This window comes from Bos indicus x Bos taurus, chromosome 10 (assembly GCF_003369695.1).
Source record: "Bos indicus x Bos taurus breed Angus x Brahman F1 hybrid chromosome 10, Bos_hybrid_MaternalHap_v2.0, whole genome shotgun sequence".
Lineage (NCBI taxonomy): Eukaryota > Metazoa > Chordata > Mammalia > Artiodactyla > Bovidae > Bos > Bos indicus x Bos taurus.
The window spans coordinates 78,491,592-78,724,144 of NC_040085.1; the positions used below are offsets into that span (position 1 = coordinate 78,491,592).

A 232,553-nucleotide genomic window follows, 5' to 3' on the forward strand; every position below is an offset into this window, starting at 1 on the left:
CATGGTGGCCACACCCCTTCTACCACAGCCAGCCCTCAGCCATGGTGACCACACCCCTTCTCCTACCACAGCCAGCCCTCAGCCATGGTGACCACACCCCTTCTACCACAGCCAGCCCTCAGCCATGGTGGCCACACCCCTTCTACCACAGCCAGCCCTCAGCCATGGTGACCACACCCCTTCTCCAACACAGCCAGCCCTCAGCCATGGTGACCACACCCCTTCTACCACAGCCAGCCCTCAGCCATGGTGGCCACACCCCTTCTCCAACACAGCCAGCCCTCAGCCATGGTGACCACACCCCTTCTACCACGGCCAGCCCTCAGCCATGGTGACCACACCCCTTCTCCAACCCAGCCAGCCCTCAGCCATGGTGACCACACCCCTTCTCCAACCACAGCCAGCCCTCAACCATGGTGACCACACCCCTTCTCCAACACAGCCCGCCCTCAGCCATGGTGACCACACCCCTTCTACCACAGCCAGCCCTCAGCCATGGTGGCCACACCCCTTCTACCACAGCCAGCCCTCAGCCATGGTGACCACACCCCTTCTACCACAGCCAGCCCTCAGCCATGGTGACCACACCCCTTCTACCACAGCCAGCCCTCAGCCATGGTGGCCACACCCCTTCTACCACAGCCAGCCCTCAGCCATGGTGACCACACCCCTTCTCCAACACAGCCAGCCCTCAGCCATGGTGACTACACCCCTTCTCCTACCACAGCCAGCCCTCAGCCATGGTGACCACACCCCTTCTCCAACACAGCCAGCCCTCAGCCATGGTGACCACACCCCTTCTACCACAGCCAGCCCTCAGCCATGGTGACCACACCCCTTCTCCTACCACAGCCAGCCTTCAGCCATAGTGACCCCACCCCTTCTCCTACCACAGCCAGCCCTCAGCCATAGTGACCACACCCCTTCTTCTACCACAGCCAGCCCTCAGCCATGGTGACCACACCCCTTCTCATACCACAGCCAGCCCTCAGCCATGGTGACCACACCCCTTCTACCACAGCCAGCCCTCAGCCATGGTGACTACACCCCTTCTACCACAGCCAGCCCTAAGCCATAGTAACCACACCCCTTCTCCAACCACAGCCAGCCCTCAGCCATGGTGACCACACCCCTTCTCCAACACAGCCAGCCCTCAGCCATGGTGACCACACCCCTTCTCCTACCACAGCCAGCCCTCAGCCATGGTGACCACACCCCTTCTCCAACACAGCCAGCCCTCAGCCATGGTGACCACACCCCTTCTACCACAGCCAGCCCTCAGCCATGGTGACCACACCCCTTCTCCTACCACAGCCAGCCCTCAGCCATGGTGACCACACCCCTTCTCCTACCACAGCCAGCCCTCAGCCATGGTGACCACACCCCTTCTCCAACACAGCCCGCCCTCAGCCATGGTGGCCACACCCCTTCTCCTACCACAGCCAGCCCTCAGCCATGGTGACCACACCCCTTCTCCAACCCAGCCAGCCCTCAGCCATGGTGACCACACCCCTTCTCCAACCCAGCCAGCCCTCAGCCATGGTGACCACACCCCTTCTCCAACCACAGCCAGCCCTCAACCATGGTGACCACACCCCTTCTCCAACACAGCCCGCCCTCAGCCATGGTGACCACACCCCTTCTACCACAGCCAGCCCTCAGCCATGGTGGCCACACCCCTTCTACCACAGCCAGCCCTCAGCCATGGTGACCACACCCCTTCTACCACAGCCAGCCCTCAGCCATGGTGACCACACCCCTTCTACCACAGCCAGCCCTCAGCCATGGTGGCCACACCCCTTCTACCACAGCCAGCCCTCAGCCATGGTGACCACACCCCTTCTCCAACACAGCCAGCCCTCAGCCATGGTGACCACACCCCTTCTCCTACCACAGCCAGCCCTCAGCCATGGTGACCACACCCCTTCTCCAACACAGCCAGCCCTCAGCCATGGTGACCACACCCCTTCTACCACAGCCAGCCCTCAGCCATGGTGACCACACCCCTTCTCCTACCACAGCCAGCCTTCAGCCATAGTGACCCCACCCCTTCTCCTACCACAGCCAGCCCTCAGCCATAGTGACCACACCCCTTCTCCTACCACAGCCAGCCCTCAGCCATAGTGACCACACCCCTTCTCATACCACAGCCAGCCCTCAGCCATGGTGACCACACCCCTTCTACCACAGCCAGCCCTCAGCCATGGTGACTACACCCCTTCTACCACAGCCAGCCCTAAGCCATAGTAACCACACCCCTTCTCCTACCACAGCCAGCCTTCAGCCATAGTGACCACACCCCCTCTCCTACCACAGCCAGCCCTCAGCCATGGTGACCACACCCCTTCTCCTACCACAGCCAGCCTTCAGCCATGGTGACCACACCCCTTCTCCAACCACAGCCAGCCCTCAGCCATGGTGACCACACCCCTTCTACCACAGCCAGCTTTCAGCCATGGTGACCACACCCCTTCTACCACAGCCAGCTTTCAGCCATGGTGACCACACCCCTTCTACCACAGCCAGCTCTCAGCCATAGTGACCACACCCCTTCTCCAACCACAGCCAGCCCTCAGCTGTGGTGACCACACCCCTTCTACCACAGCCAGCCCTCAGCCATGGTGACCACACCCCTTCTACCACAGCCAGCCCTCAGCCATGGTGACCACACCCTTCTACCACAGCCAGCCCTCAGCCATGGTGGCCATACTGTGAGCATCTATGTGGAACGTGGTTTCCCCCTGAGGCTGAAGAGAGGCCAACTCTCCCTCAGCTTCTTGCTGGTTTCTCTCCAGCTCTCATTTGATCTGCTTTGGGTTCTCTGTGGAGTTTGGAGGATTTGTTTTCTGTTGTGGAAAATTTCTCCTAAGAATTGTGCCAGTACTACCCTGTGTGTAAAATCTGGCTCCTGGGCTGTGAGAACTGCAGGGAAAATTACAGCTCTGCCAAGAAAGTTGGGGCCCGAGAGCAGGTTTTGTCATCTCTCTTTTTTTTCCTTTAGCTCCCTTCCCCCCAGATGCCATTTTTCTCCTCAGGTATGTGGCAACATGGATATTCTCTTCTAGGAGGACACGATTCAACAAGCTACAGCAAAGCCACTTGAACTGCAGTATGTGACTTGAAGCAGTCTTGAAGGGAGCCCTGAGTAGTTTATTTGTGTGAGGCTCCCAAATGTACTATGCCTTTCATGAAGGGTTTACCTTTGAAGAGGATGTGTGGTGTGTGTGATTGTGTTCAGATCCATCCTGTGTGTTACTGGCCTATGTAGAAAAATTGCAGTGGACCTGTCACTTTCTGCAAGACAAAGCCACATCTCCGCATAGAGAGAAGAACATCTTATTTCTTCCAATTGCCAGTCTTAGATGCAGAACTTTTCCTTTGAACCTTCTTAAAGTCAAGTCAGTTGTTTCTGCAATATCAGAATGCTAGTCTTCCACCATGAAAAATAGATTGTCACCAGAGAAAACAGCAATTCCACTGAGGATGTGCCCTCATACGGGGGCGAGGGGTGGCCGTGGAGCCAGAACCATTGACAAAGCATGCCCAGCCCAGCTGACCTGCTTTATAAGAGGGAGAGGGGAGTAGGAGGAATGACGCCCACTGATGTCTGCGTCTGACTGGCCTACAGAGTGTTTACATACAGAATGTTGCCATAAGCCAGCCTGTGGAAATTCCAACCATATTTGGAGGATTTGTAGAGCATTTTTTCCAAGAAGTGCTTGCTTCTCTGTTTCTGATTCTCACCAGGTGAGTGTGTAGTCCTTGGATCACAGAACTCATTATAAATGACTAAACTTTGATCAGAAAAAGAATCTTTCCGAGCAATGTGGAAGAAAATCACAAGTGAACAATTTATTGATTGCACTACAGAAGCAACAACTGATGAGGTGGTGTTTTTAACTTTTAAATTCCTGAATCTCCATTTTTTCAAGTGTTCCTTGGTTTTAAAAACCTTCCTTATGTTACAAACAGATAATATGTTTAGTCCTTGACTTTTACTTGGCCTCAGCAGACTTTATATATCTAGTTTTAATCATAATTTGTAGAAGGTAAGACAGAAGTTAAACCACCATGTAAGGTCTCGCAGGGTCAGACATCTCAAGGAAACCTCTGATCCTGACCCCCAGGGCCTGGCCTTTTGTATTCGCCTGTTTATGATCTAGCCCTAAAGAAAATTAGCTCAGAAACCACTCAGAAAGGTTTTGTTCAATGTCTTCCCTGTTCCTGGCATGGTGCTGGAGTCTAAGGAAGCAAAAATGACTCAAATGTATCCTCACTGTAGCTGCAGTCTCTTGTTTTCTGGTGAATACCATTTTAGCTTCTCTAAAATACTACTTGTCAAAACCCTTATTCATGATTACTATTATTGAGGGCTTAAAAATGTATGTTGCAGAGGTGACCTGATTCTTCCAGAAACCAGTCCTTTCAGTAAAGTATTCCTTTTTCTCTAAATTTGCTTTTGGATAGTATAAAAAACCATCTGATCTGTCGTTTTCAACACCAAGGGTGTCCTGAATGTAGGAGTTTGGGAAGAGACTTGATTTTAAAAGTCCCCAGACACAGGAGACTTAAAAACAGTGGTTTCAGCTCTTCACAACCCTCGTTGAAGTTACAGAGCAAGTTGTCCCAACAAGACCACTGTAGCACTCACATTCCAGATCATCTGGGTGGTGCATGTCAGATCTGTGCATTGAAGGTTATCGGCCTGGTGCAGAAGTGAACTCCCCTCTTGAATGTCAAAGCCGTTTCCCGGGACCTCTGACAGCTTCAGCATCTCCCTGAGGAAGTAGTTGGGTCCACGATGGACCCTGGAATCTGGTGTTAGCACTTCAGCCTGGCCTGTGTAACAGAAAAGACTTCCCAGGAGGCAGTTTTCCTTTAAAAACAAGTAAGCATTGCAACAAGACAGCTTCCTCGTCAACTGTGTAGAGCAGTGCATATAGGACTGCTGTGTTCACCACGAAGCCCAGGTGCCGGGTGTGAGTTTCTGTGGGATCACTGACCCTCACGTGCTCATTGCCTGGCTGCTGCTTCTCCAGACACTGCTTTGTACACGATTCAGACGGACTGAGAATACATCTTTTCAGAGTACCTTTCAAATTCTTGGTAAGATATAATTTTGATAGATGATTGCAGATTTTCCTGTTATTTATCAAATTAATAAAGACTGCATGACTCCAGGTGTGCTCGTCTCCTTACATGAAAGTACTCTCACGTGTAACTGTGAGAACTCTTCAGCCATTATCAGAAAACAGAAGCGCACATGCATTGTTTCCACCCTTCACTCATAAATTCAGTCATACAGACTTTAGCAGGTCATACCTTGGAAGGGTACTATATTAAATCTATTTATGAGAAGTCTTAATTATTTTTAATACATTTCTGAAAAATATTTTTTCTAGAAAAACATCTAACTCACTGTAAAGACTGTCAAGATAACTTACAGGATGTATGTTGTACAGTGCAGAGATTTTATAAGCCAGAGGATTATCTTTAAAAAATTATTACCTAGGTCACATGATGGAAAAAAGCAACATTACTTTTATTGACCTGGTATAGCATATGTTGTCCAATCACTCTACAAAGCTTTTTGTTTCTACACAGAGAATTCCTTACAGAATGTTGGGAATTACTGGTCAAAAATAAGTCTGTGGCAGAAAAAAAGAGCCTATTGTCTTAAGAAGCAGAGAAGGAGTGGATGAGTTCCTGGGTACATTGGCCAAGGGCATCAAAGAGCAAAGAAGGTGTTCTTACCCTCCTATGGGAATCAAGCGTCACTTGGTTTTCTGAATCTTGTAGGCAGTGTCACTAAAGCCTGCCATAGAAGCGTCACGATTTGTCTTCATCAGCTGAGAGGTATCTGATTCTTAGGGCCCCTGACAATGGTGCTCTTGCTGAAAAGGAAGAATGACTCAAGCAGATTAAGAAGCAGGAGTAATGAGGCTGGTTTTCCTGCATCACTAGGTAAGTACCACAGCTTTTTGTGGCCCAACCCCTCTCCCTGGGAATTCTGTGTGCCAAAGTCAGGGGAGACCCTGCCCACCAGTAAAAGTGAAATGGTAGCATGCTTGCGGAGAAAGCGATGGCACCCCACTCCAGTACTCTTGCCTGGAAAATCCCATGGACGGAGGAGCCTGGTGGGCTGCAGTCCATGGGGTTGCAAAGGGTCGGACACGACTGAGCGATTTCACTTTCACTTTTCACTTTCATGCACTGGAGAAGGAAATGGCAACCCACTCCAGTGTTCTTGTCTGGAGAATCCCAGGGACGGGGGAGCCTGGTGGGCTGCCGTCTATGGGGTCACACAAAGTCGGACACGACTGAAGTGACTTAGCAGCAGCAGCAGCAGCATGCTTGAGTACAAGCAAATACAATATTTACTACGTGGTCTGAATGGGAATGCAGGGTAAAGGAAGGATCCACGAAAGACAGGGGTTAAGGGCAGAGTTTTCTCTAGCAACATAACATTTGAACCGAGTTTGGGAAGAATCCGAATTGGCAAGAAGACTAAGAGTATACACAAAAAACAAAATCAGGAAGAACGTGGGAGATACCCGAGGATAATTGGATTTTGAATTCAGGTGTTGGTTTCCCAGAGGGAAACCTAATTTGCTAACTAAATCTGTTTCCGTATTTACTTAAACTCTACCTCCTTCATTAAATGACTTGTAGAAACTGTGGAGAATGATGACTGACCTACCACAGGGACCTTTCAACAACAGAGCCTCTTGTTCTTGACAGAAACTGATTCTCTTACGTGGGCTGGCCCTTCCGTGCCTGCTACGCTGTGTCCTCGAAAGGCGGGAGACAGAAAAGCCTCAGAAACCAGGTTTGTAGGAGGCTTTAATTGTGAGGTGAGAAGGTGAAGTACTCTTGCTGCCTCAGTTTGTCTTTTTTTTTTTTTCCTTCTAAAACTGTTTTCATTCTGTAGTAACCCAAGGTCAATTCCTTTTGCAAAAGGAAAGGATTTTGTTGCCCTTTTACCATAGAACACCACAAGATGAACTGAGGGTAAAATTCTGATTACATTTGTTTTCTTGTGTAGCAGAGCTAGTCAAGAGCCACTAAATTCCAAGATATACATACAGGGATGATTTAAAAGTGGAAACAACACTAGCAGCTAGATAAATGTATTTATACTATACCTAAATACCTGAATTTGAGTGAGTGTTTTAAGGGTTGGTACCTCCTCTCCCGATGTGGTTATCACATATCTGTCAAGGAAACTGAAGAGAGATTTTTTTTTTGAACTTTTATCTTTCACTTAGATTTTCAGAGATTTTTGTCCATCAAGAACTGAATAACTCATTAGGAAATAATTTGTTTTTCTGTCTACTCACTGGATCTACGTACATCTGCCATAAGATATGGTAAATATTTAATGAGATGACCGAGTTTTAACTTGTTTGAGCCAGATAGATGTGAATGTGTGATTCCTTCGGATTTTCTGAGATGTTAAAAATGACCTCCATGCCACCTTCTGCCATCGTGGTATCTCTCTGGGAAGTCTTGTTTCTGAGACCCCCTAACCCAGCCTCCCTGCCCCTTTCCCTCCCAGTTCCGGGGTCCTCTCTGGAATAGTCCAACAAGAAGGTCATCCAGTGTGAAAAGGTCATCAGGCTTGAGTAACATTCCAGCGGGAGAGAGAGGGCATTTTTATCCTGGGTAACCTGCACGGGGGTCTGAGGGCAAGGTCTGAAGACTTCAGGAGGGTGTCTGCTTTCACACTGATTTCCTCCATGCCTGTGCTCTCTCTAAGGCAGGACTGGGAGAGCTGGGCTAGGCTTCACTTTTATTAATGTGGCTACTCTGCCTTCTTGGGTTACTTCCCTGGCATTTGGAGCTGGGTTCCATGGCAGTTTATTAAGGCCTTCAGCCTTGGTGGGAACCTCTGGTGGCTCAGAAAGTAAAGAATCTGCCCACAATGCAAGAGACCCGGGTTTGATCCCTGGGTTGGGAAGATCCCCTTGGAGAAGGGACTGGCTACCCACTCTAGTATTCTTGCCTTGGAAAATTCCATGGACAGAGGAGCCTGAGGGGCTACAGTCCATGGGATCAAAGAGTCGGACACAACTGAGTGACTAACATTTTCACTTTTCACTTTCATGGTGTAGCCAGCCATCCTAGGGGTTAACATGCTCTCGGTGGCCTCACCCCTTTGACTCTGGTGATGTAGGATCCTGCCCTCTAAGCCAGGACACCCCTTTGGTGTCTGATGGATACATGGCAGTGAGCCCAGAGTGGCAGCCCACCCTCAGGAGCGACAGGGACCCGGTTCCTCTCACTGTCCCATCATTCTTTGGAGAATTCTTTCTAACCAACAAGGATTAGAATTCCCCCTTTCCTTTCTTTGGAGAATTCTTTCTAACCAACAAGGATTAGAATTCCCCCTTTCCTTGCTTGTGCAATAGAGTCATGACTTAAACCAGTAAATAATAAAGTCAGACTTGTTACAAGTGATTATGCAACTTTTGTCATTAAAAGAAATGATTCACCAAGGCAAACCAAGCATTTGTTAATTGCTACATAAATTGATTTTTGTTTCAAGTCAAATGCACTGGCGAACGTTTCCGTGAAGGAAGGCAGGTGATCTGGCCCAGAGTGGCCCTGTTGCAGTTGGAGCTTACCAGGGACCAGGCCTAGGAGCTGGCTCTGCCAAGCTGACGGCCAAGTGGAGTGGCCAGCGGCCATCTGGACCCCCTCCCCATTGGCCCCTGAGTGTTTGGAAGGCACTGCCTATCTTCCTGGCCACTCTCCAGCCTTCTGGCAGGAGAGGCCTGGCCGCCTCCTCAGAGGGCCCCAGCCCCTGCCCCCCGGGACTGGAGACAAGTCTGGCCTCATCTCCCCACTGGGAGCTCAGCCAACCCAGCTGTTTCCCGCAGCCCCTCCCTGCACCTCTGCCCAGCCAGTTTCTCACAAGACAAGCCCCTTGCTCCCAGACTGTGTTGCTCCAGGATTCTGTCTCTGGCTGGTGAGGGGCCAGGACCTGCTCCTTCCTTCCATCTCCCTGAGGGCTGACGTTCCTGTGGCCCACCCCAGTCTCCCCAGCACCCTCCTTTGTTATTCTCAGAGCAGACAGCCTTTGTCTGCAGACTGGCTCTGGGACAGGGAAGCCAGCAGAGGTAACTGTCTCATGCACTCCTGATGCCTCTGAGCAAACCAATGTGGGCACCTTCACTTGGACCACAGAGGTGTGCCTTCCAGCTGCTCAAACCCTCCCACGCCCCAGGTAAGGGGATGAGCTGGCCGACGTAAGAGGGAGCTGAGTGCATGCATTCACCCACCCATCTGGGGCTCCTAGAAGTGACTCAGTAAACGTTTGCTGAATAAGTGAGGTAATGGGTGGATTAGGGGTCCACAGGAGGGGATTTCCATGCAGGACGATACATAAACAAGACACACGTGTGGAAATGTGTTTTAAGTAAGAAGAAACATGAACCACTTTTGCCTTTGTTTATAAGGCTGTGCTGGAGATTCTGAAGCCTGAGGTCAGCTGGCCTCATCCGCTTAAAAGACCCAGTATTTATAAATAGGTGGTCGGGGTTGAATCCAAACAGGATTCCTCCCCCAGGGCACATTTGTGACATCTTGAGAAATGTATGGGTTTGTCCTCAGTCAGTGTGTCACCACATTGAATGCAGGAGGAGTAAAGCACAGTGTGGTTCTTGATACTTCTTATCCCTCATTCAACACACACAAAAAGCCCCAGAGAAACGTACTTGCCCCATAAAACCAATGTCCATGGAGCATTTACTATTGACGTGCCCAGACCCTCCGCAGGGCCCATGACAAGCATTGTCTCGGGCCTCCTCATCTCACCGGTGAGTAGGGCTATCCGCATTTCACAGGTGAGAGAATGGAAACTTCGAGAAGATGAATAACGGTCACAAACACACACGGCCAGAAAGTGGGAGAGGCTGCCCCTGCCCTGGCAGTTCTGGTGCCAAGGCCTGTGCTGCTTACCTCCAGAACGAGGGCACTGTAAATTGGAGCACCGCTCTGCGCCTCTGGTTTCTCTCCTGTAAAATGCAGGCAAGTTTTCTCAAATTTTCTAACTAAAGTTGCTCAAGCAACAGAGGATCTTGAGGGACCTGCAGGTCTAGGGCACAGCCCAGAGTGGCAGCCACAGGCAGCAATGTCTCCAGAGTTTTAAGAAAATCAAAGTTTTAGTTTTATTTCCCGATGCATTTTGTTGTTTTATTCTGGTAAAACACCCATGACATAAAATTTACCATCTTAATTTTTTTTTTTTGGCCGAGCTGCAAAAATCCTATTTGGCTTATAGGATCTCAGTTCCCTAACCAGAGATTGAACCCGGCCCACAGCAATGAAAGCCCAGAATCCTAACCACTAGGCCACTAGGGAACTCCTTTCATCTTTTCTTAAAAAATATTTGTTTGTTTGGCTGTGCTGGGGGTTAGTTGCAGCAGTCGAACTCTTCGTTGCAGTATGTGGGATCTAGTTTTCTGCCCAGGAGTTGAACCCAAGCCCCCTGCAAGTCCCTTCAGTGGTATTTAAATTCAAAATTTATACTCAAAATGTTGTGCAACCATCACCACCATCCATCTCCAGGACTCTTCATCTTGCTAAACTGAAACTGTATCTGTTAGGCACTAACTCCGTATTCCTCCCCCACTCCTGCCCCCAGCCCCTGGTGACCACGATTCCACTTCCTGTCTCCATGAGTTGCCTTCTCTGTGTGCGTGCTCAGTCGCTTCAGTTGTGTCTGACTCTCTGTAACCCCCAAGGACTGTAGCCCGCCAAGCTCCTCTGTCCATTGGCTTCTCCAGGCAAGAATACTGGAATGGGTTGCCATGCCCGTCTCCAGGGAAATCTTCCCGACCCAGGGATGGAACCCGTGTGTCTTAAGTCTCCTGCTTTGGCAGGCTGCTGCTTTGCCACTAGCGCCACCTGGGAAGTTGCCTTCTCTGCAGCTGCTGCTGCTAAGTCGCTTCAGTCGTGTGCAGACTCTGTGCAACCCCATAGACTGCAGCCCATCAGGCTCCCCCGTCCCTGGGATTCTCCAGGCAAGAACACTGGAGTGGGTTGCCATTTCCTTCTCCAATGCATGAAAGTGAAAAGGGAAAGTGAAGTCGCTCAGTCGTGTCCGACTCTTAGCGACCCCATGGACTGCAGCCCACCAGGCTCCTCCGTCCATGGGATTTTCCAGGCAAGAGTGCTGGAGTGGGGTGCCATTGCCTTCTCTGTGCCTTCTCTAGGTAACTCATAGAAGTGGAATCACATGATGTTTATCTTTTTGTTTCTGGCTTATTTCACTTAGCATCATATTCTCAAGCTTAATCCACGTGTATGTCTGTGTGCCTATTTTAATACATAAGTAACCACACTACCCCTTATCTTTAAATAGCATTATACTCTGAAAGAGGAGTCCAGGGTAACGGGTCTGAAATGTACTGGTTAGAGAAGCACAGCAAGAAGATAAAAGTTATTACTTTCCCTTCGATAAGTTGAGTGTTGGAAAGGCTGTTTCTGAATTGCAGGGCGCTGCTTCTCTGACTTTGGCACAAGGCACGGACATCACTCAGTTTCTGGGTGAGAATCATCCAAATACAGCAGCTGAAGCAGCAGAGGAGGTGAGAAGTGCCCTGGGAGAGAAGTGGAGAGTGACCAAGGGGAGAGGATTTCAGGAGTCTTAGCTGCTGGCCTCTGGGGGTCCCAATTCAGGACCCCTCCCTGGCAGCCCACAGGGACAGCAGGCACAGAGCAGGGAAGGCCCAGCCCACATCGGGACCACACCCAGAGAATGATACCCCTCGCCCTCTCTCTGCAACGACTAAGGCACCGAGGCCACCCTGCTCAGCCACGAGACACCAGCTGTGCTCCAGAGGCCGGGCCACCTATAAGAGGCTGGAGGGACCCTCCAGGCCTGTGTCCTGGGGCCTGGCCCCACACCGAAGCCCACATTGGCTTTTTAGGGGCCGGGGCCAGAGCCCCTCCCCCTCAGGAAGCAGATGGTGGGCGAGGGGGTCTCCTCACACCAGCTCCCTGCACTTCTCCAGAAGTTCAGGCAAGTGGCTTCTCTGGAGGTGACTGTAGCCCAGATTCTTGCAGTGTGTGTGTGTCCATGTGGAAGGAAGAGGATGAGGTCTTGAGAACAGAGCAGCTGTGTGGGAGCCAATCAGAAAAAATTTTCTGGAAAACTTCTCTTCCTCCTTTTTGTTGCTCTCGGGGCTCTTCCACCCCGGGCAGTGTCCTGCCCACACCCCAGAGTCTTCACAAGGCCTCAACCTCCCCCTGGGTCCATGTCCCAGGACCTGGATTCAGGCTCCAGGGCACGGAAGGACGTCCCAGGAATTCAGCTCTTTGTCTCTGGATGGCCCTTGGGTTAGTGGAAGGGTCGGGGAACCAGTAATTCTGTCCCTGCTCTGAGGGTACAACTCCCTTCCAAGGCCAGGCTGTGTATGACAGCCCCTGTCAGCCACAGTAAGCGTTGTCCGTCTCACATCTCACTCCCACGGACCAGGGTGGGGTGGGCTTGGGGGGTGGAGTGGGTGCAGACTGGCACTTGAGGGTTTGAACATTCTCCTTCCCACCCCCCAACTTTGAATGACTCGAGCAAGGGAAATGGATACATGTGTTGGAGGGTGGGGAGAAGTCGAGACAGAAAAATCCTCCAATGTGAAGTGTTCTTTTCTCCTTTTGGATTCCGGGTGGGCCTGTAGCATAGGTTGTGCTGTGTTTCGTTTTGGCTGTGATGGGTCTTCATTGCTGAGTGTGGGCTTTCTCTAGTCGTAGTGAGTAGGGCTACTCTAGTTGCAGCGCACAGGCTTCTCATTGTGGTGGCTTTTCTCATTGTGGCTTGCGGGCTCTAGAGGGCTCAGGCTTCAGGAGTTGTGGCGCACAGGCTTAGTCGCCCTGTGGCATCTGGGATCTTCCTGGACCAGGGATCAAACCCATGTTTCTTGCATTGGTAGTCAGATTTTTAACCACTGGACCACCAGGGAAGTCTGGTTGTGACTTTTATAGTGGAAATATTTGAATATTCAAGTTGTAAGATTTGTTTTATTGTAAGGTAACACACAAGGGTAGAAGACAGTGCCCTACTAGAAGGTAGGGCTTCCCTTGTGGCTCAGCTGGTAAAGAATCCTCCCACAATGCGGGAGACCTGGGTTTGATCCCTGGGTTGGGAGAAGGGAAAGGCTACCCACTCCAGTATTCTGGCCTGGAGAATTCCATGGACTCTATAGTCCATGGGGTCCCAAAGAGTTGGACACGCTCACTTTCACTGGAAGGTGAACTCCCCAAGGGCTGGACAGTCTGTGTGTTGGCGCCCGTGGCTTGGGAGAGTTGACACTGCAACCCTATGTTTAGCGACACTGCCTCAGTAGCTTGAAAACAGCCATGGGGTGTTCACACCATGGAAACAGATCAAGGCTACAAAGCAGTGCTTTTTGTCCTCCAGGGAGCTGGTGGTTAAATGTTTATCAACACTAGATGTTCATTCTCCCCAGCTTCCAGCAGAGTAGGCACTCAGGCATTCAAGGAATGAGTAAATTAATAAACCACCACCCAAAAGAGCAGAAAGGAGAGAAGCATTGTTCTAAGTCCAGGTTAACCGAGCGCTGGTGCCACATTTGTTCTCTGGGCTAACCCAGCGCCTGAACTCCCATCTGGGGGACCTGCCAAGTCTTGTTTTCCAGGTTCTGGAAGTCGGGGTGCTGGCATGCTCCTGTTGGGGCTAGAGTCTGCAAGGACCATTCGGGGCTCTTTCTGGGGGCAACGAGGGTCTGTGTTGCCTAAAAGTGGCGGTGGCAGCAGTCAAGTGTCCAGTGGGATGTCCTAACCATGATCTGTGACCACTTCTGTGATTCCAACCCATTTCTGTGCTGATTCTCCAGCTTCTTGTCAAGTCTATGAGCTCCCAGTGTCTTTCCTCTGAAGAACTTTTTTCAGTTAGCCAAGTCCTTTTCTGTGGTTTGTAATCAAGAGCCCTGTGTGTCAGGTCAGGTGAGATGCACAAGACATCTACTGGGAGAAATGCAGCAAAGATAAACAGAAAGGGACGGGGCAAAGAGAGCCTTCAGAGAGTGGTGTAGACCTGAGGTATGGCAGCAGGAGGTGGTCAGTCAACCGTGGTTCCTGCACCACTCTCTGAATGAGCACTACGGAGCCCTGGTGCAGGGTCCAAAGATGAAAAACACAGACCCCTGCCCTTGCAAAGTTCACAGCTTAGAGGGATGAGGAGAGACAGATATGTCACTGCAGTTGTTCACAGTGCTAAGGCCAACCCTGCATCATGGGAGTGCAGGTGGGTGGAAGGAAGGCTTCCTGGAGGAGGTGCATGCCAGGAGCTCTTGGGGTTTTGCCATCTCCCTCCTCTCCTGCTTGCGATCCCAACCCAGCCTCACAGAGAGGTCTGGCCATTCATTTCTGGGTTGTGTCCCTGGATCTGCAATCTACAAGGATGACCAAGATGTAGGGAATCCAGGATAGAGGTGGAGGGAGCAGGGGCAGAAGGAACCCCCTCTTACTGAGCACCTGCTGCTGCTGCTAAGTCACTTCAGTCGTGTCCAACTCTGTGCGACCCCATAAACAGCAGCCCATCAGGCTCCCCCATCCCTGGGATTCTCCAGGCAAGAACACTGGAGTGGGTTGCCATTTCCTTCTCCAATGCATGAAAGTGAAAAGTGAAAGTGAAGTCGCTCAGTCGTGTCCGACTCTTAGCGACCCCATGGACTGCAGCCTACCAGGCTCCTCCATCCATGGGATTTTCCAGGCAAGAGTACTGGAGTGGGGTGCCATTGCCTTCTCCGTACTGAGTACCTAGTAGCAGCTTTATAGAAGCCAGTTACTTCCCTTCTCTGCCACCCTCCACGTGAGGCTCAAGTGAGCAATTGAGACTTAAGGAGGTGACATGACTTGCCTGAGTTCACCCACAGTGAGAGGCAGACCTCCTTCTGCCACCCCAGGCTGCAACCCAGGGGATGACACAGGATCGGGGGGGGGTGGGGGTGGTTACTAGGGGAGAGGCCTTACACTTTTTTTCTGGAATCTTCTTTCTAAACCACCACGTTTTTGTGCACACAGTTCTTTTTATTGAACGAGGACTGTGTGTGCTGGGCCCTGTGGTCACCAAGTCCCTCTGCGGTGGTAGAACATGAGGCTTAAAGGCAAGTACTTGCTCTAACCAGTAATAGCCAGAGCCCCGCTGGTGGGTCCAGGGACCTACCTCCCCAGCAAAGGGTCTCCTTTGCAGCTGAGGTGTGGGGTAAGAAACTTGGGCTTCTGAGAAGAAGGGATCAGAGAGGAAAACCAGAAACACATCAGGAAGGTGCTTTGACTGCCCACCCCCCACAGGAAGAGAAGCAGCTGCCTCTCACTTTACAGGGACCTTTGACCAAGCTCAGAAAATTCCTGGCTGAGGCAGGCAGGGAGTGGGGCTTTTTGAATAAGAGAAACGATTTTTCCTTTTCTAGAGAGGTTTGGGGGTAATCCCACTTCCTTCTCTCTGCCAAGCTTTGTGTAAGAATTCACACAAGTCCCCAGGGGGCCCCAGCTGCACAGCTGCTGCATCTCCTCTCTTCAGTGATAGGTAAGTAATGGGCCGAATTTAGCATGCTTATGTTTTACTAAGCATTTTGTCTGAGCATCCGTGATGGTCCAGGGAGATGAGTTGCCGGAGCTGCAGGTCTGAAGAGGGGGTAAGCTCCCCACTGGTGATTTTTCCCTGCTCCTCAGGAGGCCGGGGGGGAAATGACCAACAGCTGGGCTAGGAAAGGGGCTGCAGGCAGAAGAGGATGAGGGGAAAGGAGCCAACCTCGTGATCGCCTCACCTCCAGCGTGTCCCAGGATAAGGGCTAGTTTTCTGAGGATAGGTGATTTCCAGTTTCCGAGACAGAGATGGCGGACAAGACAGAGTGCCTTGGTTAAGAAAGACAACTAGGAAGGAAAATTAGCTCCTACCTTGATCCCAACTAGTGCTGTGAACACAGGTGACAGGGATGCATGCACGCTCTACCGTCAGGGACCTCAGAGATGACTTAGGAAGAGTCCGAGCCTGCAGGGCGTTAGAGAACTGCAGCAGACGGAGGTGGAGATTGCGGAAGCAGGGGGCCACCAGCTGCCTGAGGTGGTGTGGGGAAGCTTCTAGAGAGGATGATGTTAGGCGGATCTTGAGGGATGAGTAGGAGTTTGCCAGGTCAGGGGCAGTGGGAAATGGTGGCTGAGAGGTAGGAAGCAGCGGCTTGTGTGTGGAGAAACTGAGTCCTGCGGAAGCATAGAATTCAGGGGTAGAAGACAAGCAGGCAGCTGCACAGAGAGCTGTGTTGTTTAAGGTGGGTGCAGAGGAAGGATGGCACAGACCGGAAGACTTGGGTGTAGGGGAAATGGGACTGGTGCCAGCACCAAATATGAAGGGCAAACCAAGCCTTGGCACAGACCCAAAGGGGCGGAGACCCTGGGCATCGCAGGTCACCGGGGATGGACGACAGCAGAGCTGGATGAGGAGGAGATGGGCGGGGAGGAAGCCCAGCCTCCACCGGCGTTCCAGGCAACCGGGCCGACCTCCCAACTGGGCGGGGCGGGCACCGACGGAGCGGTCCCGCGGGCCCTTCGCGCCCGAGGCTCCTGGAGACAGGTAGGAGGCGGAGGAACAGGACCCGAGGGCCCGGGGCGGCTCACCTCTGGGCTGCAGCAGGAATTTGCCCGCCCCGGCTCCCTGGGAGAGCAGTGTCGGAGGAAGTGGGGGTCCTGGGAGGAGACCTGCCTCCCGCTCTTCGCTGGAGCGGAGCCGGGTCACCGCTCCGCGCCGAGGGCCCGAGGGCCGGGATGGGGGAGGTCGCAAGCGAAAAGGAAACCTCGGAGCCTCAGAGGGCAGAGGGCCGGGCTGAAACAGACGCAACCCCGGGCGGCCCACGCCAACCCTCCCGCCTCCTCTGCCCTTCCCTCCGTCGAAAGCCGTTCCGGAGCACAGGGTCTCGGAGACCGCGCGCTCCTCTTCCTTGGTGCTGCCTAGGCTGTGGCCCTGGAGCGCCCGAGCCGAGTGCTGGCCCGGGTCCTCACGTCGGAAGCCGCCTCTCTCCGCCTCGGGGGCTGCAGCGGGCCGGTTCCCCCGCGGGGCGGGCGCAGGGGACATCCTCGCGTGGGGACCGGGAAGGGCGCGCGGGGACCCTAGACATCCGGCGCTCCCAGTAGCAACTTTTCTCCTTGAGACTGTTTTTTCTCCTGTCCTCCCTGCTGTCTCTCCTTTAGCTGCGTTCGTCCCCGCCCCGCGAAGGACTTCTATTTCAGAGAAGCAGCATCTCCGTCGTTAGCCCTAGCACGAGGCTCCCCAGGCACCCGGGCTTCCCCTCGTGCGCGCGGCTTTTCCACGAGGGGTCGCAAGCCCAGGCCGGGCCGCCACCCCTCACCCCGCCAGCCCCGGGGACCCCTGGTTTGCAGTGAAAATGATGCCTATGTGAATCACTCTTAATACTAAATTAACGCAGCATAGATGTGCCAGTTTATATTTGGCTGAACTTGGCTTAGTACGCTCTGTTTTATTCTTGTAAACTGAAGTCATTTTATGCTTAGGAAAAATTAAAGAGAACCATGGTGGAGTTACAGATTTTAAAACTTAAGCATACAAGTCAGTACTTGCTTAATCTTTTCTCCTGAAAGGGGCACATTTTGTATGTCATTCTCCAGCAGGGTGGCATGTACACACTTGCACACATACTGCGCACACGCACCACACTGCACTCTCAGTGCATACTGCACTCGCACACGCCACACCACACAGGCATTTTGTACACACAAACAGGACACTGCACACATGCACACACTGCACTCACTTTACACACCCACACCCCCACGCACCGGCTTAGGGAGGCTGCTTGTGGAGCTTCTCCGGAGCAGAGAAATGCTCTAAATGTTTAAAGTAAGATACAATCAGCATTTTCAAAGTATTTACGTTTTTAAAGTACCTGCAGAGACTTTTAAAAAACGTCTTTATTTACGAGTTTTAAAACAAGTGATGTAATGGCTTTTAAAAAAGGATCTCTTGGTGAATGAAAACAGTGAGTCTGATGGCTTTGAATCTGAACTCTCGACTTTTAACCAATGTTTTTAATTGCTCTCCTTTCTTCCCTCTGAAACCCTGAAAGAAGTTACTCTTGAACTTTTAGAAGCCAGTTGTAGACGGGCCTGCCCTCCCTCACTGTATAGGAGCCTCCGCTGCGCCGCCTCCGCTCCGCGGCGTCCCCTCCAGTCCGTCTGCGGGTGTCCGGGTCACCTGTGGGCACCCTGCGGGGGAGGGATGGACCGCCACATCCGTGCTGGCCCGGGAGCCGGCGGGGAGCGCGGGGCTTAGATGGGTGGGGCGGCGCCTCGTCCCTGCCCCGCCCGCTCCAATCCCCGCCTCTCCCGCAGGCCAGGCCGAGATGCGGCTGCTGCTGCTGCTGCTGCCGCCCCTGCTGCTGCCCCCCGCGCCTGGGTCCTCGGTGAGTGCGACCCTTCCTCCCGCTCCCCCCCGACCCCCGCCCAGGGTCGCCGCGGGTCGGAGCCCCCGACGGCTGGAGCCAGTGGCTGCGGCGCCATCCCCAAGAGAAAGCCACTGTCTGGATGGTGGGGCGGGAAGAGGCGAACCCTCTCAGCCTTCAAAGACGGGTGGGACCTTGCAACCTCTGGTGCCCAGAACTTCCTGTCTGGCTTTGGGGCACAGTTCGCAGAATTGGCAATTTCCCAGCAGCCCCACCCCTCCTTCAGAAGGTTCTGGGCGCGCTGCTAATGCTGCGGAGGTCGGGAGGGATGGTCTATCACTGGAAGGAAGAGGGGTCCCTGCTGGCACCAGCCAAGGAGCAGGGCCAAATGGCCATCCTACCAGATGTCTGCCACCTGCCTATTGACCAAACTCTGCTGCCTCTCAATGGGGGCTATTCGGACCTAGAGGTTTGGGCTGCCAGGCCCATCCTCCACTGCCCCTGGGGTTAGCATCTAGAGCGGGGCTGTCCAATAGAACCGTCTGAGATGATGGAAATGCTCTGCATCTGTGCTGTCCAGTAAGATAGCCACTGGGTTCATGTGGTTACTGAGCACATGACATGTGGTCAGTACAACTGAGGAACTGAATCTTATTTGATTTTTAAAATTATTTTTAACTGGGCTGAGTCTTTGTTGTTGCTGCTGCTGCTGCTAAGTCGCTTCAGTCGTGTCCAACTCTGTGGGACCCCATAGACGGCAGCCCACCAGGCTCCGCCGTCCCTGGGATTCTCCAGGCAAGAACACTGGAGTGGGTTGCCATTTCCTTCTCCAATGCATGAAAGTGAAAAGTGAAAGTGAAGTTGCTCAGTCGTGTCTGACTCTTTGCGACCCCATGGACTGCAGCCTACCAGGCTCCTCCGTCCATGGGATTTTCCAGGCAAGAGTACTGGAGTGGGGTGCCATTGCCTTCTCCGAGGAACTGAATCTTATTTGATTTTTAAAATTATTTTTAACTGGGCTGAGTCTTTGTTGCTACGTGCATGCTACTCTCTACTTGCCATGCATGAGCTTCTCATTGCGGTGTCTTTCATTGCTGAGCACGGGCTCCAGGGCGCACAGGCTTCAGTAGCCGTGGCACTCGGGCTCAGCTGCGGCATGTGGAATCTTCCCAGATCAGGGATTGAGACGGTGTCCCCTGCATTGGGCAGGCAGATCCTTAACCACTGGACCACCAGGGAAGCCCTTATTTGATTTTAATGAACATGAATTTAAACAGCCTCATGTGGTTAGTGGCTACCATATTAGTGAAAATTCAGAGAGTGGATACAGGAAGGCAACTGGTGATCACAGTAACTGTTTCATTACCAGGGGCCTGAGGGACAAGGCTTCCTGGAGAACCTACCTGGGTTCCAAGGAGGTACAGGGAATCTTCTAGATCACAGGCCCCACCTTGGGGGAGGGGACTGTGTGCCGAGCGGGGCTTGTTCCTGGAGCTGCTCCTGCCCAGCAGGATGGAGGGCACAGATTCCATCCACCCTTGGAGAGGGCTCCACTGGGGAGGCTCACAGCCCTGCCTCCTGAGCCCCGCAGGAGGGCCCCTGAGAACGGACCCACACTGTTCACTGCTTTGGGAGAGGGGCAGGGTGATGCTGTCTCTGTGGAAATGTGAGTGAAACCTGAGAAGTCCTCCTCCAGCCAGCGGGAAGGCCGGGGTGGGAGTCAGCAGTGGGGAGCGGGTTTAGCATGGGCCTCAGTCAGAGCACAGAGTGGGCTAGAGCCCCCTTCCTCACGTCCTCTCCACCACCTTCCGGTGTCCCCAGCTCACCTCTGCTACCCCATGGCCCTTGCCTCCTCAGTGCTACACCCTGAGGGCCTCGCCACAGGCGGCACTGAGGTCGCAGCTCAGGTTGGGGGGGGGCGCGTGGTGACAGTCAGGACACTGAGATGAAACTCAGAGCCACCACCTAGCAGCTGTGTGTCGCTAAGCAGATCATCAGATCTTAGATCCCTTTAAATTGGAGAGTAATGACGCCCACACACAGGTTCCATGCAGGGAAATGAGGGATCTGAAGTAACCTGGGGCCTGTTAGGCGCTTTCTCCCTTAGAAACACCTGGGTACGTGGGGCTGGGACCTCCCCTTATCCACTCCACTGTCTGGACGAGGGTGTGGCCCAGGCTGGTTCTGCTGCTGCTGCTGCTAACTCGATTCAGTCGTGTCCGACTCTGTGCGACCCCAAAGACGACAGCCCATCAGGCTCAACCTTCCCTGGGATTCTCCAGGCAAGAACACTGGAGTGGGTTGCCATTTCCTTCTCCAGTGTATGAAAGTGAAAAGTGAAAGTGAAGTCGCTCAGTCTTTGACTTAGCGACCCCATGGACTGCAGCCTACCAGGCTCCTCCGTCCATGGGATTTTCCAGGCAAGAGTACTGGAGTGGGGTGCCATTGCCTTCTCCGGCAGGCTGGTTCTAGCTGAGTGCAATACCCTCCTCCATGGCCCAGGCAGGTTATAGCTGGGGGTGGGACTGCCCCATGGCCCAGGCTGGTTCTGGCTGGGTGCAATACCTACTCCCCCCTAGCCCAGCCTGGTCGTAACTGGGGCTGGGACCCCCCCCATAGCCCAGGCTGGTTGTAGCTGGGGGTGAGACCCACCCCCACTCCATAGCCCAGACTGGTTGTAACTGGGGGCAGGATTCCCCCTCCATGACCCAGGCTGATTCTAGCTGTGGCGGGACCCCCTCCCCACCATCCCCAACCTTTCACAGGATCATTCTCAGTGCTGACAGGGGTCAGCTTGAGCAGAATGAATAGTCGATTAAGGAGCAATAACGCATCACACCTCTCACTGCCCCCTGCCCCATGTTGGTCAGGGGAGGTTTCACAAGGGGTCTTCCAGTCTCCTTGCTTCTGCTCTGTTCCCACTCCCACCCCAGCACGTTGGGCAGGTGATCCCAGGGGAACAGTGCGACAGGAAAGGGGGCTTCCTGAGTTGCCCAGGTAGGGGTTGGAGGAGGAGCTGGTGGGGTGCGGAGGGCGGCAGGAGGCAGGTGAGGACAGGCCCAGGTGAGGGTGGACCAGCCCAGCTCATTCTGGCTTCACACCATCATGCCGCTTGTGGTTTGGGTAATTACAGAGAAACGAGATGCGTCTGTGCTGCTCCTGGCTGAACGTGCTGAATACTCCCCACTCCAGTATTCTTGCCTGGAGAATCCCATGGACAGGGGAGCCTGGTGGGCTACAGTCTATGGGATCGCACTGAGTCAGACAGGACTGAGCGACCAACACTTTCACTTTTCACAGTGATGAGTCTGGGGGAGGTGCTTATCATCCCTGGAAAGTCACCCTCTACCCCCAACACTCAATACCTTCCCCTTTAAAATAGGAACTGATCAAGTAAATTTCAGTTTAAATTTCATGGAACACTTGTATGTCCTGGTTTTTAGAAGCTCGGAGATCTGGCCCACTTAGAAATGAAGGGTAAATGATTTGAAGAGTGAAAGCTCAGACTTTGATCTAGTTGGCCCTTCCTTCTTGGTTTTGTATGCGGTTCAGCAAACCTGTGTGAGTTGTTCTGATTCAGGGTTCATGGTTTTGTTATAAACCAAGGATAACTAGATGTTTGCCACCGGGGCGCTAGAAGAGCGCTGGGCGTAATCTGCGCATGCGCAAACCTCCATCCTCACCCGAGATCCTGGGTGGTGGCAGGAGGCTCACTACGTGAGGAACAGTTTGCTTTTCCGCATGAGAACTTGAGTTCTTCTAGGGAAAATGGCAGGGATTTTTTCCTCTAGAGATTATTATGTTGTGACGCCCTAAGATAAAGTCCCCTTCAAACAAACAGGACATACTTCCAATCCACATTTTGCCTCCCAGCAAGAAAGCAAGTCTAACACCCGTCCATCTCCTCAAGCCTCATCCAGTGTCCCCCCTTGGTTCCCCAGGTGAGGTTGGTGGGAACCTGGTACAAGAGCAGAGGCCTGGAGTGAAGCCAAGCTGCTGTTGTGTCCACTTGTTCCTGTGGCTCCCTCTCTTTCTGCACCTCTTTTCCATGCACCAGGATGGTCAGGTTGTTCTGTGGAGTAAATGAGAGAATATGGGGGTAGCATGTGGACTTCTGAAGTCAGCTGCAGGGTACCAGATCCTTATGGTGGGAACCTGTATCCATTAGGATTATTTTCCTGTTAGAGTCCCAAATGACAGTCCTTCAACAAAAAAAGACCTGATTCCTCTCTCTCATAGACATGCATGGTCAGAAACCTAGGGATGTTCTGTCTCACCAAGCGCTCCAGGATTCTTGTACCTTTGCTTCAGTGTTCAAAACTTCTGTTCCTAAATTACCACAGAGTTTCAAAGGCTGCTCCAATTCCAGCCATCACATCTGATTTCCAACCAGCAGGAAGGCGTATAGGAGGACTAAGAAAAAGGACAAATGAACACGCAAGCTATCCCTTAAGGAGATTACAGGCACTCTGTTTTATTAGGCTTTACGGTGCTTTGCAGCTAGTGCATTTTTTTTTTTTAACAAACTGAAGGTTTGTAGTAATGCTGTGTTGAGAAAGTCCATCAATGTCATTTTTCCAATAGCATTTGCTCACTTTGTCACATTTTTGAAACTCTCAAAATATTTAAACTTTTAAATCATTATTATGTTTGTTATGGGGATGTTTGATTAATGATCTCTGATGTTACCACTGTGAAAAGATTACAACTTGCTGAAAGTTTGGGTGATGGCTATCATTTGTTTAGCAATAAAGTACTTTTTAATTGAGGTACATACATTATTTTTAATGCTATTGCACACTTAACAGATTCTAGTATAGTACAAAGAACTTTCACATGTACTGGGAAATCCCCAAAGCTGTGTGATCTGCTTTATCACAATATTTGCTCTATTTTGGTGGAACCAAGCCTACAATATCTCTGAAATATGCCTGTACTGGAGACTGCTAGGAAAGAAAATCTCGCTCAGTCGTGTCTGACTCTTTGTGACCCCATGGACTGTTTATGCAATGCATGGAATTCTCCAGGCCAGAATACTGGAGTGAGTAGCCTTTCCCTTCTCCAAGGGATCTTCCCAACCCAGGGATTGAACCCAGGTCTCCCGCATTGCGGGCAGATTCTTTACTAGCTGAGCCACAAGGAAGGCTGCCACCCAGCACCTTTCACGTACATCTCACTGACAAGAATTTAGTGACATAGCTGTGGCTGGCTGCGGGAAACCTGGGAAACGAACTTGGGTGGGAGGGCAGCCAGCTATCCAGCTAGGAGTCAAGGGTTCTCTTAGTGGGAGAAGGGGAGGATAGACACTGGGGGACTCCTGGGGGCCCCTGCCACAGCTTGGCAGGAAGGAATCACCACCCCATCCTAACACACACACATGCACACGATTAGATTAAGTTCTGACTAGGCCAGAGCTACAAAAACATGGCGCTTCAGGTGGACGGCATTCCCCGCACACGTGGAGCCCATCCTACCTGATGACACACCCTTCCTCCTGCGCTTTTATGTCTTCCTCCTGGGAGGGCATGCTTTGCTGCTCCGGGGGTTCCATTCAAGAGTATGCTTCTAGACATCCTGGTTCTCAGACCAAACTCTGCCCAGCCAGGGGATGTCATGGTCAGACACGATCAGGGAAGAGCTCTCTGCCCGCAGCTTGCCCGCTGTACTGGGCACGTAGGGGCTGCTGGTGGAGGCGGCATTGACGGATGGGGAGGCTGGGTTGGCTCCCAGCTCCTTATGGTGAAAGCTGGCTTATTCCACAAATGAGGATGTTGGGGTGCCTGGGGGAGCTGCAGTCCTGAAGGCTCAGCTCTAGGAGACACCGTCTCAGCCTCCTTGCAGGGGAGGGCGATGCTCCAAGGCTGGGGGTGTCAGGGCAGCCCTGAGCACTCCTGTGGGGGCTCCAAGCGCTGACTCCCACTGCTGAGCGTGTCCTCCTCCAGGCTCCCCAGGTGAGGCAGCAGAGTGACACCTGGGGCTCCTGGGGTAACTGGAGCCCCTGCAGCCGGACCTGTGGAGGGGGCGTCAGCTTCCGGGAGCGTCCCTGCTACACCCAGAGGTAGGAAGGCGGGGATGGGCCAGCTTGTTAAGAGAGAGCAGGCGCGGGGGAGCGGCTGGGTGTCCTGGGCCAGTGCCAGGGCCACAAGGGCAAAACCTACCACACGACAGATTTGTTCTGGGAGCAGCATCAGTGGAGAACTTGAAATTGAGTCATTTCTGCATACTGACACTCTGATTGCAACGACAGCCTTATTTCAGGGAGCTGGTGCCATTCCTGCTTCATCCACCCCTGAGTCCCTAGCTTCTCCAGCAGTGCCGGCAGGTGTAATGAATTCTTGTTGAATTAACGAATAATCCTCAAAAATTCCTAATGTGTGCGGTTTCTCTGCTGTCAGCCCCTTCTTCAAGTATAGATGTTTCTCACTCTAAGTGACTTATTAAGCTGCTGCTGCGTGCCCTGCACTCTGACGAGTACCATAGGGCGCAAAAGAAGGGGTGGTGATGCTCTGCCTATCGGGGGTTTAACGGTTCCTGAAAACTTTGCCTGAAGAGGCAGAGAGAAGATACTATTCTAAGTGTCTTACCCACATTTACTCCTCTTAAATGGCAGAATAACTTTACCAAGTGGGTATATATTGCATCTCCAAGGACAGAATTTGAGTCTTCTCTGGGAATATGCTTTAAGAGGTAGAGTGGCCCCTAGTTAGCCAAGCTCTAGGCTAGTTAGCCTTCTGGGTCGGGCTTCTCCCAGGTCTGAACACAGGGCTCACTATACCTGCCTAAGGGGATTTGGGAGCCCCCTCCTCTCCTGCCACCCCTCTGGCCCAGCAGTGCTCACCGGGTAGCTCCACCGCAGCTGGGGGTCGGCGGGGGGGGGGGTGGGGGGGAGCCCTGTGGGAGAGACCCAGGAGGGGGCGAGGTGCTGGGTCCTGGGGGTTTGGCTCTTAACAGTGCTCTCACCCTGCAGGAGAGATGGGGGCTCCAGCTGCGTGGGTCCCACCCGGAGCCACCGCTCTTGCCGCACGGAGGTAAGGTACAGCCCCTGGGGGTGGAGGACAGCTCCCCGGACCCCCTCCGTAGCTGACATACTGGCCTTGGGAAGCCCCCCACCCCCGCACGTGGGTGCATGGCAGTCACTTCCTCACCCCGCCGCCTGAAAGGATACCTTCGCCTCCTTACCCCAAGCCCCCTGGAGGGGGGCACACGGGAGCCCTGGGCGGGGCGGGTGGGGGGGCGACCCCGCCTCCCCGAAGCTGCAGCAGGGGTTGGGGGAACAGGGCCCGGCCTCCCCGGGCTCCAGCGGGACGGTGGACCCCAATGGTGGACCCACAAGCCCCCTCCCTTGCCCCCTCCTCTCCACAGAGCTGTCCCGATGGCTCCCGCGACTTCAGGGCGGAGCAGTGCGCGGAGTTTGACAGCCACGAGTTCCAGGGGCGGCGCTACAAGTGGCTGCCCTACTACGGGGGTAAGTGCGCCGTCCTTCGGGCGCCCCTGCTGCCCCACCCTGCGTTGTCCTACGCTGGGCCCCTTCTTTGGGGAATCTCTTTGCTACATTGACTTTGCGTTTCGCAATTCTCACTACCATATTATGGTGCTCAATCTTTCAGTCCTGTCCCATTCTTTGCGGCCCCATGGACTGCTCTGCCCATGGAACTTTTCGAGGCAAGAATACTGGAGTGGGCTGCTATTTCCTCCTATTCCAGGGAATCTTCCCGACCCAGGGATCCAAACGATCTCTCTTGCGTCTTCTGCATGGCAGGCGGATTCTTTACTGCCGAGCCACCTGGGAAGCCCTCACCATATTCTAGACGCGTTTTCAAATACATTTAAAAAAAACCTCCAGTACTCCCAGCAGGGCACAACGGTGGTGACCATTTTGAGGTTTTTCCATCCTTCCCCCTGGGTATTCAGTGTTTCAGGCCAAGCCTTGGCCGGTTCTGGGCAGTTTTGAGCCTTCTTTTGTTTGGCCTGCTCCCTGAAGCCTTCCTCACTGGCAGGAGTCTCCGGGTGGGCTGAGGGGGTGGGGGTGGGGTGGGGTTGAGACCTGTGCCCAAATTTGGGCAAACTGCAGGCTGGGCTGCCTGGGGGCTTGGTGTGGCAAGAGCTCATTTGCTCAGAATCTCTGGGGCTGGAGGCCATGCTCTGGGTAACTGAGGAGGGTGTAGGTCATTCATTTTTAGAGTGATACAGTTCAAGAAAAAACAAAAGTCACTAACATGGTGTAATTAAAACATTTTCGATGAGTCAGATATGCTGTAGGCTAATCCTTCCCAGTATGAGTTTTCACTGCTCACTGTAGATGACTCCTGGAAACTCTGGCACTCTGGATTCCAAATCAGTGAACATTTTATGTCTTGTGTGTGCTGTGGGCTGGGGGAGGGGTCTTGGCTAGAGGTGGAGCCCCAGTGGGGTAGTTTGCATTCATTGCTCCTCCTGGATCCTAAGGTGAGGGTATGTTGAAGATAATTTGCTAAGAACCGACTCATTGGAAAAAACTGATGCTGGGAAAGAGTGAGGGCAGGAGAAGGGGGCGACAGAGGACGAAATGTTGGATGGCATCACCAACTCAGTGGACATGAGTTTGGGCAAACTCCAGGAGATGGTGAAGGACTGGGAAGCCTGGAGTGTTGCAGTCCATGGCATCACAAGCCTGGAGTGTTGCAGTCTGTGGCATGGCAGAGTTGGACACAACTTAGCAACTGAACAACAGCAAAATATTACAGAAAAACTAGAGGAAAGTTTAAAAAGGGTTGCTGAGGGATGCCTTCTTTGTGGTGGAGGTGATTACAATCCTGTTAGCACTCCTGGATATTCAAACAGATAAATATAAAAACTGAAACAAGAAAATTAACCCACCTTTTTCATAGGATTGCTGCTAGCCTTTCTTTCTAGCTCCTTTCACATTACTTTCTCTCTCTGTTTATGTATTTGTGATTGTTACATGGTATCACTTTGCATTCTATTATAAACATCTCCCCGCATTACTGGTTGGTCTTCATAATCACAGTTCTTAATAGCACAGTCCACAGGTGTAATAATCTAGTTATAGTAATTAAAGAGTAGCTGACAGTCAGAATATTATAAATAGTAATGCTGAGATAGACCTCTTCAAGTGTCTAGCTTTTTCCTAATTCTAGGATTTTTCCTCGACTTAATTCCCAGAGATGTATCCACTTCATGGAGAAGATCCTTTCCCTCTGTGACGGTGGTGGGATTTTGAGCCACTGGGGATGTGATGGCGTGGGCTTCCTCTCCCTGTGTGTGTGTGCACACACGTGTGTGCCTGTTTCCGGCCCCTGCCCACACTTCGCTGTTGCTCGCACAGGCCTTCAACCTCACTTAGCATCTCAACTCGCCCCTCTTGCTTACCGCAGCCCCCAACAAATGTGAGCTGAACTGCATCCCCAAGGGGGAGAGCTTTTACTACAAGCACAAGGAGGCCGTTGTAGACGGGACACCCTGTGAACCTGGCAGACGGGACATCTGTGTGGATGGCAGCTGCAGGGTGAGTTGTCCCCGCCACCCCCACCAGCAGGTTTGGGGCTCATTACAGGATGTCCACCTGCCCCCCACCAGAGGCTCTCCTGACCATGATGCCTTCTCAAGACTAGCTTCTAAGGTGCCTTGCATCTCTGATGTCCTGTGGCCCTCTTACCTTTGCCCTTTGAAAACTCAACAATAAGAGGAAGCTTCTGGGTGGCAAGTTAGTAAAAGTAAAAGTGACTTAAGGGGGAAAAAAAGCCATTGAGGGAGGGGCTGGCTGGCTGCAGGGGCCTGGCTGATGCTCTGGAAAATCTCTCCTCGCTTGGCTTTCTTCTCCTCTGGGTCCGCTGAGGGTTGGCGAGTTCTTCTGGTGAGCTGTGAAGATGGCCCAGTGGCCCCAGGCTTCTGTTGTCATAGCCTGGCCGCTCCCTGGGGCAGGGGCGCTGTTCCCAGAAGTGCCAGCAACGCGGGGTTGCCTCTGGCTTGCCCTCACCTGGGGCTCCCCCGAACGCCTTGAGCAAAGCGCACAGCCTGCTGACCAGCCCGACACTACTGCCCGGAAGCCATGTCCACACGCTGTGGGAGAGAGGTGGCTTCCGAAGGAAAATGAGGTGCTGTTGCCGGAGAAGGGGACGCGGGCGCCGTGCAGGCAGGAGAGGTGGATGATCAGCTACCGGCCAGGTTCAAGGCTAACTCGGCGCCCCTGGCCAGCGAATGGTTACCGCACCTCCTGGGACTGGCCGGGCGGCCAGGGTTCCAGTCCGGGTGTGACCGTGACCCCCCCTGGGTCTCTCGCATCTCCTCTCACCTCCGCCTGGCAGGTCGTTGGCTGTGACCACCACCTGGACTCGTCGAAGGAGGAGGACAAGTGTCTGCGGTGCGGGGGTGACAGCACGACCTGCTACCCTGTCACGGGCGTCTTTGAGGCCAATGACCTCAGCAGAGGTGCGATCCTTGTGGGGTCTGCAGACAGTTCAGACCGGGATCTGTCGCATGCCCCTTCCTGGCATCTTGCTCGCTGGCACAACACCGAGATGGTGTGATCTGGTGCTCAGGTCGTGAAGACCTCAGGGTGGAGGCCAAACCCTTGCCCAGGAGCCTGTGGGCTCATGCTAGGATCGCCACCCACTTATCCAGTGATGCCTGGGCATGTCCTCCCCTTCCCCCCATCGTCCCCATCTGTCCCCTCCATTCCCCTCCCCTCCCATCAGTTTGGGTGCTGGACCCGTCCATCCTCTGTGCAGGCATTTCCTCCTTCAGAAACACTTTCCCAAGCCCCGGCCCTGCTGTGTCCCACTTGGCGACCCCACCTGTGGGGCCAGGCACTGGGCAGCCTCAGGGCCAACTCCTCCTTGTGGCTGGTGGTCCCAGAATGTCTCTGCCCTTCAGGCTACAACCAGATCCTCATCGTCCCCATGGGGGCCACCAGCATCCGCATCGAGGAAGCGGCAGCCAGCAGGAATTTCCTGGGTGAGGACAGTTTTGGGGTCCGAGGCGGGGCTGTCGCCGTGGCAGGGAGGTGGGTGCTGCCTTGGCAGCTGACTGGGGTGCTCCCCCGGCGCAGCGGTGAAGAGCATCCGTGGCGAATACTACCTCAATGGACACTGGACCATCGAGGGTGCCCGCGCCCTGCCCGTGGCCAGCACCCTCCTGCACTATGAGCGGGGAGCTGAAGGGGACCTGGCGCCCGAGCGGCTCCACGCCCGAGGCCCCACCTCGGAGCCCCTGGTCATTGAGGTGAGTGGGGGGTGAGCACTTGGCCCCCAAGAGGCTGGCAGGAGGGCTTCGGGGTGAGCAGGGGCGGCCCCCTGGCATCCAGCCTCAATGGGGACCCTCCTGCACAGCTCATCAGCCAGGAGCCCAACCCAGGCGTGCACTTCGAGTACCACCTGCCCTTGGGTGCCCCGCAGCCCGGCTTCAGCTGGAGCCACGGCTCGTGGGGCGACTGCAGCACTGAATGTGGTGGAGGTGAGGGCAGTGGCCTGGGTCGGGGGTGGCGCGTGGCTGTGTGCAGGGCTCAGCTCTCTTCTGCAGGCGCTCCAGCCATGGGAGGGAGGTGGACAAGTAGATGCAACATCTGCATGTCACGGGGGGCCCCCTTGGGGAAACCCAGGAGTGGGGGGACTCGACAAAGGGCCCCTACCTTAGCTAAGCGAACCAGAGGGCTTCCTGGAGGCAGTGGCATCTCCTAGGACATGGTATTCCTTTGGTGGTGGAGGGTGGGCCTGGAGCCAGTGACCAGGTGTCAGAGAGGGGCTTCTTCACCCACAGAGAAAGCTCTCTGAGCTCAGACGTGGTGATGGCCACCTACCCAGGGGGGTCACTGAGCCTCGAACAAGGTGACACTCAGGATGTGTCTAGAAGGGAGCCTGGCCCAGAGAATGCATTGGGTGAATGTGGACTGACCAGCTGCCTGCTGTGGCCGGGCCTCTGCAGGTCAGCAGACTCGCTGGGTGTTCTGCACCATGGATAACGAGGTCTACCCTGAGCACCTGTGCCAGCCCCAGTCGCGGCCAGCTGACCGCCGCCCCTGCAGCCTGCAGCCCTGCCCACACACCAAGCGGTGAGGCCCTGCCCGCCCCTCTGCCCAGGCAGGGCCCAAGCTCTTCGGTGGGAAGGGGGTGGAGGCCCTGAGCTGCTTTAGGTGTTGGGAAAAGCAGGAGGCTGGGGGGCTCCTGATAGCTGCAGCTGGGTGGGGAGGAGGCAGTGGGGGGCCTGAGTGTGAGACCCTGAGTGGTTCTGTCCACCCTTGTGAGCCCACACAGTGCCCAGAATGTCCAGGCTAATGGCGGGGGGGTGGACGGTGGTGTGGGTACCAGAGGCCCCATTGGTGTGAGCTGGCAGGAAATTGGCGGATGCCAAGGAGTGGACCAGGGCTTGGGCCCAGGGGCCTGAGGGCATTGGCGATGCCTTTGTTTGTGCACCAAGGACCTCTTACCTGCACCGGCCCAGAGCGTGGCACCTTGCTGGGGCCCAGCGTGTGTGCAGGAGCAGGTAATCCTCGGGCCGCTGGCTCCCTGCAGGGCTGTGCCGTCTTCCACCCGGTGGCCTTGGTGGCAGGCAGCTGGTCTCTTGGGATGGTGGTAGGCTTGGCTTTGCATATGCGATGGGGATGGTCCTATCGTCCAGGTCCTGGGGCCCAGGGCTGGGAGGGGCCGCTGCACATATGGGTGAGCATGTCCCCTCAGGGAGATGCCCCCCTCCACTAAGGTCAGACCTGGAGGGAGTGGAGTCTGGCTGGGGTGATGGTGACCTGGTGAGAAGGAGAAAGGGGTCCATGTGAGGACAGGAGCCCTGGGAGGGAGGCAGCCAGGCTCCGTGTTTATAGGGACCCGGGCACAGTGGTGGGAATGGTGAGCAGGGCTGGACCTAGGCCTTTGGGCAGGGTTCTCTGCCCCTCACCTGGACAGCCCGATGCTCGGAGGATGGGCTGGGGAGGGGGGTCCCCACTCCGCTCCTGGGTGCCGCCCCCCTGGGCCTGGACCTCAGACCCAGCTGCAGGGCCCACCTCAGTGCGCTCCTGCTCCCCACCAGCTGGAAGACGGGGCCCTGGACGCTCTGCTCGGCCTCCTGTGGGGGCGGCTCCCAGTCCCGCTCCGTCTACTGTGTCTTGTCTGATGGGGCCAGTGCCCAGGAGGCTGCTGAGGATGCTGAGTGCGAGGGTCTGCCTGAGAAGCCCCCGGGCACGCGGGCCTGCAACCTGCAGCGCTGCGCAGGCTGGAGCGTGGAGCCCTGGAGCGAGGTGAGCCCGGCCCCTCTGGGACGGGGTGGTGGGCCTGGGTGGCCGCCGGCAACTCTGAAAGACTTGTCATCCTCAGGGGAAGTGGCTCCTGGGAGAGAAGGGACCTGCCAGGTGGTCCCGGAGGCTGTGGTGAAGGCTGGGGCTAGGAGCAGGGGCTTGGATCCCTGCTCCAGCGCTGTTCCTCCTTTTCGAGGGTCCAGGGCGGGTGGGAAAGGAGCCGGGCATGTTGTTTGGGGGCGAGGGAGGGCCTGGGGCTGCTGGTCACTGCTTCTGGCCAGTTATGTGTATAGCAGTTGCAAATAAAGGAAAACACACTTCAGCCCGGTGTCCGCCACTGTTGTTCAGGCTGTGTGACCTCAGGAGGGTGACTCGGCCTCTCTGGGCCTGGGGCCATGGAGTGCTGTGTGCCCTCCATGCCAGGCTGGTGGGCCTCCAGCTGGGCGAGGACCAGCTCTCGCTGACAGCCCGGTCCTCACAGTGCTCTGTCAGCTGTGGTGCGGGGGTCCGGAGGCGGAGTGTCACCTGCCGGGGTGACGAGGGGTCTCGGCTCCACGCCACGGCCTGCTCCTTGGAGGACCGTCCGCCTCTCACTGAGCCCTGTGTGCATGACGACTGTCCCCCGCTCAGTGACCAGGCCTGGCACGTGGGCGCCTGGGGTCTAGTGAGTACTGCCCCTCCCCTCCCCTCCCCCCTCCCCCCTCCCCCCTCTCCCACTGTTGAGTCCTGATCCCTGGGCATCATCCCCTCTTCCTTCCCCCTCCCCCCCTCTTCCTTCCCCCTCCCCCCTCACCTTCACCACTGTCCAGTCCTGGACCCTGGGTCTGACTCTAGGACTCAGGCATCTCCCCTTCCCCCTGCCTTATGGGCACCCCCCAGCCTTAGGGTCTCTCCCCCCATGCGGTGTGTTCTCTCTCTCACTCCCTTCCTGGGGTCCTCAGTGCTCCAAGAGCTGCAGCTCGGGCACTCGGAGGCGCCAGGTGGTCTGTGCCCTTGGGCCCCCTGGCCGCTGTGGGAGCCTGCAGCCATCCAAGCCCCCGGCCGTGGAGGCCTGCAACACGCAGCCCTGCGATCTCCCTCCAGGTAAGCACGGGGAGGGGCAGCTGGAGCCTGGCCCAGCCTCTAGCCCTGCCGGCAGCCTGGCCAGCACCTCCTGCCCCTGCGCCTGTGCCCTCAGCCCCCTGGACCATCCTCCTCTCAGGTCTCCGTGTGTGAGGCCTTTGCCGTCCGCAAAGGCCAGCTCTTGGCAGCCTCACCGGGCAGCCGTGTGGCCCCCTGGGAGGCAGCACCTCTCCGTCACCCCCAGAGCTCTCTGTGACTGCTGGCACACTTGGGCGCTGCAATGGTTGTGCGTGGCTTGTTAGGCCTACTAGCTACGAGCTGCTTGAGGGCCAGGCCCGCTTCCTTCTTCCTGTTACGTCGTTCATTTCCTCAGTCGTGTCTGACTCTTTGTGACCCCGTGGACTGCAGCACACCAGTCTTCCCTGTCTTTCACCATCTCCCGGAGCTTGCTCAAACTCATCTCCATTGAGTCAGTGATGCCATCCAACCACCTTGCCCTCTGTCGTCCCCTTCTCCTCCTGCCTTCAATCTTTCCCAGCATCAGGGTCTTTTCTAACGAGTCAGCTCTTCCCATCAGGTGGCCAAAGTATTGGAGCTTCAGTCTCAGCATCAGTTCCTCTAATGAGTATTCAGGACTGATTTCTTTTAGGACTGACCGGTTTAATCTCCTTGCAGTCCAAGGGACTTGCAAGAGTCTTCTCCAGCACCACAGTTCAAAAGCATTAATTCTTCAGCACTCAGCCTTCTTTATGGTCCAACTCTCATATCTGTACATGACTACTGGAAAAACCATAGCTTTGACTATACAGACTTTTGTCGGCAAAGGGATGTCTTTGCTTTTTAATATGCTGTCTAGGTTGGTCATAACTTTTCTTCCAAGGAGCAAGTGTCTTTTAATTTCATGGGTGTAGTCACTGTCCACAGTGCTTTTGGAGCCCAAGAAAATAAAGTCTGTCACAATTTCCATTGTTTCCACATCTATTTACCATGAAGTGAAGGGACTGGATGCCATGATCTTCGTTTTTTGAATGTTAAAGTTTAAGCCATTTTTTACTCTCCTCTTTTACCTTTATCAAGAGGCTCTTTAGTTCCTCTTTGCTTTCAGCTATTAGGGTGGTGTCATCTGCATATCTGAGGTTATTGATATTTCTCCCGGCAATCTTGATTCCAGATTGTGCTTCATCCAGCCCAGCATTTAGCCTGATGCACTCTGCATGTAAGTTAAACAGCCTTGATGTGCTCCTTTCCCAATTTTGAGCTAGTCTGTTGTTCCATGTCTGGTTCTAACTGTTGCTTCTTGACCTGTGTACAAGTTTCTCAGGAGTGAGGGAAGGTGGCCTGATATTCCCATCTCTTGAAGAATTTTCCACAGTTTGTTGTGATCCACACAGTCAGAAGTTTAGCATAGTCAATGAAGCAGAAGTAGATGTTTTTCTGGAATCCTCTTGCTTTCTCTGTGATCTAGCAGATGTTGGCATTTTAATCTAGGTTCCTCTGTCTTTTCTAAATCCACCTTGTACATCTGGAAGTTCTTGGTTCACATGCTGTTGAAGCCTAGCTTGGATTTTGAGTGTTACCTTGCTAGCATGTGAAATGAGTGCAATTGTGCAGTAATTTGAACATTGTTTGGCATTGCTTTTCTTTGGGATTGGAATGAAAACTGACCTTTTCCAGTCCTGTGACCACTGCTGAGTTTTCCAAATTTGCTGGCATATTGAGTGCAGCACTTTCACAGCATCATCTTTTAGGATTTGAAAGAGCTCAACTAGAATTGCATCACCTCCACTAGCTTTGTTCATAGTGATGCTTTCTAAGGCCCACTTGACTTCACATTCTGGCTCTAGGTGAGTGACCACACCGTCATGGTTATCTGGGTCATGAAGATCTTTTTGTTTGTATAGTTCTTTGTATTCTTGCCACCTCTTCTTAATATCTTCTGCTTCTGTTAGGTCCATACCATTTCTATCCTTTATTGAGCCCATCTTTGCATGAAATGTTCCCTTGGTATCTCTAATTTTCTTGAAGAGATCTCTAGTCTTTCCCATTCTATTGTTTTTCTCTATTTCTTTGCATTGATCACTGAGGAAGTCTTTCTTATCTCTCCTTGCTATTCTTTGAAACTATTCTTGCTGTTCTTTCTTCCTGTTTATACCCCCACAGAACCTAGCTGGCACGTGGTTGGTCCTCAGTAAATGTTTGTTGAAGGGCTGAATGCAGAGAAGGAGACAGTCTCCTTCACATTGCCTCTGCCTTCCTGACCCCCTTCGCCCCCCATCCTCACTGGGAAAGAAGGTGTCCCCATCGTGAGGAGCTGTAGGACAAGGGGCACACAGGCCATCAGGTTATTTGGTTTGAGGAAGTGTTATTGGGGGAAGGTGTGGGCTGGGGCTGTGCAGGGGTGGCCAGGGGAGTGGCCTTCTGAGACTGCAAAGAGGTGTATTTGGCCCTGACGTGCCAATGACGGGGAAATGGTAGGATGCCAGTGGAGGCACGTGGCAAGGTGGCCAAGAACCGGTGGCCCAGAGTCAACGGCTAACTAATGGAGGGGTTCAAATCTCCCCTCTATTGCTGACCAGGCGTGTGACCCTAGGCAAGGGTCTCTCCTTTCTGATCCTCCGCTGGCCCAGCTGTGCAGTGGGGTTAAGGAGACTGACTTTCCAGGCTTGTGGTGATCTCTTGGCATAGTGCTCGCACACACAATACTCCATAAATGAAGTTCTTGTTCAGTCACGGACTACTGTTTGCAACTTCATGGACTGCAGCGTGCCAGCCTTCCCTGTCCTTCATCATCTCCCATAGTTTGCTCAAACTCATGTCCATTGAGTTGGTGAAGTTATCCAACCATCTCGTCCTCTGTTATTCCCTTCTCCTCCTGCTCTCAGTCTTTCCCAGCATCAGGGTCTTTTCCAATGAGTTGGCTCTTTGCATCAGGTGGCCAAAGTATTCAGCCTCAGCATCAATCATTCCAATGAATATTCAGGGTTGGTTTCCTTTGGGATTAACTAGTTGATCTCCTTGCAGTCTAAGGGACTCTCAAGATCTTCTCCGACACCACAGTTGAAAAGCGTCAATTCTTGGGCGCTCAGCTTCCTTTATGGTCCCGCTCTCACATCCGTATGGAGTGTGGGTAGCAGTCGTGGTGAGGCCCTGTGGGGCCTGGGCTGGGCTCCTGGGCCTGGCCTTCGGGCTGCACGCGCAGGAGGTTCTTCAGCCCTTACAAGTCCAGCTCCCTCGAGCCACTCGGTGTCCCAGGACCCTGGACACCTTCCTGGGAGAGGTGGCCCGAAGCCTGCCCCAAAGAGGCATTCACTCGGAAAGGAAGGAAATGGAAGGAGAGCTTCAGGCCAGGGTGAGTTGTGAAAGAAAGAAACCTGCATTGCTATTTTCATAATTATAGAAATAATGTGTGTTCGTTGTAGAAGGTTTGGAGAAATTAGAAACATAGTATATATAGAGAAACTTAAATTGGCCTTGATCCCAGCGGTTACTGGATAAATCTTTAGTGTGTTTCCTTGTAATGTATCTGTGATTTCTGTATCTGCTTCCCCCCCCAACCCCAGTGACATTTGGTGTATGAACATTTTCATCCTGTGATTTCTAGGGGCTCCACAGAAGTCCACTTGTGGGTGAGAATTTAGAATTTGTGTGGTTCCTACTGTTTTGGATACTTTAGTGCTATAGTGCTTACTGGCAAGTGCCCTGGAGGAGGGGTTGAGTGTCCAAAGAAGGCTCCCCTTGAGGGGTGGGTGTCTGAGAGCTGACACGCTGGACAGTTCTGCTTCCCCCTTTCTAGAACAGCACACGCCAGTAGAAATAAACAAGCCCACATGTCATTAAAAATTTTCTAAGAGCCACATTTTAGAAAGTAAAAAGAAGTGAATCTGCATTTATAATATGGTTTTTTGTGTGTGTGTGTAATAAAGTTTTATTAAAGTATAAAGGAGATAGAGAAAGCTTCTGACATAGGCATCAGAAGGGGGTAGAAAGAGTCTGCATTTATAATATGTTTTATTTAACCCAATAAAATATTTTTAGCCTGGAATCAATATAAAAATTGTAGGATATTTTATATTCTTTTTTTCACAATATTTTTTTTTTTTTAATCTTCGAAGTCCACTGTATAGTTTACACTTACAGCACATCTCAGTTCAGACGCTGGAATCCCACTGGTGTAGTCGGTCTCAATTTAGAGGTCATGAGATATCCAGTTGAAAAAGCAGACTCATCTACCCAACTTGTCCCAGACATACTGAAGCATCTTCTGATAAATGAATTAAGTGTCAGTGTTTAAACTGTAAATTTAATTCTGATTCAACAAAATTTGAAATTCAGTTTCTCGGTCACTCTGGCCCCATCTCCAGTGCTCAGTAACTGTGAGACCAGTCAGGAGCCAGGACTGGCACTGGCCCAGGGTGGGGTGGGGGGTTGTGACAGGTCTTTTCAGGGGGGTGCTCTTAAGGCCGGGAGGATGCTGAGGGCCTCTGGCTATGCCTCACATTTGTCTGATAGGCTCAGGGGAGCCGTTGAAAGTTTAGGGGCTTGAAGTGACACCATGGTCATTAGGACATTTGGTGCCTGCCTTGAGGGTCAGGCTGAAGTGGGGAGAGTGGGAGCAGGCTGCAGATGCTCAGAGTTTGAGGAATGGAGGGGTGGGCGCTGGCCAGCACAGCCTGAAGCCCCTGGCGTGTGGGAAGGGACCCCAGACTCTGAGTTAAAGCCTGAGATGATGGCAGAAGAGAGTCATAGGAGTCCTCACGTGCGACAGAGGCAGGATGGGCTTGGCGGAAAGTTGCCTTCCCAGCCACGGAGGGACAGCCGGAATTCCCAGGCTGGCTGGGGACCATGAACCCTCGGCCAAATGTCGACAGGAGACCAGAACCAGGGAGACAATTTGAATCAACCTTGTCTGAGCTTTTGGCCCAGGTGGGATGGGCAATACATGGAAAACAAAGATTTGACCACATATCTACCAGAATCTTCCAACTCTATTATTTTTAAAAGTTCCCTGGGACTGGCGAGATGTAGTCCCTATGGAGATGGACTTTTCACTTATTTTTTTTTGTAACTTTGTTCCACTATGTAGTAATATGTTTATTGTGGAAAATTTGAAAAACACTGACAAATAGAAGGAAGCACCCCCCTCACCCAGCCCCCTGGCAGAACACACACACAGAGCATGCAGAGCCTTTCACTGTGAGCATTTCGGGGTTTTTATTTATTTTATTCGAGTAGAGTTGAATGACAACACAGTGTTAGTTTCTGCTGTACAGCAAAGTGATTCAGTTTTTTAATATACACACATACACAGACACTCATTCTTTTTTGTATTCTTTTCTCTTTTGCTTCTCTGGTGGCTCAGCGGTAAAGAACCTCCTGCAATACAGGAGTTGCAGGAGACACGGGTTCAATCCCCTGGAGAAGGGCATGGCTCCAGTCTTCTTGCCTGGAGAATCCCATGGACAGAGGAGCCTGGCGGACTCTAGTCCAGGGGGTCACACAGAGTTGGACGTGACTGAGGCGACTTAGCACGCATGGTCCATCGCAGGATACTGCATACAGCTCCCTGTGGGATGCAGTAGGCCCGTGTTGTTTATCCATTCTCTACGTAGTGGTTGGCATCTGCCAACCCCGCACTCCCACCCTCCCCTTGGCAACCATAGCTCTGTTCTCTGTGGTGGTGAGTCTGTTTCGTAATCACTGTGAGCATTTTAGCCATATCGTGCTAGTATTATTTTGGGCATCATTTTTTAAAATGCCTGTTGTCTTCATTTTCTCTACAGCCTTTTGCATTTTTTCTGTAACATTTTGTGATGAAAAATCTTTTTAAAAACCTTATTGAGGTTAATTATCATACACCATAAAATTCACCTATTCTAACGGTACAGTTCGTGATATTGAGTAAGTTTGCCAAGTTGGACAAGAGACGCGGAGAAACTTTAATCACACAGGAAAGATGAAGAGCTGTGTGGCAAGCAGTCATGTGCCCACCATCAAGTTCTACAATTACTATTTTGTTGTAATTACACTTTCATCATCTACTTTCTGTCTCTTCATTTATCAATTCAGTTGTTTTTAATATGGAATTTTTTATTGAGGTGAAATTCAATCACACACAGTTAACCACTTTAATGTGTACAATGTGCTCTTATTTGTTCTCAAGGTTGTATGACCACCAGCTCTCTCAGTTCAGTTCAGTCACTCAGTCGTGTCTGACTCTTTGCGACCCCATGGACTGCAGCACGCCAGGCCTGCCTGTCCATCACCAACTCCCAGAGCTTCCTCAAACTCATGTCCATTGAGTCGGTGATGCCGTCCAACCATCTCATCCTCTGTCGTCCCCTTCTCCACCTGCCCTCAATCTTTCTAGTTTCAAAAATTCTCACCACCCCATAAAAGTGCTCTGTGCCCGTCCATTAATCACTCCCCGTTAACCCTGATCCTCTTCACTGGTAGCCAGATCGCTGTGTCTCTGTGCCATTAACCCTGAGCCTCTTCGCTGGTAGCCGGATCGCTGTGTCTCTCTGGATTTGCCAGTGCTAGGTGCATCAGGTGAAAGGAATAGCGTGCCTCTTGCATCTGGCTGCTTTCACTGAGCAGAATGTTTTTGAGGTTCGTCTAAGTTGTGGCATACATCAGGACTTCACTGCTTTTTATGGCTAAATTGCAGTCAGTCGTACGGATGTTCCCAGTTTGTTTATCCGCGTGTCTGTGGATGGATATTTGGGTTGTTTCCACCTTTTGGCTTTAGTGAATAATGATGCTATGAATATGCATGTAGAAGTTTCTGTGTGGGTGTCTGTGTTCAGCTCTCTTGGGTTTATACTTAGAAGTGGAGTTTCTGGGCTGTATGGTAACCGTGTAACTGTTTTGAGGGACTGCCAGGCTGGTTCCCCAGTGTCTCCACCATTCTTTCTTCCCACCAGCAGTTGCGTGGGAACTCCTCCATCCTCATCCTCATCCTCGCCGACCCTTGTGATCTCGGTCTTTCTGGTTAGAACCACGCTAGTACCTGCGAAGGGGCGTCTCCTTGCGGCTCCGGTTTGCGTTTCCTTAATGGCCGATGGTGTTGGGCATCTTTTCATGTGCTTATCGGCCATCCCTGTGTCTTCTTTGGAAAAGTCTTATATTCAAGTTCTTTGCCCATTTAAAAATTGGATTATGTTTTCCTCAATCCAATTAAAAATTTTTGTGTTACCATTTTTTATGTTGTTGGGATCAAACGTAAATGCTCTCTTTACACGCGGCTTTTCTCTTTGCTGAACATTTGACACGGGCGTTTTCTATGTGACGAGAGACTCTTTTGAAACCTGGGAAGGGTGTTGACAAGAACTCAAGCCTGCTGCTCTTCACTTCTGCTCTCCTGGGTTTCCCGGGTCCTGCCTGAGTGGTGGGGTGGGAGCAGATGTTGGGGGGGTGGCCATCCCCCTGTGCCCTGACGCCCCCGCTCCTGCAGAGGTCCCCAGCATGCCGGAAGTGCACACCAGCCCCAGGGACCCCCGGATGTCTTTGGGCCCACGGGAGGCCTCTGCCTCAGGTGAGAAGCTTGGTGGAAGCCCCCAACCCCGGGGGCCCTTGGGATGGACGTTGAGGGTGGGGGGGCAAGTGGTTGTGGGGGGAAGGGATGTGGAGGAGGGTCTGACATGGACGAAGACAGAGGGTGAGGAGTCAAACAGAGACATCATGGATCTTTTATTTCCTCCTCTTTCTAGGTTTCAGAGACCAGTGGTGGGCACCCCAGGAGCAGCCCTCAGCACGGGGTAACCCCAGAGGAGACCAGAGCCCACTCCTGTCAGCCCCGGGCCCCGCCCTGTCTCTGCAGCTCTCCTCATACCAGCAGCCTCTGCGGCCGGGCTCTGGGCCCCGCGACTGCAGACTGAGCTCCCACGGGTGCTGCCCCGACGGCCACACCATGTCCCTTGGGCCACAGTGGCAAGGCTGCCCTGGGGCCTCCTCGTGTCAGCAGAGCAGGTGGGTGCCTCTCGCCCCTCCCCAGGTCAGAGAGGGAACGTGTGTCTTCTGCGGGGTGTCTGATGGGCCGGCAGGGCAGTGTCTTTGCTCAGAGCAGGTAGGGTGGGTTAGCAGAGCTCAGGAGTGGGAACTCTAGGGCTGTTGTGTCTGAGCTGCCCAGTCTGGGCAGAACTGGGGACTTGGCTTCTTCCCGCTGATCTCCCTAACCTGCTGGGTTAGGGAAAAAAGCCCCCCACTCTCTCTGCAGAGGTCAGCCTGTTGAGATATAGCCTGAGGCTTGGAGAAGGCAAGTAGGGTATGAATTCTAGCTCTGTGATCCAAATCAGGCTCCTGCTCTCTCGGGTTGGGGTGCTAAGGGCCATGATTCTGGAGTCAGCAGCTTGGGGGTGAGTCTCAACTCAGCCAGCAACACAGCTGTATGACTTGGGGCAAGTTACTTAACCTCTCTGATCCTGGCTTTCTCTGCTGAGAATGGGGAACAGTGACAGCCACTGACTGGGGCCACTGTGAGGATGGACCAAATCACGTGGTGCCTGGCCCACAGGTGCTTCGATACATTCCTTCCTTTGCCTTCCTTCCCACCTGCTGGTTGGTGGAGGGGAAGTAAGCCCTGGGCTCCTTTGACCCCTTCTACTGCCCCACCTCCCAGCTGCCTCCATTCTGTAAAACCTCCCTGGGAACCTGGTGTCTGGGGACCTCAGGTGACTTTCCACCTTCTTGGTTTTGTGGTGGGATGTGTGAGTTGAGGATCTGTTGATTATTAAGAGTTTAGCTCTGCTTATTGTCTGCATGTTGCCCTCCCTGGGAGCCCCTACGTGGTGAGTGGACGTGGCGGAGACTGGGGTTCGCCACATGGTTCGCCCTGCACGCAAGGGCCCCCCTGTGTCCCGACTTGGATCCTCACCTGATCAAGCCCCCTGGCTCAGGGAGCCTCAGAGCCTGGATCCTGGGGTGCTGGCACTCAGGGTCCCTGGTGGGGCAGGGGTCAGGGCTGTGATGTCTTTCTAGGTTCGGGTGCTGCCCTGATGGGGTGACCGCGGCCAAGGGGCCTCATCAGGCGGGCTGCACGAGCTCTTACGGACGCGACAACGCCGGGGGCAGGCCAGGATCAAGAGCAGCGGCCTCCACAGTGAGTGTCTGCTCACCCCAGGGCCACGAGTCCAGCCCGGAAGCCTGCTCAGTGCTGCTGTGACGCGGGCTTGTGGCAGCTTTGACCTTGAGGAGGGAGGTCCCTGGAGCTTGCTGGCCTGGCTTGTCCTCTCGAAGGCACAGGTTTCCGTGACGGGCCCTGTCTGACCTTCTCCGGGATGTGATCTCCAGGACTGGGGTTCTGCTCAATGGGGTCATAGTTCTGTCCCTCTCTCTTCCTGCCATCCTCCCCCCAGCAGCCTGGAGTCCTCCTACCAAGAGCCAGACCTCCATCTAACTTCCCAATCCTGGGCTCTCTCCCCAGGTCCCCAATGCCCACCGGCCCCAGGCCCAGCAGAATGAGCCCAGCGAGTGCCGGGGCTCCCAGTTCGGCTGCTGCTATGACCACGTGGCCCCTGCGGCAGGTCCTCTGGGGGAAGGCTGTGTGGGCCAGCCCAGCTCTGGTGAGTGGCTGATCCTCCTCGTCCTTATTGGTGGGAAGGCTCTCGTCCCACTCTGCTCACTGCCCCGCCCCCCCAGAGCCCCCCGACTTCCTCCTGGCTGGCTTACCACTTGTTTCTCCCACCAATATTCCTGGCACCTGCCAGGTCCTGGGCTGGAGAACGGTGCTGGATTATTCTGCCCGACAGGTTATCCTCGCCCCTGAGTTTGCACTCGTGGCCGCCTGGCTGCCTGTGGGAGCCGGGAGCGTGGTCAGTGGGGAGTCCATGGAGAAGGAAGACTTGTGCTACCCCTTGGGGCTCAGCCCCCTCCAGAGGCAGTGGGGGGGTGGTCAAGACTGGGATGGATGGGGTGGCCACCCTGCCTGAGATGCGTCTTGGAGGAAGGACCATGAGGTGGGAGCACATGCCCACGTGGAGCTGCTAAGGACCATCCCGGGGATGCCGGAAGCCAGGGGGCAGAGTCTGCAGGGAGCTGGGTGGGGGGGCTTGAAGTGGGGGGTCTGGAGGGTCACATCTGAGTGTGGAGAAGGATGGCTAGGCTGGGGGCTGGAGAAGGTTCTGAGCTGCTAAGGGGCCCCAGGAACAAGGGTGGACCCCCTCCCTGGGCATCTTGGCAGCCTGTGGGGGCTCAGGGCTGGGGGTATTCCTTCTGCGCGAAGCACGTCAAAGGTTGGCCCTGGGGCTGCTCTGTGTGCGCTGGGGGCCTGGGTCGGGTGGGGAGGAGCACGAGGGAGCCCGTCCAGGGAGGTCACAGCCCTGATCCTCTGCAGGGCTCCAGCTCTGGGGGTGCAGAACAGGCTGGTTCTGCTGGGGTCCCGGGGCAGTGAGCAGAGTCTGTCCCTGGAGTCAGTCAAGCTCCCGGCAGTAGTGTGGATGTGCGCTGAAGCTGGGGAGGGCCTCGCTCCTGAGTCCCGGGCTGCGTTCGCAGCTTCCCTACTGAGTCCCGGTGACCTGCGTGCTTCCTGCCCCCCTCAGCGTACCCCGTGCGGTGCCTGCTGCCCAGCGCCCACGGCTCCTGCACCGACTGGGCTGCCCGCTGGTACTTCGTCCCCTCCGTGGGCCAGTGTAACCGCTTCTGGTATGGCGGCTGCCATGGCAACGCCAACAACTTTGCCTCGGAAGAGGAGTGTGTGAGTGCCTGCCGGGGACCCCAGCCCGGGGCGGGGGCCTCTGGCCAGAGCACCCATGGAGATGGTGGCAGCAGCGGTCCTGGGGGCCAGCAGGAGGCTAGCCAGCATGGGCCGGGGCCCATGGTCCAGAGAGGACCCTTGCCTTCCGGTGGCCTCCGGTGGCAAGACCAAGAGCCTGGGCCGGGGGTGACGGACCACAGACAGGCCTTTGGAGAGGGGCCCTGGGGCCAGGAGACTGGGCCCAGTCCCCCTGGACTGAGCGGAGACGCAGGACGACCAGCGCCTCCTTCCCGTGGCTCCTCCTACAGGTGAGGCCCCCCACTTCCCCAGGTGGGATGGGGATAGGGATGCAGGCAGGCCAGAGGCTGAGCCTTTTAGGGCTAAAACCCTGAGATCAGCTGGGCCTCCTTCCACCTTTCATCTGGAGTCTTCCGGCTGGAGGGCTTTGGTACCATCATTCCACAGGTGGGGAACCTCAGGCTTTGGAGACATGAGGCTTGCCCAGGTTCAGGTGGATGGTGGTGCCTGAATTCTCCAGCAGATCTTGCGGGTATGGTCCAGGGCCTGTCTAGTTGAAGCTTCAGAGCTTCATGACCTCTGGCAAGTCATCCAGCTTCCCGGAGCCTCAGTTTCTCGACCTGTAAGATGGTGATATGATCTCACAGGTTTAGTGTGGATCCCGGTCGTCGTCACTCTCTGTGTCATATTAATGAGAACTGGGAAGATTAAAAACAAAACTGAATTCCCGAGGGATCCGGCATGCGTTTGGTTGCCCAGCTGCTTCTCTCCCACGCTGTCCGTCCTGGGGCCCTGGGCCTAATCTGTGCTCATTTTTTTTTTGCCTGTGCTTGTGCGGGGTTTTCTCTCCCTGTGGTGAGCAGGGTTTCCTCTCTGGTTCTGGGTCACGGGCTCCGGGCGTGCGGGCTTCAGTAGCTGTGGCTCATGGACTTAGTTCCCCTTTGGCATGTGGGTTTCTCAGATCAGGGATTGAGCCTGTGTCTCCTGCACTGGGAGGCGCTTCCTAGCCACAGGACCCCCAGGGAGGTCCGTGTTCTGTGCTCTTACGGGAACAAGTTGAGGGCACAATGCCTGTGGGTATTTTGGGGGTGGGGAGGGGAGATTCTTGATTCCCCAGACATCTGGAGAGTGGCTTCCATGAGAAGTACCTCTGGTACTTCCATGGGTACCCTGGGGGTACCTCTGGTACCCATGACGGGGTACCATGCTTGCTGTGGGGACGCACTGATGAAGGGATAGTCCCTGATGCTGGCCCTCATGTGACTCTCTGTCCCACCTTCCCAGGATCACTCTGGCGGGCTCAGAGCCCTCTGTGGTGCAGGCAGCCGTGGGGCAGTTGGTGCGGCTCTTCTGCCCGGAGGATGGCTCTCCAGACCCCCACTCAAGGTGGCAGAAAGACGGGCGGCCCGTCTCCTCTGACAGGTGGATGCAGCCCGCTCCCCTGCCCAGCCCCTCCGATTCCCGGGGATGGGAGGGTGAGAGAGCAGGGGGCAGCCCCTCCAGTGGGAGCCAGGCTCACTGTTGCCTCAGGACACAGCGCTCAAGCCCCCTCCCCGCCCTTAGGCACCAGCTGCAGTCCGATGGCTCCCTGGTCATCAGCCCCCTGAGGGCGGAGGACGCGGGCACCTACAGCTGTGGTGGCCCCGGGCCAGACCGTCACTCTCAGCAGGTCCAGCTCCACGTCACAGGTCTCATCCCCACCCCACCTAACCCACCCTTGGGTTCTTCTGGGCCCCAGGGTGGGGGTCCCAGCCAGGGTGCCCCCACCCTGGGGGACTAGGGCAGGAAGCGGGCCGTGGCATCCTGGCGGCTGGGCCCCGGCGCTGCAGGTTGCCTGGGGCGGACGTCTTGCCCCGTGTGGCCCTCACTTCTCGTCGGTCCCCCGCCAGCCTCACGGGCACCGTTCTTCCACCCGCTTCTCCCCACAGCTCACCCCTTGCTTCTGGCCTCACAATAGGGGGTGACGTGGCCATGCCTTCTGAGGCTGAACCAAGGCACTTCCCCGAGACCAGGGACCCAGCCCAGGACCACAGTCCTCGGGACCCCAGCCGCGGGGGCCCCGCCGCCGCCTCACACCCGTGGCCCCTGACCAGGTGTGGTGTTCAGCACTGCTTGCCAGCCGCCTGCTCAGGGCTCTGGGAGGGGAGGGGAGGGCAAATGTGGCTCCCGGAGCCCGACCTCTGAAGCAGGGATGGGGAGTCCTGCCCACCACCGCGAGCACTGGGGAGCAGAGCCCGTCCTGGCCCCCGGCCTCAGGAGCTAGAGGGCTGAGCCGGCCTTGAAGAAGGGAGTTTACAGAGCGGGTGCAGAGGGCTGGAGGGGCCCACGTCAGGGACCTGGTGCAGGGTGGGCAGGACGCAGAAATTCTGGGTGGCTGAGGTGAGAAAGCCGGAGCTGGATTTGAGCCTGGGTCCCAGATACTTGTCGATATCTCCCAACCAGAACAAAGAGCTGAGGCTGGAGAGCGGAATCTGGTCAGGGTTGTGGGGAGAAGGGGCCCATGAGGCCGGGTAGGGGTCCCGTCCCCAGGCGTGGTCGGGAGGAGGCAGTGGCGAGGAGCCTGTCCCCTGGCATGGTCGGGAGGAGACAGCGGCGAGGAGCCCCCTCACAGCTGAGTGATGCTTGCTCTGCAGGGTGCGTCTGGACCGGAGCCAGCCTGGGGTGCTGGACGCCCAGCCGGGCCAGCGGGTCCGGCTGACCTGTCGTGCTGAGGGCTTCCCGCCCCCGACTATCGAGTGGCAGAGAGACGGGCAGCCTCTCTCCTCCCCCAGGTTTGTTCAGCTCCCCTCCCCTGTCCTGCCTCCGGCCCCGCCCCGTCTGGGCAGATGCCATCCCCTGGTCAGACCTGAGCGCGACCCCAGGGCCTCTTGAAGGACGGGGTTGCTGGGCGGAGGGCTCCTTGGGCAGACCACGCTGGGATCTCTGGGCCTTTCCAGAGTGTGGCTAGCGGACAATTGTAAGAAGCCAGCCAACAGGTGACGGCCTGTTGGGAGGAAGTGGAGGCAGACACCCTTCTGGCTGTAATCATAAGAGCTAACATATATGGGCCCTGTGCTGAGGCTTAATCTCTTTCACGTGACGTGCAGAAGAGCTAAAGTGGTGCTGTTTTATCCGCGTGTGACGCACAGAAGCTTAACACCACCCAGCTCCTAAGTGACTGAACTAGGACCGAGCCTAATAAACGAGTGTAGGAAAAAAAACCTCGAAACCCAAACCAGAATTATTTTGTATCCGAAAACTTGCAATGATTTGCTTGTTGCCAGGTTTTAAAGTCAGGCGTCCTTAAGTAAACGAGAGTGCCAGCAGCTGGAGGGTGGTCAGACCCCGCTGACTGGCAGGGCCCACTCAGCCTCTCACCAGGGGACGGGAGACCCTGACCCCTCTCCCACCCACTGGGAGCCTTGGGATGGCGCCACCTGACTGTGCTTGGCCTCCCCAGACACCAGCTGCAGTCCGACGGCTCCCTGGTCATCAGCCGCGTGGCTGTGGAGGATGGAGGCTTCTACACGTGTGTCGCGTTCAACGGGCATGACCGGGACCAGCGCTGGGTCCAGCTCCGAGTGCTGGGTGAGGCGCAGCCTGAGTGGGCGGGTGCGTGTGGCCAGTGGCCTCTGGGGTCAGGAGGGGCACCGCGGGCATGCCGTGGCTGACAGTGCCCCCTCCTTGGGCCCAGGGGAGCTGACTATCACAGGGCTGCCCTCCACAATGGAGGTGCCGGAAGGGGACACGGCCAGGCTGCTGTGTGTGGTGGCAGGAGAAAGCGTGAACATCCGATGGTCCAGGTGAGGCTCTGTCCCTGGCCCTCAGGCCCTCACCCTGAGCTCCACAGCCCAAACCAGGGCCGGGGGGCCCACCTTTGTGCAGAACGTTGCTGCCACCTGCACCCCTCCCCCTCACGTCTGCTCCCGGCTCCTGGCCTGGTGCCAGGGGAAGGGGCTACAGCGCCCGCCTCCCTTAATGGGGAAGCCCCACCAGGACCACTCTCTTCTCTGCTGGTCGGGCTACACACCAGAGCTTCTCAGGCTCGGCACTGTCGACGTTTTGGGCTGATGGTTTTAGTTGTCGGGGTGCATTGGGGGATGTTTAGCCGTGTCCAGCCTCGGGGTGCCTGTAGTACTCCCTCCCACGTCATGGCCACAGAAAGTCTCCAGGTGTTGCCAGATGTCCCCTGGGTGGCGGATGCTCTGCTAGGCTGAGAAACACTGGGCTCCACTCAGCTCTGGGGGCTTTGGGTGGTCTTTTACCCCAAGTCTGCTGGGCTTTTATTCATTCAGCAAACAGTTTGATGCCCCCTTCCTCCTTGCAGTATGTCAGGACGACGCTAGGCACTGGGGATCCTGGTGTAATCTGAGCCCCCCCAACACTCCAGGTGGGAAATAGCCCAGTATCCCCCAGGCTCGGAGGAGGTTTGCCCTGAGTGTGTCTGGGTCAGTGGGTGGCTCTGGAGGGAGCCTTAGACGGCCTCCTCCCCGGCCCTGGGAGAACCAGCTCAGCACCCGCCAGGGCCTGGAGGTTCTCCCAGCATCCTTTCCCCTCCAGGAACGGGCTGCCGGTGCGGGCCGACGGCCACCGTGTGCACCAGTCCCCGGACGGCACGCTGCTGATCCACAACCTGCGGGCCAGGGACGAGGGCTCCTACACGTGCAGCGCCTACCGTGGAAGCCAGGCCGTCAGCCGCAGCACTGAGGTGAAGGTGGTCCCACCGGGTAAGGAAGGGCCACCCCAGGCAGCTGCTTGTCTTCGGGAGCTGGCCGTGTGCAGCCGGATGCGGAGGGCACGGGCTCTGCAGTCGGAGGGGCTCTGCCAGTTCCTGGTTGTGTGACTTGGGGCGGGCCAGTCGTCACGTGGCCCGAAACAGCCCTGGGAGGGAACCGCCAGGGCCCAGCTGTGCTGGTTGGCCTGGACGGTCACGGCTGTCGGGGCCGTAGCACCTCACCAGGACCATGCAGGGCGTCAGGCCTGGCTGCCTCCTATCTGCCAGGCTGAGCCCGGAACTGGCCAGGTTAGAGGTTGCAGTCTGGTAGAAATGTTGCTTAGTGAGCAGGACTGACGGTGGGCTTCCAGTTTATGAAGACAGGGACTGGAACCCAGCCAGGGCCCGGCATCACCGGGTGCTCAGGCTGAGTGTTTGTGTGTGAAGGTGGTACCTTGGGGAAGGCACCATCCTGCAGGGGCCGCTTTTCACCTCAGTCGTGCCCAGCAGATAGATCTCTTGTCCACATACTTACCAAACTTACAAGACTTGAGACAGGCCAGAGTGCAGATTTAAGTGAGAGAGATTGCTGTCAGGGGGCCCCCACATGAGCATGTCTGTGACTAGGTAGAGATGTGTCTGCGTAGGAAGCCAAACTAGAACCAGAAACTCAATTGACGCTGAAGTTTGGTGGTGCTCCTAATGATGCATGGTCACCAAGATGAAATGGTGTGATGGGACTGCCTCCGGGACAGCACACTTATGGCCTCAGTCCGGCTGTCTGTCTTCTGCCCCGTTAGATGAGTGTTGGTAATCTGAGACACTTTCTTTGGGGGAGGAGGGCACTTCTTAAGGAGAAGCTATCTTCCTCTCTAACTGTGTTGGTTCCATCAGTTAAGCTGTATGTGTCTGCCATCACCCATTTAAGCTTTTTGTGGCATTTCACTGCTTGAGGCTGCCTCACTGCCCTGTTCATGGTCTGGTGGCATGCTGGAACTGCAGTGTTAGTAAGGGGGAGGGGCCTTGAGCTGGTCCCACTCTGGGGACAGCTTGCAAGCTTGCTTTCTCTTTTTTTCTTTATTGGAGTATAATTGCTTTGCAATGTTGTGCTAGTTTCTGCTGTACAACAAAGTGCTCTCAAGCTTTTTACCTAAAGGTTTAAGGTGAGAAACAGAAAATACTGTAAGGTTAAAACATGGGGAGTGGGGCTCACTCTTCGGAATGGGAATGCCCATTACGTGCTGGTTATTTTAGCCATGGTTACTATGTGCTTCAGTTGCTATCTCATTAACTCCAAATGAGAGAGCAGACACGGAGAGCTTATGTAACCGTTTGCCCCAAGTCCCCTGGCTGGAAGGGGAGAGCCACGATGGTGCCCAGCCTGCACCATCACGCCCAGCACCTGCTCACCTCTGCCTGTGATGAGTCCAGGAGCTACGACAGCTGAGATTAAGTTGGTAACGAAAGTGGCGATTGTTAAAAACAAGCATAAACGGCTTGTCCTTTATGTAAATGTAGGTGGTCCGCACTCTTGTTACACTGACGAGCCAGCCTTCACAAAGCCGTCGGCTGCTCAGGTGTTATCTATTAGTTGTATCTGGGGGGAGGTGTGGAGGGGGGCCTTCTGCAGCCCCGTGAGGTGACTTTGGGGAGCTGCTGTCAGGCCTAAGCCAAGGCTGAGCCCTGAGAGCCCCTCCCAGAAAGAAAAGGGAGGTTAACTAGACAAATAGACTTCAGTCCGAAGACAGAGCAGCAGAATGAAAGTCCCACGGTGATTTATAAGTTATGGACGTGACGAGCAGGTTCAGAGGGGAGGCGCCCGGCGCTTAGCGCTCAGTGTCGCATCAGCGCCACTGCTCATAGCCTGTCCTCCCGTCACTGGCCTGACGGGCTCTGCTGTCTCTGGGGGAAGTGGGAACTGGAAAGCTGGGGAGCTAAGTGACTGAGCTGGGGCTACTGAAGGCACAGAACGCTTAAGTGGGAGGAAACCAGCAGTGAGAGACAGACCGCTCTTGCCAACTCAAAACTGTGCTTGGGGCTGACCCCGCTCTCCTTGTCCAGAGGCCACGGCCATATATTCTGCGGCTCTTCAGGTCTCAGTCAGAGCAGGGTGTTAACTTCCAGAGATGTTTAACCAGCTGGAGAGTCAATATCTGGGGGTCTGCGATGGGCTGTGCACTGGGGCGAGCGGTGGGGGTGGGGGAGAGCTATAAAAGGATAACAGGAGGCCCACTGCATGCCGAAGCGGGGCCCAGGGCAGTGCAGACCGTGTGCCCTCAGCTGGACACACAGGTGTTACCGGGATACAGTGACCGGCATCTCTGGGAACCTGGCGGTTACAGCGCTGCTCTCCTTTAGGGAAATGACAGGGCAGGTGAGTTTCCAGCCACACAGAACTTTCTCACCACCCTCTCCCCCCCGGTGTCTCACAGTGCTGGCCGCCCAGCCCCGGGACCCCAGCAGGGACTGTGTCGACCAGCCGGAGCTGGCCAACTGTGACCTGATCCTGCAGGCCCGGCTCTGCGGCAACGAGTACTACTCCAGCTTTTGCTGTGCCAGCTGCTCCCGTGTCCAGCCGCCCGCGCAGCCCGTCTGGCAGCAGGGACACAGCTCATAGCACTGGGAGGAGAAGGCTCTCGGTCTCCCCTCTCTGGCTGAGGAGGGAGTTCTCCTCCGCAGACACTGGCCTGGTCAGAGCCGCCCCCTGCCGTGGAGTGCCAGCAGCAGCGGTCCCAGCGGTGTCCGCTTCTCTGGCTTCACCGGTGCCTGCTGGGATGTCAAGAAGCGGCCACTTGTTTGCAATAAGGACATCTTTCACTTGACAGTTTCTCTCTATAATTTGTTATACAGGATCAGCTCACTGTGTTCTTAAAGCCAGCTACCAGGGTTCTCACTTTGCTGAAAGCTGGGTGGGGAGGTGTGTCCTATCTGATTGGGGAAGGTAACTAACTCCTGGTGTGTATGTTAGGGAAACATTCTTTGCTAGAACTAGGTCTCATCTGGGGTCCAGATATGGTTCATCGCTTCAGTCTCTCTAGCCCTTCCTAGGGAATATGGCGACCAGCTTTAGCTGGTTGCTATACTAGCACAAAGTTGGTGAAAGCCCTCAGCAAAGTGGGAGATAATGAAAACTAAAAACCAGGCTATTGTAAAACACAGTACCAACAGGATAGGGGGACCAGTGGAAGGGAGGGCGACGTTAAGAAAGAGAAGAGGGAAGTGGTTTCAGAGTTAGGTCATTCTTCCTCTCAGCCTCTTAAGGCCTTGATGCTAAGACAAGAGGCCTGGTTTCAATGAGCTTCCACGTCCCTTTCCACTTTAACCTTCTCCCAATTCCCCAGAGGACGGGCTGGGCCTAGTAACAGAGGTCTTTCTGGGGCACAGGAAAAACCAGCATTACCGGGACAGGTGATTTCTATTACCAACACTCTAGCTGGAAAAGAAACAATTGCTTCACGGGTGAGTGATACTTCTTGGTCTACCTCTCATTCAGCAACAGAAACATGGGCCAGGACAGAGGTCTTTTTTTCTTTCCAGTTTTAAAAACCATTGAGGTGCATCCCCTTCCGTGTACCATGGCTGGTTTGGCTATAGAAATTGGAAGGTAAGGACTACTTTCTTGGACTCCACTGTTCTCTAGTTAAATCACTATTTGTTAAATTGGTGGCATACTCCAGACCTTAGCTAGCTCTTGGAACCAGTCACAGAGTGGTGGGGTATGGTGAGAGTAAAACTCAGTCTAGACCAGTGGTTCTCACACTGGGAGCTTTTTCAAGAAATGAAGATGGGGGTCTACTGCCCGGAGATTTTAATTGGTCTGGAGTATGGGCTGGATATGAGGATTTTTAAAAGCTCCCAGATGACTCTCATATATATCCACAGTTCAGAGTCACTGCTGCAGCCCAAATTCTCAGAATGTGAGTCTTGTTAAAATGCAAATTCTGACAACTAGGTCTGGGCTAGGGCAGAAGTTCTGTGTCTCTACACAACTGCCAAATTCAAGTCTGCACTTGGAGCAGCAAGAATCTGACATCAGAGATGTGCTTAGGAATGACCGGAGGCTCGAGTATGAATACAGATAGGAACTTTAAGAGAATACTAGCCCCAGTGAAAGATTTTTCTAGCCATCAAACTAGAGATCTGCGGCAGTAGTAGAATGCAGAGAGGACAAGACAAGGAACTAAAACTCATTCGCTAATAGAGAAAAGCGCAAAGAACAGCTCTTCATGGCAAAAGCTTCTACCACGAACATTTATTTTTGTTAAAGCAGATTGTAAATTCTCATCAGTACAAATATATATATAACTTACATCTGATTGTAAGGCCAACATTCGAAAGTAAAAATGAGATGGGATCCTACGTGGTTACCAGAGGTCAAGTGGCTACAACTGAAAACAGGATGTTCGGCTCACCACAAGAGGGAGGGATGCACGCACGCACGCACACATAACACACACACGCAGTCCTAACAAGACTGGGCCCTCCATCCCCACAAAACTCGGAACAAAACTTAAAAGGACAAAACAAAACCCACCAAGACCTACATGACAAACCAACACGGTAACCTGCGTTCCCGTCTCATGGATATGATTACATCATTGTCACCTTAGTGTTAAAGGATTAACATAAGGAAACTGCAGCAGTATAGAAAAGAAAAGACATTCTCTATTTAGATTGAACCCATTAAAATAATGACATTAGAATTTTTCATTACAGGTGTAAAACCAGGACAATACTGCTTGCTCTTTATTTAAAACTACTACCTAGCTGACGGTACTGGTCATAAGCGTGATTGTTGTTGCAGTGTGCTACTTACAGTAAATGATACCAAGTGAGCTAGGGATCCCACCTGCAACTTCCAGCCCTTCCTCTCTTTTACTTCAATAGGCATCAATGATAAATCAATCTTATGTACAATTTCTTACAGCTAACCCTTTTACCTTTGGCAAGATTACTTACAACTCATACAACTTTTTAATAGTGAGAACTATTTAAAATATTCTAAATGCATAAAAATAAAGATTTTGGCTTTTTGATATATATTTATAATATTTATTCTTACTCAAAATGGAAGCTCAACTTTACCCCTAAGATACAGCTCTGCTGGGCAGCTCCTGACGGGCCCTGCTGGGAATTCCAGCAGCACAGCCTGCCTCTCGTCCCAAGTCCCGGCACAGGCCACCCTGTTCTTGATCTTTAAGAAGGCCAGTGCTGAGAGCAGGTAGATGAAAGGCCTGAAAAACTAAGGGAGATCGTTTCGCTTCCCGTTGTGTTGTATATTCCAGTAAATGTGCTTTGAATACAGATTCCTGTTCAGATACTTCTGCCTCTCTGTTGCCAGAGACTGGTAAGTGGCTGAGGGAGGCGGGGCAGAGGATGACAGCTCCTTGACTCTCTTAGTCTAGCTGCAAAACAGTTCTTCCCTAGGAACGGGTCTCTCCACTTTCTCAGTCACCCCCATCCACATCCTATGCCTGGACATGCCCTTGGGGACTTTTGGGATTAGTGAAAAGCATATTGGTTGGGAATGCAAAGTCCCCTTTGCTCCTCTGACCTCCACCCCCCCTGCCCGGGCCTAAGTACAGACAAAATACATAAGCCATAAGGACTGCTTAAAGTTCGATTTCAAAAGTCTTCTGTAAATCACTGGAGAAAGGATTGGTGGGGGAGGGGTTAGTACGCTGCTTGGACTTGCTTTCCAAGGCTGCCCACTGGGCCTCGAAGGGATCCACCATGCAGGTGCCTGCAGGAGCCTCAGTCTGCTTGTCTCCTGAGGCCAACCTGCTGTCGTCTACGCCATTGAGAGCTGCAGAACCGTTGAGGTGCTGAGCAGGAGGCTTAAAGAAGGGACTGGCAGTAGCACTGCTTGTCTCGTACTGTGGGAATGTCTGCTGCTTGACCAGGCTGGGAGACTGATGGGGCTGGGCAGCCTGTGGGTGGCCTGTGGTGCCAAACACGTTGGCGACCATCTGGGAGGGAGTGATGCCCACCACGGGCACGTTAGAGGCTGGATAGGTCATCCCGTTAGCCACAGGATAGGACTGGGCAGCGACAAAGGCTGGCTGCAAGGGTGGGACCACGCCCACTGGCACGGGCTGAGAGGTGAGGAATGCATTTCCTTGGAAAGGTGGCACTGGCTGGGAGATGGCAGTGGGTGGGGGCGGCTGGAGAACCGGCTGCAGAGGGGCAGCTGAGGCCTGGGGCTGCTGAGCCCGGACGCTCTTGGACACCTCCTCCAACCAGCGGTCGGCCTCGGAGGGAGTGCGTCTGTGACCAGCCTGGAAGAGACCTGGAGAGACAGCACCGGAAGACTGACCCCACTCGGTCCCTGGAAGCAACAAGAGGAAGAGAGGGAAGAATCAGGATCTTCAGGGGCTTTTTTCTCCACCTGATAATCTCGGTTATTTGAATGATTGTAATGTGGAACAAGCCCCCCCAGGGGGATAGTCTGTGGTTTTGGTAGGTGGGAGGAAAGTCTATTACCAGCTGAGGAGGTTTCCTGGCAGGACAGGGAGAACCCAGGAGACCTCAGCCGTGTGTCTGTGGTCTACCTCAGCCGTGTCGGGAAGCTGCCAGAGATGGCTCAACTGCACAAAACTGAAGCTGCTGGCTGGCATCAGAACCCTAGCCCCACTGCTGTGGCTCATCTATGGTCCAGAAACCAGCTTGCACACACTCTAAAGAGCTGAGGTGATTCACCTTCTGCTCTAACAGAATGAGAAGAAAATAACCAGGGACTTGCTGCCGGCCTTTCAGACACATGTCTTCCTGGTGAACTGCCTTTTTGTAGCCTTTTTTGTAGGCCTGCTGTTGTAGGAGGCAGGCATATCCACAGATCTAGATCCAGACACAGGCTCTTGCGAGGGAGGGCCTGGGGATCTGTGTCTTATGAAAGCTCTGTGGGTAGCTCTAGGGTCCTAAGAACTATCAATCTTACCTCTAAGAGCTCCTCTCTGACACCATCCTTCCTTAATAGTTTATTTCCAAAAGGGATCCCACTTTTCCTAAAAGGACTCCTTCCTGGTTCCCACTAAGGTAAATAGCTGATTTTCACACCAAGGTCACTTATCTGATCCCAGAATCCTCACCACCATGTGTGGTCACCTTACCCGAATGTGTGGCTGCAATTCCCTTGTTAGCAGCATCAGGGGCATAGGCCCAAGGGTTGGTTTCACGCACAGGCATTGCTACGGGTGCTAGAGCAGTAGGGGCTGGCTTAGCAGCAAGCACATGGAAGGCTGAGTCAGTGCCATTAGCTACAATGGGAGCAGACAACATTGATGGAGTTAATTCATGCAGGGTGTACAGGTGACCCCTTGGAGCTGGGTCAGTCAGGCCAATATGCAATACTGGTGGAAAGATAAGACAGAAAAGTTGGTGTGGGATAACCATGCCATCTGCAATGAATACACAAACGTTCTGGCAAAGACGGAATCAGAGGCTGTAATTAAAATGGGTGTACTGATAAAGTTAAATGACTTTTAGAAAAACATGTTTATGGGGAAAGAGGTAATAAAGACTAAAAAACAATTTCAAATTAAGTTAAAAAGAACTGCTTTGTATTACAAGTAGCAAAAATCTATTCTAGACACAGCTTAGCCTTTGGCATAATGATAAAGTATCATCTATCACAATTTCAAAAGATCAGATTATGCCAACAATGGTTAATACAATCATCCTTATTATGTGTGAGGCACTACTCTAATAGTGCTTTAGTGCGCATCATCTCAAGCTACTCCATCCATGGGATTTTCCAGGCAAGAGTACTGGAGTGGGTTGCCATTGCCTTCTCTGATCATCTCAATAAATTCTCTCAAAAACCCCATATTACAGTTAAGAAATCAAACTTGGTACGTGTTTTCATTTGCTTAATTTATAATTTGCTACAGAATTAATTTAATCTTTTTACAAGATTTTTTTTCCCCTTCAGTAATGTTTGTAATGTCAAGGCACTTACTGTTTTTTCTTGTCTCCCTTTAATAAAATCCAGTCCTTGCTCCTTTACTCCAAATGGCTATCCCATCAGCTTCTACTCCTTCGCCCAGCTCTCTATACTTGGTATAGAGCAGACAAGCAGGCACCTTCTGCCTTACACCATAATCATTCTCTCTTTAGGACTTGGCAACTATGCTTATGGCATTGGTGCTATTGACCCAGGGCTTGCCTAAAAGACTAGCTTATCCAAAAACTGCGAGTCCTCTAAAGGCAGGAAAAGGACTATATTCTATTTATAGTTTTGTATACCCACTACCCTGTAAATAGGCACAAAGTCAGCTGAATGTAACAGGAACTATATTCAGAAAGACTTGGGTTTACATCCTGGCTGTGTGATTTGGGCAATTTACTTAATCTTTCTGAGCCTAATTTTCCTTATCTGTGATGCCTATCTCAAAGGACTATTGTGAGGATTAAATGAGATGAGGAAAATGCATGAGTCCTTACCATGATGTACATGGCAGACATGCTGCTAAGTGCCCCATAAATAGTACCTATTACTGTTGGCAGTATAAATATCTGTTAGATGAAATGAAAAGCCACCTGATGCATATGAATATTAAGGTTTTGTTTTGTTTTTAAAGAGACTCCCTCCTAGAGGACAAGCATGTTACAGCTTTTCAACAGGTGCAGGCAAAAAAAGTCTGCACAGCAAAACTTCTTCTGAGCTCTCTCCCAAAAGAAATGAAGAAAGATCAATTATATAAGCTCAAATTCTAACATCTGTAATTTAAGTTATATAGGCTCTTTGTTGACCTTTGAGTCAGTCAGTTCAGTCGCTCAGTCGTGTCTGACTCATTGCGACCCCATGAATCGCAGCACGCCAGGCCTCCCTGTCCATCACCAACTCCCGGAGTTCACTCAAACTCATGTCCATCGAGTCAGCGATGCCATCCAGCCATCTCATCCTCTGTCGTCCCCTTGTCCTCCTGCCCCCAATCCCTCCCAGCATCAGAGTCTTTTCGAATGAGTCAACTCTTCGCATGAGGTGGCCAAAGTATTCGAGTTTCAGCTTTAGCATCAATCCTTCCAATGAACACCCAGGACTGATCTCCTTTAGGATGGACTGTGGACTTCCTTGCAGTCCAAAGGACTCTCAAGAGTCTTCTCCAACACCACAGTTCAAAAGCATCAATTCTTCGGTGCTCAGCTTTCTTCACAGTCCAACTCTCACGTCCATACAAGACCACTAGAAAAACCATAGCCTTGACTAGGTGGACCTTTGTTGGCAAAGTAATGTCTCTGCTTTTGAATATGCTATCTAGGTTGGTCATAACTTTCCTTCCAAGGAGTAAGCAATCTTTTAATTTCATGGCTGCAGTCACCATCTGCAGTGATTTTTGAGTCAATACTATTAATTCAGTATCTCTGAAAACAACTTTTACTAATTCTTCAATGCTACAAAGACTAGTTTTAGGATACTTGTTATAGAAGATGAAATGAACTGAAGAGCCAAGAGAAGTGCCTTTTTCTTTATGGGACTCTTGTGAAAGGGCAAAGACTAGGTGAGTCCAGTCTTGGCACCATTGTTATTTTGGGCCTGACTGTTCTCTGTTGTGAGATGGCTACTGTGTACATGGAAGGATGTTTACGGGCCTCCCTGGCCTCCACTGGGATGTCAGTAGTAACCACCCCCTGCCACACCACAAAACCCAAACATCTGCAGACAACGGATGCTAAATTTTTCCCAAGGGGGCAAAATCACCCCAGCTTTCTTTACTGTGGTAAAGAAAGCATGAAGCTAGAACCAACTCTGATGACTGCTGTTTCTGGAGAACTGGTTGGGTGCTTTGTCTCTTAACAGTTAAGTAGCAAATAAAGCAGTGGGTTGGGACTACTGATGCTCCTGACAGGATGGAGTGAAAGGAGGGCAGGCACATGCAAAATGCAGACAATCTCAGGAAACAGGAGGGAACAAAGCACAAAGACACTGTCGCACAGGGAAATGTAACGAACCTGAGTCAGTATCAAACAGGGAAACGCAGTGGGTCTGACCAGGTCTTGGGAAGCTCAGGATGCCAACTTACACTAGCGATCAGTGTCGTGAAAGTATTAGTTTCAAAGAAAATCGCAGGCTAAGTGAGCACCAACCTTGAAAGGCGGGAGACTGTGGTGCCACCACCGTCACTGGTTTGGTCATTGGGGCGGATGAGAAGGGATCCTCAGAGGGTGTGCTGAAGGCACTGGTGATCTGTGAGCACAGGGAGCTGATGCTCTCTGCTTCGCCGTCTACCTCTGGCACTGTAAGACAGACAGAAGATGGCTCCAGACAGAAAAACGGAACAAGTCTGGAACAGAATGGTGTCACGTGAGATGGCATTTTACATTGCCTCTGTTATTTGTGGAAGAAAAAGACTCAACTGTCAGGTGGGGCTATAAAAGCAACTTCAAGAAACTTACCACTATTCACTGGCTTTTTACATGAGAAGGTACAGAATGCTAACAATTCCTGCAGTAAGGTCTACCTTCCTCCCTTGCAAATCCCCAGATTTCTGTATTTCCTCTCCTGTGTGACACTGTTGAAAACACGCTGTTCTCTTTTTGTGCCAAGACTTTTGTTGCCAGTGAGATTTTTCTAGAAGACACATGCAACCTGTTTGTCTTCCAACCAGGTCCCAAGCTGGTGATGTGAGTTAAGTTCTAGAGGCCCCCAGTGACTCTTTTGAGAAAAATGGGTTAAAGTCAGGGGCACCAGTGGGCACTCAGTCCTTTTCTCTGTCATAAACTACGACAGTGTGATCACTGTCATTTTTCTCCAAAGTGTTAACATGAAAACGTGAACTGAGGTCTAGGACTCTAGAGGCTTTGTTCTTAATATTGACTCTGGAATACTTCTGTGTCACGGAGGAAGCTAATTATATGTGTTGAAGCTCTGTCTGCTCAAATGTGAAAAGAGAATAATGGTTTTGTTTCCCGCCTGCTCCAGAGGGAAATTGAAAATGAGGTACTTGAAGCATCTGGAGTTTTGGTTTTTATAGGAGTTGAGAGGTGGGTAAGACCCTCAGTAATGATCTAGTTTAACTGTTCTTTAGGTCGAGTTTTATCCATCAAAGAACTTAAATCTCTGTGCTTTTGTGCCACCAGCAGTGACAGTGCCCTACTGAGACACAGCTTCCTCAGATTCTGTTATAGCACTGGCTCAACATGTCTGAGAGCAAAGTAAAATAGGGCCCAATAAAAGCACTGACCGGATCTGACACTTTAGCTCCGGATCTTATGATGAGGATAGAGCTAGTGGGGTTGGCTCAGCTGTACAGAGGCCACACAAAGGCCTGTGTGACAGCTCTGAAAGGTAATGAGTATGTGTGAGCAATCCCACTGTCTCTGATGAACAACAGATCTTAGCTTTATACAGGAGACCCGTTTAGAGTTTCCTCCCTAGGGAGCCAACCAGCCACAAGGACAAAGAGAACTTATCTATTTTTTCTGGTACATCTGACAGTGGTGCTATTTAACTGGATGTGTTTCCAAAGCCTTTTAAATTAATTCCGTGCTGGGTCCCAAATGGCAGAATAAGAAGGGAAACTTGAGACCCTTGATGTCTGAAAGCAGGTACACTTTCATCAGGACAAATCACAAACCGTGTAACTCGGACTAGGAATTCCCATCATGGCTCTGTTAACCTATTGCTGAAAAGAAATGAACAACTCCCATCTCTCTCCATGAACCTCCATTTTCTGCCAATGGGAAATGATACAAGATATACACAGCCACCAAACAGCCTCAGAAGAGGGGTAGATAGTTTGATGGGATCAGGGACTCCACTGGAGGTGACGTGACACTTCAGTACCTGAAGTTGGGGATGCCGTGTTACCTGTGTGTTTTATGGGGAAATCAGTCTTCCTCTGCATAGTGGAAGGCAACTCATTGATGCGCAGGGACAGTTGGCGTTTAAAGGGTGACATCTTCTGGCTAAGAGCAGGAAATCCTCGGAAAGAGCCTTGGCGAGCAAGCTGTTCAATTGGTGCATGCCGGCGTGGGATGGCGTGAGGATTGTTCATCTCCAGAGAGGCAGTGGCATCCAGAGTGGGAGAGGTGGGAGAGGATGGGGAGGTGGCAATGTTGCCAGGGGCCACTGACGAACCAACAGCTGTCTTATCTGTATCAGCTCAAGAAAGTAGGAGAACGAGGACCTTAGGGCAATGTCTTCAAATGATTTGAGCTCACACCACTGAGGAACCCCAAAAACCTCCTAGGTCATTTTACCCATCTACTTCCCTATGTATCTCAAAAGACAGGTTAGAAGCAGGGCTCAGATCTCCTGTTTTTCAGATAAATAAAAGGTTTAATAATCTACTACATGTCTCATGGTATATCTACTATTCCCATGTAGTAATTAAAACACTGAACAAAACAAAAAAAACAAAACTATGAACTCTTAATGTAAGGTCTTTTAAAGAACAATGGTGCACTGTTTGCAATGTCTGCTTGCTTTCTGGCCGGTGGGGGGTACAGAGGACTTTAGAAGTGGCAGAGTCAGAAGGGTCTAAACAAACTTAAGTTTGATTAGATGTTAAGTCATAAAGCAGGCATGGACAACAGGCTCTCTTGAATAAAAGCATACAAAAGTAAATTTTAAATTGGAGCAAACAAATACAAGACTGTTTCCATGTGAATACCTGCTGTAACACACTCTCATTGTGGTCAATCTCTACTTCCCCCTCACTCCCCACAATCCTCTGCAGATGCTAGGACTCAAGCATTTTGGCAGTTGCTGTAGTAGCAAAAAGTATTATTTGGTGGTATCAAAGAATATGCTTCCAGTCTGAAAATCACTGAAGCACATTAAATAACAGCTATACACATTCATTTGTCTAATTAAAATAACACTGTGTTTTTTTAATTCTTTGGTATCCTGGCACAAATGTTGATAAGAAATGAAAAAATCATAATCAATACTTTAATTTCAAATAAAAACATATATTCTTTTTTTGGCTTAAAAATTAAAAGCTGTTTGGGTATTAGATTAATGAGTGCGTGCTAAGTCGCTTCAGTCATGTCTGACTCTTTGTGACCCCATGGACTGTAGCCCGCCGAGCTCTTCTGTCCATGGGATTCTCCAGGCAAGAATACTGGAGTGGGTTGCCATGCCCTCCTCCAGGGGATCTTCCAGACCCAGAGATTGAACCCAAGTCTCTTAAAGCTCCTGCTTTGGGAGGCGGGTTCTTTACCACTAGTGCCACCTGGGAAGCTGATGTTACCTAAAATGGCAGGTTTAGAATTAAAAGAATATAGTAAAAAATTAGCAAAATTATATTAATGTATATTTAAACCAAACTTTTTAATTTAAAAATACTCCTTGTTTTGGGTTTCAGCCCAAGTTATACACAAGAATGCAAAGCATTTTTTTCCTAAGCCCTATCACTCAGTTCTAAAATACACTGGCCTCAACTTCAGACAACAGCCTCCTGAGTGACTTGAATATTTGGACAGGCATTTTTGCTATGCTGCCAAGTGTACCTTAAAAAAACTCACATTCTGCAAAACCACACACTAAAGTTAATGGGGTTATGGGAAAATAGTGAGGGGCCAGCTTCTCAAAAATCTGTGGCCTTTTTTCATGAAAGTACTAAACAGTCATAAGCTAATAGAGTATCACTGAGATGTCTCTGCCTGCATTTCCACCTGGTATCACCATCTGTGGGTCCTTTGCAGCCTAAACCTGGGACTTGCACTTCCTTCAAGATGTAGGTCCTTGATAGGATTTGCTTTTCATAGAGATCAGATGCATCAGAATTAAAAAAAAAAAAAAAAAAAAAAAAATCTGTTCCAGGATACAGGTTTTCCCAATTTTGCTTTTAAATGTCTTTGCAACTTGTTCAACTGCACTCTCAGCTTCCCCAGGTAGTTAAAATTAATGGACAGAGTCAATACTTTGAAGCCACTCTGTTTAGATTTTCAGCTTTGTTCTTAAGGTCTTCATATGTTGCTGAGTTCTCTATGCCCCTGACAGCTTCCAAATATTAACCTGTTGGGAAAAGCTGTTTTAAATAAACATACATTGTAGTAGAACAAATTGTACCTTTCTTGGCATCTTGGATTTGTTTCATAATCTCCTCTCTTTCTGCTTGCTCAGTGGCTGTGGTAACACGGAATGATCCTTCTCTCGTGAAAGTGGTTCGACTGGCATCGAAAGTAGCAGTCACTCCACATTCCTTCTCCCGCTTCTGCTTACGTTCTAAACAGGCTGCAAAGGCACAGCCTACAGCATGGCTCAGTCTTTCACCCTGTACATAACAGAATGTTTAAAAAACGTTTTTACAGTTATGGTGTCAACAACTACAAATTAGCTGGACCACAAATAAGTCTGTTTTCACACAGGCAAAATGTTAGTAACTCCAGCTTATTAGATTTTAGTGTATTAATACGCCAAATTAATCTAAATGAATAATACCTTACATCATGCTATGACCCTCTACTGCAGTAGGCACCGGGTAAAGTGGCCATTGGTAGCCTGGGCCCTGTCAGCAGCCACCAACACTTTCTTATTAGTCATAGGTTCCTCTGTCACTTGTGTCGGCTCTGGCCATCAGCTGAGAAGACACTGCTCAAAGTTCCAGGCCCTAAGTATTGACGCCCAAACCTCTACTTGCCATGCAGGGGAATAATAGGAATATTTACCACGCATTTCTAAGCAACAACTGGAAAGAGGGCATTTTTCAGAGCTTAAATTTTCTGCCAACATGTCTAGGAACAAAAGGCACAGACTTAAAACTTCAGATAAATACAACTCCAGCGATAAGAAGGAATCAGGTACAGGAAAGCTGAGCCTTCTCAGTCTCCCTTTCTGAATGCTCTTCTCTGGCCCTGTTTGGGCCCTCAGTGCTTACAGGCTCTCTCCCATACCACCCCTATTTTTTTTCAGCTCTCTCAAACCCCAACTCTACTTCCCAACCACACAGAGGCAAAAATAAAACCATGTTTTCAGCTACATTTTCTACTTGTACAGGAATTAAACAGATAAGCCTGAATTTTTGGTGTGTGGAAGGAGAGGACGGTTTGTGAAACTAAATATTGTTTTACAGATACACTGGATTATCTAGAGTAAATTTAATAAATTCAATGGATTCTTTTTTTTTTTAATCAGGGTTTTCTGTATTTTAAACACTATCCCTAACTGTGGAATAAAAGGGTTAGAGGTGATACAATAACTGCTGGCATCTTTTAACAGTGAGGAGAGATATCTGAGAACAGGGAACCTTTTGTGGAGTTTCGAACCTTTTGTGGAGTTTCCAAGATCATACCATGTAAGCAGCTGCTCCTACATATGGCTCCAAGTAAGTAATTTCACTGCATTTTATATGCCAATATCAGATACCATAAGGAGAGGTAAACGTCTGAGACACTTCTGTCCCTAGGATTTCACATGATGGTAAACTGTAAAGTCTCATTTACAGACTGACAGACTCATTCTTTGTGAATCCACATGAGTTTCATGTAACTACTTAGCAGGATGATAAATGGGTAGGCATGGAAGCATGCAATAGGAGAGAGAGCAGAAAGAATTTTAGAACCCATCTGCATTTGAGCACAGCTCTAGTACAAGGACAGAGCTATAGGCCAAAGAAGCTTACTATTTCTGCTCAGCCTTATGGCAGAAGTTCCTGAAGACAGACTTGCCCTCAAGCTCCATCCCAGACTCACTGAGTAAAAAACTCTGGGGTGGGGCCCAGTCATCTAATTTAATGAGCTCTCCAGCTGATTCTGATACAGAAGAACCACTGTTTGATACCAAACAGCCTGAGGACTATGATTTGACAACAGAATGGTTTTAAAATATAGCAAAACTCTGGATTTTACAAGTGTAGCAATAGCAAAATACACTGCTTTGTGACTTACGGTATGAGAGAGGAAGAAAGTGTAGTTTAGTTACTTCAACCCATTTTCAAAGCACTTGTGTCAAATCGAGGAGGAGCAGCTTTAACAATATCAGACACCATTTTGGAGCAGTTAGCATGAGCCAGGTCCTATGCTAAGAGTGCTTACACTTGTTACCTAATTTAGTCTTCACAGCTGTTATCTCCATCTTATACAAGTGGATACCAAGACTTAGAAAATGTTACATAACCTGCTCAAATCCCATGGCTAGTAAAAACTAGAAACAGGACTGGAACCCATATCTGATTCGGAGCCTGAGTCTCTAATACTTATTTTTACAACTGCTTTTTAAAAAAGCTTCTGGTCAATATTAGAATATGACTACGACTTCCTTTCCAGGTTAAACCTTGGCAAGAATTCACTGAGTTGTAGCCTTTATGAATAGCTACCCTGCCTTACTCTGTCTGGACTTTTAAAAACTCAGAAATCACATACTCAATGCTATCCTATAATTTAATAATTAAGATCATCATCACCTAAGAGACTCGTTTTTCATATCAGAATTCTGGGTAATATAGATGAAAGATGACAAATTTGATTATTCTCTACTTCTAAACAAAACCAAAAACTTCTACGATGTAACAATTTCTAGCACAGCTCACTGTACCATAATTTAGTATTTCTATTTTTTTAATTAAAAATATACTCCAAACTCAGTTCTTGTGGTAGAGTCTTTTTGCAAATGAATTCGTAAGCACCTTTCAAATACCAATATCTTCTACCCAGACAAATTAGCAAATACATGTAAGGATCTTGAAAACAGTTCTAATCATGAACAGTTTTCTATAAAGCTTAGCAGCCACCATCCCCAGAGCACTTTTACTTTCCTTTAATAATCTTGGATCTCAGCCAACCACCTTGTTCTGTGAGTGGTGGGGTTACATCAAGAGTGTGAACTGCTTGAATAAAAGGGGTGAAAGCGGGCTCGTTTAGGCGCTTACAAGTTCTGTAACAGCATATACTTGTTAAAAATGCAGTGGAAACTGGCTGAGCCAACCGGGAAGAAGCTTGATGACTGTGGCTAGTCATGATGCAATTCAGGCTACTGGACTCACCGTGTCCTTGACGGCCATGAAGCAGTGACAGATCCAGCGCCGAGTTGTGCCATCACGACATATATAAGAGAAGGCCCTATCAAAGTTCCTATCTGGGGCACAGAAAGAAACTTTTTCTATTGTCTGGTCAACTATGAGGTCCTAGAAAAAGGGAAACACAAAGGAACAGTGGACTTGAGAGGTCAATCAAGTTTCTCAGAAGAAACACGGGATGTTCATTTCACAACACAGAATCCCTACATCTAATGCATCAGGGCTGCGGAAAAGCTTATCTGAGCCAGAAGTTGGAATACTAAGGATCTGACCTAGAAGAGATCCCCAGAGGCACTCTCCACAGATGTTTCTTTCCCTCACCTCATCTTCATGTTCTATAATACACATGCTTGCTGATTCTAGTTTTACAATGGTAAATTCCATGTTCAATTTTACAGTATATGTCAAACAATAATCCAATCCCCATATAAATTACACTCAATAACATAATTTCCAGAACAATTTTATGTGTTTATTAACTTATTTAATTTTGAATACCACTGAATGGCACAGTATATACATAATGTAAACATCACACAAAATGTTTTTTTTTAAATACTGAGGCTCTTTGGTGCTTCTGTGTGATGTTCCAATGGCCTAAAATCCCTAGATGCTGAGGTGGTGGCTGGAAGTGCTGAAGCACACAAACAAAATGACTTTTATAAAGCATTCCTGTTGCTCCACAAACAAACTTGCCAATCGTTTAAAAGTTCTGCAATTCTGTTGGCTCATTCTAATTTTATTTTGCATAACCTTGATTACTATGCATTTCCTCTTCAGTATCTCTTGCTATGCAGGAGTTACTGATACAGTTTAAGCGGGAGCCCTTTATCGATCATTCGCATTTTTGCAACATTTCTTCTCTGCGCATGATGGGTACCACGGTAACAAGTCATCCATTCCTATTATTCACTGTGGGGAGAATTAATTAATTCCAGTGCTATAAGTAACCACCAGGGGGCAACATCACTTTCTAGTAATAACGATTGTGTACAGCAATTAAAGATATAGCCTCCACATACAACAAATTTCATCCAAAGCACGAATGAAAACTATACAAGTTCTTAAAAATAAGCTAATTAAAATAGTTGTTTCCAACTATAATGTACATTTAAGACCACCAGTTCTCTTAAAAAAAACAGTCAAAAGAATTAAAAAGTAGCTAAATTAAATCATTTAAAGTATAATAGGTAAGCTACGCATGAAAACTGTTCTTTGCCTGCTAGGCTTTCTTCTCCTTCAGGTGACATCTGAGTTTTTGTTTTTTTTTAAACTGCCTTCTGTTAAAATTTCTCCAGATTTTAGGTCTCTTAGAAAGTTTTAATTAATGATTAAATGTATGTGTATAAGTAACACCTTATGCTCTCTAAGGGCAGAGTCTATGTCTATTCTTATTTAGGTACTTAGGATCATTTTTTTCTTTTTCTTTTTTTTTCTTTTTTTTAAATTAAGTCTTTATTGAATTTGTTACAATATTGCTTATGTTGTTTATGTCCTGGTTTCTTGGCCATAGGGCATATGGGATCTTAGCTCCCAGACCAGGGATCGAACCTGCACCCTCTGCATTGGAAGGTGAAGTGTTAACCACTGGACCAGCAGGGAAGTCCCGGATCATTTTTTTCTAATGCAAAGTGCTATGTACATTTAAGATATTGTGTGGACTCTTAAATAAATGTTAACTCATATGAGCAATTTACTAGTCCTTAAGATTTCACTTAAATTGAGTCTTCAGTTAAATAGTAGGTTAATGAGTTCAAATATAACTTACTAAAAATAGTGTTTTATTAAGGAACAAGAAGAAACTTTAGATGTGGTCTATTCTTTTTTTTTAAACAGTGGCAAAATGCCTATAGTATTTTACATCAAATTTGTGGGGGTAAACTTTTTTTTAATGTGTCAGAACAAAAATAGAACTCAGATCTTAACATTAAATGCAAATACACTGTAAGCTAAACATGCTGTATCATGTAGAACAAAATGCTCAGAGAATTCTATTCTTCATAAGGTAAATGAGTAACTACATTGGTTTTCTGAACATTAACCAGTCTCTCAGAAGATCGTACTTTGGACAAAGTGGAAGGATATAGAGTGACTACAACATCTTAATGGCATTATGTTTGATCACAGGGATAAAAAAACATATGAATAGTAACATTTAAGCTTATGAAAGTTTTACCTTAGTTTTTTCATCCACAACTCTGAGTCCATCTGCCGATACCCACAGGACTGCCTTAACAGCTTTCTTTCCAGTCTTTTAAGAGAAACCAAAAAAGAAGAGGGTGGGGGAGAGACACACACATATATAATATTAAAAAAAAAAAGGTCATATTCCATAGAAAACACTGACTTCTGCCTTCCATAAGTCACAAGTACAGATGGAGTCCAAGGTTCAGGAGGGGTGCCCAAAGCCAGATACTCAAATCAAACTGCAGAAACATTCAAGAAAAAACAAGCCAAAGCCATTATTTTAGAAACACAAAGCAAAACAATAAGGTAAAATTAAGTAAAGGGTAAGGAGGATAAATGGAATAAAAACCAAGATATCACATTCCGTAAAGGGCAAAGAATAAGTAGATTCTTCACCCATTTCAAAACTCAACCACAAAAACCAAGAGTTAGATAAATATTAAATACATAAGGAGTTACACCACAAGTAGCTTCTACGAGTGTATTCAGAGTAGAAAGTAATAAGTAAGTCTAAATTGAGATGCTGACCATTCTACTATACTTTGACCCCAATGTGTATGGCTGTGCCCTTGGTCACCTGAAATTTTCATATTAAAAACCCAAGAAATCTTCATGATTCCTTTAGCAATCTTTAAAAAGCATTACTTATTCTCCCAGGATTAACACAGAACTGCTTTAGTTTTTAATTTGACATTAAATGCAGACAGACATTTTGGGGACATAGGAGGATTAAAAAACCTGGAAAAATATTGTCATTATAATATAAATTCCTTTTGCTGGCTGAGAAAAAGCTTTGGCACAAGTCACATGAGAACAAGCTGATGAATGATTTCTCCTGTGATGGAATGAAAATGGGACAGGGGAGTTTCTAATAGCAATTTAGCAGCTTCCTTTCTTTTTACTTGCTCCAAGGATACAAACAAGATAAAAGCAAGGTGAAGGCTCAGAATAGGTATCAAAACATCATAAGAAAGTATAGATCAAAAGAAATCTGGTACTACTCTGGGAGGGACAAAGGAGGATAAAGAAATGCCTACCATTCTCCACTTTACATGTCCAAGCCCAGCACTCCTCAATAAAGCACGGCCTTATTTAAGTGAAATGTGTAATCCACTCTGGCTCCAACTCCACCATCACCTCAAATCTGATGAGAGCCTATTACATACCGGGCAATAGAAATACTTGAGTTCACAGTCCACTGAAAGGCGACACTCAGATAAAAAATAAATAATACAGTAGTAAATGCTATAGCTTCCCTGGTGGCTCAGACAGTAGAAAATCTGTCTGCAATACAGAAGACCTGGGCTCAGTCCCTGGGTTGGAAAGATGCCCTCGAGAAGTGAATGGCTACCCACTCCGGTATTCTTGCCTGGGAAATCCCAAGGACAAATGAGCCTGGTGGGCTACAGTCCATGAGGCCACTAAGAGTCAGACACGACTGAGTGATTAATGCTTTCAAGTGCTTTAGTAGAGCTGAAAACAGTTTGTAACAATGTCAGAAACAAGGCACGGTCAAATCTATTTGTGGAATTAGGGGAAGGCTTTTTAAAACTGAAGAGTGAATTGGGTACTAAAATAATTTTTCTAGATGCCCCAGGTAGGAATAGGAATGCAGGGAAATAATAGAGGTAGTAGACATCCCAGGCAGAAGAAACAGCAGTACAGGATATGGAAGCAAACAACAGAGCAAATCTGGGCCCTATAAATACTTCAGTGCGGCCTCAAAGTGGGGAGGCACAGTGGGATATAAAGAGCAGGAAAGACCTAGACATGGAGGACTGTGTATACCTGCTAAAGAATTCTATCTTAATTCTATGAGCAATTAGGAGCTTCTAAAAGTATTTTGGACATGATTAAACAGATTTGCATTTTTTAAATATCACTTTGGCAGCACTGTAGAGGAGTTGGAAAGAGACTGATAGGAGGTAGAAATACCACAACAAGATTCCAGGTGAGAGAAAATGAGGGTTGTGCTCTCTTGAGTGAGATATAGGGCTGGAGATGAGAAGTCTGAAATGGTGAATATAAGAGAAATGTTGAAGACCCCTCTCTGTTCCTGGCTTGGGTAACTGGGTGGAGAGGGTACCACAAACTAAGAAAACAGAAGAGATGCAGAAGCAAGTTTGAGAGGGGGAGACTAGGATTCCAGTTTTAGACAAGCAATGTTTGAGATGTGTGTGCAACATCCAGGCAATTGGATATACAGATCTAAATTCAGTAGAGAACTCTTAAGATGGAATTTTAGTTTTGGGAAACATCAATCGTGGGAGCAATATGAGGGCCAAGGACAGGAGAGAATATCAATAATTAAGGAATTGGGAGACAAGAAATGAAATATCAGAAAAGGAATAGTGAGGAGAATGTAGAGAGATTAGCATCACTGAGACCAATGGAGAGGAGTTTCAAGAAGTAATTTGTGGTCCAAAATGTCAAATGTTGTAAAATGACCAAGTAAGGAAAGATGTGAAACGTGTCCATTGGATGTAGCGATGAGTAAGGCACCACAGAGTGACAGCGGTTGAGGTGGCTGGTTATTTTTATTTTTAGATTGGCTAGGTTATGTTTGCCTAGTTGTTTGATCAAACACTAGCCTACATGTTGCTATAGAGGTATTTTGCAGATGTGATTAACATTTACAATCAACTAACTTTAGGTAAGGATTTCCCAGGTGGCTCAGTGGTTAAGGTTTGACCCCTTGGTCAGGAAGATCCCTTGGAGAAGGAAATGGAAATCGACTCCAGTACTATTGCCTGGAAAATCCCATGGACAGAGAGGCCTGGTAGGCTACAGTCTATGGGGTCGCAAAGAGTCAGACATGACTGAGCGACTTCACTTTCCCTTTCCCTAGTGACTGAAGGGTAGCAGCAACTTTAGGTAAAGGAGATAACCCTACCCTTGATAATATGGGTGGGCCTCATCCAGCCAGTTGAAGGCCTTAAGGGTAAAACTGAGGTTTCCCTGAGAAGAAATTCTGCCTGAATTTCCAGCCTACTGGTCTGTATGTGTATACACATAGAGAGAAAGACAGACAGACAGAGGAGGGAGGGAGACAGAGAAACAGACTGTGGTTCAGTTTCTCTGGAGGATCTAAAAAAGTGGAAGTCAGACTAGAATGGGTTGAGAAGTAAATGAAAGGCAAGAAGAGTCTACATATATTAAATACTTTCTTTAAAAAAGCTTTCCTACAAAAAAGAGCTGTACTGCAACAGGGGACAGGCAGAGGATCAAGGGAGGTCCTTTAAAAATTGTGGTAAACTAACGTGCTATACTAGAAATAGAATGGATTTTGGAGTAAGACAGATACAAGTCTGAATTCAATGCCACTATTCATAAGCTAAGGAAGTTACAGAGTCCTCTGAGTTTCTACTTCCTCATCTGTAAAGGATCTGTGGGGTTGGTAAAAGGACCAGAGTTATATAAGCACCTGGAATTTAAAGAGGGCAATAAACAATTAGTGTTCATTTATTGTTACATTAATAAACTTAAAAATTTCTCCCAACAACAAAGCTTCTTGAAAGAGTAAGACACACTTTCACCAACGACAACAGATAATGCTTATCTGCTGAATGACAAAAGCCTGTGGAAAGATGGAGACTAAAGCCCCAAAAGAGTAATGTAGAGAACAAAGTCGTCAAGGAGGCGAAATAGGATGAAGCCAGAATACAAATTTTAGATGGGAAAGGAAATGTCCCTTCCTTGAAACAGAGGGATGGAGTGAAGCCGAGTACAAATGAAGACAGATTAGTAAAGGAGTGAGTGACAAGTTGAGGAAGTTTACTTCAAAGAGCCACAAATTCATCTGATCAGGAGATGAGATGATCTACTTTGCTAGGGAGAAAAAGGTAGGCAGATTTAAGAGCGTAAAGACTTAAACAGCAGTATTGGGGCAGTATAGTACAGAGACTACACAAACTCTGGAACCAGGCTGTTGTCTGAGTGTGAATTCTGGTTCTGCCATTTATTAGTATGATCAAAGGCAAATTACTTGACCTCTCTATGCTTCCGATTCCACTTCTGCATAACGATGTTAATAATGTCACATACCTCATGGGATTATGATGAGGATTCAATAAACAGACATACCCATCAACAACTATAACTGCCCGTATTTAACCAATGCTTAGGTAGTATTAGAATAGCAAGGAGAGATAAGAAAGCCTTCCTCAGCGATCAAGGCAAAGAAATAGTGGAAAACAACAAAATGGGAAAGACTAGAGATCTCTTCAAGAAAATTAGAGATACGAAGAGAACATTTCATGCAAAGATGGGCTCGATAAAGGTCAGAAATGGTATGGACCTAACAGAAGCAGAAGATATTAAGAAGAGACGGCAAGAATACATAGAAGAACTGTACAAAAAAGATCTTCATGACCCAGATAATCACAATGGTGTGATCACTCACCTAGAGCCAGACATCCTGGAATGTGAAGTCTAGTGGGCCTTAGAAAGCATCACTATGAACAAAGCTAGGGGAGGTGACAGAATTCCAGTGGAGCTATTTCAAATCCTGAAAGATGATGCTGTGAAAGTGCTACACTCAATATGCCAGCAAATTTGGAAAACTCAGCAGTGGCCACAGGACTGGAAAAGGGCAGTTTCATTCTAATCCCAAAGAAAGGCAATGCCAAAGAATGCTCAAACTACTACTGCACAACTGCACTCATCTCACACGCTACTAAAGTAATGCTCAAAATTCTCCAAGCCAGGCTTCAGCAATACGTGAACTGTGAACTTCCAGATGTTCAAGCTGGTTTTAGAAAAGGAAGAGGAACCAGAGATTAAATTGCCAACATCCACTGGACCATTGAAAAAGCAAGAGTTCCAGAAAAACATCTATTTCTGCTTGATTGACTATGCCAAAGCCTTTGACTGTGTGGATCAAAATAACTGTGGGAAATTTTTCAAGAGATGGGAATACCAGACTACCTGACCTGCCTCTTGAGAAACCTGTATGCAGGTCAGGAAGCAACAGTTAGAACTGGACATGGAACAACTGACTGGTTCCAAATAGGAAAAAGAGTACGTCAAGGCTGAATACTGCCACCCTGCTTATTTAAACTTATATGCAGAGTACATCATGAGAAACGCTGGGCTGGAGGAAGCACAAGCTGGAATCAAGACTGCCAGGAGAAATATCAATAACCTCAGATATGCAGATGATACCACCCTTATGGCAGAAAGTGAAGAGGAACTAAAAAGCCTCTTGATGAAAGTGAAAGAGGAGAGTGAAAAAGCTGGCTTAAAGCTCAACATTCAGAAAACTAAGATCATGGCATCTGGTCCCATCACTTCATGGCAAATAGATGGGGAAACAGTGGAAACAGTGTCAGACTTTATTTTTGGGGGCTCCAAAATCACTGCAGATGGTGACTGCAGCTATGAAATTAAAAGACGCTTACTCCTTGGAAGGAAAGTTATGACCAACCTAGATAGCATATTCAAAAGCAGAGACATTACTTTGCCAACAAAGGTCCATCTAGTCAAGGCTATGGTTTTTCCGGTAGTCATGTATGGATGTGAGAGTTGGACTGTGAAGAAAGCTGAGCACCGAAGAATTGATGCTTTTGAACTGTGGTGTTGGAGAAGACTCTTGAGAGTCCCTTGGACTGCAAGCAGATCCAACCAGTCCATTCTAAAGGAGATCAATCCTGGGTGTTCATTGGAAGGAATGATGCTGAAGCTGAAACCCCAGTACTTTGGCCACCTCATGTGAAGAGTTGACTCACTGGAAAAGACTGATGCGGGAGGGATTGGGGGCAGGAGGAGAAGGGGATGACAGAGGATGAGATGGTTGGATGGCATCACCGACTCGAGGGACATGAGTTTGAGTGAACTCCAGGAGTTGGTGATGGACAGGGAGGCCTGGCGTGCTGCGATTCATGGGGTTGCAAAGAGTCGGACATGACTGAGCGACTGAACTGAAATGGGTAGTATTTACTATTTTGCTGGAAGGTAAGCTCCATGAAGGCAAGGTTTTTTTTCATACTTATTGTTCACTGCTGTATCTTTAGAGCTTAGAACAATGCATGGTACAGAGCAGGAGTTTAAGAAATATTTGTTGAAGGGATAAATTTGCTAAATATCTGCTATAGGAAAGAGGAGACAGTTAAATCAGTGATATATAAGGCTGCCAAACAGTACTGAGAATCCTGTGTAAGAAATCTGAATCTTCAATTTTATCAATATGTTCATTGTGCAACAGTAGCCTACAGTGTGCAGCATCTGATGCAAGAGACAGAACTACTTCAAAGTTGGGAGACTGAAGGTGGGAAAACTAAAAGATCATTTTAGAACAGGACTGCTCCCTATTTAGTCTCCTTATCACACACAAGGAAATATTTTCTTGGCCCAATTAGACTTCTATGAAAATATCTCTGCTTTTTGAGGTGTCTTTAATCTTTACAGTGTTGTACTAAATGCATCAGTGAAGCACTGTATTTGTCATATTTCATAGTTTCTGACTACTCTAAACAGGGGATGAAAACAGATAATATGAATTTTTCCACTTGTTCATACATCTAAGTGCCAGTTCTTGGATGTCAGTACAGTTTGCCACATTATGATTACTTCAATAAGGGACTGAGATATTAATACTCAAAGACACACCTGCAGCTGAAATTAAGTCCAAACTTCCTCTCACAAACTCTATAGTAGCAGTGCTTCTAAACTATCCGTCAACTTTTTAGAGTTTTTCATTCTGGTAATATAAACTAAGATTCCTAATCACTTTTTAGAAAATGATGAAAGTCACAGAGAGAAAATGAAAGTTTCCCTTTTGTTTGCCCTGAAACTGTCTACTTAAGCAAATTACCTTAGGAGATAAGGTTAAAATTAGCTAACCACAGGACTGAAAAAAGAGATAACCCAGAGTAAGTACGAAATGTAGAATACGCATACATCTTAGTTACATACACAACCCGTAAAAAGACTACATAATACTTCAGACACTAGTAAAAATGTGATAGGGGTAATGTATATATGACAATTAAGAATTATTTTATCACCATGGTTCCAGTGCTTTCTATTTTAATGATAATTTCAAGGTAATAGGTAGAATTCACACTGACTAGTGTCAGTGCATAAAAAAATACAATTTTATAGAAAAGAGAAACCTGTTTATTATTCAAGCAGAGAAAATGGGTCTAATATGAACAGAACTTCAGTAACTGAGAATTTAAACTGGTGAAATCTAAGAAGGATCAGGCTATCCTATGAGTGAAAAATGTCAAATTAAGAATAATTTCAAGTAACCACTCAACTCTCTAAATATCCAATTCAGAATTTTAAAACTAACATTTCCCTTAAACATCTTTTATTACAGGTAGATACAAACCAGTACAGAAATTAAGCAGACTCTGACATTGGAGAAAAGGACAGCAGGAAATCAATTGATTACAAATTACTAAGTCAGGAAACTTCAACTTGCAAGTAAGAGAAATGTACAAGTAATCTTAACATGAAATTACTAGTGAAGAAACACAAACTGGTTGCAAAAATGATATGGAAATAGTAACTAAATAAGCTCAGTACACTGTAAGATCATTTTCTCCTAAATATCAAAGCTACTCATAATAAAAAGCAATGAAATAACTAATTACAATAAAGAACTGCCATCTACCTACTTATGTCCAGCTGCCTGCTGTTTTTTTTAAGTAAATACCACTTCAGAAAGTTTTTTTCAAGGATGGAGACCATAAGTTGGTAGGGTTCTCAGGATGTTGACAGGTTCTTACAGTCACTCTTTTGTTATACATATTGTTGTTATTTGGGGAAATACTTCAGATTTCCAGTTGGAAAATTAAGTTTCTAAACTGTTTAAATCACAGATTAGGAAACTTTCTGTGAAGGACCAGATACCAAATAACTACAGCTTTGCAGGCCATATAGTCTGTGTCATCTACTCAAGTCTGCCTTGCTGTACAAAAGCAGCCAGACAATATGTAAACAAATGGACATGGATTTGTAACAATACAACTTTATAAAAGGGTTTTGGAAGGACAATTCATTATATTGAAATATTAGATCTGTTTGGAATTGCTCCTGAATTCTTTTTCTTTTCTATTTTTTAAAACAAATATCCTTATATCCCACTAGTTTATTATAGTATAATATATAATATTATATATATATAAATTATTACATTAACTGAGACCTGAACTCAGGTGCAGTCCAACTCTAAAGTTCTGTGATTCCCAAGGCCAACACTGAAATAAGAACATGCAATTAATCAACATAAATAGAAGTAATATTGGGGGCAAAACAATTGTGCTGAGAATACGATAAGAGCAAAAGGTGTTCTAATGTAAGCCAAAGCAAAGGAATGCTATAAAGACACACAGAAGCGTAATTTGGCTTAGCTATGAAATGTTAAGAAGCAACAGCAGCAAACAAGGCCAATTTGGGCAGGAAGATTAGAGCAAGTCACTCTTTCTGAGCAACAGTGATATGCCATTCTACTGTGCAGAGCTCTTTCTGCTACACACCAAAGAGGTCTTCAAGGGTACCCAGTATGTAAAGAATCTCTGGTCAGTCTTTCTGCCACACCTACACACAGAGATAACCCAGTCATTATGGTGTAATAACATATTAGCAGGCAACCATGGCACAGAGTGCCTTGTAATGAGTGAACAAGACAACTTCATTTTAAAAAAAAATCTGAGAAGGGCCTTCAAATCTATTAGATGACATTTAATTTCTGAACAGACTGTGTAATGAACAAATTTTGTCTTAAAATTCCAAGATACAGTATGTATCTTCAAAGGAAAGAGCAGTAAAGAAAAACACAACTTTCTATAGAATTTGAGACTGGTACTATCTCCAATGGCTGCTTTATTAAAAATACAGTAACTTTTATCTTGCACTTTCTTAAGTGAGAAGGGCCTTTAAAGGCTTTCAGGAAAAAATAAGGATGATACAATGTCATGAACCAAACAACAAAACAGATTTTTTGAGGCAATTGAGCTCTTCCAGTATGCCAAATCACTTTTTGAGGGGAAGAAGGAACCTAGAACAGAAATTATTCTAATATTAAGTTCATATTTCAAACGTATATAATAGAAAAAGTGGAAATTCCACAGGGACCTAAAATTCAACCTGTCTGAAACCAAATTCATTACACCTCTTCTCACAGTGAAAGACCCCCCCCCCACCATGGTCATCTTTACCATAAACTTAGGTCTTACCTTCTGTCTCCTTTCATATATACCTAGGGTGAATGAATGAATGATCTCCTCACCCCAGTGGCTGTTAATGCTGCTCCTTCTATGCCTTTCTCCTCTTAGTGTAACTGGAACTCATAGTCTTAAGTCTCAACCTTAAGTATCATCCCCTCTCAGAAGCCTTGAACACAATCTCTTGCATTCATTCTCCCTCTCTGCTCCAGCAGTACTTGTTATTGTTACACAATTTGCTAACTTTTTTTTAAACCTGTCTGGTTTTACTACAGGGTGAACTTGCAAGCGGTGCATCTGACATTCACTCACTCAGACACGTTGGAGTAGCCATCATGGACCACATACTATTCTAGGCATTAAAGACTCAGCCAGGAACAAAACAGGTCTGTCCACAGAAAGCTTATGTTTTTGTGAGGAAGAACTTAAAAACCAAATTAGTAAAATGCATGAGTTTGAGTAAGCTCTGGGAGTTGGTGATGGACAGGGAAGGCTGGTGTGCTGTAGTCCATGGGGTCACAAAGAGTCGACACGACTGAGCGACTGAACTGAACTGATGCTACGAAAGATGGTGATAACTTCTATCAGAGGAAAATAAAACTAGGAAGGGGAACAGTGAGTGTTTATATATGGAAGAAGGTGGTATTTGAAATTTAAAATAAGGTTCTCTCAGTGACTGCCTCAGTGAAAATGGGGCTTTTAAGCAAAGAATGGGAAGAGATGAGGAAGTGAGCCACACACATATCTGGATGATGAGTGTTCCAGATTAGAGGTTATGGCAAGTGCAAAGGTCCTGAAGTGGAAGCATACCTGGTATACTCAAGGAAGAGCAGGGAGGCTAGTACGGCTGAAACAGAGGAAGCAAGAATAGGAGAAGATAGGAAAAGGGACAGAGGGAATTCATGTACAATGGCCCACTAGGCCCAGAAGACTTTGGTTTTTACTCTGGGTAAGTCAGAAAGCTACTGGAGGACCAACTGCTGTAGGGAAACAATCAGATGTGTCTTAAAAAGATCACTCAGACTGATATCTTGAGAACAGATGACAGAGGAATAATGATGAAAGCAGACTGAGTAGAACATTAATGCAATGATTCAGGTAAGCAGAGGAGCTGGCATGGACCAGGGTAGTGGTGGAGGTAGTCAGACAGGAACTGCTGACAGGATGATATAAGGTAAAAGAGGAAGAAGTCAAGATCAGATCCAGGATTTGTTGCTAAAGCAGAGGGACTGGGATGGGAAAGACTAGGGAAGAGCAGTCTGTGGAAGAGTTTAGAATTTGGTTTGTGACACATTAATATGAAATGCCTTAGGGTGAAATGTTTGATGCTACTGATACTGACACTTGTTCATATAGCAAGCTATTCTGTACACTTGGCTTGTATTTACTAATTTAATCTTCAGAACAATCACATGAAGTTAGAATTAGTATTATCCCCCGCCTCTTTTTTTGGTAATAGATGGGGAAGCTGAGGTACAAAATGGTTAAAAACATCTCCCAAGGTCATAAAACTAATAAGCAGCTGAGCCAGGATTAAATACACACATGGACATCACCAGATGGTCAACACCGAAATCAGATTGATTATATTCTTTGCAGCCAAAGATGGAGAAGCTCTATACAGTCAGCAAAAACAAGACCAGGAGCTGACTGTGACTCAGATAATGAACCCCTTGTTGCCAAATTCAGACTTAAATTGAAGTAAGTAGGGAAAACCACTAGACCATTCAGGTATGACCTAAATCAAATCCCTTATGATTATACAGTGGAAGTAAGAAATAGATTTAAGGGACTAGATCTGATAGATAGAGTGCCTGATGAACTATGGACGGAGGTTTGTGACACTGTACAGGAGACAGGGATCAAGACCATCCCCATGGAAAAGAAATGCAAAAAAGCAAAATGGCTGTCTGAGGAGGCCTTACAAATAGCTATGAAGAGAAGAGAAGTGAAAAGCAAAGGAGAAAAGGAAAGATATACACATCTGAATGCAGAGTTCCAAAGAATAGCAAGGAGAGATAAGAAAGCCTTCCTCAGCGATCAAGGCAAAGAAATAGAGGAAAACAACAGAATGGGAAAGACTAGAGATCTCTTCAAGAAAATTAGAGATACCAAGGGAACATTTCATGCAAAGATGGGCTCGATAAAGGTCAGAAATGGTATGGACCTAACAGAAGCAGAAGATATTAAGAAGAGACGGCAAGAATACACAGAAGAACTGTACAAAAAAGGTCTTCATGACCCAGATAATCATGATGGTGTGATCACTCACCTAGAGCCAGACATCCTGGAATGTGAAGTCTAGTGGGCCTTAGAAAGCATCACTATGAACAAAGCTAGTGGAGGTGACAGAATTCCAGTGGAGCTATTTCAAATCCTGAAAGATGATGCTGTGAAAGTGCTGCACTCAATATGCCAGCAAATTTGGAACACTCAGCAGTGGCCACAGGACTGGAAAAGGTCCGTTTTCATTCCAATCCCAAAGAAAGGCAATGCCAAAGAATGCTCAAACTACTGCACAATTGCACTCATCTCACACGCTAGTAAAGTAATGCTCAAAATTCTCCAAGCCAGGCTTCAGCAATACGTGAACCGTGAACTTCCAGATGTTCAAGCTGGTTTTAGAAAAGGAAGAGGAACCAGAGATCAATTGCCAACATCTGCTGGATCATCGAGTTGGTGATGCCATCCAGCCATCTCATCCTCTGTCATCCCCATCTCCTCCTGCCCCCAAAGCCTCCCACCAGCAAAAGAGTTTGAGAAAAACATCTATTTCTGCTTGATTGACTATGCCAAAGCTTTTGACTGTGTGGATCACAGTAAACTGTGGAAAATTCTTCAAGAGATGGGAATACCAGACCACCTGACCTGCCTCTTGAGAAACCTGTATGCAGGTCAGGAAGCAACAGTTAGAACTGGACATGGAAGAACAGACTGGTTCCAAATATGAAAAGGAGTACGTCAAGGCTGAATACTGCCACCCTGCTTATTTAACTTATATGCAGAGTACATGAGAAACGCTGGGCTGGAGGAAGCACAAGCTGGAATCAAGACTGCCAGGAGAAATATCAATAACCTCAGATATGCAGATGATACCACCCTTATGGCAGAAAGTGAAGAGGAACTAAAAAGCCTCTTGATGAAAGTGAAAGAGGAGAGTGAAAAAGTTGGCTTAAAGTTCAACATTCAGAAAATGAAGATCATGGTATCTGGTCCCATCACTTCACGGGAAATAGATGGGTAAACAGTGTCAGACTTTATTTTTGGGGGCTCCAAAATCATTGCAGATGGTGATTGCAGCCATGAAATTAAAAGATGCTTACTCCTTGGAAGGAAAGTTATGACCAACCTAGACAGCATATTAAAAAGCAGAGACATTACTTTGCCAACAAAGGTCCATCTAGTCAAGGCTAAGGTTTTTCCAGTGGTCATGTATGGATGTGAGAGTTGGACTGTGAAGAAAGCTGAGCACCAAAGAATTGATGCTTTTGAACTGTGGTGTTGGAGAAGACTCTTGAGAGTCCTTTGGACTGCATATTAAAAAGCAGAGACATTACTTTGCCAACAAAGGTCCATCTAGTCAAGGCGATCCAACCAGTCCATTCTAAAGGAGATCAGTCCTGGGTGTTCACTGGAAGGACTGATGCTAAAGCTGAAACTCCAGTACTTTGGCCACCTCATGCGAAGAGTTGACTCATTGGAAAAGACTGATGGTGGGAGGGATTGGGGGCAGGAGGAGAAGGGGATGACAGAGGATGAGATGGCTGGATGGTATCACCGACTCGATGGACAGGAGTTTGAGTGAACTCCGGGAGTTGGTGATGGACAGGGAGGCCTGGCGTGCTGCAGTTCATGGGGTCGCAAAGAGTCAGACACAACTGAGCAACTGAACTGAACTGAATCCAGATCCCCAGTCTGTCCTTGACCCCTATGCTATACTGTTTCTAAGATGGAAATACCACTCTGGAATTTATTGGAGATGTCTGGAGATAGAAACTTCAAAATCATCAGCATAGAGATGGTATTTAAATCCATGACACTGGATGAGATCATCAAGGGACAAGCATAGGTGGAGTCCACAGACTGAGAAGTAGGCAGCAATATAAGGGAAAATGAAGACAGTATGACTCCTTAACTCCAAACGAATAGTGTTTCAAGGAGTGGGAGGGATGGGCTATGTCAAATGCTGTTGATAGGTTGAGTAAATAGAACCACTGGAATAATAATACAGATGACTTGACAAGTGGTGAGGGTAAAAGTCTGATAGAGTGTTCAAGAGAGGAAAGGAGAGAAGAAACTGAAGGCACCAAGAAGAAACCTCCGTTTAAAAAGAAGGTTTATTTTCATGCTAATGGACAATCCACTAGAGAAAGAAAAACTGATTATCGACGATGAGGGATAGCGATACTGAAGAGCTGGAATAAGAATTTTGTGGAGGAGCTGGCCTCAGCTAGGAACACAGACAGCTTATCCCTTGAATAGGAGGGAAAATAGAATATATGTGCACAGATGCATGTAGGTGAGAAGATATGGTGTTGTGTCTGAGAGTTCTCTTCCAGCTGATTCTATCTGTTCAGTGAGGTAGGAAGCAAGGTCATCAACTGAAAGAGAGAACAGAGTAAGAAATTCTGGAGATTTAAGGAAAAGGAAAGCATAGCCAAATAGTCATCTGAAAGTAAGAATAAACTGGACTAAATAAATGGAGACCATCTTGCTCATCGTTGATCTGGGTAGCCTAGAACAGTTCCTAGTATGTTTTAGACACTAACTGTGACTTTGGACTTTGGACTTGAGAACCACTGACTACTTATGAATACAAATTAAAAAAAACAACTTCAAAGGTTAATGAGTTGGTTTTTTTTTTCAGTCTAGAAAAGATCAGTGGCCAGGCCATTTGACATATTAGTTGATCATGTTACAGGAAATACTGAAACCAAGGATCAATGGAAATATTCTAATGACTCCTGGGATTGTCTTTTTATTTTTCCTTCTTTAGAAATGTGTTATATTGCACTTCAAAAACAAACCCTAAAAGGTGCATTTAATAAGATATGAGAGAGGGTAAATTTTATAGAAGAAAGGGCATGGGAATTTAAAAAGCAGAAAGGAAGAAAAGGAAAGAGGCAGTAGATACTCCCTCACTTGTAGAGGAAAGGACCCAGAGTGGTCCAAGTACAATCTGCCATTAAGGAAAAAACACAGGAAATCTAAATAGAATGTAGATGTGAGCACACTGACTTAACGTGGTCATGAATACCATTTAAATGTTTTACTCTTGCGAATTAGTTGCAACCAATATAACCATGTGCTACTTTTCAACTATGTATTCTCTAAAACATAACCATTTCTAATGATGCCATTTAACAATTGTAACAGCATAAAAACTTGAAAAAATATATATCTGGCAGTACATTAACAATATCTGTTATAACAGATACTACAATATTTTTGGTGATTTTTATACAGTTAGAAGTGGTTAACCCCCTCCCCCAAATTAAATAATAGCCTAGGGAGGAGTTCACAGACTCAAATCCCCACAGGGTTAAAAGCAGGTAACAAAATGAGTGAAGCAGACAGTGAGGACAACAGGGAGCTACAGGGATATGGCAACAGGCAACCAAAGGGCATAACAGCTACTCAGCTCCGCATACAAAGTTAGCTGTTTAATCTGCCATTCCTAAAATAAATATAATAGTTTCAATCTGAAAGCTTTCAATGTTTGAAATACGGGCAACTAATTTAAATTTATGAACTGTGTGCAGGCCATACAATGTACATTTGTGGGAAGCATTCAGGCCCTTGAGCAGTCTAGTGTCCCCTGCATCTGACATTTTTCCATTCACTGTAATGAAAGCCTCTTGAGGAAAGCAGAGACCAACACTGGGCAGAAGGCATGCGGCACTATGTTTCAGAAAACCTTGGTTTCAGGGTAGGCACTACCATTTACTACTAGCTGGGTAACCTCTTTGAGCTTGTTTATTCATTTGTAAAATGTAGTTTCATCAACTATCATGTCTAATTCACTGAACTGTTTTGAGTAGCAAGTTAGAAAGTAGGTCAAAACACATCACTAAGTATAAAGCTCTCTATAAATACAAGTAGATGGCTGTGAGATACTAGAAAATATACACTGGTATTTGCCCCTGGTTCCTGGCACAGAGCTCCTGAAATTCCCCAAGCAACAAGAACACAAAGAGCATCTCTTGTCCTGACATTTGTTCTCTGATCCCATCCCTGACACAAGGCTCCTAAAACCCTTGTAAATTCCTAAGTGCTAAGAACACTAGGAGCATCTTTTGTTCAATGATACAATCCTGGGTGGGCTCCTGGTAAGAACTTGTCACCAGAACCACCAAGTCATGATGAGAAGCTTAGGATTTTCAGTCTTATTCCTCCATCCTCTAAAAAGGAAGAGGAGATGGAATTGGAATTAATAATCTATCATGTCTACACGAGGAAGCCACCACAAAATCCTAATAATGCAAGGTTCCAGGTTGGCAAACACATGCACATGAGAAGGTGACATACTCCGATTTCACAGGGACAGAAGCTCTTGCCCTTGGGGCACTCCCAGGCTTTGCCGTACGTATGTCTCCATCTGGCTCTTCGTCAGTATCCTTTACCATGTCCTTTAATAAACTGGTAAATGTAACTCTTTCCTTGAGTTCTGTGAGCTGTTCTAGCAAATTAATGAAACCTGAGGAGGAGGTCATGGGAACCTCCAATTTGTAGTCAGAGAAAGAGGTTATTACAAGTAACCTGGGGACCGACTACCTGCAATTGGCATCTGAAGTAGGTGGGACCAGTCTTATGAGATTGAATCCTTAAATCTGTCTGACACTATCTCCAAGTAGACAGGATTAGAACTGAGTTAAACTGTAGTGTCTCAGCTGGTGTCACAGATAATTGCTTGGTGTAGGGGGAAAAAAAAATCTCTATACATTCGGTGACTAAAAGTAAAGTGTTTTGTGTCAGCAGTAAAGAGATACACAGGACAAAGACTAACAGGAGGCAGATTGAACTGAGTTTTTCTAATACAATGGCTTTAAAAAGAGACCTAACAGGGTGGCCTAAAAACATTTTATATCTTTATGTTCAGTGAGTTCCTCGTAAAATGGTACTACGGATTTATTTAGCTCATGAGTTTCCTCAAATACATTAAAATTTAAGATCCTTTTCAAATGTTAAGGGCCATGTAATTGCTTACTAATATTAATAAAACATTTGCCGAGTACAGCCAAATACACTAGGAGCTGTATATAGTACTTTCTAAAAAGTTGAGAATATTCTTGGCTTTCTTAAAATAATGAGCAATTTAACGTAGCTAAGTTTAGAAAAAGATATTTCAGAGTCTTAGGTTTTTTTTCCCCGTTTTAAGATGTATGTAATCTTACAATGGGTTAATAACACAGACCTGTAAGACACCCAGGTTTATCTGTTACTCATTAATAAAGCTTCTGAAAGTACTGCTTCCATTAGATGGAGGAACAGGGAGGTCAGGCCCCTGACAGGAACAGGGCAGAGTATTCAGGTCCAGGACAACTAAGGGAAAAGCAGCAGCAGTTCTCCTCGTCATCAGGAGAACTAATAATTCATCAGGGCTAATAATTCTTTCACCCATCTGCTGCTGCTAAGTCGCTTCAGTCGTGTCCGACTCTATGCGACCCCACAGATGGCAGCCCACCAAGCTCCCAAGTCCCTGGGATTCTCCAGGCAAGAACACTGGAGTGGGTTGCCATTTCCTTCTCCAATGCGTGAAAGTGAAAAGTGAAAGTGAAGTCACTCAGTCGTGTCCAACTCTTAGTGAACCCATGGACTGCAGCCCACCAGGCTCCTCCGTCCATGGGATTTCCCAGGCAAGAGTACTGGAGTGGGGTGCCATTGCCTTCTCCGTTCACCCATCTACTGTTATGCAAATATGTTTGGTGGAAACTCTTGATAACTGTTGGACCATTAAAACATACATAACATGAAGGCTAAGAAAGTATCAAAATTTATGAGGAGTTGCACTAGATAAAAACTCCCTAACATACTGTTCTATGAGATTCTTCATTTTTAGCTTTCATCAAAACACAAATGACTGAGCAAACTCAACAAACCAAATCCCTTTCACCAGACGACTTGTAGATTAGTGTTGAAAGTGAGTTAAATGATGGCAACTTGAAAAGTATAAAAGGCTCCAAATTCAAGAAAAATTTTCATTTACACATAAATTTCTGGAAAGATTATGGGTGATGCTTTCCCCCACCTTGGCTTCCAAACTCTCTGAATGAGTTAACTGTAACTAAAAAAAAAAATTGTGTGTAAGACTGAACTGCCTGGGAAAAAAAAAAGAATGAACTGGCTGGCCATAAAAATAATTCTCCCCACAATAACGTAAGAATTCTGCATTGTATCTCTATGAGATGGAGAGGATCACTAAACTTATCTTAGTAACTATTTCATCACATATGAACTCGAATCATTATGCTGTACACCTTAAACATACATTGCTGTATGTCGATTATATCTCAATAAAGCTGAAAAATAAAAAGAATTCGAAGGGTCAGTTTGACAGGAAACAACAAAATTCTGTAAAGCAGTTATCCTTCAATTAAAAAATAAGTAAAATTTTTAAAAAAGAAAAAAAAGAATTCTAAGGGTCATATTTGTTCACATTATGGGACAGATTAGTATCTTTTAAGAAAATCTCACTAGTATGATTTAAACATCTCTAGATAAATAAAATGCTATTTGAACCACTGGAAAAGATTCTTCAAAGCTTTAATAATAAAGTAAATTGACCAGAGACAAAAATCCAAAATTAAATTGCTACCTTTAAAGAAGAAAGGTAGAAAATAAAATGAGTTTTAGGATGCTCTTTATTTACTAACATCTTTATAAGGTTAAATCTCTTAAACTTTGCTTGTAAATAATCTAGAAATAGAGTGATTGTAGAGCAAAGTGATTTAACAATATAGACTCTGAAATCAGATTATCTGGGTTCAAATCTAGACTCTACCACTTATTGTATCTGTGAATTCAGGCAGGTCATTTAACCCTCTGTAGACTTCAGTTTTCTCACTGTAAGACAGGAGAAAATAATAATTTCAGGGTTACTGTAAGGATTAAGTGAGATAATTCATAGTTTTCTTTCTCATACCATATTAAATTTGTGATGTAGCAAAATGCAGTGAAAATAGCTAAGAAGCATGGTGTGACCCAATTCAGTGACATTAAATGCACAATGACCTCATTATACACAGCAATGAATATTGTCACCTGGGAACTGATTCTCACGTGATAGCTATTTTTGTTCTTTAATATGATGCTATAACCTTCTAAAAAAACACACTTTAACATATTTTTTTATAAACCATATTAATATTTTCTACATCCTAGCATTCATACAGAGAAAGCAATGGCACCCCACTCCAGTATTCTTGCCTGGAAAATCCCATGGACGGAGGAGCCTGGTGGGCTGCAGTCCATGGGGTCGCTAAGAATTGGACATGACTGAGCGACTTCACTTTCACTTTTCACTTTCATGCACTGGAGAAGGAAATGGCAACCCACTCCAGTGTTCTTGCCTGGAGAATCCCAGGGACGGGGGAGCCCGGTAGGCTGCCGTCTATGGGGTCGCACAGAGTCGGACACGACTGAAGCAACTTGGCAGCAGCAGCATTCATAGATAAGACTGCTTTACCACAGTAGATACATTAAAAACTGATCACTTAGAAAATACTTAAAATTATATATTTTAATTGGGTTCATGTGAAATTGCTTTGAGAAATTATATTTGGAAAAGAAAAAATTCTCCATCAAAAAATTTGCTTAACAATCAGGATGCCTATTTATAAGTGTCCAAGTGTCTACAGGATTAATTCTTTCTAGTTATAGATCCCACTGTCTATGGACCTGTTAATGTGATTCTCATTCTATGGACCTGTTAATCTGATTCAGGCTCAAAATATCTACTAAAGTTTTACTGTGACATGTGTGGATACACTACATGACTTTGTATTTCAGACTGACAGCAGTTACTGAGTAAACCATTCAATCTAAAATCCTTCAAACTTGTTTACTTTAGTATAATGGTAGCTTAAACCAGAAGTGAAGTGGAAGTGTTGCTCAGTTGTGTCCAACTTTTGGTGACCTCATGCAGCATGCCAGGCTCCTCTGTCCATGGAATTCTCCAGGCAAGAATACTGGAGTGCTTAGCCATTCCCTTCTCCAGGGATCTGCCTGACCCAGGGATCTAACCCAGGTCTCCTGCACTGGAGGCAGATTCTTTACCATCTGAGCCACCAGGGAAGCCCAACTTAAACCAGAACATGTGGAGGGGATAAAAAGAGTTACAACTAAAATACTTAACTGAGAAGGAAATGGAAACTAATCATTTTAAAAAACTGGCCTTCTTAGGGACTTCCCTGGCAAGCCAGCAGTTAAGACTCCAAGCTACCACTGTAGGGGGCACAGGTTTGATCCCTGGTCAGGGAACTAAGTGCGGCATGCCATGTGGTGTGGCCAAAAAGAAAAAAAAAAAATTCTTTAAAGTAACAAAACCACCCAGTGAAAAATTAACTGTGATGGGATTTTTATATTTTATATCACATAAACACATAAACTTTTAGTAATGTACACTGAGTTATAAAAATGACAGTAGTTTTTTTATACTGTCTCAGTCTGAATTATTATTTTGTGGCACTTACTCAAAACTAAACAATACAGGTTCGATGCAGGATACAGGATGCTATTTTGTGGCACTTACTCAAAACTAAACAATACAGGTTTGATGCAGGATATAGGATGCTTGGGGCTGGTGCACTGGGATGACCCAGAGGGATGGTACAGGGAGGGAGGTGGGAGAGGGGTTCAGGATGGGGAACACATGTACACCCATGGCGGATTCATGTTTGATATATGGCAAAACCAATACAATATTGTAAAGTAATTAGCCTCCAATTAAAATAAATTAATTTAAATTTAAAAAAAAACTAAACAATAAGCTTAGACACAAAAATGTTAGAAATGTATTTATCTATTTTTGTATTGTCACCCTACACATTATAAGGAAATCTGAACACTGAACAATCATTCTTTAAAAAGCACCTACATGGGACTTCCCCCGCGGCCCAGTGGTTAAGCCTCTATGTTTCCACTGCAGAGGGCCCAGGTTCAATCCCTGCCCAGGGAATGAAGTTCCCACATACTGCTGGGTGCAGCCAAAAAGAAAAAAATAGAAAAAAAATTAAAAAAAAAAACAAAACTAAAAAGCACCTACATAAAGAACATTACACATATGACATACATTTGATAGACTACTAATTAAGATAGTTTTTCTTAAGTTACCATCCCAGGTTAAAAACCACAGGATTCCCAAAGATAAGTTCACATACTTGACTTACTTCACCTGAAATTTAACTTAAATTGAAAAAAAGTAATAGCAATAAATGTAAAATTTAGGATACATTTAATTTTCACTTGAATTTAGTATTTCTTCCTACTTCTCTGTCAATATGGAGCACTAAGTAAAGCCTACTTGTTCAAAAATATTCTAATACGAACAACTTTGCTAAATCAAATTTATTTAAACACCTAGTTTTGAGGAAGCAATTATTTTTTAACCTACTTGATTTATTTATTGGACTTTCCTAGGAATTATCAGATTTAGTATCAACAAACACACAGGTAATATCATAGACAGCAGCTTCCAGATTCATTAATTTCCATATTCCATCAAATCAATTCCTGTATTATAAAGAAACCAAAGCTGTACTTCTTTTTAAAAAATACATGAATGCTATACTAGGGGTGTAACTCCTTATAAAGCAAGGCACGAATGTGGCATCAAACTTACTTTTCCAAAGAAGCCTTTGAAGAACTTCCTTTCCTGGAGGAACAGGGGGACAAGTCGAGCGCTATTATTGTATGGGCTTAATGTCCCAGGGTTTCACAGCAATAAGCACACACAGAGGGTAGGTGAAGGGCAAAGTAGGAGAAGGGGAGGAAGTGAGAGTTTTAAAGAGTTATCCATACCAGGAGTGACAGGGAAAAAGGAAGGGTGCATGAAAATGCAGGGAAACATACTGTACGGCCTAAGAATCCACAGAAAGAGAAGATATCAGAACCTGTATTCATGCAGAGCAACTAGTTACTTTAGCATTCTCTTTTGACGTTTAAAACAGATTATTCAAATTTGGCAGCAGAGAAAAAGATTATGACATACAGATTTGGTGAGATTTGCATTAAAACTTTCATAATAGTAAGTGGTAAATATATTGGTAGATGTACATTTTTCAATTTAAAATCAGTGGTTGAATATGTGGAAGTCACCAATTAAAAAACCAGTCCACACTCAAATGATCACACAGTAACATTAAAAAATGCTACACTTAAATTGTAAGTGTGCAGCGAGGATCCTTGTTAAGACTTTTTCTTTTTGAGTTAAAGATGTCACTTAGAGAATTCTTACTAATGCATTAGGATTGATTTATATGTATGTATGTGCTGATCAATTCCACAGCAATCATAGGGAATTAACAGATATTTTCGATTTCAAACACGGAATAAATCATCTATAAAGAACACAAGGCCAATGCTTTCATTGGAGTTGAGAAAATGAATATATTTGAGAACCAAACCACATCTGTGAGCCACAGCTGAAATCTGAGGAATATGGTCGTATTTTCTTTTAAAATTCTATTTTAGAATAAAGAAATTTGCAGTGACAGTTATAAGTATATGTAGGTAAAAAAGAGACAAGTGTCTGTGATCCCAGCACAATTTTTTAAGCATATACAAATTTTGCAAACTGGCCACCATGTAAAGTCTGAAGAATTTATGCAAAGTAGATGAGTTCTAGTTCACCCAAGCTAGCTTAATGTTAACATTTCTTAGTTTTGGCTGAACTATACTTTAAGCCTTTGCCTTTTATAAACTGTTATTAACAGTGAACAAATGCCTAGAAAAAGACAACTATACAGAAATTTGACTCTCTTAGATAATTTATCTAAGAGGATGGTATGGCTAGATAGCATTACCAACTCAATGGACATGAATCTGAGCAAACTCGGGAGATCGTGGAAGACAGAGGTGCCTGGTATGCTGCAGTCCTCAGGGTCACAAAGAGCCGGACGCGACTGAACAACAACAGATAATTTATAAATTCATTCAATATTCTCAAACACTAAATAGTTTTTTTCTCTAGGTTTTGAAAAACACAAACAGCATCAAATATTTCCACAAAATGTTTTCAATTTAAGCTAGAAATATAATAAGGAAAGTGGGTAGTTACATAGTAAGACTAAGCTTATTTCTGCTGCCAAGTTTGGTGACTCTAGCTTTGTTAGACTTTTAGGTAACCACCAGCTTTTAAAAGGTACAGGCGATGTTAAAAGATTCACCATTCTTTAAGGACAGGAAGGTACCAGAAGAAGATTCATTAATATTTAATTTAGCTCCCAGAAAAGCTCCTGTTAAACATGGAGTTTGCCTTCTTTTTATAAAAGACCTCAGATGTTAATGAAAAAAGATGACGTGCAAAATGCATCAAGACAGTTATTAGATTAGAGAATAAAACTAATTTAAAAAACAATTATGATTCTTTTACCTGCTAAAACAAGAACATATATTAAAACAAATATATCAAATAGTGAATAAAAAACCAACATATTAGAAACTGGTAGTATAATGAAACTAGTCTAAAACCAAGACAGAGTGCGAAAGACATTTACAGAGACAATGGGAAGAAAAGACATTTTAAAAGGTCCTCTTGCACCAGTATCAAGCAAGATAACCAAAGGCCCAAAACGCTTTTTATAAAATTGGTACTCCTCACTCTGCAACTATGTCATCAAGGCACTGAAAATGGGCAACAGTCCTTTCTTTCATTTATCTTATACAATCTACACCCCTAAGTGGCTAAGTAAATTATGCCACAAAGTAAATGAATTGAAAACACTGTACCTAACTTTATGAATATAATGTAAAAAAAAATTAAACATATCTAGTCTCTGAGAAGTATTTGTTTAATTATATCTTTTCCTTTGAGAATATAAAGTATGTTGATAACTTCTAATTGAAGTTAAAGTAATCATAAATTTTAACAAATCACTTGGAAGGAAAATAAAAAAACTGTACTTGCAAATTATCCTGCTACTTCAATCCCCCACAAATTTAAAAAACACTAGAACATTACATTTTTAGTTCAACAATGATTTGAGTGATAGGTTTAAGATGTTTGTTTTCCTATTTAACTGGTACATTTGAGCTACATAATTCTTTATATTTTAAAACTTTTTGGCATTCAAACTTGTTCCAGATATGCTATTTCTTCTTCAGTCTGTAGATTTGTACATTTTTATGTTTGCTTCCATTTATTTGAAACTCTAAGAGGAGTATTTATCATCTATGAAAATAAACACATCTCCCAGACACAGCTTTTGGCACAATATAAGCATCTGGCACAGTAGATTACAGATGTTTGTTAGATAAATGTTTGGTAAAAGGAGGAAAAAAGGCATCTAGAAATTTGTGTAGTAAAAATATGAAAGGACAAAAATCATGTATTTTTGCAGACTAACATGATATGATCTGAGGATGAACAACATCTGAAGACTTCCAACTTTCTGCAACCGTTTCCATATAGCATTAGAAAGGGCATTAGTAGAAGGGGAAGTTTCACTGAGTATTAACAAATGGGAAACTGACACAGAGAGCTCAGCCTGGTGCTCTGTGACAACCTAGAGCGTTCAAGGAAGAGGGGATATATATATATTTATGGCTGATTCACGTTCCTATACAGAAGAAACCAACACAACTTTGTAAAGCAATCATCCTTCAATTAAAAATCTTTAAAAGTATTCTTAATCTTATTCTCTTAGTGAACTTAGAATTATTTTGTTAAATAAGAGACTGAATTTAAGTTTCTTTGAAAACTGTATTATCTGCGGCTGCATTTAACTCGGGACCATATTTAGGTGGACATGGCAAGTCTATAAAACTATGAAGTTCCTTTAACATTAATGATGATTAAATGAAGAGCACAGATAAGACTAAGAAGGTATTCAAACATTTAAGAATTTAAATAACCAAAATCTGAGGTAAAGGGTATGTATATCTGTATATTGTTCTGGGTTATTTTTTTTTATGTTTTTTGCATACCATAATCAGTTATTTTTCTCCTCCTTTCCTTTCTATAATAGATTTAGACATTTGCTGGAAAACACAATCCACTTCGATGAGTTGGTTGCTTCCTTGATTTCATATCTTTTATACTGAGCAATTATATATAAGAGGTCATATAAAATACACCAAGAAGCGGAAAAGTTTTGATTAAGCAAATTGAGGGGGGAAAAAAAGCACTCATTCATTAGTAGCCAAATTTGTGGCAGCCTAGCATATCAGCAAACCCAAAGCAACAAGTATTTAATGCTGCTGGGGCAAGGGCATGCAGAAGTAATGCTTAAAGCTTTCACAGCAAAGGCAGAAAAGGCCACACATTGGAGAAAAGGAAGGTTGTAAAAAGGGCTGTCAGAATCCAAAAAACATTCTTCAAACCTATCCAAACTTCAAAACTATTAACACCTTAATCTGAACCTTTATGAACTCTGAACTCCTTTTATTAAACACACAGGCATATGCCTGGGATGTATTCTATGGCGTAACAGGCAAAATAGACATTATTGATCCTTGAAAAGGACTCTCCACTTCAAATATGCTGAAGTTTGTGCAAAAGGCAGGGAAATACTTAATGTTAGAGGAGTACAGAGAAGGAAACTGGGGGATAGCAGTAATGATAGGAAGTCTCCCCAAAATAAACCTCACCGGCCATTAACAGATATCTCTATTTTATACTTTTTTTTTTTCCTGGAAAGCTGTTTCCTACAGATTTAAAATTACTAATTTATAACCCAGTTATCACAGTTAGGTTAAGTGACTGAAATAGTTTTACCCTGGTTTTAGAATATTAGTTATCTATAAGAGTTCATACCACTAGTTTAACATGGGTTCTGAATTAAAACTATCTTTTAGATAATGTCTGGCCTACACTGAAGCAGCTGGTCATTAAAACTTACATCTTTGGATGGACAACGTGAAATGCTCTTTATTAATGAGCACACATCTTTTGCCTTAGAAGAAACACTGTTCTTACTGGACAATGAATCACTGAAATTTACTGAGCAAAATCTTTTGAGAAAGTGTTTATAGCATACAGATCAACACTGGCAACCATCAAATACATACAGCTTTCAGTCTTTTTACAGCATCTTCACAGATGTGCATTCCTCTTGATTCATCAACTTCTACATGCCCAAGGTACTGTAGAAAGAAGATAAGAGTTAGGGATATTGCTGTGTTTACTAAGTAGCTACTATATGGTAGGTATTATGTGGTAGAAAATTGAATACTAAAATTCCACTCAAGAAACTCATAGCATTACACAACAGTTAAGATAATGTGACTTTACTTATTCTCGTGTCCTCATATGAATGAGATTTAGAATAAAGGTCTCAAAGAGTTGTTAAAGGGGAGTAGGTGAAAAAGAACATGATAAGGAAAGGTAAATGTCAGGTAAACATTCAGGTAAATGTTACCTGAATCTAGTGAATCTGAGGCATAAAAGCTTGTGCTAGACACTGTTTATCTCTAGACATAAAAAATAATCCTAAAACAAAGCATGTGTGTGTGTATATACTGAAAAGGTACAAAGGAAAACAACAGCTATTCAAGGCCTGAAGAGATCACATACTCTTTTTATGGGAAGCACATAATAAGAGGGCTGAAAACTAAAAGTTTAAGACAGTACATTTGAGCTTTAAAATATGTATAGAACTTGAAGAAGCCATATGGGAAAGGCTGGAAAACTATTTTAGGCAGGGAGAATTAAACAAAAGCTATAGGTGTGGAATAGAATAATAATTACATCAGCAAGTATTCCTCATCTGGCAAGAATATGAGGTATATGCAGCTATGAAACTTGAATACTGAAATGAGTCTGTACTGAACCCCAGAGACAATGGAGAGCTAAAAAGCGCCTTTTTTTGCAAGGCAGTATTATTATTCAAATTATATCTTAGTATGGGAATAGTCTTGGGTTAAAAAGTACAATGGATGATGGCAATATCACAAGTGCTCTTTTAAAAGGAGATTTAGAGTCTGGTTCTGGTAAGATGGGAGTAGACATGTCTTACCCTGTCCTGGCTTCCCAGGTGGCACTAGTGGTAAAGAACCCTCTGTCAATGAAGGAGAGACTTCACTGTCAATCCCTGAGTTGGGAAGATCCCCTGGAGAAGGAAATGGAAGCCCACTCCAGTATTCTTGCCTGGAGAATCCCATGGATAGAGGAGCCTGGTGGGCTACAGTCTATAGGGCTGCACAGAGTTGGACATGACTGAAGTGACTTAGCAGAGCATGGCATCCTGTCCAACGCTCTGAATGAAATCATAAAACCAGAATAGACTGCATGGAGCACCTATCTGAGATCTCTGTAAAGAGTGTAAGATAAATCAGAGAACATCAGAATTCAAGGTATTTCTGAATTGGCAGAGAGTTTACCTTCCATGCCCCTCCCCCCTCCTTTGGTCCCTCCAGCTTGAACTTAACACAGCCAGATATCCAAAAGGGAGTGCTATGGCACAGTCAGAACTCTGGGAAAAGCACTCTATCTCTGGCTCAAGGACCAGGTATGTGAATACCTTATCCTCAAAAAGTATAGGGATCCCCATCCCTTTATTTATTTATTTTTGTTCTTTCACACCCCAATCCCCAGGAAACCCTGTGGTGGTGTCAGTGGGAGCAGCAAGGGAAACCTGCAAGAGCCACGCACCTCTCACAGACTGTGATTCCAGAAAGGTGGCGTCAACACCTCCAATCCCGACTTCTGCTTTTTTACCCTCTCCCTGAATCTCCCACCATCTGGCCCTGGATGAAGGTGAAACAGTAGCAATTCATGGGCACAATAACTAGTGCCCTAGGGAACACATGCATAGAGAGTTTAAGTAACTTGCTCAAAACCATTCAGCCAGTGAATGCTCAAACCCAAGCAGCCTGACCCACAATAGTCTTACAATGCTCATATATTGAATTTTTCATTTTTATTCCCATCTTTCCAATACTGACTGAATGCATAAAACCTACATAATTAAAATCAATTTAGGAAACTGCTAGACTTTAGGTAACAAAATACCTGAGGTATCAATCATAAAGATCATAAACTAAGGGCAAAATACTTAAAATATTTAAATAATTGTAACTGCTGTAATTTTGAATAAATGTAAAACAGCAAGATTCACTTTTAAGTGAATCAAATAATATATTCAGTTATATATATTTTATATATTCATCCTCATTCTTTTTTATTATAGGTTATTACAAGATATTGAATATAGCTCCCTGTGCTATAAGTAGGTCCTTATTGGTTATCTATTTTATATACAGTAGTGTGCATCTGTTAGTCCAACTCCTGATTTATCCCTTCCTTCCCCTTTCCCATTTAGTAACTGTAAGTACATTTTTTACGTCTGTTGAGTTTGTTTCTGTTTTGCAAGTTCATTTGTATCATCTTTTTTAGATTCCACATATAAGAGACATCATACATTTGTCTTTCCCTACTCTGACTTCTTCACTTAGTATAATAATCTCTAGGTCCACTCATGTTGCTGCAAATGACATTATTTCATTCTTTCTTATGGCTGAGTGATATTCCATTGTGTGTGTGTATATATACCACATCTCCTTTATCCACTCATCTGTTGATGGATACTTAGGTTGCTTCCATGTCTTGACTATTGTAAACAGAGCTGCTATGAACACTGGTGCATGTATCTTTTGTGTGTATGTGTGTGCATGTTTATGTTTTGGCTGCACCACACAGCTTGTGGGATCTTCGTTCCTCAACCAGGGATGGAACTAAGTGGAAGCGTGCAGTCTTAACTGCTGGACTGCCATAGAGGTACCTGCATATATCTTCTGGAATTATAATTTTCCTCAGATATAAGCCCAGGAGTGTGATCGCTGGATCATATGGTAATTTTATTTTTAGTTAGTTTTTTTTTTTTTTTTAAGGAAACTCCATACTTCCTTCCATATTTAAGGAAATACCATACTTCCATTGTGGCTGTACCAATTTATAATACCACCAATAGTGTAGGAGGGTTCCCTTTTCTCCAAACCCTTGTCAGCATTTATTATTTGTAGGCTTTTTGATAATGGCCCTTCTGACTGCTGTGAAGGGATACCTCTTTGTAATTCTGATTTGCATTTCTCTAATAATCAGCAATGTTGAGCATCTTTTAATGTGCCTGTTGGCCATCTGTATGTCTTCTTTGAAGTAATGTCTATTTAGGTCTTCTAGTCACCCTCTGACTGGGTTGTTTGTTTTTTGATATTACACTGTATGAAATGCTTATATATTGTGGAAATTAAGCCCCCATTGGTCATATCATTTGCAAGTATTTTCTGCCAGTCCACAGGTTGTCTTTTGTCTATGGCCTCCTTAGCTGTACCAAAGTTTCTAAGTTTGATTAAGTCCCATTTGTTTACTTTTGTTTTTATTTCTTTTGCACTGGGAGACTGATCTAAGAGAATATCGCTAGGATTTATGTCAGAGAATGTCTTGTTTATGTTCTCTTCTAGGAGTTTTATGGTTCTCATGTCTAATATTAAGTCTTTAGGACATTTTGAGTTTGAGTTATTTTTGTGTGTGGTGTGAGGGAGTGTTTTAACTTCACTGATTTATATGTGGCTGTCCAGCTTTCCTAACACCACTTCCTGAAAAGACTGTCTTTTCTCCAATGTATATTCTTGCCTCCTTTGTCAAAGATTAATTGACCATAGGTGTACGCATTTATTTCTGGGTTCTCTATTCTGTTCCACTGATCCATATGTCTGATCCATTTTACGCTGATCCACGGATCCATTTTACGCCAATACCATGTTGTTTTAACTACTGTTAAACAACTATTACTACTGTAGCTTTGTAGTACTGTCTGAAGTTGGGAGGGGGGTCATGGTTAATGCCTCCAGCTTTGTTCTTTTTCCTCAGGATTGCCTTGGCAATTCTGGGTCTTCTCTGGTTCCACATAAGTTTTAGGAGTATGTGTTCCACTTCTGTTAAAAATGTCATAGGTAATTTGATAGGAATTGCATCAAAATTTGTAGACTGCTTTGGGTAGTATGACCATTTTAACAATATTAATTCTTCCAACCCAAGAGCATGGGATATCATTTTATTTCTTGGAACTGTCTTCAATTTCCTTTATCCATGTTTTACTGTTCTCAGCATGTAAGTCTTTCACCTCTTTGGTCAGGTTTACTCCCAGGTATTTTATCTTTTTTGATGCAATTTTAAGCAGGATTCTTTTTTTTTTTAACTTGTTCTTTCTGCTATTTCACCGTTAGTGTAAAGAAATGGAACAGATTTCTGTATGTTAATATTGCATCCTGCACCTTGCTGAACTCATTTATCAGTTCTAAAAGTTTCTGTGTGGACTTTTTAGGGTTTTCTATATAAAGCATCATGTCATCTGCATATGATGACTATTAACCTCTTCCCTTCCAATTTGGAAAAATGAATACAGAATTTCAAAGTGTTTCCAAAAGATTTTATTCTATCATCTTTATCAACTCAACTGGTCACATACAGGTATTTATGACAAGGGGGCGGGGAGAGGGGGAAAGGAGGGAAGACTTGATGAAAAGACTTGGTAAAAAGAAGAAAATAAAAGTATCTCACATGGACTGACTCAGTCACATAATCTATTTTAGAAATGTGGAGATGGAAATCAGCCTTCTGTCTATTAGAAAAACATGCCAATTGAAAAAAACATTATTAAAAATGTCTCTTTTCCTCTCTGAGACACTACCTCACAGAAGAACTGCAGCTGATTTATGCTTTAATGGCTAAAATATTTGACACTGCGACTTCTTTGTCTGTATGCCTTTTCCAAACTCCCTCTGAGTCAAGGACTTTTATTCACAAAAATGTAGCTTAGAAAAACTAGTGTGTAGAATTTCATTCTTGGATGAATTACGTCATTTTTCGTTTTCTTGAAAAAAAAAAAAATTTAAAAGTAAATTATCCCTCTGCTTTCATACTGTTATCCATGAGAATTGTAGAGCTCTGATGTGAGAGACTACATAGTCAGCAGTTCTCAACATTAACAAACAGTGACAGTCATTAATTTATAAGAAGCTATAAGGCACATTATCACATACACATAGCCTATGTTATAGGCAAATAAAGAATGCAGATGTGCACAACATACATCAAACCTTGTTCAGGGGCTTTAATCAAAAAGAAGTAGCTAAATTAAAATGGACTATTTTTTATGTATAAATTTGGAGCACAATTACATTTGAACAATTGATCTAAACTAAGTATATATGGGAACTCCCCAGCATACCAGTGGTTGGGACTCCATGCTTTTACTGCTGAGCTGGGGTTCAATCCCCAGTCGCAGAACTAAGATCCTACAAGTCACTCAGCACAACCAAAAAAAAAAAAGAAAAAACTAAACTAAGCATATGGGTTAAATCTAATCACTTAAATTTAAAGCTTAAAATAGATTAAAATGATTGAACATTAAGTTTTACAGTGTGAAGCAGCTTTGAAATGAAACACTGAGTATGCAGAAGACTGTCACACTCAAGCTGTAAAATTGTAAGCAACAGAAAATATTTCATCTCCTGGGATAAATAGAATTTTTACAGCTAAGAGAAGTTGGTATGACCAATACATAAGTCCTCAGGCACCAAACATCTATCAAAAACTTGACTCCTTTTCAAGAGAAGATATTTAACTTGCAGTGTTTCAAAGAAAAATTAACTAAGGAAAACACCCAAGAAATTCAGATTAAAAACTTCAACATTCAGTTGTTATCTAACCAATAACACCAAGAGCAGCAGCAAATATTTATTGTGTACTCACTATGTGCTCGGAGAAGGCGATGGCACCCTACTCCAGTACTCTTGCCTAGAAAATCCCATGGACGGAGGAGCCTGGTAGGCTGCAGTCCATGGGGTCGCTAACAGTCGGACACGACTGAGCGACTTCACTTTCACTTTTCACTTTCATGCATTGGAGAAGGAAATGGCAACCCACTCCAGTGTTCTTGCCTGGAGAATCCCTGGGACGGGAAGCCTGGTGGACTGCCGTCTATGGGGTCGCACAGAGTCGGACACGACTGAAGCGACTTAGCAGCAGCAGCAGCACTATGTGCTAGTGGTGTGTTTTTCATATAATGTATCTACTCATTTAATTTTCACGTGTGCTAAGTCACTTCAGTCCTGTCCGACTCTTTACTACCCCATGGACTGTATCCCATCAGGTTCCTCTGTCCATGGGATTCTCCGGCAAGAATACCGGAGTGGATTGCTGTGACCTCCTTCAGGGGATCTTCCCGACCTAGGGATTGAACCCACGTCTCTTACATCTCCTGCATTGGCAGGCGGGTTCTTTACCACGAGCACTACCTGGGAAGCCCTAACTTAATTTTCATAACCTATACTAATTCAAGTTCTCATTTTATAGATGAAAAAACTGAGGCACAGAGAGGTTAAGTAATTTCTTTTTAAATTTTTTAATTGACATATAGTTGATTTAAACTGTTTCAGGTGCAGTACAAAGTGATTCAATTTACACACACACACACACACACACACACACATATGGGGGCTTCCTGGCCTCCCAGCTTCCCAGGTGACACTAATGGTAAAGAATCCGCCTGCCAATACAGGTTAGATGTAAGAGATGCCGGTTTGATCCCTGGGTCAGCAAGATCCCCAGGAAGAGGGCATGGCAACCCACTCTAGTATTCTTGCCTGGAGAAGCCCATAGAGCCTGGCAGGCTGCAGTCCATGGGGTCACACAGAGTCGGACACAACTGAAGTGACTTAGTGCGTGCACATGCACGCATACACATCACACACACATAGACTCTTTTTCAGATTCTTCTCCCTCATAGGTTATTACAAAATACTTAGTATAGTTCTCTGTGCTATACAGCAGGTCCTTGTTGGTTAACTTTTTTATATTAATATATAGTAGTGTATATATGTCAATCCCAAACTCCTAATTTATCCTGGACCCACTTTCCCCTTTGGTAACTGTAAATCTGTTACCTATATCTGTGCTTTTACTTCTGTTTGATACATAAGTTCATTAAAAAAAAAATTTGTTTTTAAAGATTCCATATATAAGCAATATAATGTTATTTGTCTTTTTCTTTCTGGCTTACTTTACTTAGTGTGATAATCTCCAGGTCCATCCATGTTGCTGCCAATGGCTTTATTTCATTCTTTATTTATGGCTGTGCTGGGTCTTCATTGCTGTGCACGGGCTTTCTTCAGTTGCAGTGAGTGGGTGCTACTCTTCACTGAAGTGCAAAGGCTTCTCATCACAGTGGCTTCTCTTGCTGAGGAACACAGGCTCCATGCTTGCAGGCTTCAGATGTTACAGCCCATAGGCTTCAGAAGTTGTGGCATACAGGCTGAGTTGCTCCAAGGCATTTGGGCTCTTCCTGGATCAGGGATTGAACCTGTGCCTCCTACGCTGGCAGGCGGATTCTTATCCATTATGTCAACAGGTAATTTCTCTTTCTTTCTTTCTTTTTAATTTGGCTGCACCAGGTCTTACTTGCAGCACATGAACTCTTATTTGTGGCACGTGGGATCTAGTTCCTTGACAAGGGATCAAACCTAGGCCCCTTGCATTGGGAATGTGGAGTCTTAGCCAATGGGCCAACCAGGGAAGTCCCTATTTCATTCTTTTTTATGGCTAATATTCCATTGTATACACATACCACATCTTCTTTATCCATTCATCAAAGGGTAAGTAATTTTTAAGAGAGATCACACAATTAATAATAACTGGCATAGATCAAACACAAATTCAGGTAGTTTGGCTTAAAAATGTACACTTTTACAAAAGCCTAGATGCCTCTCCAGGATTTTATAACAGAGCCACTGAAGCACAGGAAGCAGGAAAGTGACATAACTATATTTACAATTTAGAAAGATCACTACTGCTGCTGCTGCTGCTAAGTCGCTTCAGTCATGTCCGACTCTGTGCGACCCCATAGACGGCAGCCCACCAGGCTCCCCCGTCCCTACTATGCACTAAGACAATAGTTTGGAAGGAAAACAAGATCAAAAGCAAAAAAAAAAAAAGGTCAAGAGCTCTTATAATGGTCTGAGGGAGAAAACAAAGATGAGGACTTGATTAAAGCAGTGGCAGCAGGAAAAAATAACACAAAATGAGAGGACAGTGAAGATCATATACGATATAGTGACTGTGGCTGACATTGTTAGCTGCTTACATGACAGTCATCCTTTCAACTGGTTTCCCTGCAAGAAGAGCTTGCCTCCTTGGTACAAGCTGAAAATACCAAATATTTGTTTTCTTGACTTTCAACTATAGATTTGACTTGATTCCATCTTAGCCAATGGAAAGTAATGGGAAGTCTCCATGTATCTGTCTGTAAAGAGCCGTCCCATTCTGATACAAAATGCATTTGTTCCCTTGGTCTTTACCGTTTGATAATAATGAGCAAGGACATAATTCTGTTTATTAACAGTATCTTTTTTTAATTAGCAGATAGAGTTGTAAGACAAGCTTTGAAACCTACTTTAATTACTGTTCTAATATTATTACACTTTCATAGGCACTAGTATATTTAAAAACACATGGCAGAGATCAAACCAGCTGGAGCTTCATTTGACTAATGTCTAGTAACTGCATTTCTATTTCGAGTAATTGCATAGTCTGTATTGCTTGTTCTCTAGAGTAGCTATGCCAGTCTTCAAAATCTAATTCTATAATCTCTCTCTCCACTCTTCTACACATGCCTTCACTTTTTATTTCTTTGAGAAAATATATCTTTAGAATAGAATCTCATCAATTTCGGGCCACCAACACCATAAATTAAAGTGCATTTGCCCTGTTTTCCACCTTTGCTACTATTATAGAAGCAGCATCCTTCCTCCACTCTAGAACTAATCCACTCTCTCCATGCTTCTTTGTGGAGACCTTTATGCTCAGGTCTCTACTATTTTAAAAACAAAATTCAACACAAAATCAAGCCACTGGTGATTTACACACTTTAAATCAGTAAACTTCACTTTATGCAAATTATATCTAATAAATCTGTTTTTAAAAAATCAAAACAAAATATACACATAGTTTTTCAACTTCATACTCCTTTTGTTACTCTGCCTTTCTAGTCTCCTTTGAAGACACATTTCCTGAAAAACAAAATTTAACTGCCTTATGGAGGTATAACTGACATACAACAAAATACACACTTTTAAAGTACACAATCTGCTGAGTTTTTTTTTTTTGTTTTTTTTTTTTGTTTGTTTGTTTTTTCCTTTAGGATTGATTTGTTTTTTTTGTTTTTTTTTAAATCTTCCAATTTTATTTTATTTTTAAACTTTACATAATTGTATTAGTTTTGCTCTGCTGAGTTTTTTAATCAAATATATAACTGAGAAACCATCATCACAATCAGCCATTATCACCAAAAGTTTTCTTCTACCTCTTGCAATACTTCCCCCCCTTTAACCCTTCTCCCATCACATAAACTTGTCTGACAAACTTCTGGGATTAGTAATCTCTAGATTTGTTATCTCCTTATTTTGCATCCGTCCACTCAACATAGATTCCATCCCCATGACTCCACTCTAAATCACCAACACCTTCAAACATTTAATCTAATGAAGTTTCATTTCTTACTTGATTTCTTTACAGCATTTTTCTTCCTTGAAAATCTTGGTGTCTGAGACTACATTATCCTGGTTTCTCGTCTCTCTGGCTACTCATTCTTATTTTCCTTTGAAGATACTCATTTATACTGCCTGTCCTTTCTATATTTGTCCCAGGCCACCTTCTCTTCTCACTTAGGCAATCTCACTGACACATGATTCTAATGATGATTTATATATAGCTATATATATATTATTTGAGGATTCCATTTCCAAACTCACCTACTCACTAAAATTTGTAACCTCAAAATCAAAGCTCATGGTGCTTTTGGTCAGTGGGGATATGCACGTGCAACTCTCATATGTACCTCAAAAGCAACTCATCTCTATCCCCAAATATGGTCTCCCTCAGTGAGCATGCCCACCACCCTACTAGCTGCCTATATGGGAAACTTTTCATACCAATCCAATACTAGTTTAGAATTCATGGTTTCTAAGGCAAGCCCAGATATCATTTGCCCAGTATGACTGAGAAAATGCATCTATCTCTAGGTTATAGGGGAAAAAATTTCAGGTTTTGATTCTACCCTAGGTCACCTGCATGTAAGTGTGTGGGATAGGGTGGGATGGGATGGGTTGGAAGGAAGGCAGGTTAAGGGAGGCACACACAGCAGAGAAGATGAACATCTTGAAAGGATTTCAAAAGACCATTTGGAAAAGACCAAACAAAAACACTCTAAATAAGCTGCCCTAGATATTGTATATGCATGTTAAGTTGCTTCAGTCGTGTAAGACTCTCTGTGACCTTAAGGACCGTAACCTGCCAGGCTCCTCTGTCCATGGGATTTCCCAGGCAAGAATACTGGAGAAGGTTGGCATTTCCTCCTCCAGGGGGTCTTCCCAACCCAAGGATTGAACCCACGTCTCTTATGTCTCCTGCACTGGCAGTCAGGTTATTTACCACTAGCACCACTTGGGAAGTCCTTCTAAGATATAAATTTTATATCTTCTGTGCTTACCTCTAAAATACATCCCAACCAGCAATTTCTTACCACAAATGAGAACTACACAGAAAGATACTGAGCCTATTTATCTTACATAAAATACTTTAAAGCTAATGTATTTTGTAGCCAATTAAAAGTGCTTCAATTAACTTTACTATAATTATTTTAACCTCTCAGAATCCTATGAATGAGGTTTAAATATATATATACATGTGCTAATTATAAATATGATACATATTCATGATAAAAAAAAAAAATGCCACTAATTCCAAAGGACATATATTCAAAAGTGAACAAATCACCAATTCTTTACTATCAGAGTTCGGAATTACCTGTGTTGTCTTTTTACAGATATTTCTTACATATATGTGAGCATATACATATTTTCTTTTCTTAAAATTAATTATTTATTTATTTTTGGCTGCACTGGGTTTTAGTTGCAGCACGTGGGTTCTCTAGTTGTGGCAAATGGTCTTAGTTACCCCATGGCATGTGGGATCCTCGTTACTCAACCAGTGATCCAACCCACATCCCCCGCATTGGAAGGTGGATTCTTAACCACTGGACCACCAGGAAGTTTTAATTTTTTTTCTGTTTAACTATAAATAGAATCATTCCATATAAACTGTTCTGTACCTTGCCTTTATCACTTAATGATACCCTAAAATATTCTGCATAAGCACATGCAGAGAACTTTCTTTCAGTATTTCCTTCCAAGGAGCAAGCATCTTTTAATTTTATGGCTGCAGTCACCATCTGCAGTGATTTTGGAGCCCCCAAAATAAAGTCTCTCACTGTTTCCCCATCTATTTGCCATGAAGTGATGGGATGCCATGATTTTTGTTCCCTGAATGTTGAGTTTTAAGCCAACTTTTTCACTCTCCTCTTTCACTTTCATCAAGAGGCTCTTTAGTTCTTCTTCACTTTCTGCCATAAGGGTGGTATCATCTGCCTATTGATATTTCTCCCGGCAAACTTGATTCCAGCTTGTGCCTCATCCATCCCTGCATTTCACATGATATATTCTGCATATAAGTTAAATAAGCAGGGTGACAATATACATCCTTGATGTATTCCTTTTCTGCTTTGGAACCAGTCTGTTGTTTCACATCCAGTTCTAACTGTTGCTTCTTGACTTGCATACAGATTTCTCAGGAGGCAGGTAAGGTGGTTTGATATTCCCATCGGTTGAAGAATTTTCCAGTTGTGATTCACACAAAGGCTTTGGAGTAATCAATAAAGCAGAAGTAGATGTTTTTCTGGAACTCTCCTGCTTTTTCGATGATCCAATGGATGTTGGCAATTTGATCTCTGGTTCCTCTGCCTTTTCTAAATCTGTTTAATAGCCATGTCAAAAAGTCTACAAATAATAAATGCTGGAAAGGGCACCAAGAAAAAGGAACCACCTTACACTGTTACTGGGAATGTAAACTGGTGCAGCCACTAAGGAGAACAGTATGGAGGTTTCTTAAAAAACTAGAATCAGAGCTACCACGTGATCCTGCAATTCCACTCCTAGGCATATATAAGGAGAAAACTATAATTCAAAAAGATACACACACCTTAATGTTCATAGCAGCACTATTTACAATAGCCAAGACATAGAAATAACCCAAGTGTCCATCGATAGGTGAATGGATAAAGAAGATGTGATATATACACAATATGGACTATTACTCAGCCATAACTTAGCGTTACCAAAGGGGAAAGGGGAAGGCGGGGAGAGTTAGGAGTTTGGAATCAAAATACGTACACTACTATATATAAAATACATAACAACAAGGACCTACTGTATATATAGCACAAGGAACTATATTCAGCATCTTGTAATAACCTATAATAGAAGAGAATGTAAACAAAGAATGCATAGCTGAATCACTTAGATGTACACTTGAAACCAACATAACATTGTATATCAGGTATATTTCAAAAAAACTTTTTGAAAAGAGAAAAAAAGTAAATAAAAAGCACTTATCTCAGTCTGTAATCATGTATTAGTAACACAGATATCAAATTAAAAGTCTCTCCCCCATAAGGAGACTATAAACGCCACAGAGCGAGAACTGTATCTTATTTGCTTACCACTTAACATCTGTCTGGCACATAGCAGGAGTTCAAAAAAATTTATAAATATGTGAAGACAGATCTACCTTATTCTTTTTTTAAGTGTCAAAGGATTCCCCTCAACAGATGTCATTTCTTTATCTAGTCTCAGAATGATGTTTAACTGAGTTTCCACATTTTTACTATTATAAACAAATTGCTAGAATGACCACTCATGCTGGTATATATCTATAGATGTAATTCTCAAATGTAAAATTGCTAGTCAAATGAAAAGTGCATTGAAAATTTTAACTGATATTTTCCAAATTGCCCTCCCATGAGGTTGCAAAGTATCCTCCAAGCAATCAGCAATGTGTAAGAGGATCCACTTCAACATATCAGGTTGGCCAAAAGTTCATTTGGTTTTTTTCTGTAAGACGTTAAGGAACCCAATACTTAATACTTGATTTGTATAATCAAAATGAATCCACTGTTTGGCTGAATGTGAGGCACTAAAGAAGAGTGTTAGGTTTTATGTAAGAGAGGTGGGGTTGTTTTTTTTTTTAATCTTAATATCATACTAACCACTTAAAATTAAACATTAAGTTTATTATTCCTATAAAAGAAGTTTCAGCAAGTAAGTTGCACAGACAAAGCTAAGTGATTAGGAAAATGCTTCATCACTGATGGACTATGGAAAATCTGTGTATTTTAAGAGTCATGTATTAAGTTCCCAGAGATTCTCAAAATCACTTTTCCAATCATAATGACTTTTTTTCTTTCTGAGGCTTTGGTCCATGTTTCATGCATAATACCAAGGCAGTAAAAAAGGAGAAAAATCACAATAAAAATATTCATACATAAGAATATACAAAAAATAGAGAAAAATGCTAACACTTCAAATTAAAGTTTCTTCTTCAAGATATTAACATTTTGGTGTAGTTCCTTCTATTTTTTCCTCCTCACACATCTCATAGCATATATAACTATTAATTGCTTCTTCTCACTGAACAGTGTAGCACGCACATTTATTTCTTCTATGACCTTAAATACAGATGATTCTTCTTCAGTCTCAAGTAGCAGTAACAAAAAGCACCTACAAGGCACCCCCTTCTCTAGATCTTCACTATGTTCTTAAACTCTTAAAGCTTCCATTTTCTGATGTGACAAATGAAAGCATTAGTTTAAATGAACTCAATTAAAAGTTACAAGATTAAGGATACCACTACAATACTGTAAAGTAATTAGCCTCCAATTAAAAATAAATATATAAAAATATCTATTCAAATAGAAAAAAAAAAAAATTAAGGATAAAATCCTTTTTAACTCTTCTGATTTAAGACTTTATAGAACATACCAGGCCTGTATTTAAGAAAGCATATACTCACTTCCTTTGTTCCACAATTAGTAAGCATGTTCTGTTGAAAAAAACTTGATTCTTGATAATTCAGAATTTTTAGGTATTTCAGGATTAGTATTTTCATTAGAAGTGGTCTTATTTGTAGTGATTTCAAATTATATACCAGAAATTCTTATTTAAATATAATGAGAAGGCTTCCGGTGCAAGATGATAGAGTAGAAGGATGCGTGCTCATCTTCTCCTGCGAGAGCACCAAAATTGCAACTAGCTGTTGAACAACCATCAACAGGAGGACACTGTAAAAAGATACTAAAAAAAGATAATCTATATCCAAAGACAAAGAAGCAGCCACAGAAAGATGGTAGGAGGGGCACAATCACAATAAAATCAAATCCCACACCCTATGGGTGGGTGACCCACAGACTACAGAACAATAATTCCAAGAAATTCTCCCACCACTGTGAAGGTTGTAAACCCCACGTAAGGCTTTACAGCCTGGGGATCTGACAAAGAGACTGGGAATCCTCAGGTAATCTGGTCTGGAGGGCAGAAAACACTCTGATGCTGAAAGGGATTGGGGGCAGGAGGAGAAGGGGACGACAAAGGATGAGATGGCTGGATGGCATCACTGACTCAATGGACATGAGTCTGAGTCAACTCCGGGAGTTGGTGATGGACAGGGAGGCCTGGCGTGCTGTGATTCATGGGGTCGCAAAGAGTGGGACACAACTGAGCGAATGATCTGATCTGATCTGGATTTGATTATAGGATTTCCTTGATTACAGGACTTATTTTTACAGTCAACAAAAACAAGACTGGAAGCTAACTGTGGCTCAGATCATGAACTCCTTCTTGCAAAATTCAGACTTAAATTGAGGAAAGTAGGGAAAACCATTAGACCATTCAGGTATGACCTAAATCAAATCCCTTACGATTATACAATGGAAGTCACAAACAAATTCAAGGGATTAGATCTGATAGACAGACTGACGGAAGAACTATGGACTAAGGTTCATGACACTGTACAGGAGGCAGTGATCAAGACCATCCCCAAGAAAAAGAAATGCAAAAAGGCAAAATGTTTGTCTGAGGAGGCCTTACAAAGAGCTGAGAAAAGAAGAGAAGCTAAAGGCAAAGGAGAAAAGGAAAGATATACCCTTTTGAATGCAGTTCAAAAGAACAACTGGTTCCAAATTGGGAAAGGAGTACATCAAGGCTGTATATTGTCACCCTGCTTATTTAACTTATATGCAGAATACATCATGAGAAATGCTGGGCTGGATGAAGCACAAGCTGAAATCAAGATTGCCAGGAGAAAAATCAATAATCTCAGATACGCAGATGACACCACCATTATGGCAGAAGAGCCTCTTGAGGAAAGTGAAAAAGGAGAGTGAAACAGCTGGCTTAAAACTCAACATTAAAAATACAAAGATCATGGCATCTGGTCCCATCACTTCATGGCAAACAGATGGGGGAAACAATGGGAACAGTGAGAGACTTTATCTTTCGGGCTCACAAGATCACTGAAGGTGGTGACTGCAACCATGAAATTAAAAGACGCTTACTCCTTGGAAGGAAAGTTATGACCAACCTAGACAGTATATTAAAAAGCAGAGACATTATTTTGCTGACACAGGTCCATCTAGTCAAAGCTATGGTTTTTCCAGTAGTCAGGCATGGATGTGAGAGTCTGACTATAAAGAAAGCTGAGCACTGAAGAAGTGATGCTTTTGAACTATGGTGTTGGAGACGACTCTCAAGAGTCCCTTGGACTGCAAGGAGATCCAACCAGTCCGTCCTAAAGGAAATCAGTCCTGAGTATTCATTGGAAGGACTGATGCTGAAGTTGAAACTCCAATATTTTGGCCACCTGTGTGAAGAGCTGACTCATTTGAAAAGATCCTGACGCTGGGAAAGATTGAGGGCAGGAGGAGAAGGGGATGACAGAGGATGAGACAGTTGGATGGCATCACCGACTCAATGGAGATGAGTTTGAGTAAGCTCCAGGAGTTGGTGATGGACAGGGAGGCCTGGCGTGCTGCAGTCCATGGGGTAGCAAAGAGTTGGACACAACTGAGTGACCAAACTGAACTGATTGTGAAAACCAATAAACAAATCTTTTACTATTGTGATTATGTCACTACTACTCACTTAATACTACTGTATCATGATTCGTCAAGAGAAAAATAATAGAATTCTGTGTCACCAAAACTAGGATCTATTAGAGAAACCTTTTAAAATCACTTTTTAAAACCTAGATGCATATGAGAAGTATCTTGAAATCTTCTGAGAACTACAAATGCTTTGTATTGCTTTTTTTCTCCAGAGCTCCAGATATGTTTCTAACGAGCAGATGCGTTTAAAATCAACTGGACTATATGATGATCTTTTACTTTTACCTAGTTTGTTTCACTTTTTCTATTTCATATTCAGTGCCCACATTTCCTTTAGTTTATGTTCTCTGATTTCTTCCATCTCTTCTCTTCTTGTTGACTGTTCTTTCTCAAGCTTTTATCAAGTGTAGTAGAAAAGCTTTTATATACATATATATAAATATGTATAATATATATATTTTAGAGAACATGAATTTTTGCCTAATTAAAAAATTATGACATTTTTGATTCCACTTGTTTGACTTAGTATAAATAGAATGCTAGATTTCTAATTAAAAAATAGATATGCAACAAGCAACAAAGGTTGACTGTATATCATAAGAAACTATAGTCAGTATCTTGTAATAACTTATGGTGGAAAATAGTTTAAAAAATAATATATGCATATTTGTATAACTGAACCACCTTGCTGTGCACCTGAAACAATGTAAGTCAATAAAGCATATATATTAAAAAAAATAATAAATATAAGGAGAAAAATCATTAATTATAATCTATTTTCTTCGAATTCTGTCATTGAAGCAGAATATAAAGAGATTAGCTTTTGAAGTGTTTTAACTGTCCTAATTAATGGAATTTCACATACAATAAACTGTCAGTTTTTTCCCACATCGAGATTTATAGAAACATGAAGTCTTACCTTGACTGGGAAGCTACATTTTCCAGAACGAACTCCTTCTTCATCTGTCTGCCACTGATGTGGACGACTGGCCTCTGGAACATAAACATCTTTCTTTCTCCTAAAACTCTGCCGTAGTTTATTCATTTTAATTTTTACAAGCTGTAAAAGAAATATGAAAAGGAAGTTACTACCTTCTTACATGAGTTTGGGTGAACTCCGGGAGTTGGTGATGGACAGGGAGGCCTGGCATGCCGGGATTCATGGGGTCACAAAGAGTCGGACACGACTGAGCGACTGAACTGAACTGAACTGAAACTTCTCACATATTTAAAAGTTCAGATTATGATACTAATAAAAAACTATTATTCCAAATCAAAGGTTTTGTTTTAGGGGGAAATGAGCAATTAACATACTTCCTTTTAGAGTAACCCTAAGTTCAAACAAACAAATCATTTCACTTTTTTCAAAGACAATTATAATACTAGTTCTAGTAAAACAACAATAACCTCTTGTAGGATCTGAAGAGATGTTATTCTAAGAACTTTCAAGCACTTTAATTGTAATAAACCAATGACTATTTCTACTAATCTACCTCTCAAATCCATTTTAACTACTGAATAAAGAAATTTGTACATCTAGGCCAAATTATAAACTGCTAACAATTTCTGAAAATATTCTGAAAGCTTTTATCTTTATCAGGAAAAAATCATTCTGAAACACTGAAATTTGGGAATCTTTTTGGTTTAAACTACAGTGTTTTTGTTTTGTTACTGGAAGAGGCACTTCTCTAATGCTTTCAAAGGTACAGAAGAAATCACAAAACTACAGAGAAGGAAGACTTATCTAATAAGAAACAATAGAGCATTTAAGAGTCAATGAATAAACATAATGAATGTATCCCTTTATAGAGCAAATCTCAAAATCTGAAACCAATACCTTCAGTTTTCTGTTTAGGAGCATTGCTCATTCCTTCCATGAGGGATTTAAGCACCTCAACCAGCCTAAAAGGAGATCTTAACTTGAGAAAATGATGTGACAAAGCTATATAAAGGAAACGTCTCTGCCAGGAATGTTAAATAACAAGGGATGGAACATTAATTCCCACATAACACCAATGAAAGACTTGAAAATCAAAGCCTGCATTCAGAGGAAAATCATTTTGTATTTTACAGTGCATAATGCCACAGCAGAACTATTACCAAATTAGCTAATTCACAGAGACAGGCCATTCTTACCACATATTTTCTTAAAAGGTAAAAATTCTGAGAGATGAATGATAAAATCTCTGGATTTTCTAAAAATGAATTTATTATTTCTCAATTAAAAGTTGATTTATAGAGTAGGTAAGGTGGATATTAAATAATCAAAGGACTGGATGGACAAAAGGTAATCCATTCCTTTGCTTTTAAGTAGATCACTTATTTCTAAACTACTTTAAATGAGAGTCTATCTTAATCTAATAGACTTCCAAAAAGAATTCCTTAACCTTCCTTGATAATATATCCTGTTATATACTTTCATATCACATTTCAAAAATATATACAAATACAAATATAAGAAAATAAAAAACATCCATATCCTTGCTCAAGGTGGCACTCTAAGAATCTTGAGACAAAAGTCCGTATGATGCCCTTTTTTTTTTTTTTAATTTTTATTTTATTTTTAAACTTTACATAATTGTATTAGTTTTGCCAAATATCAAAATGAATCCGCCACAGGCATACATGTGTTTTTCTTTTTAATTTCTTTCTCTTAGCAAAAAAAGACTATACACTTACCCAGCTGGCCAAGTCAAACACCTGAAAGTCACCTCTACTTTTATTCTTTCTCGGACCAATAACTATGGATTTATTTCCTTAGTATATCCTGAATTAATTTCCCCACCCACCATGTGAGTTTTACTATCCTTATTTTTGCTTATATCACTGCAAAAGCTTAACAACTTAATGGTCTCTCTGCTTCCAAGAGAGGTCTACTTCAATCTGCTCTCCTGACTAATGCCAGACAGAGCGCTTTCTAAAACACAAATCTGATCATTAATTACTCTGCTTAAAATCCTTTAATTGCTTCACATCACTTTTAAGGTAAAGTCCAAATTCCCAAGCATGGTGCAAACAGTCTTTTTTCATCTGGCTTCACCCACCAGCTCCATTCACATGCTAAGCTCCAGGCATACTCAACTACCCAAACTACTTTAAACAAGGCAGGCTATCTTTCAGAGCCTCTGTACATGTTCCTTCCTCTGCTTAGAAAGACCTTTCTCTATTTGCTTCTGGTTCAAGTTTACTCATTTTCAAAGAGTCAGCTCAGTCTTCACAGAAGCTAGCATTTTTTCTGAAAAGCCCCTATCTGGTCTGGGTCCTTTCATTTCATATGAGTCCCATGAATACCCTCTGCTTACCTCTATAACTACTCCTCAAACCTTATAGCAATTTTCTATTTCCTTTATGGAAGGTTGTATCTTATTTGTTCACATTTACTTGTTTCAATAGTACCCTTGCGTCCTAATACAGTGCCTGTCATATATACAGCACACTATAAAGTTGAAGAAATGAAAAATACAATAGAGCCCATCCTATTAGATGGTATTTACAAGGTAGGATAAATGTGGACAGTAAGATCAGAGAATCATCGATGTTGAAAGAGACTGCATTTAATAGTAGGCCAACCTCCCACTAACAAAGGAACTACTTGGACAACTTCCCTGAAAGGAAGACATCCAGTGAAGTGAAGTTAAAGTCACTCAGTCATGTCCGACTCTTTGTGAGACCATGGACTGTAGTCCATGGAATTCTCCAGGCCAGAGTACTGGAGTGGGTAACCCTTCCCTTCTCCAGGAGATCTTCCCAACCCAGGGATCAAACCCAGGTCTCCCACATTGCAAGCAGATTCTTTACCAGCTGATCCACAAGGGAAGCCCAAGAATACTGTAGTGGGTAGCCTATTCCTTCTCCAGCGCATCTTCCCAACCTAGGAATCGAACTAGGGTCTCCTGCACTGCAGGTAGATTCTCTACCAACTGAGCTATCAGGGAAGCCCTGATATCCAACCTCTGTCTAAATAGCACCAGTACAAATTTATTTGCTCTTTGTTGTTGTACCATTCTACTGACCAATAAAGATAACAGACTGGAAGTATCATCTGATTTGGGGGTCTAAATATCATGTTACTTTCAGTATTAAAATGGCTTGACATCAACATTTCTACAAAGAGAATTACATATCAGTGATTTTTGAACTATGCTTTAGGCGGCCCTAGAATTTCCACAGAGGAGTTCCTGGTACCACAGGTGTTTGGAAGGAAAGAGGAGGAGGTTAGAAGACTGACACAACTCTCAGGAGGGCTTTCAGTCCCTGTCACAGCTTCCAACAGACCAGCTTCTCCTTCTCTGACTTACATGTTGGGGCTCCATGTTAAAGTTTAAGGAAAGGGTTTCAGAGCTGGAAATTTTTTGAAAATTAGTGATATATCTGTAACTGTTCTAAAATAAACTTGGTAAAAAGAAAATAATCATAATATCTTGCTTGCTACTTCTTAATGTGTAACTACCACTGGCCTACAAAATAATCTAGCAATTAAGATAATAATTAATACAAGGGAGAAACCAAACATTCTATTTTTGGGTAATCTATGTATAATGATTTTGCTTACCAAAAAAAGGAAAAATAGAAAATGTTAATTCAAAGTAATGTTTACTACTGGCCCTCAATAAGGTTAAACTTGACTCCCAAATAAAGAAAATCATACCCCCCGTGGAAGTCCTGGTTGAAGAATACAAAGAATATATTTTTCTAAGTATAAAACCTGAGAACAAACTTATTTTGTCCTACAAACTAAATTAAAAAAAAAAATGATATCCCCATTCTACTGGATTTTAAGAGGTCACTGCGTACAACTTAACTGCCCAAATCAGCAAATCCTCTGGTTTATCCTCCTCATCTCTGTTTCTACCGATGCCTTTGAGGGCTTCCTCTACTTTCTCCCACCCACTGTAGATATTCCTCAAATAATTCTCCATTGGTGTTCTCTTTGCATTATCACTCTTGGAGAAATAATCAACACAAACTATTACCCCAATTAGGAGCATTTTCTAATTGTACTCTTAACTCTTCCTCTCTTACTTAAATTTCTATATTTGGGTGCACTGATACTGCCTCAATTGCATTAATTTAAAGTTAAATCCTCACCTCTTATCTCCTATTCCTCTGCTCTTCCTCCTCTGACCCAATTTGTTTGGGTTAGTAAAAACTGAAAACTTACCATGTGCTGGGCCCTGTTATGAATGCTAGTGGATACAGAAATTAATAAGACAACTAGCCTTTAGATGGCTCTCTTCCCTTTATAAAAGGTTCATTTCTGCACAACATGGAGAATGTAATAATAGCACTATATACAGTATCACCTAGAAGCAGTCTAGGTTCAGGAAACATTTCCTATAGGAGACACTGCCTGAGTTAAGTTTTAAAAGAACAAAAAATAGTCACATACTGTGGGAAGTAGGAGGGAAAAGATTATTTCAGGTAGAGGTAACATCATCAACAAAACATAGATTCAGGAAATCTATGAATTAACTGAGTCAACATGATGTAATTGTGCTTCAGGAAAGCACTCTGCCCAAGATGATAAGACTGTAAGCCAAGAATTAGCTACACTTTGTCAGGCAAGTTTAATAAACTAACCTATCTGGGCAAACAATTCATGCATCAGGGCAAACAGTTCTCCTCACATGATAACAGACTGCTCCTCTTGCTATGTCCATTAATTTTAAATATTGTGTCACAAACTTTGCCCATCTAAACCAGTTCCCCACTTTGAAGGACCTGCCTTAAACCATCGGAGTCCAGATCTCAAAACCCCAGAAATAACCTTTCCCAACTTCCCCTAACTACCAAGACTCTTTCATAGTGGTGCTCTCCTTTGCTGCAGTAAGTTTAATAAACTCAGTTTTGGTTGATCAACAGAATTCTCTTTGTGCGGAAAGTCAAAAGCAGGAATTAATTATAAAAGGTGAGGAAGAGAAAGAAATCAAAATATGACTCCTAAGTTTTAGGCCTCAGTAAGCTGGATAGAAGAATTCAGTGAACCGAACTGTTGAATTTGAGGGGTCTGTTTATCAGGCTGCCAGGTGGAGATGTGTATAAGCCTGAAGATCAGGGAAAAGACCAGGGCAACCATAAGCAGTTAGGATAGGTGAAACTTTTCTTGTGATGATCTCATTATTTTCCTAATTTTTTCTAATAGGTGTTAGTATATAATAAACAATTAAACCCAGCACACTCAACGTGAATACAGAAATACACACCATATAATTGGCCAGTATGACTTGATATAGCCATACCAGTGATAAGTTTTTGCGATGCTTACATTCTAGATAGTAAACATTCACTGTGCTGAGTCCCTTGCCCAGGATCCATTCTGTGACCTCCCACAATGCAACAACTGTTTTAACAAAGTAGTAAGGCCAGTGATCAGTGCAAAGAAATAGGGGAACACAATAGAATGGGAAAGACTAGAGATCTCTTTAAGACAATTAGAGATACCAAGGGAACATTTCATGCAAAGATGGGCACAATAAAGGACAGAAATGGTATGGGCACAATAAAGGACAGAAATGGTATGGACCTAACAGAAGCAGAAGATATTAAGAAGTGGCAAGAATACACAGAAGAACTGTACAAAAAAGATCTTCACGACGCAGATAATCACGATGGCGTGATCACTCACCTAGGGCCAGACATCCTGGAGTCCAAAGTCATGGGGGCCCTAGGAAGCATCACTGCGAACAAAGCTAGTGGAGGTGATGGAATTCCAGTTGAGCTATTTCAAATCCTGAAAGATGATGCTGTGAAAGTGTTGCACTCAATATGCCAGCAAATTTGGAACACTCAGCAGTGGCCACAGGACTGGAAAAGGTCCGTTTTCATTCCAATCCCAAAGAAAGGCAATGCCAAAGAATGTTTAAACTACTACAATTGCACTCACCTTACACGCTAGTAAAGTAATGCTCAAAATTCTCCAAGCCAGGTTTCAACAGAACCTGAATCGAGAATTTCCAGATGTTTAAGCTGGTTTTAGAAAAGGAAGAGGAACCAGAGACCAAATTGCCAACATCCGCTGGATCATTGAAAAAGCAAGAGAGTTCCAGAAAAACATCTATTTCTGCTTTATTGACTATGCCAAAGCCTTTGTGTGGATCACAACAAACTGGAAAATTCTTCAAGAGATGGGAATACCAGACCACCTGACGTGCCTCTCGAGAAACCTGTATGCAGGTCAAGAAGCAACAGTTAGAACTGGACATGGAACAACAGACTGGTTCCAAATAGGAAAAGGAGTAAGTCAAGGCTATATATTGTCACCCTGCTTATTTAACTTATATGCAGAGTACACCATGAGAAATGCTGGGCTGGAAGAAGCACAAGCTGGAATCAAGACTGCTAGGAGAAATATAAATAACCTCACATATGCAAATGACACCACCCTTATGGCAGAAAGTAAAGAGGAACTTCACTTGATGAAAGTGAAAGGGGAGGGTGAAAAAGTTGGCTTAAAGCTCAACATTCAGAAAACAAAGATCATGGCATCCGGTCCCATCACTTCATGGCAAATAGATGGAGAAAGAATGGAAACAGTAGCAGACTTCATTTTTGGGGGGCTCCAAAATCACTGCAGATGGTGATTGCAGCCATGAAATCAAAAGACGCTTGCTCCTTGGAAGAAAAGTTATGACCAACCTAGATAGCATATTAAAATGCAGAGACATTACTTTGCCAACAAAGGTCTGTCTAGTCAAGGCTATGGTTTTTCCAGTAGTCTTATATGGATGTGAGAGTTAGACCATAAAGCTGAACACCAAAGAATTGATGCTCTTGAACTGTGGTGTTGGAGAAGACTCAGGAGAGTCTCTGCAAGTCCCTGCAAGACTGCAAGGAGATCCAACCTGTCAATCCTAAAGGAAATCAGTGCCGAATATTCACTGGAAGGACTGATGCTGAAGCTGAAACTCCAATACTTTGGCCACCTGATGCGAAGAGCTGACTCATTGGAAAAGACCCTGATGCTGGGAAAGATTGAAGGCAAGAGGAGAAGGGGACGACAGAGGATGGGATGGCTGGAGGGCATCACTGACTCAATGGAGATGAGTTTGAGTAAACTCCGGGAGTTGGTGACGGACAGGGAGGCCTGGCGTGCTGCAGTCCATGGGTCACAAAGAGTCAGACACGACTGAGCAACTGAACTGAACTGAAGGCAGGTGAACATTCTGATCGGTCAGTAACAATGCAAGTCGGATTCCAAAAGTTCCATCTCTCTCAGGCACAGTTGCTGGCTTCCTCCAGGGTCCCCAGAGGGTTGGTCTGCCTTCATGTGCCTCTGCCTGGTCCTAGATAGGCACAGGAAGGATGGTATTACCATACTAACCAGCCCTCCACCCTGTCCACCACGGTCCTGCAGGCTGGCTCCATTGCCACAAGTTCCCCCAGTGAGATCTGGAATAGACTTGTTAGGGAAGACAGCACCTTTATCAGTGACACTAGCTGCCCCAGTAGTCAAAGAGACTAACTAGCTCATTAGACTGGATAAAAAAGCAAGACCCGACAATATGTTGCCTGTAATAAACCTACTTAAAATATAAAGACACAAAAAGGTTAAAAGTATAATGACAGAAAACAATATACCATATTAATACAAATCAAAAGAAAGTTGGAGTGGCTATATACTCCCATCACAATAATTAACAGAATAAGGAAGAAAATAAAAAAGGAGATGTACAGCAAGACTTGAGCCACAGTATCAATCAACAAGATCTGACTGACATTTATAGAACATTCTACCCAATGACAACAGAGTACACATTCTTCTCAAGTGCATATGGAACATTTACCAACATAGACCATATTCTGGGCCATAGAACAAGTCTTAAATTTAGAAGGTTCCAAGTCATGCAAAGTATGATCTCTGACCACAAAGGAATTAAATCACGAAATATTTGGAAACTAGATAATGCATTTCAAAATAGCCCATGGGTCAAAGTAGAAATCAAAAAGGAATTCAGAAAGTATTTTGAACTGAATGAAAACACAATATATCAAAATTTATGGGATGTCACAAAAGCAGAACTTAGAAACTTATAGCACTAAACCAGTGGTTCTCAACCAGATGTGGGGAGGAATCCTCTACATTTGACAATACCTGGAGAAGACATTTTTGGTTGTCACTAGGGGAGATGCTACTGGTATCTCATGGATAGTGCCCAGAGATACTGCTAAGCATCCTATAACACACAGGCCAGCTCCTGAAAAGAAAGAATTGTCCAGCTTAGAATGCCAATAGTGCACTATTGAAAGACCCTGCACTACACATCTATATTAGAAAATAAGAAAGGTCTTAACTTAAAACCATGACCTTAGCTTCTACCTATAGAAACTAAAGGACAAAGAAATGCAAAGTAAGGAGAAAAAAGTAAACAGTAGGAATCAAAGCAGAAAGCAGTAAAGTAGGAAAATATAAATACAGAAAAAAGGAAACCAGAAGCTAGCTCTTGGAGAAGATTGAAGAAAAACTGATAAACCTATAGCCAGACTATTCAGGGGGAAAAAAATGATACAAATTACCAATGTCAAGAATGAGAGGATTTCTCTGATAGTCCAGTGGTTAAGAACCTCCTGCCAATGCAGAGGACACAAGTTCAATCCATCATCCTGGAAGATTCCACATGCTGAGGGGCAACTAAAACTGGGTGCCATGTCTACCGAGCCCATCAACTCTAGAGCCCATGCTCTGCAACACCACTGCAATGAGAAGCCCATGCACCACAACTCGAGAGTAGCCCCCACTCGCTGCAACTAGAGAAAGCCCAAGGGCAGCAGTGAAGACTCAGTGCAGCCAAAAATAAACAAATAAAAAGAATGACAGAGGTGTTATCTCTGTAAGAGTCTATAGATATTAAAAATAATAAGGGCATATTATGAACAAGTTTATGCCAATAAATTCAACTCAGATGAAATGGAAAAATTCCTTTCAAGGTACAAATTTTCATAGCTTATTCAAGAAGAAATAGATAACCCTTTGAAGCTGCAACTCCAATACTTTAGCCACCTGATACGAAGAGCTGACTCATTTGAAAAAACCCTGATGCTGGGAAAGATTGAGGGCAGGAGGAGAAGGAGACCACAGAGGATGAGATGGTTGGATGGCGTCACTGACTCAATGGACATGGGTTTGGGTGGACTCTGAGTGTTGGTGATGGGACAGGGAGGCTTGGCATGCTGTGGTTCATGGGGTAGCAAGGAGTTGCACACGAGTGAGCGACTGAACTCAACAGTCCTATGGGCTTCTCTGGTAGCTCAGCTGGTAAAGAATCTGCCTGCAGTGCAGGAGACCCTGGTTCAATTCCTGGGTCAGGAAGATCCTCTGGAGAAGAGACAGGCTACCCACTTCAGTATTCTTGGGCTTCCCTGGTGGCTCAGTTGGTAAAAAATCTGCCTGCAATGTAGGAGACCTGGGTTTGATCCCTGGGGTGGGAAGATCCCCTGGAGGGGCACAGCAACCCACTCCAGTATTCTTGCTTGGAGAATCCCCATGGACAAAGGAACCTGGCAGGCTGCAATTCATTGGGTTCCAAAGAGTCGGACACGACTGAGCAACTAAGCACAGCACAGCACAAAAGTTCTATACCTATTAATGAAATTCAGTTTATAGTTTAAAATATTTCCACAAATACAACTCCTGGGCTAAATGGATTCACTGGTGAATTCTGCCTAACATTTAAGGAAGAAATCATACCAATTCTACAAACTCTTCCCAAAAAACTGAAGAGGAGGGAACATTTCCTAAAGCATTCTATCAGGCTAATATTACCTGATACCAAAACCAAAGACACTATTTATGATTTTTAAATAGATAGACCAATATTTCTCATGAACATACATACATAAATTCTAAACAAAATTTCGCAAATCAAACCAAACAATATATTAAAAATGTATCATGACCACATGGAGCTTTTCTAATAAATGCAGGGTTAGCTAACATTTGAAAATGAATTGTTAAGTCATCTTATTAGTAAACTAAAAATGTCTCTGTCAATATGCAAGTTTATAGCTCATGACAAATTGTACTTCTCCTTTGAATTCACGAACAGATTACATACTGAACTCAGTTGTTTTTTTTTAATGGGTAAAAATTCAACTAATTATAAACATACATTTCTTCTTTCTCTATCTCCCATAAAGAGCTCATATCTAGTCCTGACTTCTTTGTGAATTCTAGTCTTATATTTTCAACTCCAAATATCTCCAAATCCATTTATCTTCTTCCTTTCAAACAAATTCTTCTTCCTGACTTTCGTATTTCTTCATAACACCTTTATACCCAGCAAAGCTTTGAAATGCCAACAGCATACTCTCAGGTTCATCTCTGACACTTTCCCATAATTCTTCCATACAAAGTTCATCAACAGACGCTACTGGATGGGAACAGGTATCAGTTATCTCTGATATTCAGCCATTCAGCACTTCTATTCGTAATTGCCCTGGTAGAAAAATCACTTCATCCATGACCTCTGCAACAATCCCTGGACTCCAAGCCCTCTTTCCTCTAATCTTCCTACAGAGTTGTGCCAGATTAAATTCCTAGAATTCTTCCTTGACTATCTTCAAAATCCGTTGAAGATTCTAAAGTTTGATGTCCAAAAAAAAAAAAAAGTTTGATGTCCGAGTCTGGCATTCAGAAGCCTCTACAATTTGAACCCAACATTGTCGCCTTATCTCCCAGTACTTCCCTGCATAACAAGATCAGGCCTTTCAAATATGCAATGGCTTTCTCACTTCCTTCTCTCTCTTTTACCCTATATATTCTACTTGTAATATTTTACTTTCCTCCTCTTTCAACTAAAATACTATATACCAGAGTATGATAAAGAAGCTGATTTAAAAATAATTTTATTATATAATAGATGTGACTTGTAAAGAACACGAAAAACAGAAAAATCTGAAGAATGAAATACAAATGACCTGTAATCCCAAATAGAAATAACCTCCATCAACACTTCAGAGTTTTTTCCTTTGCATAAATGCTTCATATTTTTCTTTTTATAAAAGAGAGACCACATGATTATCTTTCTTTCAGCAAGGAAAATTTAAAAATCTTCTATCCCTTTCAGAGTAACATGCTTTTATTTATAATCTAGGTCAATAATTCAGAGAGGTAAGAATATTATGCTATTGTTATAATCAAAATTTCATATTAAAAGATGAAAAAGGTTTCAATTTATTTGAAGACAAAATTTATTTTTTGCTCAGCATCTAGTACATTTATTTTAATTAAAATTCACTTAGCAAGTATTCATTGACTGCCTACCATTCCAGCCTGCAGCAAACAATACAGAGCAAAACCTCTGCCTCTATGAAGGAGATAGACAGAAAATAAATAGCCAGATTATTCACAGCGATGTGCTGACTGACAAGATCCAACTGTTAAATTTTCAGCAAGTTTGTGAACTTGGTGTAAAACATAACCTTTGTTATAAATTAAACTATATAAACATAGTTATTTTAAAACAAAGATAAATACTAAAATCTTACGTCCTATTTTTACATTACATTTTACTATCATCTCTGCTCTTGGTGCTACTGATGATTTTGTATCTGTATGGTAGAAATATTGCCTAATGCTGGGCTACTGTACATCTCTTCCAAATATCGCATAGTGACTTCATGTTGGTAACCTGAAATCGGCCACAGTGGAAATATTTACACTGTGAAATTTGGCAAAAACTATCAATTATTGCTTGATTTATTGTTTTGTGCTTGTCCAGATCTAAGAAACTGATGGAGAAAATGCTACAATGCAGACTGAACTTAAAAGTGTGCGGTGTCTAAAGCACTACCTTATGAATAGCACAAAAATTTTGAGGAAATATTCTTCTACTATTTGAAAACTATTATCCAATTCAGCAAAGAAGCCTCTCATGTCATTGACAAATGAGTGAAATTCTGACACACAACTTCATTCCTTCATTTTCATCTTACTCACTACACAAGCAAAAATATCAACCATCATTCATGTAGGAATTATATCTGGAAAACTAACTGTAAAGCATTTACCTGAACACCACCAGCTCTGTGGTATATTAGAAGACGGTAAATGCTATAGAGAAAAACATGAATAGGGTTAAGAGGGGGATTAGAAGTACTGAGGTAGGGATAAAATTTTAAATTAAGTATTATTTGAGTAAAGAATTGAAGTAGGTAAAAAAGTGAGTCATACACTAGGATAAGTGTTCCAGAAAAAGAAAATAATCAATGCAAAGGTCCTAAAGGTCTTGCCCAGAGTGTCTGACAAACAGAAAGGAGGTCAGTGTGTTCAGTGCAAAATGAAGACAAGAGAATAGGAGAGATGAGACCACATGGGTAACACACAACAAGTTAACAGAGAACCTTGTAGGCCAAACACTTCAATTTTCCTCTGAGAGAAATGGGGAATCACTGGAGGATTCTAAAAGAAAGCCCTTATATTTTACATTTGGCAGCTGGTTTAAGAAAGGATTGAAGGGAACAAGAATGAAGCAGAGAGACAATTAGGAGGCTATTATAATAATCTAGCAAATGATAGTAAACTGGATCCAGACACTTAATACTAGAAATGCTCCTGAATCTTTTCATACCTGCTCTAGAAAATGCACTACTTGCTGATATAATATCTGTTGAAATCAGATTTAGAGTATTTAAATGGGAGAAAAGTGTATTAAATTCCACTGCTGGAATTAAAGACAGTTTTTAAACAAAGTATTTGGCTCAACTGTTTCAAATATAAAATCTTATCTATAATATTAATCAAAAGGTCAGCTAAATTATCATAATTTCATGGTAATTAAACTCATTCTTGACAAGACACACATTTATTGAACACTGCCTCAGTATATGAGTGTAAGAAGGATTACAAACACACATGGTGTGCTTCTAATTTGCTCTACTGAGGAAAGAACAAAAAAAGAACAAGAATAATAAGTGTTAGGCATTTACCATGAATGGTACTTTAACAGGAGTCTACAGACTTGTAAGAAATAACTGCCCCCAGCCAAAGGAAGCCCACATGTATGGGAAGGGACAACTAATTGTAGGATCAGTTCCTAAATGCTACATATATATACACATACACACACAATACTACAAAAAACGGCAAAATACAACTCCAAATAAAGCAAAGCTTTCTAAATGAATTCTCTCTAAAAAGTATCATCTGATTTGTTACATTCAGTAACTAAGAAGGTTAAAGTTCCTAAAAGAATCTCCTCAGTTCAGTTCAGTCGCTCAGTTGTGTCCAACTCTCTGCGACCCCATGAATCGCAGCACGCCAGGCCTCCCTGTCCATCACCAACTCCCGGAGTCCACTCAGACTCACATCCATCCAGTCAGTGATGCCATCCAGCCATCTCATCCTCTGTAGTCCCCTTCTCCTCCTGCCCCCAATCCCTCCCAGCATCAGAGTCTTTTCTAATGAGTCAACTCTTCGCATGAGGTGGCCAAAGTACTGGAGTTTCAGCTTTAGCATCATTCCTTCCAAAGAAATCCCAGGGCTGATCTCCTTCAGAATGGACTGGTTGGATCTCCTTGCAGTCCAAGGGACTCTCAAGAGTCTTCCCCAACACCACAGTTCAAAAGCATCAATTCTTTGGCGCTCAGCCTTCTTCATAGTCCAACTCTCACATCCATACGTGACTACAGGAAAAACCATAGCCTTGACTAGACGAACCTCTGTTGGCAAAGTAATGTCTCTGCTTTTCAATATGCTATCTATGTACAGCCTATTCAGTCATTGCAGGGCTTACTATTTGGAGAAGGCAATGGCACCCCACTCCAGTACTCTTGCCTGGGAAATCCCATGGATGGAGGAGCCTGGTAGGCTACAGTCCATGGGGTCACTAAGAGTCAGACACGACTGAGAGACTTCACTTTCACGCATTGGAGAAGGAAATGGCAACCCACTCCAGTGTTCTTGCCTGGAGAATCCCAGGGATGGGGGAGCCTGGTGGGCTGCCATCTCTGGGGTCGCACAGAGTCGGACACGACTGAAGCGACTTAGCAGCAGCAGCAGCAGCAGCAGGAAAGTTACAAGAAGGTATACAAGATAGTGTCTGTGCAGCATTGTTTAGTATTTCTAACAATAAAATAACAAACACTAGAATCTAACTATCCATCAAAACAATAAATACAGAATAGTCACACATTAGAATACCATACAGAAATAAAAATAATACCTCAATTTAAACACTTTTAAAAATAAAAAATAATCAAGAGAAAACATAAAAGTGAATCATCTACAGTTATAACAATCAACATGGATGAATCCTGTAATGCTGAGGGAGGAGGGAAGCAATTTATGATTTCTTTATACAAATATAATAGATATTTTTCTCACAGCATAGTTCCTAAACATAAGCAAGCTATTTCAACTGATTTCAGCTAAAAACAGCAAACTGTCCACAGTATAAAATATCTTTGGCTGTTGGATTTATTGCAAGATAGTATACTACTGTACTTTGCGGATGATTTAAAGTACTCCCAATGTTATTTTGAATTGATGTGATTTTTCGCTTTTAATGAGATTAGAGTCTCTTGGAACAAGACTCTTTAGCTAAACTAAGGAAATCTGTGAGTTTATTAATTTTTTTCAGCTATTCAGAATGGTACCCATGGTTTCAGATTTTAGTTTATATATTATTACATTCAGAACAACTAATACTGTTGTAACAGTAATTTTACCATTTTTGATAACTTTGATATTTCTTTTTCTTTCTTAAGGGGAAACTCATAATTAAGTGTCAAGGTCAAGTTTTCTGAATGTGTCTATATCCTATGTATATAATGTCTGTGCTATATAGTGTTTGTGAATTTTTTTCCGTCACAGTGAGTTTTCTAAAGCATTGTCTTGTCCAATCTTCCTTATAATTTACATACAAGAGGGGCCTAAAATTAGATGTGCAACTGTGACAAGAGAAAAAAGAAAAGCAAACAAGCATAATTTAGAAATGAAAAAAACTCTGGAGAGACAAGTCCCCACTTTCCTAAGAGTTGTAGCTCTCTAATGTCCTTACAAAAGCCTTTGGTTCATTTAAAATTTCTCTTTTTTTTAATTATTTTCTTTTTCTTTTCTTCCTCCCTTTCTTTCCTTCCTTCCTTTCCTTCTCTTTCTTTCTTGGTCCATTTTATTTTTTGGCTGTGCCGCGCGGCTTGCAGAATCTTAGTTTCCCAATGAAGGACTGAACCTGTGCACTCAGCAGTGAAAGTATGGAGTCCTAACCACTGGACTGCCAGGGAATTCACATGTGGTTCATTCTGGATCGGGTTGGACAAACTAAATTTCAATAACTTTATTCTTTGCAATAAAAGTGAAACTTAGTTCAGTTGATCAGTCGTGTCTGACTCTTTGCAATCCCATGGACTGCAGCACGCCAGGCTTCCCTGTCCAACACCAAATCCCTGCGCTTGCTCAAACTCATGTCCATCGAGTCGGTGATGCCATCCAACCATCTCATCCTCTGTCGTCCCCTTTTCCGCCTGCCTTCAATCCCTCCCAGCATCAAGGTCTCTTCCAAAGAGTCAGTTCTTCGCATCAGGTGGCCAAAGTATTGGAGTTTCAGCTTCAGCATCAGCCCTTCCAATGAATACTTAGGACTAATGTCCTTTAGGATTGACTTTGATCTCCTTCCAGTCCAAGGGACTCTCAAGAGTCTTCTCCAGCACCACAGTTCAAAATCATCAATTCTCTGGTGTTCAGCTTTCCTTATAGTCCAACTCTCAAATCCATACAAGATTACTGGAAAAACCATAGCTTTGACTAGATGGACCTTTGCTGGCAAAGTAATGTCTCTGCTTTTTAATATGCTGTCTAGGTTGGTCATAGCTTTTCTTCCAAGGAGCAAATGTCTTTTAATTTCATGGCTGCAGTCACCATCTGCAGTGATTTTGGAGCCCAAGAAAATAAAGTCTGTCACTGTCTCCATTGTTTCCCCGTCTATTTGCCATGAAGTGATGGGACCAGATGCCATGATCTTTGTTTTATAAAGGTTGAATTTTACGGCCGCTTTCTCACTCCTTTTGCACTTTCATCAAATGGCTCTGTTTGATAAAACAAACAGAGGGTGGTGTCATCTGCATATCTGAGGTTATTGATATTTCTCCTGGCAACCCTGACTCCAGCTTGTGCTTCACCTAGCCCAGCATTTCTCATGATGTACTCTGCATATAAGTTAAATAAGCAGGGTGACAATATACAGCCTTGATGTACTCCTTTCCCAATTTGGAACCAGTCAGTTGTTCAATGTTCAGTTCTAACTGTTGCTTCTTGACCTGCATACAAATTTCCTGGGAGGCAGGTAAGGTGGTCTGGTATTTCCATCTCTTTAAGAATATTCCACAGTTTATTGTGATCCACATAGTCAAAGGCTTTGGCATAGTCAATAAAGCAGAAGTAGATGTTTTTCTGGAACTCTCTTCCTTTTCCGAAGGCCCAATGGATGTAGGCAATTTGATCTCTGGTTCCTCTGCCTTTTCTAAATCCAGCTTGAACATCTGGAAGTTCTTGGTTCATGTACTATCGAAGCCTGGCTTGGAGAATTTTGAGCATTACTTTGCTAGTGTGTGAGATGAGTCCAATTGTGCGGTAGTCTGAACATTCTTTGGCATTGCCATTCTTTGGGATTGGAATGAAAACTGACCTTTTCCAGTCCTGTGGCCACTGCTGAGTTTTCCAAATTTGCTGGCATATTGAGTGCAGCACTTTCACAGCATCATCTTTCAGGATTTGAAATAGCTCAACTGGAATTCCATCACCTCCCCTAGCTTTGTTCGCAGTGATGCTTCCTAGGGCCCCCATGACTTTGGACTCCAGGATGTCTGACTCTAGGCAAGTAATCCCACCGTCGTGGTTACCTGGGTTATGAAGATCTTTTTTGTACAGTTCTTCTCTGTATTCCTGCCACCTCTTCTTAATATCTTCTGCTTCTCTTAGGTTCATACCATTTCTGTTCTTTATTGTGCCCATCTTTGCATGAAATGTTCCCTTGGTATCTCTGATTTTCTTGAAGAGATTCTAGTCTTTCCCATTCTATTGTTTTCCTCTATTTTTTCGCACTGATCACTGAGGAAGGCTTTCTAATCTCTCTTTGCTATTCTTTGGAACTCTGCATTCAGATGGGTATGTCTTTCCTTTTCTCCTTTGCCTTTAGCTTCTTTCTTTCCTCAACTATTTGTAAGGCTCCTCAGACAACCATTTTCCCTTTCTGCACTCCTTTTTCTTGGGGATGGTCTTGATCACTGCCTTCTGTACAACTTCTGTTCATAGTTCTTCAGGTAGTCCATCAGATCTAATCCCTTGAATCTGTTTGTCACTTCCACTGTATAATCATAAGAGATCTGATTTAGGTCATACTTGAATGATCTAGTGGTTTTCTCTACCTTCTTCAATTTAAGTCTGAATTTGGCAATAAGGAGTTCATGATCTGAGCCATGGTCAGCTTCCAGGCTTGTTTCTGCCGACTGTTTAGAGCTTTTCCATCTTTGACTGCAAAGAATATAATCAATCTGATTTCGGTGTTGACCATTTGGTGTTAACCAAAAAGTGAGATGTAAATTTTATAATTAAATGTAATTTATTTTTCTTACCCCTTAATTAGATGACTCATAATTATAAGTGTATGTGTTTATATTTCTACAGTTCCCATCTCTACCCTCAGAAGGATTTTAGGTGACTTGCTTTCCACATAATTAAATTGTAAAATAGCTGATGTATACAAAAGAATATAAACATTGATATATAGGTTACAGAACATAATGAAATGAAAACTTGTGTATCTTCTACTCAGCTTAAGAATTAGAGCATTACTAAACCTTGGGAAGTCCCCAAATGAACCTTTGCTGATTATGTCCTCTTTTCTTTTCCCCCAGAAGTAACACTAGACTTAATTATGTTTATCATTCTCTTGGTTTTCTTTCTTGTTTGGGGTTGCCATGCCCTTCTCCAGTGGATCTTCCCGACCCAAGACCATCTGAGTCACCAGGGAAGCCACTAATTATATGCTAATGCCTAAATGTTATTATGCTTAGTGTGGCACATTTTTGAGAGGTAGTGTGAGGGGACTAAGTGCACAGATTCTAGCACCAGGCAAATCTGCCACTTACTAACTGTGTAATTGGGACAAATTATTGAACTTTTCAGTGCCTGTTTCCTTATCCAAGAAAGAGAGATTAAAAATAGAATCTATGTGATAGGGCTACTGTGAGAATGAAACGAATCATTATATGCAAACTGCATGGCGTACAGTGCCCAGTACACAGGCGGTGTTTCCCAAGTGTTCATTGTTGTTAGTACTAATACCCAGAACTAGAATTACACAGTAAGCTCACACTGTATATGCTGCTGCTGCTAATGTTTCAGTTGTGTCCAACTCTTTATGACCCCATAGACGGCAGCACACCAGGCTCCTCTGTCCCTGGGATTCTCCAGGCAAGAACACTGGAGTGGGTTGCCATTTCCCTCTCCAATGCACGCATGCACGCTAAGTCACTTCAGTCGTGTCAGACTCTGTGCAACCCTATGGACAGCAGCCCAGTAGGCTCCTCTTCTACGGGATTCTCTTGGCAAGAATACTGGAGTGGGGTGCCCTTTCCTTCTTCACACACTGTACAGGAGGCACAAAAACACTGTACCGCAGAAACTCATTGATAGAACAAGCAAAGAGAATATAAACCTAGGTTTAATTATATTGTTTCTAACTCTTTTATTTTACTGTCCTCTGAACAAACATGGTTGAATGCAAATATATACAATTCCACTGTATTTTTCATCACACACCTATTCCGGAATTCTATAAGGAAAGTGAAAGTCGCTTAGTCGTATCTGACTCTTTGCAACCCCATGGCCTATACAGTCCCTGGGATTCTCCAGGCCAGAATACTGGAGTGGGTAGCTGTTCCCTTCTGCAGGGGATCTTTCCAACCCAGGGACTGAACCCAGGTCTCCCACATTGCAGGTGGATTCTTTAACAGCTAAGCTACAAGGGAAGCCCAAGAATACTGGAGTGGGTAGCTTATCCCTTTTCCAGCAGATCTTCCCGAACCAGGAATTGAACCAGGGTCTCTTGCATTGCCGGCAGATTCTTTACCAACTGAGCTATCAGGGACAAGAAAAAAATGTTCTGACTGTACACCTGCTAACAATAATCTTAATAATAATAATTTGTTCCATCACTAAAATTCTAAGCTAAAAATGCCATAAATCAAGTGATCATTTAAAGTATAACATTATATGGCTCAGTGGTAAAGCCGGCTTAAAACTCAACATTCAGAAAACTAAGATCATGGCATCATGTCCCATCACTTCATGGCAAACAGATGGAAACAGTGAGAGACTTTATTTTTGGGGGCTCCAAAATCACTGCAGATGGTGACTGCAGCCATGAAATTAAAAGATGCTTGCTCGTTGGAAGAAAAGCTATGACCAACCTAGACAGCATATTAAAAAGCAGAGACATTATTTTGCCAACAAATGTCTGTCCAGTCTAAGCTATGGTTTTTCTAGTAGTCATGTATGGATGTGAGAGTTGGACTATAAGAAAGCTGAGTGCCGAAGAATTGATGCTTTTGAACTGTGGTGTTGAAGAAGACTCTTGAGAGTCTCTTGGACTGCAAGGAGATCCAAACAGTCACTCCTAAAGGAAATCAGTCCTGAATATTCACTGGAAGGACTGAAGCTGAAACTCTAATATTTTGGCCACCTGATGGTAAGAACTGACTCATTGGAAAAGACCCTGATGCTGGGAAAGACTGAAGGCAGGAGGAGAAGGGGATGACAGAGGATGAGATGGTTGGATGGCACCAACTCAATGGACATGAGTATGAGTAAGCTCCGGGAGTTGGTGATGGACAGGGAAGCCTGGCATGCTGCAGTCCATGGGGCTGCAAAGAGTCGGACACGACTGAGTGACTGAACTGAACAGTAGAAAAGAATCTGCCTGTCAATGCAGGAGATACAGGTTCAATTCTTGAGTTGGGACGATCCCCTGGAGAAGGAAATGGTAACCCTACTCCACTATTCTTGCCTGGGAAATCCCATGCACAGGGGAGCCTGGCAGGCTACAGTCCATGGGGTCACAAAAGAGTCAGACATGACTTAGCAACTAAACAACTACAACACTATACCCCAGACAAAGTATTTTGGTTTTGCATTTTCTTTCCTTGATTTCTAGTTTTTCTTATGATGTGGAACTTGCTTTCAAGACTTAGAGTGATGGAAAAAACCCTTTTATTTGATCAAGTGAAAAAATGTAAGGAATCCTAGACTCTTATAGCATGGCCTAAAGGCTTAGAGGTAGGTTATCTAGTCAATCCCCTACTCAATCAATGAATCTTAAGAATTTTGGATTTCATTAAACATTGGTCTAACTGGCATAATGTGCCTAACAGGAAATAATTTATAACTTATTAAGTTGTATCACTAGCTTAGTTTTCCACTTAGGCCCTGAGCCAAAGGAAAAGTAACAAAGTACAGCTTCATCACCAACAGTGAAGGAAATAGGTCCAATACTTAACCTATAGGACTAATAAAGTTCACTTTAAAAGTTCATGGTCAGTTTTGTGAGAAACATGTTACAAACAGATTCATGGAAAAGGAGAGAGAACAAAGAGTTGGTTTGTTTGCTTTTTAAATCTAGTTCTAAAAGGAAATATTTATTCAGCTTCTGTATAATCTTAGGTGTCAGTAAATTTGAAATTTGTTTGTATTTCACCTTGACTTTATTAGTAAGTTTCATTTCTTAGCATATCCTGAATACTGTATTGCCTTATTTCAGAAAACACTGCCATCTATGACATTTTATAAAATTAATTTTTATTGAAGTATAGTTGCTTTACAATGTTTTGTTAGTTTCTGCTGTACAGCAAAGTGGATCAGCTATATATAAGTATATATAGATATAGATATATCCCCTCTTTTTTGGATTTCCTTCCCATTTAGGTCACCACAGAACATTGGGTAGAGTTCCCTGTGCAGTACAGTCGATTCTCATTAGTTATACGTTTTACACATGGTAGTGTATATATGCCAATCCCAATCTTCCAATTCATCCCACCACCCCCGCCACCACGTATGGTATCATGTTTGTTCTCTATCTCTGTGTCTCTATTTCTGCTTTGCAGATAAGTTCACCTATATCATTTTTCTAGATTACACATATACAGTAACTGCTTTTCTACAGCATTTTCAAAGTAAAAAATTTAAGAATAATTTTCAACAGCTAAAACTAAAAATTATGTTATCAGCTGTCAGACCAAAAGTTTAAAAAATAACAACAAATTGAGTTTGGGCTGCCTGAAAGGCTAGTATTTGAAAAGAGATTACTGTCACAGTTTGAGTGTTGATGCTCTCTAGCCACTACTTCCCAGCCCTGATTCAGACCACATGTTCTTGACCAGGGCAGCCTGTACCCCCATAGGCTCTTCAGATTTAGAAATGCCCTAAGATTATGTTCAAATCTGAATGCTCATGCTTCTGTGCATTTTCTGAGGCCAGATTCTTCAACTTTCTTTGGAATCTCAAAGGATTCTGTAACTATTAATCCTAAAAACTTAAGAAACACTTATTTAAACAGCATTCTATGATCCTTATCTATTACCTGACTTTTTAAATTTAAATTTAATTGGAGGCTAATTACTTTACAATATTGTATTGGTTTTGCCATACATCTACAAGAATCCGCCACGGGTGTACATGTGTTCCCCATCCTGAACCCCCCTCCCACCTATTACCTGACTTTAATTTCAGATTTCTGCCTTACTAATTTTCATCTTATCCACAAAATTCTTTTGTTTTGATACATGGCTTCTTTATTCACTCCTTAAAAATAATGGAAAACTAGAGCTTCAAAAAATAAGGAAAGACTGTCTACTTAAAATTGCAGTCAAAGGTGGTTTCAAAAGCTGAACCTATATATATTTAAGAAACATTAAAAAAAAAAGGCTATCTCTTCTGAGAGTTTTTTTCAGTTACACAACCAATTTTATCTTTTAGTTTATCACTTGCCTTTCAATTGAGAAAACAACTGGTGAACTGAATTGGTGATTCAGCTATTCTTAACTTTATCTTTTAAGGTATGTTGAGACTTAACAGATAAAAAACATGTATGACCATCACCCCTAATCCCATAACACACATATACAGAGACTGACTTCCTAAAATGCTGTTCCTTCAAGAATTAAACCTTTACTTATAGAACAAAATGGTTTTGCTCTGATATAGCAAGGACTGATTTAGCAAGGAACATCTTGATGAAAAAGGGCAGAACTGCTGAGAATGCTAGCCTACTTTTTAACTGACTTTCCTCCTCTAAGCATCTGTCAAGTGTGGGATGAGAAAAAGGTGCTGCAATCTGGAGAGGCAGACTAGAATAAAAATATATTTGGTTCCAAGAATTTAAAAAAGACAGAAATGGCACTGGAAAAATGATGGAAATAAGAAGGTTAAAAACAGCTCTGCTCTCCTTTTCTGTAGTTCTAAATAACTACAAATTATCTACACACATCATCTCTTCAACTCTTTAACCTTCTCCAATCTGACTCCTTCCTTCCCCTCACAACCCTCTCCCTTTATCCAAGCCATCAACAAGACTTGTAAACGTATCTTAAATCTGTCCACTGCTCTCCACCTCTACCATAAAGGACCATGGTCCAAGGTTACTGCATCTCCTACATGAACTAGTATAAACCATCGACTAGTATTTATTTCAATTTCCTCTGCTGTCCCCCTTTGATCAACTGTGAACAAAGCATTCAGTGTAATCTTTAAAAATGGATCAGGGCACTGAATAATAGTTCCATGGCTTCCCAATGCATCTTCAAGTTAAATCCAAACTCTTAGCATTCAGACAGTCAATACGGCATAACAACTAACACTGCTTGAGAAGTGCCTGGAACAGTGGCCAGCACTTCACAAATGCAGAGCAGATACTACCATGTTATGGTACAGCCCTTGCCTGCCTCTCCTACCTCAGAGTGACACTCTCCTCAAATAACCAGTATTCTCTTTCAGTTAACTGCAAGCTCTTTCCCTCTCTGGGCCTGCTGTTTCCCTCTGTCTAAAATATTTTTCTCTCAAAAACTTCAAGAATGCCTGTCTTCCATTCACACTTCAAGTCTCAACCTAAATGTTACCTCATTCATGAAGCTTTCTTTTCTTCTCTAAATACCATCCTTTATAATTCCTTTTAAAAAATATCTCAGTATAGTTTATTATTTTTTAATTTTTATTTATTTGGCTATGTCAGGTCTTAGATGAAGCACGGGGGATCTTTAGTTGTGGTATACAGGATCTTCTAGTTGTGGCGCATGAACTCTTTAGTTGTGGCATGTGGAATCTATTTCCTCAACCGGGGATCAGCCCCTGCATTGGGAGCTTGGAGTCTTAGCCACTGGGCCACCAGGGAAGTCCCTGTAATTCTTTACTGTTACTATTCTCTTCATTTTCCTTCACAGTGCTTTCTATTTTTAAACTGTCTTTCTTTCTTTCTTTTTCTTGCTGTGCCCTGTGTGGCTTGTAAGGATCTTAGTTCCTCAACAAGGATCGAACCCATGCCCCCTACAGTGGAAGTGTGGAGTCCTAACCACTGGACAACCAGGGAATTTCCTTTAATCACTTTTTTTGTTTGTTTCATCGGTTAAACTTTCTTGAACGTCATCAGATGACTAAACATCCATCCAATAAACTCTCTAACTTGCTTAATGTAGGAAGCACTGGGCTCTGTTCTTTATATTTAAAATAATCTTAACTAATGTAGGTATTAATCTCTTCTCACCAAGAAGCTAAAAAACCAGTCACTAATATACATGTGTCACAGTCTGTGCTATGATTCAGTATATCTACATACTTCCCGTAATTGTTACATACAACCTTGTGCCCAACAAAGTATTGTGCTAAGTGCTGCAGGAAGAGGAGCCAGGATGACAAAATAAGGATTATTTCTTCCATTAAGATCTTGAATAATATACGCACAGGATGGGAGAGACAAAAAACAAAACATTTCAAAGCATTTCAAGTAGAGGATGGGGTAGGACAGAGTCATGGTATGTATGTAAAAATGTATATTTCATCAAAGCTAAGATGCCATCAACTGATGGCAAGATATATCATTATTTTATGTTCCAAACAGAAATGCTGCCAAAATTGTTAATAACTGTTCATTAGCTGGGAGGTATGGGGGGCAGGAGGAGAAGGGGATGACAGAGGATGAGATGACTGGATGGCATCACCGACTCGATGGATGTGAGTCTGAGTGAACTCTGGGAGATGGTGATGGACAGGAAGGCCTGGCGTGCTGCAATTCATGGGGTCACAAAGAGTCGGACAAGACTGAGCGACTGAACTGAACTGTGAAATATCAAAAGTAACACGCGCGCCAATATGACAGATACATCCCAATTCAAGAATGAAGAAAAAGAAAGAGAAGAAGGGAGAAGAAAAGAAAAAGAAAAAGGAGGAAGAGAAGGGAAAAAAAAAGAAAATGACTATTCTATGATTAACACAAAATTAATCTTTTTGAGTCTTCCTCAAAACACCTCAATGATATGGACTATCAGTTCTTTACTAAAGTTTGCTATCAGGAAAGGGAGAAAAAACAGTCACTGAAAGGAGTGGTCACACAGCAACACTTTCTTTTGTGATTGTTTCATTTCCATTTGCCTTGTATATCTTCACTTATCCCTTTTCTTTTTCTTTTTTTAAAATGCAAGTACTTTTATTTTTTAGAGATGTTTATTTACTTATTTGGCTGACTCAGTCATCCTTGCAGTATGCAGGATCTTTGTTGCATTATTATTAATGGACCGCTTCTTTTTAAAAGCTAAGTGCAATGTAAGAATGCCCTCTTTAACACTTGTATTGAACACTGTACTCAAAGTCCTAACTAGCATAGCAAGGCAAGAGAAAGAAACTTTGTAAGCACAGGAAAGAAAGACACAATTGCAATCATCATACTTCAGCTAAGGTGGCTGAACAGAGATCTATATACCAAAAAAGTTTCTATCAGTAAATTGAAAATGTAAAAAAAAAAAGAGGAAAAACTATTTAAAAATTTAACAACAATAATAATTAAATTTAAGAGGAGATTTGAGAGACTTATGAGAAAAAGAAACTATTGAAAGATATTTTTAAATATCTAAGGGGCTTTCCTAATGGCTCAATGGTAAAGAACCCACCTGCCAATGCAGGAGACACAGGTTCTAGCCCTGTTCCAAGATGATCCACCTGCCCTGGAGCAACTAAGCCCGTGCCCCACAACTATTGAGCCTGTGCTCTAGAGCCTGGGGACTGCAGATACTGAGCCCACATGCCACAACTGCTGAAGCCCTCGCACCCTAGAGCTCATGCTCTGCGACAAGAGAAGCCATCACAGTAGGAAGTCTGTGCGCCGCAAATAGAGTAGCTCCCATTCACTGCAACTAGAGAAAGTGTGAGCAGCAATGAAGAACCAGCACAGCCATAAATAAATAAAAAATATCTAAATAGCTAGAAAGAGACACTATGTTTGAGGAGAGGAAGGCTCAATATAATAAAAAGAATAAATTAAATGCATGTATAGATTAAAGCCTCTGACGTCTTGGGCTCATATACAAACCAAGTCCTATTTTTAATAAGAGCTTTTGAACTTTCACATAACTTGACTCAAATTACTCCCTTTGATAGATATTTTTGCAATTGGTATAAACTTACTAGGCACTAATTATAGGTATTTTACTTTACTAAATTGTAACAAGAGTTGATATTACACTTTAGAATTCTGAGGCCGCTACAAGGAATAAGAGTGAAGAGCATGTGATCAGTAAGTACATGGCTCAGTTCTGGTTGAATGTGCTGTGGTCCCACCGGTTCAAAGCTCAATCAGTGTGCACAGTGTCCACAATGGAAGTTCTAATAACCACTCCTGCAAGTAATGAAACACTGCCAACATTTTACACAACAAGTAAAGTTTTCATTCTTGATAATTATCTGTGAACACTGCCAAAACACAATCTCCTTAAGTCACCTAAAATCGTAAACATTTTGAATACAAATTCCACTTACAAGAGGAAAACAGACAAAACATTCATGATACAGTGGTCATATTGAGCTCCTATGGACCTGTATGTAGTCCTTATACATGTAAGACCCAGAAGCAGTTTCCAAGTCGGCTTTACAATGGATCTGAATTTGATCAAATGAATGATTTTCTTTAGGTCTAACTTATTCAATTTAATTTTGGTTTATGTAGGTATCGTGTGCTGCTTAAACTTTGCTTTATCCAAATTTCCTAACAGAGAATTAGAAATAATGATCATCTGTTTTACTGGTTGCTGCTGCTGCTGCTGCTAAATCGCTTCAGTCGTCTCTGACTCAGTGTGACCTTATAGATGGAAGCCCACCAGGCTGCTCCGTCCCTGGGGTTCTCCAGGCAAGAACACTGGAGTGGGTTGCCATTTCCTTCTCCAATGTGTGAACGTGAAAAGTGAAAGGGAAGTCGCTCAGGTGTGTCCGACTCTTAGCGACCCCATGGACTGCAGCCTTCCAGGCTCCTCCATCCATGGGATTTTCCAGGAGTGGAGTGGGGTGCCATTGCCTTTTCCCTTACTGGTTGCTAGGAGATGGTAATACTAATAGTTTACATTTACTGAATGCTTACTGTGTGCCAGGCACCATTACAAGTGCCTTGTATGAAAAGTGAAAGTGAAAGTCACTCAGTAGTGTCTGACTCTTTGCGACCCCATGGACTATAGAGTCCACGGAATTCTCCAGGCCAGAATACTGAAGTAGGTAGCCTTTCCCTTCTCCAGGGGATCTTTCCAACCCAGGGACTGAACGAACCCAGGTCTCCCACAGGCCAGGCGGATTCTCTACCAGATGAGTCACAAGGGAAGCCCAAGTGCTCTGCATACTTTAAATCGTTTAATCTTCACAACAACCTATATCAGGCAGATTATATTACGATCACCATTTTACAGATAGGAAAACTGAGGTACAGAAAAGTTAAGTAACTTTCTCAGCGTCACACAAGTAAGTGGAGCAGCTTAGTGATTCATACCCAGGTAGCTGTCTCCAGAGCCCAGACCCACATTATTATTTCATATTTCTTTTCACGATAGTTAAAACACACACAAAATTATTACAGATGAAAAAACCATCAAAAATTATGAATAAGAGTTAAACGACAGTTAAGCAATATTAATATCAATACAACTTATCACAGGTTGATACTTCACAGCTCTTGCAAAGTTTCATGGCCATGATTAAGAGTTTTGAAATTGGACAGACCTGGCTCTGAATCTTGAATGTGCCCTTTACAAGCTGTGTGACTTTGGACAACTTTCGTAACTTCACCAAGCCTCAGTTTCCTCATCTGTAAAATGAGAATAATAAACATCTCACAAAATTGTTGTTAGTAACATAATTATTGATACATTACATGGATATGATAAATCAAAAAAAACCCACAGATACACGAAATAAAAAGAGGAGGCTCACAACTTCCCCCAGAAATCAGAGCTTTATTATGTTGTAACGAAGATGACCACTTCAAGTCACCACAGCAACTGTAAGATCCACACACAAACAGAACCATAACTCCTCTAATAATAAATCATTCCTCTGAATAGCAGTCAAATCCCTACAGGTAAACTACTGAATCTCTGAAATATAAAATACCATATATACACAGAGAAAGAGCCAAACAGAAAAGACATTGTTGTCTCTTGACAACAACTCTCATGAATCCCATTCCAGGCATACACTTTCTAAGACCAGTAGTATTCAAGGGGCCCAAAACAGGAAGAGGGGTGTCAAGAAGGAGTGATTCCCACCAATAGTAGAAAGGAATTTTTGTAAGAGAAAAACAGAAGCAGACACATCATCGAAATAGGTTAGAACTATCATTACCACTGAAGAATAATTGTGTCTGTTTACACCTGGAATTTTACACTAGTCAAAACAACTGAAACTGTCACTACTGCTGTCTTTAGAATCGCAATAAAATAATTTTACAATGAATAATGAGATTTCTATCAACACCTGCATTTGCCAATAATACATCTATCTGTTATAAGGTTAGGTGTTTCTTTGAAGGGGTCATTTTAGTAATACAATACAAAAGTCAATTTAAAATAGGAAAAATAGAAATTATACAAAAATCCTATAGGATAATTTTGTTAAAAGAGTTCATCAATACTATCACCAAGGTGCATTTTTATGAATGTTATTAGTTTAAAATGTAAATTATATTATTAAAATGGTATATTACATAAAGATAATTATTAAAATGACTGCATTCATTGTAGCTCAAAGATTCAATAAAGAAAGAACTTCTATCCCCCAAAACACCCCCTTTTAACAAATAATGGCCAAAATGGCCCTCAATTTTTCTTAATAAAATTATTAAATGATCTGTCTGGAACAAAGGTCATTTAATTTTTACAAAGCACTTAAAAAAAATTAGCTATATAGGAAATGTTTAAGAAGTCCTTAAATGACCTATTTCATAAAAGTTTAAGGAAATGAACATAGGATGTGAGATGCCCGAGGTTACTAAGCCATGACAAAAATCCAAACAAAAAAATCCTTCTGTTCTATATCCTAATAATTTGGAGTTTTTCTACTTGATCAGCATTTGCTTTGCTACTTTCTCTAAATGATGAGAATAACTTTTTGTCCTTTTCATGAATTCTACAAATCATTAATAAGATCAAGTCAGTTCAATCACAACTCAAGTACTTTAATTCAGGAATTTTTAGGTAAATTTTTTATGTAACTTAAAGAAAATTTGCAAATATCACTATTTACATTTTACCCCATTTGCTTTGTCAGTCTCTTTCCTCCTCACATTTTTTTTCTGAACCACATGAGAGTGAGTTGCAGACACTTAGCACTTTAGCGCTCAATATTTTTTTTCATATAGTTTCCCAGGAATACAAATATTCACTTAGATAACTACAGTATACCTAACCAAATCAGTATTGTGTCAATGTTAAAATTTCTACTATATAATTACAGCCCATATTCAAATATCATTAACTGCTTAAAAAAATGTCTTTTAAAGCTACCTATTTCCCCAGTCCAGAATTCAATTCAGAATCATGCACTGCATTTAGTGGTAATGCCTCTTTTAGAATCCAACCAACTGGAACAGTTTCTCAGTCTGTGTCCTATAAGACTGATATTTTTAAAGAACACAGACCATTTAATATTTTGTATAATGTTCTTCAATTTAGGTTTGTCTGATGGTCTCTCATGTTTAAATTCAGGCTATGCATTTTTTGTAGGAATGTCACAAGTAATGTTGGGTGCTTCTCACTGCATCACATCAGAAGCCACAAGAGGTTACAGGTTCTATTACCAGTGATGCTAACTTTGATCACTTGGTTAATGAGTATCTGCCAAGATTCTGCACCGTGAAGTTACTGCTTTTCTCTTTGTAATAAGTAAATATATTGTTAGGAATTGTCTTGAGACTATGTAAATATCATATTCCTCATCAAACTTTACTCCATAGTTTGGTACCTGCAGGGGATTCTTGAGTGAAAGTACTATTTTAATTGTTCCCAAACGCCATTTTCTAATTCCAACAGTTCTATATTTATTAGCCATTTTAATGAAGAACTTTCCCTTCTCCCCAACTTAAGTCATTTATTCATTCATTTACTTATATGTGTATGGTTCTTATTTTTTCAATAGTTTATAATCTGTAACTATCATCATTCATTTGGCCCGTGGATGCTTCTCCACACTGGTTCTTGTTCCTTTTGACACATCCCCATCATTCTTTGACTACCTCCTTTCTTTCTGAAACAACAGTATGTTCCAGACTCCTCTTGTACTTTCCCTGACCCAGTTCTTCCTGGGATCAGCCATTTCTCCAAAGAGCTCTGGTTTCCTTTAAGTGGAGAATGATTTAGAAATCAGCATATGGGAGTTAGGTACGTTCACTGCAATTGCTTCAAGGCCTCTTAGCAAACAAAGCTGGAATATAGACACACATATATGTGTATGCATATACACATATGTGTATGTACATGCATATACATATATCTATACATACAATTATACACATCCCTAAGAGAAAGATACATAAGTGTATACATGCATACATGTATATTTCTATCTTTATATAAATAAATGTTAAAAATCATGAGTTCATAATTTCCAATTCAAATCCAACATCACAGGATTTACTGGAGTCTTTTCTTCTATATATATATATATATATATAAAACTACCTTCTCCAACAATTGAAAAACCTGGCTCCCATTATCCTTAATATACTTATTCATTTGTTGAATCCTAATATAGATAGAAAATAGTTTCAAAGTTGCCAATTCATACCATCACAAATATAGCCTATAAATTAGGGTTATTTGTTTATAGCTCTTTTTGAGTTTCAAAGTACAGGATGCTCAAAAGTTACTTGGGTTACTTATTTTTCCCCCTTCAGCGTGTTTATACTTATTTTTCCCCTTTCAGTGTGTTTATGCTATAATTTGAAACACTATAGATTTGTTTCTATTTACATTTTAGGGTTTTATCCCAACTTTATTGATTTTCTTTGCTGATTTTTTTCTTTTCTTTTGTTTAGTATCTAAAAGGTTAGCATGATAATGTCCTCTGATATTCTGAACTGATGTCATATGCAGTGTTACCAGAGGAGGTGATGGCACCCCACTCCAGTACTCTTGCCTGGAAACTCCCATGGACGGAGGAGCCTGGTGAGCTGCAGTCCATGGGGTCGCTAAGAGTCAGACACGACTAAGCAACTTTGCTTTCCCTTTTCACTTTGATGCATTGGAGAAGGAAATGGCAACCCACTCCAGTGTTCTTGCCTGGAGAATCCAAGGGACGGGGGAGCCTGGTGGGCTGCCGTCTATGAGGTCAAACAGAATTGGACACGAATGAAGTGACTTAGCAGCAGCAGCAGTAGCAGTGTTACCAGGAGTTCTCTCAACCAGTGGTTGTAATAGAGCTTTACAGTTTAGAAAGTATATTTCCCATAGGAAATGAGCCATTCTGTAGCCAATCACATGTATTTACTACCATTCCACTGAGGCCAGATGTTTTCTGGGAATTACTATTTCAAGATACAGAAAGAAGGATAAAATAAAATGGGCAACTCCAGCAACTTCATAGATCATTGCTTGCAAAACAGTTTTCAAACCATGCTACTTAGATGCCACAAGGTGGAAAAGGGCAGGACCTGGAGGCAGAACTCCAGGCCCCTCCCCTGACTTGAATTAAAGTTCCTATTGCTTTTACTAGTAATATACTGGAGAAGGCAATGGCACCCCACTCCAGTACTCCTGCCTGGAAAATCCCATGGATGGAGGAGCCTGGTAGGCTGCAGTCCATGGGGTCGCTAAGAGTCAGACATGACTGAGTGACTTCACTTTCACTTTTCACTTTCATGCACTGGAGAAGGAAATGACAACCCACTCCAGTGCTCTTGCCTGGAGAATCCCAGGGACGGGGGAGCCTGGTGGGCTGCCGTCTATGGGGTCGCACAGAGTCGGACATGACTGACGAGACTTAGCAGCAGCAGCAGTAATATACTGAGAATCAGTCTAAGATTTTGTTCATCTAACTAATTCAGCAAACATTTACTGAGTAACTATGTTGTCCTACATACTGTTCTAGGTGCTTCAGTGAAAAAAGACTTCATGAGACTTAGAATTCTAGTTGTGGGAGAGATAAACTATAAACCTAAGGAAACTGTATAGTCACTTAAAAATAAAAGTTATAGAAAAATTCAACAAAATAGTTTGCAATATTAGATAGCATGTTCAGTTTAGGTCTCACTGAGAAAGGAAAGGTTACTTTTATACGAATAATTTCTTAAGCTTGAAAATCATGAAGAAAGAAGTGCAGATCAATTTTTCAGTTGGTGTTAAACTATGTCTTCAGGTCAGAACATGAGAAAAAAGTCATGAAACATTTTCCTTCCTTCACTGAATCTTAGCCAATATTTAGATTGGTTTTTCTCAATCCAGATCCTCTACTTTGTAAGTAACTACATATTTCTCCTCAGTTCAGTTCAGCTTAGTCGCTCAGTCGTGTCCGACTCTGCAACCCCATGAATTGCAGCACACCAGGCCTCCCTGTCCATCACCAACTCCCGGAGTTTACTCAAACTCATTTCCATCAAGTTGGTGATGCCATCCAGCCACCTCATCCTCTGTCGTCCCCTTCCCCTCCTGCCCCCAATCCCTCCCAGCATCAGGGTCTTTTCCAATGGGTCAGCTCTTCGCATGAGGTGGCCAAAAGTATTGGAGTTTCAGCTTCAGCATCAGTCCTTCCAATAAACACCCAGGACTGATTTCCTTTAGAATGGACTGGTTTGATCCCCTTGCAGTCCAAGGGACTCTCAAGAGTCTTCTCCAACACCACAGTTCAAAAGCATCAATTCTTCGGCACTCAACTTTCTTCACAGTCCAACTCTCACATCCATACATGACCACTGGAAAAACCACAGCCTTGACTAGACGGACCTTTGTTGGCAAAGTAATGTCTCCTAGATTCTGGCAAAGGGCTTTTTTGTTTTTCCTTTTCTTTTGTTTTTCTTTTAAACAATTTCATTGGGAAATTGAGGTAAAATCGGGCCTGTTAACCACTCTTAGAACTTTAAAGTACATTAATTTTTATCAAATCCAAATACACTATCACTCCCCTATGTTTACAGTCAACAAAAGACTAAGATATCTAATCTTTCTCAGTTGTGCTAAATCATACCACTCAAATCCTAAACAACTGAGTTTGAACCTCAAGTGTAGAACTTTATAATAACCACAGGTAACAGTTAATCAGCCCTTACTATGTCCCAGCTATTGTCTTAAATGATTAATGTATATTACTTTATATTTCAAAACAACATTACAAACGTTACATGATAAGTACCATCAGTACCCTCCTTTTATAGATGAATAAACTGAGAAATGGAGAGATGAAATAACCTGCTCAAAGTTTCACAGCATCTAAGTGACAGAGCCAGAATTAAAAAAAAGACAGTTTGTGCCATTAACTGTGCATATTGAACTGATTCTAAAAAAATCTTTCATAATGTGTTCTAAATTCCATCCTGTTAAATTTAACCAGTTCAGTCTATGGAGGGAAAAAAATCTGACCTCAATGCTATCATCTAATATATATGGCTATTTTTCAAAGCTTCAATTGATCAGTATGCCATGAAGGGGTCTAATAAAACTATTAGTTAATAAAAATGTGACTAGGAATAGTAGCAAATGAAATCCAACAATGCATAATAAGAATTATACACAACAACCCAGTGACTAATCTCAGGTTAGTCAAGGCTGATTCAACATTTGAAAACTATTTAATGCAATCCATCACATTAAGAGGGTAAAAAGAAAAGTCACGTGATCGTTATCAAGAGATATCGAAAAGGCATTTCACAAAATCCAACACTCATTCCTGATAAAAACTCTCAGCAAACTAGGAAGAGAGAAGAATTTCCTCAGCTGAGGCTTTACAAATAGCTGAGCAAAGAAGAGAAGCTGAAGGCAAAGGAGGAAAGCAAAAATATACACATGTGAATGGAGAGTTCCAAATAATAGCAAGGAGAGATAAGAAAGCCTTCCTCGGTGAGCAATGCAAAGAAATAGAGGAAAACAATAGAGTGGGAAAGACTAGAGATCTCTTCAAGAAAATTAGAGATACCAAGGGAACATTTCATGCAAAGATGGGCACAATAAAGGACAGAAATGGTACAGACCCAACAGAAGCAGAAGATATTAAGAGGTGGCAAGAATACACAGAAGAACAATACAAAAAAGAACTTCACAACCCAGATAATCATGATGGTATGATCATTCACCTAGAACCAGACATCCTGGAATGCAAAGTCAACTGGGCCTTAGGAAGCATTACCACAAACAAAGCAAGTGGAGGTGATGGAATTCCAGGTGAGCTCTTTCATATCCTAAAAGATGATGCTGTGTAAGTACTGCACTCAATATGCCAGCAAATTTGGAACACTCAGCAGTGGCCACAGGACTGGAAAAGGGCAGTTTCCATTCCAATCTCAAAGAAAGGGAATGCCAAAGAATGTTCAAACTACCACACAATTGCACTCATCTCGCACACTAGTAAAGTAATGCTCAAAATTCTCCAAGCCAGGCTTCAACAGTACGTGAACTGTCAACTTTCAGATGTTCAAGCTGGTTTTAGAAAAGGCACAGGAACCAGAGATCAAATTGCCAACATCCATTGGATCACTGAAAAAGCAAGAGAGTTCCAGAAAAATATCTACTTCTGCTTTATTGACTACGCCAAAGCCTTTGACTGTGTGGATCACAACAAACTGTGGAAAATTCAAGAGATGGGAATACCAGACCACCTGATGTGCCTCTTGAGAAATATGTATGCAGGTCAACAGTTAGAACTGGACATGGAACAACAGACTGGTTCCAAATAGGAAAAGGAGTATGTCAAAGCTGTATATTGTCACCCTGCTTATTTAACTTATATGCAGCGTAAATCATGAGAAACACTGGGCTGGATGAAGCACAAGCTGGAATCAAGATTGTCGGGAGAAATATCAATAACCTCAGATATGCAGATGACACCACCCTTATGGCACAAAGTGAAGAAGAACTAAAGAGCCTCTTGATGAAGGTGAAAGAGAAGAGTGAAAAAGTTGGCTTAAAACTCAACATTCAGAAAACTAAGATCATGGCATCTGGTCCCATCACGTCAAGGCAAACAGATGGGGAAACAGTGGAAATAGTGACAGACTTTATTTTTGGGGGCTCCAAAATCACTGCAGATGGTGACTGCAGCCATGAAATCAAAAGACGCTTGCTCCTTGGAAGAAAAGTTATGACCAACCTACACAGCATATTAAAAAGCAGAGACATTACTCTGTCAACAAAGGTCCATCTAGTCAAAGCTATGGTTTTTCCAGTAGCCATGTATGGATGTGAGAGTTGGACTATAAAGAAAGATGAGCACTGAAGAATTGATGCTTTTGAACTGTGGTGTTGGAGAAGACTCTTGAGAGTCCCCTGGACAGCGAGAAGATCCAACCAGTCCATCCTAAAGGAAATCAGTCCTGAATATTCATTGGAAGGACTGAAGCTGAAACTCCAATACTTTGGTCACCTGATGTGAAGAACTGACTCATCTGAAAAGACCCTGGAAAAAGATTGAAGGGAAAGATTCTGGCAAAGATTGAAGGTGGAAGGAGAAGGGGACGACACAGGATGAGATGGTTGGATGGCATCACCGACTCAATGGACATGAGTTTGAGTAAACTCTGAGAATTGGTGATTGACAGGGAAGCCTGGCGTACTGCAGTCCATGGGATTGCAAAGAGTCAGACACAACTGAGCGACTGAACTGAAACTAAACCAGGTGAGAGGTGATAGTGGCTTGGACCAGACTGATAGAAGTGGAGATAAGATAGGTCAGAGAGGTATGTGATCCACTATCTGTGCCCCTAGCTCCAGAAGAGATCACACCTGGAGAAGCAGTTGTAACACTTTCACCAAATGAATAAATTCACAATACGCAACATTTTCCAGGACATGTTATCTTAAGATGTATCTTAAGAATGGAGGTGACAGGATTTTGCTGATGAATTGAATGAACATTGTGAGAGAAAGTGAAGAATGAAAAATGACCTTAAGGTTGCTGGGGTGAGCAACTGCAAGGACAGAGTCGCTGTTTACTGAGACACAGAAAGATATAAGGTGGAGTAGGATGAAGGGAACAAATCAGAAATTTGGTTGCTATGCCTGATAAAATGTAAAAGTTTACAAATGAGATAGCTATATGTTAAATTCGCTTTTGAAATGGCAAGCTTCAAGTCTAGTACATATATTACATTCATCATTAAACAGTCCTAATCTCCAAAACTGAATGTAACATCTGCTCCCTCTGATCACCACTTTTTTTCACTGCTTAAGGCCTTATTACTGTTTACGTATTGTAATTATTGGTGTACATCATGTCCCATAGAGTTCAGATACCTTGAGAGCAAAGTTCATGGTTTATAGTTGTAAAATAGTAAAAAGTCAAAGTGTTCGTTGCTCAGTCTGACTCTCTGAAATTCCATGGACCGTAGCTAGCCAGGCTCCTCTGTTCGTGGAATTCTCCAGGCAAGAATACTGGAGTAGCCATTGACTGGGTAGCCATTCCCTTCAAGGGAATCTTCCTGACCCAGGGATCAAACCCAGGTCACCTGGATTGCAGGCAGATTCTACACCATCTGAGCCATCAGGGAAGCCCATAATAGTAAAAAAAGCCCATCGTTTATTGAGCACGTTCATCATTTACTGAGCTCATTTATCATTCATTTATGAATTTATCATTCATTTGTTGAGCTCATTCAATTCTTCTATTATTGGTATTTAACACATACGAACATTCTGGTTCAGAGATATTGAATAATTCTATTCACACTTCAGCTGCTAAGTCACTTCAGTCGTGTCCGACTCTTATGTGACCCCATAGACGGCAGCCCACCAGGCTCCACCGTCCTTGGGATTCTCCAGGCAAGAATACTGGAGTAGCCATTGACTGGGTAGCCATTCCCTTCAAGGGAATCTTCCTGACCCAGGGATCAAACCCAGGTCACCTGGATTGCAGGCAGATTCTACACCATCTGAGCCATCAGGGAAGCCCATAATAGTAAAAAAAAGCCCATCATTTATTGAGCACATTCATCATTTACTGAGCTCATTTATCATTCATTTATGAATTTATCATTCATTTGTTGAGCTCATTCAATTCTTCTATTATTGGTATTTAACACATACGAACATTCTGGTTCAGAGATATTGAATAATTCTATTCACACTTCAGCTGCTAAGACACTTCGTGTCCGACTCTTGTGTGACCCCATAGATGGCAGCCCACCAGGCTCCACCGTCCTTGGGATTCTCCAGGCAAGAACACTGGAGTGGGTTGCCATTCACACTTCAGAGCTCTGTTCAAATATCACTTTCTCAAAGTAGCTATCTTTGATCACCCATATCATCTGAACTAAACCTCTATAATAAACTCTATAGAACTAAAACTCTACAATAAACTCATAATACCTTGTTTGTCTCCTCTACTGTTTATCACAATATAAATAAATGTGTTCTTGGTAGCTCTCCTCCCTAAAGAATATAAGGTACATAAAGGCAGGATACTCATACATCAAGTTGATTGCAATGATTAATACATGCTTTAAATTGATAATAATGCCTTATTATTATAAATTAATAATATTGATAAATGATTTAATAACAACTAGAGACATCCATTACAAATAATTATAGAGTAGATTGTATCAGACCAATTCTCTTGGCAAGAAAAACTAAAAATTGAATTTAAAAACAAAAAGTAAACAAGGAAGACAGCCAGGATGTGAGAAGACAAAATACAGGCAAAAAACGAAATGCATAGTTAAGCCTAACATTCTCCAGTGATTTCTCCTCTTGAGGCAACTAGCTGCAAGCTAGAATGTTCAGCAGTCTCACAGACCTGCAGACATAGAAATCAGAGTTCAGGGCTTATCAGACAAGCAGGATTTGAGGGGCTAAGATTTCAGAGAAAAGACAATCACAGAAAAGTCTGAACATGCTGTACTGTTTTTGCCCTCAGGGTATTTATTGAATCCTAACCTGTGTGGGGGCAAGAGGCCAAAAACCAAGCAAAGTGCCTATTTTAAAGCAAAAAAGGTAAGTAGAACTTTTGGTAGTCTCACAATACAAGGAAAAGAAAATTTATAGTTCAGAGCCTGCCAAGATGGAGAGGCCCTGGCAAACACCGCAGAATTCTATTTGATACCTCTGAAGGACAGGACTAAAGGGAAACTGGATTTAAACCAACCCTTAGGAAGCCTAAAACAAAGCCTCAAGTCATCCCAAGCCTGTATTGAATCAAGGTCATCTGCTCCTACTTTTAACTATTACCAGAAGAAAATTAAATCCTCTCCAGTGAACAATATCACCATTAACAGCCTCTATCATTTCTCATACTTAATGTTTGACATTCATTTTTTAAATTACTAGCAATTCTAGGAGACAAGACCAAATGACTGAAAGCCACAAGAAAAAGAAGACAAGATAAAAAGATCAAAAGGGGATCTAGAAATTCTAATTATTAGACACAGACTTTAAAATAACTGTGTTTAATATGTTCAGCAAAGTAGATGAGAATTTCACCACAGAAATGGAATGTACAACAAGAGAAAAATAACTAATTAAAATTCTAGAACTAAAAAATACATAATATAAAATTAATAATAAAACACATCCTTATAACAGATTGGACACTAAACGAAATAGAAAACAGGTCAACAGAAAATACATAGATGAAGAACAGATGAGAAAAAAAGATGAAAAATACTGAACAGCATATGACAGATATTTATGATGCAAAAAAAGATCTAACATCCATTACAAATTATTATAGGGTAGATTGTATTAGACCAATTCTCTTGGCAAGAAAAACTATAAAAGATCTAATATATACATACTTCAGATCAGATCAGATCAGTCGCTCAGTCATGTCCAACTCTTTGTGACCCTATGAATCGCAGCACGCCAGGCCTCCCTGTCCATCACCAACGCCCGGAGTTCACTCAGACTCACGTCCATCGAGTCAGTGATGCCATCCAGCCATCTCATCCTCTGTCATCCCCTTCTCCTCCTGCCCCCAATCCCTCCTACCATCAGGGTCTTTTCCAATAAGTCAACTCTTCGCATCAGGTGGCCAAAGTACTGGAGTTTCAGCTTTAGCATCATTCCTTCCAAAGAAATCCCAGGGCTGATCTCCTTCAGAATGGACTGGTTGGATCTCCTTGCAGTCCAAGGGACTCTCAAGAGTCTTCTCCAACACCACAGTTCAAAAGCATCAATTCTTCGGCACTCAGCTTTCTTCACAGTCCAACTCTCACATCCATACATGACCACTGGAAAAACCATAGCCTTGACTAGACGGACCTTTGTTGGCAAAGTAATGTCTCTGCTTTTGAATATGCTATCTAGGTTGGTCATAACTTTCCTTCCAAGGAGTAAGCATCTTTTAATTTCATGGCTGCAGTCACCATCTGTAGTGATTTTGGAGCCCAGAAAAATAAAGTCTGACACTGTTTCCACTGTTTCCCCATCTATTTCCCATGAAGTGATGGGACCGGATGCCATGATCTTCGTTTTCTGAATGTTGAGCTTTAAGCCAACTTTTTCTCTCTCCACTTCCACTTTCATCAAGAGGCTTTTTAGTTCCTCTTCACTTTCTGCCATAAGGGTGGTGTCATCTGCATATCTGAGGTTATTGATATTTCTCCCAGCAATCTTGATTCCAGCTTGTGTTTCTTCCAGTCCATACTTAGACCCCTAGATAAAGTGAGTGCAAGAGTGTGGGGCAGAAGCAATATCAGAAGAAATAGGCCAAACCTGACAAAAGACATCAAGCTACAGACTCAAGAGTACAAATGAAACTCAAGCACCTTAGATATAAAGAAAACCACCTAAAAGCCTTAATAAAAACACGAAAACCAAAGACATTACTTCTCTAACAAAAACAATGGAGTCAAAAGGTAATGGGATGATATATCCAAAATGCTCAAAGAAAGTAACTACCAACCCACAATTCTGTGCCCAACGAAAATGTCCTTTAGAAGTGAAGACAAGATAAAAAGTGCTTTCAGACAAAAAGTGAATATTCACTACCTGAAACTAACACAATATTGTAAATCAACTATGCTTCAATTTAAAAATTTAAAAAAAAAATTATCTGAGAAGAAAGAAAATCATCTCAGATGAAAGCACAGTAACACAGGAAAGACTCAAGAATACTAGAAAGAGAAAATGTGAGTAAAATTAAATAACTGAATTATTTAAAACAATAATAAAAACAAAAGTAAAAAAACCCAAACAAAGAAACAAAAAACAGAAGGAGAATGATAGATCCAATAAAGAGCTGTAGGTACTTGTATTATCCAGAAAATAACAGCAGTAGACTGTCTACAAAAATGGCCAGTTATTTCTCCCATTCCTTATGCACACTCCTTTACAATGTGACTTTGCTACTCTTCCTATCAAGATGCCACTCTTCCATCAAGAGGAATTGATTTTCTTTACCTTTTGAATTTGAGCTTTGCCCAATGGGACATTAAAAAATGTGATACAGCAAAGACTTGAAAAGTGCTTGAACATTTCAATCTCTGCCTCTCTTAGAACTCTGAGTCATCAAGTGAATGAATGTGCCTGCTAAAAAAGATCACAAAAAGAACAAACTCCCCAACTCTACCCTAGCCAAAAGCTTGCCAACCAACACACACTTCAGTTCAGTTCAGTCGCTCAGTTGTGTACAACTGTTTGTGACCCCACGAATCGCAGCACGCCCCGGAGTTCACTCAGACTCACGTCCATCGAGTCAGTGATGCCATCCAGCCATCTCATCCTCTGTCATCCCCTTCTCCTCCTGCCCCCAATCCCTCCTACCATCAGGGTCTTTTCCAATAAGTCAACTCTTCGCATCAGATGGCCAAACTACTGGAGTTTCAGCTTTAGCATCATTCCTTCCAAAGAAATCCCAGGGCTGATCTCCTTCAGAATGGACTGGTTGGATCTCCTTGCAGTCCAAGGGACTCTCAAGAGTCTTCTCCAACACCACAGTTCAAAAGCATCAATTCTTCGGCACTCAGCTTTCTTCACAGTCCAACTCTCACATCCATACATGACCACTGGAAAAACCATAGCCTTGACTAGACGGACCTTTGTTGGCAAAGTAATGTCTCTGCTTTTGAATATGCTATCTAGGTTGGTCATAACTTTCCTTCCAAGGAGTAAGCGTCTTTTAATTTCATGGCTGCAGTCACCATCTGCAGTGATTTTGGAGCCCAGAAAAATAAAGTCTGACACTGTTTCCACTGTTTCCCCATCTATTTGCCATGAAGTGATAGGACCAGATGCCATGATCTTAGTTTTCTGAATGTTGAGCTTTAAGCCAACTTTTTCACTCTCCTCTTTCACTTTCATCAAGAGGCTTTTTAGTTCCTCTTCACTTTCTGCCATAAGGGTGGTGTCATCTGCATATCTGAGGTTATTGATATTTCTCCCCAATCTTGATTCCAGCTTGTGCTTCTTCCAACCCAGCGTTTCTCATGATGTTCTCTGCATGTAAGTTAAATAAGCAGGGAGACAATATACAGCCTTGATGTACTCCTTTTCCTAGTTGGAACCAATCTGTTCCATGTCCAGTTCTAACTGTTGCTTCCTGACCTGCATGCAGATTTCTCAAGAGGTACGTCAGGTGGTCTGGTATTCCCATCTCTTGAAGAATTTTCCACAGTTTATTGTCATCCACACAGTCAAAGGCTTTGGCATAGTCAATAAAGCAGAAATAGATGTTTTTCTGGAACTCTCTTGCTTGTTCAATGATCCAGCGGATGTTGGCAATTTTATCTCTGGTTCCTCTACCTTTTCTAAAACCAGCTTGAACATCTAGAAGTTCACGGTTCACGTATTGCTGAAGCCTGGCTTGAAGAATTTTGAGCATTACTTTACTAGTGGGTGAGATGAGTGCAGTTGTGCAGTAGTTTGAGCATTCTTCGGCATTCCCTTTCTTTGGGACTGGAATGAAAACGGACCTTTTCCAGTCCTGTGGCCACTGCTGAGTGTTCCAAATTTGCTGGCATATTGAGTGCAGCACTTTCACAGCATCATCTTTCAGGATTTGAAATAGCTCAACTGGAATTCCATCACCTCCACTAGCTTTGTTTGTAGTGATGCTTTCTAAGGCCCACTAGACTTCACATTCCAGGACGTCTGGCTCTAGGTGAGTGATCACACCATCATGATTATCTTAGTCGTGAAGATCTTTTCTGTACAGTTCTTCTGTGTATTCTTGCCACCTCTTCTTAATGTCTTCTGCTTCTGTTAGGTCCATACCATTTCTGTCCTTTATCGAGCCCATCTTTGCATGAAATGTTCCCTTGGTATCTCTAATTTTCTTGAAGAGATCTCTAGTCTTTCCCACTCTGTTGTTTTCCTCTATTTCTTTGCATTGATCTCTGAGGAAGGCTTTCTTATCTCTTCTTGCTATTCTTGGAAACTCTGCATTCAGATGTTTATATCTTTCCTTTTCTCCTTTGCTTTTCGCTTCTCTTCTTTTCACAGCTATTTGTAAGGCCTCCTCAGACAGCCATTTTGCTTTTTTGCATTTCTTTTCCATGGGGATGGTCTTGATCCCTGTCTCCTGTACAATGTCACAAACCTCCGTCCATAGTTCATCAGGCACTCTATCAGATCTAGTCCCTTAAATCTATTTCTCACTTCCACTGTATGATCATAAGAGATTTGATTTAGGTCATACCTGAAAAGTCTAGTGGTTTTCCCTACTTTCTTCAATTTAAGTCTGAATTTTGCAATATACTACCCAATATAGTAGCCACTAGACACATTTGCTAGTAGGCACTTGAAATATGGCTACTTTGACGGAGGAACTACTTTTAAACTGTATTCGGTTTTAATTCATTTACTTTACATTTAAATAGCTACATCAGCTAGTGGCTTCTCTACTAAACAGCACACCTCTAAAATTTAAAGCTAGTGATACTGAGAGTACTTAAAATTAGATTGGATAACAGTTGAAACGAGTTTGATAAAGTTAATGCCTATAGTTACCTGCTACAAATAAATAGTTTGAACATTCTTTTTTTGTTGCTTCAGTATCTATAAATTCTGAAATGTACTACACTGATAAAACTATAACTGAAATTTTAAAATAAATTTACCATATCCTGCAAAAACAAACAAACAATTATTCAGGAAATGCTAACCGACAACCTTAACTACAGGGCTTTTCTAGATTATTAGCATGAATGCCCTAGCAATTTCCTAGGCCTCTTTTTTTTAAGGTTTAAAGAGATCTATAAAGAACTGCTACATTTTAGACCCCTTCAAATGGTACAAAATGAATAGCTTTTAATCAAATCATTTCAGGTAATTAAATATTCATTTACTCCCCTACAGCAGTTCAGTCTCCTTTTTTTACCCTCTTCTTTACCCCACCGTATCCACCACAAGAGAAGGAAGAAGTTGATTCAATACTGGTACAATTCCATAGATTTTTTTAAACTTGTCAGCATTAAGTAGGTCAGTTTTCTGCTCTATTGGGTATTTTGGCAAAAGGTTTTCTTATTAGAATACAGTCGCTACTCTGCCTGGTAAGCACATACCACAAGGAAAAAAAAGACTTTGAATAACTCTCCTAAGGGAAGAAAAGCTGCCTAATCTCTAGAAGAAAATCCCTAAGTCTTAACTGAATACTACCAGGAAATTCTGACAACAAAACAAAACAGAAGTAAAGAAAATTTCAATTCAAAATTTGTTCTATATAATGAAGTCTAAATACTTTAAAAGCCCTTAGTATCTAGCAATCCACAAAGATTCTGTTGAGACTCATATGAACTGTGGTGTTGGAGAAGACTCTTGAGAGTCCCTTGGATTGCAAGATTAAACCAGTCAATTCTAAAGGAAATCAGTCCTAAAAATTCATTGGAAGGACTGATGCTGAAGCTGAAACTCCAATACTTTAGCCACCTCATGCAAAGAGTTGACTCACTGGAAAAGACCCTGATGCTGGGAAAGATTGAGGGCATGAGGAGAAGAGGACAACAAAGGACGAGACGGTTGGATGGCATCACCGACTCACTGAACATGAGTTTGATCAAGTTTTGGGAGATGGTGAAGGACAGGGAAGGCTGGCATGCTGCAGTCCATGGGGTCACAGAGTCAGACATGACTGAGCGACTAAGTAACAACATATATTATCAGCCCAATTCTAATTACTGAGATTATAAATCAAAGGAAAGGTAATAAATGGTAATCAGATTTTTTTTAAGAAGTCTAATAGAAAAACATCTATTTCTGCTTTATTGATTATGCCAAAGCCTTTGACTGTGTTGATCACAATAAACTGTGGAAAATTCTGAAAGAGATGGGAATACCAGACCAACTGACCTGCCTCTTGAGAAATCTGTATGCAGGTCAAGAAGCAACAGTTAGAACTAGACATGGAACAATAGACTGGTTCCAAGTTGGGAAAGGAGTACATCAAGGCTGTGTATGGTCACCCTGCTTATTTAACTTAAATGCAGAGGACATCATGAGAAACACTGGGCTGGATGAAGCACAAGCTGGAATTAAGATTGCCAGGAGAAATATCAATAACCTCAGATACACAGAGGACACCACCCTTATAGCAGAAAGTGAAGAAGAACTAAAGAGCCTCTTGATTAAAGTGAAAGAGGAGAGCAAAAAAGCCAGCTTAAACTCAACATTCAAAAAGCTAAGATCATGGCATCCAATCCCATCACTTTATGGTAAATAGATCGAAAACAATGGAAACAATGAGAGACTTTATTTTTGGGGGCTCCAAAATCACTGCAGATGGTGACTGCAGCCATGAAATCAAAAGACCCTTGCTCCTTGGAAGAAAAGCTATGACCAACCTAGATAGCACATTAAAAAGCAGAGACATTCATTCCTTTGCTGACAAAGGTCTGTCTAGTCAAAGCTATGGTTTTTCCAGTAGTCATGTATGGATGTGAGAGCTGGACTACAAAGCAAGCTGAGCACTGAAGAATTGATGCTTTTGAACTGTGGTGTTTGAGAAGACTCTTGAGAGTCCCTTGGACAGCAAGATCAAACTAGTCAGTCCCAAAGGAAATTAGTCCTGAATATTCATTGGAAGGACTGATGCTGAAGCTCCAATATTTTGGCCACCTGATGCGAAGAATGGACTCATTGGAAAAGACCCTGATGATGGGAAAGATTAAAGGCAGGAGGACAAGGGGGTGACAGAGGATGAGATGGTTGGATGGCATCACTGACCCTATGGACATGAGTTTGAGTAAACTCCAGGAGTTGGTGATGGACAGGGAAGCCTGGCATGCTGCAGTCCATGGGGTTCCAAAAAGCTGGACACGACTGAGTGAACTGAACTGAACAGAAAAAATCTTATCACTATAAGGGAAATTATGGAAAACCTCTCCCTTGTAAGACATACTTCCTGTGAGGACTTTTTTTTCAAGTGAGAAATGACTTAAAACATTTTAATGATTCTACTATGAAAGCAAATTTGGTAGAAGCTTATTAGAATAAATGATTTATACATAATTATTCTTTTAAAAATCAATATTGTCTATTGTGGCTCTGAAAACTCATTTTTAATCATTTGTAAATCAAGTATTAAAGACGAAAACTGACAGATACACATTCAGTCAACTGATTTATTTCGTATCAGACCAAAAGTTCCTGCAGAAGCAAGATTACTATTCCCTATTATGGACAGTGGTTCAGGGAGTTCCCTGGTAGCCTAGTGGTTAGGATTCTGGGCTTTCTCTACTGTGGCCTAGGTTCAGTCCCTGGTCAGGAAACTGGGGTCCCACAAGCCACAGTGCCAAAAAATAAAAACAAAAACAGTGGTTCAAATGAAAGAAAGGTCAAAAACACTCTATTTACTGAATTTGTTTTCCAGAAAGTTTCAAGAATTTTGACGAATTCTAGAAGAAAAAAGTGGAAATCCTGCAAGCTAAATCACACTGATGACTATGGAACACATTTAAGCTCACTAGGAATAAGTTACGTGAAAAAATAATGCATTGTAGCCAACATTCATGTTGCTGTAAAATATATTTACATTCACTTTATCATATTTCACTCACTGTTAGAAACAAAATTTAGAAATATATAACATTCCAGATATAATATAAATTCCAGAAAAAAGCCAGAAATTCACTCGCATTCATCTTTACTTAAGAACTGAAATACATGTACTGCTAGACTTTTTATTTTCTTAAAGCAGTTTCAGTCAAAATGCTAGCCATTTTCTTCCCCAATGTCAGATGTTAAAAATAGATAAAATCAGATTTATAGTAAATGAGTAAAATTTTAGAATTTGAATGTCAAAATATACAATGGCTATATAGAAAAAAATTCCCAATACTGGCTCCAAATCTAATAAAAGCCTTCAAAATAAAGTACTTGCAGCCTATTGTCTATATGGGCCAAGAAGAGTCACAAGTTCTTGCTGGGATCTTTTCCCCATTTTAACAGCTTGGCACCATTAGTAGCAACTTTCACAGCAAGCAAGTCTTCGTATATTTTAAAGTCGTGTTTCAGAATGATGTAACGTACCAGAGGTAAGGAAAGAAGCCTCAACTAACCATTTACAACAGGGATTAAAGGTAGGTACTCACCAATATAGCCATATGTGATGCTAGATGTGTTCTGCAGCAGGAAAGGCATGGTTTTTGTTTTTTCTGTCTCAACTGTTCTCTTTTTAAAAGTATAAATAACAAAAGGTATTTTATTGCTGACAATAATGCAGGTGAGCTGAGTTTTAGGATGTATAAAAAGATACAAACACAGCTAAAAAAGAAGTAAGATCTTTAATACAGCTACTTTTCTCTACATGGAATAGAATCTAAAATGAAGTTGATGTAGACTTGAGGTGGGAATGGAAACCAATATAGCCTTTATAGAATTCAATTTGGCAATACACACGCAAGACTTTTAAATGAACACTTATCTAGGAATTTACCATATAGATATCATTACCTCAATCAGGTAACTTACAGTACCTCTGCACACACAGTGCCTCTCAAGTTTTAGCGTGCATCAGAATCACCTCAAGAGCTTGTAAGACATAGCTGGGACCCAACAGAAGAGTTTTTGATTTTGTAAGCCTGCGTAGAGGCCAAGAATTTGCATTTCTAACAAATTCCCAGTTAACACTGATACCGCTGGTCCAAGAACCATACTGAGAACCATTGATACATAGAAATGGACTTCTATGAAGCCACTGAAAATGAAGTATATCTATACTGATATAATGTATATAAGCAGTAGTGTGCTGATAAAATGGCTCTGGATGGAAATGAGCAGGGAAGGGGAAGCCCTGATTTGTAGCATTTGCCAGTTTCTTTAGTTTAACTACTTCCACCATATTAAACACCAAGTTACCAATAATATGGGCTTGCATAATTCTTTAATTACTGGTTCTGGTGAGTTGATGATTTAGAAAAACAAAATGGTCATAAATTTTTGGCAAGTGAAAACTTAAGTTATGAAATTGTGTATATACGAATTTGTACGTTTATGCATCATTTAAAGATCAGAACGATATAGCCATATTAACAGCAATTACCTCTGTATTAGAGTATTAGAAATAACCTTTTTATATTTGCCTATTTGTAGTTTCAAAAATAAATACAACTAACAAGTATTATTTGGGTAACTTTTTTAGTCAATATGCAAGGGAGACAAACGATGTCTAAGTAAAGAGATGCTCAACCTCACAATCACAGAAATGTAAATTAAAATAAAATATTACTTTATTACCATCAGACTGAAGAGACTAAACAGATGGATAAAACCAAATGCTGGTAAGAATTTAAGGAAATGGGAACCCCAATACACTGCCAGTGGGAGCATAAACTGGGCAACCATTCTGGAAAACAATCTGGCAGTATTTAGTGAAATTAAGTATGGGTATGGATCATAAATCAGGAATTCCTTTCTTCAGTGTAGACTACAGAGAAGCCTTTGTACAAGTCAACAGGGGATAATGTATAAGGAAGTTCACAGCAATTCTGTTAGTAATTTTTAAGCCACACCTAGAAATCTGTTATCAGATAAATGAATAAAATGTAGAAATGCACATAAAATGCAATATTATACAACAGTCAGTAGATATTAACTAGATTTACACATTATGTTTAAATCTTAAAATAATGTTGAGCAAAAAAGAATAACTGAAATTCCCAGCACAAAACCATTATACCAAGTCCCAGAATTCAAGCCAGTTTCACCTTTCATAACCAAAATCTCACAATCTCTATTTAAAATTCATTTTGTTTCCGTGTTTTCCACAGTACCCAGAAAGATGTTATTATGTAATTATAAAGCTATTATGTAATTATAAACCTATGTGTTGAACATCATACTGAAACAACATGAATGCATTTCTAAAGTAAAATGAATGCTATCATACAACCGGGACAGATACTATTTATTGACTACCCAAAAAGCCACTCCCAATCCTTCCTTCCTTCTTGCCTCTCACTATAGAGGCCAATTAGAAGTGTCCATAAAACCCATTTTGGCCCATGAAACATTAGCAGCACTTATGAGCAAGTCACTTCCAGGAAAGCTTTTTCTTGGCCTGGATCTTTTGTTGTCCTCGGTAACTGTGGGTGGGGGAACTGTGGCAGTTATCTTAGGACCATGAAGGTAAAGCAAAGTACAAAGATATGGGCCCCAACACTGTTGAGTCACTGAAGCAACATGAGCAACTGCCTTTCCAGGCTTATGTAAGGAAAACAAACTTCTCTTTGTTTAAGCCTTGTAGTCAGATTTTCAATTACTTACACTTTTTACAATCCTTTTATTTCACCATATCAGAAACTCTATGTAAGTAATAAATCAGCCTGACAAAGTTCTAACCTTCTGATAAGGACTACTGTAATGAGTATCTGCTTAGAGTACTGCAAGAAGTCTGAGCTGAGGGAAGCATGAGACAGAATAAGAATATAGAATCAAGAAGCTCTCTAGGCTCTAAATTGCACACATTGGAAGAGCCCAGACACTCAAATTAATCAATAAGAGTATTCATCCGGAAGGTCATCTCCGTGAACAATAACTTAAGCCTTCAAGCATCAAAACAGACACCTGGAACATTAAGACTACTATCCAAAAAAACTCACACTGTTAATATTCCTAGGTATGATAATGGTATTAGGTAACGGTACTATTCTTTCAACACTCTTATGGATTTGAAAGTTCCATGATAAAAAGTAGGTGTTAATGTTAATTTCCTTGTTTGAATATTATGTTTTAGCTATATAAGATGTAACCACTGGGTAAAGGGCACAGAACCTTCCTGTCATCTTTTTACAACTTCCCATTAATTTAAAATTACATCAAAACAAAATGGTAAAACAAAAATGTTGGAAGAATTTCCAACAGTTTAGTAATAAACACTATAAAACCTGGCTAGAACGCATGAACAGCTATGTGAAGACTCTGAAATGTAAACATTACAGGTAGATCTTTGAAAAGCAACAGAACTTTTTTTTATCAACGCACTCGCTGTAAGTTTAGCATTTTTCCTCCTCTAGTACCCCCAGCCTGAACTCAGCACAGCCCAAAACCCAGAAGTGAACTCAATGGTGGAGGCAGAGAGATACCGGAGAAACCCTCTAGCTCTGGCTCAAGGACAGAAAATAGGAGTGTTCAGTCATTCAGTCGTGTCCAACTTTGTAGCCCATGGCTCCTCTAAAGGGAACTCCTCAAGTGCAAAGAAAGCAGGGAAATCACTAGGGTATTTTTTCATTCTCCTTTCTCTCCATACTTTCATGTCGCAGTCCCTAGGCCTTCTGTGGTGGATGCAAAGCAACAGTAGAAAAATCAATTAGGAAAGGAAGCCTCCAGGAGCAAAAACTCTTGAGGGGACTATTCCTCTCTGTTCAGCAGAACCCTGCTTCCAAGTGGGCAGGCCAAACTCCATTATTTTTTCCTTTGCTCTCCCTGCTCTCGAGAAAATATCTCCACAAAGTTGTTTATGAGCTCTGAGGTCCCTCTCAACCTGTGAAGGTATGAATCTGATGCCAATTAACATAATATAACCTTTGAAAACAGAGAAAATGAGCAGACCTCCAACCAAATCCCTGACTGACCGGTGAGAGGAACGCACATGGGACAGATCTGAAAAGCACTGACAGAGCTGTGAAGACTGAACTGACATTGGAATCACAACCCACAGAAAGCTAAAACAAAAACATCAACATTCTCCACAGAAAGTAAACAAAACCTAGAATCTCATTATAACACTCAGATTGAATGTCCAGGATACAAACCAAAATTACTCAGCCTGAGAACCACAAAAATCTCAGCTCACATGGGAAAATACAACATTGATGAAGAGATGAACTTAGATATTGGAATTATCCCATAAAGACTTTAAAGCAGTTATTGTAAAAATGCTCAAATAAATATCAAACACTCTTGAAATAAGTGTTAAGTTAGAAATCACCAGCAAAAAAAAAAAACCAGAAGACAAAGAAGAGCAAATAGAAATTTTAGAACTGAAAAATAAAGTAACCAAAAGTTGTGAATAAGATTTCAATGTCCTTTGAATTAAAATATACTTTTTCTTTCTCTCCCAATTTAATGTTTTCCAAAAAATAAAACTACTGAAATATGTCCAGTCTAAAAAAAAAAAAATCAAACAGAAATGAAAAGATTCAGAAACCATACACCTCACTTAATGAACCAGGGGGGCAACTCCACTCTTCTTCCTCGTCCTTAAGTAACTTCTCAATGTAAACTGACCTTTTTTCAGACTCCAACTTAGGTAAAATACTACTCAATCTTCAGGGCACAGATCAAATGCCATATCCATGAAGCAAGTAAGAAAGCAAGTAAGAATATTTTCACCTATAAACTCAAGAAGTACTGTAAGTTGCACACTGAAATTTGGCAACTATGTAAGACACATAATTTCTTTTTTATGGTTATTTACAAGTTCCATCTCTCCTAATAGATTTCTTCTAATAGATTTAAAATCCTTTAAGACCATGAAATTCTGGCTCCCATTTCTTACCTACCTCAACATCTTCAATGAACTGATTAGTACAAATTTCTTGAATTGAACTTCAATTATTAAAAGCTCTTTCAAACAAAATGTATGAGAGAACTTTGAGCTACATCAAAACTTTCAGCTTCTGTATTTTAGTTTAGTTTATGAATCAAAATCTACAGAATGACAAATAATTTTTTGCATACAAAAGAATGAAGAAATAAGCATTTACTGTCTAGCACAGGAAACTATATTCAATATCTTGCAATAACCTATAATGGAAGATAATTTGAAAAAAAAAATACATATATATGTATATAACTGAATCCTTTGCCTATACTAACACAGTATTGTAAATCAACCATACTATAGTTTTTAAAAAATGAAGAAACATGTAACATGGAAAGAGACATTTCCTTAATCCTTCTCTTATAAAAGTTTCTTTTAAAAGAAATAATATTAAAATTCAGTTCCCCCAAAGTCAGGCAAATAGAACACAAGGGAATTTAGTTATAACTTGTAAGGATAAAACAATTAAAACTGATCCTTTAAAATGGGATTACCTTGAAATTGTAATAACCACATTCAACTTCAAACAAACAGCTGTAATGCTATCAGTTACTGTAAGTAAGTATTAGTAGCTCAGTTGTGCACGACTCTTTGCAACCCCATGGACTGCAGGCCACCAGGCTCCTCAGTCCATGAAATTTTCCAGGCAAGGATACTGGAGTGGGTCGCCATTTCCTTCTCCAGGGGGTCTTCCCAACCCAGGAATCGAACCCGGGTCTCCTGCACTGCAGGCAGATTCTTTACCAACTGAGCTACAAGGGAAGCCCAAAGTGCAAGTGAAGTCGCTCAGTCTGGTCCGACTCTTTGCGACCCCATGGACTGTAGCCCACGAGGCTCCTCCATCCATGGGATTCTCCAGGCAAGAATACTGGAGTGGGCTGGCCCTCAAATTTCTTATCTATATACAACAATGCCATACTATAAAACAAGAATAGAAGGTGATTATAAAATCAACTTTCCATTCTACCTTCCCGGTATCCAATTTAACATCTATCCTTTGGCCTAAAAAATAAGATAGTAAAAGACACCAAAATCAGTACTATGTGCTATGGAAAGAGCATCCACTCTTTGGAATTAATCCTGGATTTAAATTCTCCTTCTGGCTTTCAAAGTCATTTTATCAGTCTAGGCTTCAGTCTCCTCAACTGTAAAACCATCTACCTCATCCAGATTAAAGGAGAAAATATACATGGCTTAACATAGCATCCGGTACACAAATAAATATAAACAGCAGTTGGTATTGTTATCATTTCACCACTGGCACAACCACTGAGAAAAGTTCTTTTTCAGCTTCTCCAAACCACAGTTGTCCTGCTCTACATAGGAATTCTGATATCATTCACTCTGCTTACTAATGAAAATCTTTAATTCCTAAAATGATTCAGTATCAAGAGCCTTCTTTCTCTGTGCTTAAGATCAAACTATCTGAAGGCCTTTTGAAGAAATAAACACTACTTATGGCAGAAATCTCAACATATCACCTAGATTGTCCTGAAACCTTTCCATTAACAACTGCTACTATCCTTTCCAACTAAATTAATGACCCTTTTGAAAATGCGAAACTCTGCATCTCCACTAGATAGATGGTGTGGCGTTACTTTTTTTTTTTTTTTTTTTAAAAACACAAGGCTTAATTTAGAAAATACGGAGGGAAGCTAGATTTCTAAATGATTCCAAAAATGATAAAATTAGAAAATTCTGGGAATTCCCTGGCAGTCCAGTGGTTAGGACTTGGCACTAACACAGCATGCCATAGGTTCAACCCCTGGTCAGGGAACTAAGATTCCACAAGCCTCAGGGGGCCACCAAAAACAGAAAAAAAATTCTGCATCTAACAAGTAATTATCCAAATCTTGATAGTCTCTGGATTTAGGACAATCGTATTAAGGGCGTGGGAGAGTACCCAAATACACATTTTTAAAAAGAAAAAATTTAACCTAACCTACTTAACAGGTCTTCCCCTGGTGGCTCAGATGGTAAAGAATCTGCCTGCAATGCAGGAGACCTGGGTTTGATCCCTGGGTCAGGAAGAGATCCCCTGGAGAAGGAAATGACAACCTACTCTAGTTTTCTTGCCTGGGAAATCCCATGAAAAGAGGAGCCTGGCGGGCGGGCTATAGTCCATGGGGTCACAAAAGTCAGACACAACTTTGTGACTAAACCACCACCATAGCGTCTAAACTAGGATGAGGCAAGTGAGGTACCCTAGCACAGAATTTAACAAGGTACTTTCAGGATCATGCAAGGGACTCCCCCATGAGGCTACTACTCATTCATTTATTCAACACATATTGGATGAACAGGCCTATTCCTTGTCCTCAAGGACACAGCAGTCCAGTGAAGGATGCAGATATACTAATACATAATTGCAATTTAGTTTGAGAGTTGCTATAATAAAGGTAGATACTACATACAGAGGTATCACAGAAGATGAAGTGGCTAAACTGGCTTGGGTGAGCCATGGAGCAATTCAAAGAGGCAATTTATCTGGAATTTAAATAATGTATCATAGTACTCCCAAGAGGCTAAGGTGGGCAGGAAACAGCATTCTAGGCAAAGGGAATAGCTGGCAAAAGCTCAAAGGCAGAATGTATTGAGGAACTTCAAGGAATTTGGTGAAAATAATATAAAAGGAAGTAGTGTGCTGTAAAACTGAAGTGGTAGCTAGAAAACAGTTAAGAGTTTAGGCCCATAAGGTAGGGCTCCTTAAATACCACATTTAGAAATTTATTTCACAAGCAGTAGGGTATAATTATGAGTGGTAAATCAGACCTGTGACTTAGGATAATTCTGGTTACCTTCTGTTTTCTGACTGTTCTGGACTAGAACAGTGACCTCCAAATTTTTTGATCCTGTACCCCATTACTAAAATATTTTTAGCGTATCCTTCAATGTGTGTGCATTTATACTATATCTGGATAATACTATAGTCACATATTAATCACATAAGTAAAAAAGGTTTAAAGCATGAGATGATAAATATAATAACACAAATATAATAACAGTCAAAAAGGAGAAACAATCCAAAGGTCTATCAAACAATTAGTGAATTTTTTTAATGTGGTATCGCCATACAATGGAATACTATTCAATAATAAAAAGGAACAATGCTGCCTGATACATGCTACAATATGAACCTCAAAAACATTAAGCTAGGGACATCCCTGGCAGTCCAGTGGTTAAGACTTCATCTTCCAACGCAGGGGTATGAGCTCGATCCCTGATCAAGGAGCTAAATTCCATATGCCTCACCACAGCCAAAAAACCAGAACATCAACAACAGAAATAATACTGTAACATATTCAATAAAGACTTTAAAAATGGTCCACATTAAAAAAAAAGTTTAAAAAAAAATTAAGCTAAGTGAAAAAGGCCAGAAACGAGATCACATATTGTATGATTCCAACTACGTGAAATCTCCAGAAAAAGCAAATTTTTAAAATACAAAGTAGATTACTGACTACCTGAGGCTGGACATTCTTTTGGTACAAGAATTCACTGCAAACATGTACAAGGAATTTGGCGGGGGGAATGGAAATGAAGATATTCTAAAACTGAATTTTGGAGACTGTATGTCAACTACACATCAAAAACAAAACTTATAGAAAAAAAGATCAAATTTGTGTTTACCAGAGGGAGGAGAGTGGAGAAGGGGAGAATTACATGAAGGCAATCAAAAGGTACAAACTTTCAGTTATAACTATGTACAAGGGATATAATGTACAACACGATAAATATAATGAATACGGCTGTATGTCATAAATGAAAGTTAAGAGGGTAAATCCTAAGAGTTCTTGTCACAAGGAAAAATTTTTTTCTTTTTACTATGAGCTTCCCTGGAGGTTCAGTTGGTAAAGAATCCACCTGTAATGCAGGAGGCCTGGGTTCGATCCCTGGGCTGGGAAGATCCCCTGGAGGAGGGCATAGCAACCCACTCCAGTATTCTTGCCTGGAGAATCCCCATGGACAGAGGAGCCTGGAGGACTGGAGTTTTTCCTTTTGTTATACTATGAGATGACAGATAAGTTTCACTGAGAGGAGAAAGAAAGAAAGTGAAGTCGCTCAGTCGTGTCCAACTCTTTGCGACCCCATGGACTGTAGCCTACCAGTTTCCTCTGTCCATGGGATTTTCCAGGCAAGAATACTGGAGTGGGTTGCCATTTCCTTCTCCAGGAGATCTTCCCGACCCAGGGATTGAACCCGGGTCTCCCACATTGTAGGAAGATGCTTTACCGTCTGAGCCACTGTCCACTGAGAGGAGAAAGGGGCGACAGAGGATGAAATGGTCAGATGGCATCACTGACTCAATGGAAATGAGTTTGAGCAGCTCTAGGAGATAGTGAAGGGCAGGGAAGCCCAGTGTGCTGCAATTCATGGGATGGAAAAGAGGCGGATATGACTCAGTGACTGAACAACAACAAATTTACTGTGATAATCACTTTGTGATGTATATGAGTCAAATCATTATGCTGTACACCTTAAACTTGTACACTGCTGTACTTCCTGGTGGCTCAGATGGTAAAGAATTCTGCAAGGCAGGAGACCCGAGTTCCATCCCTAGGCTGGGAAGATCCCCTGGAGGAGTGCATGGCAACCCACTCCAGTATTCTTGCCTGGAAGATCCCCATGGACAGAGGAGCCTAGTAGGCTACAGTCCATGGGGTTGCAAAGAGTCGGACATGCTAAGCACAGTACAGCACTTAAATGATGTCTCAATAAAACTGGGGCAAAGTCATGCTTACACTATAGTCTAAATATTTAGAGCATTATGTCTAAGAAAACAATGTACATACCTTAATTTAAGAATAATATTAATCACCAGCCCCAAGCATCCAGCATCATGCATCGAACCTGGACTGGCAACTCGTTTCCTACATGATATTTTACATGTTTCATTGCCATTCTCCCAAATCTTCCCACCCTCTCCCTCTCCCACAGAGTCCATAAGACTGTTCTATACATCAGTGTCTCTTTTGCTGTTTCATACACCGGGTTATTGTTACCATCTTTCTAAATTCCATATATATGCGTTAGTATACTGTATTGATGTTTTTCCTTCTGGCTTACTTCACTCTGTATAATAGGCTCCAGTTTCATCCACCTCATTAGAACTGATTCAAATGTATTCTTTTTAATGGCTGAGTAATACTCCATTGTGTATATGTACCACAGCTTTCTTATCCATTCATCTGCTGATGGACATCTAGGTTGCTTCCATGTCTTGGCTATTATAAACAGTGCTGCGATGAACATTGGGGTACACGTGTCTCTTTCCCTTCTGGTTTCCTCAGTGTGTATGCCCAGCAGTGGGGTTGCTGGATCATAAGGCAGTTCTATTTCCAGTTTTTTAAGGAATCTCCACACTGTTCTCCATAGTGGCTGTACTAGTTTGCATTCCCACCAACAGTGTAAGAGGGTTCCCTTTTCTCCACACCCTCTCCAGCATTTATTATTTGTAGACTTTTGGATCGCAGCCATTCTGACTGGTGTGAAATGGTACCTCATAGTGGTTTTGATTTGCATTTCTCTGATAATGAGTGATGTTGAGCATCTTTTCATGTGTTTGTTAGCCATCTGTTTGTCTTTTTTGGAGAAATGTCTATTTAGTTCTTTGGCCCATTTTTTGATTGGGTCGTTTATTTTTCTGGAGTTGAGCTGTAGGAGTTGCTTGTATATTTTTGAGATTAGTTGTTTGTCGGTTGCTTCATTTGCTATTATTTTCTCCCATTCTGAAGGCTGTCTTTTCACCTTGCTAATAGTTTCCTTTGATGTGCAGAAGCTTTTAAGGTTAATTAGGTCCCATTTGTTTATTTTTGCTTTTATTTCCAATATTCTGGGAGGTGGGTCATAGAGGATCCTGCTGTGATGTATGTCGGAGAGTGTTTTGCCTATGTTCTCCTCTAGGAGTTTTATAGTTTCTGGTCTTACGTTTAGATCTTTAATCCATTTTGAGTTTATTTTTGTGTATGGTGTTAGAAAGTGGTCCAGTTTCATTCTTTTACAAGTGGTTGACCAGATTTCCCAGCACCACTTGTTAAAGAGATTGTCTTTAATCCATTGTATATTCTTGCCTCCTTTGTCAAAGATAAGGTGTCCATATGTGCGTGGATTTATCTCTGGGCTTTCTATTTTATTCCATTGATCAATATTTCTGTCTTTGTGCCAGTACCATACTGTCTTGATAACTGTGGCTTTGTAGTAGAGCCTGAAGTCAGGTAGGTTGATTCCTCCAGTTCCATTCTTCTTTCTCAAGATCGCTTTGGCTATTCGAGGTTTTTTGTATTTCCATACAACTTGTGAAATTATTTGTTCTAGCTCTGTGAAGAATACTGTTGGTAGCTTGATAGGGATTGCGTTGAATCTATAAATTGCTTTGGGACGGCCCAGAGGGATGGTATGGGGAGGGAGGAGGGAGGAGGGTTCGGGATGGGGAACACATGTATACCTGTGGCGGATTCATTTTGATATTTGGCAAAACTAATACAATTATGTAAAGTTTAAAAAATAAAATTGGAAGAATAAAAAAAAAAAAAAAAGAATAATATTAATCACCATCTGAGCCTTCAGAGTCATAATCTTTTGCAACAATAACACCAAAGATCACTGATCACAGAACACCATAACAAATATAATGAAAATGAAAATGTCTAAAATAGTGTGAGAATTACCAAAATGTGACACAGAGACATGAGGTAAGCAAATGCTGTTGGAAAAATGGCATAAACAGACTTGTTCCATGCAGGGTTGCCACAAACTTTAAATTTGTAAAAAATGTAGTATCTGCAGAGCACAGTAAAATGAGGTAAGCATCTACTGTAATGTAAAAAGTAATGCAGGTATCTATGCAAAGTAACTTCCTAACAGACTAGAAAAGAAAGTTGGAAGAAAAAAGGCTGGTTGGGGGCCTATCTGATAGTTGAAAGACACCACTGAGACCTAAATATAAGACAGTGATAGTGAGAATGCAAATCTTTTTATGTGATAAGCAGTTAACATCTAGAGCTTCAACAATTCAACAACAACAAAAAAACAAACAATTTGATTAGAAAAAAGGTGAAGGACTTGAACAGATATTCTCCAAAGAAACTGTATTTGTGTAAAAGTCAACAAGCATGTGAAAAGATGCTCAGATGGCTCAATATCACTAATCATTAGAAAAATACAAATCAAAGCCATGATGAAATACCATCTCAGACCCATTAGAAAGACCATTACTGAAAAACAAACAAGAGTTGGTGAGGATGTGGAGAAACTGGAACCTTTCTCTATTGTTTTACATTGTGAAAATGTAAAATGGTGCAGCAGCTATGGAAGTAGTATGGCAGCTCCTCAAAATTTAAACAAAGTAACACAATTCCACTTTTGGGTATACACACAAAAGAACTGAAAGCATGGCCTCAAAGAGATATTTGTATACCAATACTCATAACAGCATTATTTACAATAGCCTAAAGGTGGAAGCAATCCAAGGGTCCAACAAAGGATGAATGGATAAATAAAAGGTACTATACACAAACAATGGAATGTTATTCAGCCTTAAAATGAAAGAAACTGATACATGCTACAGCGTGTACGATCCTCAAGGACACCATGCTAAGTGAAATAAGCCAGTCACAATAAGATAAAGAGTATACGATTCCATTTACATGAGGTACCTAGAGTGATCAAATTTATACACAGAATATAGAATGTAGGTTGCCAGGGGCTAAAGGGAGAGGGGAATAGGGAGGTGTTTATTGGGTAGAATTTCAATTTTGCAAGATTTAGAGTTCTGCAAGATTTAGGAGATTGGTGGCAAAATAGTGTGAAAATATTTAGTACCACTGAACTGTACACTTAAAGAATGATGCCACTTCTGTGGCAGTCCAGTGGTTAAGTCTCCATATTTTCAATGAAAAGGGCAAGGGTTCAAGCTTTGGTCAAGGAACCAAGATCCCATATGCTACTACTACTAAGTCGCTTCAGTCATGTCCGACTCTGTGCGACCCCACAGACGGCAGCCCACCAGGCTTCCCCGTCCCTGGGATTCTCCAGGCAAGAACACTGGAGTGGGTTGCCATTTCCTTCTCCAATGCATGAAAGTGAAAGTGAAGTCGCTCAGTCGTGTCCGACTCTAGCGACCCCATGGACTGCAGCCTACCAGGCTCCTCCGTCCATGGGATTTTCTAGGCAAAAGTACTACATGCAACCAAAAAAAAGAAAAAAGATTAATATGGTCAATTCTATGCTATAACAATCACTTCCCTACCACAAAATTTAAATACTTTTGTTAAACATTTCACATCTACTATATTAGAAACCAGTTTCCCAAATAATTCTCAAATTATTAAAATAAACAAGTCTGAAAAAAAAAAATAAAATAAAATAAAATAAAAAGTTTTAAAACCTGAAAAAAAAAAAAAATAAAAAAATAAAAAGTTTTAAAACCTGAAAAAAAAAAAAATAAAAAGTTTTAAAACCTGAAAAAAAAAAATAAATAAAAAAATAAAAAGTTTTAAAACCTGAAAAAAATAAAAAATAAAAAAATAAAAAGTTTTAAAACCTGAAAAAAAAAAAAATAATAAAAAGTTTTAAAACCTGAAAAAAAATAAAAATAAAATAAAAAATAAAAAAGTTTTAAAACCTGAAAAAAAAAAAAATAAGTTTTAAAACCTGAAAAAAAAAAATAAAATAAAATAAAATAAAATAAAATAAACAAGAAAAAAAAACACCCAAGTAGACTTTGAACAAAAACAACTAGCATTTTCTAGAAACAAAAAAACCTAACTACAAATCTTATTTTTCATCTTGTTTATAAAGTTTTGTCTCTACTTTTGATTATAGCAACATGCTTTGTTGATATGCAATAAAACTCAAAATTGATTTTACTTCTTCCTGTTTAGGCATCTTATTTTCAGTATATCTCAGTAAATGAGAGCACACAAAATTCTTATTGGACTCATACACCATAAAAAAAAAAAAAAGTCGCTCAGTCATGTCCGACTCTTTGTGACCCCATGGACTATAGCCTACCAAGCTCCTCTGTCCATAGGATTTTCCAGGCAATAGTACTCGAGTGGATTGCCATTTCCTTCTCCAGGAATATTCATCTTTTTTTTGGATGCACATTCATCCAAATATTCATCTTTTTCATTGATTACACCTATGTTTATATTCTTTATCTTAAAAGTAATGCAAATCGTGGCAAATCACATAGGTCAAAAATGGCTACAATGGCAGATTCCATGCCATATGCTCTTATAATCTTATGCTGATACTCTTCCCTTCAAGTGGTAGGGTTCTATACTCCTCTGAACCTGGGGAGACCTTCATGACTACCTCAACCAATAGAAGAGAGCAAAATAACAGTATGTGACTTCCAAAAACTAAGTCAAATATGCCATACAACTTCACCTTGCTCTTTTGGGATGCTCTCTCTTGGAACCCAGCCAACATGCTGTAAGGAAACCAAAAAGTGAAAAACAGAGGTCATACATAGGTGTTCTGGCCTACAGCCCAGGCCCCTACCAACAGCCTGCATTAACCACCAGACACAAGAGTGAGCAAGCCTTCAAATGATTACAGCTCAGGAGAATGAGCTACCTGCTTTCCTCCAGCAGCCCCACCTCATTCCACTTGTTAACAGACAAGCTGTCCCCACCAAGTGAGCCTTACCCAAATTACAGATACACAAGCAAAATAAATGACTGATAGGTCTAAAACCACTAAGTTTTGAGTGGTTTGTTACACAACAATAAATAAATAATACAAGTTCATAAATACAATCTGGAAAATGTACAAAACAAGAAAGAAAAAAAACTTTAATTATCCTAAATTTCACCACAGGTAACATTTGACACATATTTTACAAGCTTGAAAATCCTTTGCCCCAACCAAATAAGATTTCAAATGCTTTGTTTTTAACCAGCTTAAAGGGTTAAATTCTTAAAGGCAGTCAGCTGCTTGCATCTAATAAGAAATAGGAAGGAAGACTATTAGCATTCATCCTACTTTTCTTATCCTGATTCTCTCTTTCACTTACCTGTCCTGAGTGAGGTGTCTGAGGATTGCTGGCCCACCAGTATTCCAATCTATGGATGTGGATCAAGATCTTGGGTTATAACAGCAGCTGCACTGGCCTTCTTCCTTGAAAGAAGCTGCTTAAGCCCCAATTCTGAAATTTTCAAACAAAGAAAATGCTAAATATAGATGTCTTTTTAAAATCACTTATAATTCCATCTCTACAACTGAACAGGGGCTGTTAGAGGAGGTTAAGATTACACAGAAGTGAATCCACAGGTTTCACTAAAATGGATTTGGGTAATACAGATTTAATCCAGCTCTGCTTCTTAACAATTACAAGATTTTAGTGAAGGCACAAATTGTCTGTGCCAGTCCTGAATATCCACTGGAAGGACTGATACAGAAGCTGAAGATCCAATACTCTGGCCAATACTTTGGCCACCTGATGCAAAGAACTGACTCACTGGAAAAGACCCTGATCCTGGGAAAGATTGAAGGCAGGAGGAGAAGGAGGTGACAGAGGATGAAATGGTTCGATGGCATCAGAGGTTGAGATGGTTCAACGGCATCAATGACTTGATGGACATGAGTTTGAGCAAGCTCCGGGAGTTGGTGATGGACAGGGAAGCCTGGCATGCTGCAGTCCATGGGGTTGCAAAAAATCGGACATGACTGAGTGACTGAACTGAACTGAATTGAATCTTATCATGTGATGAAGATTGAGGGGACAGGATCAAAATTTGGGGCTGAGAGTCAGAAGACCTGGATTTTAAGTTCAGTGATCATTCTGCCTTGCTGTAAGAACTTAAGATACTTCTCTAAGATACATCACCTCTAAAAGGAGAGGATTGCATTTCTTGAATAGGTGCCAGCCACGACCAAAATATGAGTTTAAAGTTACCAAACTGTGCTACTGTGAAACCGTCCTTCCTACTATTTTGGTGTTAAAATGGCTTCTTTTATAAGATGATGTGATAGACAGTACTAGTTGTGTTTTAAATACCCTAGAGTCAAAATCAAAAGTTATAACCCTATGTAAATGATCTAAAATTTTTAGAAATTCTAGTGTCTAATATTATTTACATGAATCAAATTCCTTTTACTTCTAACATTCTAAATATTCATTCATTACTCAACTAATATTATATACCTAATATATGACGAGTACTCTACCAGTGGCTGAGGAGCCCTAGAAATATTTCAGACTAATCTCTGCCCTAAAAAAATCTCCCAATGTAACAGGGAAATCAACACATAAACTTCAGATACAATTTAATGAGTTAAGTCTTCAAATAGAGGTTTTGCACCTATGACAAATGATATTAAAGGCAAAGAGTCAATCCACCCAAAAGTTTGGCTTAATAAAATGATCTGGCACGAAAGGAATTATTTCAACACCGATTTATGCTCAGTGGTACCTTTCTCTACCAGCCTCTAGACAACAGAAGGACATACCAAGTTTGCTCCATTTTACATTTCTAGCACATGGTACAATGCCTTGTAAAGAACAGGTATCAAATAGTTTATAAAGAAAAAATGACTTATTAAATGCATGAATTCTCTCTTTTTTCCCCATAGGAATTAAAGTTATAGTACCTTGAAAGTAAAAATTCTTAAGATTTTTTATTCAAAAATAATTTTAAGTGTGTATATTAATCACCCAAACCTATGATATTGGAACCTGGATACGTATGCCTGTTTTGAAAAGCAAAATAAATTCACCATCGACAATCCCAAGAGTGGTGTTCCTGAATAAAAAGACTAGCAGCAATTAATATTTTTTTTTTTAAATATTCTTGAAAGTACTTTTTTACCAAAAACTCTTCAAAACATTTTCCATGAATTATCTCACTTAATCCTGATAACAATGCTTATGAAATGGACTATTAATATTATAATTTTATAACTAGAAAAACTAAGGTATAGAGAAGTTACTTTCAACATCACAAAACTACTAAGCAGGATTGATATTAAAAAAAAAAAATAGGCTGCATGACCCCAGACTACTCTTTCATATTTTTCTTCAACTAAAGAAAAAACAAAACAGATTTTTAGCAGAACTAGGAACATTTGCTCTAATGACTCTTAAAAACACAAACAAAACAAAAAAAAACACTAAACAAAGAGTCCTTTAGTATGTGTGCTAAACACAAATACATATAACACAGTCCCTGACCTCAAAAGCCCCATACACCAGTGCAGTAATGTAAATTAACAAGACATGTCCTTTTTTTCTTTTAAATTATTTCAATGTTAAGCTTATCTGTAATTTCTTTCTCATTTACTTTACATTTACATTATTTTTTCATTTATTTTATATTTCAATTACATTTCCAGGTATTACTACATTGAGTTTTCAGAATATATAGGAAAGGCTTATATGGTTCTAACAGAGAAGGCAATGGCAACCCACTTCAGTACTCTTGCCTGGAAAATCCCATGGACGGAGGAGCCTGGTAGGCTGCAGACCATGGGGTCATGAAGAGTCGGACATGACTGAGCAACTTCACTTTCACACACTGGAGAAGGAAATGGCAACCCACTCCAGTGTTCTTGCCTGGAGAATCCCAGGGACAGAGGAGTCTGGTGGGCTGCTGTCTATGGGGTTGCACAGAGTCGGACACGACTGAAGCGACTTAGCAGCAGCAGCAGCAGCAGAGTATGGTTCTAAAGTTAAATTGAGTTAAAAATTGGAAGACATTGGAAACTTACTTTATATGGACATCCACTTTCAGATAATCACATTATAAAAAACCTACAGAATAAGGAGAGTTGAAATTCATTTTCAATACATGCTCTAACAAAACAATTTCAGATGTAAGTTGCATAATATATTTTTAGCATACAATGTGTTTTACTTCATTTTTTCCTTAGCCTGATTCTAGAACAGACTATAATGCTTTTGATGTTTTACTTTCAGTTTTAACAATTATGTTAAAAAAAGAACTAAATACCAAAATAACAATAGGTGCAGCAAATGCTTTTTAAATATGCCAGAAATTGACTGGGTACGTAACTACTAAAAACACTTTACATGTAGTTCATTTGATCATAATGAACTAATACAATTAAAGGAACGTGGAGATTTATCTCAGCCACTTCATGGGAAATAGATGGGAAAACAGTGGAAACAGTGTCAGACTTTTTATTTTTCTGGGCTCCAAAATCACTACAGATGGTGACTGCAGCCATGAAATTAAAAGACGCTTACTCCTTGGAAGGAAAGTTATGACCAACCTAGATAGCATATTCAAAAGCAGAGACATTACTTTGCCAACAAAGGTCTGTCTAGTTAAGGCTATGGTTTTTCTGTGGTCATGTATGGATGTGAGAGTTGGACTATGAAGCTGAGCGCCGAAGAATTGATGCTTTTGAACTGTGGTGTTGGAGATGACTCTTGAGAGTCCCTTGGACTGCATGGAGACCCAACCAGTCCATTCTGAAGGAGATCAGCCCTGGGATTTCTTTGGAAAAAATGATGCTAAAGCTGAAACTCTAATACTTTGGCCACCTCATGCAAAGAGTTGACTCATTGGAAAAGACTCTGATGCTGGGAGGGATTGGGGGCAGGAGGAGAAGGGGACGACAGAGGATGAGATGGCTGGATGGCATCACTGACTCGATGGACATGAGTCTGAGTGAACTCCGGGAGTTGGTGATAGACAGGGAGGCCTGGTATGCTGCAGTTCATGGGGTCGCAAAGAGTCGGACATGACTGAGCGACTGAAATGAACTGACCTGAATCCATGACTACATTTCACATCTTTCTGCCTATGTAACAAACAATAACTAAGTCTCCTTGCCATATATACCTATTTTCAAAGGAAATCAATATTACAATGACAGAAGCCATAATAAATTATGGGTGTTAGCAGTAATTTCCCAACATCTCCAGTCTGTAACAAATTAGGTGTTTATTAAAGAGTATATATGAATATATATTCCTTCTAAAACAGTACAAGAATGGGGGAAAATGTAAAAAACATAATTGGAAACACTAGCATTGTGAATTCACAGAACTAAATATAAGGCTGCTGGTTCAAAGATCTGGCTTGCCAAATTTTTTCCTATGGGTAAATGTTTGATATCCACTGAGCATTTTACACCACCTCCAAGATTAAGAGTCTTCTGCTAATTCTATGAAGATAAATGAACTCCTAGGTTATTTATGTTCCAAGTAGCTGATACTAGAGGAACAGATCAGAAAAGGGCAACTCAAGCACACTTAAGTTTTATTCAGACCTGTAACAAAGAAATTTGACATACTTTCCACACAGAAGGTGCCTATAGGAAAAAATACATATACATACTAAAAAACAAGAACCAGCATTTACCTTTTTTTAAAAACTAGAATCACTATGCCAGTTAGAATAAGTAAAAGAGGAGAGAAAATCTTCCCAATTACAAACTAAGTCCTCCTAGTCAATACTTCACTCATAAATTATCTGACTAGTTATTTTTATCATACCTGAAGATCCTCATGTCTTTCACCTCCTAATATCTTTTCAAAGGTTTCAGACCCTTTAAGACCATCCAGCCTTAGTTCTAGATGCCATCCAAAAAAAACAGATGTTGACTACCTCCTCAATACCCCCTCTTTATATATGAAATTAATAGCTCTTATAATTCCATTTCACCAAGGTCAAGTTCTGAGTGATGTGTTGCTCACAACTCCAAGCCTATGCTGCATGGCCCCAAATCCCTCCTCTCAAAAAGGTTAACAGGTTATTCTTCTTTTCTCTTAATGAAATACTAATTCCTTGCTACTCAAACTGTGGTTCATAGACTGGTACCAGGAGCAGCATCCAGAAGTTTGTTAGAAATGCAAAATCCCAAGACGTTGGACCTATTGGTTCAGAATCTGCAATTTAACAAGATCCTCATGTGATTCATACACACAGAAAAATTTGAGAGGCACTGTCCTTGTTCACTCTTTTAGGATTTCTTCCTCCTGCTTTACAAGTTCCTCATTTCCTATCTGGCATATAAGGGACCAAACCCTTTTTCTTTTAAGCATGTTAAAACCCACTAAAATGAAACGAGGACTCTTTAAATAAGATCACAGAGTTCTGTATAACCTTCGTTTCATAAAAGATTGTAAACTCCATGAAGACAGGGACTTCACTGTATCCTCAAAACCAAGACAGTGCCAGGTAAATATTTGTAGAGAGAACAAATTAGACAGCAGATGTTCCCTAAAGTCCTCGAACTCTTAACTCTTTGGCTCTTGCATTTGCTATGCAAGCAAAACTCTAAGGCAAAGAAAGCTAAAATAAGAAACCATCCAAATTTGCAAAATGAAAACTATACCACTTTAAAGGATTTGATCAAGGTCACAAGACAGATTCATGATTAAGTTCATAAGGCTCAACATTTTCATCAAATCATTATATGTATGATTTTATTTCATTATTATTTGTTGCTGTTCAGTGGCTAAGTTGTATCCAACTCTTTGTGACCTCATGGACTGCAGCAAGCTAGACATCCCTGTCCTCCACTATAACCTGGAGCTTGCTCAAATTCATGTCCATTGAGTTGGTGATGCTATCTAACTATCTCATCCTCTGCTGCCCTTTTCTCCTTTTGCCTTCAATATTTCCCAGCATCAGGGTCTTTTCCAACGAGTTGGCTCTTCCCATCAGGTGGTCAAAGTATTAGAGCTTCAGCTTTAGCCTAAGTCCTTCCAATGAATATTCAGGGTTGATTTCCTTTAGGACTGACTGGTTTGATCTCCTTGAAGTCCAAGGGACTCTCAAGAGTCTTCTTTAGCACCAATTTGAAGCATCAATTCTTCAGCACTCAGGCTTTTTTATGGTCCAACTCTCATATCCATACATGACTACTGGAAAAGCCATAGCTTTGACTATACAGACCTTTGTCAGCAAAGTGATGTCTTTGCTTTTTACTATGCTGTCTAGGTTTGGCACTGTTTTTCCTCCGAGAAGCAAGCATCTTCTATTTCATGGCTGCAGTCACCATCCACAGTGATTTTGGAGCCCAAGAAGAGAAAAATCTGTCACTGATTCTACTTTTTCCCCTTCCATTTGCCATGAAGTGATGGGACAAGATGCATGATCTTAGTTTTGTGAATGCTGAGTTTTAAGCCAGCTTTTCCACTCTCCATGATTATATTTCACTCTTCATTATTATATTATAGGTCAAATGACTGTAACACTTGCTCTACATATACATCCTCCACTAACATCCAGGTAGTCAGCAAACTCAAATGTCCAGAGAGTTGTGCACTTGGAGCTTCAAATGTACACAATGCTGGAAAGAATCTGTATATAAAAATTAAAGACTACATGGTATGACTAAGTTCTTTCAATCCTTATAAAGCTCGCGTTGAAATCAAGAATAGAAACAAAAGAATAAAGGTATTGAAAAGATTAAAAACAATCAGGAACCAGATATAGCAACAAGATACAGAAAAGATCAGGATTAAAGTAATCAAAGGTTTCAAGGAATGAGATATAGGCAAAAGCAGTTACAAAGACAAAGAAAAATACCAACCGAAGCAGCATCCTCTTCAGCAACCTCTAATGACACATAATGAAAGAAATTTTGAGAACAAGTAAAAATCTGTGGAATATCTCCTGAAGTTAATGTACCATTTCTCCAATCTACTATAGCCTACATATCTAAATTAACAAGTAAATATCCCCTGAATCCTTAAGAGATCAATAAAAAGTAAATTAGGTTCAATATGTACTTGTTTTCTATGGCAAGTAAGTATTGGTTTGGAAATGTTTTCATCAATCTTTATGAAGATTTTCATTAAAAAAAAAAAAAGTTAAACTTTTGATTCATCACCTGCCTTTTACATTTCATTTTCCCAAACTACTTTCAATGTCAGATTAATTCAAAACAGATCACTTCATGCAAAGATTTCTATTTTAAGAAAGTTTTTCTATAAATCACTCCCTTACAAACATACAAACATACACACACACACACCCATACACACACACAGACTGTTAAATCAGGGTGGGCCACGACCACCAGAAAAAAGAAACCAAACAGAAATTGTAAAGGACTAATAAAACTTACTATAAAAAGTAAAGCAGCTACACTGCAAAAGAGATTATGAAGAAAAAAAAATTGGGGGAAATACCTATAATATAAAACAATATATATATGGCACCCCACTCCAGTACTCCTGCCTGGAAAATCCCATGGACTGAGGAGCCTGGTAGGCTGCAGTCCATAGGGTCGATATGAGTCGGATACGACTGAGCAACTTCACTTTCACTTTCCTGCATTGGAGAAGGAAATGGCAACCCACTCTAGTGTTCTTGCCTGGAGAGTCCCAGGGATGGGGGAGCTTGGTGGGCTGCCATCTATGGGGTCACACAAAGTTGGACACGACTGAAGTGACTTAGCAGCAGTAGCAGCAGTATACAAGTTAATAAGAAAAAGTTAATAAGTTAACAAGTTAATAAGAAAAAGCTAGGAGCAGAAATACATGAATACACAACTGACAAAAGAAGAAACAAAACTGTAAGCACAAGATATTCTACTTCACTAGTAGTGACCAAAGAGATGCAAATTACTATCATCTCAGATTAACAAATACTAAAAAGATAAATAATACCCAGTATTTCATAAAGCATGGGGAATCTGACATTCCTATTCATTATTTGGGACTATATTTTTAAATAGTTTATAAAAACTTTCAGGAAAATAATCATATTTTAAAATATGCCCATCCTTTGACCCAACAGTCTCATTTCTAAAAACTTGATCCTAAGTAAATGGATGTGTGCAAATATGTCTGTACAAAAGTCATTACACATGCCGAGCATATGCAGGTGTTCACTAAATATCTGATGAATAAATGAACCAGAATAGTGTTTATTATAGCAAGAATTGTTACTGATAGAAACATCGACAAATAAACCAAGACATAGCCATAGTCTGGAACCCTATGCAGCCACTGGAAAATTATAGAAACAGACCTGTAATTATTTATTAAAAATATATCTATAATACAGATGCAAAAGAAAACCAGTAAAATGTATGTTCATTCCCCCCAAAAAATTAAACACAGAATTACCATGCAATCCAGCAATTCCATTACTGAGCGTATACCTAAAAGAACTGAAAGCAGGACTCACACAGATATCTGTACACCAATGTTCATAGTAGCGTTAATCACAACAGCCAAAAAATGGAAACAATCCAGGTGGCCAGTAGATACTCAGAGTAGTCATATTCCTAGAGACAGAGAGCAGAATGGAGGTTGCTATGGGCTGAGGGGAGAGCAGCAAAGAAAGTTAACCCTGAATAGGTACACAGCTTCATTTTGGAAAGTTCAAGTTCTGGAGACGGATGGTGGGGATAGTTGCACAATCATGTGAATATACTGAATGCCACTGAACTGTATATTTTAAAATGGTTGAAAAAGTAAATTTTATGTTACATATATTTTGCTACAAAAAACAATAATGCAAACCATACACAACCTCTAGACTGGAATGAATACAATGCCTATTTATTATTTTTGAGTCCTACAGTCATAAAAACAAGATTTAAAACTATATATACACACAGTTTTAGTGCTAGCTAAAACTATATATATACACACAACAGTACCTTGGTTACTCCTGTTAAGAGTCATCAAGAACAGTACCAAGTACAAATATTCTCCCTCTGAGATTCAAAGCATAGCTCTGTAAGTTACAATTCTAATAATTCTAAATAACTATAAACACTAAATCAGAGTTAAAACATGTAGTTCTCTGCTTAACTTTATAATTACTTAAGGTTAAAGTCAAATAAATTCCCATGTAAATTAACTCTTTTCCTCTTCAGTGAAAAAAAATGCTAGCTATTTAGTCTGCAAACAGAATGAAGACTTCAAGAAAGAGGAAATACATGAAGTATCTGAATATGCACTAGCAAGCCACCAGAAAACTGAAGAATCAACTACTAAGATCTGAGCCTTAAAGAATATACAGTTTATGGTTAAGATAAGCAATAGGGGGAGCCAAGTCTGACATCACAGTAAATATCAAGAATAGAAAGCCAAAAGCAACCCAGCTCCTTGCATCCTCAGAGAATGGTCTAACACTGGAATAACTCAAAATATTTAGTTAAGGCATACCTAAGGAATCCATTTCATCAAGGAGTAGCAGGTACTTAAGGGCTAAATCCAAATTTAGTGCTAGCTGAAACTTTATAGAGCCCAAGAGCCAGATGTTTCCAGGTGTGGAACAGTCCTCCTGCTTAGCCAGCTGCACTCTCACCTCATGAAATGCTATCCCTGAAACACTCTATCAGTACAGAAAAGCCAGATCAACACACCTGTTCTCCAAAGGAAACCAAGTCAAAGACCCTAAACTGTGAAGTCATCTAGGGCACAGTCAGACCATAAAGAGAAAAAAAGAGAAAAACAGGAATGCATCACATGTAATATGGGTGAATACTGATTCTCATTTTTCTGTCTGTGTAATAGTGGGTGGATCATTTCACGGCAAATAGATGGGGAAACAGTGGAAACAGTGTCAGACTTTATTTTGGGGGGCTCCAAAATCACTGCAGATGGTGACTGCAGCCATGAAATTAAAAGACGTTTACTCCTTGGAAGGAAAGTTATGACCAACCTAGACAGGATATTAAAAAGCAGAGACATTACTTTGCCAACAAAGGTCCATCTAGTCAAGGCTACGGTTTTTCCAGTGGTCATGTATGGATGTGAGAGTTGGACTGTGAAGAAAGCTGAGCGCCGAAGAATTGATGCTTTTGAACTGTGGTATTGGAGAAGACTCTTGAGAGTCCCTTGGACTGCAAGGAGATCCAACCAGTCCATCCTAAAGGAGATCAGCCCTGGGTATTCATTGGAAGGACTGATGTTGAAGCTGAAACTCCAATACTTTGGCCACCTCATGCGAAGAGCTGACTCACTGGAAAAGACTTTGATACTGGGAAAGATTGAGGGCAAGAGGAGAAGGGGATGACAGAGGATGAGATGGTTGGATGGCATCACCGACTCAATGGACATGAGTTTGAGTGAACTCCAGGAGTCAGTGATGGACAGGGAGGCCTGGCGTGCTGAGGTTCATGGGGTGGCAAAGAGTCAGACACAACTGAGCGACTGAACTGAACTAAATAGTGGGTGAAGGTGGGCAGGGGTTGATCACCATCAAAAATGTTTAAAAATTCACTGCTGTAGAATACGTGCACCTGAAGACCTAAGTAGGAATAGATCTGTAATGCCAACAAAATGGAAGAAAAAAAAAAAAAATGTCCATCTTGAGAAGAGATAGACCGTGGTAACAGTCATACAATTCACACACATATCTGAGAAAATTAACCACAATTACACATATCCATAAGAATGAATCTTTAAAAACATAATGTTGATTAGCCAAAGCAAACAAGAATATACATACAGAATGGTTCCATTTTTAGAGTTAAATAAAACTAAATGAAATATACCAACAGCACTGATAATGTTCTTTCTCTTAAGTTGGGTGGTGGGTTCACAGGTATTGATTTTATTATATGCTTTATTATTTACATATATAGCACCATATTCTTATCTATATATCAAGTAGATCATAGTTCAGTTCAGCAAAGTAATGTCTCTGCTTTTCAATATGCTGTCTAAGTTGCTCATAACTTTCCTTCCAAGGAGTAAGCATCTTTTAAGTTCATGGCTGCAGTAATTTTGGATCATAAGGGGAAAGGAAAACAGAAAAGGAAGGGAGAAGGAAGAAAAGGAAAGAGAAGAACAGACATCAATAATGAAACCAACATGGACCTCCTCTCTCACCCTGGAAGGGCACATAGGCTTCCATTAAATACAGGTTCCATCCTGAAACTCCACTAAAACAAAAGTTTTTCGTTTTGAAAGCATAAATCTGAAATGTAACGCAAGTAGGTAACTTACCTGTCTTTGGTTTTGAAAAATTAATATAATGCCTGACGTAAATTAAGAGGAGAAAAAGTAATTTAAAAAATATTTTAATACATTAATGTTCCAATATAACCATCCTAGAATTCATATTAATAAGGAAATAGACACTTGCTCCCACACATAGAAATACCATGAACATGACAGTTACAAATGAAGATTGGCACAAATGATCTGTGTTGGGAAATCAAATACCATAAGCAGCAATGCCACTGATAATAAGATTTTCCAAAACAGTTAACAACTCTTGTTTCTGAACAAAACAAAATACAATTTGCCCTTCGTTTACTCAGTAGTTACATTCCTGGAAAACTCAGTATCTATTAAAGCCAGGCAAAAAAACACTTTGTGTTTAAGTGTAAAACCAAATTAGAATCAGATGAGTACAAACAGGTTTTTCACCCATAAGAAGGTCTGGGGAAATGTTCAAAATCCATGCAGAACTGCCTCGTATCTTGTGGGATGTATGGCTACATTCGTGACTACTGCTCACTGAATGCCAATGCTGTACCTACCCCACCTTAATCACTGTGACAACCAAAAGTGCACCCTCAAAGATCCAAGCACAACATGGGCAGGTACTGACCCCACTGAGAACCAGTGACTTCGAGAAAGGCTGGGTCCCAGTTTAGACTCTAGACAGGCCTTATTTTTCATGACATCATGAAGCTGAATGTAAAGATAAAGTCTAACCAATTTCTAACTTTGGCAAAGGAAGAATCCTCGCACAGTGAAGAAATTTACCATCAGGGAAAATATAAAGGCAGACAAAAACCAAAGGATATTCACCCTAAATAATACTAAAACTGATACATCAAATCGAAAGTTGGTATGCCACCCATACAATGGAAATCTTTAAGGACAGTATTGCTGTTTCGGGCTTCCCTGGTGGCTTAGACAGTAATGAGGGAAACCTACGTTCAATCCCTGGGTTGGAAGATCCCCTGGAGGAGGGCATGGCAACCCACTCCAGTCTTCTTGCTTGGAGAATTCCATGGACGGAGGAGCCTGGCGGGCTACAGTCCATGGGGTCGCAAAGAGCCAGACATGACTGAGCGACTAAGCACACAGCATTGCTATTTTGCTAAAATACAACATGCGTCACAATGGGAAAACACCCTGTAACACTCTTAAGAGATATGATATAGGTCACAAAGCATTTTATTTAATTTTAATATTGACAGCAATGCTATGAGACAGATATCATTGTTTTCTTTAAAAGTAATTTGAAAAGAATAATCTCAACAGGTGAAAGTCAAAGAGCAAGTAAACTGACAGAGACAGGACTTTAAATCCTCTGATTTCAAATACTGTGATCTTTCCCTCACTCTATCTGCTTTACAAAGGCCCAATAAAGGGCAATACAGATCAAAGGAAATTTGTCAGTCAGTACAACAAAAATGTCAACGGCAAAGGCTCAATATAAAGCTTCTACCTACTTTGATAGATGACAAACAGTTGTACTTATACTACATATATCAGTTATTTCTCAATAATTTTAAAATGTTAAAAGTCTCATCTCACATTGAAAAAAGAAGAAAAATAATAAAAAAGTAAAATTTTAGCAATTATCATGATAAATAGTGTCTAATTATTTCCTCACATCGGAAAGATTCTGGATCAGAATACTAATGAAACCTCTACTTAAATTAAGAATCCCGCCACAGTTCAGTTCAGTCGCTCAGTCGTATCTGACTCTTTGAGACCCCATGAACCGCAGCACGCCAGGCCTCCCTGTCCATCACCAACTCCCGGAGTTCACCCAAACTCATGTCCATCGAGTTGGTGATGGCTTCCAGCCGTCTCATCCTCTGGCGTCCCCTTCTCCTCCTGCCCCCAATCCTTCCCAGCATCAGCGTCTTTTCCAATGAAGTCAACTCTTCTCATGAGGTGGCCAAAGTATTGGAGTTTCAGCTTCAACATCAGTCCTTCCAATGAACATCCAGGACTGATCTTCTGACAATTAAAGAGTTAACAAAGTATTTTTAAAAAATCCTTTCAGTTTGGGGAGAAATGCATAACCATTAAGATCTTATCAACTTAAGTAAAGTAGCACAAACGTAGTCATTAGATGGATGGATCAGTACTCTCTCAACATCTAAAGTTCACCTGAAAATGACTACCTGATGGGATGACATATTGAATTAGTTCTTATTATTCATGACTGGTAGATTAACTTTAAAATTCTAAATGGCCTTATGCCATGCTTCTTACTTGGTAATACACTTTCATGGTTCCAAACACCTAGACACACACCGCAGTTTACAATATACGATAAAAATAAAAGCAAAGGCATACTCAGGGCTTGAGGTAAGAGCAAAAAGGAAGTAGTGTGTCTATAATATTATTTCAGTCAAAGAAATAAAGTAAGATCATTTATTACCAAGTGCAATCTCTCTAAACAGCAGAATAATTGATTCAGGATTCCCTTAAAAACAGTAATAGATGGTAAGCTATCAGACTCATTCCTCCGCTAATTCAAAGCCAACACCCAAGAATAGTTGACATTTCTATTTTAAAAGAAAAAAATTTTAATTTACGCTTCTGAATTAATGGGTAAACTTTAACAGACTAGAGTGAAGTCTTTAGGGGTCACAATATACAAGCATATGAAAACTAAAATACAAACTGGAAGTTTGTCTAATACTTTATCCCTCTTTTTTGTGCCTCTTTCCCAAAGAAGATTTTTACCTCAGCATAACTGTGGTTGTTGAAGCCAAAACCTCTACCTCAAAACCACCCTTCTTCCCCACTCATGTACACTTTTTAAGAATATTTACTTATTTAACGAATTTTGGGCTGTGCTGGGTCTTCGTCGCTGTGCAGGCTTTTCTCTAGTGGCGGCAAGTCGGGGGCTCCTCTGTAGGTGCAGCGCGAGGACTTCTCACTGTGGTGGCTGCCCTTGTTGCAGAGCATGGGATCCAGGACACACAGCTTCAAGCAGCTGTGGCACACAGGCTCCCCAGTTGCGGCTCCAGGGCTCTAGAGAACAGGCTCACCAGTTGTGGCACGTGGGCTCAGCTGCTCCGCAGCATGAGAGACCTTCCCACAAACCCTGTCTCCTGCATTGGCAAGTGGACTCCTCACCACTGAGACACCAGGGAGCCCCTCATGTATACTTTCAACACTCCATTTTCCTGACTTAAAATCCACTCCATTACAATGTCCATAATTTCTTATGATATCCACACAAACTGCACTGATTTTTTTTTATTAGTAGCTAATGTAAAGTACATGCAATAGAGCTTAAAAGAATTATCAATTACTGGAATACCACAAAGAATACAGCACCTCAGCACTTTACAATATTGAAAAAAAATTCCAATTTCTCCTGAAAATTTTCCAATTCAAGGTTTCCAGGACACAGATTGAAATTCAATTTAAATGTTCCACCCACCTCGACACAAGGGTTTGTAAAAAAAAAAAAAAATAACAGTAATACTAATAATAGTAAAGAAAAAATGAAAACAACAACAACAACATAATGTCCCACCTCAAAGCCTCCATATATGCCATAACCCCCAGACACATTTGCTAAAATTTCAAATAATGACTGACAAGTGTTTTGGGATAACTATATAGATACACAAATACACACACGCACACACACAATACATATGTGCACACTATAAATAGACATCTATCGAAATAGTGTGGATATATATATAGTGCACATGTATATAAATACACACACACACACGAGCGCGCGCACGTAGACATCTATTTGAGGAAGGCACGGCAACCCACTCCAGTATTCTTGCATGGAGAATCCCATGGATAGAGCAGCTTGGCAGGCTGCAGTCCACAGGGCCACAGAGAGTCGGACACAACTGGAGTGACTTAGCACACACAAGCTCATACATCTATTTATCTATCCATACTACCTAAATACAGAAAACAACAGGAAATTCTAGGACTCATTGAAAATACAATAGTTGCCATATATAAAGAACTGACTTTATGCTAGGTATCATTCTAAGAATTTAGCCACAATGGTGTGGTCACTAACCTAGAGCTGATGTCCTGGAGTGTGACCTGAAGTGGGCCTTAGGAAGGATTATTACAAACAAAGCTAGCGGAGGTGATGGAATTCCAGTTGATATTTAATATCCTAAAAGATGATGCTGTTAAAGTGCTGCACTCAGTATGTCAGCAAATTTGGAAAACTCAAGTCAGTTTTCATTCCAGTCCCAAAGAAGGGCAATGCCAAACAATACTGAAACTACCCTACAACTGTGCTCATTTCACATGCTAGCAAGGTTATGCTCAAAATCCTTCAAGACAGCCTTCAGCAGTACATGAACTGAGAAATTCCAGATGTACAAGCTGGGTTTAGAAAAGGCAGAGGAATCTCATCATGCGAGAGCACCAAGACTGCACCTCGCTGTTGAACAACCATCGACAGGAGGACACTGGAACCCACCAAAAAAAAAGATAATCCACATCCAAAGAAAGAAGAAGCCACAGCGGGATGGTAGGAGGGGCACATTCACAGTAAAATCAAATCCCATATCCACCAGGTGGGTGACCCACAGCCTGGACAACAGTATTACAAAAGAAGTTCCCACACTGCTGTGAAGATTCTGACCCCCACATTAGGCTTCCCAGTCTGGGGATCTGACAAACGGACAAGGAATTCCCAGGGAATCTGGCCTTGAGGGCCTGCGGGATTTGATTAAAGGACTTCCAGAGGACTGGGAGAAACAGAGACTCCAGTTTTGGAGGGCACAAACAAAATTTAGCACGCACCGAGACCCAAAGGAGAGGAGCAGTGACCCCACAGGAGATGGATTCAAAACTAGCTGCTAGTTCTGGAGGATCACCTGTGGAGGTGTGGGTTGGCAGGGGCTCACCACAGGGGCAGGGGCACTGGAAGTTCCCCCTTGGCATAAACCCTCCTGGAGTTCACCATTAACCCTAACATAGAGCCCTTAGACCCCAGGGCTGGGTCCCCTCAGGCCAAACAACTACCAGGGAGGGAGTGCAATCCCAGCCAACAGCAGATGGTTGGACAGTCAACCAAGTCCAGGAAGCACAGAGAGTCCCAGGCAGGATTAAAGCCTTACTGAACAAGGCCCTGCCCACCAAACAAGACCCAGTTTTTCCCATAGCCAGTCCCTCCCATCAAGAAGCTTACACAAGCCTCTTAGCCTCAGCCATCAGAAGGCAGACAGAAGAAGAACAGTCTCACATTGGCTAATGCAAAAATCCTATTTCAGAAAGTTAATCATGATGAAAAAGCAGAAAGTTATGTCCCAAATGAAGGGACGTGATAAAACCTCAGAAAAAAAACTAAATGGAGACAGGCAACCTTCCAGAAAAAGAATTCAGAATAATGATAGTGAAGATGATCCAGAATCTTGGGAAAAGAATGGAGGTAAAGATTGAGAAGAGGCAAGAAATGTTTATCAAAGACCTACAAGAACTAAAGAACAAACAGACAGAGAAGAATAATATACTAGAAGGAATCAATAGCAGAATAACTGAGGCAGAAGAATAGATAAATAGCCTGGAAGACAGAATGGTGGAAATCACTGCCACAGATCAGAATACAGAAAAAAGAATGAAAAGAAAAAAAGACAGCCTAAGAGAACTCTGGGACAACATTAAATACACCATTTGCAGTATAGGGGTCCTGGAAGGAGAAGAGAGCGAGAAAGGACCTGAGAAAATACTTGAGAGATAACAGCTGAGAACTTCCTTAACATGGGAAAGTAAATAGTCAACCAAGTCCAGGAAGCACAGAGAGTCCCAGGCAGGATAAACCCAAGAAGGAACACACTGAGACACGTAATAATCAAACTGACAAAAATTAAAGACAGAGATAAAATATTATAAGCAACAAGGAAAAAATGACAAATAACATACAAGGGAACTCCCATCAGGCTATCAGTTGATTTCTCAGCAGAAACTCTACAAGCCAGAAGGGAAAGGCATGATATATTTAAAGTGATGAAGGGGAAGAACTTAAAACCAAGAATACTCTACCCAGCAAGACTCTCTTTTAGATTTGATGGAAAAACCAAAAGCTTTCCAGACAAACAAAAGTTAAGAGAATTCAGCACCACCAAACCAGCTTTACAACAAATGCTAAAGAAACGTCCCTAGGCAGGAAACAAAAGAGAAAGAAAAGACCTACAGAAAATAAACCCAAAACAAGAAAACGGTAATAGGATCATACGTATCAATCATTACCTTAAATGTAAATGGATTAAATGCACCAACCAAAGACACAGACTGGCTAGGTGGATGAAAACATGTGCATGTAAGCACTTCGACTTACCACATCACTCTGCTTGACCCCACTGTCTGGCTATTGATTGTGAAAACTGATAAACATCTTTTCACGATCTTGATTTAGTTCAGTTCAGTTGCTCAGTCATGTCCGACTCTTCGCAACCCCATGGACTGCAGAATGCCACACTTCCCTGTACATCTCCAACTCCCAGAGCTTGCTCAAACTCATGTCCATCGAGTTAGTGATGCCATCCAACCATCCCATCCTCTGTCATCCCCTTCTCCTCCTGCCCTCAATCTTGCCCAGCATCAGGGTCTTTTCAGATGAGTCAGTTCTTTGCATCAGGTGGCCAAAGTATTGGAGTTTCAGCTTCAGCATCAGTCCTTCCAATGAATATTCAGGACTGATTTCCTTTAGGACTGACTGGTTTGATCTTGCTGTCCAAAGGACTCTCAAGAGTCTTCTCCAACACCACAGTTTAAAAGCATCACTTCTTCCATGCTCAGCTTTCTTTATGGTCCAACTCTCACTATTGTGATTATGTAACTATTACTCACTTAATACCACTATATCATGATTGGTCAACAGAAACATAAGAGAATTCTGTATCACCAAAACTAGGATCTAATAGAAAAATCTGTAACCACTTTTTAAAATTCAGATGCGTATCACAATTGTGATCTTGAAACTTTCTGAAAAATACAAATGCTCAGGTACTGCTTTTTTTCTCCAGAGCTCCAAATAAGTTTCTAATGAGCATTCATGTTAAAAAAACAACTGGGCTATATGATGATCTTTTACTTTTATCTAGCTTGTTTCACTTTTCCTATTTCATATTCAGTGCTCAGAATTCATTTAGTTTATGTTCCACAATTTCTCCATCTCTCTCTTTTTTTTTTAAATGTTCTTTCTCAAGCCTTTATCAAGTGTAGTACAAAAACTACAGAAGCAAAAAAGCAGAAATACGTATGTATACAAAAGATAACCCAAAGAAGGAAATGGGAACCCACTCCAGCATTCTTGCCTGGGAAACCCCACAGACAGAGGAGCCTGGTTGACTACAGTCCATGGGTCACAAAGAGTCGACATGACTTAGCAACTATACAACGTATAAATATGTATTATATATATATATATATGTTAGAAAACTTATGAATTTTTGCCTAACTAAAAAAATTATGACATTTTGATTCTACTTGTGTTGCTTAGTATGAATAAAATGCTAGATTTCTGATTAAAAAATATATATGCAACAAGCAACAAAGGTTTACTGTACATCATGGGAACTACAGTCAATATCTCCTAATAATTATAGTGGAAAATAATTTCAAAAATATTATATGTGTATTTGTATAAGTGAATCACCTTGCTGTGCACCTGAAACATTTTAAGTCAACTATGCTTCAATAAAATATGTATGTCTAAAAAAAAAGACGGCAGAGGAATCAGAGATCAAAATGCCAGCATTCATTGGATCATGGAGAAACCAAGGGAGTTCCAGAAAACATCTACTTCTGCTTCACTGACTATACTAAAGCCTTTGATTGTGTGGATCACAACAAACTATGGAAAATTCTTAAAGAGATCAGACTACCAGACCACCTTGCCTGTCTCCTGAGAAACACAGAAACCTATACATGGGTCGAGAAGCAACAGTTAGAATCAACCATGGAACAATGGATTGGTTCAAAACTAGGAAAGGAGTACAAAAAGGCTATATATTGTCTCCCTGCTTACATAATTTATATGTAGAGTACATCATGCAAAATGCCAGGTTGGATCAATCACAAGCTGGAATCAAGATTGCTGGGAGAAATATCAACAACTTCAGATATACAGACGATACCACTCTAATGGCACAAAGTGAAGAGGAACTAAAGAGCTTCTTGATGAGGGTGAAAGGGGAGAGTGAAAAAGCTGGCTTGAAACTCAATATTGAAAAAACTAAGACCATGGCATCTGGTCCCATCACTTCATGGCAAATAGAAGGGGAAACAGTAGAATCATTTTATTTTTATTTTATTTTCTTGGGCTCCAAGATCACTGCAGATGGTTGACTGCAGCCATTAAATTAAAAGACGCTTGCTCCTTGGAAGGAAAACTATGACAAATCTAAACAGTGTGTTGAAAAGCAGAGACATCACTGTGTCAACAAAAATCCATATAGTCAAAGCTATGGTTTGTCCAGTAGTTATGTACAGATATGAGAGTTGGATCATAAAGAAGCCTGAGCACCAAACAATGAATACTTAACTGTGGTGATGAGTCCCTGGGACTGCAAGGAGATCAAACCAGTCAACCCTAAAGGAAATCAATTCTGAATATTCACTGGAAGGACTATTGCTGAAGCTGCAGCTCCAATACTTTGGTCACCTGATACAAAGAGCCAACTCATTGGAAAAGACCTTGATGCTGGAAAAGATTGAAGGCAACAGAAGGGGGCAGCAGAGGATGAGATAGTTGTATGGCATCATTAATCAATGGACATGAACACGAGCAAACTCCAGGAGATAGTGGAGGACAGAGAAGCCTCATATACTGCCATCCATGGGGTGGCAAATAGACACAACTTAGCCACTGAACAAGTAAAAGGCTTCTAGTCAAAATGGTACAGTAAATTCATCCAAATAACAATTAACATATGAATGTATCAAATATATAAAAAACAATATATAGCTGGCTCAAAAAATAATATGTCTCAGGCAGTGATAAGGAACACAGATGCAAAATGATGTGAAGCTGAAGCCAGGGGCCCACTGGGTTCCTGATCTATAAACAGGCAAAGGCAGCTGGGAGTTTGGCTTCCCTGGGGATCAGGGTCTAAAAGCACTCCATTTCAAAAAGAGGACTTAGCAGAGCTAGGTCAGAGCTAAGGCTGGTTAGGGCTCCCGTGTAAAGAAAAACAACAGCCAACTCCACCTGGGGCTATGGCTGGCAGAAAATTATCCCTAGGAAGGTTGCAGGATACAGACACAGCTTCAAAATCAAGAAAGAAATCACCTGCTAGGTCTGTGACTAAGTCTGCAATATCCACAATATCACCAATATCTCTGAGGGGCAGGAACTCTAAGCCTGGTTCTAGAACTGAGATTCAGTGGCAAACGTGAAACTACTATACAAGGAGGGAGGTGAACACAGGACAGACAATGCAAGTCAGCTGAGTCTCAAGAACAAAAAACAACTAAACCTGCTGTTACATTCTGAAGGATATTCCATTATCCATTTCCTAAATGTATAACTATTAAGATCATCTCCAGGGCTTCCGCCTACATCTCAGTATTTATAAATCTTCATTACTTAAGGTAACAAGAAGGAACCAACACTCTTAAACCTTTTCTTACTTCCCAACAAACCAATAATCATAATAATTTTAAAAGATTATTTTTTATGTAATGAAGTTACAAAAGTCAATTTCTAAACAGTAGTACCTGAAACCCCAAAACCTAGCATCCAGTTTCCCACAGTTAAAGCAAAGTGTCTTTATAACTAAATTTGTTTGCTATGTCTACACCAACTTTCAAGTGATGTAGTATCTCTCAAACTTGGCCTTCCTATTATCAACCAGACACAGGATTTTCCTACCACTAGGAAGGGAGTGGTTTCCAGCTCAAAGATGACACAATTGAAAGGTTCTGAAAGGGAATTTAAAATAGTCTCTAGAAAAAATAACTCAGAATATAAAGTGTTTTAGTAAAACAAGCATCAAATTAGTAATGCACCACTCAAATTCTAGACCTGTCTCTGCCACTAAGCAGCTGTGTGACTTTAGCTACCTAAACAAGGCTTCAGGTTCTTTATCTGTAAAGCAAAGACACTCTAAGTCTCTTAGGCTTTACCAATTATAACATTCATTCTTTTACACTTACCATAAGAATGTTTGCTAAATGCAAATTCAGCATGTACATGTTTCCTAGAGCTTCAAATAAGTTTACAAATACCAGTGATGCCTGTCCACCACTCTCTACTCCCAAAAAGTTACATAAGCAAACTCTTAAAAACAAACTACATTTTCTTTAGATATTTTCCAAAATATCTGTTAATATGGTGACATTTTACATGCTAAAAGTTTAACTGAGGTATAATTTATATATACTAAAATTCACTTTTGAGTGTGCACTTCTGAGTTTGAAAAACACTTAGGCATGTAACCACCACCACAAACAAGATATAGACAATGTGGACTTCCCTGGTAGCTCAGATTGGTAAAGAATCTACCTGCAATGCAGGAGATCTGGGTCTGATTCCAGACCTGGAAATCAGGTCTGGAAGATCTGGGTCTAGGGGTCTGGAAGATCCTCTGGAGGAGAAAATGGCAACCCACTCCAGTATTCTTGCCTGGATAGTTCAGTGGACAGAGGAGACTGGTGTGCTACAGTCCACGGATCACTAAGAGTCAGACACAACTCAGTGACTAACAGACAACAGAGACCACCACAAAAAACTCCCTCCTGTCCTTTGCAGTCAAACTGTGCCCCCACACCTTGGCAACCAATAGTCAGTTTTCTGTTCCTTCAGTTATGTTTATTCTAAGATATCATTAAAATGGAATCATACAGTACCTTGCCTTTTGAGCCTGCCTTCTTTCACTTAGCATAATGTCATAATGTATCTGATACCCACTCATGTTGAGGTATGCACTGCCAAACAGTATTTCATTTTTATGAATGTACCAAAATTTATGAATTCACCAGGTGAGGTACATTTGGGTTTGTTTCTAGTTTGGGGTATTCACATATAGGTTTCAATGACTATAAGCTTTTATTTCACTTGAATAAATACCTAGGAGTAGAACTATTGGATCATTAAGCTAAGTGTATGTTTAACTATATATTAAGAACCTCCAGTAGTCATGTATGGATATAAGAATTGGATCATAAAGAAAGCTGAGTGATGAAGAATTGATGTTTTTGAATTGTGGTGCTGGAGAAGATGCTTAAGAATCCCTTGGACAGCAAGGAGATCAAACCAGTCAATCCTGAAGGAAATATTCATTGGAAAGACGGACACTGAAGCTGAAGCTCCAATACTTTGGCCACTTGATGTGAAGAGCTGACTCAGTGGAAAAGACCCTGATACTGGGAAAGATTAAAGGCAGGAGGAGAAGGGGATGACAGAGGATGAGATGGTTGGATGGCATCACTGACTCAATGGACATGAGTCTGAGCAAACTTCAGAAGATAGTGAAGGACAGGGAAACCTGGTGTGCTGCAGTCTGTGAGATGGCAAAGAGTCAGACATGACCTAGCGCCTGAACAACAAGAACCTGCCAAACTATTTTTCAAAAATCTGTATCAATAACGGCTTCCCAGGTGGCTTAGTGGTAATGAATCTGCCTGCTAATGCAGGAGACGTGGGTTCAATCCCTGGGTCAGGAAGGTCCCCTGGAGAAGGAAATGAAAACCAATTCCAGTATTCTTGCCTGGGAAACTCCATGGACAGAGGAGCCTGGAAGACTATAATCCATGGGGTCACAAAAGAGTTGGTCACAATGTAGCATCTAAACAAATACCAATAATGAATATGTTTTTTAAAGGTTTAAAGGAAAAGTAAGTTTAGATCTTATGTCACAAATTTCATAGAAAGATTCTAAATAGATCCAGATATTTACCAGAGGAAAAGTATTTTCCTATGTTCTATTTATAGAAAGTAGAAGTAAACAAAGGAAGTTAATTTGATAAGTATTATTCATATTGAGAAATATCTGTACTTATCAAACAGACAAAAAAGATATTTTAAAAACTTTAAAACACGTCATGTTTGAAATCACATTCATAAGCTCTAAAGGTCATTAACTCTGTGTGCGTGTGTGTACGCGCACGTACTTCAATCTGGCTAGAATGCAGGTTTAAACTGTCTACTTACAACGAAAGGTTCCAGGGATTTTCCTGATGGTCCAGTGACTAAGATCTGATGCTCTCAATGCAGGGGGCCTGGATTCGACCCCGATTAGAGAACTAGATCATGCATGCCACAACTAAAGATCCTGCATGCCACAACTAAAGATCCCACCTGCCACAACAGAGATCAAAGATCCTGTGTGCCACAACCACGACATGGTGCAGCCAAATAAATAAGTAAATATTTTAAAAGAGAATAAAAGGTTCCAAGTGATTAAGTCTGCGCAGATTCTGGTCATTTGGAATGTAAATGAGAAAGACACAACAAAAAAATTTGATCTTCCCAATTCAACTTGTTCAACTGGCCGTCGGAAATAATTCTTAATTCTTAATAAGAGAACCTGTTCATAAAACCCTCTACTTTCTCCCTATCAATCTCCTGGTTTCATGCTCTCATTTTTTGTGTGGCCACACTGTGCAGCATGCAGCAACTTAGCGCCCTCAACCATGAAACAAATCCGTGCCCTCTAGAATGGAAGCATGGAGGCTTAACCACCAGACCTCAGGGAAGTCCCTTTTTTATCTAGCTTAGATTTCACAGTCCATCAATATAATCACTCCTTGAACTCAATTCAGTGTTCGTCAGATCTCTCTTTCCTTCACACTCTCCTAGCAAAACTCCAGCTAACTTTCTCTATGACTGCAGCAGAGCAATGGAATATTAAGAAAATCATATATCCAGGCCGAATGGTTACTGTCATAAATTTACACTTAACAACCTCAATCAAGTTGGTGTGCCTGACAAACAGAAAAGTCAAACAAACCAAAATATCAGAGTTTGAGTGAAGAAAGGTTTATTGCAAGGAATGAACAAGGAGAATGGGGTGGCTCACGCCCAAGAGGCCTGAACTCCCTGATGGTTTTCAGGGAAGAATTTTTATAAGTAAAATTTACAAGGAAAGGCTATAAGGTATGTGACCTTCTTCTGATTGGTTGGTGATGACATAACAGGGTGGTGTTCCACAAATCTCAGTCATCAGCCTCTGGCTCCAATCAGTCTGGGGTCCACGTGCTTATGCTTTGACTCAAGTTACCACACTCCACTGGGTGGAGGACCTTAGTTCCTGCAGAACTCAGACATAAGATGGATCTAAATGCTATGCACATCTCCTGAGGAGGAACCAGGACCCTGCCCCGTTGCTGCACTGTGGCTTCTTTCTGCATTTCTTCATCCCCCAAATAGCAACTGTTTGAATCTGCCCTTTGGAACACAGGAAAGGTTGAGCAGGCTAAAAGCTTTTTTTCTACAAAAAAGAAACGGGGACACAGACAGGCCTCTGCACCTGACAGGGCCCCACAGGGTCCTGTCCAGTTTCAATTTTGCACTGAAAGTTCGCTGGAATTGCTGCTTTACACTTTTTCCTCAGTTTTTAAACATTTCTCCCTTTCTCTCCATTTCCTCCCACCTCTTTTGACACTTTTATTAAGAAAATGGAAGCTATCCGATGAAAGTTTCCTGTTCTTTCCACAATCAAATTTGTAACATTCCGCCAAACTGAACACAGTCATCTCCTGGTTGAATGCAACCTGCAATCAGAAGGCAAGGAAGCCTGAGTAACACATTAATAGAGGGCAGCCTTCTGAGGCACCAAGCAGGGAAGAAAAGGGCAAGAGTGAATCTGGAGGGACATACAGAGAACAAACACAAGATCACCAATCATTTCCATTCTGGTAATTCAAATGAGCACTAAATCTCTCCTCTCTCGGTTTCCATGACATGACAAATCCTGGTTTCCCCCTACATAACAATCACTTTTTCTTCTTCACCAGATAGCTATATTTGGAGTTCCTTCATGCTGAGAACCAGACAGTTGATCTCACCCTTTCTTCACAGCTCTAAATTTCATCTATACAGTGACAATTTCCACTAGCGCCTCTCCTTAAACTCCAGTTTCCAATATCCCAAAGTTATCATTTAGGTGTCTCTCGAAATTTTACAGGTCCATAACAATGATTCTCATCCTCAAGAAAAAAAAAAAGTTGTTTTCCCAGTCCTCTTCTATCTCAAATACCAAATTCCAGAAATCTGGAATAACCCTTGAGTCTTTTATTCCTTTTTCTCCTTCACATGTAACCCATTGGTAAATCTTAAAAATTCTAATGTTATCTTATATCCATCCACTTCTATCTATACTTCCACCACCATTCTAATTACTCTGTTCCCTCTTGCTCCCTTCCTCTACAATCATCAGATGGTAGCCATAAGGATCTTTTTAAAGTGTAAAGCATATTTATATTATCTTCTGTTTAAAATCCTTCAATGGCATCCCATTTCATTTAGAACAAAGTAAAACCCTCCTACAGCAACCTACAAGGCACTCTGCAATCTGGCTTCTTTATGTCTAACTTCATCTTACAAACTATTCTTCCTTACATTCATTAAGTTCCAGCCTCACTTCAGTTTCTCAAAAATTCAAGTTCCTTCCTGCTTTAGTCTTCCCACATGTACAAAATGCTCTACCTCCAACTCTCCTCATGGTGGCTCCTCTGAACTCTTCATATCAACTTAAATGTCAACCCTAAGTGCGGCCTTTACCAACAAGATCAAAACTGGTTCCCCTATTACTCTCTCATAATAACATACTATTTATTATTTTCAAATGGCAATTTTTCTATGTATTTATTTGGCTGTACCAGGTCTTAGTTGGGGCATGTGGGATCTAGTTCCCTGATAAGGGATCAAACCCGGGTCGCATGCATTGGAAGCAGAGAGTCCTAGCCACTGGAACAGCAGGGAAGTCCTTAGGTGTAATTTTTAGAACAATTTAAATATTTCGGCACCAAAAAAAAAAAAAAAAAACTTTACAGAGCATCTAGTCCAATGTCTTCACTTTTTTGGGGGGGGCGGTGGGGTGGGATGCAGTATGTGGGACCCTAGTGGGATTCTAGTTCCCCAACCAGGGACTAAACCTTGCTTTGGAAGTGCAGCATCTTAACCACTGGACCACCAGGGAATTCCTCAATGCCTTCACTTTATTAAAGAAGAAAACAAAGACCTAGAAAAATTAAAACACAGCCAAATCAGAGTGTGGTAACACAGGAATTAAAACTTGTATCTAATGATTTATTCATTCAAGAATTTACATTCTCTCATTTAATACATACAAAATGCTTCCCATCTAACCCAACTTCAAGTTATCCATGATATCAACAGACACAAGTCAGAAGTGGAAGAAGCCACAAAAGATGTAGTGAAGGAAAAAGCCAATACTTCTTTCATCTTCTTCCATCTCCAAACCTCCTTTCATAGAAACTGGCTAAAAATATAGCCCTCCACTCAAAGATTAACCTTGTCTAAACCCAAACCAATGACAAAGAAGAGTTCAAAGAAAAGTTACATGGGTCAGTATGCAAGGGGTTCAGAAAGAAAGAAAACAATTTTAAGAACTGTGATTCTGGTGTCAACATATCATAAATATCTATGAATATTAAGTATTTTAAATAGTACTGTTATTAGGCCCAACATTTTTCAAGCACAAGTGCTATCAACCTCATATCTTACTTGGTTTGTTTCCAGAGGATGTTAAACATTTACATTTAGAGATTTTCACAAAGACCAGTTAAACAAACACTGCTGAGAACCGTCCAAAAATAGCTGCTCCAATTCCAAGACTCAATTTAAGGTACAGAGAGAAATGGCATCTTCTCCAGGAAAGCACTCAATCCCAGGTTACTAGGGTTGTCCACCATCTGTTTATTCAGATAATACTTTCCTTCCATAAATCCCCCTCCTGGGATACATGACAGGAGTACTGACAGTGAAGAAAGAGAGTCTGGTGAAGAGTCTATTTGCAAACTTAGAAATCCGTTTAAATTTTGACCACCACTACCACACATTCCATAAAGAATGCAAAATTCATTGCATTTAATTTCTTTAGCACTGAGGGTAAGAATGAGTCCCCCACTTGCTCTATGATTTGTGGCAAGTTGCTTAACTTCTGTGCTTCAGATTCCTCAACTAGAAAGTAAGGATAATAACAGTACCTACTCTAGCAGGAATTATTAATATGAGGATTAAATTAGTGCATGTAAAGTATGTGGTGGCTCAGTGGTAAAGAATCCACCTGCCAATGCAGGAGACCAGGGTTCGATCCCTGGGTTGGGAAGATTCCCTTAAGTAGGAAATGGCAACCCACTCCAGTATTCTTGCCTGGGAAGTCCCATGGACAAAGGCGGGCTACAGTCCATGGGACTGCAAAGAGTGAGACACGACTGAGGGAGCTATAGCATAGAGAATGTCTTATTTTTATTTTCTTAAAATTCTGTTTCATTTCAAACTGCATTTTAAACAATCCCTACTTGAAGATAATTTTTATTCTGAAAATAACCTCACTTTTTTAATAACTCACTTGAGTTTTCTTGCCACAATATAAACTTTTTTGAGAAATTTTTTCATTGGTTGCTTTTAAAAGGCAAATAAATCCCAGGGTTTACTAAGTGATACTCCTATGGAAACTCTTAAGTGTAGCTACACATATAAATTTTTTTCTTCTGCATTCTTGGTGCATGTTCATCCTGAGTAGAGTGCTCCTCCAGATATTACCCACATATAGAAATAAGACTGGCTTTAAATGGCTACTGTGATGGAAACGGTGTCTTAGATATAACCTAGACTTAAGGTAAATTAAATAGTTAACAAACTGTGGTTTAGAGAATGTTTTAATGACATTTTATTTAAAAGGGTATACCATTGCTGTAATTTTCTATTGGTTACGGTTTTAATAAAAGTGTACAAAATGAAATGAATCTCAAAAACACATTAAACAAAAGAAGCCAGATAAAAAGAGTACATGTGGTATTATTCCATTTATATGAAATTCAAAAACAGGCAAAAATCAGAAAGTAGTTGCAGAGAAAAACTAAATTGAAAGGGCATTAAACAACTTTCACTGATCATTCATATAAATTAAGTCACAGCTTTGAATATTATCCTGCTTTGAATATTATTCCTAGATTCCATGTAAAAACTGGAGCCCACTCAGAAAATGAAAAAAATAAAGAAGACAAAGAACAATAATATAACTTCACTTAAAGGAGATACTTAAAGGCTAATGATCACATTTAAAAATAGTCTACTGGAGATCAAATAAATACAAATTTAAGAAACCAGTTACTATTTTCTCCTTATATTAACATTTTAAATACTTTTAAATATTTTAAAATAATAACACTGCTCACAAAGGTATTAATACATAGCTCAGTCTCATACTGCTAAGGGGAATATAAATCGGTGCAACCTTTCTGGAGAGCAACAATGCAATGTTTTGCTCTCCTGAAAGCTCTAAGAAATGTATAACTTGACCTAATAATTCCATTCAAATGTATTTATCTTAAAAATATAGAAATGTGGACAAAGATTTGGGTTTAGCAATATTCACTGAAGTTTTGTTTGTAATAACTGGAAATCAACAAGCAAGCTAAATGTGAACACTATGGAAACTGAGTGCATAAATAATAATGCATCCATTACTGGAATATTCTTCAGCTGTTCTAAACTGTTTCAAATTATTTTAATAAAATGTATGTTAATGAAAGCAGCTTACAAATGTATGTACACAGTAAAATATGCAATGAGGAAAAATTAGAAACAATGTCATTAAAAAATCATAATTAGAGGCCAACATCATAGAAACTACTATTATATTTCATAACTGTCTGGATTTTATTGTAAGAACACCAGTGTTACCCCTCACTAACTACGTCTACTGGAGAGAGAGGAAAAAAAAAAACAACAGAAGGATTAGAACATTCGTTAAAGGAACACACTGATAAGTGTTATTTCAGATATGAGCAGCCAACTCATTAAATGAAGTCAAAGTCCTTCAAGATATGCTAATACATCTCTAACAATAAAAAGTTACAGAATTCAATACAATGCAAATATATATCAATCATGCTTAATTTGAGCTAGGGAAAATAATTCGATGATTTAGTGATTTTCCACAGGACTGGGCTCCACTCTTTTATAAAGCAACAAAAGGGAAAGGCACAGCAAGAAGTCAAGCCAGCAACCAGATTTCCCAGGAAATCAGCTCTTACTTGGCAAAGTACTGGCCTCATATTCTAAAGAAACAGAACTCTACAAATAGAGATGAGACACGTAATATTTAAACACTCTGTAAAAGATGTATACTTTTCCCTTTGCTTGTAAGACCTCCAAAAGAGAATAATTAATGCCTCTTAAAACATAGGGAAAAACTTAAAAACCCAATTTAGAGTCAAATGTTCTACAAATAAAGAATAAACTTCTTTCAAAATGCTAAGTAATCTCACAAGTTGTAAAGTAACTGTATTTTCATGATTTTTTTAAATGAAAGAAAAATACCATGATGTTTCTAACCTTCAACCAGGATTACGTGGAAATGGAAACTTTGATTCTGATACTAACTCTGAATTTTTTAATTTACCAAGGCTAATAAAGATATTTATTTCTTTATAATGTTTTCAATCGTCATTATAGAACATTTCCTTCGATCTCCAACTTAAAAAAAAAAGCCTTAGTACTTGATCTTCCCTCAGAAAAAGGCTGTGTGTTAATAATCCAAAAGAGTCTTCTTAAGATAAAAAAGGTAACAGGATAGGAGAGTTAAAGAAGGAAAAGGTGTAACAGAAGCTTTTCTTCCTTTATGTCACATGTTTGAAACCTAACCCCGATTTCCATTAAATGGTCCAACACTGAAGCTTCTGTAGAACTTTGTGCACAAAATTGCCCAGTAAGCAGAAAAATGGCAGATGAATTTCATTTAATACTCAAGAATAAAGTAATGAAAGGATGAAATCGACAATCATATATTTTAAGTCAGTGGGTTCATTTATAACCCATTCTTAAAACTCTAAGCTGCTTCCCTCTGCCCCACTAGACCAAAAGGTCAACAAATCGCTATTCTGAAGAATTAGTAACAAAGCAGAAAATTTTATTAAACTTTTCTAACAAGCCAATAAACAAAAGGTAATGGTCTTAACAAAGGGTGCTGAGGCAACTGGATAACCATAAGTAAAAAAATTAAGTTGGGCCCCTTCCCCATACCATACACAAAAATTAACCCAAAATGGAACTAAATGTAAGGGCTAAAATTTATATAAACACTTAGAAGCAAACACAGGCATAAATATTCATGACCTTGAATAAGGCGATTGTTTCTTAGATATTTTACCAAAAGCACAAAGACAGGGCTATATCAAAATGAAAAAGGTTTGCACTTCAATGGCCACCACTAAGAAAGTGAAAATATGAGCCATACTGGGAGAAAATATTTGCAAATCATGTATCTAACATGGGACTTGTATCCAGAACATGTATAAAAGTTTTCCATAACTAAAAACAGAATAACAAAAAACAATTCCATTTTTTAACATGTGCAGGAGATCCAAATAGATAATATTTCAAAGATAATATACAAATGTCCAATAAACCCACAAAAAAAATTCTCAGTATCAACAGTCATCGGGAAAATGCAAAACAAAACCACCATGAATTATTACTTCACATCTACTAGATTGACTACAAAAAAGACAGAGATAATAACAAGTGCTGGTGAGGATGTGAAGAAGTCAGAATGTTCATTCCCACTGTCAGTGGGAATGTAAATTATAGAAGCTTTGGAAACTGACTTAACATACGACCCAGCAACTCCACTATTAGGTATACACCCAAAAGAAACGAAAACACATGTTCCTAAAACAAAAATCTGTACGTGAATGTTCACAGTTTTATTTGAATAGCCAGAAACTGGAAACAATCCCATATCTTATCAACAGAATCATTTTAAAAATTGTGACACATATTGGAACACTGCTGCTGCTACTGCTAAGTCGCTTCAGTCGTGTCCAACTCTGTGCAACTCCACAGACAGCACCCCACCAGGCTCCGCCGTCCCTGGGATTCTCCAGACAAGAACACTGGAGTGGGCTGCCATTTCCTTCTCCAATGCATGAAAGTGAAAAGGGAAAGTGAAGTCGCTCAGTCGTGTCCAACTCTTAGAGACCCTATGGACTGTAGCCCACCAGGCTCCTCTGTCCATGGGATTTTCCAGGCAAGAGTACTGGAGCGGGGCTGCTGCTGCTGCTGCTGCTGCGTCACTTCAGTCGTGTCCGACTGTGTGTGACCCCACAGATGGCAGCCCACCAGGCTCCCCCGTCCCTGAGTGGGGCTACTCAGGGATAAAAAGGAACACATTACTGATACACAAAATAACATAGATAAACCTCAAGACAAAGTGAAAGACACCAGACCTCCCTCTCAAAGAGTATACACCATGCAATTCTCTTTGCATAAAATTCTAGAAAATGCAAACTGTACTGACAGCAGATTGTTATTCTGAGTGTGGAAAGGGAGAGATGGTTTACCAAAGGGTAAACCTTACCCAAAGGGCATAAGGAAACTTTTAAACTGGTATATTCCTTATTTTGATTGTAGTATGTAAATAGATAAAAACTCATGAAACTGTATACTTTAAATATATGCAATTTCATTACATATCAATTACACCTGAATTTTGTAAAAGGTATATGCCATTTTGGGGGAAGAGAAGTTTCTGAAATGATACATCTGGGTAAGAAAAGGGTAGAAAAAGTAGGCTGAGAGCTCTTAGTATGATGCAGCTTTTTAAAAGACAAAATATTAACCAATCCCTACATGGTAATACCTGAATTTTCAGCCAGAAAATGGAGGAGTCAAAATAACCAAGGCTACCTATGAATTCAGTCTAGCCTTATAAAGTGAAAATTTTAAAAATTCATCTCAACATTTATTTGAATGTACATATTCTTCAAATTGGGCTTCCCTGGTGGCTCAGACCATAAGGCTATATGCCTTATTCTCAGGCATAAAGAATATGCCTGCAATGCGGGAGACCCAAGTTCAATCTCTGGGTTGGGAAGATCCCTTAGACAAGGGAATGGCTGGCTACCCACTCCAGTATTCCTGCCTAGAGAATTCCACAGACAGAGGAGCCTGATGGGATACAGTCCGTGGTGTCATATGACTCTCAGACACGACTGAGAAACTAACACTTTCACTACTATTCTTCAAATTGGATCTAATTTTAGGACTCTGAACTAAAATGGATGGGAGTGGGAAACTGGATTAAGATGACCATTACATCTACTCCTGTGGGCAAGAATCCCATAGAATGCAGTAGCCCTTATAGTCAACAAAACAGTCTGAAACACACTACTTGGGTGCAATCTCAAAAATGACTGAATGATCTTGGTTCATTTCCAAGGCAAATCATTCAACACCACAGTATCCAAGTCTATGCCCCAACCACTGATGCTAAAGAAGCTGAAGTTGAACAGTTCTATGAAGACCTACAAGAAGACGTTCTAGAACTAACACCAAAAATGAAGTCCTTTTCATCAAAAGGGATCGTAATGCAAAAGTAGGAAGTCAAGAGATACCTGGAGTAACTGGCAAGTTTGGCCTCAGAGTACAAAATGCTGCACTGTGCTTAGTTACTGAAGTCATGTCCAATTCTTTGCAACTCCATGGACTGTAGCCCGCCAGGCTCCTCTGTCCATGGGGATTCTCCAGCCAAGAATACTGGAGTGGGTTGCCATGCCTTCCTCCAGGGGATCTTCCCACAACCCAGGGATAGAACTGGGGTCTCCCGCATTGCAGGTGGATTCTTTACCAACTGAGCCACCAGGGAAGCCCAAGAATACTGGAGTGGGTAGCCTATCCCTTCTCCAGGGGATCTTCCCACAACCCAGGAATCGAACCAGATTTTCCTGCATTGCAGGTGGATTTTTTACCAGCTGAGCTACCAGGGAAGCCCAAAATGAAGCAGGGCAAAGGCTAATAGAGTTTTGCCAAGAGAACCCACTGGTCATAGCAAACACCCTCTTTCAACAACACAAGAGCAAACTCTACACATGGACATCAGCAGATGGTCAATACTGTAATCAGACTGATTTATTTTCTGCAGCCAAAGATGGAAAAGCTTTATACAGTCAGCAAAAACAAGACCTGGAGCTGACTGTGGACCATGAGCTCCTTATTGCAAAATTCAGACTTAAATTGAAGAAAGTAGGGAAAACCACTGTACCATTCAGGTATGACCTAAATCAAATCCCTTATGATTATATAGTGGAAGTGACAAACAGATTCAAGGGATTAGATCTGATAGACAAAGTGCCTAAAGAACTACGGACAGAGGCTTGTACCTACAGGAGGCAGTGACCAAGAAAAAGTAATGAAAGAAGGCTAAGTGGTTGTCTGAGGAGGCATCACAAATAGCTTAGAAGAGAAGCGAAAGGCAAGGGAGAAAGGGAAAGATGGGAAAGATACACCCAACTGATACAGAGTTGTTACAGAGAATAGCAAGGAGAGATAAGAAAGCCTTCTTTATGTGAACAATGCAAAGAAATAGAGAAAAACAGTAGAATAGGAAAGACTAGAGAGCTCTTCAAGAAAATTGGAGATATCAAGGGAACATTTCACACAAGGATTGGCACAGTAAAGGACAGAATGTCAAGGACCTAATAGAAGCAGAAGAGATTAAGAAGGGGTGGCAAGAATATACATAAGAATATATAAAATAGCATAAAAAATACAAAAAAGGTCTTAATGACCCAGATAACAACAATGGTGTGTTCACTCACCTAAAGCCAACAACCTGGAGTGTGAAATGAAGCGGGCCTTAGAAGCATTATTACAAACAAAGCTAGTGGAGGTGACAAAATTCCAGCTAAGCTATTTAAAAATCTTAAAAGATGATGCTGTTAAAGTGCTGCACTCAATATGTATGTCAAGCAAATTTGGAAAACTTAGCAATGGCCACAAGACTGGAAAAGGTCAGTTTTGATTCCAATGCCAGAGAATACTCAAACTATTGTACAACTGCACTCATTTTCACATGCTAGCAAGGTAATGCTCAAAATCCTTCAAGCTAGGCTTTGAAAGTACGTGAACCAAAAATGTGCAGATGTACAAGCTGGATTTAGAAAAGGCAGAGGAACCAGAGATCAAACTGCCAAGATCCGTTGGATCACAAATTAAGCAAGAGTTTCCAGAAAAACAGCTACTTCTGCTTCATTGACTATGCTATAGCCTTTGACTATGCGGATCACAACAAACTGTGGAAAATTCTTATAGAGATGGAAACACTAGACCACTTTACCTGTCTCCTGAGAAACCTGTATTAAGGTCAAGAAGCAATGGTCAGAACTGGACATGGAACAACAGACTGCTTCAAAACTGAAAAAGGAGTTTGCCAAGGCTGTATATTGTCACTATGCTAATTTAACTTATATGCAGAGTGTATCACGCAAAATGCCAGGCTGGATCAATCACAAGCTGGAATCAAGATTGCAGGAGAAATATCAACAACCTCAGATATGCAGATGATACCACTCTAAAAAAGTGAAGAACTAAAGAGTCTCTTAAATGAGAGTGATAAAGGAAGAGTGAAAAAGCTGGCTTAAAACTCAACATTTAAAATATGAAGATTATGGCATCCAGTTCCATCACTTCATAGCAAATAGAAGGGAAAAAAGTGGAAAGAGTGACACATTTTATTTTCTTGGGCTCCCAAATCACTGCTAACAGTGACTGCAGCCATGAAACTGAAAGACACTTGCTCCTTGGAAGAAAAGCTATGACAGACCTAGTCAGTGTATTAAACAGAGAGACATCACTTTGCCCACAAAGTTTCATATAGTCAAAGCTATGGTTTTTCCAGTAGTCATGTACAGATATGAGAGCTGAACCATAAAGAAATCTGAGTGATGAAGAATTGATGTTTTCAAATTGTGGTGCTGGAGAAGACCCTTGAGAGTCCCTTGGACTGCAAGGAGATCAAACCAGTCAATTGTAAAGGAAATCAACCTTGAATATTCATTGGAAGGACTAATGCTGAAGTTCTAATCCTTTGGCCACCTGATGCAAAGGGCCGACTCATTGAAAAAGACCCTGATGCTGGAAAAGATTGAGGGCAAGAGAAGGGGGTGACAGAGGATGAGATGGTTGGATGGCATCACTGACACAATGGACATGATTTTAAGCAAACTCCAGGAGATAGTGAAGGACAGGGAAGCCTGGTGTGCTGCAGTCCATGGGGTCACAAAGAGTCTGACTTAGCTACTGAAGAACAACAATTCTACAAATATAAACGTATATGCATACGTATAGATGTACAAAGTAATAAATGTTAAACATATATGTAAGTGTAAGGCTTCCCAGGTGGCGCTAGTGGTAAAGAACCTGCCTGCCAATGCAGGATACATAAGAGACTTGGCTTCGATCCCTGGATCATGAAGATCCCCTGGAGGAGGTGGTAACCCACTCCAGTATTCCTGCCTGGGATAATCCCAAGGACAGAGGGTCCACAGGGTTGCAAAGAGTCAGACACGACTTAAGTGACTTAGTACACAGTACGCAGCACATGTAAGTATAATGCATATAGGTATTTAGAACTTATTACTTTTGTCTACAGATAATATTTGATGAGCAAATGGATTTGAGAGAGCTTTACTAACTACAGAAAATATCTACCCCTCAATCCAAAGAGTTGCAGGCAACAGATTAAGAACTGCCAATGAAGCTATTCAATGCCAAGGAGATACAGTATTTAAATATTACCTTAAATAAAACTTAAGTCTAATGAAAAATGTATCTAATTGGTTCCTTAGCTATACTTCATAATCCAAAAGAATTTAGGGATTAATTATAACAATGCTAATCTGGGTATAGATAATTAAGAATTTACTATGACTGAATGGCAAAAAATACAGCAGGTTGACTGAACTAAAAATAAGACAACAGAGTCAAGAAGAATTCAAGATTGCTTTTAATGTCTAACGAAGTTTAAGTTTCATAGTTCAATTTAATATATGATTCTTTCATAGTCCATGCAAAAAAAAAAAAAAAACAGAAAAATCTTTTGCCTCCTATCTGCTTTGTTCACTTTACCTCCTACCTGCAATCCTGCATCCTTACAACAGTAGCCAAGGTTTGCTAAGTATGGGGTCACACAGAGTCAGACACGACTGAAGCAACTTAGCAGCAAGCAACCCCATAGACGGCAGCCCACCAGGCTCCACCGTCCCTGGGATTCTCCAGGCAAGAACATTGGAGTGGGTTGCCATTTCCTTCTCCAATGCATGAAAGTGAAAAGTGAAAGTGAAGTCGCTCAGTCATGTCCGACTCTTAGTGACCCCATGGACTGTAGCCTACCAGGCTCCTCTGCCCTTGAGATTTTCCAGGCAAGAGTACTGGAGTGGGGTGCCATTGCCTTCTCCATTACTATGAGCTAAGTACCGTTAAATGCTTTACACAAATTATCTCATAATTCTCAAAGCTATTTATTTCACAGATGAGAAAACTAAATTAATTTGCCTAAGGAAGTAGAGCTGGATTTGAACTCGGCCAATCAAAGTTAATTTAGTTGATGTTATAAATTCAACTGGCGGTCAGAGTCTCCCCATCATTCACTCAGTACATTTGTATCCCAGAGAATACCAAAAATGATAAAGTCGTGACTTCAAAAACTTTACAGCTTTATGAAGATTAAATCTAATATCACAAAATAAATTTTTAAAAAATCCTCACCAATATGAGGATAACATACCAAGCTGTATGGTTTCTAAAATTAAGCTGGAATATCAAGGAATGGAGCATTAAGAAATCAACAGCTTTTGATAAAATATGTTAACATTTTTAGAAATGATGACCAATCATAAAAAAAAAAATTTTTTTTTGGCCATGCTGTGCAGCATGTGCAGCATGTTAGTTCCCCAAACAGGCATCAAACCCACACCCCCAGCACTGGAAGTCTAGAATCTTAACCACTGGACTGCCAGGGAAGCCCCACCAGTCATATGAATAGATATTCACAATTCATTTTCTTGCCAATATACCCAATACAGTATTTACTACTATAATCACTGCAAGAATAAGAAAGACTCTGCTACCATAGGAAAACACCCCTTCATACTATGAACAATAAAGAATTTTCAAAAATAAGAATGGATCTGGGAATTTCCTGACTATCCAGGAGCTAGGACTCAGTGCTTTCACTGCCATGGCCTAGATTCAATCCCTGGCCAGGGAATTAAGATCCCACAAGCCACGAGAGGCAGCCCTCCCTGCAAAAAAAAAAGAAAAAAAAGAATAAATCTACTCTTTAAAATAGTTAACTATTCAAAATTATGTTCACTAATGAAATTAAAATAAAGCCCATAACATCATGAATGTTATGGAAATTATACAGCTGCTTTCATCAGAGACAATTTAAGAGATAATATAGCTTTTAACAGCTTTCTACATGTGAAAAAAGATTTTTCTTTCACGTTTGACCAAATCCTTAACTAAGGAAGGTAGAGGGCTTAACTTAAGAAATAAAATCTACTTCAACTTGAATCATGAAGAGTAATGTATTAACTATAAGGGAAGATAAACTGATCCTTTCTAACTAGCATTTAGAACAAATTTTAAGTCATTAAATCTATAACATTCAACTTTTTTTCCAGTAGCAGGGTTAATGGCACCCACTATTAGGAAAAATCCCTGATGCTGGGAAAGACTGAGGGCAGAAGAAGAAGAGGGCATCAGAGGATGAGATGGCTGAACTGCATCACTGATGCAATGAACATGAACTTGGACAAACTCTGGGAGATGGTGAGGGACAGGGAGGCCTGGCATCTTGCAGTCCATGGGGCTGCAAAGAGTTAGACCGACTGGGCAGCTGAACAACAATGTTAGCAAAACTCAGGCAGAAGAGGATCAGATGATATGCTTGGAGATACAACCTGTGACCACATAAAAAAATATAAGCCTCATTACCCCATGTAAATATTAGCCTTTTACCCCATGTATACCAACCACAAAAACAAAGATTTTAAATACTTAAAATACATGTAAAATTATAAAGTCAATTCCTGTTTTTCTAACTACCACATTGCTTATAATCACAGTATCTGGGATATTAAGAAAGAGCTAGTTCAGTTCAGTCACTCAGTCGTGTCCGACTCTTTGCGACCCCATGAATCGCAGCACGCCAGGCCTCCCCGTCCATCACCAACTCCCAGAGTTCACCCAGACTCACGCCCATCAAGTTGGTGATGCCATCCAGCCATCTCATCCTCTGTCATCCCCTTCTCCTCCTGCCCCCAATCCCTCCCAGCATCAGAGTCTTTTCCAATGAGTCAACTCTTCACATGAGGTGGCCAAAGTATTGGCGTTTCAGCTTTAGCATCATTCCTTCCAATGAACACCCAGGACTGATCTCCTTTAGAATGGACTGGTTGGATCTCCTTGCAGTCCAAGGGACTCTCAAGAGTCTTCTCCAACACCACAGTTCAAAAGCATCAATTCTTCGGCACTCAGCCTTCTTCACAGTCCAACTCTCACATCCATACATGACCACAGGAAAAACCATAGCCTTGACTAGACGGACCTTTGTTGCCAAAGTAAAGAAAGGGCTAAAATTGCTATAATTACTAATTATTAACATCATCGTGTACTGAGTGCCCACTATATGCAAGGTACTACATAAAATGCTTTTTGTTTAATTCTCATTATCAGGACAGTTAAGGAGGATATTAGAAGCTCCATTTTATAGATGACAAAACTGAGGCTACGAAAGATTTCATAAACTGCCTACTGCCTAATTAGTCAATTAGTAAATGACAGAGCCAGGGTTCAAAACCATGGTCAAACAATCACAGAACTTGGGTTTTTTTCTATCCTATCATTCTTCCTCAGAACACAAATGATACTTCTTTCAATTTCTCTATATGGTAGTTACAAATGTACTTCTGTGATCATCAGGCTATTCTGTGAGTCTGAGATTCTAGGTTGAAAAAAATTTATTAAATAATACTGGGAGCTAAAATTCCTGATTAAAAAAGTCCGAAGCATCACTTACTTTTCTAAAGTCAAAGACAGTCAATCTTAAAAGATATGAATTTTGCTTTTTTTCTGTGTTCCTGACTTCCCTGACTTTGTCTTTATTCAGGAGCCAAGCAAGTGTTCTACAGCTTTAAATCCCTTTTCCTCCCTAACTAAACTGGAAAAATCTGATGATAATCACTTTTCTAATTAACTATATAACTTTAATACAAACAGGTTACCATAATTAATATTTTGCTACCTAATCAGAGAACTCAAGACTTTGCTAGTGAATGTAAGGTAGCAACAAGCAAGTAGGGAGAAAGAGTCTGGGTAGGCAGAGAAAGCAAAGCCACAGAAGTCAATTATTAACCAACTCCTTGGTTCATCCATTTAAGATGACTGGAGTCTTCTTCCTGCCTAGTCCCAGACTCCATTAAAAAGGACAAATGGGAAGGCATGGCCTAGTAACAAGTGTTGGGCACCTATTCCCAAGAGCTAGAGAGCAGAGTCGAGTATCCTGCCTTCTAAATCCGCATGGTCCAGCCCAGGTTCCCATCCTAGGACTAGCAATTCTCATGGTGTTCATTTGTATTCTGACATGCTTTCCTGAGTGGAACACAACAAAGGAAGAGTTCTAACAAGCAGGACGAAAAATATGTCCATGCAAGAATGTTGCAAATAGGATCAACCTCCTTTACATATGTCACGCTAGGAAAACTGCCAAGAATGGCTCACTCCTCTAGACATACTTCCTGCAGATCTGCCAGACTCCACCTCAAACACGTCAGTATTCTCCTCATTCTCCCTTAGTCTCAAACCTCCTTTTGCCCTAAGATTTCCCAAGTGCATATTTTATATTCTCAAAAATATATGGCAATAAGATAAAGACAACCTATTTATTAGTACTTGTATTTCATAGTTGAACAGCCTAAAATGCCTTATACACAATTTGCCTTTAATGAGATTTCTAATATGTTAAATTACTGAAGATAAATTTTCTTTGCAAATAAATTGGTCTTTATTTTCAAAAAATTATATTTCTTTGTAAATAAAAGATTTACCATTATATCAAGATAAAGAAATGATAGCAAAAAAAAAAAATGTTTTTTAATTTAAGGAGTACAACTATATCCTTTCTCCCCAGCCCCACCAAGGAAACATATATCAGAATTCAGAAATTGGCAAAATTTAAGATCCATTCCGTGCAAATCAAAATTTATTAAACACAACATATGTATTTTGACAAGTCCAAAATAAAATGTAGCTTTCCAAGTACTCTATTAAAATACCTCTTTTTAAGGTAGTAAGTTTAGCTAGGGAACTTTTCTGATAAAAGGAATTCTCCCAGCAAACCAAAAACAAGACACACAGAACTCCAGATTTTCAGGTAGCACACTTCCATTAGGATCTATTGTATGAGTATTTGGAGAGCAAAAAGCAGAGAAAAGAGATCAGAATCTACATATAAAAGACAAAACTTTACTGAAATAGAAAATGAACTTAATTAACTAGTTTTAATTGAACTTCCACTTGTAAAAATAATTTACATGAATATTCTTTGAAACGGGAAAAAGAGCCTCACTAAATTGTACAGTCAAAAGCAGTTTCTTTGGGATTTAAAAACCACCCATTTTTTTCAACAACAGATTAACAAATCTCACTGTAAAAAGGGTTGAGCAATGAGAGCTATTTGTAGATAAATATGATTAAATTATGGGTAAACAGTAAGTCAACTGAATAAAGTCCATTTATCAAAAAGCGAGTAATCAAACTAATGTGCACAATTATGAAGAATGAATTTTATATTTTTCCCACACTCTATTAAAGATTTTACATTCTTCCATCAGTTAGTAAAGAACCAAATGATCTATACAAAAGTGCCTATCAACTGTACAATAATTAAAGAACAACCATTCTGGTGGTAGGGATACTTCATTTAACTCAATGCAAGGAATTTAAAAGCTTTCATCCTTGCAACCTTTGTCACAAAAATTAGTAAATTTGTTTCATGAAAAGACTGCCTATGTGTTTCAACTCAAATATGCCATGATTTTGTGGCTTTCCAAAGACTGAAATTTTTTTCAAAGATTGAAATTTTAATAAAATATAAGAAAAATGAAATACAAATAAAAATTATTTTTCAGAGAGAGAAAAATCTAAAATTCCTGATGCAAAGCTACTCCAAAAATTTATTCACAATTTCATAAAACATAAATGAAAGGGTTACATATATCTCCTGGAATAAAGATCTTAAAGAGAGCTGTAAGAATCTCTTTGTTTTTAATACTGCTTTCTCCGTTCTTGCATCCATTAAAACAGATATAAATTAACTCTTTGTAAATATAAATCATCTAGTCTTATAAAAAAAATCAAGAACAGCAAAAAATATACGTAAATATTCTCAATATAGCTTTAAGTAAGTATGTAGATTACATTTAGGTCCCTCAAACAAGTTAAAACTTAAAACATATGCCACATCAAGATCATTCTGAAGGGAGAAAACCATCAGAACAAAAGCTCCTGCTTAATAAACTACTTTGTAGGTAAAACTCTCTCCCAGGTGCATTTAATTGTCCAGTATTACCACCATTTTTCTTCAAAAACCTAGAAATCTAAAATACAGAAGTATATTTGGTTCTCTTAAAAATGCTTTTATATATTTTGTATGAAAGGCCATAAAAAATTTTTTAATTCTTTTACTCTCTAAATAGGAAACACCCTTTTGCTTTTCCCTTTTGAAATATGTCTTATTTGGTTTTTACTTACTTTCTACACATGAACTTTTCTCAAACCAGTCTCTTTCAGTATTAGTTGTTACTGTCAATATGTCTGTGTAGACTTGGGTTTTTTACAGACTGTGCTCTACAGTATACTGGTAAGAAAAGCTAAAGAGGAGGGCATGAGTGAAACAAAAGTGGACCACATCTGAGAAACACCATTCAATATCAACTCTCTGCCTCAAATACCCTTCAGTACTCATGCCAAATATTCTCAATTTCTAAAAAGAAACACAACACAGTATGATAAGGCAAACACAGGAGAAACCAAATCATCAACTGAAGAAATTTAATAGAATGTATCACCACCTGAGAAAGAAATACCACAAAAAGAAAAACAAATAATAAACCCAGTTCCTGGATGTCCCTACTGAAACATCACTTTTACTGCATTCCATAGCTCAAAACAGTTTTACAAACTCTTTTTAATGTAAGAAATACATTTTACATTGTAACCTAGTACACACATGTGCGTCATCCTGGTGGCTCAGATGGTAAAGAATTCACCTACAATGCAGGAGACCCAGGTTCGATCTCTGGTTTGGGAAGATCCCCTGGAGAAGGAAATGGCAACCCACTCCAGTATTCTTGCTTGGAGAATTTCATGGACAGGGGAGCCTGGCGGGCTACTGTCCATGGGGTCACAAAGACTCTGACACGACTGAGTGACTAACACACACGTATGAGCAAAATTTCCCAAAACAATATTTTTCCTTGCCATGTGCAATAGTAGTCAATTCTGTTCTATTTCATTTATTTGTAATGCTGGTGGTAACCCACTAAATTGATTTTATAGTTACTAATAAAGTATCATCCAGTTAGAAAAACAGGCTTAAAATAGGGTAAGCAAAAGGAGAAGGGGGGAGCAAAGGATGAGAGGGTTAGATAGCAAGCATCATCAACTCAATGGACATGAATTTGAGCAAACTCTGGGAGACAGCGGAGGACAGAGGAGTATGGCTTGCTGCATGCAGTCCATGGGTCAAAAAGAGTTGGACTCGGCTTAGCAACTAAACAACAAAAAAAACCAGGGTATCCCTTATAGAGTATTAGGGGGTTTTTTTGTTTGTTTTTGTAATTTGCTTCTACCTGTCTAGCAGGTAGACAGGTATTTTAAGGCTGCTACATTATTTTGTTGTTTTATTCACTGAGTCGTGTCTGATTCTTTTCCCACCCCAAGGGCTGTAGCCAGCCAGGCTCCTCTGTCCATGGGATTTCCCAGGCAAGAATATCGGAACGGGTTGCCATTTCCTTCTCCAGGAGATCTTCCCGACCCAGGGATCCAAAGTGCGTTTTGTCAATTGGCAGGTGGATTCTTTATCACTCAGCCACCAAGGAATCCCTTGCTACATTATTACTACTTTCAATAAAGCAAGTGGTTCTCAAAATGTTCCCCTGACCAACATAAGCATCACCTGAGAGAAATTCAAACTCCAGGCCCCACCCTAGACCTACAGTATCAGAAATTCTGGATGGAATCAGCAGTCTGTATTTTAGCAAGCCCTCCAGGTGATTCCGGTTCAAGTTAAAGTTCCAGAATGACGCATTAAAGAATTCTAAGCCTTTCTTCATCCTCTACACATTTTTTAAAAATCCAGTATATAGGACTTATTCTGTGCCAGTTACTATTCTCAAAGTTCCACAGATATTAATTCACATGAAAAAAAAAAAAAAAAACCCTAAGTAGTAGTTAGTATCCGTATCCCTATTATATAGATGAAACTTCTTCACAGAGAGGTTAAGCTATCGAAGCTAGGTGGTGGAACCAGAATTCAAACTTATTTCTAATTTGGAGAAAGTAAGCCTACCCCTCTTCATGCCTCTCCTCTTCCTGATCAAGTTCAGCTATTCCTCCCTGTTTCCCATTCAAATTCCCCGTCTTGTCTATGTCCTTATTTTCTAACATGATTGCTCTCGTCCTAAACATTTCTTTCCTAAAGCACTGGAATGCAAGTCACAACCTTGCTTTGAGAACCCATTCTCTGGCCCTAGATGGCAGGCACGTCAGTATTATTATGCAGCTGAAGTTTCTTCTATTTCTCAAGTTATTAGAACCTATTAAAGGCCCCCCTGTTATTCCTCGTTACCTACTATCCTGGTCAGTTTCCACGAGACCACTAGTCTCTTCCTGAACAACTTTCTCGCTACCTCCTACGACGCCCTATCTCCTACTCCCTTCCTACAAGGAAACTAACTACTTCTCCCGCCTACCCCCCGAGTCATTTTGCTTGACTAATCCCCAGCTGAGAGGACTTCACTCCTCGGCTAAACCTCTCACCACTTCTCAAACCGGAGCTACCCCCTCGAGGTTTTGTTGGTGTTTTTTTGTTTGTTTGTTTTTTGTTTCCCAAAACTCTGCTCGCCCGGGGATCCTCATACCCAGTTCCCAGTCCAGTCTTGGATCTTCCATCGCAGACCAGCGGTGGGGGGCAGGGCGCTGCCGTCCCTCCCCAAGCTGTTCAAGGTCTCCAGCGGTCCGACCAACCGAAGCCCCGCCAGAGCTCCCACAGCGCTGCTCTCATGGATGGCCGCCTTTCTCAGGAGAATCCCCCGCCCCCTCCCTGCCTCCTTCCTCGACATCCTCACTGGGACCCCTGCCGCCCTTGGCCTCCCTTCTCCCTCGGACCCGGGCCACTCCCAGTCTCCCGGCTCCCCACCCCCCCACCCCCAGCTTTCTCCGCTCGGGCCGCTCCCGGACTTCCCGGGTTCCCACCTTCTTCCTCACAACTAAAGGTGTCCGGAGTATACCCGCGTCACCTCGTCCCTCAGACCAGGTCGTAACCGGTCACTCCCTTCTCCGGGACCACAGACGCTCCCGTCTCCCCCAGGAACCTACCCCTCACACGCACCGGTCGCCGGTCAGTGTTCCAGACCCGACCAGCTAGGCGTCCCGAGGGACCTGCTGGCCTGACTCGCTTGGGTCCGGCCCCGCAGCCTACCTTGCCACACTACGAACTCCGCCGCAGGAGCCGGGCGGCTCTCCCACCAGCCCAGTCAGGGCGAACTCGCCGCCGTCGCCGCCCCCGCCCTGGCCCCGGCCCGAGCCGGGCTGGACCCGCAGTCGAGGCCCCCTTCCCGCTGGCTTCCGCCTCGGGAGCGCCGAGATGGAGTTTCCACCCCCACCCCCCGCGACGGCCCCCAGATCTCAGGCCCGCAGGGTTCATTATCGGAACTCACCTGCAGCTGCCGCCGACCAACTCTACCGCCCCTGCCTCTCTACCTCGGGCGCCAGTAGCCACCTAGCGCCTCCACCTCCCCCATGACAACAGTCCCACCCCTTTTCACACATCCTACCTCGCGATTGGATAGTGGGGCGGCAGCTCTCTGCTCTTATTGGTTTAGTTTACCCGTCCGTCAAAGCTTCATTACCGCCCCTTTTCCTGACCCGGTATTAGCCCCCTCCCGGACCTGGAGCGACCTACCAAGCTTTAGTTGTAATTGGTTGATGGTTGGACAGTTCAAAGTTCTGATAGGCTACCGCAAGCGTCTGTTAAGTCAACTGGCAAAGGATGGTCGGCTCCGGTTGGTTCGAGCTTGGGCACAGTTTGGTTGCGCAGTAGAAAGCAAGGAAGGGACTGACACTCAAATCCGACGGGAAGGATTAACTCTTTGTGGTAGAGGTGACTGTAAACTCGTGCCTTTCTCCAACTTTCTCCCAATAAGGAAAAGCTTATCATGCCAGCTTACCCAGAGGGTAGTACTTACACAAGACAACAACATTAGAAATTGTGTATAAAAATCGATTACAACTCAGTGAGAGAAACGCTCTATATAAATGAAAATTTCCCCTTGAGGTCCTATGGTGCCCAGTTTCCTTGACGTTCTTTCCAGAAGTCTCCACACTAAAGGGCAAAGCACAGCCGTTTATTTAGCAGAAGTCAGTCCACTTTGGTTGCAGTTAATAAGTTGAAGTGGCGTGTTGTGAGGTCTCCCCCTTCCAGACTCACTCATGGCTGGCTTCTGCGAAGTGACCAGACAGCCAACAGCAAGTTTGGACTAAATGGGCCACAGTTTACCTTTGTGATGCTCTGGAAAAGAAAATTCGGCTCCCTGCAACTTGATTTTTATGCTCAGTAGTTCTTAAATAACCCTACTAGATGTGTGTCAGATACTTAACAATTTATCTTTTTTTCTAAACCTCTCTTCCTAGCAGTCTAAATTAAGACCGTTGAATGAATTGCAGTTCTTTTCTCATATTGGCACAATACACAAGAATAAATGATTGCGTTTTTATTCACTTGGGTACAAATCACAGTAGGCACTCTTGAGAAATTTGATGTTGCTATAAAAACTTGTGCTCCTAGAAATGTATATCCTTTTTTTTTTCATTTCAGCTTTTTGCTTTTATTTTTCATTTCCACCCACTGTTCCTGCTCCTGAATGGCAAAATGCTGGCCTAATTACTCTTTCAATTTCTAAATCAGATTTAAATAAATGTACCTTCCTCACAACTCCACCCAGCATACATAAATTCATGGGTCATGAAACATACACTCAGGAATGGATTGGGAAATTTCAAGGGTACTTCCCCTTAAGCACCCCTTTATGATTGGGGACTTCAGGTGGCACCAAGACTAGACCTTGCCCCTTTCTTATTCCTGCTAAGTCTTTGTTCCATATCTCTTCTGTTTACCCTTCTGTCCTATTTCAGCAAGCTACAAGAAGTGTAAAACTGTGTGGTTCATTATCACCCCCCCCCCCCGCAAAGAAAAAATTGTCTATTTTCTAACATATATTTTTAGTCATTTAAATAAAGTATATACCTCTATCACCAAACTAAGCGGAAATTATTCCTCAAGTAACTCTACATAACAGTAAGGTATCTTTTCCTAGTCTTTTCCCAGAACTTTCCTCCCCCTTCTCTCATCCTCACCTTCCAATTTAGAAATAACCTCCTCTTCAATTCAATGACTCATAAAAAGCCTGTGAAAGGAAAGCGGAAAAGCCAAAATAACCACAGAAATGTCTGAATCATTCAGTTGAAGGAAAGATCAAACATTGACCATGATAAGATGGCATTCAAGACATAAGGCAAGCCTTAACTAACATCCCATAACAAAAGAAGTAACATGTAAATGTGAAGATGCTCCAGTGAGAAGGAAGCAGCAGTATGTCCGAAGCTTTTGAATATTATTACCAACAGCTTTCTTCTCTCTAGTCTTGGCGGTACCCTACCTACCAATTTTAGAGCAAGTTAGAAGGCAATTAATGTCCTGGCAGATAGAAAACAATAACGTCATAGGAGGGCATGGCCATTATTATGATACTCTGGGTAATAATGGCTCTTTCACAGTCATAGTGACTATGTGCCATAGAGAACATAGAATTAGGCCAGCAAGAGGATTTGTCATGGAAGTTCAGGAACTCAACAAAATTACTATCACAAAACTAGGAATATTGCCACAAAGTTCAGCTATTCCTTTTATTTCATTGTATCTATTTATTTATTTTCACCACACAACACAGCCTGTGGGATCTTAATTCCTCCACCAGGAATGGAACCTGCGCCCACTACACTGGAAGCATGAGGTCTTAACCACTGGACCACCAGGGAAGTCACCCCCTACTTCATATACTAGAAAAAGTTGGCTTAAAACTCAGCATTCAGAAAATTAAGATCATGGCATCCGGTCCCATCACTTCATGGCAAATAGATGGGGAAACAATGGAAACAGGACAGACTTTATTTTCTTGGGCTCCAAAATAACTGCAGATGGTGACTTCAACCTTGAAACTGAAAGACCCTTGCTCCTTCAAAGAAAAGCTATGACCAACCTAGACAGCATATTAAAAAGCAGGGACATTACTTTGCCAACAAAGTTCCGTCTAGTCAAGGCTATGGTTTTTCTAGTAGTCATGTACGGATGTAAGAGTTGGATTATAAAGAAAGCTGAGCGCCGAAGAATTGACGCTTTTGATCTGTGGTGTTGGAGAAGACTCTTGAGAGTCCCTTGGACTGCAAGGAGATCCAAACAGTCAATCCTAAAGGAGATCAGCCCTGGGATTTCTTTGGAAGGACTGAAGCTGAAGCTGAAACTCCAATACTTTGGCCACCTGATGTGAAGAACTGACTCATTGGAAAAGACCCTGATGCTGGGAAAGATTGAAGGCAGGAGGAGAAGAGGGTGACAGAGGATGAGATGGCTGGATAGCATCACCAACTTGATGGACATGAGTTTGAGTAAGCTCCAAGAGTTGGTGATGGACAAGAAAGCCTGGCATGCTGCAGTCCATGGGGTTGCAGAGAGTTGGACATGACTGAGCAACTGAACTGAAAAAAAAAAAGGCATTCATAAATGTTTTTGCCCATACGTGCATATACACTTCTATCACTCGCATTCCTTGTGAAAATCAGTTAAGAGGAAAAATGTAATATAAACACATACAACCCAGTAAGAGAGAAAACCTTAAAGAAAGAAGATTTTAAGGAACATTCTTTGATGCAGCAGAAGGCTATTCTGTTATTGAAGCCCATGCAGTAACTGGAAAAGTTATTGCTTGTACCCTACATTTTGATTTTGTGTCCACAAAGTAATCTTATAATGCAATTATTCCATCCAACTTCTCTTTTCTTTCCTGTGTTAGGTGCTTCTCCATCACTCTCAAGGCCCACTCTTAAAAAGCAAGGACACTGGAGTCAGGGAGTCTGCAACTCTGTGTTGCGTGGCTGGTTGTGGAGGTGGTGCAGATGGTATCTCTGCAGAACCACTTGAGCAAAACCAGCATGGCAGGTGTATTAAAGGCAAAAATAGCCTTTATAAATCCTGATTAAGTGGGAAATGATGGACTCAGAGTGATGGCCCAATATCTGAGTGGTATGGTTTGCCTTGGGCTCTCATGTGTGCTGGTGCATTTTGCTCTTTTCTTTGCTGCTCCTCTCTTTGATCATACCACTTTCAAGGGAGCAAAACCCGAGTGTCTTTACATTTCTATTTTAGTCCAGGAGGACACACTCACTATGAAAACTCCATTTGGTGTTTTTTGTTTGTTTGGGGATTTTTTTTTTGCCTCCCTGGTTTCTGCACACAATCCAAATGGATTAGAGAAGCAAACAGTCGGTGGAAAAGAAAATCAGTCAGATGAGCAGACAAAGGCCAGAGCTGCTTGCTGCTAGTAGTTAGGGGCAAAGTCATAATATTTGATAAGAGATGGTTCCCTGAGTTTAGGATCCCTGAAAGTGGAGGTTGACAGGGATATAGGGATTGGAGGGAAGGGAGGAAAGAGTCAAAAAGTGAGACAGAGACAGAGAGAATGAGAGCTGAGAGAGAAAGAAAGCCCTTGGAGAAGAGGGTAATGAACATGAGAGAGTCAAGAGGCCACAATCAGAGTGCTGAGACAGCTTCGAGTGCTACCCGCAACCGCCCCAGATATGGACTTTACACCAGGTTGCACAATTGAACCAACAAAGTACAGCCTCTGCCACTGGCTGAAAGGAGAATGGGGCCAGAACTCTACCCTATGGCATCGTTGCTCTGTTGCCACCTGGAAATACCCCTGAGCTCAAAGCCTGCTGCTTTGGCACCAGGGCAAAGCCGACAAGGAAGGATAGATTCCTGCAGTCAGCCAGTGAACGAATCTTTTGATTTCATAAAGGTGACCACTGGCATGAAACAAAGGTAAACAAAGGGAAATTTTCTGGAAGAAGATGTTCTTGCCATCCCAAACTGGGGAGCTTCCAACAAAGGGACGTGCCAAGTTGCTTTCCATGCTGAAACAAAGCACTATGGTTTCAAAATTCAAGACTGTTCCTTGGATGGGAAGAAGCAAAAAAATTTAAAAAGTCAGTGGAAAAGGGTGTCCTCTCAGGCGGAACCATTTGATTTCCAATTCTAGGGCTCATGTGATTTTTAAGTAGCACACCATACCGTCTCATTACTCAATGCAGGCATTTTCATCCTCAAGAAAAGTGTGTATACCCCTCTACCCACCCTGCATAGCATAGGTAAGATGGCTTGAGTGCTTGTAAAATGGACAGGTTGCAGCTCTTAGCTCTGCCATTGTGCTATTGAATGGTGCCCCTGGTTACTATCATCAGATCTATGGGTGGACCAGCCATTCTTCTGCAACAGGGAGTGGACCACTCAAAGCACTTAGCACCATTTAAACTTTTGTCCATCCCAGTTTTACACACACACACACAGAGTTTCCTGGAAACCTGGCTACACTCCAAGGATTTCAGAGAGTAGAATGCATTTTAGAACTCCAGTTTCCTGATCACTTGGAATCTCATAAGAAAGTAGACTTGAACTCAGACCCTGAAACTAAATGTGTTCAGATCCTGGCTCTGCTATTTCTAGCCATGTGACTCTGGGAAAGTTGATTCATTTACCTAAACTTCAGTTTCTTCACCTACAAAGTGGAATGTATATTAGCTATCTCTTGCTGGGTAACAAATTATCCCCAAATTTAGTAGCTTAAAACAACATTTATTACCTCTGTCTCTGTGGGTCAGAATTCCTGGTATAACTTAACTGGGTCCTCTGGCTCTGGGTGTCTCACAAGGGTGCGGTCACCTCAAGGCTCAATTAGGATGAACCTGCATCCTAGCTCAGTTATATCATTGTTGGCAGGATTCCTTAGCTCACAAGCTTTAGCCTAAGGCCTCAGATCCGCATGAGCTATTGGCTCAGGACCTCTCTGTGCCTTACTTGTGAATTTCTCCATAGAACATTTCAAAACATAGCAGCTTCCTTCATCACAGCAAGCCAGCACGAGGGAAAAAGAGAGGGCCAAGGAGAGAGGCTGCAAAAAGACAAAAGTCAGTCTTTTGCAATCTAATCACAGAAGTGACATCCCAATATTCTTGCCACATTCTGTTAGTCAAAAGCAAGTCACTGGGTCCAGCCCACACTCAAGGAAAGGAGATTGCACAAGGGTGCAAATACCAGGAGGGGGATTATTGGAGTCACTTTAGAAGCAGCTGCTGCTGCTGCTGCTAAGTCGCTTCAGTCGTGTCCGACTCTGTGCGACCCCATAGACAGCAGCCCACCAGGCTCCCCCGTCCCTGGGATTCTCCAGGCAAGAACGCTGGAGTGGGTTGCCATTTCCTTCTCCAATGCATGAAAGTGAAAAGTGAAAGTGAAGTCTCTCAGTCGTGTCCGACTCTTAGCGACCCCGTGGACTGCAGCCTACCAGGCTCCTCCGCCCGTGGGATTTTCCAGGCAAGAGTACTGGAGTGGGGTGCCATTGCCTTCTCTAGAAGCAGCCTACCATATGATAATAGTAATAATACCTACTTACAGGTTTTGTTTAAAAGTTAAAGCAGAGAATGTGTTCAGTTCAAAGCCTGGCATATATTATGTACCAACCCACTCCAGTGTTCTTGCCTGGAGAATCCCAGGGATGGGGAGCCTGGTCGGCTGCCGTCTCTGGGGTCGAACAGAGTCAGACACGACTGAAGCGACTTAGAAGCAGCAGCAGTGTATACAATACTATTCTTTTAATTTTATTATTGAGTATATAATGATTGGTTTTCTCTCCCTTCTAGGTTCTCGGAGGAAACTTTTATGAGCAATAAATGAGATAATCTACATAGTTCAGGAAGGACCTGATGCATGGTAAATTCTCATTAATTATTATTAATGTTAATTTTTATTAACATTATATGAGTGTGTGATATCTGGTTCCCTTGCCAAGCTACTGAACGGATATGCAATGTCCAGAATGGTCTTCTTTTCAAATATTTTGTCTCATTTATCCACATGTACCCTATACTTGCCAGACCATAATTCCAGATCTGGGGCTCAGAAAATATGAGCAACAAAGACATGATCCAGTCTAATTTCCTGCCTGCCTTATATTAAGCAAAGCATGCTCAAAGCCAGCAAGATTGGGTAATTATGGTAGCACCTCCAATTTTCAGAAGTCTGAACCTGGCTCCATTAAAGTTCCAGAGAGGGGGGGTGTACCCAGGATGAGCAAGGACATGGCTGTGTGACTTTTGGCCCTTTCATTGGTCACTCTGCAGTCTGCTGTCAATCCTTAACAGGATGAGAGAAAGAGGGATCCTACCAGGCTCTGTGGATGGCATGAGGGCACCCAAGGGGCAGACTGCATCCCTGGACTGGGAGCAGTCAGAATCAAGAAGCTGAAGAGAGAGCAATTTTGCAATTAGAAAGCTGGAAGCAGAAAGCCCAGTTTACAACATGAACGAACGATCACTATGAGGTTCGATTGACTAGCAGGGCTGGGTTGAGTGGCTTCCTTATAAAGAAAGGAGGATATTGAGGACTGGCCTGTAGCCAGAGAAAATGAGGAACTATTATCAAGGAAACCCCATTATTCTGGCTTTGAGTCATTTCTCAGGGCTCACACATGATTATATTATAAGAAAAATGTGGTGGTGGCTGGGGGGGTTGGGGGCAGGGTGAGAACTCCTAAAGCATAAATGATCTTTAAACCAAAAACATTGTGGAAACACAAAGGTCCAAATGCATAGCTTACCTCATCTCATCTTTTCAGGCTACTCAAATATTCTCTCCCCCTTCCTCCCTCCACTCTCTTTACATTTGTACAGGTTCTTTCCTTTTGTCAGTGTTCCAGGCAGAAGAAAAAAACTATCCTCACAAGGAAATGCCTTAGGATCTTTTCAACTGGAGCTGCTTTCTGATCCAAAGTCACTGTCTTAAGCAGTTTCTTCTGTGGTGCTAGACCATTAGCACTCAATAAATACTCACAGATAATAACAGTTACACTTCTGCCTCCAAATCAAGACACCTGTGCAGGGGGTATTTAAACAGGTCCCTTGATTTTCTGATATGCCACAACCCTGGCCTCTGCTTCCCTGGGCATGTTCCTAGGTGTTTCCACATTTGTGCACAGAAGAGCTCAAAGCAGAAGTTGTGGGGAAAGATCTGCAAGGTTAAAGGAGAGGTATGTAGCAACACCAAGTTCCTCTTCCTGTCACTTGTCTCCTCTTCTTCTAACTCTGTGTTTCCTCTGGGTTTGAGAAAGAGGAGAATTATAACTTTCAACACTTCTCAGTAGCCAGAGAAGATCTCTGTCTGCTGTTTTGCAGGATGGCCAATTTTAGAAGGGAAAGAAGGGCTGAGAAGATGAAGACTTGCCCCCAGGAAACCTGCCTACACAATAGGGATGGTGTGTTTATTTATTCAGCTTTTTCCTCCAGGCAGCCAGAGCAGCAGCCATTTCATTTTGACCTCAGGAAGTGTATTTAGTAGTAGGCTTTCTTTCTTTTCCTGTTAGTTTCCTGCAAAAGGACATCAGTGTCTTCTTAGAGCAGCAGCTGATAGGAAAGGATGTTATTGCTCAAGGGAAGGCAGACAAGCATATTTCCGTATTTCCCGAGTCAGACCCAGATCATCCCCAGGGCCCAGAGAGTGCAGCCTGGACTGTGGAAATAGAAGAACATGATTTTCACACCCATTTCCCTCATGCCATCTTCCTCCCTGAAATACTCTCTAGTGTATAATAATAATTACATCTTCCACTTGCGTAGAATTTTACACTTTCCCAAGGTAAGCATCACACTATACAGAAGCAGAATCAGAGGCACTGTATTTGATGGAAACTGGGATTTACTTTGTGGGGTTAATATTATGTACAGGGGAAATTATAGCAATCGTATAGGTTTACTCTAAGTAGGATGAGATGGCTGGATGGCATCACCAACTTGACGGACATCAGTTTGAGCAAGCTCCGGGAGATGGTGATATATGGGGAAGCCTGGCATGCTGCAGTCCATGGGGTCATGAAGAGTCGGGTGTGACTGAGCACGAACACTGAGCATACACGCACCCTGAGTTAGGTTCCCTTTACTGGCTCCTACTCATTCTACAGATCTCACTTTCAAAGTGATTACTACAGCGGGGCCTGCTGACATCTCCTCTCCCAGGCACCACTGGGTTGGGCTGTTATATATATTGCACTTGCGTTTTGGATACACACATCCCACGAGTAAATCTGTGTGGAGCACATCCTCCTATAGCACTGTGATATCAGGAACCCATCCATCCTGCTCACAGTTCCTAGCACAGGGCCTGACCCAAAGTAGTTCACTAAATGTTCAGTGAACGAATGAGTCAGGAGTTGTCTCTAGGAGCTGCCTTCCTTCCCTACACCATCATTTATTTTGGGGTGGTGCTATGGGAGTTGTAAAAAAGAAAAAGCATGTGCTAATTATCATGTAATGCTCACTAGTCGTTAGTAGTAATTCGTAGGTAAAAGCACACTGGTCGTGTATGACTAAATAAAACATTCCACCAGTGTGTACAGGGCCTTCCCTGCATTATGAATCTGAAATCTCATTTCCTGTCTCCATTGGACCCCCACAGAGAGACAGGGTCATTCCTTCAGTTGCCAACAGTGGGGAGAGGGAGAACTCAGTTTCCTCTGATTGAGCAAAACCATTCTGGTATGAAAATTAAATGAAAATGCTGGGCCAGTAGTGGCCCTCTGCTACTTCCCTTTCAGGTTCTGAGATGGATTTCCCCATCAAAGGTCTGCACTGAGTTATCCCTGCTCCAGATAAAAAAAAATTAAAAAGTCATCTCCCTCAGGGTGAGTGATGGACACATGGACGCATCCTGCTAATCTTCCCATTGTGGGTCAAGGTTCATGGCCTGGGCCCCCTCCTTGGGAACAAAAAGAACAAGCTGAAAGGAAGGACAAGACTTTTCCTTCTCATTCCTTCCTACCTCAAAAGCTCTTGGTCTGTGGCTTCCTCTTGTTCTGCAGAGGGGAAGTGAGGATGAAGACAGAGGGGGAAGAATACCAGAGGACACAGCACTCTGATGGGCCTGAGATTGTCAGGGAGCTGTGACTTGGGATGAAGGATTATAAGACATGAAGAATCCCTAGAGATTCTTCAACAATTCTCACATTCCAAATAACCAAGGCACAGCCCAGTTGCCAGGACACAGGGAACCAGAAATGCAGTCAGCGGGTGGTGATGACAGCGAAGAAGCGAGCAGATCCGACACTCCAGCCCCTATGAAGAACTGTGCCCCAAGGGAGCACCACAGACAGCTGCAGGCTGGGTCGTGAAGACAGGGAGGGAGTGTTGAGCATGAGACCTTGAATCAGGAGGCCCACACTCTATTTCCAGCTCAGCCATCAGCTGATGGAAGGATCCCACATGAAAGATGACTATCAGAGATGTGGCTTAATCAGTTAACCATGGAATGGGCACATATTTATGAGACGCTTTGAAATCTCTAGATGAAAAGAAATGGCAAGAAAAGCTATTATTATTTTGAGTGTTGATTCATAGAGGAGCCACCTCATCTTTGAGCCCCTGTATTGGAATCAGAGGCCACAGTATTTTCATCTTGGGTGGAGCAGTCTCTGGAGATCTGTTTTCTAAGAACTTCAGTTGAGAGTAAGTTCATTGTTGAGGTCCACAAGGAATCCAACCAAAAATCTCATCATTGGAGTGTTACACATTTCCAACCAAGCCCCAGTAAGTTTTCTGGGCAAACAGATCCTGGCCAGACCTAACTTGCCTGGAGGCATGCATAGGCTATGCTGTGGTAACTCTTCTCCCTCCCTGTCACTTTCCTAAGCTTCTTTCTCCTCCTGTTCTTTTTAACAAGTGCATAAGGCTACTTGGAAACTTTGACTTATCAAAGAATATTTATAGAGATTCCAAAATGAACACACCAATTGTGGTTCTCCACTTACCATTTAGCACCCCCACACACACTTTTTAAAAGAAGTGGTCAAACCAGACCCTCTTTCATTCTATTTGGCTGGTCTGTGACCCTGGTATTCTACTTCTCTATTCATTCCCTTGTATACTTTACTAAGGGTTATGTTAGTTATTGAGTTCTTAAATGAAACCATAATTCTCCTTCCTGGTGTCTCCAACGCTAACAGGCAGACTCATAACAGGACTTTAACCCAAAACCTTCAACAAGTGCTTTCCTTGCCCTGAATGACCTAAGAAGCAACAATCCCAGGTCACAATCATCACAGAAACAGATATTATTTTTCTGCTATTGCACTAAGTGGACAAAGGTTGTCTTACTCATGCAGAAGGATTACTTAATAAAGCTAGAGCTGCTTGTAAACCAAAAAATCTCAGGAATGGGCATGTGACTGCTAGGCATGCTTTAGGGGGTAAGCTAAGTCTATAGTATCACAAGAAGCATGGGTAAGACCAACAGGAACTCTGCTCTCAAATCCCCAAATCCTAGGATTACAATGTAACTGACAAACTTTCAGTAAGGTTAAGATAAGGACTGATAAAAAGAAAAAGACTATTTCAAGCTGTAGGCAATAAGCTCATGGAACTCAATATCCAAGGAAGGAATATAGTCAGAATACAGAAACAATTAGAGCAAACTTAAGAAGTACAGAAGCATATATGCATGAACCAGACAGTCCTATATCAATGCCCCAGGTTCCCCTCCTAGTTCCAGATATTCTACTTTATTGGATTGGAGTAGGTGTACTTTATTTTTGCAAAGCTCCACCAAGTGATTCTGATTCCTAACCAGGTTTAAGAACCACTACTTGAATAACCTTTCATCCAAGGTAAGAGACTATTAAATGGACTATAGCTCTGACCCAACCTGGTAATCATTATGGTCCTAATTGTCAAACTGCTTGGTTAGTGAATGACAACTCTGAGATGGATAACAGCTGGTGTCTTTGTGACATGGAGCAAGCTTCAGCGTAGCTGTTAGACTCGAGCCACAGATCAAATGTAGTAATATAGTAGTCCTCTAGTCCCTGGCTCATTTAGAACCTTTTCCAAGATTTTCGAGAATTTCTCACCTCAGGGATGAATTAACTGGAGACTTTTAGAACAAACTTTGGAAGGAAATAGTCAAATCTGCTTACCACTATACAATGCAGACTTCTTTCAACATTTCCCTTGTGGTTTTTTATGCACAGTGCTTAGAATACTAGGCGTTCATTCATTCAGTAAATATCCATTTACTAAAACTTAAGACATATAATCTATGCTAATAGTTTGCTGCTGAGGATATAAGTAAGCTAATGTGTGTTTAGTAGCTCAGTTGTGTTTGACTCTGCGACCCCATGGACTGTAGCCTACCAGGCTCCTCTGTCTGTGGGGATTCTCCAGGCATGAATACTGGAGTGGGTTGCCATACCCTCTTCCAGAGGATCTTTCCAACCCAGGGATAGAACCCAGGTCTCTCACATTGCAGGCAGATTCTTTACCATCTGAGCCACCAGGGAAGCTGAGGATATAAATAAGCTAACGAGATAGTAGTAAAACAAATGTGGTCTCTAGCTTCATTAGTAACTAAGAAGCTCTCAACTTTTAAAATTTTATTATAATGGCTGGGTACAGTGGAACAGCCATTCCAGGAAGTTCTATGAGGGCAATTTTACCCTCTTAGGAATAGAGAATTTCAGTTCTAGATATAGCTCACCTGAGGTTAAAAACAACTATAAAATAAAATGCCCCCCTTTATTCCAAATGTACTTACAAGTAAAGGATAAAATGAACCTCCAGAAGATAACAATTATGTTTTGTTCACCTTCGGATCCGAATTGCCACATACAGTACCTTGTGCCTAGTAAGATTCAGTGTTTTTGAATGAGTGAATGAATGAATGAAGCTTGAATCTCAGTTCTGCTGCTTATTGTACATCCTGTACAAGGAATCTTTCTGACTCTCTGATTCCTCATAATTGAGGCAATAACTACCCTGACTACTTGTCATATGACTTGAAATCACATGGTCAGTAGCACTGTAGCTGGCATAAGACAGGCAGGTACTCAACAAATGCTCATGGGGATGGTACATGGCTGTTATTGAGAAAACAGGGAAATAAAAATTTCTAGGGACCAACTTGTATGGTCAGACTGACACCTGGTGGTACAGTTTTAGAACCTATACCAAAAATATAGTCAATTGCTTGTTTGACAGCAGAGCCTGGTGGGCTGCTGTCTATGGGGTCGTACAGAGTCGGACACGACTGAAGCGACTTAGCAGCAGCAGCAGGAACGAATAAGAACTGCTTTACAAGTAACTTTTTTTTTTTTTTTTACATACAAGTAACATTTAATCCTCACCAGCGATTTTTCAATCCTGACTGTATGCTAGAATAATCCGTGGACCTTTTATAATATATTGCTATTGATTTCACCCTCAGAGATTCTGACTTGATTTGTAGGACAGGCTGTCACATTTTTAAAAAGCAATGTTAATATGTAACTAGGTTGAGAACCACTGCAAAAGACCCATGAGATCTTATTATTCTTCCCATTTTACAAATGTGAAAGTAAAATTCAGAATGATAAAGTAATTTTCACAGAGTCACATAGTTACTAGTGTAGCAGAAGGGAATTTGAACACGAGTCTACCATTTTTCTCTACACCACATTGACTTGGCAGAGGCTTTTGGAAGTCTGGTGTGCTCCACTTAGCTTCTGCCCATGAAAGACTCAAACTCAGAGGTCCTGTAGAATTCCATGACCCTACGGGGGTGAAGCACTCCAAAAAGCAGTTTGGTGTTGAAAGGGTAATATGACCCCAATGAAGGCCCTGACTTCCCAAATACTTTCTATAAAATTCCTCTTCTCAAGAGCTTTAAACTCTTCTTCTCTGTTGATGGATAAATGAATAATGTGAGGTTGCTTGATTCTTAATTGAAAAGCTACAAGATACATTTAATGCTTTCTTTCTTTTCTGAGGTCTGGGATATGTTAGAGAACTGAAACAGTTTAATCATCCGTTATAGAGTTCCAGGAAACAGCCTCCTGTGCAGCCACTGCACAACTCATCATATCTGGCCAAGAACAGTCGAGGTGTTAGGCATCAGCAGGTGAAGAAGAATGAAAGGGTTAAATCCAAACATCTGAGACGGTGTCCTGAACTGGCCTCCCAAAGATGGTTCTCAGAGGACAGATGGTTTTGAAAGGCATGGGAAGCACATGTCCCTTCCAAACCTACCCTGTAGAAAATACCAGCTCAGTCCAAGCCTGGAAAATGAATGGGCTCATTGAGGAAGCCTGAGGCATCTTATAGAGCTGGCTCAATTACTTGCTAGGATGGTTTCCCTGGACTTTATGAGGATTATTTTCTTCGGTTGGTGTTGGAAGCATATGGGAGCAGGCTGAGGGTGCTGAGGTTCAGCCAAGTGGGCAATAGTCTAGAAACTCACCATCTTAAAAGCCTATACCAGGAATCACAAACTGTCAGCCCAGGGGCAAAATTTAGCTCATAAATGTGTTTGGCACAGTGTTAGCTTTCAGGGTTTCTAATATTTTTAAGTTAATGGCCAATATTTTACACTGAAGAAGTTTCATGCCTTGACTGTCCTGGTCACAACTATTATCCCAGAATCTAGAACAGTGCCTGGAACAGAATAACTCTCTAATATTTTTTTAAATTTATATTTCTTTAAAAAAAAAAAAACCCTATGAAGTAGGAAATATTGTCAACCATTTTACAATAAATAAAATAAACCTCAGAGAATTAAGTAATTCACCTAAGGTCACATAATTGATAAGCAGCCAAATATTTGGACTTAAGCATGTTGACTTTCCAGAGAAGGCAGTGGCACCCCACTCCAGTACTCTTGCCTGGAAAATCCCATGGATGGAGGAGCCTGGTAGGCTGCAGTCCATGGGGTCTCGAAGAGTCGGACACGACTGAGAGACTTCACTTTCACTTTTCACTTTCATGCATTGGAGAAGGAAATGGCAACCCACTCCAGTGTTCTTGCCTGGAGAATCCCAGGGATGGCAGAGCCTGGTAGGCTGCCGTCTATGGGGTCGCACAGAGTCGGACACGACTGAAGTGACTTAGCAGTAGCAGTAGCATGTCGACTTTCAAACTGCTCCACACTGCCCAGCATCCTACATTGGTGGGCCTTTCACAGTCATGAAGCCATTTCGGTTTAAACTTTTAAAAACAGCTTAATTGAGATACGATTAACACACTACAATTTACCCATTTAAAGTGTATGATGTGGTCCAGTGGTTAAGGCTCTATGCGATTCCCCTGCAGGAGGCACAGATTTGATCCATGGTCAGGGAACTAAGATCCCACAGGCCTTGAGGTGTGGTCAAAAAAAAAATGTATGATACAATGTTTTTTGGTATATTCAGAAGGTTGCACAATCATCATCCCAATGTAGTTTTAGAATGTATTTGTTCCCCCTAAAAAACACCCATTAACAGTCAATTCCTGTTCCCCTCTCCAACCCTCCCTCCCTAATTCCCACCTCTCCCAGCCCTATATAATCTGTAATCTACTTTCTGTTTCTATAAACTGCTTATTCTGTAATCTACCACAAAGGAGAGGAGAATATACAATGGAGAAAAGATAGTCTCTTTAGCAAGTGGTCCTGGGAAAGCTGGACGGCTACATGTAAAAGAATGAAATTAGAACACTCCCTCACCATATACAAAAATAAACTCAAATGGTTAAAATACCTAAATATAAGACATGATACTATAAAACTTCTAGAAGAGAACATAAGCAAAACATTCTCTGACTTAAATCATAGCAATATTTTTTGGACCTGTCTCCTAAGACAAAGGAAACAAAAGCAAAAATAAACAAATGGTTCCTAATCAAACTTATAAGCTTTTGCATAGCAAAGAAAACTGTCGACGAAATGACAAGGCAACCTATGGATTGGTAAAAAAATATTTGTAAATGATGCAATTGACAAGAGGTTAACATCCAAAATGCACAAACAGCTTCAGTTCAATTCAGTTCAGTTGCTCAGTCGTGTCCGACTCTTTGTGACCCCATGAATCCCAGCACACCTGGCCTCCCTGTCCATCACCAACTCCCAGAGTTCACTCAAACTCATGTCCATCGAGTCGGTGATGCCATCCAGCCATCTCATCCTCTGTCGTCCCCTTCTCCTCCTGCCCCCAATCCCTCCCAGCATCAGAGTCTTTTCCAATGAGTCAACACTTTGCATGAGGTGGCCAAAGTACTGGAGTTTCAGCTTTAGCATCAATCCTTCCAATGAACACCCAGGACTGATCTCCTTTAGAATGGACTGGTTGGATCTTCTTGCAGTCCAAGGGACTCTCAAGAGTTCGACTCTTTTTGAACCACAGTTCGAAAGCATCAATTCTTCGGTGCTCAGCTTTCTTCACAGTCCAACTCTCACATCCATACATGACCACAGGAAAAACCATAGCCTTAACTAGACGGACCTTTGTTGGCAAAGTAATGTCTCTGCTTTTGAATATGCTATCTAGGTTGGTCATAATTTTCCTTCCAAGGAGTAAGCGTCTTTTAATTTCATGGCTGCAATTACCATCTGCAGTGATTTTGGAGCCCAAAAAAATAAAGTCTGACACTGTTTCCACTGTTTCCCCATCTATCTGCCATGAAGTGATGGGACCGGATGCCATGATCTTAGTTTTCTGAATGTTGAGCTTTAAGCCAACTTTTTCAGTCTCCTCTTTCACTTTCATCAAGAGGCTCTGTAGTTCCTCTTCACTTTCTGCCATAAGGGTGGTGTCATCTGCATATCTGAGGTCATTGATACTTCTCCTGGCAATCTTGATTCCAGCTTGTGCTTCTTCCAGCCCAGTGTTTCTCATAATGTACTCTGCATATAAGTTAAATAAGCACGGTGACAATATACAGCCTTGACGTACTCCTTTTCATATTTGAAACCAGTCTGTTGTTCCATGTCCTGTTCTAACTGTTGCTTCTTGACCTGCATACAGGTTTCTCAAGAGGCAGGTAAGGTGGTCTGGTGTTCCCATCTCTTTCAGAATTTTCCACAGTTTATTGTGATCCACACAGTCAAAGGCTTTGGCATAGTCAATAAAGCAGAAATAGATGTTTTTCTGCAACTCTCTTGCTTTTTCCATGATCCAGCGGATGTTGGCAATTTATCTCTGGTTCCTCTGCCTTTTCTAAAACCAGCTTGAACATCTGGAAGTTCATGGTTCACGTATTGCTGAAGCCTGGCTTGGAGAATTTTGAGCATTACTTTACTAGTGTGTGAGATAAGTGCAATTGTGAGGAAGTTTGAGCATTCTTTGGCATTGCCTTTCTTTGTGATTGGAATGAAAATTGACCTTTTCCAGTCCTGTGGCCACTGCTGAGTGTTCCAAATTTGCTGGCATATTGAGTGCAGCACTTTCACAGCATCATCTTTCAGGATTTGAAATAGCTCAACTGGAATTCCATCACCTCCACTAGCTTTGTTCGTAGTGATGCTTTCTAAGGCCCACTTGACTTCACATTCCAGGATGTCTGGCTCTAGGTGAGTGATCACACCATTGTGATTATCTGGGTCGTGAGGATCTTTTTTGTACAGTTTTTCTGTGTATTCTTGCCACCTCTTCTTAATTGCTTCTGTTAGGTCCCTACCATTTCTGTCCTTTATCAAGCCCATCTTTGCATGCAATATTTCCTTGGTATCTCTAATTTTCTTGAAGAGATCTCTAGTCTTTCCCATTCTGTTATTTTCCTCTTTCTTTGCATTGATCGCTGAGGAAGGCTTTCTTATCTCTTCTTGCTATTCTTTGGAACTCTGCATTCAGATGCTTATGTCTTTCCTTTTCTCCTTTGCTTTTCGCTTCTCTTCTTTTCACAGCTATTTGTAAGGCCTCCCCAGACAGCCATTTTGCTATTTTTACATTTCTTTTCCATGGGGATGGTCTTGATCCCTGTCTCCTGTACAAAGTCACGAACCTCATTCCATAGTTCATC

The 232,553-nt window shown here is 42.4% G+C and overlaps 2 protein-coding genes across 15 annotated transcripts; one reads left to right on the forward strand and one right to left on the reverse strand.

The window, feature by feature from the left end:
• The first annotated feature begins 15,385 nt into the window (after positions 1 to 15,385).
• Positions 15,386 to 53,140, forward strand: PAPLN (papilin, proteoglycan like sulfated glycoprotein). 4 transcript variants are annotated; one of them, XM_027552351.1, is made up of 28 exons: positions 15,386 to 15,553; positions 18,370 to 18,440; positions 24,362 to 24,477; positions 25,387 to 25,447; positions 25,782 to 25,884; positions 27,794 to 27,924; positions 28,724 to 28,847; positions 29,292 to 29,372; positions 29,467 to 29,639; positions 29,747 to 29,870; positions 30,339 to 30,465; positions 30,831 to 30,896; positions 31,437 to 31,644; positions 32,123 to 32,305; positions 32,583 to 32,724; positions 40,157 to 40,237; positions 40,413 to 40,671; positions 41,680 to 41,800; positions 42,125 to 42,263; positions 43,239 to 43,701; positions 44,696 to 44,833; positions 44,975 to 45,099; positions 45,369 to 45,504; positions 46,045 to 46,182; positions 46,851 to 46,978; positions 47,085 to 47,193; positions 47,951 to 48,117; positions 50,537 to 53,140. In XM_027552351.1, exons 2-28 carry the CDS (start codon positions 18,381 to 18,383, stop codon positions 50,719 to 50,721), a joined length of 3,888 nt encoding a protein of 1,295 aa, XP_027408152.1. In that variant the 5' UTR covers positions 15,386 to 15,553; positions 18,370 to 18,380; the 3' UTR covers positions 50,722 to 53,140. The 4 variants fall into 4 exon arrangements, with proteins under 4 accessions (XP_027408152.1, XP_027408153.1, XP_027408154.1 ...); XM_027552353.1 differs by lacking the exons at positions 15,386 to 15,553; positions 50,537 to 53,140 and adding exons at positions 16,522 to 16,597; positions 47,718 to 47,780 and having other exon boundaries at positions 47,951 to 48,036; XM_027552350.1 differs by lacking the exon at positions 15,386 to 15,553 and adding an exon at positions 16,526 to 16,597.
• Positions 52,337 to 215,191, reverse strand: NUMB (NUMB, endocytic adaptor protein). Of its 11 annotated transcripts, none has more exons than XM_027552356.1 (13): positions 215,096 to 215,191; positions 170,276 to 170,407; positions 169,648 to 169,690; positions 109,549 to 109,689; positions 92,650 to 92,724; positions 88,262 to 88,294; positions 67,242 to 67,316; positions 65,033 to 65,173; positions 62,122 to 62,326; positions 59,914 to 60,198; positions 58,191 to 58,340; positions 55,214 to 55,360; positions 52,337 to 54,432 (listed from the first exon to the last, which is right to left on the reverse strand). In XM_027552356.1, the coding sequence occupies exons 3-13, from the start codon at positions 169,687 to 169,689 to the stop codon at positions 53,717 to 53,719; spliced, it is 2,010 nt and encodes a 669-aa protein (XP_027408157.1). In that variant the 5' UTR covers position 169,690; positions 170,276 to 170,407; positions 215,096 to 215,191; the 3' UTR covers positions 52,337 to 53,716. The 11 variants fall into 11 exon arrangements, with proteins under 11 accessions (XP_027408157.1, XP_027408155.1, XP_027408156.1 ...); XM_027552354.1 differs by having other exon boundaries at positions 59,914 to 60,207; XM_027552355.1 differs by lacking the exon at positions 215,096 to 215,191 and adding an exon at positions 214,858 to 214,878 and having other exon boundaries at positions 59,914 to 60,207.
• Between the last annotated feature and the right edge of the window lie 17,362 nt (positions 215,192 to 232,553).

Excerpts from the sequence above, each read along its gene's own strand:
- PAPLN (XM_027552351.1), top strand. The coding sequence starts at position 18,381 with ATGCGGCTGCTGCTGCTGCTGCTGCCGCCCCTGCTGCTGCCCCCCGCG. Across the intron at positions 27,925-28,723 it reads GTGTGGATGGCAGCTGCAGG|GTCGTTGGCTGTGACCACCA; the intron begins GTGAGTTGTCCC and ends TCCGCCTGGCAG. Across the intron at positions 29,871-30,338 it reads CAGCACTGAATGTGGTGGAG|GTCAGCAGACTCGCTGGGTG; the intron begins GTGAGGGCAGTG and ends GGGCCTCTGCAG.
- NUMB (XM_027552354.1), bottom strand. The coding sequence starts at position 169,689 with ATGTTGGCTGGGTTCCAAGAGAGAGCATCCCAAAAGAGCAAG. Across the intron at positions 92,725-109,548 it reads AATGTAGCTTCCCAGTCAAG|TACCTTGGGCATGTAGAAGT; the intron begins GTAAGACTTCAT and ends TTCTTTCTACAG. Across the intron at positions 54,433-55,213 it reads AATTGCAGCCACACATTCGG|GGACCGAGTGGGGTCAGTCT; the intron begins GTAAGGTGACCA and ends TGTTGCTTCCAG.